This window comes from Macrotis lagotis, chromosome 1, assembly GCF_037893015.1.
Source record: "Macrotis lagotis isolate mMagLag1 chromosome 1, bilby.v1.9.chrom.fasta, whole genome shotgun sequence".
NCBI classification, from domain to species: domain Eukaryota; kingdom Metazoa; phylum Chordata; class Mammalia; order Peramelemorphia; family Peramelidae; genus Macrotis; species Macrotis lagotis.
The window spans coordinates 311,810,518-312,098,875 of record NC_133658.1 but is presented as its reverse complement, the minus strand read 5'-3'; the positions used below and the strand labels follow the sequence as shown (position 1 = coordinate 312,098,875).

The 288,358-nt window shown below is 36.7% G+C and overlaps 5 protein-coding genes across 10 annotated transcripts; 2 read left to right on the top strand and 3 right to left on the bottom strand.

Moving 5' to 3' along the window:
• The first annotated feature begins 54,978 nt into the window (after positions 1 to 54,978).
• On the top strand, positions 54,979 to 65,899 carry LOC141505528 (histamine H3 receptor-like). The gene is made up of 3 exons (XM_074211434.1): positions 54,979 to 55,319; positions 55,921 to 56,087; positions 64,767 to 65,899. The coding sequence occupies exons 1-3, from the start codon at positions 55,040 to 55,042 to the stop codon at positions 65,634 to 65,636; spliced, it is 1,317 nt and encodes a 438-aa protein (XP_074067535.1). The 5' UTR covers positions 54,979 to 55,039; the 3' UTR covers positions 65,637 to 65,899.
• A 2,842-nt stretch (positions 65,900 to 68,741) lies between these two features.
• On the bottom strand, positions 68,742 to 105,134 carry VPS35 (VPS35 retromer complex component). 2 transcript variants are annotated; one of them, XM_074211430.1, is made up of 17 exons: positions 105,051 to 105,134; positions 99,040 to 99,138; positions 92,168 to 92,264; positions 91,394 to 91,517; positions 87,920 to 88,102; positions 86,650 to 86,863; positions 85,714 to 85,797; positions 84,818 to 84,927; positions 83,108 to 83,204; positions 82,861 to 83,009; positions 79,964 to 80,171; positions 79,490 to 79,645; positions 75,984 to 76,106; positions 73,345 to 73,524; positions 72,308 to 72,547; positions 71,459 to 71,602; positions 68,742 to 69,738 (listed from the first exon to the last, which is right to left on the bottom strand). In XM_074211430.1, exons 1-17 carry the CDS (start codon positions 105,051 to 105,053, stop codon positions 69,559 to 69,561), a joined length of 2,391 nt encoding a protein of 796 aa, XP_074067531.1. In that variant the 5' UTR covers positions 105,054 to 105,134; the 3' UTR covers positions 68,742 to 69,558. The 2 variants fall into 2 exon arrangements, with proteins under 2 accessions (XP_074067531.1, XP_074067532.1); XM_074211431.1 differs by lacking the exon at positions 105,051 to 105,134 and adding an exon at positions 93,315 to 93,381 and having other exon boundaries at positions 99,040 to 99,118.
• Positions 105,135 to 105,376: 242 nt separating this feature from the next.
• ORC6 (origin recognition complex subunit 6) lies at positions 105,377 to 118,455 on the top strand. Its single transcript, XM_074211432.1, has 7 exons — positions 105,377 to 105,723; positions 108,302 to 108,431; positions 110,456 to 110,619; positions 111,073 to 111,162; positions 115,440 to 115,552; positions 116,026 to 116,094; positions 116,518 to 118,455. Exons 1-7 carry the CDS (start codon positions 105,548 to 105,550, stop codon positions 116,634 to 116,636), a joined length of 861 nt encoding a protein of 286 aa, XP_074067533.1. The 5' UTR covers positions 105,377 to 105,547; the 3' UTR covers positions 116,637 to 118,455.
• Positions 118,456 to 118,737: 282 nt separating this feature from the next.
• MYLK3 (myosin light chain kinase 3) lies at positions 118,738 to 207,571 on the bottom strand. 5 transcript variants are annotated; one of them, XM_074211428.1, is made up of 15 exons: positions 207,331 to 207,571; positions 186,674 to 186,815; positions 160,019 to 160,109; positions 158,662 to 159,100; positions 156,775 to 156,828; positions 151,764 to 152,269; positions 149,780 to 149,885; positions 147,554 to 147,647; positions 143,891 to 144,000; positions 138,555 to 138,696; positions 132,101 to 132,171; positions 123,718 to 123,846; positions 122,778 to 122,930; positions 121,665 to 121,797; positions 118,738 to 120,894 (listed from the first exon to the last, which is right to left on the bottom strand). In XM_074211428.1, the coding sequence occupies exons 2-15, from the start codon at positions 186,716 to 186,718 to the stop codon at positions 120,814 to 120,816; spliced, it is 2,154 nt and encodes a 717-aa protein (XP_074067529.1). In that variant the 5' UTR covers positions 186,719 to 186,815; positions 207,331 to 207,571; the 3' UTR covers positions 118,738 to 120,813. The 5 variants fall into 5 exon arrangements, with proteins under 5 accessions (XP_074067529.1, XP_074067530.1, XP_074067528.1 ...); XM_074211429.1 differs by lacking the exon at positions 186,674 to 186,815 and having other exon boundaries at positions 207,327 to 207,571; XM_074211427.1 differs by lacking the exon at positions 186,674 to 186,815.
• A 44,990-nt stretch (positions 207,572 to 252,561) lies between these two features.
• Positions 252,562 to 270,845, bottom strand: C1H16orf87 (chromosome 1 C16orf87 homolog). Its single transcript, XM_074211435.1, has 4 exons — positions 270,391 to 270,845; positions 266,136 to 266,232; positions 262,589 to 262,771; positions 252,562 to 259,024 (listed from the first exon to the last, which is right to left on the bottom strand). Exons 1-4 carry the CDS (start codon positions 270,454 to 270,456, stop codon positions 258,906 to 258,908), a joined length of 465 nt encoding a protein of 154 aa, XP_074067536.1. The 5' UTR covers positions 270,457 to 270,845; the 3' UTR covers positions 252,562 to 258,905.
• Between the last annotated feature and the right edge of the window lie 17,513 nt (positions 270,846 to 288,358).

Here is a 288,358-nt window from a genome sequence, read left to right as displayed (position 1 = left end):
TCTTGGCTGTGGCTTTATAAAACAGTTTGAAACCTGGAAGTATTATTCCTTTTCATCACTTTGCTTGAGATTTAATTTTGATTGAGATTTTGTTTTTCTGAATGAATTTTCTTATTTATCAAGTTCAATGGCATAGCATTTGAAGTATAAATTACCTTAGTTTGGTTCACTTAATTAATTCTAATTAACTATCTTAGTTGTTTGTTTTTTTGTTTGTTTTTTGTACAAGGCAATGGGGTTAAGTGGCTTGCCCAAGGCCACACAGCTAGGTATTAAATGTCTGAGGGCAGATTTGAACTCAGGTACTCCTGGCTCCAGGGCCGGTGCTCTATCCACTGCGCCACCTAGCTGCCCCTTTAATTAACTATCTTAATTTTTATTATTGGCATGGCCTAGTCATGAACAACAACTTTTCATACAGCTATTTAAGTTGTTCTTTATTTCTTTTTTTTGCAATTTATTTCTTTAAAGCATACTTTATAATTGAATCTACAACTCTTTTGCATGCTTTCATAGACCAGTCCCCAGATAATTTATTCATTTTGTAGTTATTTGAAGAAGGTCTTCCTTTTTATTATTGCTTCTTGCAGTTTTTATTCCATTATTTTATAGAAATGCTGTTGGTTTTGAAGTTTGCAGCTTTGCTGAAGCTATAGTCTCAATTAGTATCCTTGCTGATTCCCCAAGATTTTCCAAGTATATGGTCATATCATCAGCAAATAAGAGGGAGAAAATATATTAATTTATATTTTAGAAAAAATTAAGATATCACATGGTTGACAATGTAGTATATTTGTTGTTAAAAATAAACAAATCAGAAACCACTATCCTCTAACTGCTCTTCTAGTGAAAGGCCTTTGCTACCCAAACCTCATCATGTGGGCTAATATTATCTGTATAGGAAATTCCGAGTCATCTCCTCAGGGAAATTCCTATCCATATCTAACTCACTCTTTAAGTTTCTTAAAGAAATTTCTTATCAGCCCAGGGGTATAAGGAAGTGAGTAGAATTGTCCTTGATTCTAGAATTGCTAAGTGCTAGAGTGTAGAGTTAAACAAACATAGGCCTCCAGGGCACCCCCTTGAAAGCTTTCCTTTCTTTTCCTACCTCACAGAAAGATACTAGAACAGGAAAAAGGACATAAAAGAGAAAAGGTGAGACTTCATAACCTTCCCAAAGGACACAAAAGAGGAACCAGTAAATTTTATTTTAGGGATTCTGTATTTTTTCAAGTTATTTATTTATTTATTTTGAATTTTACAATTTTTTCCCTAATCTCCCTTCTCTCCCCCCACCCCCCACAGAAGACAGTCAGGCAGTCTGTTAGTCTTTACTTTGTTTCCATGGTATACATGGATCTAAGTTGAATGTGATGATAGAGAAATCTTATGCTTAAGGAAGAAAAATAAAGTATAAGAGATAGCAAAATTACATAATAAGATAACGGTTTGTTTGTTCTTTCCTAAACTGAAGGTAATAGTCTTTGGTCTTTGTTCAAACTCCACAATTCTTTCTCTGGATACAGATGGTTTTCTCCACCATAGATAGCCCAAAATTGTCCCTGATTGTTGCACTGATGGAAGGAGTAGGTCCATCAAGGTTGATCATCACCTCCATGTTGCTGTTAGGGTATACAGTGTTTTTCTGGTTCTGCTCATCTTGCTCAATATCAGTTCATGAAAATCCTTCCAGGCTTCCCAAAATTCCCATCCCTCCTGATTTCTAATAGAACAATAGTGTTCTATCACATACATATACCACAGTTTAAGCCATTCCCCAAATGAAGGACATTCACTTAATTTCCATTTCCTTGACACCACAAACAGGGCTGCTATGAATATTTTTATACAGATGATGTTTTTACCCTTTTTCATGTCTCTTCAGGACATAGACCCAGTAGTAGTATAGTTGGATCAAAGGGCATGTGCATTTTTGTTGCCCTTTGATCATATTTCCAAATTGCTCTCCAGAATGGTTGGATGAATTCACAGCTCCACCAACAATATTAGTGTCCCAGATTTCCTACATCCCTTCCAGCATTGACCATTGTCTTTTCTGGTCATATTGGCCAGTCTGAGAGGTGTGAGGTGGTACCTCAGAGATTCTTTAATTTGCATTTCTTTAATAAGTAGAGATTCAGAGAAATTTTTCATGTAACTATGGATCACTTTGATTTCCTCATCTGTAAATTGCCTTTGCATATCCTTTGACCATTTGTCAATTGGGGAATGGCTTGTTTTTTAATAAATTTGACTTAGTTCTCTGTATATTTTAGAAATGAGTCCTTTTTCAGGAATACTAGTTGTAAAAATTGTTTCCCAATTTACTACATTTCTTTTGATCTGTTTTACAGTGGTTTTGCCTGTGCACAAGTTTTTTAATTTAATGTAATCAAAATTATCTAGTTTGTTTTTGATGATGTTCTCCATCTCTTCCTTAGTCATAAACTGCTCCCCTTTCCATAGATCTGACGGGTAAATTATTCCTTGATCTCCTAGTTTGCTTATAATATTGTTTTTAATGTCTAAATCCTGCATTCATTTTGATGGTATCTTGGTATAGGGTGTGAAGTGTTGGTCTAATTTAAATTTCTTCCATACTAACTTCCAATTTCCCCAATAGTTTTTATCTAAGGGAGAGTTTTTATCCCAATTGCTGGACTCTCTGGATTTATCAAACAGCAGATTACTATCAAGTGGCAGATTACTACAATCATTTGCTGCTACTGCACCTAGTCTGTTCCACTGATCCACCAATCTATTTCTCAGCCAATACCAGACAGTATTGATGACTAATGCTTTCTAACATAATTTTAGATCTGGTAGGACTAAGTCACCTTCTTTTACACTTTTTTTTATTAAATCCCTGGAAATTCTTGACTTTTTTATTTCTCCATATGAATTTACTTACAATTTTTTCTAACTCATCGAAATAATTTTTTGGAATTTTAATTGGTAGGGCACTTTAATTTGGTACAATTGTCATTTTTATTATATTAGCTTGACCTTTCCATGCAGTTGATATTTGACCAGTTATTTAAATCTGATTTTATTTATGTGAGAAGTGTTTTGTAATTGTTTTCAAAAGGTTTCTGAGTCTGCCTTGGTAGATAGACTCCCAGGTGTTTTATATTGTCTGAAGGTACTTTGGGATTTCTCTTTCTAGCTCTTTCTGCTGCATCTTACTAGTCATTTATAGAAATGTTGAGGATTTAAGAGTTTATTTTATATCCTGTGACTCTGCTAAAGTTGCTAATTATTTTTAGTAGTTTTTTAGATGATTCTTTGGGATTCTCTAGGTATACCATCATGACATCTGCAGAGTGAGAGTTTTGTCTCTTCCTTCCCAATTCCACTTCCTTCAATTTCTTTTTCTTCTCTTATTGCTGCAGCTAACATTTCTAGTACAATATTGAATAGTAGGAGTGATAATGGGCATTCTTGTTTCACCACTGATCTTATTGGGAATGCCTCTAGTCTATCCCTATTGAATATAATACTTGTTGATGGTTTCAGATAGATACTCCTTATTATTCTAAGGAACAATCCATTTATTCCTACACTCTCTAGTGTTTTTAGTAGGAATGGGTGCTGAATTTGGCCAAAAGCTTTTTTCAGCATCTATTTATATAATCATATGATTTCTGATAGGTTTGTTATTGATATAATTAATTATACTAACACTTTTCCTAATATTGAACCAACCTGCATTGCTGAGATAAATCCTACTTGGTCATAATGTATTATTCTAGTGATAACTTGTAATCTTTTTGCTAAGATTTTATTTAAGATTTTTGCATGTATATTCATCAAAGGGATAGGTCTATAATTTTCTTTCTCTGTTTTAATTCTTCCTGGTTTAGGTATCAGCACCATAGGTATCTTCACCTATGTAACCAGTAAATATTAATTGGAAAACTGCCAGAATAAAAAAGATGGCAATAGGGGGTGGCTAGGTTGCACAGTGGATAGAGCACCAGACCTGTAGTTAGGAGTATCTGAGTTCAAATCTGAACTCAGATACTTTATAATTACCTAGCTGTGTGACCTTGGGCAAGTCACTTAACCCCATTGCCTTGCAAAAAACCTAAAAAAAGATGAAAATAGACATATGAAAGAGAGAGACAGAGAAAGAGAGATGGTGCATATATCCACTTGAAACTGGAGAGAATTATGAAGGGGGGGTCACTAATTTAGGTCAAAAAATAGAAATTGCCCATCCTAATCCCTTTTATTGGATTTTGCTTGCTCATTAGAATCTCTCAGATTCTGGGTGAATAAATTTCATTCATTTCTGATCAGCATGAGAGAATTATGTCCTGTTTCTAATCTGGACCAGTCTGCCACTCCTTAGGGCAATTTAGGACTTCCCTGATCCTATGGGCTCATCACACTGTTGCCAGACTTAATGCAAACATCCAATAGACTTAGCCCACTGCAGACCAAAGTCCCAAGTTCAAGGGATCCACCAACCTCTCCCTCCATAGTAACTGAGATTATAGGTCACACCAGTACAGTAAGATCCCAAAACTAATGATATACCTGCCATTTTCTTTCTCTCCTTCCCAGGCAACTTCCTACGCTTCTTCAGTTCTATATCTTGTTCTTCAAGATACTTCCCCAGTGTTTTGCCAACACTTCCCACAATGTCTCAAAAGGCAAACTCATGTACTGCCTTTGTGAGGAAGTATTCCAAAGAGAATGAGGAATGACTAGAAAATCCCACTTCCACATGCTAACAAGTATAATTCTATTTGTTATTTTGAGTGTCTATTTTTCTTAATGATTGTTTATTATTTAAAAATTTAATATAAAGAAATCTTTTTATGGACCCTCTAAAATTAGACAGTTTATTTGTGATTCTGTTCACTAATTTCTAATTTTTATGGTGACCAAACAAGTAAAAAAAAAGTAATTCTTCTCTGACAATTTTGGAGGGTCAGAATCTACCTTCTTCAGCTGAATTTGAGTCAATCCTGACTGCCATTTTGCCTCTGTGGAACTAAAAGATGACAATCTCAAGGATTTGACAAGCAGAAAAACTAGAATTACAGCAATGTCACATTTGCAAATCTCCTGAGTATAAAGCATTAGTAAACTGTTGAGGTTGTCCAAGGTACTTGAGATTTGGGCCAAAAGCAACTGGCAAGATGCATATGCAGACTGCTTTTCTTTATTTCTCTGATCCTCTGATTAAAATTATATCAGACATTAAACATGCATCACTGATCATCTCACATTACAGCATCCTTTCCATTTCTGTCTCAAAACCCAGCTTAGCTTATTTTATTCCCTAGTATTGATAAACAAGACTTTTATATATGCCAATTAAGTTAAGGTGAGAAAAAGGGAGAGGAGGCATTTTTCCTCATTCTTTTTTGTTATTGCTGGATTCAAGTCAGCACTTCACAGAAATATGAGGGTGAAAATTCATTTAATGCCTAAGAACTACTGTAAAAAAAAAATAGAGAGGCAGTATAGTAAAAGGGAAAGAAGATTGAATTTAGAGTCAAAAGCCCTGAGCTCAACTCTTGCCTCTGCTACATGCTCTCTCTGTGAACTTGGGCAAGTCACTTCATTTGTTTTGGTCTCAATTGCCTCACCTATTGAACTAGGTGGCATCTAGAGATCCTTCTCTAAATCTATGAAAGAGTTTATGAGATTATGATTTCATAGAATCACTTTCAGGAAAGAAAAGATGAAGTTACAATGTTATAGGAAAGATGGTTGTTCATTTAGATCAACAAACATTGAGTTTCTGCTTTGTACAAGATTTCTTGCTAGATGTTGCAAAGGGGAACATTAAAAAGATAGTAGTCCCTACTCTCATGGAACTAATGAGACAAGTGAGATAAGACTGAAGACAATAGACACAAATATATGCCAAAATGTGTGTGGGACATAAAAAAACAAGTGATAAAAAAAACAGTACTTTGTGTGCCCAGGAACAATGCTAATTTAAGGAAAATCAAATAAATTCAAGAAAGAAAGATACTCGTCCAACTGAAGACAATACATATAAGGGAGCTAAAAATTGATAGAAAAGAGAAAAAATATCCCTCAGGTATGATAGAGAAATCTGGAATATGTAGAAAAATAAAAGAATGTCATGCCAAAGTATTTCCTCAAATGAAGGGTTCAGGAGAATTGATTTAAACAGAGGGGAATGGCTCCAGGATGGAAGAATCAAAAAAGTGATTGTTGAAACTATCATTGCACAAAGTTGGATAAACAAATGAGTGAATGCATAAGTAAAGACAAATTATGGGCCAATGCATACTCAGTAATCTACAAGTTTCAAAGGATATATGCATAGATAAAAGAAAGAAAGAAAAGATTAGGAGAAATCCTAGATTCACTACAGTTCTCAGAGAGTTCCTCTCTTAAGTTTAGGGCATGTGGTTTCTATGGATCTACCCAATGAGATTCTTGACTTGCACCTCCATTGACAGGACAAATTCTATCCTTTCTTTACAGTACTATCAAAGAATACATCATGTGAGCACAGCAAAATGGATTTATACCCATGGATGGTTTAACTGTGTATAACCTTTACTCCTACCCATGGAATTAAAAAGGATAAAATAAAACACATATTAAAACAACTAAGAGATGAATTGTACACCCAGAGATCCTCCAGCACTTTAGACTACTCACCTCAGGCAAGTTCAAAATCCAAGAGTTCCTACTCTAATCTAGTCTAGTTACCCCCATTCCCTGCCCCAATCAATTTGCTCTATAAAAATCTTAGGGTCGACTTCTAGCATACTGAAAAAAATGTGGGACTTGAGCTAGCATTCAACATTACCCCCTTTTCCATTGACAGTTCTTTCACTGACAGTGACCTCCACTCTTGCCCTCTCCCTGTGAATAGCTCATCAGCTGGCATCTATAGCACTCTAATCAATTCTTGCTTCCTGGTCCTGACTGGTGGGTGTGGAATGGAGTCAAGGACAGGTCAGAATTGAAGAGATTCCTCCAGCTGCCATCCTTCCTGAAGTTTGCACCCACCAGAATTTACACTATTTCTAAACTTGGACCTATTTTTGCTTCTTTTCATCTGATTCTTACTTTATGGGTGATGCCAAACCAAAACACAGTACCCATGACTTGTCATATGGGCATAAATATAAGCCTTGCTACAAATATACCAGTCATGAGTACATCAGTTAAAGATAAACACAGGCGTGGTTAGAATTTCTTGGTACCTGGAGAGGTCCTCATCAATCTCAGAATCATATATTTAGAACTGGAAGGGATTTTAGAAACCATGAAGTTCACTCCTCCCTCCCCCCATTTTATAAATAAGAAAGCATAGCCCCTTTCTACCTTTCTAATCTTTACACTTTACATCACCCCACCCACTTCCACCCCACAATTCTGCTGTCCTTCTACACTTGATATTCCTCACACACAATATCTTATTTCCAAACTCCAGGTATTTTTACTGATATCCCCCATGCCTAGAACATTCTCCTCCTCATCTTCATCTCTCAGGTTCCCTGACTTCCTTCAGGTTTCAGTAGAAGTTATACCATCTGCAGGAAGCCTTTTCCTAGTTCATCTTAATGCTAAGGATTCCCTCTATTGATTATCTCTGATCTATGCAGACCACATGTGCACTAAGACAAGAGTATGTCTCCTGAGGAAAGCTTGCTAGGGGCTAGGCCTAGTGTCTTTCCACTCAATAATGAACATTTTCACACCTGCTCATACCTTTTACATCTTAGTGACTTTCAATTCTTATAGATCATCAAAACCCCATTCCACACCCCCTACCACTCAGTTCCTCATTGCCATCCCTCTCAAATCTCATTCTATCCAGTCTTTGTATTGTGCATTCTGGAATGTCTGTTCCCTAAGTAACAAACTTCCCTTTATCTTAAATCTATTCCTCTCTCACTCCTTATCTACTAGCTCTTACTAAAACTTGACCTTCCTGTGATGATACAAGATACAACCTCCATTCCAGTACGGACTGTACCTTCACTCATTTTTCTCAGCTCCCTGGTTCAGGAGGTGGGGAATTGGAATAGTCTTTGTTCCCCATTATTATCTCTAGACTCTCCCCTTTCTTCCTTCTCTCAGCAACCTCTCTTCCTTTGAGATTTATTCATATTTATTACCCAATCAAAATCCTGATAGCTGTTGACTACAATTCCCCTTATTTCCTCAATGAGTTTGAAACCTAACAGTTTTTCCCTCATCCTCAACTCCAGCTCTCATACAGGGGACTTTAACATACATATTATTCTTCTTCAGATATCCTAATCACAGGGCGACTAGGTGGCGCAGTGGATAAAGCACTGGCCCTGGAGTCAGGAGTACCTGGGTTCAAATCTGGTCTCAGACACTTAATAATTACCTAGCTGTGTGGCCTTGGGCAAGCCACTTAACCCCATTTGCCTTGCAAAAAACCTAAAAAAAAAAACCCAGATATCCTAACCACTTATCTACTCATCTAATCTTCCATGAATGATTCCTCTATCCCACCTCAACTACACGAAATTAATCAAACCCTTGCTCTTACCATTACCCACAAATATACCACCTCCATATTCAGGAATTCTGAAGTCCTCTTAACCAGTCACAATCTGTGGCTTGTTTACCTCTCCTGCTGCCTTATCTTATTTAACCCTATTCTTCATCCCCACCATAATCTTCAAATATTTTATCCCTCAAAGGGATCATCTCCCCTGCACCCAACACTTTCCCTATTTTGACCCTTGGTGAACCAATTCAAATCTATACTATTCTCTTCATTTAAATTCTTAGCCCCCTTATGGTATTCCTGATTACAACCAGCCAAGTCTCAGTTTAGAATCACTCCCACCATTTATCCCTTCATGCCTACACATGTGCTGCTGAATAAAGGTGGAAACAATCATAAAATCATTCAAACTGGGACCACTAAAAAATTTTGTCACATAACATCAACTTGACCCTCACTGCTATTATGCATTCCCACCTTATCCCTCCATCCACCTCTATGCTATTGATTTCCAACTCTATCTTTGCTGCCCCAACCTCTCTCTCCTGACCTCCAATCTCATATGCCTTTCAGACATCTCAAACTGGATGTCCAGTAGACATCTTAAACTTAGTATGTCCAAAACAGAACCCATCATCTTCCCCCCAAACCCTTTCCTCTTCCTATTTCCCTATGACCCAGTTCCTCAAGCTTGCCACCTAGGAGTCATCCTAAACGCCCCCCCTGTCTCTCAGTCCTTTATCCAAGCTAATGCCAAAACCTGTCAATTCCACCATTGCAACATCTCTTGAATAAGTTTCCTTATTTCCTATGCTATTGCCGATACTCTAGTTTAGGCCCTTCTTATCTTACACCTTAATTACTAACAAAGCTTGCTGGTAGATCTACCTGCCTCAAGTAACTAACTATTCCAATCCATTCTTTGTCAAAGTGATTTTCCTAAAAGACAAATCTGATCATGGCACATCACCAACATCACCAGCATCACCAGCACCAGCATCAGCATCCCATCCCCGACACACACACACACTCTCTCTCTCTCTCTCAAACTCCAGTGGCCTCCTTTTTCCAGGAGCAAATACAAAATGCTCCATTTGATAATTGGAAATTGAGAGAACGCCCATCAGTTATGTAGTACTATTGTTCCATAAGAAATCATGGAAAAACCCTGAAAAGACTTGCAAAGTGAAGTGAATACAATCAGAAGAACATTGTGCACATTAATGACATTATGAGATGGATCAGCTATGATGGATACAGTTCTGCTTAATGGTTCAGTGATCAAAGACAACTCTAAGAGACCTCTTATGGAAAATGACATTCATATCCGGGAAAAAAAATCTATGGAGTCTGAATGAAGAGCAAAGAAAGCTATGTTCACTTTTTAAATTTCCTTTTGGGTGCCTAGGTAGCGCAGTGGATAAAGCCCCAGCCCTGGAGTCAGGAGTACCTGGGTTCAAATCCAGTCTCAGACACTTAATAATTACTTAGCTATGTGGCCTTGGGCAAGCCACTTAATCCCATTTGCCTTGCAAAAAAAAAATAACCTAAAAAAAATTTCCTTTTATGTTTTTTTTTCTCATGATTTCTTTGCCCCTTAGTTCTAATTTCTCTTTCCAACTTGACTAATATGGATATATGCTAAACATGATTATAAATGTACAACTTTTACCAGATAGTTCATAGTAGGGTGGTAGAAAAATGTGGAACTCATAAATTTGTAAGTGGGTGAATGTTGAAAACAACCTTTGCATGTAATTGGAGAAAAATTAAATTGAAATTTTTTTTAAATGCTCCATTTGACATTCAAAATCCTTCCCAACATAGTCCTCTCCTATCTTTCTAGTCTACATACACCTTACTCCCCAACATGTACTTTTTAATTCTGGGATAATCTCTTGGTTATTTCAACTCTATTTTCTCTATGTCTGGAACACTCTCTCTCCTCATCTTTGACTACTGATCTTCCTGAATTCCTTTAAATTTCACCCAAAATCTCACCTTCAACAGGAAATTTTTTTCTTGTAATTCCAGTGCTTTTCCCCCCCTTTAAAAAAATAAATGTTTTTTTTTCCTACAGGAAGCCTTCCCCAACCCCTCTTAATTCCAGTGTCTTCTGTCTGTTAGTCATTTTCTATTTATCCTTAATATAATTTGCTTTGCATATATATTTGTTTGCATGCTGTCTCTCCCATTAGATTATAAGCTCCTTGAGGATAGAGACTATCTTTTGCTTCTTTTTTGTATCCCCAGAACTTAGCAATGTGTGCCACACAGTAAGCATTTAATAAATTGAATTTTTGATATATGCATATCATTTGATTTATATAACTTGTTTGTACATACTTGTTTGCATGTTGTCTCACTTGAGATCTCCTTGAGAAAAGGGACTGTCTTTTGCCTTCTTTTTATATCCTCAGTAGTTAATCAACTGAGGTGCAGAGAGGTTAAATGATTTGCCAAATTACAGAACTAATAAGTGCTTGTCTTTTTACATTCCTTCCCACTTTGGGAAATGAAACTTTGTCTAACCCATCTGTATCAATGACTAATTCCTGGAGACTCTGACTTGATTCCCCATAAGTCCTTTCTTCTTGTTACAGATAAGTCTGGAGGCATATTGCTAGCAAGGGTGTCAGAAAAGTAAGTAGTATCCTACGGTTGAACTGCCTTCCCACCCCCCTTCCCTGCTTGATGCTAGCTAGCTAGAGTTCCAGTGAAGGTTGTGTTTGTAATCAGGCCTGGGCAATGAAGCTGTGATTGCTATAGATGAGAGGATACAACCATTCATTACATATCATTATCCAAAAAAACCCGAACTTGTCAAAGGAAAGAAAAAATGCCAGCTCAGCTGGAACAGGACACTCTCCTGGCTGTTCACCAAGTGCAAACAGATGCTAAGGCAGCAACAGCTGTTGGTGGAGGGTTGGGGAGGGAGGCATTTGGGGCATAGACAACCAGTGGCCTTCCTAAATTTCTTCTTTTCAGTATGAAGATTGCTGGACTTTCTATAGATTGTGTACTATCTTCATTTAAGAAGAATCTCCAGGCCCAAGGGGCTCCAGCTTTTTCTGTCTGGATGGAGAGATGGATGGATAGACAGACAGATAAAGGTATGATGACTCTAGAACAATTTTAGGAAGAGTAAAAGGGAGGGAGCTCTAACAACCTGGAGGGATGAAGTTGGGGATAAAAAAAAAGGCTTCCTGGAAGAAATGACAACTAAGCCAATCAGAAGATAAGAGTTATAAAAGGAGATTATTAAGAAGGAATATATTCTGGAAGTAAAAAATATATGATTGCATGGAGGTGGGAAATAGCATGTCAAGCTGAGACAATGCTTAATACAATAGAGGATATATTAAGGGAAATAATGTGAAGTAAGGATACAAAGATAATTTAAAGCTAAATTATGTTGTTGTTCAGTCATTTTTGACTTGACCCCATTTGGGGTTTTCTTGGCAAAGACACTGAAGTGGTTTGCCAATCCTTTCTCCCATTCAATTTATAAATGAGAAAACTGAGGCAAATAGGGTTAAAGTGACTTCCCCAGTATCACACAGTTTAGTGTTTGAGGCCAAATTCAAGTTCAGAAAGATGAATCTTCCTGACTCTGTAAGACACTCTATTCAGACTACCTATCAATCCAGAATTAAATGACAGATGACCTCAAATTCCAGGATAAGGCATTAACCTTTTTTTTTCCCCTAAGGGGAATAGGGAGCAAGTAAAGATTTTTGAGATGCAGAGTGATAGGGTCAGACCCATGTTTTAAAAAGGTGATTTTAACAGCTGTGTGAAGGGTGAATGGAAAGCAAAATGAAACTGGGAAAACAATTAGTTTGTTCAGTTGTCATGATAAAAAAAATTGTTTCTTTCTCATAACTGGCCAGTTATTTATTAAATGAACAAAGATACAACAGAAGAACACATGACTGAGGGGACACTCCTTTAAGAAAGCAAATATATTTTTAAGCTTATAAAGTTAATAAAGAAAGTTTATAAACCTTGGGAATAATGACTAAGTTTATTAGAATTGATCTGCAGATAAGATAAGCTATTTTTCATCATTATTAGATAATTTTATCATCATTTAGACTAGTTAAGCAATGAAATTAATTTACTAAGAAAGTTAAAAGATAGTTGCTGCCCTCAAGGAGCTCACAGTCTAATGGGAGAGCTAACATTTAAACAAATGTGTGCAAATAAGTTACATACAGGATGAATAGGAAAAGTATTAGAATTAAGAGGGATTTGAAAGATTTCTTGTTGGGTATTTTAGCTGAGATTTGAAGGAAGCTAGGGAAGATAGAAGACAAAAATAAGGAGAGAGAGAGAGAGAGAGAGTTCTTCACAAATAAAAAACAGTGAAACTACTGAAACAGGTATTTTCTTTGAGGAATAGCAAGGAGCCCAGCTAAATTTTTGATGATTTGATCATTGGATCAAAGAGCACTCACCCAGGAGCAAGATATAAGGAGACTAGAAAAGTAGGAGAGGGCTAGATGATGTAGAGCTTTGAATGCCAAACAGACCATTTTGTATTGTATCCTGGAGGTAATGGGGAGTCACTGGGGTTAGTTGAGCATGCTCTTAAGTGACATGAACATACCTGCACTTTAGGAAAAATCACTTTGGCAGCTGAATGATGGATGGACCATAGTGGGGAAAGAGTTGAGGCAAGAAGAACAGTCAATAGTTTATTGCAATATTCCAGATATGAGAGCCCAGAACAGTCATGAAAGTACTAGAATAGAGAAGGAGAACTATTCAAGAGATGTTGCAGAGATGAAACTAACAGTCCTTAGTGACAGATTGGAAAAAGGAAATGGGAGTAAGCTACAGCAAAAAGTTAAGGATGATAGGATGATACCTAGGTTAATGGCCAGGGTTTCCAGGAAGTTGGTGGTGCCCTCAGCAGTAATAAGAAAGATTAGAAGGAGGAAGATTTGGGGAAAAGATAATGGGTTAAGTTTTGAATATGTAGAGTTTAAGATGTCTACTGGATATCTGGTTCAAGATGTCTCATAGGAAGTTGAAGATGTAACACTGTAGTACTGTAGAACAATCATAGATTTGAGAATCATCAGCATTAAGCTATTAACTGAATCCCTGGGAGCTGATAAGATCACCAAGTGAAGTAGTATAGAGGGAGAAGAGAAGAGGACTCAGAAGAGGGTTTTATTGGACATCCACGGTTAATAAAAGAGAGGGAGGAGGGATCAGATGGGTTGAAGATCCCCAAAAGTCTAGAGAGAAGAGAGTGTCAAGGAAGTGATTCAGAAACAAGCAATTCTCAAACTTTTTGGTCTCAAGATTACTTTATACTCTTAAAAACTATAGAAGACCTCAAAGATCATTAGTTTATATAGAATTTATCCAGGGATATGTTGGAGTCAGCATTAACCAGGTGAGAACTGATTGCTAAATTCTCATTTTGAACATTTACACCTCAGATAACAGAATTACAAATTAAGGCTTGATTGATAATTTTGTTAATCATCTAAATTTAAGAAAGTGTTAATGCAGTCTAAACTTAAAAGTATTTATATACATTTTCCCCCAAAGAGTTCATTTGTCAAACTTGTTACCTGTACACTTCTGAATTATTCTATAAATATTATTTGAACTCAGTAGGAATGCAGTTAAAAGACTCAGGAAGCAAATGTCCCCTAGACTAATTAAAAAATAATAGCTGGCATTTATATAATATTTTAAGGTTTGCAAAGCAGCTGGACTGCTTTGAAAAAAATACATAAAATTCATTACCTATATTTTCATGAAATGGAAATTTATTGTTTTATATCGAATTCTCTCATATTCTACTTTGTGAATGAAAAAGTTCTTTTTTTCCTTTTTTGTAATTAAGTTTAAATACATTCTTAAAATTTTTAAAAATTAAATTGGATTCATTTTAACAATATTTTAATTCACTTAAAATAGAAACAATAAACTCCTTACATGTATACACAAATAGCATAATTTATGAAAAATAACTTTTCTCCCTCCCAAAATCATGGGAATGACATTGTTTTAGATTTTTTCACATCTCATTAATGTCTAATTTCTCATATTTGCTTCTGCATTCAGTCTTTTGAAATAAATTACTTTTGGTTGAAGAATATGAAGAATATCCAGCAACACAGAGAAATGTAGTTGAAGAGGGAGCAGTATTTTAAATGGCAAATAACATTTTATAATTGTTTAAAAAAAATAGTTTTTTTCTTCATGGAGCTCCTAAACAGATCTTAGGATTCCCAGAGTTTCCTCAAACCATACTTTGAGAACTGTTAGATTAGACTAAAAAGCATTGTCTGCTATATCAGACTAGTAACAAGGACAAGGGTGTATAAAAGTTTTTGAAGCATCAGGATAAAAAAGTGAGATATATTTCCTCCCTGTGAATTAAATGACAATTTCTAAAATAGAGTTGTGTAAAAAAAAAGAAAAAAATATTCTCTGACTTCTCATAGGTGAAAGGAAAAGAATACCAAAATCTTCAGTAATTGAAAAGCCAACATCCTGGAGAATTGATAATGACATATACTGTTCTCCTGTCAGAAGACAGGTGGGAGCTTCCAGAGCAGAATGCTGTATACATTGTCAGATGAAGTCACAGTACAGAGTGTTTTTGACTATTTCTCTTTACAATAAAAGAGGATGCAATTTCAGATAGAATTGTGAGAAAAGGAAAGAAGGGGAAAGAGGGGAAATGTCAGAAATGATTATAATGTAAATACAAAAACTTATTTAAAAAAAATAATTCAGATAAGAGGTAATGAAACCCTGAATTTGAATGCTAACAATGTAAGGGAAAAGCAACTAGACTTGAAAGAGATGTCAAAGAGCCCAAATTAACAGGACTCGGCACAACCACCAAGAGCCTATCCAGTTCTAGAGTAAAACTCCATGGAGCTAGAACATTATAGTTTTGATGTTGTTGATGATTATGACGATGACAACTACAATGATGATGACAATGATAGCAGGGCCTTGGGAGCATGCCCAGATTGCCTAATATGGGAGGCATCTTATATCTTGAATTATCATAATATGTAGATAGGAGTAGCCTCTTTCAGATGTCTGCATCTTTAAAACTAGCAGAATGGATGGGACAGTCTTTCTCTACTTTCCACATGTTCTTTCCTATTGCAACCAGATTATACATAGTCCACCCAATGCACAGGCATCCCTGGGAGGGGATATAACTTGTCTCCTCACCCCTCATCTTTCACTCCAACTCTAAGAAATGGGCCTAGGATCACTACTCATTCTGTTTCATTTGTCCTCAGTTTTAGGTGCAGGTAGAACTCCCCATTATACCCATTTGCTTGAGCCACAGCAACCTTGGAGCCAACATTCCAGGTGGGATATTGAAGCCAGACAGCCCAGCAGGAAACCTGGAAAAACCAGAGCAGCTGAGACTCTGAGATCCAGAAACGTTTTGGACTTGGAGCTTGGAACTGAATTCTACAGAACTGAGACAAGTCGTAAACCTAATTCCCTCCCACTCCCCAGAGTCTGAGTTGGTATAGAATGGGGATTAAGCCCCAATTGCTGGGGAGCAAGTTTTCATATTTATGATATGCTTTTGAAGTATTTCTTTGTAAAAGTTCATCTGCTAGTGGTTAAATGGAACTGGGATGAAGGGGCCTTATCTCCTATACTTCTAGGAACTTTATTGATGGGGCTGGAGTCAATAGCAGAAAGCCTAGACATTCCAAGAGATGGCTGATGTTGCTTGATGGTACCAATATAGCATGTCCCTGCAAGTAGCAAAATTTTAATATCTACCAGATACTAGAAAGACATGATCGCTCAGTTATATACCAGGGGTTCTTTATCCTTTAGAAACTAACAGGGGAACTACCTATAGAAAAAATATGAACACTCCTATAAGTACAAATGTGAACATTAAACTACCCTTGAGAATTCATTACACTAGACTCAGAGCATCATTATATACGGATCAGCTGCCCAAACCACCCAGACATAACACTGAACCATAAATATTTGTGAGCAGCACTTTAAATAGATCTTTCCACCTCCAAAATAGAGGCAATGAAAAGTTTTTAAAATATAGGGACTTAATAGAAGAAACTATAGCCATATTAGAACAGGATGAGGTACATGCCAACCCTATTGTTCTTTTCACTGCTAGAATTATTTTTATGACACTGAAGGAAGCTTGGGATTATGGATCTATCTTCTCTTTAACTTTTTTTAACTTAAAGATTTTATTATTTTGAGCTTTACAATTTTTCCCCTAATATTACTTCCCTCCCCCCACCCCCCCGAAGGCAATTTGCCAGTCTTTACATTGTTTCCATGGTATACACTGATCCAAATTCAATGTGATGAGAGAGAAACCATATCCTTAAGGAAGAAACATAAAGTATAAGAGATAGCAAGATCAGACAGTAAGATATCAGTTTTCTTTTCTAAATTAAAGGTAATAGTCCTTGGTCTTTGTTCAATATAAGAGATAATAAGATAACAGGGTTTTTTTTTTTAATTAAAGATAATAATAGACTTTGGTCTTTGTTCAAACTCCACAATTCTTTCTCTGAATACAGATGGTATTCTCCATCACAGAAACCCCCCAATTGTCCCTGATTTGTTGCACTGATGGAATGAGCAAGTCCATTAAGGCTGATCATCGCCCCCATGTCGCTAGTTAGGTGTACAATGTTCTTCTGGTTCTGCTCATCTTGCTCAGCATCAGTTCATGCAAATCCCTCCAGGCTTGCCTGAATTCCCATCCCTCCTGATTTCCTAATAGAACAATAGTGTTCCATCACATACATATGCCACAGTTTGGTAAGCCATTCCCCAACTGAAGCACATTTACTTGATTTCCAATTCTTTGCCACCACAAACAGGGCTGCTATGAATATTTTTGTACAAGTGATGTTTTTACCCTTTTTCATCATCTCTTCAAGGTATAGACCTAGTAGTGGTATTGCTGGATCAAAGAGTATGCACATTTTTGTTGTCCCTTGACCTAAGAGGAATGCATGATACTGCAATATATAAAAGAATTTTTTCTGTCACTCTGATGTAATTTCTCCAATAAGAGAATTTAGGAGACTCCTAATGGGTGCCTAGGTTTTTTCTGAGGCCTGGACCTATGCTTGAACATAATTATAAAATCTATAATTTTACCTCTATAATTTCTCTGTTATAGTAAAACTATTTTGAGCAGAAGTTACCTACCACATGAACCCAGTGAGGAGATTGTTTTACTACAACAAACAACAACCATGTGAGATAAATATTACAGGTGCCATGATCTTTATATTACAAATTAAGAATATGAGGTTAATCTTTAGACCAGACCGGTCACACAAATGAGAATTTTGTACAGGGACTACAAGTTAGCCAATGAGAATTTTCTTTCTAAAGCTCAAAGTTGTGATAAGAATCTTCAAGTCATGGACTATATGAGCTGGCTGAGACTTTATTTATTTAAGCCAATAACACTTATTTTACAATTTAAAGGTAAGAGATTGGTCAATTAACTTGTTCAGTTTAAAATTTTAATTCTTTTTCATTCCTGCTCTTTGAGTGGAAAAGACTAAAGATATCCTCTGGGAATGGCTCTTCAAACCAGTGCCTCAGGTACCAGATTGTATGTGACCTAATATCTTAAATTATCTTAAAACTTCTATAGTCAGCTATCATTGAGTGACTTAATTAACTACTCTTCAATGGGTGCAATTTGTGGGTCCAGGAAGATTCTCCCAAGCTACTTAATATCAGCCTGTTGCCTTTGCCAGGTCAATCTTCTCTCTTTTCTCTGTATGCTCTAGAGCCAAAAACACCTCTGGGACATTGTCCATAATATTAAAGTTACTCAAAATACCCTTACCTTTCTTCTCTGTTTTTGAACCAAGACAGCTACATTTTGGGGAGGATGTGATCCTTGATCCTAGTGACCATCATTCCCATCTTTTACTTCTTAATCCTTCCATTGATGTACGGAAAGTGAACCACTACTGCAGGACACTTTCCACAGGCTTCAATTGTCAGGACACCTCCTTTCTGGGGCTCCATTCCCCCTAATTCTTGTTGGGAAGGGGCTCTTCTCCTGGAGTTTTAATACTCATGATACTTTTCACTATTGTCCCTCAATAAGCCCTTTTCCCTAACTATTATTTTGAATCCAAGTAAAAAAATCCCAGCTATGACACAGTTCATCTAAATCCTAGCCATCTTTCAAGGTCCATCTCAGGTCTCACTTTCCCCACTAAAGGTAGAGTTGAGTGGTAAATTGATAGAAGGTAGACCTTGGAATCAGGAGAACTTTAATTTGAGCCCTGTTTCAAATTCCTGATAGCTGTGTGACCCTGGACAAGTCATTTAACCTGGTTGCTTCAGTTTCTATAATAGCGTCTATTCTATGATGGCTGGTTTGAGAATACTACAAAGTGTTTTGCAAATGTCAATGTATACTAGATAAATTAAATATTATTATTGTTACTCTAACCCACACTGATCTCTTTCTTTCTTTTCCTCCTATAATTCTGATAGTCTAACATGACATAGTTTTGCATATTACTATATTTATACTGCCTTCAAGGTGTTATAGGCTAATTAGAGAAATAAGAAATGAATATATGAAATAGTGAACAAATTAGAACATTTGGCTCTAGTTCTAGCACCATCTCTTGACTTTGCTGCTGCTAGTACGATTACTACTACTTCTACTACTATTACTGCTACTTCAATTATTACTACTTACTACTGCTATTACTATTACAGTACTATTTCTACTACTACTACTACTACTACTACTACTACTACTACTTCTACTACTACTACTACTACTATTACTACCACTTGTGCTACTACTACAATTATTATTACTGCTACTTCTACCTCTGCTACTATTGCTACTACTATAATTACTACTACTACTATTACTACTACTACTACTACTACTACTACTACTACTACTACTACTACTTCTGCATTCCTATTCTATACTGGAAGGTAGTATGGAGTGAACAAAGATCTGGCTGGAAATCAGGAAGGTCTGGGTTCAAGTCCTGCCTCTTTTACACATACTGATTTGAGCAGGCTGCTTAACTTCTCCTTCCTCTATCATCATAAGTATTAACAAGAGCCAGAAAACTACCAACCAGAACCAGATTAAAATGTAACGGGGGGGGGGGGGTGGCGCTAGGTTGCACAGTGGCTAGAGCACCAGCCCTGGAGTCAGGAGTACCTGGGTTCAAATCCAGCCTCAAACACTTAAAAATTATCTAACTGTGTGGCCTTGGGCAAGCCACTTAACCTCATTGCCTTGCAAAAAAAAATGTAACCAGAAAATGTTTAACAAAATAACTGAAAATACAATGTAATATAGTATTTTGTTGGTTTTTGCAAGACAGTGGGGTTAAGTGACCAGCCCAAGATCACACAGTTAAGTAATTATATGTCTGAGGGTGGATTTGAACTCAGGTCCTCCCGACTCCATGCGCCACCTAGCCACCTAATATAGTGATAATTTGTGGTTTTCCAAGTCATGCAACCAGCAAGGATCTGTTTCTATTTGAGTTTGAGACCACTGCTCTTGTTTTGGTTTAGTGATTTTAAATCTTATCCAAGAACCCTCTTTGAGGTTTCTTGGATACTTGAGTGGTTTGCCATTTCCTTCTTCAACTCATTTTGCAGATAAGGAAACTGAGGAAAATAGAGTTAAGTTACTTGCCCAGAGTCACAAGGCTAACACACAGTGTTTGAGATCAGATTTGAACTCAGGTCTTCCTGACTTCAGTCCTGGCATTTCCTGGCTGCCAATGCTCTAGGTGACTCTAAGATTGCAAAATGATGACCTACATTGAGAGAGGGAGTTGTTCTCACCCAGGTATTCCTCATACAAATATAATCACAGTCCAGTCTCACTGTCCCTGTGATTCTTAGACTTAAACAACTACAGAATGGGAGCTGTTTGAGGCTATTTCAGGGGCTCAGGAGGCTCTGAGGTTGAGAGAAGAGAAAGAAAAAGGAGGTGTGTCTCTGTAGCTATGTGCAATGTGGGGTCAAGTATCTGTGTCTCCCACTACCATCACTCTCCTATCTATAAAAGTCACAGGATATAACCTTAGAGATGGTGTTGGTAGAAAAAATTGGTTAGTTTCATCATAAAAAGACCTAAAATTGTATCCAGAATGGTTTCAGTAGACAGTATGTTCTGGTTGCAAGGGAAAGGGACTTGGTGAATTGGGAGTGAGAATGATTCAGCAGTTGTACAGGAAAGTTACTGAGTCACAAAGTCACCTCGTCAAAACTATGTCAGGATAAATACAAAAGTACCAAGTGCCCAATTTGGCATCCTCACCTGTGCTAGAGAAACTGTATAAGGGGATAAGGCAGTGGCCTGGGTCCTAAGGCTTCCTTAAGAAGCAATATCCCAGACTGCTTTGAGCTATAACAAAAACAAGATCAAATTGTATCTGATACTGCCTATATAAAAGATGGTTTTCCAAGTACATCCAATTTCTGTTTTATAAATCAATAGTCCCAAGGACATAGAAGAAATGGGGGGACAATACTATGACAGTATGCCTCAATCAACTTCAGACTATACCCCTTCTCTCATGTGGGAGAAGCTTTAGAGCTAGAGAACAGCATTGTTAACAGGCCCACTGGACCAGGGGCCTGGAGTGATCTCTCCAATAAAGTGAGCCTAGCTCTGGGCTCAAGTGGACTAGATTTAAACCTGAAGAAGCCTGAAAGGAGTCTTGTGCTTGTTATATTCATCCCTAGAGTCCTGGAGAAAAATCTCTTAAAATTTAAATTTGATTCATATTCTAAACCCTCTTCAAAAGAAATAAACACCAATAAACTGAGAAACATATTCAATGTACAATGTACAATGAGGTAGTTATGTAAGAAACCATTTTTTTCTTTTACTACAAAAAAAGGTGTTTAAAATTCAAAAGATTGGCATTTACAAATACTTAAAAACAAGATCCATAGAAGACAGGAGGGAAAGAAGATCATGAAGAGAATTCCAGGAAAAGGGGAACAGCCAGTGAAAAGGCACAGAGTTGGGAAAGTGTTGCCTACAGGGGGTAGAAAAAGGTCAATGTGGATGAAATGTAGAGTAAATGGAAAAATAGAAAAGGAGCAGGTTGTAAGGGGCAAAATGAGGGATTTTATACTTGATCATGGAAGTAATAGGAAGCAGTTGGAGTCTATTGAGGTGGATGATGACAATCATATTTGTGATTTAGGATAATCACTTTGATAGCTAAGTTGAGGATGAACTGAAGTGAGGAGAAAATTGAGGTCACCTAGAAGGCTATTGTAACAATCTAGGCAAGAAGTGATGGAAGCAAAAATTGTTTTTACTATTATCTATGGAAAAAATAAAATAATAAATAAATAAGCAAGCAATTAAATAAATGAGGAATAGATAGATGATAGATAGATAGATAGATAGATAGATAGATAGATAAATTAGAAGTGATGGAGGACCTGTAGTGTCTGCTACATGAGTAGAGAGAAGGGTGTTATGAAGGAAAAATGACAAGATCTTGCAACAGATTGGATATTTGGGATCAATGTGGGTGAGGAGTCAGGATAACACCAAGGTTGTGAGCCTGAGGATTTTGAGATGGTCCTCTGACATAAGGGAATCGCTCCTTGATCCTTGTTTTCTACATTTGGGTGCACAGTGTCATACTTCCCCAATGTCAGTGTGACACCCAAAGTACTTATCTGGCTACCCAGTTTATGTCTAAGGAAAGGCCTGTAGGCAATTGGGTAAAACAATCCTTTAATGAGTTTGGGTGCTGAGATTGACATGTAAAATGAGGAGTCAATGCAGGGTAGCACTTTATTGCAAGTAACGGGGAAGAAAAGGAAGGGAAAAGAGGAAGAAGGTACCCAACATGCAATTCAGACAAACACACTAGCATTAATTATAATTCACATAAGGGTAGCACTACATTTGGAGAGTGCAGAGACAAAGGTCTATTCAGCAGAAAGAGGGTACTACAAAGTACCCTTCTTTGGGATTCTAATATTCTCATGTTGGGTAACTCCACTGCAGCTAGCTAACTGAATTTCATATGAGGGGTCAGGAGAAAAATGTTAATTTGGGGTATTTGTTATCAGGGAGAAAGATAAGCTGGCAGTTGACAAAATATTATTTGTGGGACACAGCTATACTAACTTTTGAAAAATATTATTGCCAGAATTTTTTCCAAGTATGCTTTATATTTTTTTTAATTTTATTTATTTATGTCAATGAGGTTAAGTGACTTGCCCAAGGTCACACAACTAGGCAATTATTAAGTTGTCTCAAGCCAGATTTGAACTTAAGTAGTCCTGACTCCAGGGCCGGTGTTCTATCCACTGCACCACCTAGCTGCCCCCCGAGTATGCTTTATAAGCTTACAACCTACCTTAAGGGGAAACTGTCTTGATGGCTTCAAAACCATTCAGCCAAATCTTATAACATTGGTCTCCATACATAGATTCTGTTAGCTGTAGCCTCCTTTAAAGAGGACCTTTAAAGACCACCTGTCTTGGTGGTCTCAAAACTATGAAATCTTATCTTACAATACTGAATGATAGGAAAAGATGGTGATGGGGGTATTAAGAAGAAGGGTGAGTTTAAAAGCATTTGAGATGTCTATGAGACATATATTATCTAGGAGGCACTTGATGATGCCAGAATAAAGGTCAGCAGAAAGATTAGAACTGGACAAATGAACCTGGATCATCTGCAGAGATGACCAAAAGAGGAAGGTCTAGGGTATAGCATTAGGGGATACCCATGGTTAGTGCATGTAACCAGGGTGAAGGTCCAGCAAAGGAAACTGAAAAAAAATGGTCAGACAGGGAGGAAGAAAAGTAGGAGAGAGCAGTATCACAAAAATGTAGAAGGGAAAGAGAATCTAGGAGACAAGGATGACTGTAGAGAGGTCAAGAAGGATGAGAATTAATAATGTCACTAGATTTGCAATTAAGGGATCATTTGATGGGGGGGGTTGTTTGGGTTTTTGTCTCATTAATTGGATACTAGAAGTAAATAGTGTATTGAGGTGTGGTATCAATGATCTCCAGAGAGTTTTCTTTTTTCCTTAGTCACTGTGGTTTATTTGCTCTTGACAACATTCCTATTAGGTGGGGCAGAGATTATTCTCTTCATCTTAAGAAGACCCAATGAAAAGACATGATTTGTAAAAGGTCACATCAATGAAAGCATCAATCAATGAACAAGCATGTATTAATGGTTGACCGCCGGACCATGCTGCCTCCATTCTTAGGTTAAACCAATTCTGAATATTGATGGGAAGGAATCGGTGCCTGGAACAGGTATTAACCAAGGCAACAAAAGAAACTGGAAACTTGACTTTTGCTATTCAGTACCTCCTAGGCTACTGCCCTGTGAGCCACTGGAGGCAAGGGGGTCCTCCCCCCCTCCATTTTCTGGCTTACCACCTTGGCTCCTTCCCCCAAGTATTAGAAATCATAGAATGCTGGACTTTATAAATCACCTAGTCTAACCCCTTGATTTAACAGAAAAGGAAACTGAAACTCTGAGGATGGGAAATGATTTAGTCAAAGTCACATCAAAGGACAAAGTCAGGACTAGTTCCTGACTCTGTTCAATGTTCATTTCACGGCTGGTGTCAGTCACCCAGATTCAAAGTTCCATCATTTCGGTGAGAAAGCCTCCATTTGTATACCCTCCACCATCATGCCACTCCCAAAGGTCAGTTTGGACTGAAGGGAAGAGGTACAATTAAATCTGCTGCTATTAATCAGGACACAAGTCAGCTCCAGCACATGGCTGATTAATCTGCAGAATGCTAAGATACTGAGTTCACCCATACAATTAACACAAGCTATTTCCCTGTAATTCAGTGCTTTGCTGTTAATCATTGGGTTCTTAACCTTAATGCTGCTAACACATTCATGTTTAATTCAAACAGATCTGTTTCCAAGGTAATCAGAAGCTTTGGTCTTCTTTTAGGAAACCAAGGGAACTGTCTCTCTCTCTCTCTCTCTCTCTCTCTCTCACACACACACACACACACACACACACACATACACCAACACACACAGAGAAACATATACACACAAACCCCAAACACTAATGGCAAACAAGCTCAGTAAAATTAGCTATTGCCAAGGGGTTCTGCAAAGATAGCCTGGTATTGTGGATAACAGTTTGAGGCTTGAATACAAGAACTGTGTTCAGATCCTGCCTCTGAGGCGTATTGTTCACATGACCTTGAATAATTTCTCTGGTCCCAGACAATTCTTTGAGCTGCAAATGTGCGAAAGGAGCTTTCATGTGATGCTCTCTTCATCGATAAAATCAGAAATCTAGGTGGCCCAGTGAATAGAGCACCGGCCTTGGAGTCAAGAATACCTGGGTTCAAATCCGACCTCAGACACTTAATAATTACCTAGCCGTGTGGCCTTGGGCAAGCCACTTAACCCCATTGCCTTGAAAAAATCTAAAAAAAAAAAAAAATCAGAGGTCTAGATCAAAAAATAAAACTGTAATGGGGGTCAGGCATATACTTAGCCCGCCTAAAGTGACCTCTCCCACTGAGAGATGCTAAGGAACCTGCTTCTTGGGAATCAGGAGAATTGTAATACATTTTACAAAAGAATTTTATTAACCTCCTATGGTAGGAGCAGCATTTACTATTAATCTAAATGAGACCTATAGCAATAGGTCATGATAACTTCTGAAAACTAGAAGACCCCAACCACAAAGGCTAGCTTTTGTCTTTAAAAGTAATAAAGTTGGGGGAAGCTAGGTGGTGCAGTGGATAGAGGACCAGCCCTGGAGTCAGGAGTACCTGAGTTCAAATCCAGTCTCAGACACTTAATAATTACCTAGCTGTGTGGCCTTGGCAAGCCATTTAACACCATTTGCCTTGCAAAAAAAAAAAAAAAAACCTAACTAAAAAAAAGTAATAAGGTTATTTTGGAAACTTAATTAGTTCTTGAAATTAAGACTCCAACTTTTTTTTATTTTTTGGTTTTTGCAAGACAGTGCAAAACAGTTTGCAAGACAGTTAAGTGACTTGCCCAAGGTAACACAGTTAGATAGTAAGTGTCTGAAGTCAAATTTGAACTCAGGACCTCCTGCCTCCAAGGCCGTGCCACCGAGCTGCCCCTAGACTCCAATCTTTAAAGAAAGATTCCTGAGATCCTAAGACACAGAAGTCCTGTGCTGGATTTGCCAGGGTTCCTTAGGCTTGAAGGCAACTTCAGCACCCTTTAAATCAGGTTAAAGTGCTAGCATGACAAATGCAAAGGAAGGGGCTATTTCTCCTAACTTTGTTGAATATCCTTTCCATCAACTTACTGAATAAAGTTTCTTTTGTTAATGATTATATGATCTCAGTCTATAAATATCTACATCTTTTGTAAGTGTCAGATCCAGGATTCAAATCCATTACCTCTTTCCAAGTCTAGCTCTGCTTATACTGAAACAGAAGTTTATGCCCATCCAAAACAGACTAAGAGAAACAAAGGAATTCCCTTTTGTAACTGTTATAGTAAAATTCCTGTCAGTTCCTTCCTGACGGTTCTAACAATTTCTGCTCTGCTTCTCTTACATTAGAGGGTCTTATCCTAGGGTTCATGGCCCCCTGAGATGGGTCCATAGATACATTTCAAGGGATCTGCAAATGCACTTTTTAAATATTTAACTGTTTCAATATAATAGTTTTTCTTTGTAATCCTATATATTTTATTTTATGAATTAAAAAAGTATTCTAAGAAGTCTATAGCTTCATCAGATGACAAAAAGGGTGCCTGATACCAAAGAGGATTTAGAACCCCTTGGAGTTTTTGGAGATCTAATACTCCCTCTCCAATTCCAGGACCACCCTAACCTACAAGCTCCAAAGGAAGCCAAACTGATCACAACAGGACAGCTTTCCTCCCTCTTCAAGATTAGTGTCTTTTTCCCCACTTTCTGATGTGGAAGTTGCTGCTAATGAACTTGTATTTGGTGTCAAAATTGTTTCCTACCCCTTTATCCTACTTCCTTATCTCTACCTTTGGTGTTCAGCCAGCCAGACTCAGGTAATTTCAGGACCATTTATTGCCATTTGGAGCTATCTTTTCTATTTTTTTCTTTTTCTCTCTTTTTCTTTAAAAAAAAATAACTGTCCCTCTAATCAATTATTTTTTTAGAAGAATGATTCTGTTTCCATGGTAACCAGGGATCTATTGTAATCAAATATTGGACTCCATTAAACCTCAATCTTCCCATGTCTACTTCAGTTTCCTGCAACTTTCATGCAGTATGAATTTAAAATATCCTTCTCTTTCAATTTTCAAACGTGCTTTAGGCTTTCAACTCATTTGAGGGAGCAGAGACTTCACAAAATACTTCTTTAAGAATCCTACTTTGGAAGTGGAAAACACTTCCAAAAACAAAACAAAACAAAACACACAAAGTCCACTTGAAGTACTTACATCAAAACACTGGTTAACAATTGCCTATTTAAGAGAAAGTAAAAATAAGGAGGCACAAACATACCCCAACATTTACAAAGAGACAGAGAGACAAAAAGAGCAAAGAGAAACTAAGAGAGACAGAGAAACAGATACAGACAGAAAAATATTCATAAGGAAGTCCAAATCTCCCTAAACAACATTTAGTCTTCAATTCTAGTGTCAAACCAGATAGGTCCTTGTCCAATTTATGAGTGAAATGACTGACCAGATTTAGATTTTTATATGAACAAACAAATATTTGCAATAGAATAGCCACTCTAGTCCATCACCTCAATATTACCCTTGTTTTGTAACCCTAAATGAGAAATAATAAAGAGGAGTCTATTCTACCCCCAGACTCCCAAATCTGATCATACTGATTATCATGGAATTCCATTCAAATTATTAAATGTAGAAAGCCTGCCAGATACATTTCTTTATCTAAGATGTAGTTTTGATAGTCTTAAAAACTTTGAGCAACACAATAACAAACTATAATTCAAGAAGTCTGATGACAGAGCAGACTACCCATTTCTAGACAGAGAGCTGATGGATTCAAGACACAGAATAAAACAAGATTTTGGACATACCTAGTATGGGAATTAATTTGGCCTGACTGTGCTCATTTTTGCTACTGTGGGATTTTTCTTCCAGTGGGGTGGGGAAGTAGAAGAGAGGGAAAATAAATTTTTTTTAATTGGGGAAAAAAAAAACAAAAGAATTAAAAAAGGTATAAGCCCTGACCCTAGAAAGCCAACCTAACCTCCCAGAAACACAGTAATCATACTGGTAATGATCCTAAACTCAGTTATTTAACTAAGCTCTCCATATTCTAGGAAGATGCTATCTCCCTGAGCTCCCTCCTATGCAGACAAGCAGTTTAGGGGAGGCTGAGGATGAGTTATCCCAAGCCTTCCTCCTTCAGGGACCTCATCTCATATGCCACATTTCCTTTGGAACCCCTATCCTAATATCCTAATACATGATAAACCTACATAGGAACATGATTTTGCCTTTTTTGGAAAACATCTGACAGGGAGAGACAAAGACAGAAAGACCCATCTCTCTCAATTTATCCATACTAACAGAGCAGGAACTAGGAAGTTAAAAGAAAGAGGAAAGAAAAAGATGTATATTGTGAGATAAGTAGGGACAAGTAGAAAGAGGTATATGCCAGGAGTTGCTCAGGACTATACTAATACAGTCACAGTGACCAAAGCATTTGAAGACCAAAAAGTACTTCAATGTAATTCAACTACCATTTATTAAGCACTTAATATGTTCAAGATTCTATATTAATCACTGGGTTACCAAAGTATGCAACAAAGTATTAATATCATTTTGGAGTAAAGAGGATTTGTATTTGAATTCAGCTATTATTCTCTTCCTCATTTACAAACTGTATGACCTTGGGTGAGTTACTAAATCTCTATGATCCTCAGTTTCCTCATATGTAAAATAGTGACCAATTGGCAGTCTTTAGCCCCTGGTGCTGTGGGAGGCTCAAATGAGCTAAAGAATATAAAAGTTTTTGCAAATTTTAAGAAACTAGTTAGGACTGCTGGTAATGTAACTTAGGGAAAGGAACAAGTTCACATATAATTATGATACTTGGGAGAACAATGGAAAAGTCTAAAAGAAATATGAAAAGATAAAATGTTCACCTGAATGATGCAAAGAAAACTAAAGGAAAAGACAGCACTTAGACTAGATTTGGATGGGGAAAGGATGTCAAAAGGCAAAGATAGGGGCAAATATCAAAACCATCACTAGGATAGGTCTTTTACCAAGTGCCCAAATCTTCCCAGAATGATTTGGATAGTTCAGATTAGATGGGAAGGAGTTGTTCGGGAGTCCAAACATGTATCTTAGTTCCAGATGGTGGTCCCAATGCAGAGTAACACTATAATCCTTAGAAGGACCATGCAGGAACCCATGGGCAAATAGGGGTTCACTGAAATGTCATTGACCCATTGGCAACAATGAGTTTGTTTTTCTTCAGAAAGGAGTGAGTGAATGAATTATTGAATGAATAATTGAATATAATTAAGTACTTACTACATTCCAGATACTAAGAAAGAGAGTCTGTGCCCTCATGAAGCTTGTTTTCTAATAGGAGACAATATATAAAGGGGCATGGTGGCCAGGGAAGGAAGGCTTGATCTGAGGGTCCTGTTTGGTCTTATAAATTCATAGGATCATAGATTTAGAGTTGGAAATTCTAATAGAGGCCATCAAGTTCAATTTTTACATTTTGTAATTAAGGAAACTGAGTCCCAGAGAAGTCAAATGACTTGTCCAAAATTAACATATAATTCAGTCACGGCATATCCTTTCTAGAAGCAGAGAAGGAAAATGGCAAGATGGGCTAGATGAACTAGATATAAAGATAAATCATGGTTTGGGAATTCAAAGCTATCTGATAGATATACTGGGTTAAGTGGGATAATTTGCCCTCAGTCATGAATCAAGATAACTGTGTGAGAGTTTCAAAGCCAGTCATGGTGGTGCACACCTGTAATCCCTGATATAGGGGAGGCTGAGACTGGGAATTACTTGGGTTTAGGGATTGAGTACTTAAACTAATATGTTTCTTTACTAAGTCTGGTACCAATAGAGTGAGACTCCAGGTACATTAGACTACCAGATTGCCTGGTCCAAGTCAGAAATGGAGCAGGTCAAAGTTTCAATGCTGATCAGTTTTGGGATTAGGCCCCTGAGTGATCACAACACTTCCAACCAAGGTGAGACTCTCTCTCCCTCTTTACCCCCCCAAAAAAAAGTGAATTAATTTTATAAGACTCTAGAGGCATGGATTCTGGAGGTCTAGAGTGAAATGGGAAGGGCAGCTAGGTGGCACAGTGGATAAAATGCCAGGCCTGGCCAAGTCAAGATTTATCTTCCTGAGTTCAAATCTGGCCTGACATTTACTAGTTTTGTGACCCTGGGCAAGTCATTTAACCTTGTTTGCCTCAGTTTCCTCATCTATAAAATGATCTGGGGAAAAAAGGCAAACCACTCTATTATCTCTGCCAAAAAAACCTCCAAATGGGGTCTCATGTTCATGACCGAAATGAATCAACAATAACAAGAGTATAATGGTCTAGACTGGGAGAGGAACTACTATAAATGTTTTAGGTTATTTTCTGTATATTTTTAAGGGTTCCCTTGAATCCTTTGAGTGCCTATTGATCTGTAACTATAGTAAAGTCATTTAACTTTTCTGAATCTCAGTTTCTTCATCCACAATGTGGGGATAATAATAATAATAATAATAATAATAATAATAATAATAATAATGCTTCCATTCCACATATCACAGGCTGTTGAAATCTCTAAAGTTCAATTTGGAATTTTCATCTTAACTATGGAAAATACTTGAAGACAGAGATTCTGTTTCTCCAATGCCACTGCTCTCCAACTCCTACTATCAAAATCTCCTCTTTTTCAAACTATCCATTACTGCAGGCAGTCCTCAAATAGCATGGGCTCCATTTTCCTCCTCTCATCCTCTGGATGAGTCCAGTCTATCAATCAAAGATTCACAAGCATATTCTGGGTGTAGATTTTCTGGGCCTTCAATCACTCCCCCCAACCAGTTAACCTCCCCATATTCTCCCAGCAGGTCCCTCCTTATCTTCCTTACTAAGCAAGTTAATTTTTCATAAGGAAAAAAGAGGAAACAAAAAATAATTTGTCTCTACCTGTTTGTCTGATATTGAGCCAAGTCTCTTTGTATCTCTAAACACTCTGCCCTGCAATTTGTCATTCACACTCCTGCCTCTCACTAATGGCCTTGAAAACACATAATGAAGGATAAAACTAGACTGCAGATCATGATGAGACTGAGAGGCCCAAGAGAATAGCCTAGCAGTGCTGAGACAGAAAGGCTATGGGGACACAGAGGAAAGACTTCAGAGTCATGGAGCATATTCAAACCTAAACAAACACTCCTCATCAGGGTGCAGCAAAGGGTAGCTCCCTCATTCTCAAGCCCCAGAAGCAACTTGTCCAGTATCTCACAATGAGGCCAAGACCAAAATCCAGGGCTCAGCATCCTTTTGAGGGTGACTCAAGTGACCAGCCTTTCAGTGACTTACAGATGTTCCTTCTTAAATCTTACTGAACAGCCTTCAAGTGTCCAGATAACTTCAACTATGCTTCACATTACTCCCTGGTGATTTTACTAGCTACCTTGAAGCCTAGACTAGACTAGAAATCATTCTCTGGAAGACTAACCCTTAAACTCTGCCCTTGGTATGCCCTTCCAACCCCACTCAGATATCTTGATTGATGAGTTTCTCACAATGTTCCTAGAGGACTTCACCTTATTACCAGCTGCCTTGCTGCCACATATTTGTTTTGTTGTTATTGAAACTTATAAACTACTTCATGTTTTATTTTATAGATGCTTTGTCCAGTAAGAATGCAAGGCAATCGGGGTTAAGTGACTTGTCCAGCGCCATACACCTAGTAAGGGTCAATTGTCCAAGGCCAGATTTGAACTCAAGTCCTCCTGCCTCCGGGGCAGGTGCTCTATCCACTGTACCACCTCTGTATCAACCTCTGTAACAATCCCAGGTTTCCAGTTCTAGAATCATAGTCAAATCAATACTGCTATTGTTATTGAAAAGGGTATGTCAATCAATCTTTGTATGGCTCTACTCACTGTCCTGTAGTTTTCAAACCAAAATCCTCCTCCCTGGTCACAATTCTATACAGTATGTATGTTCTCTATTATGTATATTCTCATCTCAGCTTCTTGAAGCTAAGGCAAATCAAGTCAGTAAGCATTTTTTAAAAACATCTACTACATACTAATGACTGAGCTAAGAGTTAAGAATATGAAGAAAGATAAAAATAGTCCCTGTTCCCAAGGAGTTCACAGTCTAATGGGAGAGACAACATGCAAACAACTATATATATAAATAATTATTTATGTAATAAATTGGAGATTATTTCAGAGGGCAAGCAATTAAGAATAGGGAGGCCTGGAAAGATTCCTTCTGAAGGTGGAATTTTAGTTGAGACTGAAGGAAGTTGGAAGAGATGAAGAGGGAGAGAATTTCAAGTATGGGGGGACAGTCAGTGAAAAGATACAGACTAGGGGTGGCTAGGTGGCGCAGTGGATAAACCACCAGCCCTGGAGTCAGGAGTACCTGGGTTCAAATCCGGTCTCAGACACTTAATAATTACCTAGCTGTGTGGCCTTGGGCAAGCCACTTAACCCCATTTGCCTTACAAAAACCTAAAAAAAAAAAAAAAAGATACAGACTAGAGGGATGAGGTGTCTTGTTTAGGAACAGTAAAGAGTCCATTATCTCCTTACTTCTCTCCATATACACTAAGATCTAATAAAGGACTGTAACAAATAATACTCTCTAACCTGAGCTCAGAATCCTCTAGTCTCTGTCATCAGGGTCAGTGAATTTATTGTTTAAAAAATATTTTGGTGACTCTATTTCAGTATAATTGGCTTTCTTTGTAATCTTTATACTTTTAAAAATATTATCCCAAGAAGTGATCCATAAGCTGTACTGGACTGTCAAAGGTACATGACCCCTCAAAAAAATGAAAGCTCCCAGTCAAAATGAAAAAGAATTTTGTGCATATGATATTTCATAAATCTAACCCCAGTTTGGTTTATATCTCAACCCCACTCCAGATTTCTAGGGAAATCTCTAAATGTAGTTCATGCTTCAATTCCATATTAAGTTTCTTATTTCCATCTCAAGCTTTTTATGACCCTAAATAAAAACACACACATTATAATTTAGGTACATTTATTGCAGGAAATTGAAAGATAATAGAATATGTTCTTGAGTATCTCAGATGCTATTCATTGAGCTGGTTAAAAAAGATCAATCAAAATAATAATAACTATAATTTATATACCACTTTAAGGCTTTATAAATGTTGTCTCATTTGATCTCCACAACAACCTTTTGAGGGAGGTATAATCCCCATTTTGTAGGTAAGGAAACTAAAGCCTAAAGGTTAATTGGCTGGGATCAGGGAACTAGTAAGTACTTTTGGCAGGATTTGAACCCAAGTCTTCCTGATTCTCCTGAACAGAGAAGTAGTTCTTTGCTTAATGACTGAGCTGATGCCTTTCTTCTTGCCAAGATAATATTAAGAGTAGCAAGGGCTGACAGTCTCCCAAAATAGTGTTTTCAGAAGGTGTTAGCTAAGGAGAATTACCTTTCATTCCTCCTTACCTCTTATATTTCCAACATTACAGTTAGATGGGGGAAAGGGAATGTTTTACTCTGTAAATTAAGTGCTGGCCCTGTTCAACTAATGATTCCTTAGTCTGGCACCACCAGGGGACTCAGGAGGTCTCCAGGATCTTGTAAATTGTTCCTAGAGACACTGGTCCATCTTCTTCTAACATTGCATTCTGCCCTACCTAGCTTGTTGCCTGAGAGATCTGTAGGGAGTTCATCACCATACAAAGTTATACCTTTAGTCCTGTACTACATGGCAATTGGTCCATCAAAAAATTAGTTGTGAATTTGGGCAAGTTATTTTTGGGGGCCTCATTTTCTTTCTTTGCAAAGTGAGAAGGCTAGATTAGATGATCTCTAATTTCCTTCTGCCTCTGACCATCTGTGTTCTAAATTCCCCTTCAATTTAGACATCTATGGTTCTAAGCTACTGAAGAACCATCTGCCTACTCCCACTCCAGGAACCTTTTTTGTATTATTGAACTTGTTCTAACCCACCCACCCTTACTGGGGACAGGGATGCTTGGAAACATGGACAGATGGTGAAAGCCTATGAGTCAGGGCCTTGGGGGAGTAGGTCACAGCAAACATACTTTCAGGAATCATAGCATCAAAGAACTGTAGATCTAGGGTTGGAAGCTCATTAAATTCAGTCCTTTCATTTTACAAATGAGGAAACTGAAGACCAAGGAGAGTAAGTGACTTGCCCAAGGTCACATAACAGACTTTAGATTATAGGACAAGGAACTGAATCACTAAACTGAGGTATAAGAGGTTAGAGATATGAATTCTTTCCTTGACAAATTCATATCAAAGATTCTCTTTGAGGGGGGGCTAGGTGGCATAGTGGATAAAGCACCAGCCTTGGAGTCAGGAGTACCTGGGTTCAAATTCGGTCTCAGACACTTAATAATTACCTAGCTGTGTGGCCTTGGGCAAGCCACTTAACCCCATTTGCCTTGCAAAAAAAACCTAAAAAAAAAAAAAGGTTCTCTTTGAAACCTCAGATTTCTATATAGAATGTGCTAGATCCAGCTCAATATTGGCTCAAAAATCAGTTGTTAAATTTCCATTGTGAGCATCTACACCTCAGAAATCCATAAGTGAAAATATGGAAATCAAAATCCTCCAAAACTGAATATTGAGAATTATTGTTACATATATTTGGAAAAATAAAATATTAAGTGGGAAAAAAATTCAGTAAATGCTATAAACCAGGACTTGATTTATGGGGGGGGGGGGCTGTCTAAAGTTTAGGATTCAGATTAAAAAGATTTTTTTGGATTTGCAAGGCAATGGGGTTAAGTGACTGCAGGGATGCATCTATCTCCACAGCATCACCAAGCTACTTCTCAGAGTATATTTTTCTTTCAGAGTCTAGTTGTTAAATATCCACCATTAATCTTTCCAACTCTCAATTCCCCATCCATGTTTCAGTTCTCCAGTCCTTGGGTCTGCCACCAACAAGTATATTCTATCCTTGTTTCTTAGTTCTCTTTTGTCTCCTAGAAAACTAAACAGGACAGAGCCTAAAATCCTTTAAGAGAACTTTGTAAAATTCCCTCTATTTTCTTCCACCATGATGGATGACTTTATTATACAAACAGGAAAACAGGCCTTTCAGGGGAATGTTGTTATCCATATCTACATATTGCTATTCTTGAGAACAATCTAAATTAAACTGCAAAAAATGAAAAATTGTTTCCATCCATGGAGAGTTCACTAAGGCTGGAAGTTGGCAAAGATTGTTTAAGTACCATATGTGATTCCTGCCCACAGTTAGATACTACAGGAAAAGGTGCTTATGAGCTCTATCTGTTAATAAACTAACTGGTAGAGATGAGGAAGAGAAGGGAATAAGCAATTATATAGTGTTAAAATGATCTGAAGAAAGAAATGGCAAACCATCTTTGCCAAGAAAACCCCAAATGGGGTCACAGAGTCAGACACAGCTGAAAAATAACTTAAGAACAACTTTATACCAATCCCTATGCTAAATGAGATAAATATTATCTCCTGTTCTTATCCCCAGTTTAAGACTGAGGAAACTAAGACAGTCAGAAGTTAAGTGATTTGCCCAGGGTCCCACAGCTAGTAAATGTGTAAGGCTGGATGTGACCTCAGGTCTTCCTGACTCCAAGCCTGGCAGAGTCTCTCCATTTAGCCACTTGGCTACCATAAGCTGTCTTCGCTGCTCCTCATTTATAATTGTAGCAAATAGGAATTACAGTTAGTTATTACTAATAGAGACTAAGTAGGTGAATAGAGTGCCAGATCTCTGGTACCTACTAGCTGTTAGAACATAGACAAGTCATTTAACCTTATTTCCCTCAGTTTCTTCATCTGTAAAATAAGCTGGATCTATTTCTAGGATCTTTGCCAAGAAAATCCTAAATGGGGTCACGAAGAGTTGGATATGAATGAAAACTACTAAACAACACCACCATGAGACCGATAGGTTTCAAGATTCTGAGTAAGATCTTCCAGCAAGTTTGCTATAGATTTGATTTTAATATATTCTCTCCTGGTGCTTCAGGTCTTCATCTTTCAGTAATTCCAATAGAAATATGTCTAGAATCTGTAATTTAAGAACAAAATATTATGTTCTTCTGGAGTTGCATTGAATATAGTCTTATAAAGATTTGATACTATGCTGAATCTGTCCCATCTGTCACCTTATAGCACATCATAGAACTCATACCCCTTGGCTTTCTCTGAGATGAGACTGAGCATGAGGGAAGGGTACAGTGGGAGAGAGGAGAGAAGTTGCCAGCTCTGATTTCCTCACTCCCAGACAGTGGAGTGTATGGAGAAGGGGAGGGGAGGAAGGGGAAGGAGGTGGGGATAGTCAGGTGAAAGCTTGAACTCCCTTAATGATTTGGTGCTCATTTTTCTTTCTAGTGGTAGGATTCTGTTGATTTATCTACTTGTGACCTAGGTTTTTATTTAAATTTTCTTCCCTTTAAGATCTTTTGGTTTTCAACCATTTTTTCCTTCTATCTGAATTCCCAATAACTGATTCCTCTTCTTTTGATACTGGGATATACCTCTAGGCTAAGGCTATAAAGCTCCCTCAGACTTTTTTTCATATTAGGGGGATTTACAGTTAGTAGTTCTCAATTCCTACTCAAGTAATTTTTGCAGGGAGGAGACTATGTTCAGATGGCTATCAGTTCCCTTTTAGTAAGACCTGGTATAGTCACCATACTGATCCCCTACTCCAATTCTCTTCTATGCTCTCATCCTTTTCTGTTTAGGACAAATCAATGTCTTCCCTTTTATAGGTTTGGAGGATTGTAAAAAAGATATTCTGAACATTTTCTACAGCCTTGGGTGTCCCTTAAATAGGGTCACCTAGGGCAGAAGGTAGTTCAATTCTTCCATTCCTTCACATGACCTGTCAAAAGGGGAGTTGTTCTGGGTTTGGGGTGTGCCAACAATCTTTGCAAGAAAGTGGGGAGGGGAAATGGAAGAGATCACAGTGTAGGTTCCAGGACCCTGACCTGCAGATTGATTTGTGAATCCTTGCTAAAAGTATAAAAACTGGGGGTATACAGGTGTTGAATAAGTACTTTTAGGCCATCATCTTGACAGTGTTCTCTCTCCTGTCAGTCAAATAACATTTATTAAGGACCCACTATGGATCAGTACTGCTCTAAGTGATGGATACAAAGAAAGGCAAGAGCCTAGCCCTGTTCTCAAGGAGCTCACAATCGAATTTGGGGGGCAGGGTGAGGGTAAACAGCATGAAGTCAAGTGTGGTCAAATAAGACATATACAGGATAAATTGGATATAGTTTCAGAACAAGAGCACTAAGATTAAGGGGATAAGGGAAAAGACTTCTTTCAGAAGATGGGACTTTAGATAATGCCTGAAGGGTCTGGGAAGGTAAGAGATTGCTAACAAGAGGGAGAGAATTTCAGGCATAGCATATTGCCGGTAAAAGGGCTCTTTATCCAGAGATGAAGTGTAGTGTTTGAGGAACAAAAAAGGGAAGTGTCAATGAATCAAAAAATATGCAGAATAGTGTGGTTTCAGAAAACTAGAAAAATAAGAAAGGGTTAGATTATGAAGGGGTTTAAAAACCAAACAAGATTTCATATTTGATCCCAGAGGTAACAGAAAGTTGGAGTTTATTGAATAGATAGCAGATTTGTTTTGGAAAGATTCATTGAAAATAGCAGTTTCAATTGAGTGATGAAGTCAAAAGTCGGAGATGAGACATGATTGAGAGGAAGGGACAGTCTTAGGAGTTTGGCTTCAAGAGAAGAGCTGATGTCTTTGAGGGGATGGTAGGGTTAAGTTTGTTTGTTGTAATTTTTAAGATAGATATGTACATTTGTAGGCTAATAGAAATGATCCAGGAGATAGCTAAGACTAGATGAGAGAGAGGAGATGTTCAGGTAATCTGCTGGAAGAGATGAGAGAAAGGCAGAAGTTGACTCACATAAGGAGAAGGTCCATCTCTTCATCAGATTAGAACAAAGAGGCAAGAATAGAGGATAACATCAAGGGGTTTTGAGGAGTAGGGGATATAAAGTAATGACAAATAGCCTGTATCACTCTATAAAATATGAAACCAGTTCCTCTTCTGGAGTGAGGAGGAGGGAACTGGTGTGAGATTCATGTCAGGGAAAAAATATTTGCCATTCTCACCAAAGCAAGACAAGATGAGCAGTCACCACTGAAGCTGGAAGCTTTTCACTCCCCACATCCTACTGTGAATTTCTAGAAAATTCACTATTCCCTCCCCATTCCCTGGCAACTCTATTTCCTTTTTGGGTAGGGCTTCCCTTTCCAAATTCCTACGTTGGACTTCCAGAGCAGAGCCAAGATGGCTACATGAAGCTTCCATGTTCCTGGAGCTTTTCTCTATAGAATATTAGATGAAGCCTCTACACAAACATTAAAGCTACAGAACTCACAAAAGAAAAAGACTGAAACAAGTTTTCAATTGTAGATATTGTGGAGGATCTTCAGTGAAGGGCTGTCTCTTCAGGGGAAAAGAAGAAGTAAAACCCAGTTAGGTAGAAAAGCAGGAAAGTCAGTGCAACCCAGAAGCTAGACAGCAGCTCAGGTCCTGGCAGCTAGATAGCAGGCCAGCAGGGAGGGTTCCACCCCCAGACAATATCTGGACCCTGGGAACACTGGGGCAAAAGACAGGATTGGGTTGGGAACAAACCACTGCAAAGGCAGAACCTGGACATAAAGGAGAAAACAAACCTCTGCATAAGCAGCATCTTGGCCAGCAATAAGTCAGGGATCAGACCCCAGACCCTGGACAAAAAGTTCATAATTATACTGCCTATACACCAGGAATAGAACTCAATAATAAAAATGAGCAAAAAAACTAAAAGAGCACTAACCATAGAAAGCTATTAGGCAGATAGAGATGCCATTGCAAAAGAAAGCAGTGACAAATTACCTGTATGGGAAGTCTATGAATTGGATTCAAATCCAAAACCTCATAGAAGAGTTTAAAAAAGAATTTAAAAACCAAAGAAGAGATAAAGAAGAGAAATGAAAAAAGAAATGTGAGCCATGCAGGAAAATCATGAAAAATTGACCAAACCAATTCCTTTAAAAGTAAAAATAGCCAAGTGGAAAAAGAATGTAACTTCAAAAAATAAAATTGATCAACTGGAAAAAGAATGGAACTCATCTAAAATTCAAATCAACCCACTGGAAAGAGAATGCAACTCAGCAAAAAAATCAAATTAGCCAACTGGAAAGAGAATGCAACTCAGCAAAAAGTCAAATTAACCAACTGGAAAAGTAAACACAAAAGTTAACTGAAGAAAATAAGACTGTAAAAAATTAGAATTGGACAAATATGAGACACCAAGATTCCATCAAACAATATCAAAAGGCTGAAAAATTTGAAGAAAGTGTAATGTACCTTTTAGGAAAAACAAACAACCTCAAAAATAGGCCCAGAAGAGATAATTTAAAAATTATTGGTCTAATAGAAAGCTTAGATCTAATAAAGAACCTGGAAAATATATTTTAGAAAGTTATCAGGGGAAACTGTCCCAATATACTAGATCAAGAAGACAAACTAATCCTTGAAACACAAAGAACACCTGCAGAAAGAGAACCCAGGATAAAAACTCTTAGAACTATCATGGTCAAATTCCAGAATTCTCAAATAAAGGAAAAAATACAACAGCCAAAAAGAAGCAATTTAAATACAAAGGAAGAATAATCAGAATTATACAAGACTTTTCAATTTTAATATTAAAGAATAGGACAGTCTGAAATACAATATTTTGGAGGGCAAAGACCTTGGATTACAACCAATGATTTCCTATCTGCAAAATTCGGCATATTCTGTCAGAGGAAAATACGGATGTTCAATGAGTTAGAGGACTTCCAAAATTTCCTAATAAAAAGAGCAAGAAATTGGTTAGAGAATTTGATCTTCAAATACAAGAGTCAAGAGATCCATAAAAAGGTAAACAGAAAAAAGGGGGGAGAAACAAATATTAGTCAAGAACATTAAATTGTATATAACCCTCCAAGGGAAGACAACACTCTTGAGAATTATATTTCTCTTAGGATAGTTAAAGGGTTGAATATAGTCAAAGAGATTGTACTTAGGAGATATGAATATGGTTGATTCTTGCCTATCGAAGAAGACCAAAATGATATCACTATGTTTGAGACAAATTACAGTGTATTCAATTGTGGCTGATCAGACCATTACAAGCTTGGAATGTCAGAGGTCAGGCAGTGGTAGGATTCAAATAAATTAACAACCAGTTCTCTGCCCTAATGTCTGTTTTAAGTATACAAAAAAAGATTTACCAAAAGGTGGTTTAATATTTCATGCATTTAATACTCAAATAAGAACAATAAAAGAAGTACACAAAATTAGATTATGCTAAATTACTCACTATAAATAAATGTATCCTTATGGAGTAAAAGCAGCCACATGACCACAGCAGCTAATTTTGGAACATATGCATTCTACCCATTCTAACTTTCTTCTTCTTCTTCTTCTTCTTCTTCTTCTTCTTCTTCTTCTTCTTCTTCTTCTTCTTCCATGGCTTCCAAAATGAGCGATAACCCTTGAAATCTATATTTCTAGTGGTTCATGATGTCCCAGCTTCCTATTGATTTCACTGTTCAGGGAACACCACTGCGCTCAATATCTCAGGGAAATTTTGAGTGAAACACAAAGTGGAAAAAAAAATAGCCTGTCACACCCTGATTGTTTGGCACCTTTTCTTTTTACATTATATGCTTGTTAACTGAAATAACAAAAATGATGGAATTAAAATGTAGTATTTCATCAAATTCAAAATGAGTTTTAAGAAATTAAGAAATTAATATTAAAAGCATAATTCCATCAAATTTTTTCACCTATGGACAGATTAAATATTACCAAGGGTGCTTAGAAAATGCTGTTGCAGATGTTTCAGATGAATGTTAAAAAAGAGTAAGGAATGTAAATTTGCAATTTCCACATTAGGTGGCTGCCCAGGCACCCACCTTAGTGAGTACCCTGATTACAAGTGCTATTTTAACAACCCATTCACTGTATTCAACATATAAATAGGAATCAGTTCTACCAAACTGGTGTGAACTGGCTGAATCTCACCCCTGAGGAAGAGAACAAATAATCTATGTAAACTTCTTGGGTATTTACTCTAAAATTAAATATCTCATACTACTTCAATTATGCCTTGCTCATAGAGCTCAGCACTTTCTCTGATGTGGGCATCCTATGCTGGGCAGTCCTAAGGCCAGTGTCTCCCATAACTTATAATCAGTTGTAAAGTTCTTGAGACTTTCAGCTGTTCCAGTAATTAGAGACTCTATACTTAATCAAATCAGAAGTGACTTTACTTTACTAGATACTTAGAGGTTTGTAGTTCCATAGGAGCAGAAGGTGGAAACCTACCTAAAAGAGATGGACATAAAGTAGATAGAGCACTGGCCATGAAACCAGGAGGACCTGAGTTCAAATCCAGCCTCAGACAATAATTGCCTAGCTGTGTGACCTTGGGCACTTAAACCCATTGCCTTGTTTAAAAAAAAAAAGAAGGGGGTGGCTAGGTTGCTCAGTGGATAGAGCACCGGCCCTGGAGTACCTGAGTTCAAATTGGACCTCAAACACTTAATAATTACCTAGCTGTGTGGCCTTGGGCAAGCCACTTAACCCCATTTGCCTTGCAAAAAAAAAATCTAAAAAAAATGAAATATATTTCTAATGAGAAAGAAGAGAGGAGATACTTAGTGAGTATGAAACAATGCTGCTTACCAATCAATCAAGTAATCAATCAGTCAATCTATTTTCTATTTCTATTTCTATCAGGTCAGATAAAAGGAGTATTTTGACAAAGGGGATGCAAGTGCAAGGCAGGGTTAATACAATAAACACAAAAAGGACAATACTATGAAAAGATTATGCATTAGTGGATAAATAAAATGAGGTGAAGACTTCAAAGACCTATTATAGTAGAGAGAAAGAAGGCAGCCTATGAACAATGAGTAAATCCTACTCAATAGATTTGACCCAGAGAGGTAATAACATACATTCCCAAATGGGTTTAAGAATCTATCCTACCCTACAGGGACTTAGGAGGGAAAGGGAAAAAAAAGAAAAGAAGGGACTGATCAAAGGAAAAGCAAAGGTATAAGTAAAAGTAAACTTAAGTTAGAATTTAATAGAAAAGTTAAAGGGCAAAGGGAGCAAAAAATTAGTGAGGAGGAATAAGAGGAAAGAAAGAGTATAAACAGGAAATGATAGCATGGAGGAAAATATAGAATTATTACTTAACTATAAATCTTAACTGTAAATGTGAATGAGATGAACTCTTTCATAAAACAGAAACAGCAGAATGGCTTAAAAAATAGAATCCTGTGATATGCTGTTTACAAGAAATACATATGAAGCAAAGAGATACACATGGGGTAAAGGTAAAAGGTTAGAGAAAAATATATTATGCTTCAGTGGAAATTTAAAAAATCAGGAATAACTCAGACAATGCAAAAGCAAAAACAGATCTCATTAAAAGAGATAAAGAAGGGACGGCTAGGTGGCATAATGGATAAAGCACTGGCCCTGGAGTGAGGAGTACCTGGGTTCAAATCTGGTCTCAGACACTTAATAATTACCTAGCTGTGTGGCCTTGGGCAAGCCACTTAACCTTTGCCTTGCAAAAACCTAAAAGAGAGAGAGAGAGATAAAGAAGAAAACTACATCTTCTTAAAATATCATGGGCAATGAAATTATTATTAAACATATATGCAACTAGCAATATAGCATTCAAATTCTTAGAGAAGAAACTGATTGAATTATAAGGAGACATAGACAGTAACACTATAATAGTGGAGAACCTCAACCTCCCTCTCTCACAATTAGATAAATTGAACCACAAAATAAACAAAAATGAAGTTAAGGAGGTGAATAAAATCTTAGAAAACTTAGATATGATAGACCTCTGGAGAAAACTGAATGGGGATAGAAAAGATAGAAAAGAATATACCTTCTTCTCTACAGTATATGGTACCTATATAAAAATTGATCATGTCCTAGGACATAAAAACTACAATCAGATGCAAAAAGGCAGAAATAATAAATGCACACTTTTCAGATCATATTGCAATAGAAATTAATGTTTGTCCATTTTCAAGGAGGACCACAATATCAGGGAGGTGATGCTATGACAAGCACTTGAGTTTGGATTTGAGTGAGGGGGTGCAGTGCTAAGTCACCAGCCTCACTTTCTCTTCCAGAGTCATCTGAGTCTAATGGCCAGATATGAATTAGGATGACTGGAGATGGTCCCATGTGAGGCAATCAGGGTTAAATGACTTGCCCTAGGTCACACAGCTAGTAAATGGTGTCTGAGGTTGTATCCTCTGGAATGCAAGGTCAGTGCTCCATCCACTGCACCACTAGCCGCCCTCACAATAAAAATTACATGTAATAAAAAATCCTGGAAAGATAAACCAAAAATTAATTGGAAATTAAATAACTTAATTTTAAAGAATGAGTAGATCAAAAAATTTAAAAAAAGAATGAGTGGATCAAACAACAAATCATGCAAATAATCATTTAATCCAAAAATGATAATAATGAGACACCGTACAAAATCTAAATGCTTATATGAATAAGATAGAGAAAGAAGAGATCACTGAATTGGTTATTCAACAAAAAGAACAAATTAAAGATCCCAAATTAAATACAAAATTAGAAATTCTTCAAGTCAAAGAAGAGATTTAAAAAAATGAAAGCAAGAAAACTTTTTATCTATTAAATAAAACTGAGTTGTTTTTTTAAAAAAATTAATATAATAGATAAACCTTGGGTTAATCCAATTAAAAAACAGAAAGAAAAACCAAATTACCAATATCAAAAATGAAAAGGTGAACTCACCATCAATGAGGAGATAATTAAAGACATAATTTATAGCTATTTTGCCCAACTATATGCCAATAAATTTGAAAACCTGAGTGAAATGGATGAATATTTACAAAAATACAAACTACCAAGAATAACAGAAGAGGAAATAAGATAATTAAATAACTCCATTTCAGAAAAAGAAATCAAAGAAATCATCAATAAATTCCCTAAGAATAAGTCTCCAGGCCCAGATGAATTTACAAGTGAATTCTACCAAATATTTAAGAGGCAATTAATTCCAATTCTATATAAACTATTTTTAAAAATAGGAAAAGAAAAAGAAATTGAAGGAATTACAATTGACAATGAGCAAGCAACACTTTTACTCTTTGCAGATGATATGATGGTATACTAAGAGAATTCAAAAAAATCATCTCAAAAACTACTTGAAATAATTAACAAATTCAGCAAAATTGCAGTATAAACCTACATAAATCATCAGCATTTATATAAATAAACAAGTCCAAGGGCAAGAGATAGAAAGAGAAATTCCATTTAAAGTAACTGTAGACAACATAAAATACCTCCCAAGACAAACCCAGAAACTGTATAAACACAATCACAAAACAGTTTTCATACAAATAAAGTCAAATTTAAATAACTGGAAGAATATCAATTGGTCATGATTAGGTAGAGTTAACATTATAAAATTGACAATTCTACCCAAATTAAATTACTTATTCAGTGCCATACCAAGCAAACTATCAAATAACAATTTTATTAAGCTAGAAAAAAATAATAACAAAATTCATTTGGAGCAATAAAAGGTCAAGAATATCAGGGGAATTGATGGAAAAAATATAAAAGAAGGTGATCTCAGATCTAAAACTATACTGTAAAGTGGCAGTCATCACAACTGCCTAGTACTAGTTAAGAAATAGAGTAATGGACCAGTGGATTAGGATAGGTAGAAAAGAAACAGTAATAAATGACTAAAGTAATATATTGTTGAAAAGCCCAAAGATACTAGTTTCTGAGAGAGGAACTCACTATTTGACAAAAATTATTGGAAAACTGGAAGATGGTATGACAAAAACTAGGTATAGACCCACATCCCATGCCCTATATCAAAATAAGGTCAAAATGGGTACAGCATTCAGATATAAACAATGATACCTTAGACCAATTTGGAAAGAGGAGAAATTTTTGACCAAACAAGAAATGGAGTACATTATAAATTGTGAAATTAATGATTCTGACTATATTAAATTTAAAAGTTTTTTCACTAATAAAACCAATAGTGCCAAGATTAGAAGAAAAACAGAAAGCTGGAAAACAATTTCACAACTCATCCAACCCTTATGGAGAACAATTTGGAATTACACCCAAAGGCCAACAAAAATGGTGCATACCCTTTGATCTATCAACACCACTACTGAATCTATACCCTGAAGAGATTATGGAAAAGGGTAAAAACATCACTTGTACAAAAATATTCATAGCAGCCCTGATTGTGGTGGCAAAGAACTGAAAATTGAGTGAATGTCCATCAATTGGGGAATGGCTTAACAAACTGTGGTATATGTATGTGATGGAACACTATTGTTCTATTAGAAACCAAGAGGGATGGGAATTCAGGGAAGCCTGGAAGGGTTTGCATGAACTAATGTTAAGTGAGATGAGCAAAACCGGAAGAACACTGTACACCCTAACAGCAACATGGGGGTGATGATCAACCTTAATGGACTTGCTCATTCCATCAGTGAAACAATAAAGCACAATTTTGGAACATCTGCAATGGTGAATACCATCTGTATCCAGAGAAAGAATTATGGAGTTTGAACAAAGACCAAAGACTATAACCTTTAATTTAAAAAAAAACTGTTATTATTTAATTTTGTTGTCTCTTATAACTTTATTTTTTTACTTAAGGATATGATTTCTCTCTCATCACATTCAACTTATATCAATGTATGCCATGAAAACAATGTAAAGACTAACAGACTGCCTTCTATGGGGGGGGGGAACAAGATTAGGAGAAAAATTGTAAAATTCAAAATAAACAAATAAATTTAAAAAAAAAAGAAATTTCATAGCTAAGGGTTCTGATAAAGGTCTTGTTTCTAAAATACATAGAGAAATTAATCAAATTGACAAGGTTAAAAGTCATTCTCCAATTGATAAATGGTCAAAGGATATGAGCAATCAGTTTTCAAACAAAGAAATTAAAGCTATATATATATAATCATGAAAAAATGCTCCAGATTTCTCTGGAAAACTCCAAAAAAAAAATGCTCCAAATCATTACTGATGAGAGAAATGCAAAGTAAAATGCAAAGCAAAACATCTATGAGGTACCACCTCACACCTATCAGATAGACTAAGATGACAAAAATGGGAAATAAGCAATGTTGGAGAGGTTTTTGGAGAATTGGGACATTAATACTTTGTTGGTGGAGTTGTGAACTAATCCAACCATTCTGGAAAGTAATTTAGAACTATTTCCCAAGCACAAGAAAACTGATCATACCCTTTCAGCCAGAAAAACCAATACTAGGCCTATATCCAGAAGAAATCATAAAAAATGGGAAAAGTATCACATGTTCCAAAATATTCATAACAGCTCTTTTGTAGTGTTAAAGAATTAGAAATTGAGGGGATGCCCATCAATTGGGTAATGACTGAACAAGTTACATATATATATATGAATGGAATGGAGTACTATTATTCCATGAGAATCCATGAATGATTGGACTTTAGAGAAACATGGAAAGAATTACATGAGGTCAGGGCAGCTAGGTGGCACAATGGATAGAGCACCGGCCTTGGAGTCAGGAGTACCTGGGTTCAAATCTGACCTCAGACACTTAATAATTACCTAGTCGTGTGGCCTTGGGCAAGCCACTTAACCCCATTGCCTTGAAAAATCTAAAAAAAAAAAAAAAAAAAAAAGAATTACATGAGCTGATTCTTAGTGAAGGGAGGGGAGCAGAACCAAGAGAACGGTATACACATTAACAATATTGTGAACTGATCAACTCTGATGGATGCAGATCCTCTCAGAAGGTTTAGAAAGCTAGGACAACCATGGGGGACCCGTTATAGACAACATCATCCACATCCAGACAAAGAAAAAAAAACAAACAAAAAAAAAACCATGGAATCTGAATACACACTATGTTCACTTCCTATCTCATGGTTTTCCTTCTTTTCCCTTTGTCCTGATTCCTTATACAGAAAATGACTACCTTATAAACATGTTAAATACAAATGTAAACATATAATGACTGTTTGCCATTGAGGGGAGGTGGGTGGGAAGGGTAGATGGAAGAAAATTGTGTAACTTATAAATATGCATATGGATGAATGTTGAAAAGCTTTCATAACATGTAATTGAAAAAATAAAAGAAAATATCAATAAAAATGAAACAAAACAAAACAAAATGCCAACATTTTCTCTTGCTTGTTCCTGTAGTTTTCCAGTTCAGTTGTTATGTTCCAGATATGTTGTTCTCAGATTCTTTATTAAGCACATAGGTCACCTCACTTCCTAATGACACCCCTCAGCTCTGCTCCAGCAAAATGAATGATCAAGTGTGAAAAAGGGATCTACCTGATTAAGGGTAGGAATTAGATCCCGAGGGCAATGTGCTCTCTCTCCTTCATACCTTTCAAAGTGTTTCTTTCTCATGAGTTTCTCATGGACTCACACTCTCTTCCTCTCTCACTCTGTCTCTCTGTCTCTCTGTCTCTCTGTCTCTCTGTCTCTCTCCCTCTGTCTCTGTCTCTCTCTCTGTCTCTCTCTTTCTCTCTCTTCCCTCTCTCCATCCCCTCATCTTTCTTTGTCTCCCTCTGTCTCTGACTGTGTCTATCTCTCTGTCTCTCCCTCTCTCACTCTCTTTCTTTGTGTGTGTGTGTGTGTGTGTGTGTGTGTATATATATATCTGTGTCTCTGTTTCTGTTTCTGTTTCTGTTTCTATTTGTTTCTGTCTCTCTGAGCTCCCAGGACCTTATGTGAACTACCAGTGTCAACTAATCTGTCATAGGAACAGAGAGTTGCCTTTAAAGCCAGGAAAATACAGTTCAAATTGTTCCTCTGACACATAAAAGTTGTTTGACTTTGGGTAAATCACTTAGCCTTTCATGCTCTAAGTCAATGGTGTCAAATTCAAATAGAAGTGGGGCACCTAATTGTGCCTAAAGATCCCTGTAGGTGGTATATTAAATAGTTTTTAAAATGTAATATTATCTGAGGAGCTTGGTGGCACAGTGAATAGAGTACTAGAATTAGAGTCAAGAAGACCTGAGTTCAAGTGTAACTTCAGACACTTATTAGTTATGTGGCTCTGGTCAAATCAGTTAACCCTATTTGCCTCAGTATCCTCAATTGCAAATGAACTGAAGAAGGAAATGGTGCACCATTCCAGTATATCTGCCAAGAAAATCCCAAATTGGGTCACAAAGAGTCTAAAATGACTGAACAAGAACAATAACAATTTGCTAACTTTGTTGTATTTTTATTTATTCTGTCAAATATTTTCCATTTATATTTTAAGCTGATTATGAACACTTGGAACTTGGGAGTGTTGTGGGCAGCGTATAATCAGGCATTTTTCATATCTCTACTCTAGTAACTAAGACTATAAATTGCCAAGAGGGTAACAACTAGTATTTGCAGAGGAATTTCCTGATCAGGAGGATTTCTCTACCACTGAAATCACAGATCTGATCTCTATCCCTATCTTTCATCTATCTATCTATTCATTCATCTATCTATCTATTTATCTATCTATCTATCTATCTACATTTTGTTTCCCATGAATATTATTTAAACTCCTTGAGGGCAGGAATTATTTCATTTTTGTCTTTTGATCACCAGATTCTACCATAGAGCTTGGAGATGGAAAGAGATTGTTTATTGATTAATTAATTATTTATTCAACATTACATCTGGAAACTTCCTCCCCATATAACTAGTGAAAAGTGGATTTTTCCTGCTTGGAGTGGAAGGGCTCAGAGTGACCTTTGAATATTAGTTGGAAATTCTTCAACTGCATGAGCAAGCACTATTTATATAAAAGAGAATTTTTAGCCTTTTCCTAAAATATATCTATTTCCTAAACCATGTAGATCACATTACCCCCATTCTTTCTGGTCTTTCTGTAACTCAGATTTGCTTCAATTTTTTTTAAGTTAGTCTTGAGTTTTTGATTCCTGCTAAAGGGGAAAGAAAGGAAATTGCTAAATTACCAGTCATTTAGAACAATCCCTGAAAGTGGGTGCTGTCCTGCTGAATATCACACTTAAGTTTTTCCTTCAAATGTCCTTAATTTCTCTGTTCCCAAGGAGGAAGAAATGTAATGGTCTAAAAACAGACTTATTGATGACAGGGTCTAGATGTTGTTGGCTCCTTCTCTTCTCTCTGACTCACTCTCTCTGACTTATGAAGAAAATGGACTAAATGATCTCCAAGGTCCCTTCCAATTCTGACATTCAGTAATTCTGTTTTTCTCACTGACTTTGAATCTATTTGGCTATCTCTTTTCTCCCTCTTACCCTCCCTCTCTACACTTCCTGGAAAGAATCCCAATAAAATAAATTAGCAGTTTTTAAGACTAGAGATAAATGTAAATTAAGAGTCTCCAGCATTTATCCATGCTGGATGACTTCCAGACACAAGTGTATACTGAGCCTTCTAAAGAAAGACACCTAAAGGATCTTTAAGTACTTGGGTATAAATTGTGTTTAAGGTATCTGTAGAATTGATATTATTAGCCCAGGTGGAAGAAACCATTTACAAGAATCAGCATTGTTCTCATATTCCCCTCCCCCTTACTTCTCTCCCTCTGGGGAGGACGGGCTGGCATGATACTCAACAGGTATCTAATCAGTCTATTAGAGTGTAGAAAGATGGGCTGGATCCCAGTAGTTTATCTCCAATAATACCATATTAAACATTCACTGCAGGGGCGGCTAGGTGGCGTAATGGATAAAGCACCAGCCCTGGAGTCAGGAGTACCTGGGTTCAAATCCGGTCTCAGACACTTAATAATTACCTAGCTGTGTGGTCTTGGGCAAGCCACTTAACCCCATTTGCCTTGCAAAAAAAAAAAAACCATTCACTGCATCCTAATACTCCTACATACACACTCATTTCTGCTGAGTTATCACCTGACAAATACATGGACACCAATAACTGCAGCTGAACAAGGCACATTGAGAAAAATCACCCGTCAGCCAACTTTTGCAATGTTCCCCCCTGATACTCAGGTCATCTGGTGACTTCAGCAGGTGTCTTCAAAGAGCAGACTCCAGGTATATATATGTCAGTAAGAACCCTACTCCTCCCTCCCAGGAACCCCCCCCCTCCACACACACACACACACACACTCTGGTTTTTTGTTTGGGGTTGGACAAATTGAGTGGCATATTACTACATGTATATAACTTATAAATAAATGTATGAATATTGGGAATGACCATAATTTTTTTTCACTAATGATATGGAATAAAAATGTTTGGAGTCCACTGCTCTAGATCACCTTGAAAGTGAAAAAGAAATGAATTTTAAAGCAGAAAGTTTGAAAGGCTCTACTAATTGATTCTGATGGTAGAGAAAGAGGGAAGAGGGAGCACACATTCTAGGGAAAAGGTGAGAGATGTGAAAGTAACAATTAAATGTTCCTTGACTATTCAGAGGCTTTTTAGGATAAGTTGTTAAAAGAAAATGCCTCTAAAATCTACACTGCATACAAAACAGCCTAGAGACGTTGATATCAAGAGGATTTCAGATTCAGCATAACTATTTTTAGATATATTCAGTGTGTAAAGCCTTGCAAATGAAATGTTTGCAGCAGAAATTAAAATTCACAAAAGACAAGGGTCTCTATGAAAACACCCTCTTTCAAAAAGGGCATCTCAGACAACCTTGGAATAGAAAGAGCAGAATTCTAAACTATAAAAACTAGCAAACAATCCCAAAACAATTGGCACATAGCTTTGTATTTATACTGAATGTGGTATGCTGGCATTCTGGGAATTAAATTAAATCACAATAATGAAGCTCCATTTTGAACATCTGGAGCTACTGCTTCATCAGCTTAACTTATCTCCACAAGAACTGGCCATTCTTGAAACCTCTCTGGAGTAGGAAAGTGGTAAAAGTTTAAGTCTTGAGGTTGATTGGGAAATTTCAAAGGTTTTTCAGCTCTATTTACTTAAGTGACCTTCTATAGATTCACCAGTTTTTCTGTTGGTATGTATGCAAAATGAGAGTAAAGCCAGTTGCATGTTAACATAATTGATCAGAGTATTGTCTAGATTTTTTCCATAAACTTGAAAGCAACATTTGCGATCATGAGTAATATACATTTATAAATAATATAAAATATCTGGGCATTGTATAGAGAAAATCTTTTGATTGTGATTCTGGAAACCTAGATTCTTCGGATAATTATCAAGTGCCCTAAGTGCTCTAGACCTCTAAATGATAGTGACAAAAATGAACTAGCCATCAGTCTTTAAGTAGCTTACTGAAAGCATGCAACACATAATGGAAACAAGTAAATAGAAGGTAATTTTAGGATGGGGAGATCACAAAAAAAATGTGAAATGCTTTCAAAGTTTCTCTGTCATCATTGTATAAAGATCATGTTCATCTTCCTATCATGCAGATTTTTCAGTATATATGTTGCCAGAGAACTTTGAAAAAATGAGACAGGTAAAATATAAAAAATCTAGGGACCCTTTTAGCCTTGATATCAATGACCTAAGTTTCTATACTGGTGCTACCAAAGTCCTCTGAAATCCTCAAAAAGAAATTATTTTAAAATTAATTAATATAGAAAAGTATCTTTGTAGTGTGGGTTGTTTCTAATTTTATGAACCAGATCACTTCTGCCTGATGTGACAGAATATGAGAAGGAAAAATCTTGTACCTAAAAGTAGGAGATAATAGATTTGAAAGAACAACACAGGCAGAATTAGGGAATTAACAGCAACAACAACAAAAAAGAACATTTTTCTATTTACTTTAATTGCATAATGGATTTTTGGCAACAGATTTTTGGAATGAGGCAGGTGGAGTGACACACCAGACAGATGACTAAGAAAGGGTCATTAAAGTCTATCAGCTTAATAACTTGTGAAGAGAGAATAATTTATGAAGCCATAATGGTTTATCATTATTACATGCAGAGAAATACTGTCTATAGAATATTCCCTAGCCAAAGCAAGAGTAATTTCTTATAAAACAATGAAAACTGAATGCTATGAAATTATAATGACCAAGTTTGACCCCAAATGGAACAAGGACTATGTACTACATTTAATGGCAGCATTGGTTAATATGTTGGTTAGTTTTGTTGAACTTTTTTTTCCTCCTTTTTATTCTTTATCTAATGAAATGATTCTGATGGGGATGTGGGAAGTTATGGTAGAAAATGAAAATCATATTAAAACAAAAGGTATCAATACAACTATTTAAAAGACAAGAGTATCTCTTGTTACCATCATAGAACCTTAATTAATTAATTCCTTCTCATAAACAAGAACATCAAGTAAGACACTCTGATAGTAAATAATATGGAGATGACAAAAGAGAAGAATTGAAAGTTCAACCTCTCATCTACAGCATGACTCACCCCTAGCAAGCAGTGGAGTAGATCTTTTCTCTACAAATGAGTATTTGAAGGTATCATCTGAACCATGAATTTCCTCCTAAGGCAGAGGAGTAAATGTATTGGATGAATGAATGATTGAATATCTTTATTTACACTGCTTATTTCATACTCTGTTCTTCATCTAGCCCAATCCTACTAGCTCTTCAAAACCCATCTCACATCTTCTCCATGAATTCTTTACTGGTTCCTCCAACCTATATGGATGGTTACCTTTTCAAACCTCTATAGTCATAAAAGATTATAACCTCTTTGCCACCTGTTTTACCCATAAAATATTAGACTGAATTAGATAATAACCTAAGTCATCTCAACCAGATTTTAAATTGGAAATTTACAATAACTGATGCATATTTACAAAGTTTTAATGACAGAAAATGCATGTTACTTTGAGAGTTTGTAGGAGAGGCAAGGAACAATTTACCCACATCCATGGAAACCTAGACACAAGTCATTTTTGATGATTTTCCCAGTGTCACTCTGTGTAAAGGGTAATAAAGTGATCTTCTGGGGGAAAGTCCCCGCAGATTCAACCCAGTCCATAGGAATCAAGATCATGGAGTGTTGGGCTATTGCCTATAATATAAGGTAATAATCACACAAATAACAATAAAAATAAGATTAGATGATAATCATATGATGCCCCTAGATGTCAATAGAGAATGCAGTATAGGCTCCCAGTTTTTCCTTTAAAGTTTAAAGCAATTGCTCCTAGCTTTATTTCTGCCTTCATAAAGGAAAAAAGTCAGTGGACCCTAGATTATCTGGTCTAACTGATACAAGCACTGTCATGGATAATCTAAAAGGGAGATAAGTGACATTATAGAGACAGCATTTCTACTCATCTTTGGAATGTACTCAATGAAGTGTTTTCTTGATGTACATTAGACTTCTTTGGTCACCATATTGATTAAAATGGGCATATCAGTTGACTTAACTCTCCTACTTGAAAAAAAGAGGCAAATTGACAGTGTTTTCCTACCTTGCTTAGCCCACATTATATAAACACACACACTCATACACACCCCAAAGTACAATTGGCATTCCCTGTCAGTAATGGATGATTCCTGGTAGAACTGATCATCAAGACAGTGACTGTAGGGTTAGTCTATTGTCTTTCTGACAAACTATGATACTACTCCATAGGTGAGAGATTTCTATACCGCCTTAATTCCATGGTGATTACATAGTTACTTTCCTAGTCATTTCCTCCCACCACAACCCCAATCAGGCAATAACTTGTTTGTAATTACTTTTGGAGGGCCAGATTTTGCAAGGCAGTGGGGTTAAGTGACTTGCCCAAGGTCACACAGTTGTCTGAGATCACATTTGAATGCAAGTCCTCCTGACTCCAGTGCTGGTGCTCTATCTACTGTGGCACCTAGCTGACCCTGTAATTACCTTTAATTAACAGTATAGAAGCATAGAAGATCTGCTCCCCAAAAAAATGAATTGTTTATTGTTTTGTCCTGAGGAAAAAAGAGAAATGCAATAAAAGAAAAAAGAGATTATTGACCTGTTTCCGTTTTCCTTAATTTTTTCAGCTCCCCTAAAAAGTCATTTGGGGACACATGCTTTGGATGTTCCTGTCAGTTTCCTAACTAATAAAGGATCTAATGATAAAAAGTTTACATGCAGTTTCCTAACTAATAAAAGATCTAATGATAAAAAGTTTACATGCAGTTTCCTAACTAATAAAGGATCTAATGATAAAAAGTTTCCATGCAGTTTCCTAACTAATAAAGGATCTAATGATGAAAAGTCTACATGCAGTTTCCTAACTAATAAAGGATCTAATGATAAAAAGTTTACATCCATGGGGCAGGTGATATGTAGAAAGGAAGACTTTATCGTGTTGAGAACTCCCAGCCTCACTGCCAGATTCCTAGAGGTGGAACAGTGTTCCCCAATAATTAGGATGATTAGTGACTGGTGTGTTTTTCCTTCTCTCCCAGATTTCACTCTCTGGCCCTTAGGTCACTCTCCCTTCTCTCTTGGAGGCTCACACATTCAGCCCCTCCCCAGTTACTTCCCCCCTTCTCTTTGGTCTGAAGGATTTCTTTTGATTAGCAGTATGTAATCAATCTATTTATCAGATAAAGGATCAGGATCAGATATATTATCTATATAACCATTGGCACATCAAGCCATACAGTTATAAGAAAATACATATCATTAATGGTGACACGGAAATGATACTCCAAACCAGTATCCGAATTCTTCAGCATTCCTCTTTCCTTCCAAGCAACATCTCAGAATAAACAAGATTTTCGACATACCCTCGGAGTTGCCCAAGTTAAAACTTAAAAGGGAAAAATCCCTCTCCCAAGCCTCTTCTCTTGGCACATCTCAAAATTTCACGCAGCTGGGAAGGGGCTTGAAGGATGGACTGGGCGGGGGGGGGGGGGGGGGGGAGTGGAATGAAAAGGAGCCTCTCCTCACTAATTGGAAGAGCCCACTACTTTCCCTCCTTTCTTCCTCTCCTTTCCAACTTAGGGGTCGTCCCAGGCTTAGCAGATCTCTCCGCCCTCCTCCGGGCACAAGCATCCCTTTTCTTATCACTTCTTTTTTCTCCCTTCTCTCTTTGCTCTCCCCCTTTCTCATCTCTCCACTTCTACCAATCCTCTTCTTTCGCTCCCCTCTGCCACTCCTCTCCTTTCCTCTTCTCTTCCCAACTCTCCTCTCCTCCTCTCATTTTCTCAGACTGTCTCTTGCTCCCTCTGCGTCTCTCCAGAGTGCTCTGACTCCCAGCTGTCCGTCCACTCCTGACCAGGTAGGTGTCCGAGGCGTGCATCAATGGAGCCACAGCTCGGATTCAATGCTTCAGGAAATTCCTGCGCCCCAGAACTGGAACAGGGACAGGAGTCACAAGCCGGGCCAGGACCCCATCCCGGGTTGCATCCCGGAGGCTTCTCTGCCCCGGTTGCGGCGTTGCTGGCCACGCTCATGGCGCTGCTGGTGCTGACCACGGTGCTGGGCAACGCTCTGGTCATCCTAGCCTTCGTGGTGGACCGGAGCCTGCGCACGCAGGGAAACTTCTTTTTCCTCAACCTGGCTATCGCCGACCTGTTGGTAGGTAAGTACACGGACTGAAGCAGAGACAGCTCAGGGTTGGGCTGTCAAGCGGTCAGCACTTGATCTTGGAACAAAAGGGGCCGAAGGCCTTAAGTGACTCCCAGAACAGAGTCATAGTCCTACTTACCTAGGAATGTGAGAGATTAGGAGGCCTTGGGCAAGTCACTTCCTATCTCTTGGCCTCAGTTCCCTCCCCCGTGAAATGAGGAGGGGTCACTGAGGTTACTATCAGTCCCAGGATCGTAGAAGGGACAAGACTTCAGACTGGAGTTGGGGTCAGAATACAGGAATTCAAAACCTTATAGAAGGGTGAGTGGGTTTTCTGTTTGGAAATAATGATCCTTGCTACAGACTGAACACGGGAACAACTTTAGAACTTATTTTTAATTATTTAAATAAAGTGTTCTGATAACTCTCAAGGAGAGTAGCTTAAGTAAAGCCTGGAGAACTGAATGGTCGTGCTCGGACTGCCCACCCTTCCTTGCTTCTATTGACCCTCTCTGAGTCATCCTGGCGTGTTAGCTCAAAAGTTTGTATTCTAGTAGAAAAGAATAGGAGGGCTCTTCCCCTCAGCCCCAGCACTGAAAGCTCTCTCCCTGCAGGTGGATTCTGCATCCCTCTCTATATCCCTTACGTCCTGACGGGAGAGTGGAAGTTTGGGAAGGGGCTATGCAAGTTGTGGCTGGTGGTGGATTACCTGGTGTGTACCGCCTCTGTCTTCAACATCGTCCTCATCAGTTTCGACAGGTTCAACTCCGTCACCAGAGCGGTAAGAGAGCTGTTTTCCTGTCTAAGGGATCCTGGGGGTTTGATTTCCCATTTGGGGACACAGATGAAACAAACCTGCTTGTATTTGGGGACAACCTTTGTGTTTGAATCCGGAGAGCAACAACCTTTTTTAAAAGGCAGCTAGATGGCTCAGTGTCAGGAAAACCCATCTTCTCCAGTTCAAATCTGACCTCAGGCTAGCTGTATGACCCTGTATGGGCAAGTCACTTCACCCTGTTTGCCTCAGTTTACTCATTAGTAAAATGAGATAGAAGGGGAAATGGAAGTATCCTCCAGTATCTCTGCCAAGAAAACCCCAAATGACCTCTCAGAGAGGCAACTGAAAAATGACCAACATTTTTCCACTTGCCCAAACAAAAAGAGGTTAACAAAACCAGAGCCCAGGTCATTTGATTTCCGGCTCATCCTCTTTTCCTTGGACCTCTGCTGCCTCCAAGAGGCCAATAGAGAGGAAAGGTCTTGGAGGAGAGAAATAAAATCCAAGGGGGCTTTCTTGGACTTTTATACCTCCAACAAGTCCTCCCCTCTCACCACCCCATATGTGTCTTTTGGTGTTCTGTTGCTCCAAATATTACAGTATAGTCTTCAGAGGAATTTTACAATCTGAAAAAAACTTGGATTGGAATTCCAATTCTGATTATTCTGGGTAAGTCACAAACTCAAAAAGGATCCAAAACCAAAAGGGCTTATGTGAAGAATCTGCTTAAAATACATTTAAAGTGCTATAGAGAACAGTTATTAGTAGATTAATTTAATTTCTTGAACTTCCCTTGTGACTCCATCCTGTTACTTGTTTTCCTAAACTCAACTGTATTTGACCACAATCAGGTTGTTAAACTGCAAATTGTTACCTAGAAATGAGGTATTTTGTAAATTACTAGGGACTCAAAAAAAAAGCATATGCTATGAGAACAATCTGCTGAGAACCTTCTCTGATAATTAGTTTCATTCTTACTGATTAATGGCTTTATTTTAGCTTTAAGTACAATTAAATTTCTTGGTTAATTGCTAAAACTAACTGTTCACTGAGCTGAGCCCAATGTGCAGAACTGAATGTTCTGTCTGGGTGAAACAAGAGCTGGATTAATCTAGAACAAAGTAGGGGGGGAAATAGCAATTTTTGAAACTATTAAAGGATTCCTTCATTCCTTTTCCATTAACTTTTTCTTCCAGACTAAAAGATGAAGTGCAGAATTCTCTCAGGAATTTTTGCATCTTTATACTGTCAACAGGTATAACATTGCTGTTATATTAGCAGTCAGAAAAAAAATTATGATAATGTGGATAATAAATTAAAATATATTTAAAATACAGAAAAGGGCAAATGAAACATGCAAGACAGTACTTTGCTGGTTGTGGGGCTATATACATTTAAGTAGGGAATGGATTTTGAATCCTTTCCCCAGTAATGAAAATGAGCCACACTGAGCTGTCCACATTCTTTTCCAGTATTACAGAGTTGAAAAGGAAATCAGAGACTATATAGTATAGGCAATCTGAATAAGAATCAACTTTAAAATGTATTAGACATTTATCTAATACTTCCAATATAGATATTTAATAAATCAATCAACAAGTTCTTGTCTTCCTGTTCTATGTGAATGATTTAAGAATAGAGAATGAAACAACCTCTACTGTCTAAGAGATTGTATTCTAATGGGGTATAAGGGAATGATAAGTATATATAAAAATATATACAACGTAAATAAATAAAACATACAAAATACACACAAGGCAGTTTGTACTGATTGAAAAGGCTTATGTGGAAAGTAGTGCCTGAAGGAAGGGGAGGGCTTATATGAAGTGGGCAGAAGGAGAGAGTTGGTTTGAAGATCTCTAGATCAAGAGAACCCTCTATCTTCTGAGACAGTTCATTTTGTGTGACTTTTTTTTGTTGTATTTCTTCTTTTATTGTTATTCAGTTGTTTTTCAGTTGTGTCTGACTCTTGATGACCTCATTTGGGGTTTTCTTAGTAAAGATACTGGAGTTGATTTGCCATTCCCTTCTCCAGCTCATTTTACAGATGAGGAAACTGAGGGAAACAGGGTTAAGTGACTTGTCCAGGATCACAATTAGTGTCTGAATGATATCTGAACTCATGAAGATGAGTCTTTCTGACTCCAGGCCTCCACTACCCCACCTAACTAACCTCTGAAGTTCTTCCTTACAAGAAACCTAAAGGTGCCCCACTATTGTTCCTATATCTGCCCACAGGGGCCAAGTGTTCATCCTTTTTCATATGACAACCCCTTAAATACTTTCCTGCTTAAATCTCCTCTTCTCCAGCTTAAATGTCCACAGCTCCTTCACCCAGAGGTGTCAAACGTGGACTGGGACACTCCTGAGTGTCTCCTTCTGAAGCAGATTTAAAAGACTGAGAAGCTTTGAACAAAATAAATAAAAATACAATAGAACAGAGATGACAGGGGTGACTAGGTGGTGAAGTGGATAGAGCATCACCCCTGGAGGACTTGAGTTCAAATTCAGCCTCAGACAAGTAATAATTACCTAGCTGTGTGACCTTGGGCAAGTATCCCACTGCCTTACCAAAAAAAAAAAAAAAAAAACGAACAGACATGGTGTTACTACATGGTTTTCTAGATAAAAAAATATGGCCCACAGAGATTCTTATATAGGGTATAAGAACCGCTGCTTCTATTTGAATTTGACCACTCTGGTCTATGGCATGATCTTGAGGTCTTTGACTGTACCAGTTACTGTCTGTTGAATATTCTTCGTTTATGAATGTGCTTCCTACATTGTGAAACCCATAATTGAAATGGAATTTGACCTTAGTAGAGTATGTATAATCTCCTTAGTCTTGGAATCTCTGCCTTCTTTAATTTGCCAAAGATTGAAGATCCCTTTTTGGGAGCCATCATAGCTCAGAGTTCACTCATTTGACTAGCCTTCTACTAAAACTTCCACAGGTTTTTCAGGCCAACTGTTCTCTAGGTGTGGTCTGCCCACCTTGTATGGAGCTGATTTTTTTTTAACCAAAGTGTAAGACATATTTATGCCTTTTGAGTTCCATTTTATTAGATTGAGCCAATGTTCCAATCTATTAATATTTTTTGGGATCCAGACTGCCTAAGGGTTAGTTATTCTCCTAGTTTTATCTTAAATGCAGACTTGAAAGCACTGCCTTGCATATAGTTGGTGCTTAATAAATGATGTTTGGGTTGGATTATATCTATACTTTTGTTCAAGTTAATGATCAAAATATCAAACTTCCCAGAACCAGGAATGGATCCTTTGGACCTCATGACTAAGAGATTCTCCAATAACTATGATTTGGGGCTAGCTGCAATCTACTTAAATATTATTTTCTCTTAACAAGTCAGACACACCTCTTCCGCCCCATTCCTTGTGGCAGTTAGTGGATAGAGCACTAGCCTTGGAGTCAGGAGGACAGAAATTCAAATCCAGCCTCAAAACACTTAACACTAACTACCTGTGTGACCTTGGGCAAGTCATTTAACCCTGACTGCCTCGAATCCAGGGTCATCTCCAGTTGTCCTGGTTCATATCTGACTACTGGACCTAGTTGGCTCTGGAGGAGAAAGTGAGGCTGGTGACTTAGTAGAGCAACCTCCCTCACTCAAATCCAATCTATGTGCTTGTCATGGCATCACTTCCCTGATGTTGTGGTCCTGAAGGACAAACATCATCATCATCATTATCATCATCCCCATTCCTTATATCTTACTTTACTGAGAAGATTGAAACCATTTACCCTGAGGGTCTTCTCCCCTTTTCATTTTGGAATTCTTTATTCTTTCTTCTAGGTCAACTCCTCTCTACAAGTATTTTTTATCCTATACCCATCTATCTTTTTCCATATATTGAGTCCTCGATCATCCTCCCTTTCTTTTAAATCTTTATCCAAGTCCCTAGCTACTGTTTCTTCCCTACTTCCATAAAACATAACTAAATTCTTTCCCATTCTTAAAAAAACCTCCATTAGATTCTAATGGTTTATATTCCTCTCAAATTCCTAGAAAATGTTGTTTATGCTCATTGCCTCCACTCCCTTTCCTCTCATACCTCAATATTTTGAAATATGGCATCTGATACCATCATTCAACTGAAACTGTTCTCCCAAAGACACCAATGAGACAATCAGCCAATAAAACTTTCAGTCACCAAAAATCATGGTTTTTCATTAACTCTCATTTTTCTTGATCTCTCTTCAATATTTGACATAATTGACCTCTTCCTGAATTTCCATATGTTATTTCATCCTGGTTATCCTTTTGACTTTTCTTCAGTCTCCTTTTGCTGATTCATGATCCACATCCTGCCATACTATGAGTGTTTCTCAAGATTCTGTCCTGAATCCTCTTCTCTTCTCTTCTCTCTTGTTATTCTCATTATCTCCCACGGTTAATTATCTCTAAGTAGATGACAGAAAGATCTGAATAGCCAACCAATTACTTACTGGACAGGATGTCCCAAAAGATATCTCAACTCAAAATGTGCAAAACAGAACTCATCTTTCCCCCATAACCCACCCCTTACAAGCTTCCCTATTTCTGTTGAGCACAACAATTCTTTCAGTCCGCACATTTGTACCTTAGCAGTAATCTTAACTCCTCACCCGCCCTCAACCCAATATCCAATCATCTGCCAAATTTTGTCCTTTTTTTGGAGGGGGGGAGGTTGTTAGGCAATGGGATTAGATGACTTGCCCGAGGGCACACAGCTATGTGATTATTAAGTGTCTGAGAATAGATTTGAACATAGATCCTCCTGACTCCAGGACCAATGCTCTATCACTGGAACTACCTAGCTGCCCCCAAATCTTGCCATTTCTGCCTTTACAGCATGGCTCACATTTGACTCCTCTTTACTCAAAAAGCCACCATCTTGGTTCAAGTATTACTTCTTGACTGGACTATTGCCATGACCTCCTAACTGACCTCCCTCCTTAGTTTCTCCCTGCTCTAATCCATCCTCTGTATTTCTGCCATAGTGATTTTCCTTAGGTATAGATGTAACCATGTAACTCTCCTTCTCAAAATCCATAGATTTCATATGGCTTCTAAGAAAAAAAAATTTAAACTCTTTTCTTTAGCTACTAAAGCTTTTCACACTCTGTCCCAATCTATCTTTTCAGATTCATTATATAGTACTATTCTTCCAGCACTCTTACTTTCTAACCAAGTTACTCATCTCAGGTAGCACTCCTTCCATCTCCATTCTTTTGCATCTATTGTCTCCCAAATTGGGAATATACTCCCTCATCATGTTTTATAGAATCCTTCTCTTCTTTGAAGACACAGATCTAGCAATACCTTATTCGTGACTCCTTTAGGATTTCTCCAATTGCTTATGCCTTCCTTCCCTAACTACCTTGTATTTACATTTACTCTATATTTATTTCTAGATATACTTAAATATGCATGCTTCCTACATTAGAATATAAATTCCTTGAGGTTAGAATTTGTTAGTTTCTTTGTTATCTCCAATGCCCTAAAATAGTGGTACAAAATAGGCACTTAATAAATGCCTTTTGGTGCCTATACCTACAGATCTCTATCTTGTCCACAAGAAATGTGTGATTTTATCAAATGATTTACTAAAATGTATATAGTCTCCTGACCCACCAATTTTGTAAACCGTTACCAAAAGAAGTAGTTAATCTGGTATATCTATTATTGAAGAAGTTAAGTTGGCTTTATGTTCCGTATTAACTTTTCTAAACATTCATTAACTTTCCCTTTAATATTCTAAAATTTTGTCAGTGACTGAAGTTAAGCTCATTGGTCTGCAGCTTGCAGGTCTATGGTCTCTGGGACAGCTAGCTGGCACAGTGAAAAGAATACCAGGCCTGGAGTCAGGATGACACATCCCCCATGTTCAATTCTGGACTCAGACAATTACTAGCTATAAGTCATTTAACCCTATTTGCCTCAATGCCTTCATTTTCAAAACTAGCTGAAGAAGGAAAAGGCAAACTATTCCAGTATCTTGGCCAAAAAAAAACCCAAACAGGATAAAAAAGAATCAGATACAAATGTACAACAATATGACCTTATTTTGGAAAATCTGGGCTTTCTTCTATTTCTGTAATAAACTTCATAATCCTCAAACATCAATGTTGGTAATTCAGCAAGCTGTCTACTCATTTTTTGGTTTGTTTTCAGGTCTCTAGAATGTAATTCAACTGGGCTATCTCTTTTCTTGAGTTTATACTTCCTATTAGCTATTTTTTGTTCTATTCAAAGATTATAGAAAACACAAGCAAATCAGCTGAATGGGTCTTCCTTCTTTCCATTATCATCTTATCCATCCTGAATACTTGTGCTATCCTGTTTTTTAATTAACAAGAACTTATAAAGCAATTATTGTGTGCCAAGCATATATTAGATACTTAGCCTTATTCTCCTCCCAAATTAACATAAATAAAAACTATTTTGTTGACTTAACAATTTTTACTAGCTTCAGTTCATTCTGAGCTTTAGCACTACTACCACTATTCTTACAAGATCATACCACACATTTGTATTTGTTACTTGCTCCTGCATCCATCTTCTATCCATCTTTAAGGAAAATATCTTTTTTTATTTCATCTTTATTTCCAAATACATCCCTTCACATTGCCAGAGCCATACCTTATAAAAAAATTAAAATAGAGGAAAGTAGTACCAATACTACTGCAGCAATCAATAAAATTGTCATTCTATATCCATATTTCTCTACTACTGCAAAAGTACATTTTCTTCATTTTTCTATGCCCAAGCTTCTTGATTAAAATTACGTTCTGATGATTCTATTTACACTTTCTTTTCGCTTGTACATGCCTTTCAAAAACTTCACGGAAGTTGCTAAGTTCTATACATCCACAGTGAAAACAATCCTTTCTCTTTTTTTCTTCCATAGAATTGTTTTTCTGGGTCTTGAGAATTTCATTCTGAGTTTCTCATCCTTCCTGAGCTCATTGTCTCTATCAGATTTTCAAGTCAAAGATCTTACCTCTCAATTCTCAGAAGTTTCTGAAATTGGCTTTGTAGTTATCATCAGGCTTTCCATTTCCTTTTCACCCATATTCTGAAATAGAGTGGCAAATTTTTACCAAGGACCGTATTATTTCTACCTCCGTGTTAGAAATTAGTTCTAGAATAGCAACTATTCTTATTGCTTCTTTTACTTTTTGAAGATCATCATTAAGACAAGTCAAGAAATTATTTACAGCGCTGCTTTTGGAGGAAAGTACTACAGTACATATTAGGATAATTGAAGTCTTCCATCATTACTCTATCACAGGTCTGCAATCTATTTTTAAATTAATTTCTTTCATCTTTCTATTCAGATGATCATCTACATGCTGCTTATGTCTCCTCTCCTGAAATAGCTCTTCTAACAATCAATGAATCAATCAATATTGATTAATCACCACAGAGCCAGGGACTGTGCTAAGCCCTAGGGATACAAAAAAAAGTAAGACAATTCCTGCCCTCAAGGACCTTACAATCAAGTAGGAAAGACAACATACAAATATATTGTTTTATAAGCACTTTATATCGAGAATAGAGGCAGCTAGGTGGAGCAGTGGATAGAAAGCACCCCCCAGACAGAGAATAAAAAGGAATTAACTGAAGGAAGACACCAAAATTAAGAGGGGAAGCAGGTGGGATTTTTGTCAAAACTTCAGGAAATCCAGGGAAGTTAGTTGGAGTGGAAGAGAAAGAACTTTTCAGACATGAAAGGACACCAGAGAAAATATTCAGAGTGAGAGAAGAGTATCTTGTTCATGGAACAGTTAGGTGGCCAGTATCTCTGGACAAAGAGAATATGTTGGGGAGAAAGGTGTAAGTAAAATAACATCTTAAGTGGAAAGTCAGGAGGGGGTGGGTTATAAAAGGTTTTTAATGCCAAACAAAGCATTTTGAATTTGCTTCTGGAGGTAATAAGAAGCTATTGGATTTTAAGTGACTATTTATTGCCTCCAAGATAACTGTTCAAGTCATCTCTAATGCAAAACCTAGCTCAAGAGTCACCTTCTTCATAAAGCCTTCCTGATTTCTTTCCCGAAGTTATGTGATTTCTCCTTCCTATGAACTCCATAGTGCACAGAATTTCTCACACTAAATGTTCATATGTATTTTATTTGTGTATTATTGCCTTTAACAAGCACCAGCAGAGGGAGACATTCTAATAATGTCTCTTTTTTTCTAGTGCTGTAAGATTTAGGAATGATTTGCTTCGCACTTCACTTTTCACTTACCTAATAAATTCAACTACATTCATTAGAAGTACAAAGTATTATTATTTACTAAACTTAATTATTTTATTCACTTTTTTAGTATTTAATAAATTAAATATTTGTCATATCCTCCCACACGATGAACAAGAGGATTGACTTAATCTAAACTTTTTTCCATTTCCCAGTGACAAGCACAGTGCTCTGCATACAGCAGGTGTCTAATGTTAACTGAATAAAAAGAAGCATTTTCTTCATGACACTCCTATGGGGTAGAGAAGACTAGCAGTAGTAGTATTCTAATTTGGCTATTGAGGTGACTTAGGTTCTGAGATATAAAGTGACTTATCCATGGTTATTTATTAAGTGTGAGTATATATGATTAATCAATCTCAGATGAATAAGTGAAATTCGTTAAATGATTTTCCCCTCCTCTGATTTTTCTTGTCTAGGTGACTTACAGAGCTCAGAAAGGGATGACCAGAAATGCTGTCTTTAAGATGGTCATAGTGTGGCTAGCAGCTTTCCTCCTTTATGGTCCCGCCATTATCTGCTGGGAGTATGTTGCCAGAAAAAGCATCCTGCCCCGAGGAGAGTGCTATGCCGAATTCTACTATAATTGGTATTTCCTGATGATTGCTTCCACCATTGAATTCTTCACTCCCTTCATCAGTGTCTCCTACTTTAATCTGAGCATCTACGTCAGTATTAGAAAGCGCACCCTCCTGAGAAATGACAATCTGGACTCCAGTAGAGAAAATTGTGAAATGAACCTCCTAGAGAAAAGAAAGGGACATGTCATATTTTTTGTTAAGCCAGCAAAATGGAGCAGGAACAAGAAGAAAGACCATGGCTTCTTCCCCAATGGGCCCCTAGGTTGCAAACATGATAGTCCCTCCTCCTTGGACATCCAGAGTGCACAAGATCTGCCTCCATTGCAAATTGAAATGAATACCAAACCAGGTCAAGTCTATGAAGCCACAGAAAGTACGTGCAATGCCACAAGGCACCCAGACATTGCCAGGACAATGGCAAACCGCCTCCGACTGTCTCGGGACAAGAGAGTGGCTAAATCTTTGGCCATCATTGTATGCATCTTTGGGCTGTGCTGGGCCCCTTATACGTTGCTCATGATCATCAGAGCTATGTGTCATGGGACATGCGTACAACATTTTTTCTATGAGTTCTCTTTTTGGTTACTTTGGCTAAATTCAGCCATTAATCCTATTTTATACCCACTCTGCCACATAAGCTTTCGGAAAGCTTTTATCAAGCTGCTATGTCCTGGCAAAGCCAAAATTCATCCACATATTTTTAGGTAAAAAAAGCCATCAGTGGCCGGAATCACCAAAAACCTTCATCTGTCTATAAAGTGGGGGTCCATGGAATTTACTGGTGACTACCACTCTACCTTTACTACAGTTTTTCTATGGAGACTCAGTAAGCAACAAAAAAATGAGGCATCAAATGAAAAATACTGCAAGTATTACTCTTGAGTTTAACATTCTATCTGGGTGGGGATTGAGTTAGTCAGGAGAAAAAATTATTTTTTAATTTATTTCCTTTAATGAGACTTGAAAAATGATTGAGGTTTGAGTTCACTTGACTAGTTTTATACAGAGAAATTTATTTTCTTAAAAAATAAGTGTACCCTATGTTCTTTTTATTTGGAATGAGATGTACTCATCAGATGCTTGTATAGTACTATGAGGCTTGGTTCAAAGCAATGCCTATTTATAACACATGGATAAATAAAAGTTCTACTTTTTAAAATTCAAATATAAAAAATCATATTTAATAAACATCAAATCAAAAAACAAAAACCCAGCCTCTTTGAAGGTGCAAAAAAAAGAAAATAAGGGAATTCAATTTATAACTTAACCTGAAAGACGAGGTAATTTCTTAACATCAAATATTGTTAAATACTGGAATAAGTAGTAAAAAGACAAAATGGAATCTCCTTCCATGAATATCTTTTGCAAAAACTAAATTCTTACTTAAGTTTAGGTATAATTTTTCCTATAGCTAACCAATGATTCTTCATTAGTTTTCTGAAGTTCACACTCATCAATATCATTGAAGGCAGCGTCATTCTGCCTATGTTTTATTTGTTTGGTATGAGTAGTCCAAAAGGGTTCTTTGTGGCCATTCAAATAGTCCTTAAAGTTTTGATTCTCAAAATGTCCTGAAGAATTTCTTAAGGTCCTTTTCATTTATGTCATTAAATTGTTTTCATTTCAATTCTGGGTACTTTGTAACTACTTATAATGCAAACCAAATGAATTTTTTAAATGCCATAAAATAGTTCACCTTTATATATTTCTTTAAAGATTACAAAGCACTTTTTTCCATGACCTTATGAGGTGTATAGAGAAGGAAAGTGATTTTCACAAGTCACAGAGGCAGAATAAGAATAAACGCTAGTCTCCTGTGCCAAGTCTAATGCTCTTTCCCATACACCTAGCAAATAATGATATAATCCAAAAATAACACAGAATTCACAATTCTGCATTATTTTTGTTGAACATCTATATCAAGCAAAAAAAGAACCTAGGATCATAGTGCCATAGATTAACATAAAGCCCCAAACATTTGAGATATTCCTCAAAATATCTGCTACAATACTACCTATTGAGGAAGATGTCAATTCTTACTATTTTCAGTACATGAATTCAAAAGCTTACTGTATTTTACTCACAAGCAACCATACTGAAATTAAAAAAAAATTCAGAGGTCTTTTCCACAGGGAGCAGTCAGGCAGAATTTCACTGTGTATGAAGAAGTCAACTTTTGAATATCTTAGTTAACCTTAAATGAAAGACAACTTGATTCAGAAACCCTCAACCCAATAATCTTTCCTGAATTTTGACACTTAGCAACTCAGAACAAGGAGTGAGAAGGTGGGTATTAGTGGCAAGCCAAAGATCCCTATTTATAAGACTGAAGACTTCTTCAAACAAAAGACTTTCCACATGTAAATCCTTACCATGGAACCTCTGATGATTTTAACTTAATTCTTCAATGTCTTTCAGGTTTAGGCAGATGGATTGAGAAACTGAAGAGACATAAGAGATCATGAAGGTCCAAATCCCCTCATTTTACAGGAGAATTGAGGTCCAGATATCCTAGAGCTAGATATCACAGAGCTAAGTTAACTGATAGAGCTGGGGCAACTAGGTCTTTCTGGAAAATGACCTTTATTGATAAAGCAGTGATTATAATAAATGGCTCCTTTATATGTTTAGAAAATTTTTTTAAGCCGTAAGAGACAGCTTTTTTTGCATACACTTACTATAGTCATAGCCTTGGCATCCTAGATTGAGAAATGGTTATTGGGTCCCACCACTTTCCAGAGGATAACCTTTGAGTAAGTATGATCTCCAATTGAGAATTTCAGTGAATCTCCACTGCCCCAGCTAACTCACAAATGCAGAAGAATGTTGCTGGTAAAGAATTAGAATCCTAAGTAAAATAAGCAAGAGCATTTTCTTGAGGCATTATAATTAGATTATAATGACTCACTTGAATTATTCATAAATACTCAAGTTTTAGGGGAGGAAGAGTTGGTGAAATCAAGTCTTTTATCTATCTTTCTAACTGTACCAGAGATATGAAAGAGGTACTAAGCTCCCATCATTTTTATGTTAGTTATAGTTGGGACTAGATGACCTCTGAGATGTCTTACAACTCATTCTGTGATCTAGTCCCAATTTACTCTCTCAATCACTAAGTCGTTCACCATCTTATCTCTCAATCTTCCTATTCTTCCCGATATACTTCCATGAATATAAAAATGTGCATGTTATAAGATATATCTCTCAAACACTCTCAATTAGGTGTGCTTGAAGAAACCTGAAATGCTGGCAACTGATGAGGTTTTTAAATAGTGCTAATCTTGTAAGACATCTGATTTTACAGCAAAAAAAGAATATATATATGTATGTATGTGTGTGTATATATATATACATATATATATATGTATATATATATACATATATATATATATATATATATCTCAGAGGGGCGGCTAGGTGGTGCAGTGGATAGAGCACCAGCCCCGACATCAGGAGGAGCCAAGTTCTAATCTGGCCTCAGACACTTAATAATTACTAGCTATGTGGCCTTGGGCAAGCTACTTAACTCCATTGCCTTGCAAAAAAAAACTAAAAACAAAAACAAAACAAAAAATATATATATGTATAGATATATAGATATAGACATATAGATATCAAGCCCTGAGTTTCAGTTTAAGATCGGTTATAATATCTATATGCAAAGTAGCGTATGGCTGGATTAGATTCAATGATTTGCCAAGATTGGCTATGTAAGAGGTAAATAGATTGTATAGGTACCAGTAAACTTCAACTGTTTTAGAGATGCTAATAATTTTTCTTCAAATAAAAAAATACAAAAGGAAAAAAAGGACACTTTAAATTGTTATAGCAATTTTATTGTTTCACTGGTGCAAAATCATGATACTTGTGTAAAGCATTTTCCCCTAAATTTACAATAATGAAGGTTATACATAAACTATATAGATCACAATTTCTCTATTTTTATGCGATTTAGAACAAAATTTCCTTGATAAATATGCCCAGTGACGAATATAGGCCCCTAGTGGATGTCCAAAAATGCAAAATATAAACTTCTGGTTTTAACCATGGTAATTTTAAACTCTCAAACATGCATTAATATACTCTAGTTTTAGGGGAAATATTACACATAGCCTTGTCTTGCATTTAAAGAAAAGCTCAAGCTGAATTCAACATACAATATCCCTCCCACCCCTAAAACGAATCTCTTGTAAAAATCAAGATGAACTATAGAATACAAAGACAGACAGTGCTAGCCACTTACTGGTTAGTACTCCCCTAGGACTTAATAAAATTACCGAAGCAACAAGAAACAGTGAAGAAAAACAGAAAAGATTAGTAGCTGAAAGAAGAAACTTGGAAGATCAGAGGATTTAAAAAAAAAAACGATTCAATCATGCTACGTTTGGTAATCAGACAGACATTTTGATGACCCAACTTGTATATCTGTGAAGTGAATTAATTTCTTAAGGTCCTGAAGGTGAGTGTCTGGAGGTGCAGAATAAAATATATCACAGATAAGAGAAAGATAACCTAACTTGGCATTTCTGAAAGGCACAATCTAGGGGGAGAAGGAGGGATAATAATCTAGCATAATTAAAAAAACTGTATGTAAATGGAAAGAAGGACAGTGTGTCTGTGTTTCTTCTCTTTAAAGGACAAGACCTTCATAAATTGGCCCCTCAGACTCAGGTGATTCCCTCCTCAAGCGCAAATGCTCCAGGGTGTTATGAAAATGTTTGTTAATCTGTTCTGTTTCTTCACTGGATTCAAGATTTGGAAGGTCTTCTCTTATCTTCTGGATAAGTTGATTCAGAACCTGAATTGTCACCTACAATGAAATATAAATAACTTTATAACCAATTTAACAAAAAAAAAAAGATTAAATAATACTATTTTTAGGAGTATATATTACTCTTTATAACATACTGTGAAAATTAGGAACCAATTTAAATTAAGAAAATATAAACCCACAATTAAAAGGAAAATGTCATGAAGAACAGTTACTACTCAATCTGGAATCAATTACTAATCATCCAAGAAAACTTGCTACACATTAATCTTAGGTTCATATTTACAATTCAAAATTAAGTCTAGCTAATGCAAGCTTCTACTTAGCCACAGATCTAAAGGTCAAAAATGGTAATAATAAATAATAGTACCTAAAAGAAACTAAGTTTGATCTTATTAGGATAATGTGCTAAGAAATATTTCCAATAATTTACAAATGATGATGTGATGATGATGATGATGATGAAGATTAACAGAGAATGTTTATCATTGACAAGTGATTTTAAGGGTCTCGGGTTATCTGTGGTAGCTATTTTATTGTAACACAACTGAGCAGTAACAGACCAGAATTTTCCCATGCACTATCTGAAAGTAAAGGATCTGTCCGAGATCACTTTTAACAAGTTACTGGCAAAGGTCTAACATATTCTGCTTTAATTCCTAAAACTTTTTTATTTCCCCAAATACACAAAAATTAAGGGATCTAAGAATGCACAGTTAAAAAATATATCAGACCTTGAGTTTCAGTTTCAAGACCAGTTATAATATCTCTATGCAAAGTAAAAGACCAATAACTAGCAACTCTAATTCTTACATGTAAAGAAAAAAGTACTTGCATACTGAAAACTGTTTTTAAGTATCAAATCAATTAAATGTGCCAAGAAAAGAGGTTTTCTACTAAAACACATACATTGTTTCTTAGCTAGAAAAAGTCACATATAATCAATACATCAATTTATCAGTATGGAAAGTCTGAGAGAATGAGACATTAGATATAGAGCTATAAGTAACTTCTAAAAAGGACTATCAGAATAAAAATACATAATATAATGGGACAAACAGACACAAAAATAATAAGGATCAATAAAAGGCTGCAAATAAATCAGACAGGTAAATTCTATTTCAGAAGTACTAATTCAAACATTTGTCCAAAGACTTGGGTACTGATTCTATGGCAGTCCTACCTAAGAGAGGAGAAACTGGGTGTGCAAAGGGTAAACAATTCTTACCATCAGTCACATATTCCTCTTCAAAATTCCATTCCTAAAAGTACATGGGTAGAACCAGGGATTGGGGAAAGGGGGCTAGGAATAATTTTTCCACATTCTGATGCTATCTTTACAAGGCTTAAAGAAAAGTTTTAAGTTTCTTATACGTGATAATCATTATATATACAAACATATATCTTTAGAAGGTATTTTTTCATTTACAGTCAGTTCAATTTTCTGAAGACAGTCTGTGAATATGAACCAAAGATTACTTTGTTGACAATCTGGTAATAGCAATATAGAAAAACTTCTCAAATGACAGTAACTTATCCCTGGTTAAATATCAACTGTTCTAAATGCTCAACTCTTTTAACCTTGAGTTTAACAGTAAACAACTAGCACTAAATATACTCAAACATTTCTTTTCTTTCTTCTGTATGTGAACTGAAAATTTGAAGGGTAAGGCAGCCCTAACAATCTAAAACAAGGCAAAAACTTATTTTTTACCTGTGTCTTATTCTTATAAGATTTGCATCATTATTATTCACTTACCGCATCATTTTCCTTTTCATAAAAATAGATATATCTGTTCAGAATTTCTATAAAAAGTTGAACTTGTAGCGAGGGATCCATGCACTGATTTGCTATCTTCAGAGCCTTCTTTAGGCATTCCATCACTCTCTTCCCTCCATGAAGCTGAAAAGAAAGAGGGTAAGAGAGAAGGAAGAAAAAGAGATTGGTCGTGAGTTTTTACTTTTCATTTAAGGAGCATTTTTTAAGTGATAGAAATTCTTTCAATGTTTCAAATAAGTTCAAAAAGTTTAAATAGCTCTTTTAGAGAACTCCACAGTAAACTTTTTTTTAAAACCTAGTATAGTAGCTCAACCCCAAAGGGAAATAAAATGCACTTTCCTCTTTTCCTGGAAGGTGTGAAACATTGTCAGGTTTGAGGTTTCTATTAGTTTTGCTAAACAGCCTTTCTCCTCCCACCAAACCCTTTCTTTTTTTTATTGTTTATTACATGATGATGGCTCACTGGGTTGATGCCTGCAGAAATTAGTTAGCTTTATACTTTATAATTATTTTTGAAGAAATGCTGTAAAAGTAGAGTATCAGTCATATCACAGACTTGCTGTATTGGAAGTTTATTTATGCTGAGGTTTCACCAGAGAATAAGAATGTAAGCAATGCCCGGAAGCTCATTCAATATATCTGTTCTAACACCATGGATTTCTAGTACAAAATTCATCAAATGTCCTTTGCCAACTCTACAAGTTTTCAGAGGAGGTTTTCACCTGAAATTCACTTATCTAGGTATTTACTTCAGAGGACCCTGGAGAATGTGGTCAGAACCGATCCCACTTCTCCACGCTCCCTACTCTCCCAAACCCCATGACTCACCTCTTCTCCATTCTTGTCTGTGTTTCTGCCAGACCAGAAGAGATGGGCACATGTACTCACAGCCCGACCCTGGTCAGGCTTCTTGAGCAGTTTGGAAGCTGCCAAGGCGCACTGAGTTCTTAAGGGTTCATGGTTTTCTTCACTGAAGCACTTCATCCTCTCAAATGTCCCAATGATCAAGGTGATGGCAGCCAGCTGGGCTTTAGAATCACTGATTTCATCTTCATACAGAGAAAATGCCTTGTGGAAACAATATACATTGTGTGTTGTTAATCTTTTTTTTATAAGCATCATTTATTTTCAGTAGCTTCTCTATGCATTTTTACAAGTTATCTGGAATCTCTTACCAGTTAAGAGAAATTGCATATCTTTTTATTTTGCTTTTTTTTTTTTTTTTTTTGCTAAAACATAGCACAGAATAGAACAAAATCATTTAAGACCATATTATGTGCTATGTACTATGGGGACACAAATAGAAAAAAGCAAGATAATCTCTGCTCTTGAGGAATTCATCTTTAAATAGGGTAGATACCACATAAAGAGGGTCCTACTGCAGGTAAGACCTGGTGGTCCTTGGGGGATAGGGGAAGGACAGATGACAAAGGCCAGGGCTCCTTGGGTTGAAACAACAGATTTCTCTCTACCCAAAATGGTAAAAGTGATCAGCTATTACCAGGATATGAACACTGTTTTCTATTCCTTTTGGAACACATCTTCAAAAAAGATAAGTCAGGGTTAAGGATAGACACTGTAATTTAGGACACAAGAAAACCATGGCCTTATAGTCAAGGAACAAGATGAGGTATCTGCCTAAAGTAAGGATGGAACCATGATCCCTCATGTTTGATGGAGCTAAGCCTAATTCTAATAATGTGACTTTAGTATAAAGAGACTCTCCTTAAGCTTAGCCACATTAAGGTGGGAGAGGACTGGTTCTATTAAGAAGCAAAAAATTCAAACATGTTCATATTATAACTACTGATAAGCAAAACTGAATCATGGAGTGCTGAATAACCTAGTGTAAAACCCTTTCTTACCTGGGACATAAATTCATATGCCACTGTTTCATGGTTTTCAAAACCAATTTCCCCAGCAGCTAGAGCTCCTTGAAGGAAAAGTCGTAGAGGCAGTTCTGCCAATTCTGCTTTGATTAAAGCACTGATAGTCTGATGTGCAAATGAAAAAATTTTCTGGCACTTCTTCTCCCACTTATCATCCTAAGAAAACAAAACCAACAAAACCCACTCTGAACATAAAAAAAGATTATAAATTCACTTCATCAGCTTACTTAAAGGATATTATGGAGTATAAAACAGTATACAAAAATAAACAAGCCCTCCCTCCCACAACTTTATAATCTTAAGTAAACTAAAAATTGATTATCAATTGACATTTATTACTAGGAATGACTAAATTGTGACACATGAAAATAATGTCTATGTTACTGCCTTTTTATAACTGGTGGTTATAAATAATCCAAAGATGCAAAGAAAGCTTATATGAATTGGTATGGAGTAACATAAGCAGAAAAAAGAAAAAATATGATTACAAACATATAAATGGAAAAATAATACTATGGAATTATAAAAAACAAAAGCTTAGCCCTGGGAGAATTGAGAATATGGTGGGGAATATGCATGTTGAATACTGTCAGACTCGGTTGATTTGCTATCTGGCTTTGCTCAACTGTTTTTCTTCTCTTTTAAAAAAAATTTGTTCACAAAAGACAGCTTGTTAGGCAAGGAAGGAGGAAGGGACATATTTGAAAATGATGATGGTAAGACAATAGATATGAAGAAAAATGCAATTCTTAATAGGGAGCTTGTTTTTTTATTTTAAACCAGGTTAGATGTGAAGGGCTGGGGGCGGCTAGGTGGCGTAGTGGATAAAGCACAGGCCTTAGAGTTAGGAGTACCTGGGTTCAAATCCGGTCTCAGACACTTAATAATTACCTAGTTGTGTGGCCTTGGGCAAGCCACTTAACCCCATTTGCCTTGCAAAAACATAAAAAACAAACAAACAAAAAAAAAGAAGTGAAGGGCTGCTTCAAAGTCCAATTCTACTCTGTCTTGGAGGAGTTTTGACATGCTCTATTCCCATCCTAAAGTTAGTTCACCCCTTCTTAGGCAACCAAACACTTCATCAAAAACAGAGTAAGTCACTATTAACCTAAGATGACCATAATATTAAAACTGAACAAACCCTTTTTTTCCTCTGTTACAAAAATAAATATTTTTGTTTCTTAAATATAATCTTGATTAACCAATTTTAGGATATAAAATGATATGAAGTACATTTTCTCCAATGCTACACCATTAGAGATTCTAATTCATTATTATGCTTCATTCATATAATGGACTCAAAGAACTCACTAGAGTAAAAATCTAGCAATTTTGGCTCCTGAGACAAAAAGAAAATCATTCATGATATAAAAATAATGAAAGAAGATAAATTCAACTGAGTGGGAGAAGAGCGCACTATTAAAGGGCAACAAAGCACCAGGACATTGTATCATCATTGCTAGACAGGCAGTCTCCCAGAGGGCAACAAGGAAGGGACTGATTAGAAAATTCATTTGATAAATCTTAATGGACTTGTTCCATCAGTACAACAATCAGGCATAATTATGGTGTATCTGCAATGGAGGATACCACCTGTATCCAAAAAAAAAGAATTGTGGAGTTTGAACAAAGACCAAAGACTATTACTTTTAGTTTTTTTTTAAAGTTATCTTATGTAATTTTGCTGTTTCTTATACTTTTTTTTTTCCTTAAGGATATGATTTCTCTCTCATCACATTCAACTTAGATCAGTGTATACCACAGAAACAATGTAAAGACTAACAGCCTAGAGGGAAACAAAATTAGGGAGAAAATTGCAAAATTCAAAATAAATAAATAAATACATTTTTAAAAAAAGAAAATTCACTTGAAAAGCATCTATCCACTTCCCCCCCATGCAGTCTGAAAAATTAAATCTAGAAATATCAATGGTTCAACACTTCTTCCAAAGAAATGAAGACATTCAGCTAAATATAAAAGGAGAGGCAGTATGAAAGCAACTTCCTAGGATAACTAATTAATAATATTGATAAACTAGATATTAAGTTCAATGACTCCATACTACTAAATGTATTAATGTAGGTTCAAAATCCACAAAAGATCTTAAAATAATGCAATTTTTTAAAACATCATTAAAAATTTTTGTACCTTCTCAATCTTGAGGCCCTGTCAAAGACAAAATCATCTTCCCTTAGCTATATAGCTTTAGACCATATTATAATGAGTATTCAATTATTTGCATTTAAAAGAAAAGTTATTACACTGTGCTAAAGTCTCACATGTTGCAATATAATTTGATATTTCATAGTACCTGCAACAAATACCTTCTGCATAAAATTTCTGCATTACTTTAGGAAATTCAAGGAAACTGAATTCTAATTAAAAGATCACCATTTTGCAACAAAATGGACATATCAATTTCTTTTAAGTGATGCTTGACCAAAATAAAATGCTCTCATAGGATAACCAGAAATTATGCTACTTCATCTTGCTGATAATAATCAAGAGACTGCCATAATTTTAAATAACAGATGTGGGGAAAGATTTAAAAGAAAACCTACCTACCATTGTATTAATTAGAAAATGAACTATTTAATTAAAAAAAGTAAACCTACCACTTTGGAATTTTCTTTGTATCTAAAAGCTAGTTGATACGCTGCAAATACCAAAGGAGGGAGCGTAAAGCGAATGCGTTGGTTCCCACCGGCTCCAAAATGTTTCCGTGCAGTGTTTAAAATCTACAATCAAAAAAAAAAAAAGAAATGATATAACACAGAATCTTAGTACATCACTAAATGCTGTTGAGAGAAACCTAATGTTTTCTAGAATTATGAGATATCTAATTTTATTAAACATAATTAGAATAATTAGAATTTTTTCACTTGAGCTTACATTAAAAATACCACTGAAAAATGAGTATAAGAACTATAAGGTCATATATGACAATAAAAAATGATGTACTATCTCAAATTTCTGGGCCTCTAGGAAAATTTTCCTTAAAAGTACATTTTATCACATAACTGAAAGGACTACTAGCAGTCAAATTTCAAAAGGTAGATTCTCATCCATTATTAATAGTCCCTACAAAGGGTAAAAGTTAGTAATCATCAGTCTCTCTTCAAATTGAGAACTCACTAGTCTTTGCAGTTATACTAATGTATTTCAACACTGGTTATCATCAAATATTGTCATTTTAAAAGGTGAAGTACAAATACACAAGTGTGTTAATTCACATGCAGTTGCTGTAATTCATATTTAGAAGGCATATCTAACTTAGGCTATCTTTATGTCTCCTCTAAATTCAGAAAAAAAAAAATCACGCCCTATTTAAAACCAAGCAAAAGTACCATTCTTTGGAAAAAAGATATATTAGTACTACAAAGGTAAAATTGCCTACACTTAAAAACACAGAAATGAAAACTTAAAGAACCTATAATATTAACCTATAATATTCTTTAAGCAGAAAGCTGAGGAGGTGGGGAAGGGGAGGAAGAATGACAGCAATATTTGTTTCCAAATGAAAATTAGCTGAAGCTTATCCTCTTAATCAAATTAAGAACAATGCAAATAGAGTTGAATGCCCCTAAAATGCTTTTCTGTTCTTCAGAACATTCAAAGGAAGGCAGAATTGAAGATTTATTCTTACTTTACAAATGAAAAACAAAAACTTAAGTAAATTATATAATAATTAAGTGGCAGAGATAATCCGACTCCAAAGTCAATCATCTTTTCTCCTTACCATACCATGTAGTCTCTACAAATAAATGCTAGCTGCAAAATAATAGCAGCTGGTTTTACACAGATCTTTAATATTTGCGAAACTCTTTACACATATAATCTCATTTAAGTTGCACAAGAGCCTAACAAAAATGGTTTTCCAGACACTATCTCCATTTTACAGATGACAAAAGTGTCATTTTGGGAGGGCCAAAATTCATGTCACACTGGTATCAGAGGCAGGTTTCAATTTCCTGCCTTTATCAAAGCAGTCTATCTACTCTGCAAAGTTGATTCTCAATTTCTATATATGATTTAGAACAGGAGAATATATATTGTAAATTCTTATACAATATAAACACACATATGCTTTTCAGTAGTTAACTAGATGGCACAGAGGAAAGAGGGCTGGGCCTGGAGTCAGGAAGATTAAATTTTCAGGAGTTCAAATATGGTCTCAGACACTTACTAGTTATATGATTCAGCACTTACCACCCAAAGAGAAGTTAATGTACAGTATTTTGCAAATCTTAAAGTTCTATATATAAATGTGGACTAGCTATTGGTAGCTCTCTCAAAAATCCCCAACTAAGACTAAAACTACATTAGAACAGTTTAATGATGTACCACACTTTATTTCATTATATAAACAGAGGTAATGAATGTATTAAATCATACCAAGAATTGCTGATCAGATTCATCTGATCACAGATTAGTTATAGTAACCCTGTTTGCCTCAGTTTCCCCATCTGTAAAATGAGCTGGAGAGGAAATTGGCACACCATTCCAGTATCATTGCCAAGAAAACCCAAAATGAGTTCAGGAAGAGTCACAGCTGAAACAACTCAACAAGAAAACCTTTTCATTTGAGGTCAGTGTTAAATTATCCAATTAACTGGTCAATCACCAATGACAGTTCACATTCATGTAAGGAACCCTAAATCTAGTACTAACCTTTTTCTGTTCCCCTCAACTCAAACATCAGCATGAAATGAGAATTCAGTTTTTTTATTTACTTATAAGGTCTTTATAGATCATTGAGATGGAAGAGACCTATAAGAAGATCATATTAAGTCCAAGGATTTTTAGATCTATGGACCCTCAAGGGATCCAACAGTAGATTTCAAGGGATCCATGAATTAGATGGGGGGGGGGGAGTCTACACCTTTATTTCAATGTTTCATTTTAATATTAGGCATTTTATTTGACAGTTAAAAACACTATTCTGAGAGAGACTCTATAGGGTTTCACCAGACTGTCAAAGGGGTTTAAGACAACCCAACCTAGTTTTACTCCTTGTTTTTAGCTGGAAAAAACTATGTTCAGGAAGGTGACTTACCCAAGGTCAAAAAGTTATAAAGTTAGAAACTGAATTCATATCCAAAATTAAATCAAATTACACAGGAACCCCAACACCTTCATATCTGATATAAAGTGTAAATTTAAAATCAGGGTTCATTCTCAAGTAAAGATGTGTTTTAATATCTAACCTCAAATAGTTAAGCAATAATGAATCTATAGTGAGGTTAAACATACTTCTTAACCAAAGCTATAACAATTAAGCAGTCACCCAATGCAATTTTTAACTCCAGAGTTTCTGTCATTTAAAATGAATCAATAAAGTAACCTATTCCAATGCATCTTATTCTGTGAGTAGGACAGAGGTGAGGGTGATATGAGTGGAGTTTTAAGCCCTTTCTCTCTTATTTTTATTGTCACAAACATAACATATCACCAAGATATGTCTTAGAAAAATACACACAAATTTGGCTAGGAAAGTCAAGTATGTATACTTGAATATTTTTCCAAAACTGCAAACTATTAGTTCAATATGAAAATAAACAAGGCATAATCAAATGAAAGCAGATAATGAATTATTCTGAAATATATTAGTATTTTATTATGCACATAATATTTTCATAAAGTGAGTAGGTAGTACTACTGGGTATGGAAGTAGGAAGAAACATTTCCTACTCAACTGAGATATAGAAGCTGATTCATAGATGTAATGACTGGAGAGTTACAGCACCTACCACCTAAAGGGATTGTGAGGATCAAATGAATTAACATATGTACTGTATTTTGCAAATTTTAAAGTTCTATATAAATGCTGGCCAGCTATTGGTAGTTCTCTCAAAACTCTCCAACTGGGGTGGCTAGACAGAGCAGTGGATTTAGCACCAGCCCTGGAGTCAGGAGTACCTGAGTTCAAATATGGCCTCAGATACTTAATAATTGCCTAGCTGTGTGACCTTGGGCAAGTCACTCAACTCCACAGCCTTGCAAAAAAAACAAAAAAAAAAACCTGTCCAACTAAGGCTATGAACTACATTAAAATAGTTTAATGATGTGCCACACTTTATTTCATTATATAAACAAAGGTAATGGATGTATTAAATCATACCAAGAATTGCTGATCAGGATCATCTGATCGTAGGAGATGAATGAATCTTCCCACAAGGCTCTGCTCATCAGCAAAGTCTTCAGGGTCTGGGTCTTCCACAGGTTGATCTGGTTGATCTTGAATCAAAGTTGATACTAGATTCATGATTGCATCCACCTATCAAATATGGGAAAGGATAAATATATTGGTTTTATTAGTCTGCCATAAGAAATGATAATAAAGACAAGGCTATAGTCAAAGTCTCTTGATTCAAGGCCTAAAATAATCACACATGAGAGCAGAAGTAATTGACTACATTTTTTAAAATGCTGTCCTTAGTTAATTCCATCTTAAAAGTTTCATTTATGAGTCAATTTAAAAGTACTTTTGAAAGATAACAGGTATAGATACACACTCACTCTCTCTCTCTCTCTCTCTCTCTCTCTCTCTCTCTCTCTCTCTCTCTCTCTCATAAACCTTGGAACTATTTCTTACCTGGTCCTGTGAGACGATTTCGGTATTATAATCCAGGACATTACTAAGCACATAACAACTCATACTCTTTCTGGACTCATAGTCAAAATACTCAAAGAGGGGATGAAAATGTTTTAACTTCAAAACTGTTAAAATGTTGTTATAGGTGTCAACAGGTATCTTCAACAGTCTTGTAAGTTCCTTTGAAACTGCACTGCTGGTAGCAATACTACAATAGAAATTAGTTAATTTGTTAATAAATTATTTTTCCTACATACCAAAGAGATCTCCTCTTCCCACTTCCCCCCATGCAGTCTGAAAATTTTAATCTAGAAATATCAATGGTTCAACACTTTTCTCCAAAAGAAATCAAGACATTCATCTAAACATAAGCAGCAGAGATGACCATTACAGCAAGTACAAAGCAATGGATGTAATCTCATGTTCCAAAAGTCAATTAAAATTGACCTGTTTGCTGAGAACAAGAAAATCATAGAGAATACAAAATTGCCCTGTTTACTGGTTATTTAAAAAAATTTATAGAGACTATGATAGGATTACTATTTCCCCACCAATCATCTTTTGTTGTTCAGTTATTTTCCAGTTGGGTCTGACTCTTTGTGAGTCAGGGCTTTCTTGGCAGAGTACTAATGGTTTGCTATTTCTTTCTCCAGCTCATTTAAAGATGAGGAAACTGAGGCAAATATGGTTAATTAACTTGCCTACAGTCACAAAACTAGTGTCTGAGGCCAGATTCGAAGTTAGGAAGATAGCTCTTCCTGGACTGCAGGCCCAGTACTCCTGACAACATCTAGCTGCCCAATCATCTAGGTTAGGCTAATTCCCTAAAAGGCAAAGAAACTGTCTCCCAGACTTAACTGGTCCAGGAGGGGTTTAAGTTAAAGCTCAAGTCACAACTCTATTGAAAAAGTTTCCTGGTGGTCTCTGCCTGTACTAATATAGCTTCTTGGTCATCTAAGAGCTCAACAAGTCCACTCACATGGAATCAGGGCTTTTTAGACTTGATTAGAGAAAAGTTGAATAAGCCCCTCAAGTCATCATACCTTATTGACCAAATGCCATTTCCTTATAGAGGATAAGGGGAAAGAGTAGTAGTTCTCCATTGCAGCAAGATCTCTGTTGAATTATCTTTTCAATTCTATGGCTAAGTAAACCCCCTTCTGTTAATTATTGAATGACTTACAAAAGTCTCATTTCATTGCAATATAAAACTAAAACAAGATACCTATCCAAGTCAGGCCAACCCATTACTGAAGTTTTAGAAGTCCTTCAGCAAGATGTCTCCCGAAGATACGTTAAACTATACAATAGTCTTTAAAAGATACAAATACAAAAATAACTATTCAAAGATCTTGTGGAAAATATCTAATACAGGGTCCCAAAGGAAAGATGATTTCAAGGTCCTCCAAAGATCCTAATTTGCAAATTATATTGTACTGATTGCATCAAATCCCAGAATACTACAAAACTTCCTCAATGAGATCTGATTACTCAAAAGAGATCAGCCTAATCATCCATACAGAAAACAAATGGACAAAAAATGTCTATATGTCCAGACGATTATATGTAGTTGGATGGGTAGTACACTGAATTAACTTATTAGTTGGACAAGGATTTGAACCTGGAATTAAAATTAGAAAAAAAAAAGTCTGAATTTCATTGAGAAATGGCAAACTTTAAGTGGTCTCAAGGTGTTGCCTTACATAAAAATTCAACTTTTTGACACCCATATTCTTATTGTGGTGCTGACACAGAACAACCAAAGAAGAAACCAATCCTCTCCCAAATCAAAACTGAGTAAATGGAGAGATTTATGATGGAAGAAATTATGAGCAAAAAGGCTGTAGCATATGGTTTAACAAGAATTTGTACAAAACAAATAAGGTGAAAGATATCAAGGAAATACATGATTAGGATCACTATGCTTGTCATGGAACAAAAATAAGGAAAACAGATGGAAGTCTCAAGTATTAAACCAGTACCTACAGAATATGAAACGACCCATAGGAAACTTCCAATATCTATGCTATAATGACCTTTCAGCATTTTTTATTATTTTTCTATTTTAGCTTCTTTATCACTTCAGACAAACTGTGATGTCACAGATGTGGCAAGTTCTTTTACAGACAGATTGCAATATATCTACACTTTATTCTTTGAAATTATTGTCCATGTCCTTTCACAGAAGATTCAGAGGATGTAACTTAGGTATTAGCCTAATTATGTGTGAAAGACTGCTTTACATAAAATTAACTGAATTCTTACAGACTCGTTCAAGGGAGAAAAGAAAACATGCAATCGAAGGACAAGGAAAGAGAGAGAAGAAAATAGAAAATTCACCACAATATGTTATTTTAAGTCTAGAATAGCTTGGTGGCAGTCAATTCTGTATGTTGGACATTCATAAGAGAATTGCCTTTACAAAATAAAGAATTTTCAATACTAAAGTTCAAGCTAGAAAAAAAATTAGGGGGCAGTTAGGTAGTGCAGTGGATAGAGCACTGGTCCTGGAGTCAGGAAGATCTGAGCTCAAATCTGACCTCAGATACTTAATAATTGCCCAGCTGTGTGACCTTGGGTAAGTCACTTAACCCTACTGCCTTAAATAAAAAATAATTTTTTTAAAAAGCTAGAAAAAAATAGCAAAAATTAACATATACTAAAAAAATAGAACAGATTTATACAACTATATATGCATATATATATATATATACATAAACATATATATTAAATTTGTGAAAGATTTACTGATTTTTTGTCAAGTTTTTTGTTCCCCTTTATCCATCACTAAGTATGCCAATCTCAGAATCTTTTAAAGCAATAGATCAGAGGAAGCTATTTTAGGAAAAAGACAGTATTTTGAAAAGTGTCTAGTAAAAATGTATATTTCTACTTACTGTTCTAGATTGAGCTTATTAAATATTTCCACTGTTGTTTCTAATACTTTATCAACATAATCCACACGATCTGGATAGCACTTCATGGCAAGGTTAATGAGAGACACTTGTAAAGACACCACATCTTCTGAAGGCATGTCTTGCCTGGACTGTAAATTTTGGAAAAATATGACTATATAACATAAATTTTTATTTATTTATTTACTCAACATTAATTTTGAAAACTCAGAGAAAATGTTGCATTTACCTGTATTACAGTAGCCACTTGCTGTGAAAATATGTCAAAAAGTTTAATATCTGCTGGAATTCCAGGTCCATCTTCACGGTGAGCAAATAAAGCTAATCTAAAAGAATAAAAGAATAGCAATTCTTCTGTATTCATAGCACTTATTTAAAAGTTCAAAGGAAATATTGTGTGCATTATAACAATTTTTCTAATATGTTTGATCAATGTTCTTGCAACTTTTTTGCGCTGCTTGTTATAACATCTCAAGCTAATATTTACAGACTCACAACTTAGATTTATAGGCTGAATAACATTCTGATAAATTTTATTTATTCACCCTGCCTCTTTAACAGGGTCTTCCTACCATACTAAGTTAAAAAAAAGTCTGAGCAAAGTCTTAAAGTTCTCCCATGCTGGTTTTTACAACCTTTAGAAATCTAAACATGGTAGCAAGAGATGCAAACATCTATAGGATCTATGATTCCATTAGTATAAGGGAACTCCCAGTGTGGGAATTCCATGCACTAATGAAGATTTAGTAGGTAAATTCTAAGGATTTACCTGAGCTTAAGTGATTTGCCTGATATCAAGTTGCTAATAAAAAAAATCAGAGGTGGAATGTGAAGCCAGGTCTTCCTGACTACAAACCCACAAGCTATTCATTATGACACCCCTTTCATGAAAACAAAACATTGAAGTCACAGATGAAATTATGCTATAAAAGTAATGTATTTCTAATATTTCTAATTTATAACAAATATACTCATTTTTAAAATATGTAATTGCATGGGTGACAATAACAGACATGTTCTAAATAGTTACATCATAAAAAGGTAACAAAACTACAGTAAATCACCCAAAGCAGTAACTATCCTAGGTAAACTGAACAATAACACACCATCAAAGGGACTACCAGATGTCATTTAATCCAGCAATCTGACTTAAAAACAACACATCTAATATTTACTATCCATATGGAATTATCCCAGAAAGTCAAGTATCTGCCTCCAATTGCTTTAAAACATCTGTGACCTTGGCTAAGTCACTTAACCCCACCGCCTTACAAAAAAAAAAAAACCACTTGACTAGCAATATAGTGAACAGATGTCAGAGTCTAAATTGTGATCATATATTCTTCTATGAGAAACAACAAAATTAGTGTGACAGTCAAGGATAGAGAGTGCACCCATGATTTATTTCATTCATGTAGGAAAACATGAAAAATGAAACAACCTCTCACAATGAAAAATGGCACCTTCTTTGCAACTTCTGATCTGAGAGGAACCTAGAAGATGGGGAGAATAAGTGACTTGGCCAGGGTCAATGCTTACTGATTCTAAGGCTAGTTGTCTATCCAAAGGCTATGCTGTTTGCTGTGAATCTGTGAATATTATCTAAAGATCTAAGGGTGCTTTCTGTTAGCAAATTGATAAATCCATTTGATCTTTAGAGACTAGTCACAAGGTTAGAGCAAATAGCAAATAGCATTGCATTTCCTGCACTAAAAAGCTACAATTTGTTCATGCCTAAAATAAGCACATGGTAGGCACTCATGTACTTGTTAAATTTGTTGTCTAACCAAAGTAAAATGGGAAGAATCTGAAAATAAAGGGAAGAGACAACATAAATAAATATATAAATAAGTTTTGGAAATTTATCAGTTCTTTGTTACAAAGGCAATGAGTTCTTACCCAAAATTTAGCAAACATGTGGTCAACTCTTTTGTCTTACCTATCAATTAAAGCAATGATTATGTTTTTCACATTTACATTTTGGTGTAACTCAGCACAGGCTCGAAGAAAAGGGTTCAAGGTCTGTAGATGAAATTCATCAGGGAAGACCTAAAAAGTAGCACCAATTATTATTAAGGGTCATAAACTATAATGGATTCTTTACATAATTTTCTAGAATCCAATAGTAGTAATTCATCTTGCAAAAACATTCCTCCAAAAGGTTCATATTTAAAAGTTATCTCTGGAATATTCACTTAACACAAGCCCAGAGGCAGCAGAGAGATATATAGACACATATAGATATATGACAGAGAGATATAGAGTCAGAAGACCTGGATTCAAATTTCTTTTCTGCAAGACGCAAGCCTAGTCTTTCAATGTCCCTGAACCTCAGTTTCCTCAAATATAAAATGAATACTGAACTAGATGACCCAAAAGGTCTTTTTCCAGCTCTAAATCTAGATAGAAAGAGATAAATTCAACAACATCTTAACTAGCAAAATGTAAAGATTTTGTCATACTCATTAGTTCCTTCTATATCAGCTATTAAAAATTGCAATATTGGGGGTGGCTAGGTGGCTCAGTGGATAGAGCACCGGCCCTGGAATCAGGAGTACCTGAGTTCAAATCCGGCCTCAGACACTTAATAATTACCTAGCTGTGTGGCCTTGGGCAAGCCACTTAACCCCATTGCCTAGCAAAAACCTAAAAAAAAAAAAATTGCAATATTAATCTAAATTGGGAGTTATTGGGGAGGAGAAGACGAGGAAGTATATTTCATATATTACTAAGACTCCTTTAAAGTAATGAAAATGAAAGAAAACAAATTGGAATCTTTCTCAAATGAAATTTTAAAAATTTAGTTAAGAAAATAAGATAGAAAATTAACATTACCTGAATGATACACTCCATGAGATATTCCTGAGCCAAGGCATCCCTGCAATTCACAACTTGTTCCAAGATACCAGTCAAAACAATCTAATATACAAAATAAGGGAAAAGATGACTACTTATTTTTTAAAAGTCTTCAGGATTTTGAAGTCCCAAATCATCCCCCCAAATATTACATAAACCGCAAAACTGGCTAAGTAAACAGAAATTTATTTTAATCAACACTTCATATCTTGACTGGATTTTAAAACTTAGAATATGCCCTGAAAACCTCAACATACTATAAATGTGACTACTATATATTTATTTTTTAAATTCCCCCCACCTACATGCAAAATTAAATTTCAACATTTACTTCCAAAACCTTGAGTTCCAAATTATCTCCTTTCCTCCCAGTCCACTCCCCCCCACCACAGAGAAAGAAAGTTACTTGGTGTAGGTTAAAAATGTGTAGCCATGAAAAACATTATTACAATAGTCATGTTATAAAGTAAACAAAACTCCCCACGCACATACACAAAGCTCAAGAAAAATAAAGTGAGAAAAAAAAATATGCTGCAGTTTGTATTCAGACACCATCTGCTCTGTCTTTGGGATGGAAAGCATTCTTTATCATCAGTTTATCAAAGAAATCGATTCAAAATTTTTTCTCCCACTGCTAGCAAATTTCTCACATAGAAAATTGCTATTGCTAGCTTTTCATTCTATTTACCCTCACTCCAATTTATTCCATTTTCTCTCTCTCCTTTCACCCTGTGACCAGCTAATATTTATACAAACTAAAACGACTAAGAATCTGCATGAAAATGCTATTTTATGTAGCCATTAGAAACCATTAAAAATCAATTTTATATTAAGTTGAAAATACTTGTTCAGAAAGATGAAATTTTGCAGTTTCATATGAAATAACTAGAAAATTAGTAAACAATAACAAATAACCTGTTTGTACCGCTCCACATTTACACCTTCCAACTGACTGAGGCGGACCAAATTTGTTCCCACTAGAATTCTAAGTTCCTGTCTTTCCCGTTCTCGTTTTTCTCTATCCCGGCTATGTCCTTGATGCTGCATTCGCACCCAAAGTTTGTTCATTTCTGCAAAGTTTAGTAGTACAAAATCCATAGAATCACTGATGTCTCCAGTTGTTTCTTCACTGAAATAAAACAAACATTTGGAATATTTATATTTGAATAGTATCTAAAAATAGACCCCACCTCTCTTCTTGCTCACCTTTTCTTCCTCTATTTAGATGCAAACTATGGCCAGCAATTATAAATCCTGGTTTTAAAATCATTTGCCTCTCTTTTATTTCAAGGGAAGAAAATGCAGAGGTAATCTAGGCATTCAAGAGATGATTTCCTTGTCCCCCTTTTTCCCTATCCCAAAGTGGTTTTTGCTGATGGATACCACTTTAATCTAGTAAACCAATACCCATCACAGACTAGGTAAATTTTTATGTAAATCTGTTCCCTCAGAGCAAGACACTAAAGCTCTTTGAAGAAAGAGACAGTTTCCTACACTTGGTAACCCCACCATGGTGCTTAAAAACAGTCCTTTGTACGGCTACTTGCTGATGAAATGACTAAAATGCTATAGAACTAAATGTCAGATACATGGTCAGTCCTAACTTTTTACTCTAAAAAAGAAAATCAATTGAATTTCCACAAAAAAAGTCACTAATCACAACAGAATGGACATGAGAGGAAAACTAATTCACTGATGTAGTTCATTCTTAACTGTCTACTTCATTCATATATTATAATCCCCACAGAGAAACTTGGCCATGGTTTCAAGGACAGTGGCCCATCCAACTGGGTTAAAGTAATTCCACCCTAGGGGCGGCTAGGTGGCAGTGGATAGAGCACCAGCCTTGGAGTCAGGAGAACCTGAGTTCAAATCTGGCCTCAGATATTTAATTACCTAGCCGCGTGGCCTTGGGCAAGCCATTTAACCCCATTGCCTTGAAAACTCTAAAAAAAAAAAAAAAAAAAATAGCACTCCTGATAATGATGACTTTCATCTATGTATGACAATAATCATTAAAGCACTTTTGTTTCTGAGGTAATCATACCATTTTTGAAGTAATTATACCATTTATTTAGCAATCATACAAAATAAAGTTAAAGAATATTACAGGAATGCTCATATGAAAAGTAAACATTAAAATAGCTATGTCCATGATTCAAACACAATTATTATTATCTCTTACTCTGTGGGCTCTCCTTCATCTGGCAAAATGTTTCTGGTACACTGAAGAAGGTAATTTCGAAGAAATAGACCTCTTAAGGGATGCTGTACACCACGACACATCTCTACCAAATCTTTCAAAATATCTTTTCTGGATTGAGGAAATGACTTTACGTAAACAACTCCCACTGTAATAAGCAGATAGCTAGAAGAAATGAGAACAAATTTGATTAAAAATGACAATAAATAAAAATATTTCCACTGAGATAAGTAAACATAAGAACCAGAAAAAATTCTAAAAGACAGATCTAGAAAGAAGAAATGCAATTAAGTCATTTAATAAAACCTCTGGTCTCAAAGGTCTAATTTTATGGTAGCTACAAACATGTCCTTCACTACAATGAGATAGTAATCTGAATTTAAAAAATACAATCTGTAAGGTTTTATTGGGGTTTTGCTTGGTTTTTTTTTTTTAGGTTTTTGCAAGACAATGGGGTTCAATGGGGTTAAGTGGCTTGCCCAAGGCCACACGGTTAGGTAATTATTAGGCGTCTGAGGCCAGATTTGAACTAAGGTACTCCTGATTCCAGGGCTGGTGCTCTATCCACTGTGCTACCTAGTCACCCCAATCTGTAAGGTTTTAGGAAAAAAATTATCGGTAACCCAAACAAAAGCCACTAAATAAATTCTTCATGTTTTGGGGTTTTTTTTATTTCAATTTTATTCAATTAACATTTATTAAGTGCCCATTATGATGTTTAAGACACTGACAGTTCTTGTTCTCCAGGTATTTACAATCTACTGAGAGGACACCATATGTACAAAGATAAGAAATACAAGATGCTTTAGGTGGGAAGAAAGAACTGACTACTCAGGGGATTGATTTAGAAAAGTCTTCAGAAATGATACATGACCTAAAACTTGAAGGAAGCTATGTATTATAAGAAGTCTGATAAGGAAGGAATACACTGTAGGTTTTGGGAGATTGTGAAAAAAAAATCATAGCAAGAAAATGGAGTGCTAAGTTCAGGGAACACCTATTAGTCTTGTTTAGCAAAAATGAAGAGGACATACACAGGATCACTACAAAATAAGTCTAAGGTAGATAGGGAGCACCTGAAGATTCTTGAGTACAGAAATGGCATGGTCAAACATCTATAAGAAGAATACTAATTTAGCAGCTGTGTGGAGAGTGGATTTAGGGGAAGAGATGTAGTTTGGTGCAGAAAGTCCAATTAAGAGACTCTACTTGCAAAAGACAGGTGATAAGGGTATATACTAGTAGCAGCAATGTGGAGAAGAGGAGAAAAATGTAAGAGATGTCAATGTAGAAACAATGAGATTGCGGAGAGGGTGATGAAGGGATGAGCCAAAGAAGACTGAGGTTTTGAACACAGATGACTAGAAAATATGATATATGCACATCAGAAAGAGTGAAATATAGAAGTGGGATAGTTGGGGGGGAGTAAGATTGGGAGAAAAATTGTGAAACTCAAAACTCAAATAAAATCTTTAAAAAATAAAAAAGTGGGATAGTTTAGAGGATTCACAGGATCATAGAGTTAGAGCTGGGACCTTAGAGACCATCTAGTCCTCATTTTACAGATGAGGAAACTAAGACTCAGAAAGATGAGTTGATTTGCCCAAGGTGACAGTATTGAAAGTATCAGTGACTTAAAAATCCAATATTTTGCATTATAACTAAGCTGGAACAACAGGTATTAACTACCAAAGTACTTTTTTGAACAAATATTTTGAACAAATATTAATTGCCATTAATAAAACTAACAGTACTGATATAACATGAAAATGAAGTGTACTGAATGTGTCCTATTTAACATTAACACTTTTTTTCAGCCCTGAGAAACAAACATAAATATCCTAGTTTAAAGGGAATCTACTTAAACTGTGACCTAAAAAAACAACTAAATTAAAAAAATGGAAACCACAAAAAGAATATTGAGCTAAAATGATAAAGAAAGTGATAGGGGGCAGTGAGGTGGCACAGTTGATAGAGCACCAGTGCCCTTGAGTCAGAAGGACCCGAGTTCAAATCCAGCCTGACATAATTACCTAGCTGTGTAACCTTGAGCACTTAACCCCATTTTCTTGCAAAAAAACAAAGAAAATGATATATGTAGAAAATATTAGTCATGTTTCTAAATAAGGGAACAAGCAATATCTTGACATTATATTTCTTAACACACATAACTGTTTTAAATTATTCTTCAAATAAAATAAAACGAAATGAAAGTTAATAACTCTGAAAACTTGGAACTAAAAAAAAACCCTAAAGTTAACCTTGTAGCAAATATGGTCAAGGATTCTATTTAGGTACAGGAAGAAATAAGAAAGAAACCCATAATATTAAAACTGACAATGTGATCATTTAAAAAGAAATGTTACATGGGAGTAAGAGAAAGGAGAGGTGGAATAGGTTAAGATATTTCATATAATAAGATTGTTTTTATTACAATGAGCTATTGCAATGATATGGAAGGGAGAAAGGCAAGAGGGAATGAGGGAACCTTTGCTCTCATCAGAGGTGGCTAGGAAACAGCATATATACTCAATGGGGCATAGACATCTAGAGTAAGAAGAGAGAAGGGGAACGGGGGAAGGGGGGGATGTGAGTGATGGAAGAGAGTGTGGACTGCTGGGGAGAGTAGTCAGATATAACACATTTTCTTTTTTACTTCTTGCAAGGGGCTGAGATTGGATGGCCTGTCCTGGACCACAGGGCTGGGTGGCTGCTAGGTCTAAGGGGTGGTATGTGGGTTGGGGACCTCTTGGTCCCAGGGCCAGTGATCCGTCTGCTGTGCCACTCAGTGAAAGAAGAGAGAAAATATAGTATATGGTAGTGGGGAAGTTATGAATGGAGGGAGTTGTAATCAGCAATGGCAACAGTGGAAAAATATGGAAGTAGCTTTTGTGATGGACTTATCATAAAGAATGTCATACACTCGAGACAGAGCTAGAGGTGTTGAAACACAGACTGAAGCACATTTATTATTATTATTATTATCATTATCATTATCATCATCATCATCATCATCATCATCATCATCATCATCATTATTATTATTATTATTATTATTTGGGGTGTGCAGGGCAAATGGGGTTAGGTGGCTTGCCCGGGGCCGCACAGCTGGGTGATTGTTGGGTGTCTGGGGCCAGATTTGGGCTCGGGTACTGGCTCCAGGGCCAATGCTCCTGCCACTGTGCCACCTGGTTGCCCCTACTATTATTTTTTTTAATTTTAATTGTTTTCTCTTTCCTTTACTTTATTATTGCTCATGAAGGTCTATATTTTTTGGGGGGAAGGGGTTATTATGTTTACTCTTAAACAAGAATATTTTAGTAATGTATAAAAAAATCATTTGTACAAAATAAAGATAAATTTTAAAAATGGAAAAAAGGAATATTACAGTGAAATGTTGTAGGTGGATGAAAATATCATTTATAACATTTAAACTTTGGTATCTTTTTTACTTACAGTCTTGGGATAATATTTCCAGCATACTGTACAAGTTCATAGAGATCTGCTACTTTCCTTCCTTTGGCAAATTCATCTGTCAAGTAGACCTCCAAATAATGCAGTTCATCAGAAATAGCCATATCTTTCAATTTATGATTAAGGACTGCAAAGAAACTTAGTCCAGTCTAAGCATTACTTTGTAGTAAACTTGTTATCATTCAACTTTGGAGGATGAGATTTTCAGTATAATGTTCCAAATTAGTAGCCAAAGAACATATCAAAACGAAGATACTCTTACTTTTACAAGACTTTCCTTACTTAAAAGCAAGTTAGCAAACACTAAAGGTGTTTGGCCTGCCTGCTAAAATGAAGCCAAACAGTTAAAAAAAAAAAAGATAGGTAGCTACAGTGTATTACTATTAGGTGAGCAAGACTATCGAGTTGTATAATAAGTTTCATTTAAACATAGATCAAAATCTCAGAATTTGAGAGTGAGAAGAGAGAGAGATAAGAAACAACTTATTGGGTTCCAAAATTTAAAGCCCTCAGTTTAAGAGAGCTCCGTTCCCTTTATAGTAAATCTGAAATGTATAAGATTAACATTAAACTACTCTTGAGAGGACTACAAGTATAAAAACAGTTAACATAAGACCAAGTTTTTCTTGTCTCCATTTAGCATATCTTCATTGATAGACACTGGAAACATAATGAAAAGTAATGTCAACAAAAGATAGTCATCTTAAAAGGGAAGTGTGGTCCTACATATTTATCCAACAAGTTTTCAAAAGATACAAAGTTCATAGTAACTCTTTGGTGATAACATAGACGTTCGAAGTTCACCAAGCATGTTAGAGGCATGTTTCAAAGCATCCATAAGTTTGTTTTTGTCCTGAATAAAAAAAAACACAAGAAAAAGAACTGATAAGAATTTTTAATTCTTATGAATACGATTTTATTACAAAGATTTCCAAGTTTTTACACGATATTATTTTTAAAGTAAATACTATCTGAAAACAAAAACTCAGAAAATTTTTTAAAGTTCCTGCTATGTGCTAAGCCCTACAATAGAAAGAAAGGTTTTACCATTTTCCATAGATGTGTGTATAAATACATATACAAACATATCTACACATATGCATATACATATATATATATATTAAATAAATAGGAGCTATATGGAAATAATTGTGAATTAATGAAAATTAGCATCTTTGGGTCAGAAAAATACCAAGAAATTCATATTTTTTTTGCCTATAACCAAGGGAATTGGCAAATGTATTCCTTTGAATAAAACACATAAGAATGATCCTATCATAAAATTAAATTAAGAAAATTTCATTCAAGTATTTATTTCACAACTACCAAGTGCAAAGTATAATGTTATTTCATTTTTTGAAGGGTAAGTGATTTTCCTTCAAAACTGTCTGAACTACATTTTTGATGGATACAAAAAACTAGAAATAAGGTGCCAAATGTCCGTGGGACTAGCTGGTACATAAATGTAATGGAATTGTGTCCTAAGAAGCAACAAGTATGAAGAATTCAGAGAAACAGAGTAATACTTGAATAAACTAATGCAGAGCAAATAAAGCAGATTTCAAATAACTTTAAAAATATAAATAAAAATAACACAAAGGGCAGCTAAGCTCAAATTTTACATATAGACCAAACCTGGTTCCAGAATACAAATGATAAAAAATACGCCTCCTCTATGAGGAGAGGAACAAAAGGGAAAGATTAAGGTTATAGTAAGATTAAAGAGAAGATTAAATATGGCATAACATACAAATATGGTCATAGTACTATTTGGCTTGACTAGGTTATTTTTCTTTAACACAAGGGAAGATGGAAGGAAAATATATTGGGAAATGTACAAAAGAAAATAAAAACATCAATAAAACTTTAAAATAAAAAAAATGAAATAAATAATACCTCATACCTATCAGATTGTGGGAGGATTGAGACATCAATGCATTGCTGTAGAGTTGTGAACTGATCCAACCATTCTGGAAAGCAAAATTGAACTATATCCAAAGAGCAATAAAACTGATCATACCCTTTGATCCAGCAATACCAATACCAGGCCTATTTCCAGAAGAAATCATAAAAAATGGAAAAAGTTCCACATGTTCCAAAATATTTATAGCAGTTCTTTTTGTAGTGGCAAAAAAAACTGGAAATTGAGGGGATATTGGAATAGCTGAACAAGTTATGGAATATGAATGTTATGGAGTACTATTGTTCTATAAGAAACCATGAATGGTCGGACTCTAGAGGAACTGATGGTGAGAGAAGGGAGCAGAACCAAGAGAACATTGTACACATTAACAACATTGTGAGTTGATCACCCTTGTTGGATGCAGATCCTCTCAGCAGTTCAGAAAGCTAGGATATTACTCTAGGAGAATGGGTTATGGATAATGCTATTCCCATACAGAGGAAGAAAAACAAAACAAAAACAAAAAACCTACAAAACCTGAATGAACACTACATTCACTTTTTAAAAATTTCTCTTATGTATTTCTTTCCCTGCTCACTGTTTTTTTCTTTTTCCTTTAATCCTAATTTCTCATACAGAAAATGACTAATCTGTAAACATGTTAAACACAAATGTGTACTTACAATATTCATCCAAATGTTCACCACTGAGGGGAGAGGGGTGAAAAGGGAAGGTGGAAGGAAATTATGTAACGTAAAAAAAATATGCATATACATGTGAATGAATACTGAAAAACTTTCATAACATGTAACTGGAAAAATAAAATAAAATATCAATTGGAAAAAAATTTTTAAAAAGACAAGTGAACAACAAAAAAAGAAACATTATGTTTGTTTTTCAATTTATAGTTCCCTGTTGACTCTACTTATTGCTTTTACTTCCTCACTACTGACTCTCCAACCCCCTCATAATTTAGTTTCTATATATCACAATTCAAATGAAGACATCTTTTACCAATATTACTAACGACCTCTTAGTCATTAGTTAAACTAAAATGATCTTCACTCTTAACCTTTCTACATTTGTTTATTACTAATGATCACACTCCTCCATCTTTATGTCCTCTTCTCTCCTGACTTCTAATATTCTCTCCTGGTTCTTTTTCTTTCTCTGACTTTCTCTTGCCTCCTTTGTTGGCTCATCTTCTCCCAGACCTATAAAAAAGGGGTGTTAAATTTTAGTGCTGAATTCTTAATTTTCTATTCTTTCCTTCCTTTCCTTGATTAACTCTTTCATAATAATACTTTCAACACTCTCATTTATCTCATTCAATGCTCACAACACCACTGTGAAGTAAACACTATTATTATTCCCAATTTACAGATGAGGAAAACTAAGGTTGACAGAAATTAAATGACTTGCCCAGGGTTAGTTACATAGCTAATAAATGTCTAAAAGCAGGTAAACCAACTGGAAGGAAAACAGCAGAAGGAAAAAAGGTTTCCAAATGTAGTAAATGAATTCAGACATCTATGGATACTATAAAATAAAGGAAAATTATTTAATATCTAATGAAAAAGAGGACTCTGGATTTTGGGCAGAGCATGGAACAACAACAGACTGTTTCTAAGTTGTTTTAAAAAGAGGTAAGAAATGTGAGAACAGAATTTTTGGCCTGCACAGCAGAAACTATCAGAATAGGACTAGAATCCAGGGAGCCAAATCTCATTAAGGAAACAATGGAGAAGACAATTAATTGGGAATGTAAATACATGGAATTTAAGGACAATCTGGTAGAAAAGAAGCAAAATGCAGCAACAAAAAAAAAAAAGGCAGCTCTCCATGCAAGCAAAACATACTGAGACAGGATGTGTAGAGACAACATTAGAACACAAGTCAAAAAAAAAATCTAACACCATAATGCAAGAAATATTTGGGGAAAAAAAATAACCCAAAGTATCAATCAAAGGAATACACAGGTCTCTGCCAGACAAAAAGTTCAAAGCTGCAAATTTCAAGACATTAATGGTAAAGCTTAATTCCACTAAGGAACAAGAAGAAAAACAACAAATTCTGCAAGTGACCAGGAAAAGATCTGCAAATATAAAGGAAAGAAATTTCCAATCATATAATCTGCACCTGCCAGAAAACACAGGAGGGCATGGAATAAAGCAATGGAGCTCAAGATGCAGCCCATTGTGACCTACCTTGCAAATCTGAACTTAACCATAAATGAAAAAAGATGGATAGTGAATAATAAATGGCCATGCAAAGCATTATTAGAAAGAAAACCTGATCTAAAGTAAGTATTTGTTTCTCAAAGACTCCAAAGGACAGAAATCTATGAAAGGTAAATGAATACAGACAGCAGCAAAGAATGACAACAATAAAACAATGGCTCAATAAAGAGTAAAAGCAGAAGTCAAATAGAAGTGACGTTGGATAAACAGGTTTAAAATATAAGGGGCTAAAGATAACATTATACACATTAACTACAACACTGTTAGATGATCAACTATGATGGATGTAGCTCCTCTCATCAGTTCAGGGATCAAGGGCAATCCAGAGAGACCTGTTAAGAAAAATGCCATCCACACACACAGACAAAAATCTATGGACTTTGTATGAAGAACAAATAATATACCCATGGGTTTTTGGGGGGGTTTTGTAAGGTAAATGGGGTTAAGTGGCTTTGCCCAAGGCCACACAGCTAGGTAATTATTAAATGTTTGAGACCAGATTTGAACCCAGGTACTCCTGACTCCAGGGCCGGTGCTTTATCCACTGCGCCACCTAGCCATCCCTATACCCATGTTTTTAAACTTCTTTTATGTTTTTCCATTCTTTCTCATGATTTTTCCCCCCAGTTCTAATTTCTCTTTCACAACTAATATGGAATTACAATAAACATGACTGTACTTTTACAACTTTTCCCAGATTGTTTGAGGCCATGGGGAGGGGAAGGAAGGAAAAATAGTAGAAAAAGGTGGAACCCATAAACTTGTAAATGGATGAATGCTGAAAAGTATCTTTCCATTTATTTAATTGGAAAAAAAATCAAATAAAATTACAGTAAAAATTTTTTTTAAAAAAGAAATATTATGGACTTAAATCAATCAATACTGTTGGGTTTCTTTGGGATGGGGGGAGCTTGAAACTAAATTACAAAATTGGGAGAGTACATAAAGAGGGAAGAAGATGAAGGAAAATGAGATGTAGCCTAATCAAGTCAAAGGCTACCAATGAAGGTAAAAGAACACCTCTTATCTCTCAGGAAGAAAGACAACAGAAGATAGGTGAGGAGGAAAAGGGAAGGATTAAAAAAGGGTGAAAAAAGGGGAAAACCTTGTTTCAATAGTGAAAAAAGATAATGATGAATGTTCAAGAGATTTTCTATAGAGATAGGAACCATACAATTAGGTATTATCTATAGGGATTTGATCCTTAGACCACGCATCCTACTTCAGATGAAGGAAAATCAGAGCTTTTTGGCAAGAGTGGGAGAACATGGACCCAGGAAAAAAGATTTTGAAGTAAATGGAGGGAAAATGAACAAAGCAAAGAGTAAAGATCTAAATGCAAAGTACAAAAAAAAAAAAAAGGCCAGGGCCAAGGAGCAAGTTCTACAAGGCAATAGCAGGAAGAATATAAAATAAATACCCCAAAAGTTTTAAATCATGAAGAATGTAAATAATAAAGGATTATTACTTAATACCAAAGGATAAAAGTCAAGACTAGACAGAAAGAGAAGATAAATAATGAAGGAGAATGAATGAAAGAAATCTTTTCTAGATTTAGTAACATTATATAGGTGATACTAAAAAGATCTTTCTTCTGGAGCAAAGGAGGGGAGAAATAATCAACTCCCTTTCACACTTCAATCTATAATGGATATGTGACACCTCACTGCCGTGGGTATTCTTTCCACTGTGCAGATCACAATCCATATAAGCTATTTTATCCTGTGTAATTCTTGTCTACATTCTCCCATAGATACCACAGGGAAAAAAAATCTACCCAAAATACTGAAAAGCCTTCCTATATATCACCTCATATTTCATTGATAATGTCCAAAATGAGATTATCCTTGTTATGTCTCCCTAGGTATAATTTGTTCTCCTTTTCAATTTATACATTTCTTGGAAAAACTCCTTAATGCCATTTAGTATCACAGATCTAAGAGCTAAAAGAGTCCTCTAGTCTGATCTTTTCATTTTACAGATGAGGAAATGAAGACCAGGAAGGCTGTGACTTACCCAAGGTTGCACAGGAGCAGTAACTAGTTGAAGTTAGAATATGAACCATGTCCCTCTGACTCCAGTCACTATTTTATTAAACCAACACTTCTTGCAATTAACAATTTTAACATCAAAAAAAAAAAAAAACTCCAAGAAAAAATGCATTAAACACACATAAAGGGGGGAGGAGGGGAAGAGCAGGGAAAACATTTAGCTTTCAGAGTCATCAAGAATTTGAAATCAAATGACTCTATACCTTCTATAGAGAATATCATTTCTAGTCAACTCTTTAGCTATGAAAATAAATACTGGTATAAACATGCAATATACTATACCTATATAACTTTGGAAATTCAGGTAAACTTCCTGGGTTTAATCTTCCTCATTTATAAAAGATGATTTTTATCCGACTGGATCAGGGCTGTCCAACTTTACTTTTAAAAGTTTTATTAAAACTCTAGACAATATATTTTGATTTGCCATTTTAGTGAGAGTTTTGCAGCTTTGTTTACTAAAGCATTTAGTAAACCCACAAGGGGCTGCATAGAATCACACTGTCTGCTGCATGTGACCCAAGTATTTTAGACAGCCCTGGACTAGATCATCTAAGGTCTCTTCTTATTCTAAATCTATGATCCCTTTCCCAAGCAACTTTTGCAAAAAAAAGATGCTTAAACTACAACTGAGGGAAGAATAAAAATACTCTTTACACATTAATGTATTCAACAACAACAATCACACTACACAATTCATAAACAGCTAAAACACTTCATATTAGGAAAAATAAATTAGTACCTGAAATTTAAAATATGCTGTATTAATTTTTAAAGACCAACACAATGTGAAGAATCACACACTACTAAAAGATATAAATATGTTATGTATATCACATAACCCTTTTTCTACACCTATTTGCCTAATTTATACTGTATCCATTTGCCTTTAGAAACTTTACCAACAACTGTTTCAAGCTGTAAGTTTCTAGAAGACAGTGGCAATTTAAATTGTCTACATAGTGTTTTGAAAGAGAGCATTTAATATACAAACTTTCTTTGGTTCCTGCCTTTTGGCAAAGAGGGGATGAATTAGAGGTATGAAAAGTAATTTGACATTTTTCTTCCTAGATTGGCCAATGTGTCAAATCATCTTGCTTAACTACTCTTATTAATTACATGGGAAGAAAGGGATGAGAAGGTAGATAAAGGTGCAAAAGAAATAAACTATCAATTAAAAAAATTAAAAATATAGCAATGTTGTTACCTCATTATTGAATATACACTCATAAAAACCATGACTACATAGATTAAAATATAATCCTTTATTATATGTCAAAAGGTTTATTAATAACTAAATTCATAACAAAATTTATTTTAAAAAACCATCATTTTTTTAAGGACCCAAAGATAAGATTCCCTTGAAACAATATTGTGACAAGCATTATACCTATCATAACTGAGTTACAAGAGTTTCTCCAACATCATTCTTACCAGGCATCGCTTCATCTGGAATGACTGAACCTTCACAGCCTGAATAGCTTCATCAAGGAGCTTTTCCTGCTCATCCTGTGGTGACTGCTGTGTTGTAGGCTGAAAAAAAGAAAACAAAATTTTACCACCACTCTTTCCCTGCCAAACATATGTCATTACAATTTTTAGCCATAGCACCTTTTCCCTCTAAGGTCCAAACTATCAGAATCAATCACCTCTGCTTTTTTTGCTTAAAACCCCTGAACAGAAAGTTATGCCCATATTCACACAGAAGGCTAATGATCTAAGGTTGCTAAGAGAGAATAGTCACATCTACAATAAATGCTTTTGCTTCTGGAGCTAACTCCACATCCCTACAGCAGATTGCTCTCAAAGAAGCATGTACTGCTGGCTGTAAGATGCTTTCATTCTGCCAACATATTATGAATCACCATGGGCACTATCATTCTATTAATACAATTCCTTCCTCAGGTGCTGTCCAGGATAAATTGCAGAGATTATCATTTCCTCATTCCAGGGATCCAATAACTATATTGTGAAAATATTGTCCCTTTCCTTAAGCAATACATAAAGAATGGTAGAGAAATATTAGGGAAACAAGATTTTTAAATATTATATAATTTAGTTCAATTGATACCATGACTATAATATTAAGCCACTGTTGACAATTTAAAAACTGCAATTACTTTTAATAACTAACACTAGAAGCCTTTCTCCATTATCATTTAAATTTGACAGAAATAATAGCTTTAATGAAAAGAACACTGGATTATGGTTCAGATTCTTGACTCTAACACTTACAAGTAAACTAATAACCAAGTCATGGCTTCTCTGATCCTCAATTTCCTAATCTGGAAAACAAATAAAAACAATGCTCATGCTATTTATCACCAGAACTGCTCTGTCCAAATCACCTAGTAAACATGAAGGTGCTGTAGAAATTAAAATAATGCATTTTCTAAAGCCTGAATAATAAAGAACTATAATACTGAAAAATTAACTACAGGCAGATAATTTGTTTATTCAATAATGTGATATGATTTAAAGGACCCTGAATTTGAACTTAAAGGTCCTTTATTACAATCTCAGCTGTGCTACTTCCCTGGATTGCTCTAGGCAAGTTACCACCTCCCAACCTCAGTTTCCTCATCTAAAATTAATTTTTAAAAATATTTTAAATAAATGTTTTAAAACATTTTCAACAGCAGTGCTTTTTATACAAATTCAAAGTAAACTAGAGAATAATAGCTCATGAATGAACATAAAAATGGATTAGCTAAGATTACCAAATCAATCAGTTCTAAGGATACACAATCTAAATCCAATTTAGCACTAGATTCTGGTTTTCTCAAAAATGTCATGTTTATCAAAATGGTCTAAAAAATATCCATTGGTATTATCATTTTTCCAAATGGTTTTAGTAGGTCTTATGCCAGCTCATATTTATTCCTTAAGAAAAATATTAGCAAGTTAAATTGTCAATTTAAAATTGTAACCTTCCAGTTTGGAAGCTGCTCACAACTGTGATTTTTAAAACAAATAACAGTAAAATTTCATAACAATTATTGTCATACAAAAGTATAAAAATGTTTAACATCTCCCAAGAGGTCAAACAAAAGCAGTGTTTACTTGTCAGGTACATGACAGGCTAAATGACTTATGAGGTTCCTTTCAACTCTGATCCACTAAAGGAAACAATTTTCTCTCATACTAATTTTGAGGAGAAAGAATATAACATAACAATGTTCAGTAAGACCAGAAATTCAACTCCATTTCATTTTCTGACAATCCCTAGAAAATGGCTTTTTGTTACCCTAAGATATGCACAAAATCAATGAAAGTAAAATTTCTTTACCCTACTTAAAGAGGCCATCATGCTATTAAAATCCTAATACAATGTAAAGATAGCTTTAAGGGAAAAGGATAATAGCAGTGTTAAAGCTTTCAGTGTTATAAGATTCTTTACACATCACCACATAAACAAGATATGCTACCTTAACTATAGTAACTGAGATGAAACAAAGGAAAAGACCTGTAAGCATTTTACTGTATTTCATTTTAGTGACATTCCATTTCTCACCCACTTGACTGTTACTGGATGGATAGATTACTGGGTCAATTTCTTCAATAACCCTGGTCTTCACTGAAGAAGCTCTGTACAGCAAGGCGCGATATAATAAACACAATGCCATTCACAAACAAAAGCATCTGGAGGACTGAATCCCTATTCCATTGGATGTGAGGCAGAACACCCTCCACAATCCTGTCAAAAACATTAGCTAGCATGTCTCCCAGTTTGTCTCATTTGATGCTCAAAGGATCAGTGGCCACATATATGTCAAGAAATAATTTTATCCTGTACATTACAGAAAACTAACTAAAGAAAATGAGGGATGTCTTTTGCTCTATCCTACAAATCAATTGCCTTAAAAAAGAATCATGTGGAATTTTCTTTTCTCTACACCACTCAAATCTATCACAAACTAAGTAGTATAGAATATAGATAACTACTTATTAATTAAAGTTATTGAATAGAAAAAAGTGAGGTTTTGGGGGCGGCTAGGTGGTTCAGAGGACAGAACACCAGCCCTGGAGTCAGGAGAACCTGAATTCAAATCTGACCTCAGATACTTAATAATTACCTAGCTGTGTGACCTTTGGTAAGTCACTTAACCCCGTTGCCTTGTAAAAAAAAAAAAACTAAAAAAAGTATACTTATATGAATATTGGTTTAGACCACAAAACTACATCACCTAGGGAACACTACATAACAAAAATCATGTTATCTTTAAGAATTTTTAAAAATCTCTTTCGTACCTAACCACCACCCAGTGAAAAATACATGAAACTTCTCAGTAAAGAAACAGTAAATGAGAATCAAAGGAAAGTTAATAGATCATTTTCACAAAAATTATGAACCTTCTGTCCAATACAAAATCCAATAAACATTTTTTCAACTTTCCTCAAATGCTGCTCTCTATCCAAAGCTCTCCCAGAAATGCCAATATCTAATTAATTTGAAAAGGTACAAAATAAAGTCTTCAGTAAATATCACAGGATTAATAGTGACACAGAAAAATCATGAAATTGATACTAGAGGGGAAAAAAACCTAAAATAGCAGTCATACAGAATTGACAATGCAAGAAAATGTTTCTTACACTTTGTCCTACAAAAAAGATTATAATTTCCCAAGTACCTCTTATCATTCCTTAAACATATTCTTAGTCCTCTGCTTCTAAGTTTCTCCAGCTATTTCTTTCACCACTCTAAGCATCTTAATTAAACATAAAATTAAATTAAATAAAAATGTTACATGCTACTTTCTAAAACAAACTAATTCCTTCTAAAAGGGTTACAAAGGGAAGTTAGTGCTGAGCTTATATAAGTTCTAAGGAGATTCCTGAGACATACTGAGGTTATTTAAGTTATAACCAAGGCAATTTGTGATGACATTAAGTTCTCTCAACAAAAGTTCTTCTGGATGAAACTGGTTTTCCTCTATTTAGAAATTTTAGATATAAAGAATAAGTTTCTCTGAAATATTTTAATAATAGTAATATTATAATACAATTTTAATTCAGATATCATAGATGCACATTTTCTGATGAATTCCCCATAACTTAGTTCTCAACAAAATGGGTTTGACACAGAAAATAAATCACAAAAAATATTTATGCTGATAAGAACCTTACAGAACATCCATTCCAATCTCAAGTGATAGATGAGAAGACTGAGAAACAAAAAGAGACTCCTCCAAAGTCACATTGCTGGTTAGTGGTAGAACCAGAAAGCAGCTCCTGACTTCCATTTCAAAGTTTTTTCCTGACACACTGCCTGTCTGCCAGAAGTCAAGTGAATAAAAGTCCATGAGAAACTAAATGTGTACAAGTAAAATCTCATATCAGTCAATTCACAATTATTTAAGCACCCTCTTTATACTAGGCATCATGCTAAGCCCTGGGGATACAAAGAATAGAAAGAGAACAAGAAAGTCTTTGCCCCCAATTCTAAAGGGAAAGATAGCATACAAACAACTATGTACATAAAGGATATATAAAGAGTAGATGGAAGCTACTCTTGAGAGTAAGTATTGAGGGGAAGGGGGAAGATCACAAATGTTTAAATCAATTTAGTCAAAATTAATACACATTATAACCCATAAGAGGTAATTAGGTGGCACAGAACATAGAGCACTAGAGGGAGAATCAAGAAAGTTAATCTAGCCATAAACACTTACTAGCTGTGTGACCCTGGGTAAGTCACTTAACTCAGTTCCTCATCTGTAAAATGAGAGGGAGAAGGAAATGGAGAAGGAAACTTCTCCAGTATTTTTTGGTCAAGAAAACCCCAAAATGGGACTCATTAAATGGGACTGAACAACAACTACCTTTTATATGAGTGATAACACAACAAATTTAATTCAATGTTGAGGTGAAATCTTTTATAAAGTTAACAAGTAAAGGAAAGCATAATTTCAGATACAATGAGTCTCCCTAAGGTAGATGTTTAGGTCATTTGGACCTTCATAGAATGTAATCAAAAGACAAATCAAGCTCCAAGAATTTAGGAAAGTGACATATTATAACCAATAAATATGGATTTTTTTATTTTCTTTTTTAGGTTTTTGCAAGGTAAATGGGGTTAAGTGACTTGCCCAAGGCCACACAGCTAAGTAATTATTAAGTGTCTGAGGCCCCATTTGAACTCAGGTCCTCCTGACTCCAGGGCTGGTGTTCTATCCACTGTACCACCTAGCCACCCCAAAGAAGCATTTCTTAAAAAAGTTAAAGTTTACTTATTTCAAGTTCCACTATGATTTGCTACTATAACTAATAGTGCCTTTAGAGAGACCACAAAAAAAATAATAAAATATTTATCAAGCAACTACTTGTGTGCATAAACATTGAGATAGGCATTAAAGAGGTACAAAGTCCCAGCCAATTCAGAGATTATACTCTAAAAGAAAGCTAAGATACCCAAACTTCATAGCAGTTCAATAAAACGTCTTGAAGAAGGGGATATCTAAGTTCCCCTGTAAAAGATGGGTAAAATTCAACAGGTAAAGAGACTGCAAGGGCATTCCAGCATGACAAAACAGCATGAGCAAAGCAATGGAGGTCTGAGAACACGGTGCTCACTGCGGACAAAGAGAAGCAGTCTGTTTGTGGGAGTCAGGGGTAGAAAAAGTGTGTGAAAGGAAATTGGCAATAAGGCTGGAAAGGCTAAAACCCTACCTCTAAGTTACAAAGTCTTATTTTCCTGGCACAGTAGTCTGAAAATAATTCAAAAGGTAAGAAGGAATCGCAAGCGAATAAAAGGTTTGATTCTGTTTCATTCAGGTGTGGGTGGCAAGAGCTGGAGGCGGGCTGGACCACCTTATAATCAGGCAACAAGAGGACTCTTCCCCGCTCCGGAGATGGGTGCAAGTGGCCCGGCGCCCGCCAAGGCGCGGGCGCTCCGGCTCCCTGACATGGGGCCCCTAGGGATTTCCGAGGAGGGGCGGGCTCGGGGTTGACACTAGGACGGCCTGACGGATGGAGGTGGCGGGACGGGCCCACCCTGGGGGGCCCGGGGCCTTTAATCCATTCCCGATCCGCGGAAAGCAAAGCCAGGGCAGCCGAGGCGTCGGGCAGGACACAAAGGGCGGGGAAGGGCCGGAGATGGGGACAGGGACAGCCCCAGGCGGAGGCTTCCCCTCGGAAGGGCTCCGCGCCCTCGCCCCCGGGATGACAGCAGGGCCCCGGCCTCCGCCCGCCCCTCCGGGCCCCCGCCAGGGGCGAGGGGCTCCCGGGCCGAGAAGGGGCCGCGCAGACCCGGCACCCCACGCCCCCTCCCTCCCGAGGAGGGGCCCCGCCTGCGGCCTTCCTTTGGCCGAAGCCGGCCCAGCCCCGGCGGCATCGGCCCTCCCTCCCCATCACCACCTCCTGGGGCCCCCGGGGGCCGGGCACGAGAGGGAGAAGCGGAGGGGAGAACCGGTCCCGGGGGTCCCCGCCGCCCCCGCCACACTCACCATGGCGACTGCCCGGAGCCTGCGGCAAGCAGCACCAGCCCCGCGCCGAGCCCCGCGCCGTCATGTGACGCTGCGGCCTCCGCAGGCCCCGCCCTTCCACTTCCCCGCGCCCCGCCCCCACACCCTCAGGCCGCCCCTCCATTGGTCCACGCCCAGGAACTGGGATCGCGCCCGCCTATTGGCCTTCTTCTCTCAAAGAACGCGCTAAAGGACGAGAACGGGAGCCAATCGCTCCGCCAGGAGCTAGCTAGAGGGCGGGGCTTGGGCGCGCGGTGGGAGGCGCCCGAATACTGGGAAGTTCCGAGTTGGCTTCAGGGACAACGAGTCATCTGACTCACCAGGCGACGGAGCGTGGGGCGGGAAGAAAGACGCGGAAAAGCTGGGATGGAGCCTCCTGCGGCTAACCACACCCCCCCGTGGCCGGAGAGCCTCAACGCAGGCGCAAATGGAGGGTGCGGGTTGGCTCGTGCGGAAAAGCAGCCTCGTCCTGGAAGCCAATGGGCTCCCGCCTAGGGGTTCGGCCCGGCTCTCATTGGCGGGAGAGCCGCGGGGCGCGCGCGCCTGTCGCCCTTCGGGGGTTCGCGGCTTGTGGCTCTTATCCCTGCGCCATGGACCCCGGCCCCGTGGCACGTTTCGGACCTCGACTGGGCATCACGGACCCCGCTGTCCTCAGGTGAGTGGCGGGGCCGGCCCCCCCCCCCGTCCCGAGAAGGCCGTATTCTCCAACGCCCGAAGAAACTTAAGCCCCGGAGAGGTGGTTGGCCAGCACAGCCCTAAAGGTCAGGTCGAATTTGAACCCAAGCCCTCCAACTCCGGAGCTCTCCACCGGGCCAGCCTAACGCCACTGGTCTCCCAGGGCCTCCCGGCTCCTCACTCTTTATGCCAATGTAGACGAGACCTTGTCCAAACAAAGGTGACCCGGGTGGAAAGGAAGGGAGGGCCGCAGCAGGGAATCCAGCGAGAGAAAGCAAAGTGTCAGCCAAAGGCACCAATGCCAGAAAGAGCTGACGGACCTAGGGATCCGGATTCGGGCTCTTGTGAGAGGTGAGAGTGGCTTCTTGTGTCTTTTCTGTGGTCCCAGACTTGGCCCTTGTCGTTATTTTTCTTTTGATTTACACCAGGTGACAATACCACAGTTTAAGCTGCCTCAAAAGGTGTCTAGAATGAGGGCAAGGATCTATTGTGCTGTCAGAGCTCATCTGAAGTTGTTGCCTTCTTTAAAAAAGATATTTTTGAGGGGTGGCTAGAGCAGTGGCCCTGGAGTCAGGAGGACCTGGGTTCAAATCCGACCTCAGACACTTAATAATTACCTAGCAGTGTGGCCTTGAGCAAGCCACTTAACCCCATTGCCTTGTAAAAACTAAAAAAAAAAAAAAAAAAAAAAGATATTTGGTATGCACACCCTTTGAACCAGCAATACCACTACTGGGTCTATACTCTAAAGAGATGAAGACAAAGGGTAAAAACATCACTTGTACAAAAATATTCATAGCAACCCTGGTTGTGGTGGCAAAGAATTGAAAATCAAGCAAATGTCCTTAAATTGGGAAATGGCTTAGCAAACTGGCATATATATATGTCATGGAACACTATTGTTCTATTAGAAATCAGGAGGGACAGGAATTCAGGGAAGCCTGGAGGGATTTGCATCAACTGATGCTGAGTGAGATGAGCAGAACCAGAAAAACACTGCACACCCTAACAGCAACGTGGCAGTTATGATAAACCTTGATGGACTCGCTCATTCCATCAGTGCAACAATCAGGGACAATTTGGGGCTGTCTGCAATTGAGAATACCATCTGTATCCAGAGAAACAACTGTGGGGTTTGAACAAAGACCAAGGACTATTACCTTTAATTTAGGGGGGGGAAAACCTGATATCTTATTGTCTGATCTTGTTATCTCTTATACTTTATGTTTCTTCCTTAAGGATATGATTTCTCTCTCATCACATTCAATTTGGATCAATGTATACAATGGAAACAATGTAAAAACTGGAAAATTGCCTTCTGTGGGAGGTGGGGGGAGGGAAGTAAGATTAGGGGAAAAATTGTAAAACTCAAAATAAAATCTTTAATGAAAAAAGATATTTGGGGGGTGCCTAGGTGGCCCATTCATGATACATTCATGTACCACAGCACCTGCCCTGGAGTCAGGAGTACCTGAGTTCAAATCCAGCCTCAGACACTTAATAATTACCTAGCTGTGTGGCCTTGGGCAAGCCTCTGAACCCCATTGCCTTGCAAAAATTAAAAAAAAACTAAAAAAATTTTTTTAAAAAGATATTTGACAGGGGCAGCTAGGTGGCGTAGTGGATAAAGCACCAGCCTTGGAGTCAGGAGTACCTGGGAAGATATTTGACAAACTGAAGATGCCTCATAAGATAGTGAAGGGACTGGAGACTGATGTATGGGAAGCAATGAAGGAACTGAGAATATTAAACCTGGAAAAGATACTTGAAGGGAATCAAATAGCTGTCATATGAAAAAATGATTAGTTTTATTCTGTTTGGTCCCAGAGGAAAGAATTAGGAATGTTGTAAGCAAGCTTTAGAGTACCAGGTTTTTAACCTGATTAAAAAGAGATGTTTCCTAATGTTTAGAGCTATTCCAAAGTAAAATGAGATTGGGGAGGGCTTCCCATCCCCCCCCCGGAAGTCTTAAAAGAGAGGATAACCATTTGTCAAGAGTCCCATAGATATTCCTGTTTCAATGATTCACTTATAGGAAAGTATTAATAAACATTCATAGGATTAAAGGAAGAGAACCTTAGGTTCTCTAGACTACCCACCCCATCATAACTTTACAAATGAAGAAATTAAGTCCCAGGAGAAGTGGCTTGTCCAAAATTGCTAAGATCAATTGCTAGAACCCAGGCTTCATTTTCCAAAATCTTTTTCAGTACCTCACTACCTCCTATGTCCAAAATCATACTATGGGCAACTTGTCTTATTTTTGAATATCAATTTCCTCATCTAAAAAAAAGGTTAAGAGTGAAAAACTGCCCTAACTGCTCTCCAGATTGTTGTGAAGTTATTGTATAAACTGAAAGGCACTATATAAATGTAAGCTATCAGATGATGGTGGTGGTCATAATAATGACTTTGAAAAACTATGATTTTGTGTGCAGGCAGAATAGAACCATGGTGAAATCTACTTGTCTTCTATCTCTATTAATTGAGAAAATTGAGAAAAATCATTAGCTGTTTATACAGAAAATACTTTATAAACTTAATGTTGTAATATATAGGAAAGCTGAAGAGTACCTGCGCTTGTCCCAAGTAAAGTGCACTGGATTGTCTGCTCATACAACAGAAACAAGTAATGCAATCATGTGTCTGGACCTTGCTGCTACCAGTATGAGATGGCCTTTAGACAGAGTAAGTGGGCCCCTCTCACTGTGATGATGGTGTCTTCTCTTAATTTGCATCTCATTCTTAAATTAACTAAGGGTACAAATTAATTAAAACCTAGTTATTTGGATATGTCTTATCTGTTGGATACTGGAATTTACAATTCCATCAAAGCAAGGATTATGTTTTTTTCCTCTTTCTTTCTTTCCCAGTGCCCAACATAGTGCATTGCACATAACTGGTGTTTAATAAATGTTTGAAAAGAAAGGAGCAAAGTTCATTTTCTCATTTTTGAGGCTAAGCTTGATCATAAATTATATAACATTCTTTTTTGTTATTGTTTTTGTTCTTTCCATTTACATTTCTATAGTCATTATTCTCCTGACCTTTGTTGCCTTATTCTGCATAAGTTCCTATAAATCTTAAGATGCTTTTCAGTATTTTTTATATTTTTCATTTCTTAAGGTACACTAATTTTCCATTACATTCATGTACCACAGCTTTGGTGCATATGAGAGTCTTTGTTTTTGATAGTGACTTCCCTGAAGTATAGGTCCAGAAATAAAATCTCTAGGGCAAAGGTATGGACATTTTAATCGCTTTCTTAGTATAATTCCAAATTGCTTTATACACTGCATCAAGAGCATATTATTGTGTTTACTGACAGCCTCTTCCAGCATTGCTTATACCCTTTTTTAATCTTCTTTGCAAATTTGTTGGGCATGCAGTCCACAACCTAGAGTTTTAATCCCATTTCTCTTATTAATGACTTGAAACCATATTTCTTATGGGTAAAAAATCAAAAAGTAAATCAATAGAAACCTGTCATAGCCTTTGACCATTGAAAAATGGTTCTTATTCTTAAATATTTGTCTTAATATTGTCTCTATATCTTGGTCATCCAAAGAAATTTCATGCATTGTTTTCCTCATAATTATAATTATATTCATTTTCGTTGTGCAGAAGCTCTTCAGCTTCATGCCATCCAATTTTTATGTGATTGCCTTTTGTGATATCTTTTGTGATTGCCTCTTGTCACATGTTAAGAACTCTTTCCCTCTAGCTATAAATCTCTGGCCTTTAAAATTCAGGTCATATATCCATTTTAATCTTATTCTGGAATGTAATATACAATTGCTGGTATAAACTTAATTTCTGACAAAATGTCCAGTTTTCCTATTCTTGTCAAATAGGGAGCTGTTACTCAAGAAAATTTTCAATTTATAGAAGACTGTATTAGGGAGTTTGATTGTTTCTGATTGCTCCTTTATGTAATCTGTTATATTGATCAACTTCACTATTTTTTAACCAATATTGAATAGTTTTTATGAATACTGCTTTGTAGTATAATTAGAAATACTATTCTCCCTTCATTCCTTTTTCTCATTATTTCTCATGAAAGTCTAGATTTTATTCCTCCAAAATCAATCTTTTTAAAGCTATAGAAAATAAAGTATTACCATGAGAATCTGGTCTAACACTAAACCCTTAATTTAGATAGTATTGTTATTTTTATTAAATTGATATATCCCAACTATCCTTCCCAGTGAGTATCCTTCTAAATCATTCTTTATTTCTTTAGTGTTTGCTAACTGTATTTACATAAAATTTTAGCATGAATTGGTGGATTGACTCTTGGGTTTTGTTATTGCTATATAGAAATGTTATTCGTTTTTATCTTTACTTTTGCTACTATATTTGCTCCTATATTGTTGCCACTAGCATCCTTCCTTTGCCTATTTTCTGAGTAAACCATGATCAAGAAAAAGGGAAGATTTTATCTTTTCTTTGCTTTTGTTGATGCCCTAAAATTTATTCCTCTTGTCTATAACTCTGATAAATAGCTGTGGGAAAAGAGGGCATCCATGATTCTTATGTGTATTTGTTTCCCCATTGTAGGTAATACTAGCTCATATTTTTAATACTTTTAATCATATTTTAAAATTGTCCTATATCTATACATTAGGTTTGTAACAAAAATGTATGTCATACTTTGTAATGGCTTTTTCCCCACTTTTTGACATAATTATGTTCGTGTTTCTTTTTGAAAGACTTACTTAGTTAAGCTGTCTGGTTTGAACAAGAAGATGTATCAAAGCTGTCTTAAGACTTTTGAGTGCTTGCTGGGTCTCAATTCAAATCTTGGAATAAAAGACTTGGCTGTACAATTTAATTGCGTGGAAGCAGCAAACATAGCTTCAAAGATACTACAAAGGTATGAAGAACAAAGAATCATGTAATTGAAAAATCATTGTGTTCCACAAATTTTTTTTGTTTTATGTTTTTTGTTTGTTTTTGCAAGGCAGTAGGGTTAAGTGCCTTGCCCAAGGCCACACAGCTAGTTAATTATTGTCTGAGACTGGATTTGAACTCAGGTTCTCCTGACTCCAGGGCCAGTGCTCCATCCACTGTGCCACCTAACTGCCCCTTTTGTTGTTGCTGCTGCTGTGGGTGTGTTCCACAAATTAAAACTTTAAATTTGAAAAAACCTTTCTGAACTAAAATTTTGACCTATGGAAATAATTTGTATACATAAAACTAACACATGTATATTGTCACAGTTTAGTGATATTAGTACTTTTTTGTTATATCTAAAACATCATGCTTTGTCTATTTAGTTTTTCTGAGCATTTCTCTAACAAATACTGTAATCACTGCTTTCTCATAGATATGAAGCTAGTCTTCCCCAGATACAGAAAGTAGATCTAGACTTATCCAAGCCCCTTTTCACAACAGCTACACTGTTTTCAGCATGCAGGTAAGGATGTATTTTATTAATGTGTTACGTTTTCAAACTTTATAAGCCACTTGCAATTCGGAATATATTTTTTATTGAAATAATTGTGTTTGCTTAGTGATTAGTTTCATAGGGTGGCTCCTAAAGTCAGTTAGCCCATAATGTAGTTAATCCCATCACTGGTAATGGTACAACCACTACATTTGGTCTTGTACTATCTCAGAAACCCATGTGCTGTGAAATTGCTCTTGTCAGAGCTGCTGTTGGACTTAACCAAATACATAAAAAAGAAATCTTTTCTAGAGGTGATATAATTTAAGACACTAGGATAGATATTCAGGTATTTCACATGACCTCAAAGGCCATCTAATCCAATATCTTACTAACCCCTCTCAAAAGAGAACTTCCAGAAGAATGGAAAATATGGTATCATCAGAAAAAAAAGATAACTGAAAAGGAGATCAGAATCTTTTGTCTCATTTACCTATTTTCTCTACAAAATCTTTGAGAATAGACTATGTACTTAAGATATTCTTGATCAACATGAGAATAGAACAGACTTTTATGCTCTTTTCTATGCATCTTAGCAATTACTTAATTTACTTCATGATGTAAAAGGTTTTCTTTGTAGGATTCCCCAGTATAACCACTCAAGTGGCTTAATAGTTTGTATGGGAAAAACAAACGGATTAAAAATGTGTTGTACAGGAACATTAAAATATTGTTGGTGGAGAGATATGCATTTGTCTCATTATTCTGATAAACTATTTGGAATTATACCCCAAAATCACTAAACTATATGTACTCTTTGGCTCAGCAATGGCCTCACAAGGTATCTACCCCAACTAAAAAAGGGCAAAGACAAGGAAAGATGGATATATACCAAAATAACCATTTGGGGTTATAAAAGGAACTTGAAACAAAATGGTTATACATCAAATGATGAAACACTAAATAAATTGTGGTTATGTAAGTAAAATGGAATATTATTGTGCTGTAAGAAATAATAAAACCTAGGATAGCATATATGAACTGATACAGAGTAAAAGAGAACTGGAAGAATAATTTACATAATGACTATGATAGTATAGAGGCAAGCAACTTTCAAAGACTTCAGTGAGTTAATCTGTGACTAAACCATAACTTTAGAAGACTGATCAAAAACATTCTTCTTGGCAGAGAAGTAATGAAGTAAAGGATCTATACATTTTGAGACATACTCAGTATGTTGATTTGTTTTCCTTGACTATATTTCTTTTAGGGATTAGTAAGTTAATTGATAGTGGTCAAAATGAAAAAAGTAAATGGAAGAAAAGAGCATCAACAAAAAGGCTTTAAAATATACAGAAGAAAACAGTTTATAGGGACATGGTAATTTTGTTACTACCTTGTTAAATATAAGTTTTTTTTAAATTAAGTAAGCTGATGGGTTCAAAATTTTGTTTTGTTATTTATATATTGATGTGTTAGTATTTGATGATTACATTCTTCATTTTTAAAAATTTCCTTAAAAAGAATGTTTTACACATCAGGACTCTGATTATTATACTTACCAGTCAGATTGTCAGAGAACTGACAAAGAAACATGTAAAAAGGTAAGCCATAGGTAGAATGAAGCATATGTTATCACAAATGACCAATTATCAATTTATTTTGCTTACCTGTGCTTCTTTGTTATGGTGAGGCCAGAAGAAAAGGCAGTAATTGGGAATTATTGGAAGTGACAGGTTTTTTTGTTTTGTTTTTGTTTTTTCCCTTCAGGGCATCAATTAAAAAAAAATGTTTGGGGAAAAAAGAATAAATGTTATAATCTGGATGATCTTTTATATATTTACGAGAGAGACAATAAGCTAGACCCAGAACTAATTAGGAGTAAGAGAGGATTGACAGCCTATACCATGGAAACAATGCAAAGACTAACAGATAGCCTTCTGTGGCGCTGGGGAGAGGGAAGTGAGATTAGGGGGGGGAATTGTAAAATTCATAATAAATAAAATACAAAAAGAAAAGAGGATTGAGAAATTGCATATTGCTTCCATTGATGCCATATTGTTCCCTGCCACAAAAGCCCCCCATCACTGCTCTCCTCATAATGTGATATCATGGAATAAAACAATCATAGAATAATTCGATTTTCAGATGACAAGAATGAAAGGAAAATGTATAAAAACTACATGTCTGGAGTAGTCGACAGCAATTTATGGACATAAAAGATGATCAGGAATATATATACAACTGGAAAATTAAGCAGGTTATTTATGTAGGTAGAGGAAAGAATGATAGATGGACAGAAACATTATTATACAAATATCTACAAAATATTAAAAGACAACAATGCATTGAACAGATTCCAGTGGGGAATTTATATAAATAAGAAAGCTTGGGTAATTTGCAGTTTTTACCAGTGGAGGGAGTTCTCATGCCATTTAGTAGATTACAGATCCTATGAATAGCAAAAGTGTTGTATATTTACAACCTTAATACTTTCCATTACTGATTTTAATTGAAAATTATAGTATTTAAGTTATATTAAGAATTAGATAAGCTGTTCAAGAACTTTACCTTAGAACTTAGTTGCCCTTTAGGGCATATTCTATGGAGAATGCATTCCAAATTCTCAGTGATAATATCCCTCTCCTTCCTATAGCTATAGTGGCAGCAAGGAAATTCCTCTCCTTTGACAACTACACAGGGGTCATTTCATTCATTTATAAAGAATGTTTACAGGGTCAGCTAGATGGCACAGTGGATAGAGCACCGGCCCTGGAGCCAAGAGTACCTGAGTTCAAATGCGGCCTCAGACACTTAATAATTGCCTAGCTGTGTGGCCTTGGGCAAGCCACTTAACCCCAGTGCCTTGCAAAAAAGAAAAAAGAAAAAATCTAAAAAAAATGTTTACAAATTGAGTGCTTTATATCTCAGACTATATCTGCATGTAAAAATCCAGTTCTTGATTTAGCTAGCAGTGATTAATAGTTTGCTGGTTATTGTTCCAAAAAGCAAAGTATTAATTATTATATAGGTAGGTTTTCAGACTTTTAGATTACTTCTTTTTTCTTTTTAGGTTGTTGGGGGGTTTTTTGGCAAGACAATAGGGTTAAGTGATTTGCCCAAGGTCACAGCTAGGTAATTAGTGTCTGAGGTCGGATTTGAACTCAGGTCCTCTTGGCTCCAGGGCCGGTGCTCTATCCACTGTGCCACCTAGCTGTATCTTTTAGGTTACTTCTTAAAGATCTAGTTTCTTATTGGTATTATGGCTGATATAATGATATAAGTTGATTTGTTCCTCAGTGATTCTCCCTAAATAACTAACTGTTCATGGTTTCTGTTCACGAAGATGCTTTTTTGCTTTACTTTCTGCTGAGAAACACTTTAAAAATTAAAAGCAATTTAGGAGTGGATTCCTCTACCCCATCAAATGATTTTGTAGTTGTTTAGCTTTATTATATTTATTTACTTATAGTTGGGTATTAATTAGCATATATTTTTAAAAACCTAACTCCAATCCACTTTGGGTCTTTTTTTTTTATTCAAGGCAGTGGGGTTATAGACTTGCCCAAGGTCACACAGCTAGGCAATTATTAAGTGTTTGAGACTGGATTTGAATTCAGGTCCTCCTGACTCCAGGGCCAGTGCCCTATCCACTGTGCCACCTAACTTCCCTGGGTCTTTTCTTAATGTGTTCACATTTCTGAGGTATAAGACAGGTATAAAGCAAGGAAAGATTTGAATGGGCTCATTACTTTGTAAATTTTTTTGGTCCTAGCTAGTAAATGTAAGCAATGAAATGAAAAAGACCAAGCACCAGAAAACAATGTGATGTGGATGCCAAAAAAATGTTTGTTCTTTATATGTACTAAATACTAAATACCTAAGAATTTAAGAAAATGACTATAGCAATTCTGGTATTCTTTTGAATCTTCTCATGTGTCCCTCTCACATAACAGAGATTCTGATATAGAATGGGTATGTTCCACAATATTAATAACTTTGACCATCCAACACCTAAAATTAATAAGTAGATGGGGTAGATAGCATCCTTAAGTCTAAAATTTTACACTGAGGTTGAAGGGGGGGAAAACAGTTCTTAACCACTTGGTACTCCCACTAGTAAAGCAAGGGAGAAAAAAGAACAAATATTCCTAATTTCTTTATGGAGTTGTTCTAAGAATCAAGTGGGGGGGATTTTCATCTTAAAGTCATATAGAAATGTTAACTATCATTTACATTTTTTATTGATATGGGGGATGGCAAGACAAAGACACTTAACCATTTTAAGAAAACTAATTATTTTTTAGGGTCCTAAAGATAAAAGTGAATAAAGACAAAATGGTGGCCACATCTGGAGTAAAGAAAGCTGTTTTTGATCGACTCTGTAAACAATTGGAAAAGTTTGAACAGCAAGTTAAGGGTGAGTATTCCACAATTTATAGTTCTGTGAATTTAGGCCAAGTTACCACAATTATACATTTATAGTTACAAAGGCTTGTGTTACACAAATTGTTTCCCCAGACAAATGTTATAATATGCTCCATTCATGTACATAGGTCAGACTATTATAATAATTTTCTGCCAACTAGGACATATTATCTTACAAGAGAAAGCAAACTAAAGGAAAACTTCAGAATGTTTTTGCTTCCCTTCCTCTGCATTCCCCCTCTTCCAATAATGGCATCTGAGCAAGCAAGATTATAGGATAGAGCTGGAACTTAAAGATCATCCAGTTTCACTCTCTATTTTACAAGGTTGGAAGCTATACTTCAAATGATGTAAATGTAATCTAAGATTGTGTGTAATCTAAGCATTTTAGAATCAAGGTTCATACCTGGAGGTGGGGAAGGAAAAAGAGAAGTAATATTAATGACATTTTTATATTTCTTGAAGGAGAGACTAGCAATTCAGCTTCTCCACCTGCCAAAAGACAGAAGATTATAGTTGAACATTCCAAGAAAGGTAAGGTTTGCTGTCATTGTGAAATGGAATTAGTTCAAGGGAGTATAGAGAATCTAGAAGTTATTTAAAGGCTCTGATAATCAAATCTAGAATAAAATTTATAAGGTAACATTTTATAAAAGTTCTTTTAAAGGTAGTCTTCACCATAAGCAATGGAAAAGTTTGAAGGATTGTTGGATTAGTTAGGGTGTATAAGTAAAATAAACAAAATTATAAGACTTTCCTTCTAACTTTCTATTTAAATTTGTTACTCACATAAATGAAAAACTAAAAGCATTGGAAATTCACAATTATTTTTAGTCTTGCACTGGGATGTGTGACTTTAAAACAAGAGACTTCTATTTTCCCAACTTCTTAAAATAGAGACAAACTTTCAAGATGCTAAGATTGAGAAATTCTAATCTCTTGAAATTTTTCCTACAGAAATAGAGAGTGAAGCAGAGTCTCCATGTAAGCGGCAGCAAAGTGAAGATTTAAAACAAGATTATGAAGAATGGAAAAGAAAAATTTTAGAAAATGCTACAAAAGCACAAAAGAAATGATTGCAGTTTCCAGACAGCACCTGCCACCAAACATGAGTCTTTCCTCCCAATGAGCCTTAATAGGTCATAAGTATTTGCTCTTGAGCAAGAATTCTAAAAGCACTGCCTTAATATGGGTTTCTTATTCCTGGGCAATACCAAACACATATGGCAAAGAAAACCCCTGAGTTTCCATATTTTGGTGACCTTGCTTAAAGAAGGTAGCACATCTAAGAGGTCACATCTAAAGCAGTGGGACCTGACTCCTGACAGTGGAAATAGGCTTCACACAGTGAATCATGATGGCATTTGGTATATAACTTCCACTTACCCATCAGGTGTGTATGTCTCTTCTAAAGGGGTCCAAGAAAACTTAGTACTCTAGTTTATACTTTAGATAATATATTAATTCCTCATTTTTAAAGCAATACAAATGAATTTTTGTACCATCTGATAGCTGTTTTTAATTGTTTTTGCAATTTTTTAGAATTATAGAAACTTTTACTTTATAATACTGAGACTTTAAGGTAATAAATTTTATTTCTGTCTCTAACTTGTCTTAGCTTTTTGTTTAAAGAACATTCTTTTGCCATAAATAAGAATAATTTTCCTTTTAGAACAAAAATGCCATCTCTAGCAGGGTATCTGGGAAGAGAATCCAATTTTTCTGTGCTGTACTAGCTGTCATATTGCTAGTGATTTAAGAAAGTCACATAATAGGGGTAGCAAAGTGGTGCAGTGGATAGAGCAGCACCAGCCCTGGAGTTAGGAGGACCTGAATTGAAATCTGCCCTCAGACACTTAATAATTAGGTTTCTGTGTGACCTGGGACAAGTCACTTAACCCCATTACCTTGCAAAATTTTTTTTTTTAATGGACTACATTTGGACTACAAATGGACTACTATAATGGACTACAAATGAGGACAGTATTGCAAAATCAAGAAATTAACCAAGATTTATTTGTGCTTAAGCTTCAGATATATACAAACTGACAGATGCAATGGTACTTAAATATTCAAAATTTTTAAAAAACCTATGGAGTTTGGCCTTCATAGAAGGTGAAAAGATCTGGGAAGTGGTAACAAGTAGAATTTTACTTTTTATTTATTTTAATTTAATTAATTTACAGAGTAAAACTCAAAACTGCTGTTTTCAAGTTTTAAAATTCCATTTTTATTACTAGATGCTTAGGGTAGATATGTGATTTGTTTGTTTATTTGTTCTGACCTATACTCCAGATATAGAAACTCTCAGGCAATAAAGCATCTCACTTGAAACTCTTAGGTGTTGGTGCATTGAGAGGTTAAGGGACTTGCCCACAGTCACAAATGCAAGGATGCCCCAGAGTCAGTGTTTGAACCCAGATCTGGGGATATGTTCCAATTTTGCAAAAATATACAATCTGTGTAGAACCTGGAGTGACTAAAAGCACTTTTTAAAGAATTTTAGAGATTAAAAAAAACTCATGGCAAACAGTTGAGCAGGGTAAGATTACAGATTATAAGACAAAAATATCAACTCTCCAGTTAACTACATGATTAGCCTTGTAACTACAAGTGAAGTTTACAAAAATATTAATGCTTATGCTCAAACTGAGAAACAATTCCTGTCTATTTGAAAGGAAATCAGCAATCAAAAGTGCCAACATCAGCATGCAATAAAATAGCTGCTTTCCTATTTGAACTTGAAAGGGTAACCACTAATGGGATTGAGAATAGAAATTAAAAACCAGCAATGAGAAATTCCTGACTAATAACAAAGACTTTATTCTTTTAATGTTCATTTATACTCAAACAGTTTTATGTTTCAGGCTTTTTTTCTTTAATGAGTCACCTTTAAAAAAGACATTAACTTTTTTAGAATAAAATTTTAGAAATGTACAAGTCTTTATTTTAAAAGGGTTCAGATTTGCTTTGTGCTGTCAATTTGCGTTCCTAATTTTAGACAACTCTACTATTCTATGAAAAATTCCTATTCAGAATAGTAAAATTCTCATCAGATTATTAGTAAATCTAAAGCCCATAATGATGTGGGACAAGAAAAACGAGAACTGTTCTGCAGTTTAGTTAGAAAAATAAAATGAAATTACAGGCTTAAAACATCACTTGTACAAAAATATTTAAAGCCAACCCTGTTTGTGGTGCCAAAAAAATTGGCAATTAAGTGAACATCCTTCAATTGGGGAATGGCTTAATAAATTGTGGTATATGTATGTTATGGAACACTATTGTTCTATTAGAATCCAGGAGGAATGGGAATTCAGGGAAGCCTGGAGAGATTTGCATGAACTGATGCTGAGTGAGATGAGCAGAACCAGAATAGCATTGTGCACCCTAACAACAACATGGGAATGATGATCAACCCTTCAGTGCAACAACCAGGGACAGTTGAGCTATCTGCAATGGAGAATACCATCTGTATCCAGAGAAAGAATTGTGGACCTTGAACAAAGACCAAAGACTATTGCTATCAAATTGGGGGGGGAGCATTATAATGTAATTTTACTACCTTATACTTTGTATTTCTTCCTTAAGGATATGATTTCTCTGTCATCACATTCAACTGAAATCAATGCATAATATGGAACCAATGTAAACACTAACAGAATGCCTTCTGTGGGGGGGTGGGGGGAGGGAAGCAAGAATGGAGGGGAAATTGTAAAACTCAAAATAAATAAAATATTTTTTTAAAAAATTACATGGGGCAGCTAGGTGGCTCAGTGGATAGAGCACCGACCCTGGAGTCAGGAGTACCTGAGTTCAAATCTGGCCTCAGATACTTAATAATTACCTAGCTGTATGGCCTTGGGCAAGCCACTTAACTCCATTTGCCTTGCAAAAACATTACAAAAAAATTACAGGCTTAAATAAGTCTGGACCTGTAATTTCAGGGTATAAGGGACTCTCGGTACATGTTAGCATTCTTTCTGAAACTTGAATCTTAGAATAGCCTAAGATTACTGAAAGGTTAAATTATTTACCCAGAGTTCAGCCAATATGTTAGGAATAAGACAGGTATCCAGATCCTCTTGGCTCAAACCTGGCCCTCTTCCATTTGTAAGACAACTCATTCCCTTGAAAGATCATTCTTTTATGTTGAGGCAAAAATTTACTACATGGAATCTTGGTTTACTGACAGCATTTAATTATCCAAAGGCTTATAGGATTAGTTAGGGGTTTGGGTGAGAGGTCGTGAAAAGCTTCCTCCAGTTATCTAAACTGGTTGCTGAATTCAGATTTAGGATAGTAAGGTAACTGAGTTAAAAAGCCATTTAAGTCATTTCTCATTTCTTGCTTTTTTATCCTGCTCTGTATATATATATATATATAGATAGATAGATAGATGATAGATAGATAGATATTTTGACATTACTTACCCTATAATCTGGTTTAAACATTGGGTAGCAATTAACCCCATTCCTCTGGAAAAATACCAAAAATATCTATCCTTTGATCTTTTTGGTATCAGTTCCCATGGTTTCTAAACCATAGGTTCTTAACCTGAGGTCCATCAACTTTTTTTAGGTTTTTTTTTGCAAGGCAAATGGGGTTAAGTGGCTTGCCCAAGGACACACAACTAGGTAATTATTAAGTGTTTGAGACTGGATTTGAACCCAGGTACTCCTGACTCCAGGGCTGGTGCTTTATCCACTGCGCCACCTAGCTGCCCCAGTCCATAAACTTTTTAAAAATATTTTGTTAACTTTCAGTCTAATTGGGGTTTTTTTTTTGTAATCCTCTGTATTTAATGCATTTAAAAGTATTATTCTGAGAAAGGAACACTCAAACTCCCAAAGGGAGCCATGACCCACAAAAAGGTTAAGAACCCCTGCTCTGAAACTTCCTAATACAGTACCACCTAAATAACCATAAACAACAAGAAATCTCCACTTTATATTGTAGGAAATAATACTGAATGGCTTGCTCTATGCCACATGCTACTATAATTGTCACTCAGAACATGTTAAAAGTTGAAATTAATCACACTCCTATTTAATGCCTACTATCATCACCTGGTAAAAATTAAGGCAATTCTTACATATCAAGTTCACATCTACATTTGAGAACAGGTCATAGTCATAACATTACTTACACAATTTTAAAAACAGGAAGTCAAATACAGTAATAGCAAAAGGCCAGATCACTAGACAAAAGAGTTCTCTGTCTTCATCTCTAGCTCTAAATATTGCAGAACTTTCAAAGCAGCATAGATGAGGCTTGGGGACAACTTGGAAACTTCCTAAGCCTGTTGGCAGCAGTCACTGCATAGAAGTGTTTCTTGAAAGAAAAGAGAAAATTTGCATTTTAGACTAATTTTCATTTAAGAAGAATTGGGAAAAACAAGGTAAATTAAGTCAAACAAGTATCTCTTGTTTTATTTGTAACTAATTCAGCTGGTGATTCCAAACTAGGTAACAAACTTTAAAAGTTGCTAGATTGTAAACTTCATGGGGGCAAGGATCTTAATCAGCTTAGTACCTCAGTTGGCTCCAGGTACAGGCCTTTTGTTGGCCTGTTAGCACTTGATGAATGGTAAACATTCTCCTTAATGACTTAGAGTTGTTGATTATCTAAAGTATCCTAACAACCCCACTCTACTTTTACCTTTTAGCCTTAAGTAAGAAAGCAAAGTAACCCAGGGATAGTTTTCTAAGGTTCTTTTATGTGATGGACACTGTAGCATAGCTATAGTTATGTCAAAACTAAATGTATAAAATTATTTTAATTTAGTACATGTTCACCCTTGATTCTGAATTGTGGAGGCATGAGATAATCAGCCAGTTAACTCTCACCTCCATTCTGTCACTAATGAGAGTATATGCTCAAAACTTCTGGCATTTTCAATTTTAAGTATTCACATAAATATACCAACCACTGCTTAATATGCCATCATCATTTTAGACCAGTGAGTTAGGTTTCTTGAAGAAAAATATTTTGACCTCTTCTATTCAAAATGTTATCAAGTGCAACTTTAGCCACAGTACTTTTAAAGGAAATGTGAAAGGGAACCTGCTTTTTCCTTCAAAAGAAATCTACAAAAACCTTACTTTCCATTTTCTTTGAGCCATGTATTTCCGTAGCAATATCTGGGATTTGAGCCGAATTTTAGATTTTGTTGCTTTGGTTGGCAGATTATTCACCCACTCGTGTTTCAGACACTGTGCAGCACTCATTCTACAACTGGAAAACCAAACAGCAGGAAATTAGACAATTGATTGTGCCCTCTTGGCCCTCTGGAGACCAAAAACTAGCAGAACTGATCCTTTATGTCGATGGCTTTTTGGTCACTTGGCTATGTTATGGTAGAGATTCTTCTTGTGTGTAGATTGAACTAGACCTTTCTAATTCAAATTCAGTCACTTTGATTAAATCTTCCCCCTAAAATTTCCCTAACAAAAGTTCCCTATCCGTAATTTGTATTTTGTAATTTGAAGGGCAGAATAATGAAGCTTGAAAAGGATCCAAAACAAGACACTAGACATCTTCACACCCAAATAAATATAAAAATACTTTTAATACTTATCATTTCTCATTTTATAGGGATAGGGAATGGATCTGAGCTGGGTCCAACAGCACATATGGACCAGTGGTTTTCTTGATTCTATCATTATTATGCTTTGCTGCCTCTCATTTTATACTAATGGTAAAGCCTATATCCTTCACTTCACAGCTTCCTATTTCTTTTAAATGCAAAAAAAAAGGGGGGGAGGGAAGAAGCCCTTCCTCACCATGGAATAAAACTTAACTCCTTTCTTGCCTTTATTCTAATTATGGCAAGTCAGTGTTTCTCAAACTCCTTCCTGGCAATACCCTTGCATGTGTAAGTACTTGGAAATAACCATTTGTAAATATTCCTCCTGCCTAGGCATCTGCATACATCTTAAGTTAGCACTCTCATGCATTTTGAAAATATTTTCATTGTGTGAAGGCATTGTTTCTGAATTCTTTCTCTTGTCCTTTTTGCCAGTCCCCTCTTTGCTTTCAAGTGTAGACTAAGGACCCAGAAAAGAAACAACTATTCTGTTGGAAGATAGGATCTTTTACTCCTGGCAGATCATCCAGAGCCAAACCAAAGTTTCTGAAAGGAATTCCATTCTTTATCACAATGTCCTGAGCTGTCCTAACTTGGTATTGTCATGGTTCCTCCCAAAAAGACATACCTCTTCTCTTTAACCAGGAGCCTAGAAATGAAATCTTTGGCCTCTTCCGACAGCCCTTCAAATGCATCAGCATCAAAATCCCAGCTACAGTTCATAATGTAATTCATTGTCTCTGCATCGGTTTCCCCCAGAAATGGAGACAAGCCACTGAGCCTAGAAAGGAAATAGATGCCCATTAGCAAATGGAAAAGCACATTAAGAAGGAACTAATAAGCTTCAAATAGGAATAAAAGAGAGTGAAAGAACACACCTGATATCTCTACAGATCAGAAGGTTGTAAACCCTGATGGAGTTTGAAGAATACAAGACACAGGAGCAATGCAACATGTTTTGGAGAAGTCTTATCTTGTTCCCCCTCCCCTTTAATATCTCCCAATTTGGGCCCAAACCTCAGATCATCAATTAAACTTCTTTGATCCAATAAAAATATCTAGAGATATCAGCGAAGCAAATGGACTGGGTAAATCTGCCCTGTCTCTTCACAGAAGCCCTGATATCTAAAATCCTGATTAATATAATATTCATCATCTCTAGGTTTAGATGGTAGGATGCTAGAGAGAGAAACAGGAAATGGATCCAAGCTGCCAAGGTTCCCTTCCAGGCCTGAATCCCACCCCAGCTCCCCCCCTTCTGTACACACCATGCATGGAGAGGGCCAAAGGGCCCCAGCTGTGATACAATGATAAACAGTTTTCCTGAAATTGAGAGCCAAGAATTTCTCCAAACTAGAGCAGGAGGTCCATGGTCAAAGGAAGCTGAGGATATTTAGTCTGGACTTTTAAATCTCCTACCACAACTACATCTTAGTGCTATTTCCTCTTTCCAGGAAGAAAAAAGAAAGAAAGGGATTTTAGATAAGCAAGTGGCAAACACAGCCAAACCCAGCATAGCGTTTTTCTCATCATTGCCACATTAATACCTGTCCAATTGAATTACTTACAGCATGTATGTGATGACACCCACACTCCACATGTCAGTGGGAAAGGAGACAAAATCATAGTTCACCACTTCGGGGGCCAGGAATTCTGGGGTGCCAAAGTTCACTTTCAGCTTCTCCCGGGGCTTGTACCTATAAATCAGAGTCCAGGGGAACAACAGAGCTCTGAGAAAGGTGAAGATGAAGAGATGAAAGGGTGCTACAGGCAAAAATGATTCTGGGGAAATATCTCTGGGATTAGGTTATTACTAGACTCCACTGGCAACCATATTGGCCTGCTACTTTTATTGAAACTCTTTATAACATGAAGGAGTTCAAATATTCTCCTTCCTTTACCCCCTTACCCACTTGGTTACACCTTGAGACTGAGGATACCGCAAGAGAGACACAAAGGAGATGGTAAAAACAATATTCCCTTGGTTATACCCTGAAACTAGGGATACTATGGGAGAGACACAAAGGAAATGGCCAAAAAAACCAAAAAACAGTCCCTTGGTCACATCCTAAGACTGGAGAATACAATGGAAGAGACACAAAGGAAATAGTAAAAAAAAATAAATAATAGTCCCTTAGTCACCCCTGGGAGAATGCAATGGGAGAGATACAAAGGAAATAGTAAAATAATAATAATAATAATAATAATAATCCCTTCTCTTAGGGAGCTTGCTCTAGATGAGGAGACAGAAGAAATGTCATTTGCAAATAAGCAGTAAATCATTAAGGTGAAAACTCTTTGAAATAAAATTTTATTGGCATTTTTATTTTTATATCAGTTACATTTCCCAATATATTCCATCCTCTCCCCTTGCAAAAGAGCCATCAACAACAACAAAAAAAGAAGAAAAATGAATAATAACCACACATTGAAAAAGTCTGGCATTATCTGCAGCATTCCACATCTGTAGGGCCCCACCTTGGTAAAGTAAGGGAAGCACATTCTCATAGATCATCTTTGAAGCCAAACTTTGTCATTATCATTTCATAGCATTGTTTTAATTAAAGATGTTATTCTGCCAAATGGTTAAAACTGTGTAAAGTATTATGGGGCTTTGGAATGCTTGGGGTTGGTGGGGTCATTTAAGGGAGACTTCCTGAAGGAGATATATCCTGAAATGGGAGGATGGGTTCAATTCCCGGTTCTTCTACTACATGAATACCTGTGGGGTAAATAAATCATTTAACTTCTCACCTGACTCCCTCCCAACTCTGCATTTTCTTGTGGAAGGCAAACATCCAAGACCCATAGTTAAGCATTCCTGACTTGGCTAGCCTCTCATAATCTCTGAGGACTAGGGCTTTCTAAACATACCAGATTTACTGATATCTATCTGTAATTGGAGGGTGGGAAGGAGAGGAGTACAAGGAAGAGACCACTGCTCAGCCCCTCTTGAATAAACAAGAGTCAGAGCTATGCTAAGAGACTCAGCAGCTAGGGGGAGAGATGCAAAGGGGAAAGAATGCCTTCCAGAAGCCACAGAGCGAGGCTTGGCTTGCAGGCCCTGTACTCTGGTTGCCTAGGTGACCACCCAGGCTGGTACTTCCCACTCCAATGCTGGGGGGAGCATTTCTCGGAACCCACTGCCTCCTCATCAAGGTTGTTTTTGTTATTGTTTAGTTGTTTCTTTTGGGTCTGACTCTTCTTGATCCCATTTGGGGTTTTCTTGGCAAGGATGCTGGAGGGGCTTGCCATTTCCTTCTCCAGCTCATTGGACAGATGAGGAAACTGAGACAAACAGGCTTAAATTATTTGCCCAGGGTCACACAAGTAATAAGTGTCTGAGGCCAGATTTGAATGCAATAGCTGCACAAAAATTTGTGCTGGGGAGGCAACCCTCTCTATCCTCCATTTACTCTGCTAAGATTTAATATTCACATGAGAAACTGATTTAATGAAAATTCTTACTTTTACTGGAGTCACTTATAAGAATTCCAATGGTATTTAAACATAATTTTGGTAATGATCCAATAGATGCCTCTCCTTATTCTGCTGAACCACTCCTAGGGTCCCCAGGTATGCTAACAAAGCACTCAGATGAAATGAACTCAGCCCGAAGGATTCAGGTTTTCTCTTACAGGAGGACTGTTAAACAACTCAGTGGATGGCAAAGACAGGCTCTGATGTCACAAACCCAGTGGTCTTTGAACATCCCTTATTTGATACAAGGTGGTACAATATGGTACAGTGAATGGAGCCCTGGCCTGGAGATGAGAAGAGCTCAATGCAAATCTAGCTTCAGACACTAGCTGGGTGATCCTAGGCAAGTCACTTAACTCCTATTTGCCTCAGTTCTTCATCTGTCAAATAGGGGCACTCTAGAGAAGAAAACAAAAAATCTTTCCAGTCTTTGCCAAGGAAATTCCAAATGGGGTCTCAAAGAGTCTGAAATGATGGAACCACGATTAACAACTACAATAACATTTGATGTCAAAGAAGGGCTATGAATGTGTGGATGAAGGTGGTATGTTGGTGCTTTTATCAAGCAGTTTTTAAATATTTTGTTGTGTTAAGCTTACTAGTTTGGGGAAGGGAAAAAAAGATATTTTAGGAAATGAAAAAACTAAAAATATCAACAATTTTAATAGAATAAAATGAAGAGGTCCTTAGCTGTCTAGTATAGTTTAAATGTAGTTCTGCCTAGTTAAGGAGACTCTGTGAGTCCCCCATTCAGCTCCCATGTGAAACACAGGCCCTGCAGCAGCAGCAACACTCCAGTGAATCTAAATTAAAATTTAACTGGAAAATATTTAGCAAAAGTAAAAACATAATACAACACACATACCATGTTAATATATTATTTTTTTTAATTAAAAGCGCTACCTTATTAGGATCTATATGTAAAGTTTAGTGAATCCCATTTCTATTTGAATTTGATACCATTGGACTAGAAGACTTTTTGAGATCTTCTAAGGACTCAGGAATTCAAAGAATCAGGTTTTAAAGCCCTCTTCCTACAAAGATTTCCTATGTTCTAAGCAGCCAGAAGCAAAGTCAATATTTGATCCTGATCTACCAGTAGAAAGTGATAATAGATAGAATACTGAGTTCAGGGAACAACTAGTTTAACTGAAGAGTTCCATGAAGAGGAAAAATGTAAAATGTCTGACAGAGAGTTGAATCCAGTTTGTGAAAGCTTCTAAATGCTTAAACTGAGTGGATTTATCCTAGAGGCTAGATTTTTGATCAGGGGACTTACATGATCAGATCTGTGCTTTAGGAAGATAGTTTGGCAGTCATTTAAAAGAAAGATTGGGGGCAACTAGGTGGTACAGTGGATAGAGCACTGGGCCTAGAGTCAGGGGGACCACTAAATAATTACCTAATTGTGTGACCTTGGGCAAGTCACTTAACAACCCCATTGCCTTGCAAAAAAACAAATAAAAAAAGAGATTGGAGAGTGAACAGACTGACAGAGGGGAAGAGTAATTAATAGTTCATTGCAAAGTCTAAGTGAGAAAGAAAGATTATCTGGACTAGGGTGGTGAGAGTGGGTATAAGGAAAAGGATGTAAGAAATGCTGCAAATGATTGGATATGGATGCACAAAGGGAGGGAAGTGATGAGGAAAAGGCAAAGAAGTTAACACTGAAATTATAGACCTGGGGATCAAGAGGAATAATGATGCTTTCCACAAAAAAAAAAGAGAAAATTTTGTATTATAGGGATAAACCCAATAAGATCAAAGATGAAGCAAGGATGTCCATTATCACCATTATTCTTCAATATTACACTAGAAATGCTTGATATAGCACTAACACAAGAAAAAGAAATCAAAGAAATAAATACAGGAAAAAAAAGAAAAAACTATTACTTTTATAAATGATATAATTATTAATTTAGAAAACCCTAGAGTCAACCAAATAACTGGTTGAAACAACTTCCAAAAATAAACAGTATTTTTATATATTACCAGTAAAGATAGCCCAAAAGGAAGAGGTAGAAAGATAAAAGTCTATTTAAATAATTACAGACAGGATAAAATACTTGGGAGTCCATCTACCAAGTCACACATAGGAATGATATGAACACAATTACAAAATAGTTCACACAAATAAATATATATCTAAATAATTGGAGAAATATTTATTGCTCATCAGTAGGCTGACCCAATATAATAAAAAATGACAATGCTTCCTGAACTAATTTACTTATTCAGTGCTATATCAATTAAAAAGGTAGAAAAAATTTCATTTGTAGGAACATAAAACCAAGTATATCAAGGGAATCAATGAAAAAATGGGAAAAAAGAGGTCTTTATATTACCAGATTTCAGGCTATACTACAAAGTTGTAATCATCAAAACAATTTCGTACTGGATAAAAAAAATAGTGATTGATCAGTAAGATACACAAATCAAGTAAGAACAGTAAGATAGTACTTGATAAAATCAAAGTTCTAAGCTACGGCAAGAATTTACAATTTGACAAAATCTTCTGAGAAAGTAGTCTGACAGTAAATGGGTACAGACCAAGATCTCACACCATATATACCAAGATAAGCTCAGAATGGGTAATGATTTAGACATAAAGGATGACAAGCAAATTTGTAGAACATGGAACAAAGAAATTACCTGTTAGATCTATGTGAAATAGAGAGGTTCATGGGGGTAAATGAATAATTTTGATAATATAAAATTAAAAAGGTTTTGTATAAATAAAACCAAAAGAACTAAAATTAGAAGAAAAGCAGAAAATGGGAAAAGATGGGAAAATCTTTATAAGTTTCTCTGATAAATGGTCAAAGGAAATGAACAGGCAATTTCCAGAGGAAGAAATATAATCTATTAATAATCATATAAAAATGCTCTATCTCACTAGTAATTAGATAAATGCAAAACATTCATAGATAAAACTTCAAATATATTCAAATATATTCATTTTGTTAAGATACAGAAGGAAAATGACAAATGCTGGAAGGTATGTGGGAAAATAGACAAACTAATACACTATTGTAGTGGAACTCTGATCTAGTCTGACAATTCTAGAAAATAATTTGAAATTAACACCCAAAAAGCTATTAAACTATGCACATCCCTTGACACAGCAATACCACAACTATACTCCAAAGAGATCAAAGAAAAAGGGAAAAGGTCTATATAGATAAAAAATATTTATAGCAGCTCTTTTTGCGGTAGCAAAGAATTAGAAACTGAAGAAATGCTATCGTTTTGGGGATTACTAAACATATGGTATATGAATATAAAGGAATACTACTGTGTTATAGGAATAATTAAGGGGTTAGTTTTAGAAAATTCTGGAAGGACATATGAAGTGATACAAAGTGAAGGGAACAGAACAATTTACACAGAAATAGCAGAATTGTAAAGATAATTAACTGTGAAAGACTTAGTAACTGATCAACCCAATGACTCACAACCTCTCCAAAGGATTCAGTAAAAAAAAAAAAGTCTACCTCCAGATGGAGAACAAATTGAAGCATATTTTCCTATTTATCTTTTTTTTCTTCCCAGAACATGACTTATGTGGAAATTAGTTTTTGCATGGCTTCATATTTAAAATGACTTTTGTATTTCTTGCCTCTTCAAAGAGTGTGGCAGGGGTGGGAAGAGGGAAAGAATCTGGAACAGAAAATAAAATAAAACCAAATGGGACAAAAAAACAAAAAATAAAAAACCAGGGAAGTTTGAAAAACCAGTGAGTTGGAGGGTAGTCCAAAAGGAAGATAAGTTGCATTTTTGACATTCTGGGTTTAAGATTTTAGTCACTAAGAGTGGAACAGGTAAAGATAAACAGGGAGGATATTGGAGACTTGGGGAAAGTTGAAGACTACAGAACAGACCAGGGAAAAGAAAGTCAATAGTACACTTTGACTAAAACATAGTGTGAATGAGAAAGTGAATCAATCATAAAATAAACTGGTAATTGTTAAGTAGGAACCAGATTATGGAAGATCTTAATTAAGGAAATTTGAATCTCATTCTTTGATGGTGGAGAGCTAATAAAGAATTTTGAGCATAGGAGTGATATAGTAAGAAACAATGTTTCAGGAAATTACTTTGTAACCTTTGTAGGTTGAAAGAGGGAAGAAAGAATTATTTTATAAATTGAGTAAATTTTTCAAATGTATCTAATCTTATCTCTCCAAGTAATTCATAAATCCTGGAAGACTAGGACCATGTTTTATTGATTTCTATCCCTTATAATTCCCTGTGCAGACTCTTCAATATGTTTGAGGAAAAACTGAGTGAACTAAAACTGATCTGCCTCCTCTAAGTTTGCTGTCTCCCATCTCCGCTTCCTATAGACAAAGTACAGTCAATCCAAAGTACAACTAAAAGATTAACAAACTGTGCTACTTATTCTGTATATTTGAATGTGTCTGCCAAGGGTTTAGTACTTTGTTCTTATATTCTCCCAAATCCTTGTGGAGAGCTAAGCAAATTGTACATGATTGTGATGGAATACTATTTTTTTATAAGAAACAACAAGTTGAATGCTCTCAGAAAAACATGAAAAGACTTAATTGATGCAAAGTGAAGTGAGCAGAACCAAAAGAACACTGTACACAGTAACAACTAACTGTATAATTATCTACTGGGCTTAAATCACCCATTTTCATCAATACAATGATTCAAGGCAAAGCTGAAGGATTTAGATAAAAGGTGCTATTCATCTCCAGAGAAAGAACTGGTGGAGTCTGAATGAAGATCAAAGATACTTTTTTTTTGTGTTTTTTTTTGCAAGGCAAGCCTACACAGCTAGGTAATTATTAAGTGTCTGAGGTCATATTTGAACTCAGGTACTCCTGACTCCAGGGCTGGTGCTCTATCCACTGTGCCACCTAGCCACCCCAAAGATACATTTTTCTTAACTTTATTTTTCTTGGGGTTTTTTTTTGGTCTGTATTTTTCTTCAGAGTGTGATTTACATGGAAATGTGTTTTATATGACTACACATATATAAACCACGTTAAATTGCTTGTCTTTTGAATGAGGGGGAGAGGAAAGGGAGAAAAAGAATTTGGAACTCAAAATTTGAAAAAAGAATGCTAAAATTGTTTTTTTCATATTATTGGTAAAAAAAAAATTAAATAAATACTTATGGAATCAACTGATCCCTCTATTAACAACACCACAGGGGTAAATAGGGATATATCTAGAGCAAGAAAAGAAAAAAGAAATAAATATGTTTTTAAGTGCCTACCAAACACTTTACATACACTATCTTATAGGAGGTAAGTAGGGTTTGAGCTCAGCTGATCTAAAAATTCTAAGAGGTAGAAATGAAGAAAAGCACTCCAATGGGAAACAAGGGACAGGAGGGGCACAATCTATACCAATGTGTAGGAGATGGAATCTTGTGGATTGACTAGAAACTAAAGGGTGGGAATGGAAAACAGTCTGGAATATAGTATGAAGCCAGATAAGATCAAACTTTATCCAGAGGTTCTGGCTGCCAAGTTGAGGACATTTTCCCCCTATTGTCATTCCCCCTCCCTCTTGTTTGATCGGGGTGCTACTTTCAGGATATTTGAACTCTTAAATTCTTCTCAGTTAATTACTAACTTACTCCTTACTCCTTTTAAAATTATTCTCCATCCTTGTAAAGAACTTCATGTTTTTCTGAATTTAATTTGGTGATACAAGCAAGTAATCCCCGCCACAATAGGCTATGCTGAATTGGGTATCAGAACTAAGAAAGGTATTAATATGATGAGCTACACGGAACTGAATGATCACCATAAAGAAGGATCCAGAACAAGTCAAAGCTCCTAGACCAGCCATCACTAACCCTTGCACTTCTAGCCTGAACAATATGGTGAGATCTAATCTATCTCTTTAAAAAAAAAAATTACAATAAGCTAAAATTGCAGAAAAATTTTTTGTTCTTTGAGGGTTCCTAAGAGTTATAAAACACTGCATTTATCATCTTTCATGTATTTCTTTGTTTTAATTCTGGCAACTGTAATGTCATATGACAAACCTCACCTTTTAGGAAAGGGGTTAATAGATGGTCAGTTAAGAGCAAATTTGTTTACCAAAGGTCAATCTTCTATTCAGGAGACAAACTTTAAGTAAAAGTTATTTCTAAAAGCTAGCCAGGGACAAGAAAATATAGTGAACAAATAAATGTTGTGTTTATATTCAAGCAGTGTTGTTTTTTTTTTCCCCCTTTAGTCCCAGTAGCTCTCTGGGACCCTTGAACATAATTGGTTTTTTTTTTTAGGTTTTTGCAAGGCAAATGGGGTTAAGTGGCTTGCTCAAGGCCACACAGCTAGGTAATTATTAAGTGTCTGAGACAGAATTTGAACCCAGGTACTCCTGATTCCAAGGCCAGTGCTTTATCCACTACTCCACCTAGCTGCCCCATAATTGTTGTTTGATAACAATTGTTGAATTGATTTGAAATGCAGGGTGAAATGGTCTTACCTTCTGGCCAGCCCAAAGTCGATGATTTTAATTTGGTTTCCCATCTGATTTACACATAGTATGTTCTCCGGCTAGGAAAGACCAAGAAGAGAATTTGACAGATGGCATATGGTGAATGAAGCACTCAATTCAGCCTACTTAACTGTTGCTACACAAAACAGTTTACTGAGTGACTAGATGTGTTAGGACAATGGTTCGTGGATCTCAACTTTTCAGGGGGTTGTAATTATTTTCATATTAGTGCTAATATATTTTAATTTCTAATACAGTAAATGCTGAGAGGTAAAGTCAGTGGTGTGCTGGTAATCAGTTCTCAGAAAACAAAATGTACATACAACACAATTTTAACTTTAACCTGCACTAATAACATTTTTTCCATCACTTTCTTAAATCTTGACAATCAATAAAAGAATAAATCAAGTCCTAATTTGTGACATTTGAGATTTTAAAGGTGAAAATGCTCACACTGAAAGTTTAACAATTGTTTCTCCCAAGCTAGTTCAAAATGTCCCCAGCATATCCTTGGATATATAAAATCCACATAAACAAATACTCTTTTGGGATGATCCTTAATAATTTTTAAGAGTTAGAATAAAGACAGCAACTCATCCCAGAGACAGAGCCTATGGAATCTGAACACAGACTGAAGTATACTTTTTTTTTCTCTCTCACCATTCTTGAATTTTCTCTATCTTTCTTGGGGGGAGAGGGGTTTATCTTTACTTTCACAACAAGATTACTGTAACAATATAAAATAAATAAACCAGAAAAAAAATAATTTTTCAGAGTGGAAATTGTTAAGATGGCCTAATATAGAAGCCCTGGATTCCTTACTATGTCCCCTTACTAGGTGGCTGACCCAGGAGCTGAAGTCAAAGCAATCTTGGACAAGGTCCAGTATTCCAGGTGTGGTGTGGCAGCCAGCCAGTTAGCCTGGCTGAGAAGCCCTGAGAAGCCAGGGTGCCTGGGATTCACATCCCAAGAATAGGGTTTAGGACTAGGAACTGGGAATGTATTCTAGAGGAAGGAATCAAGTCAAGCTGTGTGTATTTTTTTATAGCATGCTTTGTACAACAAGGCAATTCCATTGTTATAATTTTGCAAACTTTATTTGATTTCTTGACTGATAGTTTTCATATTATTAAATTTTCTATATATAAATGTTGATGTACTGATAGGTTCTGTATTAGTGAATTTTACAAACGTGCAGATAGAACTTTTAATATGAGAATTCTGTCATTACCAGAATGCTACCATCTAGTAAAAATATTCATATTTTACTTTGGCATTCAAATTGACATAGACTATTTGCTTACAGGAACTGGAGTAAGTTGTTTATATATTTGCTTTATACTTTTGGGGTAAAAAACCTTTGTCAAAGGAATGCAGAATGAGTTTGAAAAGGATAGGAACTGTTGATTTATGGAAAAACTGAAGGATGCAGAGGATAAATGGATAAACAGTATCATGGAAGTAACAAACATGAACTTGGACAGATGTAAGGAGATAATGGAGGATAGAAGAATCCATATGCTATGGTCCATAAGATCATCAACATAAAATGACTGAAAGACAGACACAAAAAGGGTAACCATGATTTGGGCAGTTAGGTGGCACAGAGAACAGAGTGCCAGGCCTAGAGTTAGAAAAACTCATCTTCTTGAATTCAAATCTGGCCTTAGACACTTACTAGTTGTGTAATTCTAAGCAGGTCACAAACCGTTTTGCTTCAGTTTCCTTAACTACCAACTGAATTGGAGAAGGAAATGACAAACCATTCTAGTTTCTTTGCCAATTAAACACAAATGGGTCTTGAGGAGTAGAACACAACTAAACAACAGACAACTACTAAACTACATTCATATATAATATTATTAGGCTTTTAAGAATGGTTTTTACATTTTTAAAATAAAATAAAACTTAATTTTAAAATACAAAAACCATTCCTAACTGAAACTGTACAAAAACAGACAGGGGTAGCTAGGTGGTTTAAGGGATAAAGCACCCGCCCTGGAATCAGGAATACCTGGGTTCAAATCCTGTCTCAGACACTCAATAATTACCTGTGTGGCCTTGGGCAAGCCACTTAACCCCATTTGCCTTGCAAAAAACCTTAAAAACAAGCAAACAAACAGACAATGAACTGGATTTGGTTCTAGGACCATATTTGTTGAGTCCTATTTTATTTTATTTTTATTTATTTTTTTTTAGGTTTTTGCAAGGCAAATGGGGTTAAGTGGCTTGCCCAAGGCCACACAGCTAGGTAATTAAGTGTTTGAGACCGGATTTGAACCCAGGTACTCCTGACTCCAGGGCCAGTGTTTTATCCACTGTACTACCTAGCCACACCAACTGTGCCACCTAGCTGCCCCAATTCCTATTTTAAAGGTCTGTGTAAACCAAAATTCTAAATAACAGTAAACTTCTTGCAATCTGTATTGAGTGAAGTGGCTTCTGAGTCACTTCTAAGCCAGTCTTCCTCTCTAGAGGACATGTAGGTATTATAGAGCACTGAGTCGGGAGTCAGAAAGTATTGATTCATTTCAACAGACCCTCCCATCACCCCTTTTTAGGTCATGGACCTAAATTCAAATAAAACCTCAAACAATTATTAGTTGTATGAACCCAGGCAAATCACTTAACTTTTGTCTGCTTCAGTTTCCTCAGCTATAAAAGGGCACAATAATGCTACCTTTCAGGGTGGTTGTGAGAATCAAATGAGATAATATTTGTAAAGTGCTTACTTAATCCAGTGTCTAGAACATAAGAGGAATTATATAAATGCTTATTTCCTTCCTTTCCCTTTCTCTGCCCTATAATGTTATCTGGGAAAATGGAACTACAGAGACACAGATATTTCTGGAATCTGGAGAATCTGAAGAAGTCAAAATTCCTTAGATAGGACCAGAGGGGCTAGGGATGAAGCAAGGTTAGACTAAAAGCTTTTTGAAATCAACTTAGTAAGTTTAGCAAATTAGCATGGGAGTTTTCTTTCTTTAGAAAAACATTAGCTTTATCTCTCAGGAGAGATATAATGCCAGCCCCATACCACAGTTCTTAGTGAGTTCCTCTGAACAATGAATAAAAAACAAAGAACAATGAACTATCCTCCTCTGGGATCCATCCACAAACTGCATTATTACATAGTAGGCTACTAGTTAATGATAAAGGTGGAGACTGGAACCCAGGTTAAGAACACCCTCTTCTCAGAGGTGGCTAGGTGGTGTAGTGGATAAAGCACTGCCCTGGATTACCTAGCTGTGTGGCCTTGGGCAAGCCACTTAACCAGGTTTGCCTTGCAAACACCTTCTTCTCTCTACACAGTCTTAGCCATCCTTGTTATTGTTACTATTCAGTTGTTTCAGTTGGATTCAATTCTTCAAGACACCATTTGGGATTTTTTCTGGCAAAGATATTGGAATGTTTTGCCAATTCCTTTTCCAGTTCATTTTCAGATGAGGAAAATAAAGCAAACTGGGTTAAGTGACTTGTCCAGGGTTAATCAGACACACTAAGTGTCTGATGTAAAATTTGAACTCATCTTTCTGACTTCAGGCTCTATTTACCTTCTTGGTACTATCTGAATTATAAATTGACACCTTATTGAGAGCCCCCCTCTCAAAACAGGGAGCACAATAACTTTTCCCTTTCCACTCCTCAATTCACTTCTAGTTTAAACAAAAAGGAAAGCAGATAAGGCTGAATCATGGTCTATTATTAACAGGATTGACCACCCTTGGTTCAGTAGTGACTAGTCTGTCCCTTGAAAAAAGTATATTCCCACTGACCTTTACATGTGGTAAGACTAAGAGTGCAAAAGACATGATGCTGCCTGCAATCCTTGACAGCTTTGGATGGGGCTTCAGGAGGGAGGTAAAGATATGAAATCTGATTAGAGTGGAAGTAGGATAATTGTTTTAGAATTGGAAGACACCTCAAAGGCCTTCTTATCCAACCCCCTTCTTTTACAGATAAGGAAACTGAAGGCCAGAGAGAATAAGTGCTTTGTCCAAGGTCTACTATAGCTGTGAGTAAGTCACTGCTCAGCTTAAAGATACTGCGGCTTTCCTGAGGATTCATTCTTTGGGATTTCTCAGATAGGCAATAGGGCCAGTTAGCAGCTCTGTTCCTTCCCTCACTGGCCAGAGAAGAGGCAGTGTTTTTTCTCTTTCTCTCCAGAAAAGGTCATCTGATTCTCTCTCTTATTCTTGGGAATACCTGAGTGCCTGGCCCTATAGAGTTACTGTTAAGAATTACATTCTCAGTTTATACAAGTTGTTAAAGTTTTTATATATTTGTACTGGACTAGGAGTTTCCCCTAGGTCCATGCATGTGCTAGTCCTCATAAATCAATCTCTCTGTCTCTGTCTCTCTCTTCCTCTCTGTCTCTGTCTCTCTGTCTCTCTATCTCTGTCTCTCTGTCTCTGTCTCTGTCTGTCTGTCTGTCTCTCTGTCTCTGTCTCTCTCTCAGTCAAGCAAAATTGATATTTTTTTTTATTTAATAGGGCTCAATCAAACTATGATTTACATCTAAAAAATCCAAAGTTACTAGCTGGAGTCCTAAATCCTTTCCCAGAGGGAAAATAATGACAGGAAATCTGAGGAAATAAGGCACAGTGGATGAAGTCAGGAAGACCTATGTTCAAATCCAGCCTCAGACAGTTAACTAGCTAGGTAACTCCAGGCAAGTCATTTAAACTTCTGTAAAATGGGGATAATAATAATAGTACCTCCCAGGTATCTCCCTGGGTTGTTGTGAGGAACAAATGAGATAATTATAAACTGCTTGGCACATAGAAAGTAGTATATGCTAACTATAACTATTATTATGATATTTAATAAGGTTTCCTAATGCAATATAATATTTGAAATGAGGACCTTCAAATCCTGTCTCAGAGATTTATATTTATTGTTGGTGTTGACTTATATTTATATATTGTTATAGGCAGCTAGATGATATAGTGAATAAAGTGCAGAGCCTGGAATCAGAAAAACTTATCTATGTGAATTCAAATCCAGCCTTAGATACTTAACAGATGGGCAATCCTGGGCATGTCACTTAACCCAATGTGCTCCATTCCTCATAAGTAAAATGAGCTAGAGAAGGAAATGGCAAACCACTCCAGGATCTTTGCCAAAGAAATCCAAAATGGGGTCAAAAAGAATAGGACATAACTGAACAACAACAGGTTATATATACAGATCTGTATGATCTTAGGCAAGTCATTTAACCTCTTTCCCATATATGAAATGAAGATATGAAGCAACTACTTCACAGAGTTTTTCATGAGGATTGAATGAAATTATATATATATAAAGTGTTTTGCAAACCTTAAAGAGCTTTATGAATGCTAGTTGTTGGTTTTGTTGTTGTTGGTTTATTTGGATCATAGAAAAAAAACTAAAACAATCTGAGTCAAGATCTTGAGATTTCATTCTTTCTATAGGGTAGGGGTGGGGAACAACCTGCTCTTGACCTACAAAATCATTTGGCCTGGCCACCACAGGCGGGACTAGAAATTCAATAAATCTAGGAACTTTTTGAAGTGAATTAATTAAATGTTTGGCCACATAGAACAGGCTAATTTTTTAAGTTGATAATTTTCTATGATGTGAGAATGTTATAAATATCCAAATGGCCCTTGGTAGAAAAAAGATTCCCTATCATAGGGAGAGGCAGCAGGGAAGTAAATCTTGACTACTCCTGAGGAAAAGATACAGCTTTGATACATTTTAAACTTTTGAGGAAACAATGCCTTTCCCTAAATCCCTTTCCTTCCCTTTTCAACAGCCTATCACACTTCTGTTAGGAAACTATAAAAAGTTAAGGACAAATTCTAACATCCTGAAAATGGATTAAGGGGAGTAACCAGGCTTAGAGCTGTAATATTGGTAAAGTGCTTGCCTATAGCTACCTTTGAGCAGGCTGAATGGTTTAGGAAATGATTCCAGGACATTTAAGTGACTCTTGTTCAGAATGATGAAGCAAACCATTAACTGAGCTATTACCTAACTTCTAAACCCTTGCTCAATCTTAATTGTGAAATTTTGCTTCTTGTTTGAGGGTTTTATAAATTATAACCCCCAACAGCTGCCTTGAGTAACTGCCAATCTTAGGCTCTTTCCCAAAGCAGAAATGTTTGAATGAGTTTCATTTAAATGAATAAAAGGCTGACTTGTTCCTAAAATACAGAATATTCTACTACCCTCAAGAAGCCAGACCAAGATTCCAAGAATATTGAGGTATATTGGAAAAAGATTGAGTGGCCAAAGAAATGTGTGTTCTAGTCTAGTCCCTGACATCATTTAGTAGGTAAATTTGGGCAAAGCATTTATCCTCTCAGTGTCCTCCTAGATAAAAGGAGGGGATTGGATTTGCTGGCCCCTGAGGTCCCTTTATTGACATTTCTGGATAATTTAATCATTTAACTCATTAAGATCAATCCTTACTGACCTTAAGGTCCAGATGCAGAATGTAATGCTGGTGCAGGTAATGAAGGCCCTCACAGATCTGTTTGGTGAATAAGACAGCATCCAACTCCGTCAGGTGGTATTTTTCATCTGTGATACGATCAAATAGTTCACCACCATCAACACTGCAAATTCAAGCAAGAACAGGGTTTGCCAATGAGTTTCCAAGAGGATTCTGTTGTAATCATCCCTATCTCCACTTACAGCAAGAGATCCAATAACAATGAGGTTGCAGTGGCTAAAAGAGGGCTATATTTAGATATTAAAAGGCGGCTAGGTGGTCCAGTGGATAGAGCACCGGCCCTGAGTTCAAATTTGGTCTCAGACACTTAATAATTACCTAGCTGTGTGGCCTTGGGCAAGTTACCTAACCCCATTGATTTGCAAAAACCTAAAAAAAAGGCTATAGAAGAAAAGGAAGAGAAGAAGCACTTATTGTCTATTGAGTACTGTGCTAAAGTATCAGAAGTACTGTGCTAAGAGATCAAAAGACTGATTTTGACTTTACCTGTGGGACTATGAGCAAGTCATAACCCCACTCCTAGCTCAGGTTTCCTCCTTTATGAAATGTGAGAGCTGCTGAGAAGCAAAAGAAAAGAACAAAAAGTCCCATATATACTAAAATATTGATAGAAGCCCTTTTTTGCATGGTAGCAAAGAACTGGAAACAAAATTGATGTTTATCAGTTGAGAATGGTTTTTAAAAATGGGCATAGGTGAAGATAATAGAATATTTTCCATATGAAGAATTCAGAGTATGAGACTGATATAGAATGAAGTGAAACAACCATATACAAGACACTCAACAAGTAAATGGAAAAAACAAAATATAAAAATAAAGAATCTATACTAATCATAACCAAGAAGTCTGGCCTTAGGGAAGAATTGAGAAAATTCACTTTTCTCTTTCTTTGCAGAGGTGAGAGATTGGGTGAGGATCATTACATAACACTGCCAGATTCAGCTGATATATTGGTTGGTTTTCCTGAAACTGTTTGATTTTTTTCTCTTTTTTCATTCATTGTAGATTATAATTTCTTTGAGGGTTAAGGGCTGACTTTTGACTCTTTTTGTATAAGCTATAATAAGAGAGTCAGGCACACAGTAAACATTTATAAGGTGTATGATTCTTTGTTACGAGGGATGATTCACCCACCAGGGTAGGGATGGGGAACCTTTTTTCTGCCAAGAGCCATTTGGATAGTTATAATATCATTCTAGGAGCATACAAAATTATCAGCTTAAAAATTAGCATGTTATATTTGGCCAAACTCCTTAAAAGTTCCAGGATTTATTGAGTTTCAAGTGCCACCTATGGTTACCTTGGCAGTGCCAGACGAAATGATTTCACAGGTCCCATAACAACCTACCAGTGGAATGTTGCCCCTGCACTAGGGGTTGGGGAAGGGATCTGTTCATAAGTGAAGTTACTGTAAAAGTGAAGTTACTGTAAAAGCAAGATATAATTTAAAATGTCTTTAAAAAGAAGCAGGGAGGGGGGTGGGCATGAAGGCAGGAATTCCCAGAAATTGCTTCCCCAAAAAACTCCAAAAGCTGTCAAATTATGATCCTAGTCAAAATCTGGAGTGGGGGGGAATTCACAGAAAGATTAAGTGATACAACTTCCTAGTCCAAGACAAGTTAGAAGATCTCTGAGACAGGTCTGTTCTACCAGGATCAGGGGTTGGAAAAAGCCACAGTGTAGCCACAGCACACCAGGCCAGGTGCCTGGGTCCCTGACAGAAGGGGTGGTTTAATCACCAGGGACAACCAGAAGGGGTAGTTAGAGAATTCTGCCACACCAGAGTGAGTGTGGAGCAGAGCTCTGGCCTCAGAGAAGCCCTGCGGTGAGAACCTGCAGAGGCAGTCAGCAGAGCCACCCAGCACAGCCAGAGATCTCAACCCATAAAAGATAAGGGGGTTGGGGTTTATGCAGAAATCTCTCTGCTCTCCCTGGGGCAGGACTCTGCTCTTTGCCCACACTCAGATCTAGGTTACAGTTTGGGCTTCCGCACTACCATAGCCAAGCAGGGACCATCCTTATAGCTCCAGGGCAGAGGGGAGGGCCTGTGGTCATCCATATACTAGAGCCTCTCATAAGACTTTGGAGGAATTAAGATCACGGTGGGTTGTCCCAAAACTACCCCAAAGCCTTGGAAGTGCAATAAATCAGTCATAGGCTGAGGAAATGAGCAAACAACAGAAAAAGAAAAATCACACCATAGAAAATTATTTTGGTACCATGGAGGATCAAAATACTCAGATGATGACATCTGTATTCAAAACCACCAAGAGAAATAGAAAATGGATTCAGGCTCTGGATGAGCTCAAAAAAGACTTTGAAAAGCAATTATGGGAGGAACAGGAAAAATTGGGAGGAGAAATGAGAGCGATGCAGATAAATCATGAAAACCAAGTCAGCAGCTTGGTGAAAGAAATACAAAAAAATGCTGAAGAAAATAATAGGATAAAAAACAGTTTAGGCCAAATGGAAAAAGCAACACAAAAGGCAAATGAGGAGAGGAATGCCTTAAAAAGCAGAATTGGCCACTGGAAAGGGAGATAAAAAAGCTCTCTGAAGAAAATAACTCCTTCAAATGCAGAATGGAACTAAAGGAAGCTGATGACTTTGCAAGAAATCAGGAAGAAATACAACTGTACCAAAAAAAAATTAGAAGAAAATGTGAAATATCTCATTGGAAAAACAACTGACCTTGAAAACAGATCCAGAAGAGATAATTCAAAAATTATTGGGCTACCTGAAAGTCACAACCAAGATAAGAGCCTAGACTTGATTTTTCAAGAAATAATATAGCAAAATTGCCCTGAGATCCTAGAAGCAGAGGATAAATTAGAAATAGAGGGAATTCACCAGTCACCTACTGAAAGAGATCCCAAAAGAAAAACTTCCAGGAATATTATAGCCAAACTCCAAAACTTCCAAGTCAAAGAGAAAATACTAAAAGCTACCAGAAACAAGCAATTCCACTACTGTGGCTCTATAGTTAGAATTACACAGGATCTGGCAGCATCTACATTGAGGGCTCATAGGGCTTGGAATATGATATTCCGGAAGGCAAAAAATCTTGGTTTACAACCGAGAATCAACTACCCAGCAACAATGAACATCCTCTTTCAAGGGAAAAGATGGACTTTCAATGAAAAGGGGACTTTCATACTTTCCTATTGAAACAATCAGAGTTGAACAGAAAGTTTTATCTCCAAGTACAGGATTCAGGGGAACCATAGAGGGGGTGGATGAGAAGGACTAATTATGAGGAACTTAATGATGTTGAACTGCTTGTATTCCTGCATGGGAAGAAGATACTGATAACTCATATGAACTTTCTCATTTATAAGAGCAGTTAGAAGGAACAAACCTATGCATTCTACTCTTTGTAGGTAGCCTTGGGAAATTGGAAATAGAAAAAAAGCAGTCACAACCATCCAAAGAATTTTTCTATTATCTAATAAACATGTTGATTATTCAAGTCCTTTTTAGCCCTGGAAATCACAAGTCATCTAGAATTTCCTGTAATTTCAAATTTCTGATCTAGCTCTGCCTGAAGGAGCTTTACTAACAACTACTCCATTTACCAAACTTTGTTTATAGAGAATAGGATGCTGAGGGCACAGAGATGAAGAACAACTTGCTCTAGATCACATAGCAAGTTATTTCTTATTCAGTCATTTGGTAAAATCTGACTCTGTAACTCTGTGGACCATAGCATAGAAGGTACTCTGTTCATATTACAACACAGTCCATGGAGTTTTCTTGGCAAAGATACCGGAGTTGTGCCATTTCCTTTTCCAGTTAAGTTGACAGATGAGGAAACTGAGGCAAACAGTGTTAAGTGACTTGTCCCAGGTGGAGATTAAAACCTGGGAGTTTTATATACTGAGCTACCTAGCTGCTTCATATAGCAAGAGGGTCAGGGCCAAAGAAAATTCATTGTCCTTCTTAAATCATCCATCTGAATATGTCACTCCTAGGATCAAAATCTTCAATAGCTCCTGACTGCCTTTAGGGATAAAATCTATTCTCATGATCCTGGCATTCAAAGCTTTCCATGATATGGCTCCAATTTATTTTTTCAAACCTTTCTCCCACTAATACTTTGGTGTGATCCCTCTACCAGCAAAATAGAACAAATCATCATTTTCCCAATATGCTCCATGATTTCTTCCATGTCTTTGCTAATTCTTTTTCATACCTTGAAAAATCCTTCTTTCTGTCTACTAAAACACTAACCATCTTCAAGACCCAGCTTAAATGCCATCTTCTATTTGGTGTGTTTTGTTACCATCCTAGCCATAAGTCATCTCTCCCTTCCTTAAACTTCATAATGTTTTATTCTTCCTTTAGTATTAACATCTAGTATAACCCCTTCATATTATAGATAAAGAAACCAAAGCACAGATAAGTAAAATTATTTGGCTGACTTTAGCATAGAAAATAAATGGCAGATCCAGAATCCAAACCTGTCCTCTACTTTGATATCCATCAACTTTCCTAGACCAGTAGGGTCAAACTCAAATAGAAGTAGAGGTCACCAAACTATATATAAGGATCCAGGTAGGTACATATTGACTTTGAAAACTACATAACATCATCTATGTTTTATTGAATTCTTGTTTATTTTGTCAAATATTTCCCAGTTCAATTCAGGCAGCATTTGACTGTTGCTGCAGGCCACCCAGGGATGCATATTTGATAACTTTACCCCAGACCATGGCTGGATAATTGATAATTCAAGGAAATAAATGAGTTATCAGGAGAAAGTTGAGTTCTGCCTTGAAAATGGTGGCTCTCTGGAAGGATTTGCATGAACTGATGCTGAGTGAGATGAGCAGAACCAGAAAAACATTGTACACCTTAACAGCAACATGGGGGTGATGATCAACCTCGATGGACTTGCTCATTTCATCAATGCAAAAATCAGGGACAACTTTAGGGTATCTGCAATCTATATCCAGAGAAAGAATTGTGAAGTTTAAACAAAGACCAAAGATTATCACCTTTAATTTTTTTAAAAAAGGTATCTTTATGTAATTTGCAATCCCTTACATTTTATTTTTTCCTTAAGGATATGATTTCTCTCTCAACACAATCAACTTAGATCAATGTATAGTATGGAAACAATGTAAAGACTATCAGATTGCATTCTGTGGGGGGGGTGGAGGGAGGGAAGCAAGATTGGGGGGAAATTGTAAAATTAAAAAAGCGATTAAAAAAAAAGAAAATGGTGGCTATGTTGTACAGTGTTTTTCCTGAGCTTCTGCCCATCATCCTACCTTCTCCCTTGGGATGATACTCACTATTCCATGACCAAAGTGAAACTATTTTTGCTCTCAAAGGCATCATAAAGCTGGATCAGATTCACATGGCTGAGTTGGTTCATGATGTTGACCTCATTCTTCACTTCCTCCTGGAGAGAAAGGCATTTTAGGCCCATGAGATGATAGAGATAATAAGCTAAACCACTGCTTAAAAATCTATTTCATACTCACATACACAACCCTCTTGCTTTCCATTTTTAGTTTTTGTTCTAGGTCTCCCTTCCTCTCTAGCTAGACTAGATTCTAAGATCTAAAAGAGATTATAGATTATCTAAGGCCAACCTTCCCTCCCTTTAGAGAAGAGATTCAGAGAATGATTTTCCCAAGGTCACATTCAATTACTAGTAGAGTCAGGTCAGGAACTTATATTTATTGACTCTCTTACTTTAAGATACTTCCTACTACCTGGTCAGAGTAAAGAGATCCCAAGATGTTTGACTAAGTGAATGTTTCCCAGATAATGTCTTTTTTGAAGAAGAAGGTAATTATGCTAAGTATCTTAAGGCAGGATTTAAATTCAGGTTCTCCTGACTTAAGAGCCCATGCTCTATCCATTGTGCCACCTAACTGCCCCCCCAAACATTTTTCAATCTGTGACAAGACACATTTCTGAACCTAAGGGCATATTCTCAGTAAGCAGTATTTATACCATCTGTCAAAAGACTCCTCTTTCAACTACATATGTAATAAAGGTTAATACTGCCCTTGTCTCTCACCCTCCTGGTCACAGAATGGCAGAGAGATTATTGTTGTTTAGTTGTGTAATCCCATGTGGGGTTTTCTTGGCAGAGATACTGGAGTGGTTCTTTTCCAGCCCATTTTATAGATGAGGAAACCAAGACAAATAAGGTTAAGTGACTTGTCCAAGGTCACAGAACTAATAAGTGTCTGAAGCCAGATTTGAACTCAGGGAGAGGAGTCTTCCTGATTCCAGGTCTGATGCTCTGTCCACTGGGTCACCCAGCTGCCTCTGACAGAAAGAGTCACAGGGACTCAAATAGAATAAGGTGATGGGTTTAGAGTTGGAAGGGACTTAGAGAAAGTCACCCAGTCACCCTGTCAGTGGCAAAAGTGGAATTCAAATCCAGGTCCTTTTGCTCCAAACAATATTCATTCCCACTGCACAGTACTGCTTCATTCTATGAATCAGAAAATAATCAGTGCCTCACTTTTATTTCAGTTCAATTCTTTTAAAAAGAAAGAAAGAAAAGGAAGGAAGGAAGGAAGGAAGGAAGGAAGGAAGGAAGGAAGGAAGGAAGGAAGGAAGGAAGGAAAAGAAAAATAACAATATAGAATCCATTCCTATTCAAACCACATATTCAGCTGAAGGTTTTTGCCAAACAAATAAATAAATGAACATTGGTCCAAGTCAAAAATAATTCAATTTTTAAAAAAATCAATGAGCACTACAACTCGATTCAGCATTCATAAGTTAGTACAATCCCTTCCATTTCTGTATTCCCATTTTTCTTTGTTTCAAGTCTCTTCAATAAGTAAGAAAGCCTGTAATCCTATGACTCTGGCCTTCTTGATGCTTCTCAGCCAAGGCACACCACTCCAGGCTTTGATTGGCTATCTCCCATGCCTGGAATGCTCCCCTCCTTCTCTCTGACCCCAGGCTTCCCTGGCTTCCACTGAGTCTCAGGACACACATTTAGAGAATCCCAACCTGTGATAGAGCCTTCCAAGCTTGTACTGGTCTGATCAGGCACAGGTGGACACACTAAAACTTGACCTCAACATAATGATGTCATTTTGATCCTCTCTGAGAATGAAGGAAACCACCACCAAGATTCCACCTTTTCCAAGAAAACTTTCCCAAGCCCCTTTAGACCTAGGCCTTTCCTCTGAGATTACTTTCAGTTGATCCTGCATGTGTCTTGTGCAGAGTCATTTGCATGATTGTCTCCCTGAATTAAACTTTGAGACCTCTAAGAACCTGGGGGGGGGGGGGGGGAGGGGGGCAGTGGTACTGTAGTGGTGGTATTGTAGGGTGTTCTTGTAGAAAAATCACCAGCCCTGGAGTCAAGAGGATCTGAGTTCAAATGTGACCTCAAACACTTGACACTTACCAGGTGTGTGACCTTGAGTAAGTCACTTGATCCCATTGCCTCTCCAAAACATAAATAAATAAATAAATAAATGAACAAACAAACAGATAAATAATCTCTCAAGTCACTTCACTTGGTCTAATGACAGCAAGACCCTTCACCATTCTCAATGTTTTCCTCATGAATTTCTCTAGATTATCAGTGTTTTTACCTAAAAGTGGTACCCAGAACTGAACAGACTATTTCATATGTGGTCTGAGCTTTGCATAGCAAAAACAGTTAGAATTTATATCATGCCCTAGAGTTTGCAAAACACTTTACAAATATTTCATTTCATTCTCATAAAAACCCTCAAGTTAGATGCTATGTATTATGAGGAAACTGAAGCAGGCAGAAGTTAAGTCACCTGTCCAAGGTCACTTAGTAAATATATAGGCAGGATTTAAATTCAGGTTTTCCTTATTCCAAGTTCCATATATTGCACCACCGACTTTCATAGTAAGAAGAACTACTGCCTCCCTGGACATTATGCCACTAATATGCCTAAGATTACACTATCTTTTTTGACAACTATGTCATCCTGTAGCTTCATACTGAGCTTGTAGTTTGCCAAGAACTTTCTATCCTTTTAAGAGGAACTTTTTAATCTATGTCACCACTATCTTGTACTTATAAAGTTGATTTTTTAAATCTTTGTATAAGATTCTAAATTTATGCTATTAAAACATAATTAATGGATAGCAGACATTAGAACATTACTGAATATAATTTTTTTTAAATTCATTTACTGCTTTTGAAAAATAAAATTTTATATGCTGTTTCTTGAAGAGCCACTAGGTGGTGCCATAGGGCAAAGATTACCAAACCTAGAATGGATCTAAAGTCAAATCCATTTTCAGACCCTTAGGAGCTGTGAAGGCCATAAGTCAAGTCACTTAACCACTGTCCGCCTCAGTTTCCTCTTCTGCAAAACATGGATAATAGTGGAACTGACTTTACAAGGGTATGTGAGGATCAGATCAGATAATTTCATACTACTTGGTAGTATATAGGAAGTACTATATGTTAGCCATCATTATTGTTGATGAGTTTAAATTAAAAACATTTGTAAATGTTTTCTTAATAAATTTAATTTTACTAAATTTAGCCCACTATTCATTCAAATGAAACAAGATTCTTACCATTCATTGATGTTGTTCCCTCCCAGCTTTGTGTCACATGTAAATTTACAGAATCAGAGACTTTGAGAAAGAGAAGGTGCTCAAGAGCCATCTAGTCCAACCCACACACCAGAGGAATCCCCACCATGATATATAACCAACAGGGGGCAGATGGAACGTCACCTTTGAGGAATGGCAGGAATGCCAGTTTCACTGGCCCACAGCATGTGAGATGAGATCAAATGTGCCTTGGAAAGGTAGGCAGGTGCTTTAACTATTAAAGGGATTTAAATACTAAACAGAAAAGCTTGTATCAAGAGGCCCTAATAGAAAGGGTCCTGGATTTGGAGTCCCAGGGTCCTGAGTTTGAATTCTAACTCTGTCGTTTGACTGGAAATGGGAAGAGGCTTAATTTAGAGTTGGCTCCTTACCCGGTCCTTGGAACTCTTTACTTTGATGATCTTGGCTGCCAGACAGAGGCCAGTGGACTTCTCAGTACACTTATGGACTTGACCAAATCTTCCCCTGTGGAGATACCAAGCAGAGAAGGCTGAGAGCCCTTGGAGGTGATCTATCATCTCTCCACTCAGAGCCAACATAATTCTAAATCTTAGTCATCCATGCAAATGAGAAGTCTGGCAACTGGGTAACAGAAAAGCTGAGACTAAATGGTGATATAATCTTCTGGAGGCAGGCCCTATGTAAAACCGTACCATCAAAAGATCATAGGTAAAGGACTGAATGATAGAAGAGACCTCTGAAACCATCTAGTCCCAGTCCCTCATTTTACAGTGGAAGAAACTGCAACCTCCATGGAGTTAATTGTTTTGCCCAGGATGGTAATGGCTACTTAATGGAAGAACTATGACCTTCCATCAAGGACTCCTGCCCTGCTATCTAGGGAGATTTTTGCTGTGTGTTGTAGAGGAAAAGAAATTGGATCTGAAGTCATTGGGCCAGGATTCAAATCCTGGCTCCTGTGTGACCTAATCTATGGCCTTAGTTTCATCATCTATAACATAAAGGCTGGACTAGATGGCCACCCCATGACAGTCATTCCAATTCTAAATCTGTCATCTCATGAACATCCTTACTTTACTTTCCTAAAATCATCACTTAATGGGAGAACCATAACTAAAACTCAAGACTCTTGACTATGATTAGTCCAATATGCTTTTCAATATCTCCAGAAAAATGCATAGTGGAAAGAAGACTAGATTTATAGTCATGAGTCTTAGGTTCAAATCCCAGCTCCACTATTTCCTACTAAAAGAGGCTTGGCTTTGCACACAGACAGATCAACTAAGCTGGGGAAGACCTGCTTTTTTTTTTTAGGTTTTTTTTTTGCAAGGCAATGGGATTAAGTGGCTTGCCCAAGGCCACACAGCTAGGTAATTATTAAGTGTCTGAGGCCAGTTTTGAACTCAGGTACTCCTAACTCCAGGGCCAGTGCTCTATCCACTGCACCATCTAGCTGCCCCCTAAAGACCTGCTTCTAAGGGAAAACGTGTATTCCCCCACCACATGTGGGCATAGCCTCTTTCCATTGACTGTATAGACTGTATACAGTCTTTGTCTTTCAACCTACCAGACTGGGACATTCTCTTTTCTGGTGGCATCAAAGGTGAATGTCCCATTTACCCACAGCATGGGTTCCATGAACAGAGCTAGAGGACGGAAGGACTATCTTCCCCTCCTTACATGCAGGCCCTGTGGCCCCAAGAATCAAGTTAAGAGTTTTCTTTGGCCTGGTCATCTCTGGGCTCAAGCAGTGGAGTCCCCAGTTGTGGACACAAATCTTGGGCACCTCAAGGGCAGAATTCCAGGCCAAATGTGGCAATCAGTTCAGCAAGGAATCCCAGAAAAGTAGGAAGTTCTGGACTCAAGCCCAGAGAGAGTTGGGACTTGAACGTGCTGAGACTAAGGTATCTAGGACCTGAATTAAGCTCTAACCCTGGATAAGGGAGCATTATGTCCCTGCATATTGGGTAGAGGGAGTTTGTGTATTTGTTCTTTTTATGTCTTTGAAGGAAATATTTCTTTATAAAAGCTAATCTGGGGGTAGCTAGCTAGTACAGTAGATAGTTTAATGGAAAAGCCCAGGAATCAGGAGGACCTGAGTTCACATTTGACCTCAGACACTTGACAAATACTATGTGACCTTGGGCAAGTCACTTAACCCTGACTGTCTTGCCAAAAAAAAAGCAACCCAGCAATCTTAACTGTTAAGTGGTTAAATGAAACCAGGGAACAGAAGACCCCCTAAAATTGAGGGAACCACCATCCTTTAAGGAATTGTACAAACCTGGATCAAAGGTGAAGTATAATATCCTTTGTCCTTCAGGCAATAGGGGCCAAGAGTAATCATTGTTACACAACCTATTTTTTGAGGCAAATTACTTCCTTCCCTCAGGCCTCATTTTTTTTCCTCCATAAAAACAAAGGGATTGAATTACACATTCTTTAAGGTCCCTGGATACTTGGGACTCTACCCCTAGTCTCCAGACTCAGTCTTAAATTAAACTTGTCCTTCTTGGAGCTGGATTGGTGAGGAAATACCAGCATTCATCTACTCCCCATTTCAATTTTCCAGATATCCTAGGCCTGTCCCCATGCCAATTGCCTCCCTCTCCATCAAAACAGAAGAATCCACCTACCCTCCCAAGACTTCATGTTGGCACACGGTATAGCCAGTGGTGATTGGTACTTCCTTGATGCTCACTATCCGATGCTCAAAAGGGGCTGGGGGAGGTGGGCTGTCATCTAAAGAGGACATAAATAAGTATCACACATCCGCATCACTCAAGAAGACATCTCTCAGAGTCTCTTATAATCACATTGTTTTGGTGTTGTTTACAATAATGAGATCAGCATAAACTAGGGGAAGGAGAGGCAAGAAGACCTGGGTTCAAATCTTGCTTCCCCATATGCTGGTTGTGTGACCTGGAATGAATCACTTGACTCCCCAGTGCCCCTAGGGAATTCTCCTAAGACTGTAGAGAGGTGCCAGTCTGCCATGGTAAAGGAAGTTTTCTCACCAGGAACTCCCTATGTTAATGAAACCATGGAACCAGTAAATTTTAATAACTCCCATTCTCCCACAGTTTTATATTTTTCAGAGCTCTGCCCCATACATTTTCTCAAAGGGTCCTCACAACCATGCTATTGGGGAAAGAGGAACAAGTCTCTGTTTTACAGAAGGGGAAAGACTTGCCAGCCAAAGCTAAGTCAATGGGAAAGCTGGGACTTTGAGGGAGGCTCTGCTAGTACAGCCAGTTCTCTCTGAACAGGCTGGAATGTGATCACAATGTCCTGCAAAAGTGACAGTCGTCACACGATGATAACTGATAACCTACATCGATATGTGGAAATGAATAAATAAAAATTGCAAAGTGAAGAAAGTAGAGCATGAGTTATCCTGTGTCTAGTGTGGAAAGACAGGAAAACAACTGGACCTGAATCCAGAAGACCTGGATTTGAATTCTCTGCCATTGAATGATTGGGGCACCAGGGGCAAATCTTTTTTCATTTTTGAGGACTTAGTGTTCTCATTAGCAAATAAAGTTAAAATGGGATTTCATATATATATATATATAAATCTTGGGAAGCACAAAGAGCTATATTAATGGGACCAATTTTATCAAAATTATTTTTAAATATATATGTAAGAATAAAAAAGATAGGAAGAGGGTTTGAAAAGATTTAAATAGAATCTCATGTTCATTAGATTTCTTTTTTCACTGATGGCTGTTGTTATTTTTTATATAATCCTGGGATAGATACAAGGACTTCTGGATTCCACTTCCCCAATGCCAAGGGGATAGCTAAGTAATCTGGGAAATTGAGCTACACTGATGTTGGTTTAAAACTTTTTTAAAAAAATCATATATGTTAATATTGCTAGAAAACATAGTCCAGTAAAATAATGTGCTACTTTTCCAACCTCCAGGCAATATTGGCTTTGTAAAATAAAAGTCTTCAATGCTTAATCCAAAGGAGGAGTTCAAATGGTGAGTCGTTGGGCACTGTGGTCAGTCAATGGAAGAGATTTCGTTCCTTGGAATATACTTCAAGCTGTTTCTCATGTAAAATTATGGGGTTGCTCTAGAGTCTTCCACTACACCTGAATCTGCCCTAGAATCCATAATGAGATTTCTGCTTCTAAGGATCATACTGACTAGTCGAATACTCCTATCTCATTCTTATCAGAGTATATTATTTTATTTGTGTGGTAGAGTCCTAAATGGCTGTCCTTTGGGAAAGTACAGAGTACCGAGCCCTAGTTAAGGGTCTCAGTATTTGAAGTTCAGTATTTTAAACTGTAGTCTTTCCAGGAAGAGACAGAATCTTTATCAACAACCAGTCAAGTCAAACATTAATTAAATGCTTCCTAAGAAGGGTGGGGAAGAGGGAAGAAAGGAAAGGAAGGAAGGAAGGAAGGAAGGAAGGAAGGAAGGAAGGAAGGAAGGAAGGAAGGAAGGAAGGGATGGAGGGAGGGAGGGAGGAAGGGAGGAAGGGAGGAAGAGAGGGAGGGAGGAGGGTACTAGAAGTCCCAGAAAGGCCTAATCCTACCATGACCCAGGACTGCCTTAGTAGAAATAAATCTCCCCAGCTAAAGTAACCTCCAAGGGAGTTACTTACCCAACACCAGACCACCTGCCCTCGCACTCATTCCTGAAGCCATGGTTTCTCCTTCTACAGCTGTTGCCACATTTTCAGACTCCTGGATTCCATTTCCTGGGTTTTTCTTTTGTTCAACTGAGTTTCCAGCGGCCTCTCTCCTATCCTTCTGGACTGTGCTATGTCCTATTGCTGGCTCACCCTCTGACTCAGACTTATCCTCTGCTTTTTGGTCATTAGTCCCAAGGAGGAAGGCTCCCCTCTCCTCGACTTGGAGGTCATGCTCACTCTGTCCTGCCTCCAAAGACTTCCCTTCAAGGCCAGTCACAGTGGGATCAGTTCTGGAGGGCTGGAAAGAGCCTATAGGCACCCATATATCCTGCCCACATGGGCTTTCTCCCCCTTCAGAGTATAATGATGCCAAAGATTTGGGTCTAGGGGCCTTCTCTGAGGACTGACTCCAACCTTCTGCTTGGCTTGCCAGCATCTCCCCTGGTGTATCTGTCTCCTGCATGTGGATGGACAACCTGCAGAGAAGAAAATTCTCATTGGACACAAAGAATCTTTCCCCATTCATTCCCACAGGGAGCCTTTATAACCATGATCTTCAGTTTTCTCATTTCTAAAACGAAGACAATAACCTGTGCTTTTCTTATCTAGGGAATCACCTGAGAAAGTGGGGAATCACAGAAAATAATGGATATGGAAGCACTTTGTGACCAAAAATTCCTATTTAAATCTGAGTTAAGGGTTTAGTGGACCAGGATGCCACATTTGGCCTCCTAACGTGGCAGAAGTTACATGCTAAAGAAAGATCAAATTAATGAAAATGTTGTGATAATGTGGGAGGTGGTGTGGTGGAAAGAGCACTGGATTTGGAGCTAGAAGATCTAGGTTCAAGTCCCAGCTGGGCTACCTTCTTGCTGAATTTCCATGCTCAGATGACTTCTCTCTAGGTCTCATTGTCTTTATAATGTTATAGGAGGGAACTGGATTTGACTTTCTCTAAGAATTGTGGAGTAGAAAGAAAACAGATTTGGAGCCAGGGGACATGGGTTCAAATTCCAACTCTTCCACTTAAGTATAAACAACCCAGGCCAGTCACATTTCCTCTAGATCTTGGTTTCCTCATGTGTAAAATGGGTGGTCCTTTCCAGTTCTTACATTCTATGATCTTATGGTTCTTCTAGGTCTGTGATTCTAGGATATGGTAGGATTATTAATCACATGGGGCTAGCGGGGACCTGTCTTCATGACTATTTTTCCAATTCAGAGAGTCTGCACTGGGTGAAAAGGCAATTGATTTAGGCCAGCCTGGACTGACAGGGGTAGCCCAGATGCCCTCGAGCTCCCTGCCAGTCTGTGGATCTTGTACTTAGGGTCACCTGTTCAGGACAGCCAGTTCCCTCTGCTGCCACATTATCTTCCCCCTCAAGGTGACCCTGAAGCTTGGCAGCAACACCATGACAATTCCTGGTTTCTTTTTCAGAGGAGAAAGCCCCGGTCTGTGGGTGTAAGTGTGGCTTTGAATTATTACTAGACTGTTACTTTTGTCCCTCCTGTATTTATCAGTATGTTTGGTTCCCTCCTGCCTGTATCCAAATTTATGGACACCTATTGGAAACCACACACAAGAATTGGCTGACATGAGATTTAAAAAAATAGCATGGTTCAGTGGGGTGCATCCTGGGATTTTAGTCAGGAAAAAAGGTTCCAAGCCTGCCTCTGCCCCTAACTTCTTATGTGATCTTGAGCAAGTCACTTTTCCATTGATGGGCATCAGGTGCCTCACCTGGAAATTGGAGATGACAATGCCTGCTTTAACGACAATGCTTTTGCCAGAGTCAAATGACTTAAGGGATAGGTTCACTATCAGTAATTTCACCCCTCACCCCCTACCACCTCATTGTTTATCTTTTAAATTCCAGTCCACAACCCAGACTCAGGGACCTTGACTGAGGAGGGTCTCCCAGCAGCTGTTGGTCAGGAATTCAACTGGCTTTCCTGACTTTGGGGAGTCTCACATTTCCTTTCCCCTCTGAACAATGACAGATAAGTTCAGAGCCCTGACTTTGCCAATTGCCAAAGCAAACAAAGACATTTGATCCTCTGCAGAGGAGTGAATTAAATCCCAAGGATGGTTTAATTTCACATTACTAGGGCTCTGTCTTTGAAAAGGAGAAGGCCCCAACAGGTCAAATGCCCCCACAGTCAGTCTGATACCAAATCTCAAAGACTCTTTTCTGTCCTCCCACTGCTCCTTTCGATACCCAAGGCTATATAGGATCATAGGATTTAGTGCTAGAAGAAAATTCAAAGATAATCTAATTCAAGCTTCTCATTTTACAGATGAAGGAAATATGGTCCAAAGAAGTTAAATGATTTACTAAATTGGGATTAAAATTCAATTGTCTAAATGAGTCCAAGCTACCGGGTTCAGATAAACTACTAAACTAGCAGATGTGACCACCAAGTTTCTATTGATCATTTTTAGATTGCATTGGAAAATAACAACGGTATCATAAGACAGGGAAGGGCAAATATTGCCCTGATTTTCCAGAAAAAGGAAGTAAAGTCTGAAAATTCTAGACTTGGAAAAATTTTAGAATAATTATATTTTTAAAGTCATAGTGTGTGGACACTTAGAAAGGGAGGTAGCAGTCCTACCAAATTTCTTGTGTGACACAATATGGTCTTTTTTTTTTTTAGTTTTTTTTGCAAGGCAAATGGGATTAAGTGGCTTGCCCAAGGCCACACAGCTAAGTGTCTGAGGACAAATTTGAACCCAAGACTCCTGACTCCAGGGCCTGTGCTTTATCCACTACGCCACCTAGCCGCCCTGACAATATGGTCTTGATACCTGAATCAGGAAAGCCAAAACAAAGAAAAAACTACTAACAATTTCTACAATGAATATTAATGCAAAAATTTTAAATAAAATTCTAGATTACAACAATATATCCAAAAGTTTATACACTATGACCAGGCAGGATTTATAGCCAGAATACAGGGTTAATTCAGTCTCAGAAAAAACTTATAAGAATAGCAATAACAAATAGCAATAACAAAAACAAGATGCAAAAAAAAGCATTTGGCAAAACACAATACCCATTCCTAATAAAAACACTAAAAAAATTACAATAAATGGAACTTTTCTTAAAATTATAAGTAGTATCTAACTAAAATCAAAAGGAAGCATTATCTGTAATGGGGATAAACTAAAATTCTTCTCAGTAAGATCAGGGGTGAAGCAAGGATGTCCATTTTTACACCATTATCGAATATTGTAGTAGAAATGCTAGATGTAGTTATAAGACAAGAAAAAGAAATCAAGGAATAAACATAAACAATGAGGAACAAAACTACCACTTTTGCAGATGATTTGAGGGCTTATTTAGAGAGCACTAGAGTGTAAACTATAAAACTAGTTGAAAATAGTTAACAACTTCAACAATATTTCAGTATATTAAATAAATCCACTCATACCAACAGAATTTCTACATATTACCAACAAAACTCATCAGGAATTGAAATTTCATTTAAAAATTACTACAACAGTATAAAATACTTGAGAGGGTAGCTAAGATACCCACAGGAATTATATGAACAAAATTATAAAACACTCTGAATACAAGTAAAGACAGAGCTAAACAACTGGATAAATATATTGCTCATGGGATGGTCAAACCAATATAATAAAAATGACAATACTACCTAAATGATTTTACTTATTCAGTGTCATATAGATCAAAGAATTATTTCAAAGAACTAGAAAAAATAATGGCAAAATTCATCTGGTAAAACAAAAGTTCAAAAAAAAAAAGCAAGAGAATCTATTGGGGGGGGGCAGGGAAATGGGGTCCTAGCAATATCAGATATCAAACTATACTACAAGATTGTAATTGCCAAAGCAATTTGGTACTTGATAAGAAATAGAACAGTAGAACAGTGGAATTGATTAGTATACAATATACAGAAGCAAGTGAGAACTGTAAGCTAGCATTGATAAACTCAAAGCTCTGAGCTATTGGGGAAACATTCACTATGTGACAAAAACTGCTGGGAAAATGGAAAAGTAGTCTGGCAGAAAAATGGGCAAAGTGGAGTATGGAATAATTTATTTGTCAGGACTATGGATATGGAAGAGTTCATGACCAAGCAAAAGTTAAAGAAGTTCAGAAGAGGTAAAATAGATAATTTTGATTATATAAAATTACAAAGGTTTTGTACAAACAAAACCAATTTAACTAAAATTAGAAGGAGAAAACAGAAAGGAGGGACCTTTGTAGCAAGTTTCTCTGGTAAAGATTTCACTGGAACTAAGCCAAATTTATAAGAATACGAGACATTCCCCAATTGATAAATGGTCAAGGGTCATGAACAGGCAGTTTTCAGAGGAAGAAATATAAACTATCATTAGTCACATGAAAAAATGCTCCAGTCATTAATAATTAGATAAATACAAATTGAACCAACTCTGAGGTAAAACCTCACACCCACCAAATTGACTAAGGTGACAAAACAGTAAAAATGAAAGGGATGTGGGAAAATAGATACAATAATGCAGTTGGTGTGAAACTAGTGAACATAGTGAAACCTATTAAATTGTGCATACCCTTTAACTCAGAATTATCATGATTGGAGCTATACTTCAAAGAGGTCAAAGAAAAAATAAACAATTTATATGTCAAAAAAATATTTATAGTAACTCTTTCTATGATGGTAAAGAATCGGATGAGGGGATACTCATCCAATTAAGATGTTACAAAATGGCTGAACAAATTATGGTATATGAAATACTATTGTATTATAACAAATAATGGAAGGAATTGTTTCGGAAAAACTTAGACTTATAAGGACTGATACAAAGTGAAGTAAGAAGAACTAGGGAGAACAAATTACACAATAATAGTAGTATAGTAAAGATAACCAACTGCAGGGGCGGCTAGGTGGCTCAGTGGATAAAGCACTGGCCCTTGGAGTTAGGAGTACCTGGGTTCAAATCTGGTCTCAGATGACACTTAATAATTACCTAGCTGTGTGGCCTTGGACAAGCCACTTAACCCCATTTGCCTTGCAAAGAAACCTAAAAAAAAAAAAAGATAATCAACTGTGAAAGACTTAGTAACTATGACCAACACAATAATCCATCACAGCTCCAAAGAACACAAGACGAAAAATACTTTCAACCCCTAAAGACAGGACTGATAGATTCAGAGTACAAATCAAAGTATATATTTTTCTCTTTTTATTTTTTGTTTTGTTTTTTTTAACATGGCTAATGAGAAAAGCTGTTTAGAATGACTTCACATTTGTAATGGGTTTTGATTTCTTGCCTTCTCAACAGTAGGAGAAGGTAGGGGAGGGAGAGAACCTGGAATGAAAAAAAAACAAGAGAATAAAAATTTTAAAAAGAAATAATAATCACCTAGAGGCAATAAATAAAAAGTCATGATAGACTAACTTCAATTTCTTTTTTTGATAGGTTAATTATGGTAGGAAAGGCAAATGCTTGTAAAAACATTGTGTTTATATTTCAGCAAAATATCTAACAGTCTTTTATACCAGCCTTGAGAGAGAAATTGGCTAAATGATAGTATAGTTGCAGGGACATTTTTTTTAAATTGCAGACAACATCTAGCTAGGAGAGATAATATACATATTGAATGATAGAATCAAGATCTAAAAGAATCTCAATAGATTAGAATAAGGATTCAAATATAATTGGATGATGACAGTAAGAATATACATTTTTCTATTCTTGAATTTAAGAAATTAATCTTATAACATAGGAAAGGGGACTGTGGCTAGAAAATAATTGCAAATATAACTAAGAAAAAGATCTGGGGTTTTTAGTGAACTACAAGCCCAAATTTCATTTACAGTGTGAAACCAAAGCCCCCAAATCTTAATGTCATTCAAGGTTATAGGAAGAGAGACCAGATGTGGTGAGGAGAGAGAGAGAGTGCCAAAATCCCCCCCTCGTCCAATTATATCTAAAGGACCATGTTCTGTTTGGGGCAATAAAAAGTAAATTGAAAAGCCTGAGTTAATTCAGAGAAAGGCAGTTAGAAGGTGCCAATATAGGAGACCATGCCTAACAAGGATCAGTTAAAAGAAGTGGAAAAATGTGGAAAGGTAAAGTCTTGTAGAAATAGAGACGGAGATGGAGTATATATTAGAGCAGTTCAAATTGAACCTAAGCACAATAAACTAGAAGCTATGAATAAAAGTTGGAGAGAGGTGGATTTTGAATTGAAATAAGAAAAACTTCTTAATAATTAGAGTTGTTGCAAAGTGGAATAGGTCCTCAGAAGATAAAGGGTTTCTCACTGAGATTTTTAAGCAAAGGCTAAATAACCAGACTATATTATAAGAGAGAGATACTTTTTCAGGCACAATATGTGCCAGAGGCCTACTGAGATTGCTTCCAATTCACTGGAAGTTTGTGATTCATTGACTTTGACCAAGTCACTTCCCTTCCCTGGGGCACAGTTAAATAAAGGCATCAGGGTCTGATTGGATAAGAGGCACTTACTATGCAGTGGGAAGAATACTAGATTTGGGGTCAGAAGTACTGTGGTTGAATCCTCTAAAAAACTACTGTTTGACAAGTCACTTTCCTTCTCTAACCTTTGGTTCCTCATCTGCAAAATTATAGGTGAGGTGGGAAGAGGATTTGAACTAAATGATTTCTAAGATCCCTGCCAGCTCTGATATTGTGTGATCTTATGATCACACAAATCTAACCACGATAATCTCCAATCATAATGATGATAAAGCTAGGTCTGAAAGAGATTTATCTAGCCCCCTCATTATACAGATGAGGAACTGAGGACCAAAGAGGATATGTCTTTCCCAGGATCAGACAGCTGCAAACTGTTCCCACATAAGCATGGACAGGGTAATCAATCCTTACCTTGGAGGCTTCCCTTCACCCTGAGCAACTATGGTCTGGGACAAGGCTCCTGAGACCTCAGTGCCAGATCCCGAACTCGGCTTTGCCATATCTTCTAATAGCAAAGAAGCAGGCTGTCCAGGTGTGTCTCTTCCTTGTTCTACTCCCTCAAGTGCCACCTGAACCTGAGAGATTTCATTTTTCCCTTGTGGTACAACTGCCCAATCTGGATGCACAAAGGTGATGCCATTTGCTTTGTCTGGGTCTTTAGAGACTGCTTCTGTAGGTGATGGAGGACACTCAGGAGAACTTTGGCAAGAAGCTGGGGTGGAAGCTCCATCTTCCTGCCTCGGGGAAGCCCCAGCCCCTCTGAGAGGGTCTGAGTTAATACCAGCATCATTAGAGGTCACTGGGGGCAGCCTCTTGTCCTTCCCTTCTGATGACTCTGCTTTTTGGCTTTCTAAACAGAGAAATAGACAATAAAAATCCCAAATTAATTAAATGCCACTGTGCTGTGTGCTTAAGATCTGTTGATTTGAATAATGGACCTGATTCTCCTATCCCTTTGAGGCATAAACTCCTATGAATGTCTTAATGCAATGTTTTAACCTGAAGTAACCTTGAAGACACCTCCTCCAAAAGGATTTCTCTAATTTGTCACACTCACACTCAAAATCACTTCTTTTTTCCTAGAGTACTTAAGCAAATGGCACATATTATTTTGTTATTATTCTTAACATCTACTAGACTGTAAACCCTATCAGAGTAAAGCCAGATTATCTAATCTAAATTTTGCATCTCCTCAGGAAACCAGTTTACTGCCCTGGTAATGTGCCCTTATACATTAAGGTCTTAATAAATGTTTGCAAAATGAATGGATTAACATTGAACAGAATCTCATTTGTGTGTCTCCAGTAGGAGAATGGAGTTCTTAACCTTTTGTGTCCAGTATCCCTTTGGCAATCTGGTCTTTGAGTTCCTTCTCAGAACAATGTTTTTTAAATGCATAAAACAAAATACACAGGATTACAAAGCAAACACTTATGCTGAAATGGAGTAATTTTTTTTGAAATGCATAAATCTCAGATTAAAGAACTCCTGAACAGGGGAGTCAACTCACTGAGAGAGGAAACCATATTTTCTTTTTCTTCTGAATCCCCTCTCTTACCTCAAAGGGCCTAGAATAGAACTTTTAAAGTAGGTGCTCAATAAACATCTGATAATAAAACCTTTTTGTCCTTGAGAATTTCCATACCACCAAAGTGAACATTACAAAAACAATACAAAAATGATTATGATTACACTGACAATTCACATGGATAGTGGGGGTGTTTGAAATGTTTCAGGGGAAGGGAGTGATAGAAGGGTGCTGATATACCTTCCAAAGGTCTCCGGATTTCAGCTTGTACTCCTCGAGTACTAAGGGTCTGCTTTGGTGAAGCCCCTTTCTCTTCAGCTTTCTCCTTGTTCTAAAAAGTAAGCGTCATCATAGACATCATTACACAGTGTGAAATGAAAATTAATACTCAGGCAACCAAGAGATGAGGCACTGCCTACTCTGACACTTATTACTTGTGTGAGCCTGGGCAGATTGCTTTGCCTCAGTTTACACATCTATAAAATGAGAGGGTTGGGTTAAAGAAATTCAAAGATCCCATTCAATTCCAAACTTTCAATTTTAGAATCCTAGGGAAACAGCAGGACCTGGTGGATAGAGAACTGGTCTCACTACTCTGGCCTGGGAAACCCTCAGGGCCCTTAGTAGATCTCAAAGACTGAAAGTTGGAAGAGACCTGCCTGATGGATGGTTTCTCCATATCTTTGGAAACTTATTCCTTCAGTGTCTAGCCCTGGACCTTGCATATAATTTACAGCAGAATTAATTGAATTAATAGCTATAAGAAGACTCTATTCAAATCATCCACTATGACCAATAAAAATATTAGTTCTTACTTGAGAAAAAAAGAGGATCTTCTATTTAATTATAACAATTCACATTTTTATGGCACTTTAAGGATTACAAAATACTTCCCTCATTCTAACTTTGTGAAATAGGTAATGGAAGTATTACTATTATTCCTCTTTTACAGATGAAGAAACTGAGGCTCAGAATGGTTCAAGGTCACAGCTAATAAATGTAAGAGGTGGAATTTTCACCTAGGTTTTCTGAGTCCCAGTCTGCTGATTTTAGAAGTCTTTTTCTCTCTCTGCTAGTAGAAATGAAGTACCCAACCAAAGAGATCCATTAAACCTCACTTTTACCTCATCTGTAAAATGAGGGAGTTGGGCTAGATAATCTCTAAGGTCACTTCCAGTCCTCAACTCTCTGGCCTTAGTGATAGCCTGGTTTCCTATCCAAGGGGATGGTAACATTTTCTGCTTTTGAAAAGCTAAATTCTCTAATCCAACCATTCTGGAGAGCAATATGGAACTATGCCCAAAAAGCAATAAAATATAGCAGCTCTTTTTGTAGTGGCAAAACACTAGAAATTGAGGGAATGTCCATCAGTTGAAGAATGACTGAACAAGTTATGGTATATGAAGGTTATGAAGTACTATTGTTCTATAAGAATCCATGAATGGTCAAATTTTAGAGAAGCATAGAAAGAATTACATGTTCTGATGATGAGCAAAGGGAGCAGAACCAAGAGAACATTGTACACATTGCTAACAATATTGTGAGTTGATCAACCATGATGGATGCAACTCTTCTCAGCAGTTCAGAGAGCTAGGACAACCCTGGGAGACCTATAATGGACAATGCTATCCCCATCCAAAGGAAGAAAAAAACAAAAACCACAGAATCTGAATGATACTCTGTTCACTTTTTAAAAACTTCTTTTCCCTTCCTATCCCAAGGTTTTCTTTCCCCTTAATCCTAATTCCTCATATACAAAATGACTAATATGTAAACATGTTAATCAGAAATGTACATGTACAATTTTTATCAGACTATTTACTGCTGAGGGAAGGGAGCAAGAAAGGAGGGTTGTAGAAAAATGTGTACTTATAAATATAAAGTGGATGAATATTGAAAAACTTTCATAATATATAATTAGAAAAATAAAATAAAATAGCAATAGAAAGAAAAAAAGCTAAATTTTCAAAGTTCAAGTTTGAATAAGCACCTTCTAATAAAACTCTACTGAAGCTGGATTGCATTTGTTTTTGAATAGCGACATGAAAGTCATTAACTATTAGTTCAAAGCATCTAAGTGGGAGTTAAATTTAATGAGTATTTATTGAGAGCCTATTTTGTGCCTAGGTATGTGCTGGGAGCCAAGTGGCTTGCTTTCATTCATCTCCTAATCTCCATCCTGAACCCCATTCCTGAATCACTAGACTCTCTAATATGTGAGCCGAGAGATGCAACCTCCACACTACTTCCCAGCTGTCTCTATGCTATGCCAGGGCACCCAGGAATACCCCCCTCTCCAGCCTTCCACATGCAAGAAAAAGATGAAGTATGTGCTGCCTGTACTTAAAGTCAAAAGACTTGAATTCAAGTCACAGCTCTGCCTCTGCTCTATATATGACTTTTGCTGAATCACTTTGCTTTTCTTGATTCAGTTTTCTGACCTGTAAAAATGAAGGGATTAGATAAAATTATTTCTGACATCTTCCAGCCCTGATATTCTGTGACTGTGATACTTCTAATTACGTCAACTAGTGTAAAACATACACTATAGCTTTGACAGTCTTTAGTGGCAATCTTCTGAAAAGGTCCAAGGTATTGACACTGTTACATCAAAATCTGTCTCTGTTTGCATGTCTTCCTCTGCTTTAGAATTCCTTAAGAAAAAAAACCTGCCTGTTTTCACTTTAAAAATGACAGAGGCAATTTTTAAAGTAGAGGAGAGATAATATTCCCTCCCATATTTCTATCCTTTGAAGAAGTCTGTAATTTGAGTAATTCATACCTAGACATGATCCTATTTTTCCCTGTCACCTGCTCACAGCCTTTGGAAAAAGAAAAACCTAGCTCCCAGAAGTCCTTGAACAGCTAACAGACAAGAGAGATAGCTACCACTCAGAACCCTTGTTTACTGGGGGAAAAAATCTTTTAGAAGGGATTTATACCACTAACTTATAAACACACACACATACACACACACACACACACACACACACACACACACACACACACACTCACACAGACGTCAAAGAGTTCAAAAAAGGTAAAAGTACCTATTTGTACAAAAATATTTGTAGCAGCTCTTTTTTTCATCTTTTTTTTTTAGGTTTTTGCAAGGCAAATGGAGTCAAGTGGCTTTCCCAAGGCCACAGGGCTAGGTAATTATTAAGTGTTTGAGACAGAATTTGAACCCAGGTACTCCTGACTCCAAGGCCGGTGCTTTATCCACTACGCCACCTAGCCACCCCAGCTCTTTTTTTATTACACAAAGATATTTATTGAATGGATTGTTTATCAGTATGGGATATCTTTTTTTTTTTTTAACCATGCTGTGCAATGAAAAAGTGTTGTATTTGGAATTAAGGAGATCAGGGTTCAAATGCTGTTTCTATAGCAACGTTTTTGGTGGTGGCAAGAAGTTGGAAATTGGGGGGGGGGATGACCATCAATTAGGGAATGACTGAATAAATTGTGATATGATTGTAATGGAATACAATTGTGCTGTAGGGCTGATCTCAGAAAAACCTGGAAAGACTCACATGAACTAATACAAAGTGAGGTGAGTAGAATCAGGAGATGCAGTACACAATAACAGCAATAATGTAATGATGATCAACTGTGAAAGATTTAGCTATTCTCAGCAGTGCAGTGATCCAAGACAACTCCAAAGGACTCGTGATGGAAAAGATTCTCTACCTCCAAAGAAAGAACTGATAGAGTCTGAATGCAAATCAAAGCATTGTATTTTTAACTCTATTTTTTTCATGACTTTTAAATCTGTGTTTTCTTTCACAACATAACTAATATAGAAAACATGTTTTACATGAATGCACATGTAGAATTTGCTTACTGTCTCATGGTAAAACTCAAATTTTTTTTGAACTCAAATTTTTAAAAAATGAATGTTAAAAATTATTTTTTCATTTAATTGGGAAAAATAACATTTTTTAAAAAGGATTTAAAGATTCTCTACTATTTTTGAGGATTCCATTCTAAGTTCTACTATCTCATTATTGCTCCCTGTTTTGATCTGCCTAGCTTCCCTCTTTCTCTCTTCTTCCTCTCTTTAGCTCACTTCACTCCAGTCAAAACTAATTAGCCATCTACTTAATTTTGCAAGGCACTATGATAATGCACACATTAATCAAAACACATGGTTCTTGTCCTCTTGGAACTTTCAGTTTAGTTGGAGAACTAAAACACAAACACAAATGACTAGAGAACACAATATTACATCATGTGCATCCTGGAGAATCATTCAACAAAGTGCTAAATGATCAGATCTTTGAGAAAAAGATCTTTTTCAATAGGGTGGGGTAGAAAGGGGAAGGATCAAGAAATAAAAACATAAAATGAGAGATAGATAACCATGAGCAAGGATATAAAGGTCAAAGGGCAATGAATGTGTTTGGGTGGGGCAAAGAACTGTCCAAGCTAGCTAAAGTACAAGTGATGATGTTTGTCCTTTGGTCTAGAAGAGGACCATTACATCAAGGAGGTGATGCCATGCCAAGTACATGAATCAGATTTGAGATTAGGTGCTATGCTAAATTACCAGCCTCACTTTCTCCTCCAGAACCATCTGGGAACAGAATCAGGACAACTGGAGATGTCTTTGGATGAAAGGCAATCAGGATTAAATGCTTTGTCCAAGGTCACACAGCTAGTAAGCATCAAGTATCTAAGATTGGATTTGAACTCCCAACCTCTTCACTCCAAGACCAGTGTTCTGTCCACTGCATCATCTAGCTGCCCCAGAGTGATTCATATCTGGCCACTGGACTCAGATGACTCTGGAGGAGAAAGTGAGACTGGTGACTTAACATAGCAGCCCCTCACTCAAATCCAATTCATGTGCTTGGCCATGGCATCACCTCCCTGATCTTGTGGTCTTCTTCAAAAATGAAGGACAAACATTAGAGTACAAATAGGTTAGCAACAGAAGACAAAGGTGGAAGGGCAAGATGATGCCTGTTTGTGGAAAGCAGAAAGATGCTACTTCTAATGGGGTTGTGCTCTGGGAATGGATGTGACCACTGGTAAGGGAAAGATTGGGAAAGGGAAGGGTAGCAGTTAGGGCTGGATCTATGATATTACCTGGATGAGGAAATGCCCTCTACCAGTTCTTGAATGTCAGTAAAGACAGTTTAACTGGACTCATCAGGCAAATGTTGCTGCTGTTCAGTCCTTTTTCAGTTGTGCCTGGCCCTTTATGACCCCATTTGGGATTTTCTTGGCAGAGATACTGGAATGGCAGAAATACTGGAAAGGAGGGAAGCTATTTCCTTCTCAAACTTATTTTACAATGAAGAAACTAAGACAATTGGCATTAAGTGACCTGTCTAGGGTCACACAGCTATCTGAGACCAGATTTGAACTCAAGAATATAACTCTATCCATTGCACTACCTAACTAGCAATAGGGAGCCACTAAAGATGTTTGAGCAAAGGAGGGACTTTGTGGTCAGATCTCTGCTTGAGAAAGATGATTCTTTCAGCAGGATGAAGCCTAGATTGAATACTATTATTTCTCAGGTTGTTCATACTATTACACCAGCTCTATTGGGCCCTTAGGCAAAGTCTGGGACCTGAGCCTCAGGCATCAGAAGTCATTATCTGTGTCCTTTAGCAGTTAATTAGGTTGAAATGTCAAAAATCTCCTGCCCTTTGTTCTGAAAGATACTGTTCTGTTGGGATTGTACTCTGGGTGTGGGTGTGACTGGTGGTGAGGGGGAGATAGGCATAGGGACAGGACCCAGGATTACACTAGATTAGTAATGTCCTGGAGGTTACCTCTTCCAATACAAATTAGTATCTTCTCTGTAGCTTCTATATCTTAGAGTTGTCTTCAGCACCAAGGATCAAGTGACCCAGGGTCACTCATCCAATATAGATCAGAGGTAAGACTTGAACCCAGGTCTTCCTGGTCCAACAGACAACTCTCTATTCATGATGCCCTGCTAGTTAGATCACCCATTGAGTCACTAACATCTATTAGGCTCTTAGGAAAGGGTTCCAAGACCAGCTCTGCCACTTACTCCATGATCTCTTAGACCAAGTGAGCTATTAGGATACTTCAACTCCGGCCTTCTAAGGTATGTTCTATACATTGAAGGCACTGTGGGGAAAAGCTCATGTGTCTGTAGGTGTTGGGAGTAATTTGTTTTCCTCATAACTACTCTATGAGTAAATATATACTATGAGGTAAATAGTACAAGTTTTTAATCTCCTTCCTGATAAAAAGATCAGGAAACTGAGGCACAAAAGTAAAGTGACTTGCCCAAGATCACATGGTTTGTAAGCAGCAGAGTAAGGAATCAAACCCAAGCAAATTGATTCCTAGGGTTGGACTCTTTCCCCTCTGAAATTAAGTCCTTCTCTATTTTCCAGTACATCTCATACATAATCTAGATAATCTCTGAGTCAAAATAGATTCAAAGATCTAGAGAATTGAAAGGGACTTTCAGAATCATCTAGCCTAAATCCGACATTTTACACTTGAGGATACTGAGGTTCCAGTGAGTTTAAGTAATTTTCTCTTCGTAACATAGGTAGTACATGGCAAAGGCAGGATGTGAACCCAGGAATTCTGGAGCCCCCAAAACCAGGTCGCTATACTCTTTGCCTTCCTCAAAGCATTTAAAAGTAAGTGCATTGATGCAAAGGATAAGGACTCTAGAATAAAGTATTCTAGTTTTAGATCTTGTGATCTGAGTTCATAGGTAGAAAGATTCAAAGTCAGCTGGCTGAGGGAAGAAAATTCATTTCCCTACTAATGTTAGAAATTAAAATTTAGGGGGTGGCTAGGTGGCGCAGTGGATAAAGCACCAGTCCTGGAGTCAGGAGTACCTGGGTTCAAATCTGGTCTCAGACACTTATTAATTACCTAGCTGTGTGGCCTTGGGCAAGCCACTTAACCCCATTTGCCTTACAAAAAAAAAAGAAACTAAAATTTTTAAGTTAAGAATTTCAAAACTACAGAGAGACTTTATGAAAATTCTGGCCGTAGAATGTACAAGGCTCCCCACATAAGGAATAATAGAAAACAGCATTAAAAAAATAAGTACTAAACTGAGGTACCAACCATAAATGAGGGAACCTGGAAATACAGGTAGTTTGCTTACACAGAATAGGTTATTTCTTTTTTTTTCTTCTTTTGGCTTTTGCAAGTCAATGGGGTTAAGTGGCTTGCCCAAGGCCACACAGCTGGGTAATTATTAAGTGTCTGATGTCACATTTGAAGGCAGGTACTCCTGACTCCAGGGCTGGAGCTCTATCCACTATAGCACCTAGTTGCCCAGAATAGGTCATTTCACAAAAATATTAAGGAGAAGTAAGGAAGAATGGAAGGGAGGAAGGAAGGAAGGAAGGAAGGAAGGAAGGAAGGAAGGAAGGAAGGAAGGAAGGAAGGAAGGAGAAAAAGAAAGATGGAAGGAGGGGAATGAGGGAAGGAGGAAAAGAAAAGGGGAAAGAGGGAAGGAAGGAAAGAAAGGAGAGAGAAAGTCAAGATAGAAGGAAGGAAAGAAGAAAGAAAGGAAAGGAGGGAGGGAACAAGGAAGAAAGTAAGGAAATGAGGAAGAGGGGTGGCTAAGTGGATGAAGCACCTGCCCTGGAGTCAGGAGTACCTGGGTTCAAATTCTGTCTCAGACACTTAATAATTACCTAGCTGTGTGGCCTTGGGCAAGCCACTTAAACCCATTTGCCTTGCAAAAACAAAAAAAAAAGACTTAAGGAAATGAGGAAGGAAGGAAAAGACAAGAAAATAATCAAAGATTCCTTTTTAAAACATATATAGGGGCAGCTAGGTGGTGCAGTGGATAAAGCACTCACCCTGGAGTCAAGAGGACTTGAGCTCAAATCTTCCCTCAGACACTTGATACTTAGCAGCTGTGTGACCTTGGGGCAAGTCATTTAACCCCATTGTTCCACAAAAAACAAACAAAATATATGAAAGTAGTTGTTTATCTGATTAGTTTCAATAAATCAACTAAATCTACATTGATTACTTATGAGGAGCCTGACATTGAACTAGACACTGAACTAGGCACCAAGATAAGCAGATGAAAAATTAAATAACAAGGGGCGGCTAGGTGGTGCAGTGGATAGAACACTGGCCCTGCAGTCAGGAGTACCTGAGTTCAAATCTGAACTTAGACACTTAATAATTACCTAGCTGCGTAGCCTTGGGCAAGCCACTTAATGCCATTTGTGTCAAATAACAAGAGCCAAAAAAAGTTCAGTTCAACAACTGAGATGTTACAAGATAGTCTGTATGTCATGAAATGACAAAAGAATTAACTAGATAAGAAGTCACATGGTCCAATAACCAAGCTGTAATCACTCTTTGATCACATGTGGTTTAAGCATTTATTACCTTCCTCTTATGTGCCAATTACAGACCCTGCAAAGAGATCACAATCTAATGGGCAGGAGACAACATACCAAAAAACGTGTACAAATGAGCTGTATATGGTATGACACATTGGTAATCTCAGAGGAAAGGAATCAAGATCAAGAAGGCCCAGGAAAGGCTTTTTGCCACTTGGGAGGAATATATATAAAGGAAACAACAAGATAGCCAGAATCAATGGATCACAGGACTGTGAAGGAGAGTAAAGGGTAAAGAACCTGCAAAAGGAAGAAGGAGCCAGATCATGAAGAACTTTAAAAACCTTAAGAGGATTTTCTATTTCATCCTGGACATAATAGGGAGCCACTAGAATTTATTGAATATGGTAGTAATGTGGTTAGACCTATCAAACCTAAAGGAAGATAAATTTGGACAGCTCAAGGGAATATAAATTGGATTGGAGTGGAGAGAGACTTAGAGCGGAAAAATTAAAACAACAGCAAGTTATTGCAATACATTAGTTGTGAGATTCTAAGGACCTGGACCAGAATGGTAGCATTGTCAGAGAAAGAAAAGGTCTTAGACAAGAAATATGAACATAAAAATGACAGAACTTGATCCTGACTATTTATGAAAGGTGAGAGTTTGGCATCAAGGGAGATACCTAGGTTTCAAGTCTGAAGGATGGTGATATCCTGGACAGTAATGATGGTACTGTGGACTGTGCATAGACGCAGTTCAGGGAGATTCCTCCTGAGTTCAAATCTGGCCTCAGACACTTACTAGTTGAGTGATCTTTGGCAAATCACTTAATCCTGTTTGCCTCAACTTCTTCATTTGTTAAATGAGCTGGAAAAGAAAATGGCAAACTACCCCAGCATCTCTGGCAAGGTAACCCTATATGAGGTCACAAAGAGTCAGACACAACTGAAATGACTAAACAAAACAATAGATTAATTAGGAAAAGGGAAAGCTTTGGGAAAGGGGAAAGTTTTGGACTTGTTGAATTTAAGATGCCTATAGGACATTCAGTTCCATCCAATAGGCAACTGGAGGTATAAGAATGGAATTCAGTAGAATTTAAGACTGAACAAAAAGCCAGCTGCATAGAAATGATAACTGAAACCTTAAAAGCTGATGAGATTACCTAGTGAAAGAGTACAAAGGAAGAAGAAAAGAAGGCCAAGGATAGACCCTTTGGATCCACCTATAATTATAGGGTATACATGATCTAGATGAAGATACAGCAAGAGAGACAGAGAAGATGTGGTTTGAAAGGGTCATGAAAACCAAGAGAGAAGAGAACATGAAGGAGAAGAGGGTGATGGAGAGTATCAATGGCAGCAGAGAGATAAAGATGGATGAGTATTGAGAAAAGGCCACTAGATTTGGTGTTTTAAAGAGATCATTAGTGGGGTGGCTAGATGGCACAGTGGCCCTGGAGTCAGGAGTACCTGAGTTCAAATGGGCCTCAGACACTTAATAATTACCTAGCTGTGTGGCCTTGGGCAAGTCACTTAACTCCATTGCCTTGCAAAACAAAAAACAAAATAAAGCAAAGAAGAGATCATTAGTACCTTTGGAAAGAAAAATATTAGTTGAATGTTGATGTTGGAAACCAGACTATAAAGAGTTAAGAGGTAAGAGGAAAGGAAGTAAAGGAACCTATTTTAGGTAGCCTCCTCAAAAAATTAAGCCACAAAAAAAGGAGGAGAGCTATAGGATGATATACAAGTTCCTTCCCTCTTCTGAGGGAACTTGTGTGTGCCAACTAAAGGTGCACCCAAGTTTGGAGCAGCATGGCATAGTGGATAAAGTGCTAGACTTGTTAGGAAGAATTGGGTTCAAATCCTGTGATTCAAATAATTTCTTTAACTTCTGTAGATCTTAGTTTCTTCTCTGTAAAATGAGAGAAATGGAATTAGACCAGGTGACTTCTAAAAACCCTTACAACTCGAAAACTATGTTAACACATATGAACTTCAGATGAGAGAAAGTCCACAACTTTCTCAAACTCACCCTGTATTGTCAACCCCAGTATCCCAGAAGAATTTTACACTGATTTCCACTAGCCAAAGGATAGGGGATGATATCTTATGATTTGTTCTCTTCCCCTCCTGATGTCACATGCACTACGGAGCCCACAGAAGTCTGCAGCCTCCCAATGAGGGAGGGTGGTAGATAGGTCAGAGCAGACCCTAGATAAGAAAAGAGTGAGCTCAGATCAGGGATGAGGAGGGATGGCAAATCCCTTGCACATATGTTTCTGAACACAAAGTAAAAAAAAAAATAGTAAATGGAAGAGCTTGGTTTCTAGGACTCCAAATCTTTTGTCTTTGATGTGAGAATGCTAAGATACCTTCTGACCTTACACTGGAACACAACAGTGGCTTTTTAACTCAGAGCATGTTTCTTTAAGTCCTCCCCCTAAAGAAAAACTTCCCTTGAGGTTCATTGTCTCTGCTGCTTCCTGGGATGACTTCTCAGCTCCACTGCCTCTCTAGTCTAGGCTGTCTCCACTGGAGGATTATGGATAACTGAAGAGATTTGAACTTGTGGCTCCAGGCAGTCTGGGTGTTGCTAAGCATTCTATCATTCATTGTCCATTCAGGCAGAGCCCAACAGCCTCTCCCCTCCCCCTTAATGAACAAATGCTTCTGATTGCACAACATTCAGCAAGGACTGCCAGCTCTGGCAGTCCTGCCCCCAGTCTGGGCCTCTGGGCAATGACACCTGGGGCCTGACTGTTTTTAGAACACTGATAACCCCAAACAGGGTTAGCTAGGACAGGAGGATGGAGAAGGAAAACTGTCCCTAGGAAGTGAGAGGCTTCATCTAGTTATATGGATATTTAATGATGAACTGGGGGAAAAAAAGGGTTTTGACCTAATCTTCTCATAGTAGACATCCCATCACAAAGTCAGGGAACCCCAATCCCAGATGGAGTATCAGAAGATAATTTAAAGAAAAGTTTCTTCTGCAATCAACAGTTTGCCCCCTACTTATTCTGATAAATCTCTTTTTTCTCCTTGGAAAAACTTAGTCATCATCCCTTTCTTCATCCATGCAAAAAAGACCTACATAAGGAACATATCAACAGCATCTCATAAATGACACTGAAGAAATGATTCAAATCCTTCAACTCTCTGTGCTCCAATTTCCCCTTCTATAAAATAAAGGAGTTGGCCCAGAAGGTCTCTGCAATCCCTTATAGCTCTAACAGTATAATTTTATGACTCCCCAAGCTAGTCTAAAATCCCAATCGCCTTTCATGGAACCTCTCTGAAAAGCAACATAACATATTGGAAAGAGTTCTAGAATTCGATTCAGAGTGCATAGAGTTCCACTTGCATTCATTCATTAAGTTAGGTACTGCTCTAAATAAGCCCAAGAGATGCAAAGACAAAAGTGAAACCTCAGGGACCTTACCTTCTATTGGGGAAAATTATAAGTCAACATATAAATAAATGCAAAATATTTACAAGATAAACACAAAGTGCTTTCCAGAGGAAAAGGCACTAGTAATGGAGGAGATCAGGATAAGGCTCCAAGACTTGAATAAAGTTAATGAGAGGGAGTTGGCAAGGGATTCTGAACTAGGAAACAAGCCCATCTGAAGGGGTGGGATGACATGGTCAGATTCTGTCTTTGTCACTCACTATCTCTGTGACCTTGGGAAAGACACTCAACTTCCCTAGGCCTCAGTTTCCTCATCTGTAAAAAAATAAAACAAAAAAAGAGTTAGGAGCAGCTAGGTAGTGAAGGATAGAGCACTGGCCCTGGAGTCAGGAGGACCTGAGTTTAAATTCAGCCTCAGACACTTAATAATTAATTACCTAGTTGTGTGATCTTGGGCAAGTCACTTAACCCCATTTCTTTGCAAAACCAAAAAATAAAAAATAAAAAGAGGGCTAGATCATGTGATCTTTATACTATATCTTTCAGCTCTAAATCCTACGATCCTATTAATTTCCAACACAGGGGACTCATGAGTCCAAGTAAATAAGATTCCCCAAAGATATGGGAAATTGTCACCCAAGCAAATATCCTAAAGGTGATCCTTATCAGAAAAGATGGTGAAGGAAAAAAAAACCCTAGTCTTTAATTGTCCAGATCTGATACTGCCAACCCTGATACTAAATTATATGGGGGAAGCCTCTTCTCATGCCCATACCATGGGTCCTCTTCTGACAAAGAACAGGGTCAGAAAGAAGAAAAATAGAAACCAACCTCCTCAAGATTCTCAGCATCAGCCAGACTCCTTTTCCTCCAGGGACTATTCCCTTGTAGAATGAAATCCACCACTTTAGAATTCTGGAAAATCACTCCAATCAAAGCCACAGCTCTGTCAACCGCAGTGACCATCTTGACCAGTCCCTCAAGCATTGTGCTGTGTCGGGAGGTGTCCTGCTGCACAGACTTCACCAGCTCCAACATCTCTGGGCATCCAGTCTGAACTTGGGCTTGGATTAGTCCTTCCCAGGGGAGATCTACCTTGGAAGCAGCTGTGATCTTGCTGATGCCCCGTTCAAGGTCACCCATGCCTCGATACATGCTCTCCAGTTTTCCTGCCACATCTTCTTGGAAATTCAAGAGTTTATCTACCTTTTCATTCAGCAAGTTCAATTTTTTGTCCATGGTGTTCAAGCAGCTCCTGCCAGTCACTGGCAGCCTTGGTTTCCCCGCATCCCCACAAGTCCCTACACTCTCCTTGGACGATTCAGACATTTTGACCAGGCGAACAACCACCAACAAGAGGAGGTCTAGTGAAACTTGGTATTTGCAGACTAGATTGTGGACCCCTGGAAATTCATTATTCTTTGTGTCTAGTTCCCTTTCTCTTGGAATTCAGATCAGAATGCTTCAATCTGTTTTTCTGCTGCCTTCTTTAGCCCCTGGACATGGCTATGACTGGGAGAAGGGGACTGTCTTTTCAGTTATCTTCACCCCTGTAGGACCTGCCTATGAGTGACAGGCAAGACTTGGCATGAATCCCTCTTTGGGCCACTTTGACGTCACAGCAACATTTAAAATTCCTCTCTGAGAGGCTGATGATGGGCAAATAGCTTCAGATTTGACATCACCCAGTTTGGAGAACTGACATGAACTTTCAGAAAAAAAAAATCTTTTTGTTCACTTCACTTTCTCCAGGCAGGCAGGGCCCAAGGAGGCTGGATTCATCCCTGAATAGTAAGGACGTAAGAAATGGTCGTGCAGGCCCTGACTGTGGAGCCACGATCCAGCCACCTATCTCTTGACTTTAAAAATAGAACCCAACAACAATAGCCTCCAATCCTTTCCTGGCACCGAGATCCACTTGAAATCCTAGAGCTACATTCTTCCTCAATCCCAACTGAGAGTAACTCCTTTCCAGTTGATGACCATGCAATTACTCAGCACCCATTTCTCTACAGAATGAGTGAATTTTGGGAGCCTAGAATTGAGGCCCAGAAAGAGGAAGTGATTTGCACAAGACACTGATCCGTTCATGTGAAGCAGGAAAAGTCTTTCTATTTTATTGTTGATGAGAATAAAGGAAAAAGCATCTTAAATCGCATTAGATTTTTCTTTTAAAATCCTTTATAAGATAACACATCAGTTTTCTAAGACCTAGGCTAGTGTTTCTAGGCATATCATTATATGAAATAAATGCATATATTCATCCATGTGCTTGTGTTCATAAACACATTAAACAATATATGTGTATTTATTACATACAGAATAGACTTACATTATGAGTCTATCCAACTTCAACATTTGATATTTGTTAAGTTACAATGCGTCAGGCACTTTGCTAGACAATGAAGATTCACAGATAAAATGAGAAAGTATTTGCCCTCAAGAACTTTACATTATCCTGAGTGGGAAATAATATATAATTGGATAAGGAAATATAAGTAAAATCAATCATTTCGGGGGGGGGGTGCAAAGTTATGGACAGAGAAGGTCAAATGCTAAATTCAAGGAAGGGTCAAGAAAATCATCTTGGCTGGGAAGTAAGGAAGGAAAGGAGGATGGGAGGCAGGGAAGGTGAAAGGAGGGGATTAAGGAGGGAAGGAAAGAGGAAAGAGAGGAAGGAAGGGAGGAAGGAAGGGAACAAAGAATGAAGGAGGGAAGGAAGGGAGGAAGAGAGGAAGAGAGGAAGAAGAGAAGAGAGAAAGGAAGAGAGGAAGAAAGGGATGAAGGAAGGGAAGAAGGAAAGAAGGAAGGGAAGAGGGAAGGAGGGAAGGAAAGGAGGGAGGGGAAGAAGGAAGGAGGGAAGGAATGAAAGGAGGGAGGAGGAAAGAAGGGAGGAAGAAAGGGAGAAGTAAGGGAGAAAAGAGGAAAGGGAGGAGGATAGAAAGGAAGGGAGGAGGAAGGAGAGGCACAGGAAAGAAGGAGGGGAGAGAAGGTAGGAAGAAGTGAAGTAAGGAAGGGGAAGGGAGGAAGGAGGGAGGGAGGAAGGAAGGAAGGAGGAAAGGAGAAAAGGAAAATAGAAGGGAGGGAGGAAGGAAGAAAAGAAAGGAGGAAGGAAAAGAAGGAAGGAAGAAGGGGAGGGAAGAATGAAAGGAGGAAGGAAGGGAGGAAGAAGAGAAGGAAGGAGGGGAAGGAAGACAGGATTTTTTTAAGGGTTTTTTTAAAGGCCTACCACAATTTGAATCCAACCCACCTTTCCAGATTTATTTTACATTATTCTCACTTTTGAATTCTACCTTCCAGCTAAACTGAACTAGCTTTTCTCTCCTCTGGAGCTGATATTTCATCATTGACTATTTTTATTTGCCCAGGTTGTTACCCAGTCCTAGAAAGAGCTTCCTCCTCTTTCCTGCCTTTTAGAAGTCTCATCTTCCTTCCTAGCTCACCTCCAGCGTGATATCTTCTGAGAAGCATTCCCAGGACCCCTGAGTTAATAGTTTTGTCTCACCCCAATTTAACTCCTATTGACTTATCTGCATACCTATTGTAAGCAGGCTTAATTAGCTTGGTCTGACACAGTGTCACTTAAAATGTGCTGAATAAATATGTAATAAATGAATGAATGTTACCCATCAGGTTTATGTAAGCTCCTGGAGGGTAAAGATCATCCTATCTTAAAGAATGTGTACTTTGCATAGTAAGTAACATAATAGATATTAAAGAGTGAATTGTATTATATACAACAGATTCAGGGCCAACATGGAATAAATTGGGCTGAGATAATCTCTAATTTTCCTTTTCTAGAACTTTGTGATTCCAAATTTGTATTATGTATTATTCTCAACTATGTGCAAGAGAAGCTTCAGGTACACAGTCTCTACCTTTTTAAAGAGATCACAATCCTGTTGGGGAAATCACCAACTATGTACATGAAGTTAGAGAATGGTATCAGTTTATCATTACATGTGAAAATTATGGTGGGTTTCCTCCCTTGCAGAGGTAGGGGACTATAGATATGAACTATCACAATTACTGTTCAGCACTATTGATGTGTTGGTTGATTTGCAAAAATACTTTTACTGCTTTGTTTTGTAAATAATTATGACAAGCCTATAGCTCTCTGGGGAAGGAATGTGGGATAGATATATTTGGATATAAAGATATTATAATGACAGAATATAATTTCTTTTTTTAAATTTAATTTTATTTTTTTAATTCTCATTTTGTACAAATTTTTTTTACATTAATAAAATATTCTTGTTTACAAGTAAAAAACACCCCTCCCCCCATGAATATAGACTTGTTTGGGTGATAAAGTAAAAAGGAGAGAAAAAAATTAAAATTAAAAAAAATAATAGTAATAATTGTAGGTATGGCCAGGTGGCGCAATGGACGAAGCATGAGCCCTGGAGCCAGGAGCACCCAAGCCCATATCCAGCCCCGTAGAGCCAACAATCACCCAGCCATGTGACATGCAAGCCACCCAATCCCCACTGCCCTGCAAAAACCAAAAAGAAGGAAAAAAAAAGACCCAAAATAAAATAAAATAGTAATCATAGTAGGGGTGGCTGGGTGGCAGACAGAGCATTGGCCCTTGAGCCAGGAGCAACTGGGTCCAAATCTAGCCTCAGACACCCAAAGATCACCCTGTTATGTGGCCCCAGGCAGGCCACCAAGCCCCATTTGCCCTGCACCCTCCCCCAAATAATAATAATAAAAAATGTGCTTCAGTCTTTGTTCCAACACCAACAACTCTGTGGATCGCATTCTTTATGGTAAGTCTATCGCAAAAGTTACTTCCATATTTTTCCACCATCGCCATTGCTGATCGCAACTCCCTCCTTTCTTGTTTCTCCACTACCATGTACTATATTTTCTCTCTCCTTTCACTCTGACTGCTGTAGCTTAGCTGAGTGGTGCAGCAGACAGATCACTGGTCCTGGGGCCAAGAGGCCCTGAGCCCCCATATCACCCCTTAGGCCCAGAATCCACCTGGCCCTATGGTCCTGGACAGGCCATCCAATCCCAGCCCCTTGCAAGAAGTAAAAAAGAAAATGTGTTATATCTGACCACTCTCCCCCCATGGTCCATCCTCTCCTCCTTTATTCACATCCCCACCCCTTCCCCCTGCTCCCCCCTCCTTCTTACTCCAGATGCCTATACCCCATTGAGTATATATGCTGTTTCCTCTCCTAGCCACCTCTGATGAGAGCAAAGGTTCCCTCATTCCCCCTTGCCTCCCCCCTTCCATATCATTGCAACAGCTCATTGTAAGAAAAAAAAATCTTATTATATGAAATATCTTGGCCTATTCCCCCTCTCCTTTTTCTTTCTCCCATTACATTTCCCTTTTTTTTCTATTGACTCCATTTTTACACCATATTTTATCTTCGAATTCAGCTTTCTCCTGTGCTTCAACTATAAAAGCTCCCTCTACCTGCTCTATTAACTGAGAAGGTTCATATGAGTTTTATCAGTGTCATTCTTCTATGCAGGAATACATGCAGTTCATCATCATTAAGTCCCTCATATTTTCCCCCTCTCCTCCAATCTCTGTATTTCACCTGAGTCCTGTATCTAAAGATCAAACCTTCTGTTCAGCTCCGGCCATTCCAAAAGGAACATTTGAAATTCCCCTGGTTCATTGAAAGTCCATCTTTTTCCCTGGAAGAGGACATTCAGCCTTGCTGGGTAGTTCATTCTTGGCTGCATTCTAAGCTCTTTTGCCTTCCGGTATATTATATTCCAAGCCCTACGAGCTACCAATGTAGTTGCTGCTAAGTCCTGTGTGATCCTGACTGCAGCTCCATGATATTTGAACTGTGTCCTTCTGGCTGCTTGTAATATTTTCTCTTTGACTTGGGAGTTCTGGAACTTGGCTATAATATTCCTAGGGGTTGGTTTTTTGGGATCTCTTTCTCGGGAGGATCGGTGGATTCTCTCCATTTCTATTTTGCCCTCTGCTTCTAGAATATCAGGGCAATTTTCCTGTAGTAATTCTTTGAAAATGATGTCAAGGGGCAGCTAGGTGGCAAAGTGGATAAAGCACCGGCCTTGGAGTCAGGAGTACCTGGGTTCAAATCCAGTCTCAGACACTTAATAATTACCTAGCTGTATGGCCTTGAGCAAGTCACTTAACCCCATTTGCCTTGAAAAAAAAAGAAAGAAAATGATGTCAAGGCTCTTTTCCTGATCATGACTTTCAGGTATTCCAATAATTTTTAAATTATCTTTCCTAAGTCTGTTTTCCATATCAGCTGTTTTTTCAATGAAATATTTCATATTTTCTTCTAATTTTTCATTTTTTTTGGTTTTGAAGTATTGATTCCTTATTTCTGGTAAATTCATCAATCTCCCTGAATTCTATTCTTTGTCTGAAGGATTTATTCTCCTCAGAGAGTTTTCTTATCTCTTTTTCCATCTGGCCAATTTTTCTTTTTAAGGCATTCTTCTCCTCAATAACTTTTTGAACTGTTTTACCCATTTGACCTAAGCTGGTTTTTAACATGCTATTTTCTTCAGCATTTTTTTGGATTTCCTTGACTAAGCTGCTGACTTCATTTTCATGTTTTTCCTGCATCTCTCTCCTTTCTTTTCCCAGTTTTTCTTCCAACTCCTTCATTTGATTTTCAAAGTCTTTTTTGAGCTCTGTCATAGCCTGAGCCCAATTTCTGTTTTTCTTGGAGTCTTTAGATGCAGGAGCTATTTCTCAATGGTCTTCCTCTTGTTTCTTTGCTTGCTCATTTTCCCAGCCTGGGCCTGGTTTTGGGGTGCTTCCTGACACTCCCACAAGGGTCTCAGTGTGTGAAGCTCTGTCCTCCCTCCTGGTCTGTGAATGACCAGAAGCACCCCCCTCTGCCACGGGGCTGAGGCGGGGGGGGGGGGGGGGGGGGGGGGGCCCTGCTGTTCTATGGAGGGGCCTAGACTGGGATCAGGATCTGAATGTGGTCAGAGCCCCAGAGTCCTATTCCAGGGGCAAAGGACAGAGTTCTGCAGTCTCTCTTCACTCCCCTCCCTCAGCTCAATGGGCTCATGCCCTGGGGGCTCCTGCTTACCGGCTCTGCCTGTTTCTGTTTTAGGATGTGGGCTGCAAAAAGACCAAGCTACTTGCTGTGTGCCCTGAGGGCTGGGCTCCACGTGCTCCCTCTGGCAGAGGTCCCCCTCTGTTCCCCCACTTTGTGCCTGGTGCTCCCGGCATGCAGCTCAGGAGACTCCCCCGCTGCTGTGAGCCGAGGTTCCCAGCACCCTGGGGCTGCCTCCAAGAGGCTGAAGTTCTTTCACTCTGGCAGCCACCCCTCTGGCAGGCCGCCCCTCCAACCCCGGGGAACAGAGCCTTTCTGCTCTTTTCCAGATTACCTTGAGTAGGAGAACTGCCTCAGTGGGTCCCTTTGTGGGTTCCGTCTCTTGAAAGTTTAGTTAGTCCTTAGTTTCAAGTTTTATCACTGAGCGCCTAAGACTGGATCACTTCTTGTCGCCATCTTGCAAGGCAAACGGGGTTAAGTGGCTTGCCCAAGGCCACACAGCTAGGTAATTATTAAGTGTCTGAGACCGGATTTGAACCCACGTACTCCTGACTCCAGGGCCGGTGCTTTATCCACTGCGCCACCTAGTCGCCCCTTAGAATATAATTTCTTAAGCAAAGTATATAACATGGACTCTGAATGCTGAAGGAATTTGGAGAAGAGAAGGACTGATGTGGGTAAAATGATCAAGGGGGACTTCCTGGAGGAGACAGGTATTCACCTGTTATCCTTATTTTTTTTTTTAGGTTTTTGCAAGGCAGATGGGGTTAAGTGGCTTGCCCAAGGCCACACGGCTAGGTAATTATTAAATATCTGAGACCGGATTTGAACCCAGGTACTCCTGACTCCAGGGCCGGTGCTTTATCCACTGCGCCACCTAGCTGCCCCTACCTGTTATCCTTACTGATGAGGATTTGAATAGGTGAAAAGGGAAAGAGGAGGCATTCTGAGCTGAAGGAGCAATGAAGAGATGAGCAAGTGAAACTAAAGATGACAGGTTTTTAAGAGAGTGATGTGGACATTTCTGTCTGAAATAGAGGATGTATATCAGGAGATCCAGTTACTATCCAGTTTATATAATAATAGCCTAGATTATGAAAGACCTTGAATTTAATTTATTGATTAATTCTTATATCTAGTTATTTTGGCACCACAGGCAAGTAGCAGTTTGAAGCATGCCCTCAAACCAGTTTTGTAATTCATGATGTGAAAATAATACAAGAAGAAATTAAGACAAAATCAGTTGATAGGGAAGGGAAATTCATTAGTATAATAGCGCACAGATGGCTATTATTAACAATGAGCTAAAATAAGACACATTAATGTACTGAGAATTGGTCCAGCTTTTCTGGAAAGCAGTCTGAAATTGTGCTCAAAAAGTTGCTAAAATGCACAGACCCGTTGAACCAGAGATGCTGCTATTAATTCTATATCTCAAGAAGATGAAAGAAAGGTGGAAAGGACCCATTTGTGTAAAAATACTTAGAGCAGCTCTCTTTACGCTGGCAAAGAAGTACAAACTTAAGAGGTTCCATCAAATTAAGATATATGAATGCAAAGAATACTATTGTGCTAGAAGGAATGAAGAAACAGTGTCAGAGAAACCTGGTAAGATTTATATAAAGTGAGCAGAACCAGAAGAATAATTTATACAATAACAACAATATTGTAACAACTTTGAAAGACATAAGAACTCTAATCAACACAATGACCTACTACATTTCCAGAGGACTCATGATAAACATGCTACCCCTGAGAAAGATGTGATGGATTAAAGGCACAAATTGAGACACATATATTTTTAGACATTGATAATGTGGGAATTTGTTTTGCTCAACTATAAATACTTGTTATTAGGGTTTTGTTTTTCTTTTTCTTTTCCTTATAAGGGGAGGTAGGAAAGATAGAAAATATATTTTGCTCATTGAAAAAAAATTTTAATTATCTGATAGCTTCCTATTTTGACTAATTATTATTGCTAACTAGACTTTCACACTCCAACTAACACCTTCCCCATGAAATTTTTATTGATGTACGCATTAAATTTCTGTACCTCCCTAAATTTCAGTGTCCAGATTCAAAGCTCTGCTGCTCAGACTTAGTTGCCACTCTGATAATAAGCATCTATTGCTTGTGTTATATTTTGAGGTATTAAAAATGTAACTCCCAACTCTTACCTTCCCAGACCTTAGGATCATAGAATTTAAACTTGAAAGAATATTAGAGGTCACCTGTCATTTTACAGATGAGGAAACTGAAATTCAAGTGAAACAAATGACTTACCCAATGTCATATAGTCAGCAAGTAACTGAGCCAAGAATTGAAACTTGATGTTCTGATTCCCCATTTTTAGCACCCGTTTTACTGTGCCACAAAGTCCAGTTGAACTATACCAGGCTGAGTTTGGATTTAACCTAATAATTAATAGTAAGAGTAAGCCTACTACTTACTTGTGCAGTCTTGGTCAAATCACTTGACCCCTAAGTTTCAGTTTCTTCTTCCCTTCACTATTATTTGCCAAGACTATACTTTGAACAGGTAGCACACTATTGAGTCATTTAATGTCTCAGCTCTTTTAAGGTTGCTAAAAATTCTAAATTTTCCCTTAAGAATTTTAGAACCCCAACCTGAATTCCAGTCAAACTGGACTACTTGCCATCCCATACTTTTCCACCTCTGTTCTCATCTCATCAACCTAAATGTGAAGCAACCTTCACACACATCTACTATATCTGCTACAAACCTGCCCATATCTCCTCCATGAAGTGTTCATTGCAACCTCAGGCAAGTGAGGTTACATAGCACATTCTGACTTATGTTATAGTAATTTCTAACCCCATTAGAATACAGGTTCTTCAGGTTAGCAAAAGTGTTTTATTCATCTTCGTCTTCCCCTTAGTGCCAGGCCAGAATCCTGTATTCAGTAGACCTTCAATAAGTGTTTGGAGACCTTGGAGACCAATTCTGATCTGTTCTATCAGTCACTATCTCTACTGAGTTTGCTCTAAAGCAAATGCCTCCACAAGATTTTTTTCTAAATAAAAAACAAAATGTTCTCTTAAGAAACCTGAAAGACTTCAGGAAAGATGAAAAAATCAAATCTTAGAAAATGTTTTATAAGGGGTTATATAAATTTATTGTTGTTGTTCAGTTGTCCATTTGGATCTGACTCTTAATAACTCCATAGGTGTGATATGAGAACAGAGGTGGAAAAGTATGGGATGGCAAGTAGTCCAGTTTGACTGGAATTCAGGTTGGGGATCTAAAGTTCGGGATTTTCTTGGCAAAGATGCTGGAGTAGTGTGGCATTTCCTTCTCTAGCTCATTTTTATAGAGGAGGAAATTGAGGCAAACAAGATTAAGTGACTTGCCCAGGTCACACAGCTAGTAAGTGTCTAAGGTCAAATTTGAACTCAGGTCTTCCCAATTCTGGTCCTGTGCTCTATCTACTGCATCACCTAGCTTCCCTCATCTTTATAAATACTAAAGATTAACTCAATTCAATTCTATAAGAATTTAGGTTCCTAATATGTACTAGGGGACAGCTTGATAATGCAGTGCATAGAGTACCAGGCCAGAGTCAGGAAGACTCATCTTCCTGAGTTCAAATCTGACCTCAGATGCTTTCTAGTTATGTGATCCTGGGCAAGCTACTTGACCCTGTTTGCCTCAGTTTTTTCATCTGTCAAATGGGGAAGGAAATATCTTTGCCAAGAAAAACCCCAAATGTAGTCATGAAGAGCCAGACATGACTGAACAATAAATGTGCTAAGCTCTGTTGAGGCCCTGGGATTACAAAGATAAAATAAAAAAGAAACAATCAGTGATCTCAAGATCTTGTTTTAGAAGTTGGTTCTGTGAACCTTACCTTCACATTCAGAGTCTCTTAATCTCTCTTATCCTCATTTTTCTTAGCTTTAAAATAGAAATAACATTATTTCTTCTCTCACAAGTTTGTTATAAGGAAATGAGTAAATATACGTAAAATGCTTTGCAAACCTTAAAGCTCTATGTAAATTCTAGCTATTATTATTATCACAAACACACATATGTGGTAATTTCTGGAGAGTTTTAAGTAATGCATAAGGTATAAAGAGAAGAGATCTCTCACTGGATTACATAGAACACTTGATGGAGGAGGAGGTATTGGAATATGGAGCAAGTTTACAACAGGTATAGATGTATCAGGAGAATGCTTCTCATGAAGGAAGGAGGTAGCCCTTAACTTGAATCTTTTTTTTCTTTTTTTTTTAAATTTTATTTATTTAAGGCAATAGGGTTAATGTGACTTGCCCAAGATCAAACAGGTAGGTAATTATTAAGTATTTGAGACAGAATTTAAACTCAGGTCCTCCTGACTCCAGGGCTGGAGGCTCTATCCTCTACACCACCTAGTTACCCCCCCTTAAGTTGAATCTTGAAGCAAACTAAAGATTCTAAAAGCAAGGAAGGGGAGGAAATGCATAGGATACAGCCTATGCAAAGGTTCACAAATGAGAAATGCAATGTTATTTAAGGGGAACAACAGTAGACAAATTTGACTTTAATGATAATAATAATAAAGGGGGCATATATGGACTAGTGGATAGAGCACCAGCCCGAGAGTCAGGAGAACCTGAGTCCAAATCCAACCTCAGAGACTTAATACTTACTAGCTGGGTGACCTTGGGCGAGTCACTTAATCCCTTGCCTCACAAAAAAATCAAAAATAAAATAAAATATAATAATAAAACAGCTAGCATTTATATAACACTTTCAGCTTTGCAAAGCATTTTACAAATATTAATATTATCTCATTTGATCTTCACAACAACCCTGAGAGGTGAATACTATTATTACCCCCATTTTACAGATGAGGAAAGGAAGTAGACAGAGAGTAAGTGACTTGCCCAAGGATACACAGCTGTTATATCTCTGAAGCCACATCTGAACTCAGGTCTTTTTGCCTTTCAGTCTTCATCTACTGATCCAATCATTTTAGTAGCCTTTTAGGACAATAACAATAAATATTTAATAATAAAAAAATAAAATAAAATGATAAAATATTTTAAAATAAAATATTTAAAGCTAAATTGCATTTTTAGTTTTTTTATTATCATTATTTATTCTATTAAGACAATACTTATCATTATTATTAGGAATTGGACTAGATGACCTCAAAAGTCTCTTCTATCTCCGATTCTAGATTCTATCGTTCATTGAAATATAGTCATCAAAGCCCCCAAACTCTTCTTCTTCCTTGAGAGGCCTTTTTTCTTTATTTAAAGGAGTGCTTCCAATACTGATCTTTCACCCTGATTTTATTTAACTGTGTCTATGTCAAGTCACTGAATAGACAGATGCCCAGAAACTTGGGGCAGAGAGGTCAGTTTTCTCTTTTCTTCTTAGCAGACTTCTCCATGCTTTCTGCATTCCAAGGACTCTCCCCACTCATTTAACCATTCTTTCAATTAGCAAGCATTTATTTAATGCCTACTGCCTAGTAGGAATGCTAACCTATATAAAGCTTCAATAAAGTACAATTCTTATCATCAAAGAGTTAACCATCTAATGGGGGGGCCAGAAAAATAGAGATAATTGCACAGTAGATAAAGTACTGGGCCTGAAGTCAGGAGGATTTGAGTTCAAATCTGATTCTTACTAGTTGTGTGACCCAGGCAAGTCACTAAACCCTATTTGCCTCAGTTTCCTCATCTGTAAAATGAGCTGGAGAAGGAAATGGCAAACTATTCCAGTATCTTTGCAAAGAAAACCCCAAATAGGATCATGACAAATTGGACATGACTAAAATAAATGAACAATAAAAAGTCCAAAGCTCCTGGCTTCTCCCAGAATCTTCCCTCCCACCTCACCTAATCCCACCCCTTCTACAGGCATTTGCTTATATTCAGATGGTACACATTTATTATTAGGCAATCTCATAGAAAAGCAACAATAGGAGGGACCTTGAATCACAAACTTCGGAACTCTCTACTGCCCAACCATCCCCTTTCCTTATTATAGTGAAGCTAACTGTCCACCATGAAACCATGCTGCTCTGTCCATAGATGTACAGCAAAGAGAACTGTCTATGTGCATCATTGTCAGAGGACCTCAATGGTCCTATTTCCAAAGCCCCTGTTTAATCTGAACCTGGGAGAAGGGGGCCAAGGGAGGAATCGCCCTTACCGCCAACCTCTGCACATGGCCAGGCCCTCGGTGTCCTCCTGTGTCTGAGCAGTACAGCTCTGGTGCCCGGCACAAGGTCCCCATTCCAACAGCTCTGCACCCAGCTTGTTGGTTTCGCCTGGCTGTGGCCCCTTGCCCATCTATCCTGGAGCAGCCCCACGAATGAGGCAGGGCTGCCAGGTTGGAGCTTGCTAGAATTCAGCCCAGAGTGATAAGCCTAGAATTTCCTCTTATCTCAAACTCTACAACAGGCATCCAGAGAGTTTCACCCCTTATCACCTGCACTGGAGGTTATCTGCATCACTAGGGGCCTCTACTTCCTGCACCACTTAGAGGAGTGACTGGTCATGGAAACAGGGACAATGAAGTCACTGGCTTTAGCTCAAACCTGTCTTTAAACCAGAGAATCCTTAAGCTCAAAGAGACTTTAAGGATCCCTTCCAGAGAGTTGTCTTCAAATTATGTGAAGGACTCTCTATTAGGTTTAAAAAAAAAAAGGATTTGTTCTACTTGGCTTAAGAAGGCAGAACTAGTAGCATAAGGTGGAAGCCGTAGAGGCAGATTTCTACTACACACAAGGAAAAATTTTCCTACAATATCTGTCCCAGAATAGAATGATCTGCTCTTAAAGTAGTGAAACCAAAGATCTTCAAGTAGAATATGGATGACTTTTTATTAGGGATCTTTTGCTTACTTATTTTTAAATTTTTTTTATTTTTAAAGCACAGAAGTTTTTTTATTCTCTTTTTTTCAGTTCCAATTTCTCTCCCACTATCCCCCCCCACATATACACCCAATGAGAAGGAAAGAAAAACAAGACTCAATACATGTGTGTGTGTGTATGTAAGGAAAAACCAATTTCTGCCTTAACCATGCTCCCATTCACCAAAATAATGCAAGAAATGCAAGAAAAAAGAGAGAAAAATAGAAATTTCCATCTGCACTCTGAATCCATTAGTTCTCTTTCTGGAGGATATATTTCATCTGAGTATTTTGGAATTGTATTAGGTCATTGTGCAAATCAGTTACTAAGTCTTTCCAGGTTGATTATATTGACAATATTGCTGTTACTGTGTAAAGTATTCTCCTGGTTCTGTTCATTTCACTATGTATTAGGTGATGGGAGTTTGAATTCAGTCTCAGACATTTGACTCTTAATAGCTGTGTGACCTTGCACAAGTCACTTAACCCTGACTGCCTCACATCCAGAGCCATCTATAATTGTCCTGTTTCATATCTGGCCACTGGACCCACATGGCTCTGGAGGAGAAAGTGAGGCTGGTGACTTAGCACAGCACCCCCTTCACTCAAATTCAATTCATGTGCTTGTGGTGGCATCACCTCCCTGATGTCATAGTCTTCTTTGAAAATGAAGGACAAACATTATTACTATTATTATTATTAATTATCATCAGTTGATACAGGTCTTCCCAGGTTTTTCTGAAACCATCTTTAGGGACATCTTAAAGGAGCTTCCAATTTGGGCTTGAGTTGAACAAAAACCATCTTTAATTTCCCTTAAGAGCTCTGAAATCTGTGATTCTGAAATTATCTTTTCTCCTGTATTCAAGAAGCCTTCCACAAGAGAAGAAAATCAATAGCCTTGTGCAATTTGTATTTCAGTTCCAAGACTGGAAATCCAGTGTTCCTGGTGATGTTTCCTATAGGACCTACTATGCCATTCACTTTAAACTCCCAAGAGTTTAAAGGGGAACCCCTAAACCCTTTTCCCCACATAGGAAAGTAATAAGGAACAAAGCCTACTATTGTTAGAAAGAGAAGCTATCCAACACCCCATAGAGTTTAGAACTAGAAGGGGCCATCAGACATTTTCAAATCCAGACTTCCTCATTTTATGGAATAAAAAACTGAGAGACCTCACTGGAATGACACATTTCCTTAAATTAGTTAAGTATATTATTTGGAAGTCAGGCTACAAAACCTAATTTCCAAGAATTCATACCACAATTGCTCTTTCATCCAGAGGGAAGCAGCAGAACAGATTCATTCTAAAGTGTCTTGTTCAATCCAATCACATTCTGGATAATTTGTAGTCAGAAGACCTGGGTTCAAATCTCAGGTCTTCACTTCCTCAGCTATAAAATCTGCATGATTGTTAATGGAACAATGAATTAGTGCAATAGTTGTGGAAAGTAATTCAGAATTATGCAAATAAAGTACATAAAATGTCCATACACTGATGCAGAAATAAGCATATATCACATATACATACACACATGTGTATATATATGTGTATCTCTCCCTTGTAAGTCATTGATAAAAATAAAGATTCCAACTATACCTTATATATTTATAGCAACAGTTTCTGTTGCTGCATAGAATTGAAAACAAAGTAGATGGCCACTGACTAGGGAATAGCTAAATAAATTGTGGTACATAAATGGAATGTTATGTTACCATGCCATAAGAAACAATGAATATAGAGAACCATAGAAAGACTTACATCAACTGATGGAGTCGAGAAAATAATCCACACAATGAGTAAAATAATGTAAATGGAGTGAACCACCACAAAGCAATCAAAAGTGAAAATTACAAAGAATAAGCTTTGACTCCAAAAAAGAGATATAAGAAAATACCTCCTCCAACACCTTTGCAGAGGGAAGGAACAGTATAAATGTGAAAGACTGAACATATTGTCAGATTTTTTTAACGTATTGATTGATTAAAAGCTGATTTTTTCTCCTCCTTTTATTCTATTAAAAATTAATATTTTTGTCATATCTGATTGATCTCAGGGAGGCAAAAGAGGGGGAGGTACAAAGGGAAATTTAGGCAATGTAAAATATATTAATAAAAATGGATTTTGGAAATACATTTATCTTCATAACCTACTTTCCTGGGGTTGTTGTAAGGAAAGTATTCCTCAAACTGTGAAGCACTAGATAACTAGTAATGAAAAGTTTTTAATAGTTCTTATTATATCTTTCCATCTCCCTCTCTATTTCTCTCTCTCTCTCTCTCTCTCTCTCTTTTCCTTTCCCAGAAACACAAACCAATATAGAACCTTTAGTCCAAAGGCTCTTAATCTAGAGTCCATGAACTATGGAAATATCAAAGTTTGATATGAAATAATCAAAAATATTTTAATAACTATTTCAACATTCATTTTAATTCTAATTTATTTTATGCATTTAAAAACACTATTCTGAGAAGGATTTCATAGGTTTTACTTAGCTGCCAAAGAGCTACATGACAAAAAAAAAAAGAGATGAAGAAACAAAACCGAATTATCACTAAGCTGTCATTGACAGGGTACTTCCTGGAAAATGCAGAAGCAAAACTGGTTTGACTTGAGAACAAAGTTAGGCTTCTGGTCTACCCTAAAGTCTTATGCACGCCACCCACAGGAATTTCAAAAATAAATTATGGAACTTTGAACAGATACAAATTCTCCTCCTGTCACTTTGACTTTGACAACAGATGGCCCTCCTTGATGTGACTGCCTGTTTCCCAACAGGAGGCTGAGCTGTCTTCCCCTGGGGTACTTGGCCCTCAGCCTAGAACAAGCCCCCTCTGGGCTCCACAGTCTTCTCTGGGGAGAGCTAAATATGGCCCAGGAAAGTAAAGTGATACCTTCTCCAGACACTCTTTGGGACCTGCAGTGTCCCTGTGACTCTTAGGCCTCTGGAGAAGCATCACGTAGACAATTAGCACAGAATCACAGAATTTTAAAGCTTAAGGAAACAAACCCCAGAAGGTATCTAATATAGTCCAATTCTTGGCTAAACAAGAAAATTCTCTAGAATAACATCATCTGGCCTCCATTCTTAGACCTTCAATGATAGGAAATTCACTGCATCCCATAGTAGCCCATCTCTCTTAGAAATAGCTTTAATTATGAGCTAATTATGTAAGGCTCCATTTGGAAACTACCCCAATCAGCATTTCAGTTTGGATGTCTTAAATAGGTCAGAACAAAACTCAATTCATCAATCAAGAATATGTCTTGAACAAAGTGGGGGGGGGGGTTGGAGTTTTGACTTGGTCGAAAATTATAATCAGAAAGACTAGGAAATTTGGGCCACACTCTGGAATCATCCATAAATTATCAGTTGAACTGGAAGGGGAGGGAATTTGAGAAATGTGAATAAGTTTGACAGTCTAGCTAAGTTCCCTAGAAACAATCACCTTTTAGGAGGAGAATGGGGAAAGACAGAAGAAGCAGACTCTTCAACTTTTGCTTCAAGAGAGTCAGGACTCCTTCCAAGCTTCTTTCAAGTTGAAGATTCTGCCAACTTCAAAGGAGGCTGGATCTCCCCATCTTCCCAACAATATATTAATTGCCATCCTTTCCAGTGTCTCCATCACTAGGAGTCAAGGACAGACATGGACTCACAACTCTACAAGAAGTTACTAAGAAGTATGGGCTACCCTTTTGACACATGTGCTTGAACCCAGTTTCCTAAGGACTATACATACTGGAGGGAGAACACATCATGGGTTTAGGGATAATGCATTGTACATTATTCTAACTGTATCACCTTAGCAGATTCTCCTTCCTTAAAAACTACTTAAGACTGGCTGACTGCTCTCAAGGGTTCTTTTTTTTTTCAAGGCAATGGGGTTAAGTAGCTTGCCCAAAGCCACACAGCTAGGTAATTATTAAGTGTCTGAGATCAGATTTGACTCCTGACTCCAGGGCCAGTGCTCTATCCACTGCTTCACCTAGCCTTCCTCTCAAGGGTTCTTAATCTGGATGTGTGAACTTTAAAATATACAAATATACATACATATATAGATAGATAGATAGATAGATATACATATATATAAAATGCTCTAAATCATTATTGAATAAAGATGCAAATTAAAACAATTCTGAGATACCACCTCACAGATTGGTCAATATGACTAAAAAGGAAAATGATCACTATTGGAGGGGATGGGGAAAATTGGGATATTAATGCATTGTTGGTGGAGTTGTGAACTGATCCAGTTTTTCTGTAGCATAATTTAGAACTACATCCAAAGGGCAATAAAACTGTGTATACCCTTTGATCAAGGAATACAACCACTAAGTCAATATTCCAAAGAAATCACAAAACAGTAAAAATCCACAGGTACAAAAAATATTTATAGCAGTTTTTTTTTTAGTGGTGATAAAGAATTGAAAATGAAGGAATGGGGGGATAGCTAAACAAATTGTGATATACAAATGTGATGAAATACTCTTTTTCTGTAAGAAATTATGAGAGATGGGACTTCAGAAAAGACAGAAGAGACTTGCATGAACTGATATTGAGTGAAGTAAGCAAAACCAGCAACATTATGTGATGACCAATTAGGAGAGACACTCATTTTAGCAGTGCAATAATCAAAGGCTATTCTAAAGTCTAAAGGACTTATGATGGAAAATACCATCCACATCCAGAGAACAATCTATGGAATCTGAATGTAGACCAAAACTTACTATTTTCAATTTTTAAAATTTGTTTTATATATTATGGGGTTTTTCCCCTCTAATATTTTTCCCTTTTTGATTTGATTCTTTTTTTATAATATGATTAATATGGATATATATTTAACATAGTTATAAATACATAACATCTGTTAGATTGCTTTCCATCAAAGGAAAAGGGAAGGGAAGAGAGGGAGGGGGAAGAAAAATGTGGAACTCAAAAATGATTGTTGAAAACTATCTTTGCATGTAATTGGAAAAATAAATAAGTAAGATTTTAAATTATAGACAGACAGATAGATCTATTCTAATGCAACTGATTTCTTCTCTAATCCTATGCATTTTACTTTATTATTCTGAGAAGGATTCCATAGAAGGATGCATGACACAAAGAAGGTTAAGAACCCTCTGCACTAGAAAAAGTCTTCCCATTGCCCCTCTGGGATACCTTCTAGAACTTTTATGCAAAGATACAACTAGCCAAGCTCTGGATCCTAGACTAGTCAGTGAGTGGGAATTAGGATACGGATCATCATGTTTAGATCAATTAGACTGGGGGGGCAGCTAAGGTGGAACAGTGAATAGAGCACTGGCCCTGGAGTCAGGAGTACCTGAATTCAAATCCAGTTTCAGACACTTAATATTTACCCACAATCTTGGACAAGTCACTTAACCCCATTGCCTAAAAAAAAAAAAAAAAAAAAAAAAAAAGAATTTAGATCAACTAGATTGATTTTTGGCCAAGCTAACTTTCTGAAATTTTCACCAATTGCATAAAATTCTGACCTCTAAAGCATAGCAGAGAATCCCTTTTTCAAATCCCTTGCTTCAAATAATTGAAGAAAGCTATTATGGCTCTCTAATTGACCTTTCTTGAAGTTTAATTTCCCCAGCTTCCATTTATCCTTGTAAGACTCGGGCTCCAATCCTCTCAACATTCTCATCACCCTCATCTGGACACATCATCAATGCCCTAATATACAGTTTCCAGAACTGAATGCAATTCTGTAGATGTAGTGGGTGCAACCAAGAACGGAGGACAAAATGAGACTAGTATTTTGACAATTCTAGTAAGATCAACAATATCAACAATTAAATATCTACTAGACATTGGGGATAGAAAGAAAAACAAAAATAGTCCCTGTCTTCAAGCTGCTCCCAGTCTAATAGGGTGGGAAAAGAGCAGACAACAAGGAAACAACTGTGTACAAATAAGATATTCAGGATGAATTGGAGATAATCTACTAACCCTCTATACACACAGCCTAAAATCAAATTCATTTTCTTGGCTGCTCATCTACATTGTTGAATACTCTTGATCTATTCATTCCACTAAGATCTTTTTACTGAAATAAGATTAACTCAGTCTCCAACTGCTCCACAAAACAAAACTTCTGAGAAGTCTTAGCCTACTTACAGCAACTCCACCCCCCCCCCCCACAAATACTTGATTTGGACCCTTCTCCACTTAAAACTTCTGTCAAAATACTACCCATTATTCATTATTTTACAAGTGAGTAAATAAGTTCAGAGAGTTGTCACTTTTGTTCAGTAGTATGTGATATCAGATTTGTTCATTTAATCCTCTATCCACTATGTCACACTGATCCCAGGCCATAGGTGCCTTATCCCACAGGAAGAGGCAAATGGGAAAATTTCAGACATCATTACAGGGCAGTAGGAGAGATATTTATGAACAGGAACCCCTGGGAAGAAATCCTCAAATCAAATGCTTCATTCAATTTATCAGAAGTCAAGGGAGAAAATGGCACTTCAACTGGGCTTTGAAATACAGAAGCATTTAAGATTATAGGATTTAGAGGTGGACCTTAAAGGTCTTCCTAGAAAAGCAGAAGGGAGAATAGATTTCTTTGTTTCTTCCTTTCTTCTTTCTTTCTCTCTCTCTCCTTAATCTCCCTCCTATTCCCTTCCACTTCTTTCTCTCTCCTCCTCTCCTTTTCCTGTCTTCTCCTTCTCCTTCCTCTCAACCACCTTTTTTTCCTTTTTCTCCCCCTTTCTCATTCTTTCTCCCCCTCCCTCCCTTCTTCCCTTCTCTTTCTCCTTTTCTCTATGTTCAATTGAAGTTCTTGAGAGGTTTATGAGTTTGTCCTGGTCAAGGGCAAGACAAGGAAGTGTTGGAGGTAAGGTCAATTCCAGGGTTTTCTGACCCAAGGCCAGTCTATCCACTGCACTTTCCAGTTATAATGGACTTTCACTGAAGCCGTAACCTCTGATTCTGGCATTTTAGACCCTCCACAGTCTGACTCCAACCCGTCTTTCCAGTCTTATTTCATACTATTCCCTTTTAAAGATTCTGTTTCAGTCCAAGGGAGCCTTATCTCTGTCCCACAAACTCTCTCATTCTGTCTCCATCACCAGACCTTTCCTCATATAATAATAACTAGCATTTATACAGGCTTCACAAATATCTCATTTAATCCACACAACAACCCTGGAAGGTAGAAGTTATTATCATCAGCAGCATTTACAGATAAGCAAACTGAGGCAGAAAGAGGTTAAATGACTAGCCCAGGGTCACACATTCAATTATTTAGAATTTGAACTTAGACCTTTCTGACTTCAGGACCGGAACACTTTCTACTGCACCACCTCATCTCCATCTCTGGAAATCTCTTTCTTCCTTCAAGGTTTGATTGAGATGATACCTCCACTAGGAACACATTCCTGACCTCACAAATTGAAAGTAACATCTCTCTCTTCAAATTAGAAGAATTAAGGGCAAGCAAACAGCTTAAACCTTTCCTTTGCATTCATCTTACTCCCCACAAGTACATTAATATTTGAATTTGTATTAAGTAAATTTCCTCTCATTTGAATTTTCAAAAAATTTTTATTGATATCTTTTAAAAAATAGTACAACAAGCATTTCCTCCCTTATAGGGCCCATTGAGTTCCCCCTTATAACAAAAAAAAAAAACAATTAAGCAAAAACAAATCACCTTGTCTGATGTAGGTAGGTCAAGCTACAATTTTACCATAATTCTCAATTTTTTCTACTGAAAAGGAGGAAAGTAGGTTACATCATCTGTTTTTTTACTCCTCACTTAAAGCTGTAATTCCCTTGAGAGTGGAAGCTAGGCCAAAGATAGCTTTGTACCCCTTGCCTGATATAGAGCTTGGTATATAGCAAGAGCTTATAGAATGTTCATTGAATAAATGGAAAAATCCTTACAAGAATCCTGTGAGGGAGATGATCCAAATATTTTCATCCTTATTTTACTTATGGAAAGAGGCCAAGAGAGGGGGAGTGACTTGTTAGTTAGGAGAAGAGCTAGAATTAGAATCCAGGTCTCCTGACTATATCAACTATATCACAATCCTCCTGATATTGCCTGCAAAATAATTTGCAAGTAGAAAGTGCTATGAGAAATGTTGTACTCTTAAGAGGTACTAAAAAAGAAATTTTCTATTTAACAGGTTATACTCTCTTCCTCTGCCTGAAAAATACATGAAAAATGAGATGGAATCCTTGCATGGTGACTGTAAGATTCTAGCAGCTGACCCTTGTCTCCTGCTTCTTACACAGTCCAATTCTTCTCTGGGACTCTGTGATTGAAAATTCCCTTTAATGGAAAAGACTAGGAGAAGTAAACACTTATCCTATAATTTTCTTCCTAATTCTTTGATTAATTATAGTAGGTTAACAGAGGAAAGCAGTGTTTCCCCTGAGCATCCCCTATCCTCCACCCCATCATGGCCTGTTAACTTTTAGAAAACCATAATAGTGACCAATTTGATTTCTTGACCAAATGCTGCCTCTTATTGCCTTTGTGACTGTGAAGAAGTCACTTTTTTCACTATTGGCCTTAGTTTCCCTATATGTAAAGAGACAATTAGATGGCCCAATGATTAGAATGTTGGAATTGGGAAGACCTGAGTCCAAATTTGGCCTCTGATATTTTCTTGCTGTGTGACCCTGGGCACACCACTTAACCTCTGCTTGCTTTAATCCACCAGAGAAAGTAATGGCAAATCATTCCAGTTTCTTTGCCAAGAAAGCCTCATAGACAATATTGCCCATATGGTTATGAAGAGTTGGCCAAAATTTGAACAAAAACAACAAACACAAAAAGAGTATAGTAGACTAGATGGTATCTAGGCTCAAACCCAGCTCCAGAAATTCAGTGTTGTCTTTAAAAACATAGTTCTCCTAAAGTATGAGTCAGTAAGCTCTCTAAATAATTCCACCAGTATCTAAGGTAGTGCTGGGAGGACCAATGACTGCCTGATGGCATAGAGGGAGAAGCCCAGATGAATTTGGGAGGTTCAGTGAGGAGACTAAGACAGAAATTAGAGAGAAGGAAAAGCAAGAGAAAAAAGGAAAACATGAGGCAAGGGAAGGGAGAAAAGAAAACATAGGGCACAACAGGAGGGAAAGGAAAAAAAAGAATAATATTTACCTCATAGAGTCATTGTGAGAATAAAATGAGATAATAGATGTAGAAGAATTGGTTGAGTAAATCAATCAATCCCACTAAAGGTAAGTATAAGATGCTCCAGACCAAGGGAAAACAATTACTCTAAACCATAGAATCTAATTCCAATAACTCTATCATTTATAAACTTTAAGATTTTGTCTGGTCTCTAGACCCAGATGATTTTGGAGGAGAAAGTGAGGCTGGTGACTTAGCAAAGCACCCCCTCACTCAAATCCAACTCATATGCTTATCATGGCATCACCTCCCTGATGTCATGATCTTCTTCAAGAATGAAGGACAGAGGTGTGGCTAGATGGCATAGTGGATAAAGCACTAGCCCTGGAGTCAAGAGTACCTGGATTCAAATCCCATCTCAGACACTTTTTTTTTTTTAGGTTTTTGCAAGGCAAATAGGGTTAAGTGGCTTGCCCAAGGCCACAAAGGTACTCCTGACTCCAGGGCAGGTGCTTTATCCACTGTACCACCTAGCTACCCCTCTGGTCTCAGACACTTAATAATTATCTAGCTGTGTGGCCTTGGGCAAGCCACTTAACCCCTTCTGCCTTGCAAAAACCTAAAAAAAAAATAGTGAGAACTAAAAGAATGAAGGACAAACATTATATGCCCTAGATTGTGAGACCAGAGCTCCAAAGCATATTACACACACACACACACACACACACACACACACACACACACACACACACACATTGAAATCCTTAAGTACCATATAAATGTTAGTTATTATTATTATTATTACTCTCATCTTCAAGATCCTCTACAATTCTAAAATTCACTAGTAAACTTTCCATTCCTGTGCCCCAGTTTCCCCATAAGTAAAATAAGAGAATTGGAGACCATGGTGTCCACAATTCCCTTCAGCCTGAACATTTTACAATCCTAAATCAGTTGCATCTCTAGATCATGCTGAACCTTACTACACAATCTCAATTGAATCTACAGTCAGTTTCTTAAATGAATTGACTTGCTACTTGCTGTCTTTAGGTTGAAGATGTAGATATCTATCAGGTCCTAAAGTTCAAGAAGATCAGAATTATCCTCTATCTCTTATCCTTCTACTGAACTGTAAATTCCCCAAAGTTAGGCCAGTATAATTATTTCCCACTTCTTTTAACACTATATCACTAGAGGGATGGATTGCAGTGAAGAGACATGAGGAATTACAAAAATGTATATTCATTGGTTTCAAGAACACCTATGAAATAAGAGGCTAAAAATTATCTGGTATATCCTTTTTTTTTTTTTAAGATTTTTCAAGGCAATGAATGGGGTTAAGTGGCTTGCCCAAGGCCACACAGCTAGGTAATTATTAAGTGTCTGAGACTGGATTTGAACTCAGGTACTCCTGACTCCAGGGCTGGTGCTTTATCCACTGTGCCACCTAGCCGCCCCTGAGTTAGGTTTTTTGTTTTATTTTTGTTTTCCTGAAAGATAATTAAACTATCTCAGGACTTGATTAGTCCAAGTGACTAAGATGTTCTTGATTAGCTTCCTGGTCACTAAAGGGTAAAAGCTCACCCATGTTAAGTGGGACCCTTTAGATTTAGAGATGACCAAGTGAATCATCACACCCTGCTCTGCATGTGTAGGGAGGAAGACTACCATCTACCTGACTTGACTGCTGTCATTCATTTCATTCCAATACCAAACCTAAACTACAAGGAGACTGGATCCAATACTAATTAATGCCTTAATCCATGGTTATTGAATGACTGATTGATTGATTGAGGCCTCCTATTAGCAGATTACCATCTTCAGGGAAAGAAAAATCTATTCTTCCCTCTAAGGTTATGATTCTCCAAAGTCACAATTTCGTCCTTATTGTTTTGAGAGTGCTTTTTCTGAGTCTTTTGGTGGATCACAGCTGAGTGGGAAATAATTCAACTAGATAGCTAAGTCTTACAAATCAACTTTCTTCACCTGAGGGCATCACCAACAGTCTTCCCTTTCCCACAAATCTACTCCTTAAGGCAACTCCACAGCTCTCTTCAATGGTAAGAAGGACATATGAAACAAAGGTGTGCAGAAGGTGAATTGCTAGACTCACAAGTTTCTTTTTTTTAAATGTTGATTTAAAAAAAGAGAAAGACAATTTGGTCCAACCCAAATCTGAACAAGAATGTTCTCTATGACATACTTGATAAGTTGGTGCCAAATCTTTTTGAAGACCTTAGGGGAGAATTAAGTACCTCAATCCAGTACTTCCTAAGGAAAACTATACCACTTTTGGATCTCACTTTTAGTGTAACATCTGGGTATATTAATTAGCACATTTAAGCCTAGGTCCAGGTTCTGAAGTCCAGTTCCTCCTTTAATGCTTTCATTTTTGAGTTGTTTCAGTTGTGTTCGAAACTTCATGACCCCATTTGGGGTTTTCTTGACAAAGATACTGAGAAGGAAACTTCTCCCACTTATTTTACAGATGAGGAACTGAGGCAAACAGTGACTTGCCCAAAATTATATAGCAAATAAGTGTCTAAGGTCAAATTTGAACTCAGGTCCTCCTGACTCCAGGGCCTCACTCTAGCTACTGTACCAATTTAGCTGCCTAGTCTATTCTTTTGGGAGTTTATTTTAAATGAAAAGTTAGGAATATGCTCACTCTGAGTCCTAAATTAGGAAAATTCCTAACATTTAGGCAGAAGTTTGACTCTGCTATAATTTACATTCATATTTATCTCTAGCTAACTCCAGACCTCCTTGTAATTAAGGAAAAATCCAGGTTAATTGAAATTTTGGGTAAGGGATCAAAAGAGTATATTAATAATAAACATTGGGAGAAGTTGGGAATAGAGTATATCCTTTCTTGCAAGTTCCTTCAGTTCTTGAGGAGGTGAGTACTTAGAGGCATCAGCATAAGCTTCAATAGCTCAAAACTACTTTAAGAATTTGAAATTACCCTGAATGTCTTATTTGTACATTTTTAAAAAATATTTTCTTCCTCTTTAGCCTGGAAATTCCATAAAAGCAAGAATTTCTAATATCTTTCTTTCTTCTCTTTCTTCTCCACTGTTCCCTACTCAACAAATATCTTTTCCAGACAATACATTTTTCCTAGTTTTTTTCAAATGATCATTGAATGGTGTGATCTTTGGATACTTCAGTATCCTAGTTGCTCTCCTTTGAATGATCTTCAGATTTCCAAAATGAGGTGCCCAGAACTGAAAATCAGTACAACCTATGGGGTCTCAGCAGGTTAGAGTACAAAGAACAACCACTTTTTTCTTCCTGGACATTATATATTCCTTAATGTAATCTAAGATCTCATTAGTCTCATTTTGCTGTTTTTGTTGACTACCACGGCCTACTGTTGATTCATATTGAATTTGTAGTCCACTAAAACTCTATTTTTTTTTTAATATTTTTATTTATTTAAGGCAATGGGGTTTTTAAGTGATTTGCCCCAAGGTCACACAGCTAGGCAATTACTAAAGTGTCTGAGGCCAAATTTGAACTTAGGTCTTCCTAACACCAGGGCTGGTGCTCTATCCACTGAACCACCTAGTTGCCTAAAATTCCATTCTATATTAAATAAACTGTTGCCTAACCATCTAGTAATATGATATCTTGTACCTGTGAAGTTGGTTCTTGAAACAAGTTAAATTTCATATGATCAGAATTTATCCAACATTTTAATCTATCATGACTCTCATTTTTCTATTTGATTGTTCCTATTCATTTTCCTAATGATTGTTATTAAAGATACCAAAGTATTTAACTAGTAAATTTGGGGGAAAGGGTAGGTAATTGTAGAACTTGGAAATTTTCATAATTGCCTCTATCCCTTGCTTGGTTAAGAACATCTTCTATAGGGGCAGCTAGGTGGCGCAGTGGATAGAACAGCCCTGGAGTCAGGAGTACCTGGGTTCAAATTCGGCCTCAGACACTTAATCATTACCTAGCTGTGTGACCTTGGGCAAGTCACTTAACCCCACTGCCTTGTAAAAACTAAAAGCAAAAAAAACCAAAATCAAAAAAATCTTCTATTCATAGCTATGAGAGTTCATATAATCTGCTTCTCTTCTAATTCTTTCATGGAATGAATTTTAATAATAAGAGTATACAATTCTATTTAGAATTTTTTTTTTAGGTTTTTTTTTTGTAAGGCAAATGGAGTTAAGTGGCTTGCCCAAGGCCACACAGCTAGGTAATGATTAAGTGTCTAAGACCGGATTTGAACCCAGTTACTCCTGACTCCAGGGCCAGTGCTTTATCCACTGCACCACCTAGCCACCCCCATTTAGAATTTTTTTTATGGAATATGACTTAAGGTGTTGGGTTGAAGCTAATTTTTACCAGGTTAATTTCCAGAGTTACTAGCAATTTATTTAAATAAGGAGTTCAAATCTGACCTCAGACACTTAATCATTACCTAGCTGTGTGGCCTTGGGCAAGCCACTTAACCCCATTGCCTAGCAAAAAAAAAAAAAAGAAAGAAAGAAAGCTCTAAATCACTAATAATAAGAGAAATGTATATTCATAACCAACCTGAAGTTTTACTCCAAACAATGCAAATTGGTGAAAATAGATGAGAAGAGTCAATGTTGCAGAGATTATGGGAATATAAGAATTTGAGCAGCGAGGGTATAGTTAAAAATCAGAACAACCAAATTGGAAAACAATTTGGATATTCAAATAAAAGGATTAAAAGGACTTAGACATCCTTATATCCTAGGGATATCATTGATAAAGGAGAAAGTACACCAAATTATTCATAGTATCACTTACATAATTAGCAAAAAATTAGTAACAAAAGAGATGTCCATTGATTGGGGAATGGACAAATAAATTGCAGTGCATGAATATAATGGAATATTCTCATGTTGTAAGAAATCCGGCCTGTTCAAATATGGCCTCAGACACTTAATAATAAGCAAGCTGTGTGACCTTGGGCTAGTCAATTAACCCCATTGCCTTGCCAAAAAAAAAATAAACCAAAAAAAATTATGAATATGATGAATTCAGATAATCATAGAAAGATGCACAGAAACTAATGCAGAGTAAAGTAAGCAGTGCCAGGAAAGCAATATACACAATGACTATGACACTGCAAATAAAACAAAATAAATAAATAAAACAAAATAAATAAAACAAAAGTGTTATGAAATTACAAAAAATAAGTATAAAAATAAGAAGAAATATGAGACTATCTTTCCTCACTACTTAGAGACATGAGAGGTCCATGAGTATGGGATGCATCTCACATATTTTCAGACTTTTCCCATAGTACTGATCAGTTCTACTGATTTTTTTTCCTAGTATTTTTTCTTTAAAAAATTTGTTGGGGGCAGCTAGGTGGCACAGTGGATAGAGCACTGGCCCTGGAGTCAGGAGTACCTGAGTTCAAATCCAGCCTCAGACACTTAATAATTACCTAGTTGTGTAGCCTTGGGCAAGCCACTTAACCCCATTGCCTTGCAAAAACCTAAAAAAAAAATTGTTATTATGAGATGGCTCTCAGAGAGGGAAGGGTACTGAAAGAAAAATCTGATGACATAAAAAAGAAAATGTTAATAAAATTAATTTTAAACAAAAGAAAATAAAGAGCTGCAAGGGATATAATGACCAAAAAAGAAACTGCCTTCAAGAGATTACATTCTACTGGAGATATACAATTTGTACACAGAGAAGTAAGATCAAGAATGAGAAGCAGTTTAATGGACTACCAAGCACTGGAGCTGGAGTCAGAAAACCTTACTTAGTTCACGTTCCAGCTCTGTTGGGCATTGCAGTGCATGCCAGTCATTTCTGCTTTTAGTGGGGCTGAAGCTGTTGGATTGTTTGAGATTGAATTTTGACCTTTGATGAACTAAGTCATTTGGCCCTGAAAATTTTTGTAGCAAAAAAATGCCACAATGGGCACCAATTAATGAAGAATGACTGAACAAATTATTACATATAATTGGTTTAGAATACTATTTCATTAAGATTAAGAAATTATGAATATGAAGAAGAATAGAAACATGACACTGAACTGCAGCAGAGTGAAGAAAGGAAGATGAAGGGGAAAAATGGGCATAAAAACCCTATTGTAAAGAAAGATAATTAGCAATTTTGGTTCAGAGGTGAGGTATCATAGGTCCAAAATATTGTCAGATATGGTCATAGGATTTGTTGTTGGTTTTTCCCCATCTGGTTTAGTCCCCCCCCTTTTTCTTAGTTACATAGGAAGTCACTACTGAGAAAGAACAAGGAGTTAGAGAGTCAGTAATATAAAAACAAAAATCATCATTAAAATTTTAAAACTATTTTCTAAATTTAATCAAAATAAAGTATTATCCTGGCTGAATAGCCTAAAAATGCTGTCAAAAAGAGAAATTAGGTTAGCCTAGAATTTTAAAATGTTGTAGAGGATACATATTCAAATGAGGATAGAAATCTCTCTTACCCTAGAGGAAAATAGGAGAAGAAAGGGATGGAAGAAAGGGGACAGTGGGAAGGGAGGGGGCAGTGTAGGTGACAGAAGAGAAGGAAGATCATGAGAGAGGGTAGTCAGATGCCACACTCTTTTTTTTAAATTTATTTTTATTCTCATTTTGTACAAAATTTTTTTACATTAATAAAATATTCTTGTTTACAAGTAAACAAAATACCTCTCCCCCCATGAATATAGATAGACTTGCTTGGGCGAAAAAAAGTAAAGGGGAGAGAAAAAAATTCAAATTAAAAAAAAATAATAGTAATAATTGTAGGTATGGCCAGGTGGCGCAATGGACAAAGCACCAGCCCTGGAGCCACTAGCACCGGAGTCCATATCCAACCTCGTAAACCCAGCCATATGACATGCAAGCCACCCAATCCCACTGCTCTGCAAAAACCAAAAAGAAAAAAAAAAGACCCAAAATAAAATAAAATAGTAATAATAGTAGGGGTGGCTGGGTGGCAGACAGTGCATTGGCCCTTGAGCCAGGAGCACTGCCACACTCTTTTGAGGAGGGACAGGGTGAAAAGAGAGAGAGAATACAATAAATGGAAGTGGGGGGGGAATAGGATGGAGGGAAATACAGCTAGCAATAGCAACTGTGGGAAAAAATATTGAGGAAATTTCTATGATGAACCTTTGATCAAAGAATGCTATCCATCCCAAAGATAAAGCTGATGATGTCTGAATACAAACTGAAGCATACTTTTTTCTCTATTTTTCTTGAACTTTTTCTTTGTGTGTGTATGTGTGTGTGTGTGTGTATGTATTAATGTTTACTTTTATAACATGACTATTGTAGTAATTTTTTCATGGCTACACATTTTTAACCTACACCAAATAACTTGCTTTCTCAGTGGGGGTGGTGGGGCGGAGAGAAGGATGGGAGGAAGAGAGAATTTGGAACTCAAGGCTTTGGAAGCTAAATGTTGAAACTTGCTTTTGCATGTAGCTAGAGGGAGGAAATTTTAAAAATAAAAAACAAGTAAAAAAATAAAATGTTCTAGAGACAATTATTTGAAAAACTAATCCATTTGATTTTATTTTTTTATCCATTTGATTTTAAATATAAGAAAGACAAAATGAAAAATTGTGAGGAATAAAAAATAGTACTGTGGGTATCATTAACACACTGGGATTTTGCTCCATCATGGAAAAGACTTCAACAATGCACTAATTAAATTTGTAGATGATGCTAAATTGGGAATTATAACTACTAGTGCAAGCTAATGATTTATATATCCATTCTGAAAAGGTAAAAGAAAAAGCAGAAAACTATCATAAAAAATACCATTAAAAAAAAGCAGTCTGAAATTTAGATTTTGTCAGAGATGTGCCCATATTATATTCAAAATCATGAATATTCCTTGAGTCCATACTTTTGATTTTAAGCAAATTAACCATTGATGTGAGTGGGTGTGTAAATATGTGTATGTATATATGAAGCAAGGCAATTTAATATTCACATTTTCTGTGTTAACCTAAAGGTTGGTGAGTAGGAGTTCATATTTATATGATCACAGAATCATACTGTCAGATAACAAAGCTAGAGATAAATGATCCCAAGAGATCAAAAAGCCTTCCCAAATTCTGAAGTGGAAGACTCAAACCTAGGTGCTGGGACCTCAGATTCAGTACTTCTTCCAAATTACTATATTGTGCCAAACTATTCAAAGAAAGTTTAATTAAGTCCTAGATGGAAAGTCATGATGATTCTTTGTAATCACTTTTTTTAAGGTTTTTTTTTTTGCAAGGCAAACAGGGTTAAGTGGCTTGCCCAAGGCCACACAGCTAGGTGTCTGAGACCGGATTTGAACCCAGGTACTCCTGACTCCAGGGCTGGTGCTTTATCCACTATGCCACCTAGCCGCCCTGTAATCATTCTTTACTTCCTTTTCTAGCCTTGAATCACCTCTTTAATAATGTATTTGAGAATTTTTCCAGAAGTCAAAGTCAAGTACACTAGCTTATCATTCAGATTCCATTTTCGCTTTGCAAAAGGAGGGGAGTGCCCTTCTCTAATTCTGCATCATTTTTTGTGTCCTTCATGATCTTTTGGAGATGCTGACAGAAACTGGGTGACTATAGGTGCCAATTCATGATCTCCTGGGTCTAGTAATTTACATTCCTTAAGGGCAGTAAGGTGTTCCTTTACTCTCTCTCTACTCTCTTCAGAAAAAGAGCAGTATTTAAGCTGCATCCTAAAAGAATTCTTAGAGATGGATGAACAAAGTATTCTTTCTCTCTCTTAGGTTGATATTGTCTGTGCTTATGATGAGTCTTCTGCCAGGAAAATATTAGGAAAATTGTTATACTATGAAACCAGATCTGGAAAATTTGCTCTCATGATATTGCAATGGGAGATTTTCAGTCTCTGTGTAAAATTATATCAACCACTTATGCAAGTCTGTGAAGTTCAGGCCAGTTTTCCCTCTCACCCAGGAAGGGATGAACCACCCCCAAAAAAGGCAAGAGGGAATTCTCCTTAGTTCATGTGGTAGAAACCATTTGGTTTTGCCTTTCTGGGGGTGGAAGGGAACAACAGTGACCTGATACTCTAAAACACTTTCATGCTAGAGCTGCATCTCCTAGATTTATCCCGTCACCTTTAGGCTTTCTGTCTCTGAGGCTCAGAAAAAGGATGTTGATATTAACAAAGTTGACACTTGGAGTAGACAAATGCTTATGTGTCTTGATTGAAGGGTTACCCAAAATGCTCATCTGGCTTCCAAATAGCACCCTCTAACTTGTTACTTCATAAAGGAGTCCATTATTGAAGTTGTACCTTTAAAGTATTATGTCTCCAAAAGATCTCTATTAAAAAGCAAATATCTCACTTGGGGAAAGTAATGTATTAGCCCATTATCAACTTAAGTCAGAAGTAGTATGTCAGATTGAGTAGTCATTCCTTAATTCAAAGTAGGGCTCTGAGAGAATGAGACATGAAACTGATAAATTTTGATATGAAAAAGGAATGGAGAGAGAAATCTAGACCTCTTCTAATCATGTGTCTCCCTCTTTAAAAAAAAGGAAACTAACTTAATCTTCTTTTAGTGTAGGAAATTGGAAAAGCAAGGAGGAATATTTTTTTTACAGAAGTTCAGACCTTCTGTGAACTAAGAAACTAATTGTCCTGGTTTTGTTGGAGAAGAGAGGTATACCAGAGATATACCAATTACTCTTGCTGGTAGGGTGAAGTGAGGTTCCAGCTGTGATTGGTGTCTGAGGAGAAATGCTTCAAGCATAAAGACATTGAGGGGAATTGTATGCCAATAGTTTTTTTTATTAACTTACAGGCAACCCCCCCCCCAACTGAGCTAAGCCCAATCATCCAGAAAGTTATTAAGCAAGAGTCAAAAATCTGCCAGAATGAAACCAAGAAATACATGTGGGGAAAAGTCTGTAATTAGAATTGGCTCCTCTGAGTGGAGAGTGAGGGAAATTAAAATTATGGAGTCTGGGAGCTTTGGCCATACTCATTTAAATCATGTTATTAACATTAGGGCTGGAAATGCCCCAAATTACATTGTTCTGCATCTCTCACATTCCCATCACTGGCAAGCACTCTTGTATGTAATTTATTTAGCATGTAATCAACCTTCAGAGTGAACAGGTGACTCTTTGTAGAGATGATTTGCATGGATTATAACATGACATTTAAGAAAATCAAAACAGATTATAAAAATAGGGATCTTTTGGAGACATGCCTTAAAAAGCCAGGTTTCTTCTTAAATCCACCCACAAGCCTTTACTGAGTTCTTATTAGCTGTCCCCTCCCCATTGCTACCATCCACATTCTAGGCACTGTCTAGACTTGATCCCTGCTCACAGGGAATTCAGTCTGGCTAGGGAGAAAAGACAATATATACACACAAGTAACCACAGCAAATAATACAGGAAAGGAAATTCACTTATTATTATTATTTTGAAAGTTGAGATAGAGTCCTTGTCCTCATGGAGTTTTATAATTCAATAGGTGATTAAGACACAAGCACAGACTTCTATGTTATTCAGTAATACAGGAATTACAGGAAAAGCTTACAGGAAAGTTATAAAACAAGGTGCCATATGAAGTCTAAAATCCTTACTGCCATAGCAATTCAAAGGAGGTTTCATGGAGAAGGTAAAAATCCCATAAGCTAAGGGTGACAGAAAACATTTCAGGCATGAGTAATAATATATACAAGGACATGAAGACAGGGGAGAATAGGTTATGTTCAGGGAGCAGATAGTTACTCTGACTGAAATATAAAATATAAGGCTAGAAAGGTAGAATAGCTCCAGCTGGTGGAAAATCTTGAATATCAGGCAGAGAAATCTAAATTTTACTTGGCAAATGCTAGGAATTCATGAAGACATATGAGCAATATGTACTTTTGATTCGTGGGTTTCCATGATCATCAAGTGACAATCCCACTTATTAGTCCTTCTGTTCTTAACTGAGGTGTACATGGACAGACAACAGATTTATACTGTTGCTAACACCCCACCAAAGTCCCTCTAGCAATAAAAGCCAAGACCTCCTATAGCATAGCCTATGAAAAGTCAGGATCACCTCCATGCCATCATGAAGTATTGGACTAAGTAGGTTACATCAAAGCAAATAATTTTGATAGTAAATTTGATAGTATTAAAAAATTGTATAATATAGACTTTAAGTGCTGTAGAGGTTTAGGAGACAAGTAGGTCAAGGAATAGTAATCAGAATATAGAAGGCTATCTGGAAAAGGTGAAACTGAGGTGGCTTTGAACAAATTGTGGGCAGATAGGAAGGAGGGGAAATAGAGGTAAAGAGGATGACAACAAGTAAAGGAAAAGAAGTAAGAAAGGCCTTCTTATGTTAATAGAACAAGTTGGGGATGTTTGGAGAGAGAATTGGATTGACCAGAATAGTTAGGATTATGGGAACCTGACAAAGGAATTTACAATTGATTTGACCTGCAATGGGGAGTCATTGAAAGATCTTGAGAAGGGGGGGCATATAATTAAAGCAATGTTTAAGTTAGATTAATGTTAGGGTAGATTGGATGGATTAGAAAGGATACTTCTGGTCTCAGACACTTAATAATTACCTAGCTGTGTGGCCTTGGGCAAGCCACTTAACCTAACCCCATTTGCCTTGCAAAAACCTAAAAAAAAAGATACTAATATTAAACTATAGTATTAGGCATGGAGTTAGGCATAACTGGATTCAAATTCCACCCCAAACACTATTAGCTATGTGGTCTTAGGTAAATAATTTACCTCAATTTCTGAACCTCAATTTCCTCATCTGTAAAATATGAATTATAATATCACCTATCTCCCAGATTTATTATGAGGAACAAATGTATGTAGATAGGCTTTTATAAATCAACCACAATAGATGATACATCTGTTACATCTCATTCTGTAGGTAATCAGCAAATATCTAACAACTTCTGAGCAATTGCTGACTCCAAATCAAAGGAAGAAGAGAAGAGAATCCTAGAAAATGCTTCTCTGGATACTTCCCACCAGAGTCTCCTCCATAAAAAAAAAGATCCAGGATGCCTTCAAAATAAGAAGCTGGAAAACTGAAGTTAGGGCTCTAGCTGTTGTAAAATTTTGAAAAAGGATTGTAGTAGCCAATGCATACATGAATTATTTATAGAATTTCTTGGGCAAAGAATACACAATAGAGAAAGGTATAGCCGACAAAAGTTGCTTATGAGAGATCAGCTAACTCCCTCAGGATCCCAAGCTTGACAAAAAACTAAGATGTTCAGGAATGGCATGAAAGCCAAAGTTAATCGTTGAGACCCTCATGAACTAGAGATACTTAAGAAATAATGAGACTGAGCATTTCTACCATGAAAAAGGAAAAACAATGAAGTAAAAAGCAACTGTGACTTATTTTTCCTTTTAAATGGAGCAAAGCTGTCTTTTAACAATTTACCAAATAAATGCAATCTTTTCCTCTGGAGTATATAAACATCATGATCCAATTTGTTTTGTTCTCGTTTGGTTTTGGAGATGTTTTTGTTTTTGAAAGTTGGAAAACTGCAAAAATAAAATAAAAATGATACTAAGGATGCTCAAGAATGAACAACAATAAAAACTCTGGAGAATAATTTCACATGATTCCAGAAAATAGGCCCAAAATGGTCAGTGAATTCACCCATAAAACATAGGAAGTTTTTAGCATTTAAGTTTTAGATTATCTCCTACCTTCCTTTACACCATCCCCTTTTACTTATCTCCAAAATTTGATTTGGTTGGATCATAAGTCACTTAGCTAATACTTTTGCTGAAAGCATCCTAAATAATTAAAAATAAGCATATTATTTGCACTTACATACCGCCTTCCATCCATGGATGTCAAATTGTCTTTCTGAACTATTTGCTTTCATAATTCCTCAGTGAGATAGGTAAGTATCATTACCTCCATCTTACTAGCAAGTAAACTGAGAACTGGGGCAGTTGTATAACTTGCCCAAGGATATAACCAAGGGTACTCAAGAGAAAATTGAGAACCAGACAACTACACTAGCCCCCTCCCTAATCACTGAGGACTGCAATCCCTTTCTCTGCTGACCAGCTCAGTGAACTGTTTTCATTAGCACAGGGTTAAATCAGGGACTTAGGCCATTGTTTCCCTAGTGATGGATATTATATGCTATTTCCTGCTCCAGAGTCTGGCTCTGGGCCCTGAACCACATTTAGCCACAAGTGCGTGAGTGGGATCAACTTGGTTACTAAGGAACACAAGGAGCAGGTGTCTCATTTTCAGATAGGACGGCAAATGCTAAAAGTTGCTGCTTGAGGAGCTGCCAACTTCACCACCAGGCTTGCACAGAGCAGTTTAAGATAAAGACTATGACGCTTTTAGGAGATTTGTGAAACAAATGGGAACAACACAAGAGAAACACATAGGTAAACTTAGCCTGGGGGTAATCCTGAGACATCTGGAACCCATTTATTGCATAACAAGATAGCTAAATAGATGGAGCAATGGGATCAAAGTCAAAGAGAAATCCTCTGGGCCACATATTAACTTAGAAAATCACATCATCTATGTTTTATTGTATTTTTATTGATTTCATTCTTTCTTTCTTTCTCTTTCTTTCTGTATTTCCCAAATACATTTTTTTTTAGGTTTTTGCAAGGCAAATGGAGTTAAGTGGCTTGCCCAAGGCCACACAGCTAGGTAATTATTAAGTGTCTGAGACCGGATTTGAACCCAGGTACTCCTGACTCCAAGGCCGGTGCTTTATCCACTACACCACGTAGCTGCCCCTCAAATTACATTTTAATCTGGTTTAGTAGCAGTGTTGAACTTCATGGGACTGCAAAAAAAAAAGACAATTGAAATCTTTTTTAAAATGCATAGAAGAGGACAGAACATTCTAAAGGAAGCACAGAAAAGGGGCAGCTAGGTGGCATAGTGGATAAAGCACCGGCCTTGGAGTCAGGAGTACCTGGGTTCAAATCCGGTCTCAGACACTTAATAATTACCTAGCTGTGTGGCCTTGGGCAAGCCACTTAACTCCATTTGCCTTGCAAAAAAACCTAACCAAGAAAAAAAAAAAGGAAGCACAGAAAAGCTATAGTTTTTAAAGTGAGGTATAAAATTAAGATTCATGGATTGACATATTATTTTGTGTTCTGCTAAGGATACAGAAACACTATTTTGGGGGGTATTTAAGTTCAAAATAAAAAAAATATATAAATTGCCCTTCCAAACAAATTTTGTGGCCATCTATGTTCCCTAAGTGTATGCCCCTCTAAAGATCTTCCTTCAATGCGTCCAGTCTTCCCCCGATGGTGGATGTATTTCTGGCAATTTGAGCCTGGTGTTTTGGAAGAGTTTAGGGCCAGATATTAGATTTCAGAAATATCCATGAAGAAATGATCATTGTACTCCTGAGAATTGATAAGATTAATGTTCATTTCTACAGCACATTATAGAAGAGGGTTAAGGAGAGAGACTTGGAAAATAAGAACACTAAATTCTTTTCTTTTAATAGTTTTGAATTATAGTCACATAGACACACAATCACATTATTTGTTCAAAAAAAAACCCTTCTTCCAATTTTCAAATTTCACATTTCATATCACAATAATAACCAGTATCTATATAGTGCCTTAAGGTTACAAATCACTTTCCTTTTGTTATTTCATTTGGTTCTCACAACAACCCTGTAAGGTAGATGTTATCATTTATCCTCATTTTTACAAATAAATTGAGGGTAAGAGAGTGTAAATGACTTGACCAATCACATAGCAAGTGTCTAAAAGTAGAATTCTATCTCAGGTCTTCCTGAGTCAAATACTCCATCTATTGAGCCCAATAGTATTATAGTAGCATCAGAACTAAAAGAAGCAACAAAAGGATACATGGTTCAAGCTCAGTAACTATTGGATGTTTATGAGTAAATGGATATAGAGAGTAGTTGCAATTTTGTTTCCTAAATATATAAACAACTTTTTTGCCTTAAAAATCAACAGAGGGGCTGCTAGGTGGCGCAGTAGATAGAACACCAGCCCTGGAGTCAGGAGTACCTGAGTTCAAATCTAGCCTCAGACACTTAATTGCCTAGCTGTGTGGCCTTGGGCAAGCCACTTAACCCCACTGCCCTAAAAAAAAAATCAACTAAAACTAACTTATTTACTACATGTAATATACTTACATGCTACATGTAAGACACTGTGCTGTAGATAACAAAAAAAACAAAATAAAGTCCCTATTCTCAATAAGTTTATGGTCTGAAGGAGATAAATATACATAAATAAAATAGATAATTTAAGATACTCCTATAGAACATCAATGAAAAAAAAACTGCCATGAAAAGTGATAGCAGTTTAGCTACTTTGGAACTTCTCTGACCTTCTCCATCATGTCCTAGAAAGCTCATCCCTGGGAAAACCTCTTCATCCCACAAGATCAAATCAGTCCCAGTACTCACAAGTACTCACATCTCATTACTATTCTCTGTCCCTCTACCTAGAGGGTGAAGCCATAAGCTTCAAAACCTTTACTTAGATATGGGGCTCACAAAGACATTTCCTCATTTCTCACCTGGCTGCACTATGTTAGGATTTTCCTGATTTTCCTAAAATGCTCCTCTTCTCTTTCCCCCTTTTTCAGCTTCCCTTTTTGTGGTGCCTTCCTCTATCAGATTGTAAGCTTCTTAAAGACAGGGACTGTCTTTCTTATTTCATATTTGTTTTTGTATTCATATTTGTAGAGCTTAGTACAGCTCCTGGCACTTGATAGGACATGAATAAATGTTTATTGACTGAACAGAAATAGATTGGAATCTTATTCTGTTTATTATAATACATCCCAAATGAATCAATGACCTAAATTTTAAAAATCATAAATAAATTAGAATTCTTTACAACTATGGGGAAAGGGAGGGAATATTAACTAGTCCTGAGAGGATATTTTAGCAATGCAAAAAATAAAAAAGAAATCAAATTAAATATTGGTGAATAAAGTTCAAATACTTGTTATGATCAAATTGGGTTCATTACCAAGAATTCTAGGATGTTGTAAGATGAAAGCAAATAGCATATTAAATCTCTTAGTGTGACTTTTTTTGTTTGTTTTTAGGTTTTTTTGGAAAGGCAAATGGGGTTAAGTGGCTTGCCCAAGGCCACACAGGTAGATAATTATTAAGTGTCTGAGGCCAAATTTGAACTCAGGTACTCCTGACTCCAGGGCCAGCGCTCTATCCACTGCACCACCTAGCTGCCCCATATTAAATCTCAATAATTAGAATTTGCAAAACACCATAAGGACTACAAAGTGTTTTCCATTTAGTATTTCATTTGATCCTCACAACATCCTATGAGGTTGGTATTACAAATATTATTCCTATTATAAAGAAGAAATAGAGAAATTAAATTACTTGCTTATGGAAAAAGAAATGTCAGAAATGAGATATAAATATAGGGCTCTTCTAGCTCTAATCCTAGTACTATTTTTATGTCATGTTCCTCTCTTGAAAATTTTTATTAATCTCAATAAATATAGAAATTCTTTAATAAAAGGTTGTTTTTTTTTAATGCATAGGGCAGTGAATAGAGCACCAACCCTGGAGTCAGGAGGTCCTGAGTTCAAATCCAACCTCAGACACTAATTACCTAGCTGTGTGACCTTGGGTAAGTCACTAAAACCCATTGCCTTGCCAAAAAAAACCCCCTTAAAATGCATAGGACTGAAGGAATTTTTCCTCCATACTTTATAAGTAAGTTGCATAAAGATTCACAATATTGTGATACTTTTTGTGGTCTGTTAGTATAGGAAAATACTTTTTTGGTATTTTGGTATAGCATTTTTTGAAATAGAGAAAACTTAGATCTTTCCCCCCAAAGAACAGGCAAGAATTAAGCTTGATCTCATTATTATTTGGCATAGTTTTACAAATGTCACAAATTGCAACATTATGAAGAAAATTAAAGGAATAAACATGGATTCCTTAAGAGGAGGGTAAATAGGTGGAGATTAAGGAGGGAAGCAAACTTTTTTTAAGCAGTGAATGAGCAGTTTCTGCAAACCAGTGTAATAAAGGAGGTAAATCCACAAAATCATGCAACATCTCAACAAAAAAGAAAAAAATGATAGGAAAATTGACAAAAAGATAGCACCTGTAGGTGCCACAAAGTTCATAGGGATAGTTAACATATTGGAAGAGTCAAGAGTTCAAATAGATCTTGACAAGTTGGAACACTGGACCAGATAGAAAAATATAATAAGTATTTTATAGTGCTTTAAAGTTTGCAAAGTGTTATATACATATTACTGTATTTGATTCTCTCAACAAATTTGTGAGGTAGATGCTATTATTATTATTATCCTCTTTTTTACAAATAAGGAAATTGAGACAAAAAAAGGTTAAGTGGCTTGCTAAAGGTCACACATCTATGAATGTCTGTGGGGAGGCTTGAACTCAGGTCTTCCTGATTCCAAGTCCAGTGCCTTAGTCCACTGTGTCACTTAGCTGCCTTATGAGTGTGACAGAGATAAATATAAATTTTTATACTTGAGCACAAAAAATTCATCTTAATAAATGCAAAAAAAGAAAAAAGAAAAAGGAGCTGTGACTAGACAGCTGTTCATCAGAACAAAGATCTGGGGGTGTTAGTGGGCTTCCAAATTCCTTTTCCCCCCTATTCATTTTAAAAAATAACCTAAAGAGGGGCGGTTAAAGAGGTGGCACAGTGCATAGAGCACCAGCCCTGGAGTCAGGAGTACCTGAGTTCACAATCCAGCCTCAGACACTTAATAATTACCTAGTTATGTGGCCTTGGGCAAGCCACTTAACCCCATTGCCTTGCCAAAAAAAAAAAAAAGAAAAAGAAATACTCAAAAGTCTTCTATTCCAATAAAAATCCATTCCCCCCCCCAAAAAAAAGGATTATACTTAGCTTTACAGAGTAAACTATTATTGGCTGTAAATCTTCATTTTTTGCTTTTTTTGAAAACTGTATTCCAATATTTTCTCTTTTCTGTAATAGCAGTGTAGTTGCTTAGTACCTGAATTTTTTTCTTTCTGGATATTTACAATTCTTTTTCTTTGATATGAGAATTCTTGATTTTTCACTATGACAGTCCTAGAGTTTTTCCTTTTTTGGGGTTCCTTGCAGGTGATGATCAGTGGTTTCTTTCTATCTTTTCTTAGCCTTCTGATTCTAATAGGAATGGCTAGTTTTCATTAATGATTTTTACATTTTTTTTTAAATTTAAGGCAATGGGTTTCAATGACTTGGCCAAGGTCACACAGCTAGGCAATTTTTAAGCTTCTGAATCTGGATTTGAACTCAGGTCCTCCTGACTCCAGGGTTAGCACACTATCCACTGTACTACCTAGCTGCCCCCATTAATGATCTCTTGAAACACAGTGTCCAGGCTTTTGTTTTTTTAATCATAATTTTCAGGGAATCCAGTGTTTCTTATAATACCTCTCCTGGACCTGTTTTCCAGGGTGGTTGTTTTTGATGTAGCAATGATTCTAGTATTTCACTATTCCAGACTGAGGATGCATGCATTTTCCCCTCAGGATTCTAGGGATTATCCTAATGATTTAGGGTGTTTTCTTTATTGTTGTCAGATTGAAGTTCCTTTCCAATCTGTTCTCATTATTGACAGGCTAATGCTTACTTCCCTAGTTCCATTTAACCAATTAACATTGATTAGTTTTTTACAAAGAGATATTTACTTCCAAAATAAAGTAAAGAAGAAGAGTATAAATATTTCTTCCCAGTACTTCAGGGCACACTATCAACATACCATCTCAGTCTCTGGAGAAAGTAGGCTCAGAATTAACAGTTTTAAAATATCATTATCTCCACCAAGTTTACAATCAAATGTAGCATCACTTGTTTCAGAAAAACCTGGAAAAAGATTACATTTGAAATGAGCAAAATCAGAACATCATACACAGTAGCAGATTGGTTATTCTGATCAAGAAAATAATCCAAGACAATTCTAAAGGAATCATGATGGAAAAAATGCCATCCTCTCCAAAGAGAGAATTGATGAACTCAATGCAATGAGCTTTTCATTTTCTTCATCTTTCTTGCTGTTGTTGGGTTTTGTTTTTGTTTTGTTTTTGTTTCTTGCAACATGACTTTATGTGTCTTCACATATAATGGGAATCATATTGCTTGCCTTTTCAATGGGTGAGAAAAGGGATGGAGGAAAATAATTTTGAACACAGAATATAATAAAATGAATGTTAAAACAATAATCAACAACAAATGAGGCACCACTGCTGGATGAGACCATATATCTCCTGTATATGGGCCAGGTTTGAAACCTAGGAGCTTAATAATGGACAAGTTGGCCACAAAACTTTCAAACTACCCAATGTTGTGGCTATATCTAGACTATAGTCTCCTTTCTCTACTAGGAAAGCATGGACACAGGGAAACTGAAGCAACAGCAAGGGCTATCCACTTTTACCCTTTTCTACCAGGGGCTCTCAGCACCTTGTCCTCCTCCTCCTCTCCCTCCACTGTCAGCAACTCTATGGGGAGGGAGGAGGACTCTGCAGTAAGTCTCTAGTGGTCCCTTTTTGAATGCACCCCAGTTCTGGCACTATAGCTAGTCAGAGTCAGGGGCCTTTTAATTACATCACTAATAGAACTGAACCACTTAATTTCTACATAAATCTCTACTCCAAATCTCTCCAAGTCACTTCTATTATATTTCATCATGCCCTCCCTGAAAACAGGCTACCCCCTTTTCAATGTGAGTTTATATCCTCATTACAATGATAACATATATTCCTTATTTTCTTCTACTTTATCAATCTTTTGATTTTTTTTCCCTTAATATTACTTGCTGTCTCATGGAGTCAATGATTACTCTTAGACTCTTTTAGTTTTCAGAGCATCTGTTTCTTGAGTAATGGTCACCATTGTATCTTTTCAACTACTCCTTTTTCTTCCAATTCTTCCCTTTAAAGTGTTTGTATCATATCTTCTAGGCATTCACATAAATTCTGAGGAAAATCTATTTTGTCCTTTGAGTCATTGCATTGGTCTTTGGGGGCATTTCTACAATTGCAATTTTTTTTTTGCAAGGCAATGTGGGATTAGGTGACTTGCCCAAGGCCTCACAGTTGGTAATTATTGAGTGTCTAAGACTGGATTTGAACTCAGGTTCTCCTGACTCCAGGGCTGGTGCTCTATCCACTGCACCACCTAGCTGTCTCTAATTGCAATAATTTTTGATACAAGTCTGTGTTTTCTTTCATCTGCTCACCTCAACAACTTTAGTTCCTGGGGCTTTCTGCCAGGGTCATTTTCAATTCCTACTCTTCTTTCCTATTGATCTTGTCTGGGTTCCTGCTCTGGTTTCTGCCTTCCCAGGGTTTGGCTTTCCTGGACCATTGAAGTTCAGATTATTTGATCTCAGGACCGTCTTTGGCATCTCAAGACAGGTGTTAGGGGATTACCATGGGGTTCCTGGCCTTGTCTAAACATTACTGCTGCCTGGCCCAGGAACTACTGAGTCCTCATCCTGGAGCTTTATCAGGAGAGAGACCTCTATTCCTGTTAGCTTCCTTGGGATACAGTATTGCAGGCTTGATGTTTCCTGTCTCTAGTCAAACTGGGAGGCACTGTTGCTGCTTTTGTTGTGGAACAGGCAAATTTCCTCTTGCTCCTGGGCTTCTGGCTGATGTTTTGTTCAATACTGGAGAAGGAGAAATCACTCACTGGACATATCAATCATTATTTTGGTTGATGCAAATTCAGTGTTTTTCTAGCATGTGGGAGTTGGGCGCTCTACCTCCCTTTGGGGCAGCCATCCTGGTCAGACGTTTTTTGTACTGCAAAGTCAACATTAGGCAAAAGTGCAATATGACACTTAATAAAGTTGTTATAATCAAAAGGGAGGGAATGAACATTTATTAAGCTTTGTGCCAGGCACTCTGCTAAGCACTTTACAGAGATCTCATTTCATCTGTGAAGTAGGTACTATTATTATCCTCATTTGAGAGTTGAGAAAACCAAGGCAGACGGAGGATAAGTGACTTGCCCAGACTTCACAACTAGTAAAACTGGACTTGAACTCAGATCTTCCTGATGCTTGGTCCAACTCAAGTTCTACCTACTGTGCCACCAAGCTGCTTTGACATGATATCCTGTCAAGGACTAGGGAGGTGATGATCCCACTATATTCTGCACTAAATATTCTGACACCTAAAATATTGTGTTCAGTTCTGAGCTTCACAATTTATGAAACTCATTGATCAACTGGAGAATGTCCAGAGTTGAGTGACCAGAGATGGTGAAGGATTCAAAAATTCATTCCAGGAACTCTAGTTGAAAATATGGAGTGGGGGGGCGGCTAGGTGGTGCAGTGGATAAAGCACAGGCCCTGGAGTCAGGAGTACCTGGGTTCAAATCCAGTCTCAGACACTTAATAATTACCTAGCTGTGTGGCCTTGGGCAAGCCACTTAATGCTATCTGCTTTGCAAAAACCTAAAAAAAAAATATGCAGTGGGTGGGGGTTGGGGAAGAGACATAAAAACTGTAGTGTGCAAGGGAGATGAGACTTGTGCAACCTTACCTATTGAAACAAATGTAGGGACAATAGGTAAGAGTTAGAGAAAGAAGTATATTTAGACTACTGCTAAGGGAAAATTTCTTAACCTAAGTGGCACAATAGATACTATGCTGGCTCCAGAGTAGGGAAGACCTAAGTTCAGATCTGGCCTCAGACATTTTCAATTTCCTAATCTGTAAAATGAAGATAATAATAAAGTCTATTTTCTAGGGTTATTAGAGGAATCAAATGAGATAATAAATGTAAAGTCCTCAGCATACATAGCATTTGGCAAATTAGTTAACACACACACACACACACACACATACACACACATATGTTAACTATTATTCTCTTTTATTCTTATTAACTACCCATTAGAACTATCCCAAAACATTGCCTTGGAATGTAGGAGGCTCCCCTCCACTAGAGGTCTTCAGACAAGCGGAATGACCTCTTGGCAGTTTTGTTGAAAAGCAAATTCTTATTCAGACACAAGGTGAACTCCACAGTCTCTGAGAGGAAATCCAAATTTGATATTCCAGTGATGTTCACTGAATGTCAGTTTTTAAAAAGCATTGAAAGCATGAATCAATATATTAAACATCTTGGAATTAACCTACCAAGATTTACAGAAGATTTATAAAAAGATAACTATAAAATATTATTTTACAGAAATAAAAGAACTTGGGGTGGCTAAGTGGCACAGTGGATAGAGCACTGGCCTTGGAGTCAGGAGTACCTGAGTTCAAATATGGCCTCAGACACTTAATAATTACCTAGCTGTGTGGCCTTGGGCAAGCCACTTAACCCCATTGCCTTGAAAAATCTAAAAAAAAAATTTTTTTTAAATAAAAGAACTAAATATTCAGTGTAAATGAAGTCAGACTAACAGAACATTGTCCAAATCAATTTATAAATGGTTTACCATCATAATCAAAATTTCAATGAATATATTTTATAGAACTAGATAAAATAATTACAAAATTCATATGGAAGAACAAAAAAAATCAAAGCTATCAAGAGAAATTATTAAAAAGATGAGGACTAGAGAAGAGGAACTTGCATTCAAATTAAACTATAAAGTAATAATTGCAGTGTATAAATGTGGAAAAACAGATCAGGAATAGATAATCAATAAATTAGCAGCAAATACATACAATAGTCCAGTGTTTGACAAAGCCAGGATAACAAAACCTAGGAGAAAATATTCATTACTCAACAAAGATTACCGAGCAATTCAGGTTACAGTTTGGCAAAAATTGAGAGCAAATCAGCATTTCACATAAGCCATCACAAAAAATCCCAAATGAATCAATGATCCAATTTTTTTAAATCATAAAAAGAGAATATGGATTATTTTTATCTTTTACAGCTATAGAGAAAGTACAAATTTTTAACCAGTTCTAACTTTGAGATAATTATCAAAAGATAAAATTCAATAAAAGTCAAAATTAAACTATTAATTATAGAAAGATAAAAAGATTCTGTACAACAAAGCTACATATCTAGAAACAAGCAAGGAAAAATTGCTAAGCATTTCTGATAAAAGTTCAGCATACAAAATTTATAAGAAACTGACACAAATTAGCAACAGCATTTGTAGAGAATTAGAATACTATAAATAATTAGGATACTATAATTATTCAGATTGCTATTAATTAATAAAATGATTATGTTGATAATTACTAGTTATAAAATGAAAACAGTACTAATATTAACTAAAAAGTATTTCCAAGAATTTTACAAATATCTTTCTTTTTATCCTCACAGCAAATCTGGAACAAAGTTGCTATTATTTTTACCGTTTTACTGATGAGGAAACAGATTAAATAGCTTGCCCAAGGTCACAGCACTAGTAGGAAGGAAGGTGAGGTAGAATTTGAATTCAAGTTTTCTGGATGCCAGGTCTAGCTCATTAGCCACTGTGTTGTAGTTACCTCAAAATATTAAAATATTGAAGTAGTTCTCAAATTTCAAAACTTGTTCAAATTCTCTAATCCTAGAAACAAAGATCAAAATAACACTGAGACTCTCTACCCTATATCAAAATTAACAACAAAGAATCACACATTTATGTTAAATTAAATTAAAATTAAAACATGAAATAAGTACAGAGATAATTTTTTCAATTACTCTTAGGTTATTAATGTTAAGCAAGGAAAAATTTAAAAAAGTATGCTCACAAATGGTTTCTTCAGGGTCAAATGGAATTTCCAATGGATAAAGAGGTCATCCAGACGATACTGTTTATAGACATCAAAGCTTATAAGGTTTTCTCAAGAACCTCTATAACTACTCAAACTGGCCTAACAATTTGTACAGGAAACACCAAGAGGGTGAAAAACACACTTTTGTACAGCCATCTATTTTAATAGCTGGTATCCTGAGGTAACACAATATACATTATCTTTGACATATACTTCAAATAGACATTGAAAGGGGCCCATAATTGAATAGGAGGTAAATATCAAGATGGATTGCACCTGGAAAATTAAACAAGATATACATTTCTATAAAGTGTAAAATTGTACAAAATGTATATTTCTAATGTTCTCAAACTACTTGTTTGTATATGAATATAATGGAATATTACTGATCTGTAGCAAATAATATGAAGAGCTCAAGAATTATGAGAAGACTGAGGTACTACCTCAAAACTCTCAGACTGGCTAATATGACCAGAAAGGATAATGATCATTATTGGAAGGGTTATGGGAAATCTGGGACACTATTATACTGTTGGTGGAGCTGTGAAACTCATCCAACCTTTCTGGAGAGAAATTTGGAACTACGCCCAAAGGGCAACAAAAATGAGCATACCTTTTGACCCAGCAATACCACTACTGGGTCTATACCCTGAAGAGATGATGAAAAGGGTAAAAATATCACTTATACAAAAATATTTATAGCAGTCCTGTTTGTGGTGGCAAAATTGGAAATCAAGTAAATGTCCTTCAATTGGGGAATGGCTTAGCAAACTGTGGTATATGTATGTCATGGAACACTATTGTTCTATTAGAAACCAGGAGGGAGGGGATTTCAGGGAAGCCTGGAGAGATTTGCATGAACTGATTCTGAGTGAGATGAGCAGAACCAGAAAAACACTGTATACCCTTAACAGCAACATGGGAGTGATGATCAACCTTGAAGGACTCATTCATTCCATTAGTGCAACAATTGGGAACAATTTTGGGCTGTCTGCAAAGGAGAGTGCCATCTGTATCCAGATAAAGAGCCATGGAGTTTGAACAAAGTTCAAGGACTATTCGCTTTAATTTAGAAAAAAAAAATATCTTATTGTTGATCTTATTACCTCTTAGACTTCTTGTCTCGTCCTTAAGGATATGATTTCTCTCACATCACACTCAATTTGGATCAATGCACAACATGGAAACAAAGTAAAGAGGGACAGATTGCTTTCCGTGGTGGGGTAGGGGGAGGGAAATAAGATTGGAGGGAAAATTGTAAAAATCAAATATCTTTAATAAAAAAAATCACTTGTACAAAAATATTCATAGCAGCCCTGTCTGCAGTGGCAAAGAATTGGAAATCAAGTAAATGTCCTTCAATTGGGGAATGGCTTAGCAAACTGTGGTATATGTATGCCATGGAACACTATTGCTCTATTAGAAACCAGGAGGGAGGGGCAGCTAGGTAGTACAGTGGATAGAGCACCGGCCCTGGAGTCAGGAGTACCTGAGTTCAAATCCGGCCTCAGACAATAATGACCTAGCTGTGTGGCCTTGGGCAAGCCACTTAACCCTATTGCCTTGCAAAAAAAAAAACCAAACCTAAAAAAAAAAAAAGAAACCAGGAGGGACAGGAATTCAGGGAAGCCTGGAGGGATTTGCATGAACTGATGCTGAGTGAGATGAGCAGAACCAGAAAAACACTGTACACCCTATCAGCAACATGGGTGCAGATGATCAACCTTGATGGACTTGTTCATTCAATCAGTGCAACAACCAGGAACAATTTTGGGCTGTCTGCAGTGGAGAATATCATCTGTATCAAGATAAAGAGCCATGGAGTTTGAACAAATTTCAAGGACTATTCCCTTTAATTTATTTTTTTATATATTTAAAATTTATTTATTCTCATTTTGTACAAATAATGTTTTTTTACATATTAATAAAATATTCTTGTTTAAGAGTAAACTAACGGGCAGCTAGGTGGGGTAGTGGATAAAGCACCAGCCCTGGAGTCAGGAGTACCTGGGTTCAAATCCGGTCTCAGACACTTAATAATTACCTAGCTACGTGGCCTTGGGCAAGCCACTTAACCCCGTTTGCCTTGCAAAAAACCTAAAAAAAAAAGTAAACTAAATACCCCCTTCCCCCAAAAAATATAGACTCACTTGAACAATAAAGGGGAGAAAAAAATTTAAATTAAAAAGAAAAAAATAATAGTAATAATTGTAGGTATGCCAGGTGGCGCAATGGATGGAGTACCAGCCCTGGGGCCAGGAGTACCTGTGCCCATATCCGGCCCTGTACACCCAACAATCACCCAGCTGTGTGACATGCAAGCCACCCCAACCCCACTGCCCAGCAAAAACCCCCCCAAAAAAAAGACCCAAAATATAATAAAATAGTAATAATAGTAGGGGTGGCTGGGTGGCAGACAGAGCATTGGCCCTTGAGCCAGGAGCACCCGGGTCCAAATCCGGCCTCAGACACCCAACGATCACCCTGCTATGCGGCCCCAGGCAGGCCACCAAGCCCCATTTGCTCTGCACCCAAAATAATAATAATAATAATAATAATAATAATAATAATAATAATAATAATAATGAAAAATGTGCTTCAGTCTTTGTTCCAACACCAACAACTCTGTCGTGGGTGGATCACATTCTTTGATAAGTCCATTGCAAAAGTCACTTCCATATTTTTCCACCATTGTCGTTGCTGATCGCAACTCCCTCCTTTTGTATTTCTCCCCTACCATGTTTTATATCTTCTCTCTCCTTTCACTCTGACTCTGCTGTAGGGTAGCTGAGTGGCGCAGCAGACAGATCCCTGGCCCTGGGGTCACAAGGCCCTGAGCCCTCATACCACCCCTTAGGCCCAGCATCCACCTGGCCCTATGGTCCCAGAAAGGCCATCCACTCCCAGCCCCCTGCAAGAAGTAAAAAAGAAAATGTGTTATATCTGACCACTCTTCCCCCAGGGTCCATCCTCTCCTCCATCACTCACATCACCCCCCTTTCCCCCTGTCCCCTTCTTACTCCAGATGCCTATACCCTATTGAGTATATATGACGTTTCCTACCCTAGCCACCTCTGATGAGAGCGAAGATTTCCTCACTTCATATCACTGCAATAGTTCATTGTAATAAAGAAAAATCTTATTACATGAAATATCTTGGTCTACTACCCCTCTCCCTTTTCTTTCTCCCATTACATTTCCCTTTTTTCTATTGACTCCATTTTTACACCATATTTTATCTTCGAATTCAGCTTTCTCCTGTGCTTCAACTATAAAAGCTCCCTCTACCTGCTCTATTAACTGAGAAGGTTCATATGAGTATTATCAGTGTCATTTTTCTATACAGCAATACATGCAGTGCATTATCATTAAGTCCCTCATATTTTCCCCTTCTCCTCCAATCTCTATGCTTCACCTGAGTCCTGTATTTGAAGATCAAACCTTCTGTTCAGCTCTGGCCATTCCAACAGGAACATTTGAAATTCCCCTGGTTCATTGAAAGTCCATCTTTTTCCCTGGAAGAGGACATTCAGCCTTGCTGGGTAGTTCATTCTTGGCTGCATTCTAAGCTCTTTTGCCTTCCGGTATATTATATTCCAAGCCCTACGAGCTTCCAATGTAGTTGCTGCTAAGTCCTGTGTGATTCTGACTGCAGCTCCACAATATTTGAATTGTGTCATTCTGGCTGCTTGTAATATTTTCTCTTTGACTTGGGAGTTCTGGAACTTGGTTATAATATTCCTAGGGGTTGGTTTTTTGGGATCTCTTTCTCGGGGGAATTGGTGGATTCTCTCCATTTCTGTTTTGCCCTCTGCTTCTAGAATATCAGGGCAATTTTCCTGTAGTAATTCTTTGAAAATGATGTCAAGGCTCTTTTCCTGATCATGATTTTCAGGTATTCCAATAATTTTTAAATTCTTTCCTAAATCTGTTTTCCATAATCAGTTTTTTCAATGAGATGTTTCACATTTTCTTCTAATTTTTCATTTTTTTGGTTTTGAAGTATTGATTCCTGATTTCTCATAAATTCATCAATCTCCCTGAGTTCTATTCTTTGTCTGAAGGATTTGTTTTCCTCAGAGTTTTCTTATCTCTTTTTCCATCTGGCTAATTTTGCTTTTTAAAGCATTCTTCTCAATAACTTTTTGAAATGTTTTATCCATTTGACCTAAGCTGGGTTTTAGCATGCTATTTTCTTCAGCATTTTTTTTTTGGATTTCCTTGACTAAGCTGCTGGCTTCATTTTCATGTTTTTCCTGCATCTCTCTCCTTTCTTTTCCCAGTTTTTCTTCTAACTCCCTCATTTGATTTTCAAAGTCTTTTTTTGAGCTCTGTCATAGCCCGAGCCCAATTTCTGTTTTTCTTGGAGTCTTTAGATGCAGGAGCTTATGCTTCCTCTTCAGACTGAGTATTTTTATCCTTCTTGGGCTCATTTGCAAAATATTTCTCAATGGTGTTCCTCTTTTTTCTCTGCTTGCTCATTTTCCCAGCCTGAGCCTGGATTTGGGGTGCTTCCTGAGCTTTTGGAACACTCCCACAAGGGTCTCAGTGTGTGAGGCTCTGCCCTCCCTCGTCTGTGAATGACCATATGCGCCCCCCTCTGCCATGGGACTGAGGTGGGGGAGGGGCCTTGCTGTTCTATTGGGGGGCCTAGACTGGGATCAGGATCTGAATGTGGTCAGAACCCCAGTATCCTGTTCCAGGGGTAGAGCTCAGCAGTCTCTCTCTCTCTCTTCATTCCCCTCCCTAGGTTCAATGGGCTCATGTCCTGGGGGCTCTTGCTTACTGGTTCCACCTGCTTCTGTTCCTGGATCTGGGCTGCTTAAAGACCACATTGCTTGCTGTGTGCCCTGAGGGCTGGGCTTCATGTGCTTGCTCTGGCAGAGGTCCCCCCCCCCAATTTGTGCCCGATGCTCCCCTGGGCATAGCTCAGGAGATTCCCCCCCTGCTGTGAACCATGGCTCCCAGCACCCTGGGGCTGCCTGGGGGAGGCTGAAGTTCTTTTGCTCTGGTGGGCTACCCCTCTGGCAGGCCGTCCCTCCAACCCCAGGGTGCATAGCCTTTCTGCTCTTTTCCAGGTTACCTTGATTAGAACTGCCTCACTGGGTCCCTCTGTGGGTTCTGTCTCTCAAAAATTTAGTTAGAGTCCTTAGTTTATAGTTTTTATGAGAGAGTGCCTAGGAGAGTTCCTCTCTTGTGGCCATCTTGGCTCCGCCCCCTCTATTCCCTTAATTTAGAAAAAAAGATATTGTGTGATCTTATCTCTCTCACACTTTTTGTTTCTTCCTTAAGGATGTGATTTCTCTCTCATCACACTCAATTTGGATCAATGTACAACATGGAAACAAAATAAAGACTGACAGATTGCTTTCCGTGGGGGATGGGGAGTAAGATTGGGAGAAAAATTGTAAAACTCAAAACTCAAAATCTTTAAAAAAAATTATGAGAAGACTTTATGAAGTGATATAGAATGAAGCCACAAAAAATACAGCAACAATATAAATTTATATGATCACTTTTTAATTTTGTGTTAAGCTATTTTCTTTTTTTCACCTTTTAATTGTTTGCTCAGTTTACAAATGGCAAATCTTTGTTTAGGACTTAGTAATTTGTCAAATGGGAATAAATTGTTTGGTTCAGATTTTTGCAGATTGAAGCTAGTCATTTTTGCTAAACCTAATAAAAAGGGCTAACCCCTGATTGCCTCACATCCAGGGCCATCTCCAGTCATCCTGATTCATATCCGTCATTGAACCCAGATGACTTTAGAGAAGAAAAAGTGGCTGGTGACTTAGCACAACAACCCTCTGCTCACATCCAGTTTATGTGCTTGTCATGGCATCACTTCCCTGATGTCATGGTCTTCTTCAAAAATGACAGATAAACACTGTGTAATAAAAAGGGATCAGTTTTCCATCCTTATCCTTGCCCATGGGAGTCAAAATAACATTAATGAAAAAGAAATGAAATGCTATAGGAGTTCAAAGCAGGGTTTGGGAAAAGGGGACATATTACCAAGAGCTAGGAAGGTCAGTGAAGCATTTATAGAAAGAAAAAATTTAAGTTAGGTATGTAAGGAAGGATAAAACTGAGTTACGCTGCAAAAAATAGTTGAAAATATTTCAAATCCCATTTCCGATACTGGGCAAGTCACTCAAATTCCTTGAACCTCAGTTTCCTCATCTATAAAATGAAGGGATTAGTCTAGGTATCCTCTGAGAACCCTTCCAACTCTAGATATATGATCTTATGTAAATGGAACATCCAACAAGGAATCCCAAATATCACTGTTAAAGATACTGTCAGAGTTGGAACAGGACTCATTGGCAGGTTTGACTAGTAGCAGGGTACCACCAGTAAGTGGGCTATTCCATATCCAGAGAAGGAACTATGGAATTTAAATGAAGACAAAAGCTTATTATCTTCAATTTTTAAAAGTTGTCTTATGTTTTATATCATTTTTTCCTCTCTTGTCTTCCATTTGGATCTGATTCTTCTCTCACAACATGTTCAATATTGATCTATGTTTAGCATAGTTATAAATGTATAGCCTGTATCAGACTGATTTCTGTCAGGTGGAAGGAAGAGGGAAGGGAGAGAGAAAAAAATTGTAAAACTCAAAACCTTGCCAAAAAAAAAAAAGATTGGTTAAAAACTACTGTTGCATGTAGTTGGAAAAAACAATATTTTAAAAAATATGACAAGTCTAATTTATGAACCCAAACATTCTCCTATTTTTTACTTTAGGAAATATTTCAAATGGGGCAGCTAGGATGGCCTTGGAGTCAGGAGGAAGGGAGTTCGAATCCAGCCTCAGACACTTGACACTATTAACTATGTGACCCTGGGCAATTCACTTAACCCTGACTGCCTGGAATCCAAGACCATCTCTAGTCATCCTGATCCATATCTAGCCACTGGACCCAGATGGTTCTGGAGGAGAAAGTGAGGCTAGTGACAGCATCCCCCTAACTCAAAAAATTCAATTCATGTGCTTGTCATAGCATCACCTCCCTGATGTGGTCTTCTTTGAAAAAAATGGACAAACATTATTTCAAATCCAAAAGAGGAAAATAAATGTGTATTGTTTGCAGAGCAAGAGAATTCCTTGAAGATTTTAGAATTCCAAAAGCAAACAACTGACATTTACCTAGCAAGCCATCACTGTAAGTTGATTGCCACCTAGCAACAGAAAAGGGAATACTCCAGGGAAGGAAATTCATACCGAATGAGAAACTTTGAACTGATTTCTAACTTATCTTACTGCAAAGTAAAAACTTAAGGAATGCAATATCAATTGTCACTGTGACATAACTTGTAGTGTAGAAATATAAGAAATGAGATTCCAAAATCTTTTTAAAAAATCAGGGTTGATGAAGGACTGACTATAGGAACAAAGATAATATCACTGTGTTTATGGCTCCCAAACCTACATATCCAACTCCAGGCTAGATATTCAAACTAGATATTCCACAGGAACTCAATTGAACATGACTTAAAACTGAATTTTTTCTTCAAATGCCTCTTCTACATTCTCCCTACCCCTGCCTTTTTGTCCCCTGTAGAAGAAATCACTATCCTTATTCTTTTTTTTTTTAAGTTTTTGCAAGGCAATGGGGTTAAGTGGCTTGCCCAGCGCCACACGGCTAGGTAATTATTAAGTGTCTGAGGCCGGATTTGAACTCAGGTACTCCTGACTCCAAGGCCAGTGCTCTATCCACTGCACCACTTAGCCACCCCTGCTATCCTTATTCTTAATCATTTGGTGGGCAACTTTTACATTAGCCTTGACTATTTCTCATTCTATCTCACCTGTTAATTGCCAAATTTTGTCATTTATTCCTCCAAAATAAATCTTCCATGCTTTTCTTTGCTTTACCATCTTAGTTCAGGTCCTAATCACCTCTCAAATGGACAACCTCAAAAGCCTTCTAATTGGTCTCCTTACCTGCAAATCTCTATCTCTAATTCATCCTTCAGGCCAAAGTGATTTTCCACTAAAAAAAGTCATTCCTTTATTCAATAAATTCCAATTGGATTTTAGGATCAAATATAAGCTTACCTGTTTAACTTTTGAAGTTCTTCATGTAGAGCAACAGAGAAAGAAAACCATAGATCAATTTCCCTACTGACTGATAAAAAATTTTTTAAACACACTATCAAGATTATATAGCATTATGTCACAAAGATCATACACTATGACTAGATGGGATTTATACTAGAAATACAGGGCTAGTTCAATATTAAGAAAACTATATGCATAAATGAAAAAATCATGATATATCAATAGATGCAGGAAAAGCTTCTGACAAGAGTCATTTTTTTAATCTCGATTTTATTTTTTTTTAAAGAAGCTATACATCTGAATTTGTAGAGGAATTTTTCTTACTGGTAAATCTTTTTAAAAGATTGTTTCTTTCCAATTACACAAAAATCATAATTATTTCAACATTCTTTTTCTTTTTTTTAATTTAATTGGTTTTTTATTAAAGATATTATTTGAGTTTTACAATTTCCCCCCCATCTTACTTCCCTCCCCACCCCCCCAAGGAAAGCAATCTGTCAGTCTTTACTTTGTTTCCATGTTGTACATTGATCTAAATTGAGTGTGATGAGAGAGAAATCATATCCTTAAGGAAGAGACAAGAAGTCTAGGAGGTAACAAGATCAGACACTAAGATATCTGGTTTTTTTCCTAAATTAAAGGGAATAGTCCTTGAACTTTGGATATCTGGATACAGATGGCACTCTTCTTTGTGGACAACCCAAAATTGTTCCCGATTGTTGCACTGATGGAATGACCTCAACATTCATTCTTGTAAAATTTTCTCCATCTCTCTCTTCCCTCACCCCTCCCCAGAACAGAAAGAAGTTTGATATAATACTCATTCCTATTAAAATATGCTAGAAAGCATAGAAATAAATGGAGCCTTTCTTAAATAGGTAGAACTATCTAAAACTAAGAGCAGGCATTATCTTTGGCTCTGCCTGCCCTTCAACAATTATTCCTCCAATTATTTAAATCAGACTTTAATGAAAATGTTTTCTATGTAACTCCTGGGTTTGTCCTGACAAGTATAGGTGATAAATAGAAATATTAATTATCTATGTAGGTTTATTTTATATCCTGTACTTTGCTGAAATTTATTTTCCAAGGACAAATCAGTCTACAAAAGTTTTATTACCTCATTGTTCATTCTGATTCAATTCTTGTTGCTATTGCTAGAATTTCTATTAAAATATAGAATATTGGTGATAATAGGTGATTATTTTATCACTCATGATCTTATTGGGAAGGCTTCTTGCTGACAGTTTAGAGGGAAGATATTTTTAAGGCAAAATCCATTTATACCTATGTTTTCAGGAATTGCTTTTGGGGTTTTTTTTGTTCTTTGAATTTTTGCAAGGTAGTGGGGGTTAAATGACTTGCCCAGGTCACACAGCTAAGTATTAAAAGTCTGAGACAATTTGAACTAGGTCCGCTGGACTCCAGGCCAGAGCTCTATCCACTGTGCCACCTAGCTGCCCCTTTTCAGAAGTTTTTTTAAAAAAAAGGTATGAGTGAGGTATTTTGTCAAAAACTTTTGCATCTATGATTTTTATTACCTTTGTTCTTGATATGCTTATGTTAAACCATCCCACTTCACATAATCTTTGTGATGTATTATAATCTTCTAGGATTTTTGCATTCATATTAGTGAAATTTCTATAATTTTGTTTTTGTTCTTCCTAACTAGGATATCAGCACTAGATTTATTTCATAAAAGTAGTTTGGTAGAATTCCTTTGCCTATTTTTCAATATTATTTAGTATTGGAATTAGTTGATCTCTAAATGTTTGATTGAATTCACTAATATATATCCATCTGGTCCTGATGTTTTTTCTCAGGAAGCTTATTTATGACCTGTTCTTTTTCTGAAACAGGTTTATTTAAATATTCTATGTCCTCTTCCATTAATCGATGTAGGTTGTATTTTTTTGTATTCATTCTTCTATTTCACTTGACTTTAATTTTATTGGCATATAATTGGACAAAATAACCCCTAAAAATTTATTGATCTCATCTTCATTAATGCTATATTTATCCTTTTCATTTTTTATACTAGTGAGTTTTATCTTTTTTTAAATCATATCAATGGGTTTTTCATAAAAGTTTTACTTTTATTTACTAACTCAATGATTTTCTTACATTCAATTTTATCCATCTCCATTTTAATTTTTAATTTGGGGTTTTAATTGGGGATTTTTAATTTGCTTTTTCTAGTTTTTTAAATTGTCTATCCAATTTTACTGATAAGAGCATTAGAGATATAAATTTTCCTCCAATTACTGCTTTTGCTATATCCCAGTCTCACCAAACATTATCTTCTACATGAAGCCTTTCCTAATCCCTTTACATCTCCCTCCTAGTACCTGGTCTAAGACAGCTAGTTGATACAATGAGTAGGAGTGCCAGGCCTAGTCACTAGGATCCAAGTTCAAATTCTGCTTCTGACACAAGATGTGTGATCCTGGACAAGTTACTTAATATTATCTGCCTCATTTTCCTCATCTGTAAAATGAGCTGGCAAAGGAAACAAACCATTTCATTATCTTTGCAAAGAAAATTCCAAAAGGAGATTGAACCTGACTGAACCTTCTACCAAAAAACAAAAATTAGCTTATTATTTATGTAGTATAAATCTTTTATATACTTATGTGCAAGTTTTCTCTTCTATAAAAATGAATTTGCCTAAGGGTTGGCATTTTCCCTGGCTGACCCTCATGCTAGAAATCTCTCCTTCCTCATTTCCATCTCCTAGATGGCCTGACTTCTTTCAGATCACCACTAAAAATTCTACCTTTTTCAATAAACTTTTCCCAGTCCCCTTAATGCTACTGACTTCACTCTACTGATTAGTTCTAATTTATGTCATGTAAGTCTTGTTTGTTTTTCGGCATATTGTCCCTATCAAATTTGTGAGTTCCTTTAGCTCCTTGTATTCTCAGAGCTTAGAACCTAATAGATAGGGATCAGTATTTGTGATTTGATCTTTTGAAGATTGTATAGATTAGTAACCTCAAAACAAACTATTAGCCTTTACCAAACTACAAGAATTACCCCAAAGTAATATGTTGAGCATTCCAAAAATGCCACAGAAGTTCATCTAGGCAGCTTTTTTAGCTAAGAAACATGACAAAACAATGGCAGTGTGAACACAGAAAGGACTGAACAGCTTTCTCCCTAGTGTTATTTTAAAATATGTATATACGTATTTTATGCCTGTGTGTGCATGTAAATTATGAAGGTGTATATGTATTTACACACGTAAATAAACATATAATCTTGCCTATTGGAAGTCATGTCTCTAAATAATTTAAATCTGAAAACAGAATGAAATAGAGGCAAAAGAAGTCTCTGCTTCTGGAATCCATAGTGATTTTCCTATTGCCTCCAAGTTAATACGGTCTACCTGGTGGCCTTTTCAAACATTTTAAAAACCACCAACATCTGTGGATTGAATGTAGGATCACTTATCCAAAGAGAGAACCACTTATAATGGAAACGATCAGGAATAAGTTATTTGACAGGCACTTATTTCCTCCAGGAAGCCATTATAGTTGTAAATGTATTTCCTATTTAAAAAAAAAAATCCTCAATTTTGTGCCACATTAGAAGAGGCTTACTGCTGTTGAGTAGGTAGAGTATAAATTTTTTGGTTGTGATTTCTATTATGCTGCCTAGAAATAAGTATAGAAAGAGGTTGTCTAGACCAGTTCCATTTCTTTTTTTTGTTTATTTTGTTTTTAGGTTTTTTGCAAAGCAATGGGGTTAAGTGGTTTGCCCAAGGCCACACAGCTAGGTAATTATTAAGTGTCTGAGGCCGGATTTGAACTCCAGGGCCAGTGCTCTATCCACTGTGCCACCTAGCTGCCCCAACCAGCTCCATTTCATAAAACAAAAACACACTGTCAACCATTTGGGAAGACTCATGCATTTATCACATCAAAGAACAAGTTGTCAGTCCTAGTATGAAGGAGTAGAGCCAAATTCATGATTTCGGGGGGAGTCATGACTTTTTATCTTGTTTATTCTTTCAAATTTTTTATCTCCTTTAGTAAAGCTAATACTCCTGGGGCGGCTAGGTGGCGCAGTGGATAGAGCTGCAGCCCTGGAGTCAGGAGTACCTGAGTTCAAATCCGACCTCAGACATTTAATAATTGCCTAGCTGTGTGGCCTTGGGCAAGTCACTTAACCCCATTTGCCTTGCAAAAACCAAAAAAAAAAAAAGCTAATACTCCAGACTAAATTCCTACTTGCATATAGATAGGATTTGCATCTTAATTATTTATAGTAATGCTTAACCTACCCCTTAGTTTTTAAGAGATAACTGGTTAATATACAAATTAGAGGTAGTGTACATATTTGTCCTCCACTTTCTTTTTTTTTTCGTTGTTGTTTTTGCAAGGCAATGAGGTTAAGTTACTTGGCTAAAAACAGTCACACAATTAGGTAGTTTATTAAATGTCTGAGACTGGATTTGAATTCCAGTCCTTCTGAATCCAGGGCCAGTGCCCTAACCACTGTGCCACCTAATTGCCCCGTCCTTCATTTTTGAAAACCATGATGTCAGGAGGATGATTCCATGACAACCATGTGAATAGGATCTGAATGAGGGGAGGCTGTGCTAAGTCACCAGCCTCACTTTCTCCTCCAGAGCCATCTGAGTCCAGTAACAGGTATGAATCAAGGATGACTGGAAATGACCCTGGATGCAAGACAATTAGGGTTAAATGATTTGCCCAAGGTCATAAAACTAGTAAGAAACTGAATTCAAATTCTTTTTTTTTTAAGGTTTTTTGGTAAGGCAATGGAGTTAAGTGGCTTGCCCAAGGCCACACAGCCGGATTTGAACTCAGGTACTCCTGACTCCAGGGCCAGTGTTCTATCCACTGCACCACCTAGCTGCCCCCTGGATTCAAATTCCTGGCCTTCTAACTCCAAGGCCAGTACACTATCCACGGTCATGGATTTTCCCCATTGAGATTCAATTTGGTGCAATTTATAGATCTGTTTGTAAGAATTGTGGATGGGAGCTCAACTACATGGCTTCCTTCTATTCCATCATCTTTGCTCTGCTGGGCACAATCAGGAAGACAGGAGTTTGAATCTGGCACAGCTAGTGTCTGAGGCCAAATTTGAACTCAAGAGAGATGTTCTTTCCTGTCTCTAAACCTGGTGCTTGGTCCAACCTCTCTTCATCACCTAGCTGTCCATTAGAGAAATATAGAAGCAAGATTATTTTGGTAAAATGTATAATTTTTTTCTTTTAGAAAATTGTTTTTATGTGTGTTTAATTTTTTTTTTGTTCTTAGGCCAATAACTGTCCATTATAATTTCAAGTAAGATAGCTTACAGTTACTAGGATGATAACTACAACTGTTATTTCCATAGCAGTTTTAAAGTTTGCAAAGCACTCACAGGATCTCACTTGAACTCCTGAAAGGCAGATGTTATCTCCATTTTATAGAAGAGGAAATGTAAATTCTTGAGACTATTTGCCCAGGGTAACACTGCTGTTGAGTGTCTCTAAGGGAATGTTTAAACTCAAGTCTTCTAGCTCCAAGTTCAGTGTTCCACCTACATCATACTGTTAAATGATTAACAATTAAATTTTATGTCTTAACAGCAACTGTGTACACAAGTGCAACTGAAAACCAAGATATCACTGCCAACATAATTACCAATCTGAATAGCCTATATATGGTTGCAGAAGGACCTCTGGGCAGGAACAAAAATGAAGGAATAGAAGGAAGCCATGTAGCTGAGCTCCCATCCACAATTCTTAGGTTTTTTTGTTTTTTTTTTTTTTGCAAGACAAATGGGGTTAAGTGGCTTGCCCAAGGCCACATAGCTAGGTAATTATTAAGTGTCTGAGACCGGATTTGAACCCAGGTACTCCTGATTCCAGGGCCCGTGCTTTATCCACTGCGCCACCTAGCCACCCCCATCCACAATTCTTTCAAATAGATCTATAAATTGTACCAGACTGAATCCGATAGGAATTTTGACCCAGATCAGCACAGAAAGATGGATCTGCAGACATGGGGAATAAGACCGTGAACCTGCACAAAATGAGGTCTCAGGAGCATACTGGGGCACCCCCAGACCCACACTGAAGATTTGCTGTGGGAACAGGTGCCAAAGGGCAGCTCTATTACCTACTACCTAGTCTAAGATTCGGGGAAGAGTGAGAATAGGACCTCCACTCAGTCATGTATTCACAATAGGGATGCCCTGGGAGATTTGCTAAGTAAAGAAAAGAGGAAGTTAGAAGGCGGTGGCAGCAGCAGCAGCAGCAGTGGTGGTGGTGCAGCTTAGAACTTGGTTCAAAACAGAGTCTTATTATCAGTATTTAACACAGACTACAAAGGAATAACCAAGAGGAGGTTGCAATAATGACACTTTGAATCAATAAGTTCAAAAGTGGCCTCAGATACAACACTTACTAGCTGTGTCACTTAGAGAAAGTCACAACACTGATTGCCTCACAACCAGAGCTATCTCCACTTGTTCTAATTCTATTTGGTCACTGGAACCAGATGGTTCCAGAGGAAAGAAGTGAGACTGTGACTCAGCACAGCACCTCCTCATTCAAATCCAAATCATGTGCATGTCATGACATCATCTCCCTGATGTTATACTCTTCTTCAAAAATGAAGGACAAACCCATCATCATCATCATCATCATCATCATCATCATCATCATCATCATCATCATCATTGATTGGATTGCATTTGGGAAATCATTCAGTGCTTTTAATAACTCCAAGTGCTCCCTGAAAAAAAATAACATCTTTTTAACATCAGTACAGTTATTCCTTCCGCAATGCAATTTTCCCCAATTTGATTTCGATTTGGGTTATCAGAAGAAATTATATGGAAATTTTGAGGAATCCACAGATGACATGCTAAGGACCAGCCCACTACCAAATTTTACAATAAGGTACTGTAAAACACCCTAAGAAAATAATTCAGATTTCCTCTATGGTACAAAAAGGGCCAAAAGTTTTATACAGATTTTCCAGATCCCAGGGGACACCACATTCCTAACCACCCCTCACAAAGTGGAAGGCTAAACTATATTATTCTTCTAATGAAGAAATATTGTACGAGTCAAAACAGACCCACTCACCAAATATTAAAGATATTATGGGTTACCCAAAAGGCAGCAGATACACTCATGGCATCTTACTGTTCTTACGCAATACCCACCTTCATAAATTCTAGTTCAACTCAACTGATCTACATACTGTCCCTCACAAACCACATTTCCATATTCCACCTCTAACCTTTACAGGTATACCTCAATTTTGGAGCCCAAAATTTGAAAAAAATGTATTGCATAAAGTTAAAGAACTTAAGTTTTATTCATCATAAAATTCACACAACTTCTCATCACTGTCAAAACTCCCATCCACTAGCCTGTCCTCATCTGTCTTAGGAGAGGCTCTGACTGCTCTCCTACCCATGCTCTGGTCTGTGGTTGACCAGCACTCCCCGGGCAAGTCTGGTGTGTTGATGCATACTTAGTCCATTCCATTTCATAAACCTGAAGCATCAATCATGTCCTCCTTTGAAATCAGTCACCTTTTTCATCAGCAATTCTTCTTGCCGACTGCTGAACCATCTTTGTAGACACAGGAATTCCACTTGCCCTTTGCTGTTAAATCCATCTCTTCAATTCCCTCTCTAACTCAGCCCATTTTGCTGACTTGTCTCTTTGCTGACTTGCCTTTCTTCTGCCGAGGTGTTTTCAATCCTCCCATAACCAGTCTCGGACTGTTTTTTCAGTTGAAGGAGGATCAAACTGAAGTTGAGCAACACAATTTCCATTTACTTTTGCAAACTGGATCTCTTTGAATTTCAATCCAGCAATGTATGAAAATCTTTTCTGAGTCATTTCTGCATAGAACGTGGCAAAACATAACCCAATATACCAGTTAACAAATGTGAAACAGTGAGCACAAAGACAACGTGACAAAGCGGGAAATGCAAGTAAAAAAACTACAACCAGTTTTTAAAACTACAAATTTTTCAAAAAAAGGGTATGTCTTATACATGGGGGAAATATGGTATATCAGTTAGAATCCTAGCTTTCTTCAAATATCAATTCAGGTCCTCCTGACTCCAAGGCCAGAGCTCTACCCACTGCGCCACTTAGCTCCCCCCCAAATATCAATTCAAATGTCACCTTTCACACATTTTATAGGCAGCAGGGCAGTACAGCACACCAAGTACTGAAATGAAGTCAAGATGACAGGATTCCAAATCTGACCTCCAGTCACATACTAAATGTGTGAACCTGTGTCACTTAACTTTTTTTTGCTTTAGTTTTCTTAAGTAAAATGGGAATAATACTTCTCCAGGATTATTTCAAGAATTCAATGAGATATTTACAAAACACTTCAGAAATCTTATAAAGTTATATAAGTCTATACATAAAAAAGTATTATTACCTTTAATAATACTCTAAGATGCTTATACCCTGTCCTGAAATTACTTCATATTCAACTTCATTTATCTTTTATTATCATTATATATGTATATAATGTTTCTCCTTGGAAATGGGGATCATTTCTTTTTTGTCTTTGTGTACAAAACACCTAGAACAGTGACTTACACATAATAAAAACTTAATAATTGATTAACTGGTGGTAGATGTGCACAGCTTATACATACTATAAAGGAAGAATTGAACAGAAAGATTAGTAAACTCCACCCCTCCCCCAGCTCTGCAGTATTTGTCTAGGCTTTTTGCCAGAGTCACAGTTTCTAAAACTCAATGCTACCTTATGACAACAACTTGCTTGTTAGTACAGATAAACATTTTATTCCCTCGGGGCTTATCGTGCATGCCCAAACAGATTGACAGGTATGTGGCTTCTCAATAAAATAGATACTGTTACTTTCTATAGATCAGTCTTTTCAAAGAAATTGGGTATGTGATGACATGACATAACATGTGACAGCCTAACCTGACCAAACAAAATATAGACAAATAATGGGATTTCTATGTGACTTTGGGGGCATGAAAGCATCTTGCTGCTAACGTGGGATATACAGCAAGGAAAACTTCTTAAAAGATAATGATATTGGAATTAGTTTTGAAGAAGTCAAGAATTACAAAGATTAGAAGGGAGAAAGTAATAAATGTAATGTTTATGGAAGATTATCCATGTAGCCCAATATAGGATAGTTTGGAATAAAAATCACAGGCCAGAAGAATAAAAGCTACAGATATCCAGTCATGGATCCAGACCCAATAATGTAATGATAAAGGTAGAGAGAGATGGACAAATTTGAGGTGGAAGACTCAATAAGATCTGGTGACCAGCCAGAAATGGAAGATAAGGGATAGAAAAGAAAAATATAATTCTAAGATTAAACCCTAAGGATGCCTCCAAATTAATTTAAAATCTTTGTCTCAAGGATAAGATAACATGAGAGTATTGGTTACTTTACAAGATGCAGGGGGAAAAAAAGACAAATACATAGACATACATAAAATAAAAGCATAATATGAGGAATAGCAAGAAGTCTAGTTTGTTCCAACTATTTAGAATGTCAATGTGATAAAAAGACTAGGAAAATTAGATTGAAGTCAGATTTTTGAAAGGTTTTAAAAGCCAAACAATTAGTGATGAGGTCTTCTAGAAGTTTCTGATCTGGGATATGCTAATGCCATCAAATAGAAGAATTAAGAAGTACTTCCTCAAAAAGTGCTTCCTCAATGAGACTCACAACAAATTAAAAGATTTCAGTTTGATCCACATAGGAAAAAGGAAACAGATGATGAATCTCTACTGTTTAAACTCTGACATTCAGATGTACAGAAAAGTCCATAATATATAAATATATCGAGTGGTCACAGAAAATGGACAATGAGCTAAGGATAGAATTGAATAAAAGAAGAGACTGTTTCAGATGGCATTTTGGGACATAGTGAATGATTTCGATGATTCCAAACTTTTTGTCATGAGATCCCATCTTCTTAACAAATTCAATAGTTCTACAGGATATGATTGAAAGCTATAAAATAATACAAGCTTCAAGAATTACTATTCTGGTTGTGAAAGCCCAATTAGGAAAGGTACAGACTACAAATAGTATCCAACATATTACAATGGTTGATCATTTAATAAGAAGTGGCAAGGGGCAGCTGGGTAGTACAGTGAGGGAGCAGCTAGGTGGTGAATTAGATAGAGCACCAACCCTGGAGTCAGGAGGACCTGAGTTCAAAACCAACCTCAGACACTTAATAATTGCCTAGCTGTGTGACCTTGGGTAAGTCACATAGCCCCATTGCCTTAAATAAAATTAAAAAAAATAAGAAGTGGCATATTTAATATTTAATGTATAAAGAGAAAAGGCAGTAAAGCACTAGAAGTCTGGAATGATATTCCAGAAAGCAAAGAAATATTAAAAAAAAATTATAACCAAGAATAACTTACCCAGGACTTATGAATATAACACTACAGAGAAAATTTTTATCTTTACTAAAATAGAGGACTTTCAAGGATTCCTCATGAAAAGACCAGAGTTGCAGGGAAACTCTAGACATTCAAACACTGGAGTGGAGAGAAGGATAAAAAGGATAATTAAAGATGAGAAAATGATTTGTGTGTACCCTTTGAACCCTAAAATTATCATAAAGGGAGGCCAATTAACAAAGCCTGAGGCTTTTGACTTGATGATCTTTGAAAAGAATAGAAAGGGGTAAAAAATGAATATAGCATGTAAGTGGGGGAGAAGGGAAAGGAAAATTATCCCACATAATCAGGGAGCACAAATACATAACTAAACAAACAGGTAGTTCCCCCCCCGCCCCCCTGCCACCTTCTCCTAACACTTGAACTTCACTCTAATCTGAACTGATCAAAAGAAGGAAGAATATACATATGGACAAACATGAGCACACACACACACACACACACACACACACACACACACACACGTGCATATGCAATGCAGAGTTGGTACAAAAATCCATTTCTACACAAAAATAGGAGAAAAGGGGGAGAAAGGAGAAGGGAAATGTGGAGGGAGGTGTCCTAAGCAAAATAAACTAGGAATGTACAAAAAAATTTATTGAAGCAGCAAAGAATGGAAATCTGAGGGACTGACCATAAATTGGGGGAATAGAATTGTGCTTAACTCTTGTGAATTAACAATGAAACATGCTATCAACTTTCTGACAAAGAGATAAAGGACTCAGAATACAGAATCAGACAATTGTTTTGGACATGGCCAATTTGGAAATTTGATTTGATTGACTTGCATATTTGTAATAGTTTTTGTTTTTCTCATGTTCTCCATTGGCAGCAGGGAACAAGTGAAACTAGGGAAGGAAAAGATGGATCTTGGCTGATTAAAACAAATTTTTAAAAAAATAAAACTGGTGGTTAGAGAGGAATGAAACTTTTGAAAACATTTATGTTTAGACGTTTGTTCCAATTTTAAACTGAAACAACACTGGCCCTACCTTCCCTCTAACCCACTTCTGCCTCAATTTTTGGCCATTCTCCTTCATTAGTTTTTTTATATACACGTTATTATGACACAATAGACACTTCCCAACAAACCCTTAAGCAATATTTCCCCTTCTTCTTCAAAGGACATCCCCCCCAAACAGTTAAGCAAAATGTTCAAAAGGATAATAGAACCCTAAAAGTACATAACTTTCCACTTTTGTAGTTTACCAAATGCCAATTATAAAGGAAGAATGTAGGCTTTAATTTTGGTACAAGGTAATCAATACTGTTCATTTTACCTGCTCCAAGTTTTGCTGCCCTTTAGAGTTAGTCTTTTTTACATTGTTAAATTCAGTATGTATATGGTTCCATTTGTTTTTGACATGATACTTTACTATAGGGAATAAAAGTTTCACTTAAAAACTGTTCTGTTACTCTGCCCTCATATCAAGTGAGAAAAGGAGGAAGAGAAGGAAGAGAGAAAAAAAGAAGAAAAAGGAAGAAAAGGAATGAAGTAAAGAAGTTAGGAAGGAGTGGACATTGAATACAAATAAAAAACTTCTAAAGGATTCCTTTGTGGAGCTAAAAAAACCCAAAAATTTACATAGAAGGAAAAATGATCAAGAATCTCAAGAGAATGAGAAAAAAAAATAAGGATCAATGGGGACCTAGCAGAGCCAGATTTCAAGCTCTCAAACTAAAGTACAAAGCAAAGCAACTTGATACTGCATAAAAAAATAGAATAACCAGAGAAACTGATTAGATCAATGATATCCAGAAGCAAATGTGTCTTATACTTTAGGATTAAATAAATACAAAGACAAAATGACTGGGATAAAGACTTTTAGATCAATACCTCAGACCTTATATAAAGATAAGACTCCAAATAGATATGTAAAACTGGATATAAAAGAAAAGCATGGGGGGGGGGGATTATTAAGATTCAAGGATAGTAGAAAAGCTCATGATCAAACAAGTATTAAAAGCTCATAGAAGATTAAAAGAACAATTCTAATTACATTAAATCAAAATGTTTTTGTCAAGACAAATCTAATAAAGCTAGGATTAAAAGGAAAACAACTAGCTAAGAAAAAAATATTTGTAGTTCCTCTGAAAAAGGTCTCATCTCCAAGGAATATAAGAATCAAATTTATAAGAATAAGAACCATTCCTAAATGAAAAATGATCTATGAATATGAATAGACAGTTCCTAAAGGAAGAAGCCCAGATTATAGATAGCCATATGAAAAATGTTCCAAATTATTACTATTTAGAGAAAGCAAACTAAAGCAATTCTGAGATTATCAGTGTGGCATAAATGAGAAAAAAGGAAAATGAAAAATGTTTGGGGACTGGAGGAAAATATGCACTTGGTCTACTAAAGATGAACCCTGTAAATCAATATAACTATTTTGGAAAACAATTTGAAATTATACACAAAAAATTACTAAGTAGTACATGCCATTTGATCCAAGCATACCCCTGCTAAACCCATACCAAAAGAGATTTTTTTTTAAAGGAAAAGAAATTAAATGAAAATATTTACAATTCTTTTTGTGGTGGCAAAAAAAACCCAAGCAAACTAGGAAATAAAAGAATAGTCATAATTTCAGGGACAGCAAAACAAGTTCTGGTATACGAATGTGATAAGAGTACTATTGTGCTTTAAGAAATTAGTAAACATTTAAAAAAAGAAATTAGTAAATAATTACTTCAAAAAGATACTTATATGGACTGATGCAGAATGAAATATGCAGAATTAGAATAATCTATATTATTACATCAATATTTAAAAATCAACCATTTTAAAGACTTATAAACAATGAAATGAGCAGAATCAGGAAAACAATATACAATGATATAGCATTGCAAAAATAATTTTGAAAGCTGGAAAAATATAGTCAATATAATAAACTTAGATGATTCCAGCGGATCAATGATGAAACAAAACATCTATTACTAAGACATTACAAAATGTTAGAACAAAATAAGGCATGTATATGTTTATATTTAGTCATTGAGGGGATTTTTTTTTGTTTAAAAAAATTCCTTTTTCTTCCCTCCCTTTCATCCATCCGTACATCCATTCATCCTTCCTTCTTGCTGCCTTCCTTTTCTCTCTCCCTCCCTTGTGAGGTCAAATAACACTTAAATCTCTCTTTCATCTGAACTCACCAAAGGAGAAGAGAATGCAAATATTAACACTCGCAGAAAGAAGTGAGTATAGAAACACACTGCACTCAGAACGGAATGAGGAATAGACCAAAGGAATAAGAGAAGAGCTAGAATCAGAGTGATTAGCAGAGAAGAAATAAACAAAAAAAATGAAGGAAGGAAGGAAAGGAAGGGGAAAACGAGAGGAAGGAAGGAAGGAGGATGGGAATCTTTCACTAAAATTTCCCCTAATTATATTGTGATCAGCTCCTAGGTAAAGAAAAAAGAAAGGTTGTCAAGTATAGAGCACTGGTTCTGAGAACACTCTTTGTAAAGAGGTAACAAGTAAACAGAAAAAATATATAGAAAAGACTGGGATAGAGAGAAATATATAATTAATAATCAAAACTAAATGAGAATGGGATTAATTCATAAAATAGCGGATAGTAAAATAGTAGATAGTGTTTATAATGTAAAATCTGTTTTCAGATACACTCAAAAATTCACATGGAATCAAAATAAGAGCCTGGAGCAAAATCTTTCATGTTTTAGTTGAAGTAAAAAAATAAATAAATAAAAAGTAGGGTAGCAATTATCTCAGACAAATCAAAAACAGATTATAACAGAGAAACTGCACGATGCTGAAACATACCACAGACAGTGAACGCTGAACATATATTTAAAAAATGGAATATCACCTAGAAACTTAATTGAAAAACTCTAATTATAGGAAGGTATAGTTGTTGGAATAGGAAAACTTTAATATTGATGTACTTCAATTATTTCTTTCAGACCTAGTCAAATCAAAACAAAAAAGAAAGACGAATAGAATTTTAGAAAACATATATGAGAAGATTTCTGGAGATTACTGAACACAAATATAAAGGAGTATCCACATTTCTCAACTGTTCTTGGCATTCTTTACAAATAAAGACTACCATGTATTACAATATAAAAATCTAATAAAATGTAGAAACACAGAAATATCAAATATCTTTTATTGATCAATAAAAATTATATTCAAAACACCACTGAAGAAAAATAATCTGAAACTAAATGATCCTAAAATATGGTAGGCTAAAGAGTTAATCAAAAAATTGATGATTTCATTAAAGCTAATGTCAACAATAAGACAACATACCAAAATTTGGAGGATGAAGCCAGAGTGGTCTTTAAGGTTGCAGAGCTAAGTACATTTATCAACAAAAGAGAGAACAGATTAATGAATTGGTCAAGCAATAAACATATATTTAATTTGGTATATATAAATGTATATGTAAACGTTTTTAAAAACCACAATTAAATCCCTACATAGAAATTCTGAGAAATCAAATGGGGTTAATAAAACTAAAAGTAAAAATATCATTCAATTATTAAACAAAGCTAGGAACTGGTTTGCTGAAGGAAAAATAAAACAAACTACAGAAGCCATTTAGATAATGAGATTTTTTTAAAGTACCAAAGTACAAAGAAAATCAAAGTACAGGATAAAAAAAATGAAAAGAGAGCATTCCTGACAAATTGAGAATAAAAGAAACTATTACCAACTTCATTATATGTGAATAAATTAAATGAAATGGATGAATACTTACAAAAATATAAACTGCTTAGATGAACAGAACAATAAATAGGACTTAAATAGCCTAATCTCAGAAAATGAAATTAAAGAAGTCATAAGTGATTTCCCATAGAGAAGGAAAAACCCCCCCCAACAATCAAGAAATAGATGAATTTACAAGCACATTTTAGCACTATTCAAAAAACAACTCCAATATTATATAAACTGTCTGGAACCGTAAGAAAATAAGGGGTCTTATTAAACTGTTTCTATTATACACATACAATCTTTATTCCTAAATCAAGAGTTAACAGAGAAAGGAAACTCTAAACTGATATCCCTAATTAAAAATTAGCAGAAGCCAAAGCGGCATATCCCAAATATTATACACTATGATCAGATAGGATGTATATCAGGATTTGGTTCAGTTTAGGAGAACTATCAACATGGTAGATGATATTTATAAGAACAAAAAATATGATTGTCAATAAATGCAGAAAAATTTAGAACAAGATAAAATCCCCAATTTCCTGCTTAAACACACCACCAGCACTATCACTACCCTTGCTACCATACCTGGAAACAAAGGAATTAATGGAATTTTCCTCAATATGCTAAGTAGACTAGCTAAAACTAAAAGTCATCATTTTAGGTGATGAGGATAAACTAGAAATCTTTTCAATATGATTGGAGTAAAGCAAGGACAGTCATTATTTGAGAAGTCCCAGTAATATTAATGCTAATAAACCAATAGGTCTCCAAAATGAACAATCTCAGGCATTTTGGAAAAAATCCATTAAAAGGTAACGGAAGGGGCGGCTAGGTGGCGAAGTGGATAGAGCACCAGCCCTGGAGTCAGGAGTACCTGGGTTCAAATCCGATCTCAGACACTTAATAATTACCTAGCTGTGTGGCCTTGGGCCACTTAACCCCAGTTACCTTGCAAAAAACCTAAAAAAAAAAAACAAAAAAAAAAAACCAGGTAATGAAAGTTGGCAAGCTGGATTCATAATGGAAAGATTGACTCCAAGGGTTGGGGCCTGAAGCAGGGCTGGGTGCCTGTCGTGGTTGAATAAAGTGCTTCTGGATATCTCCTCATGACCCAGACAACTTGCAAAACATCACCATTCCAGCAGTGTCTCTGGGGAGCAGAACAGCATAGACCCTACCACCTTACCACCTTGGCAAGCTAATATTTTTCTAGCATTAAAGCTACAGCCAATAGTGTTATACTGATGACCAGTTCAAAGATGGAAGATCTGAGAGGAAAGACCATACTGACAATTAGTCCATTAAGAGACAGGTTAGGATATATGGGTCATCATATTCTGTCACCAAATATCACATGATGGTGACTCCCTGGTTTTGCTGAAGCACCATAATGTCTCACTAATACGGAGGAAGCAAAACCAATTTCAGGCTAAGAGACTCCCACAGCAGCCAGACCATCTGCAATAGTCCTTTTTCTTATTAGGCCAAGGGGTAGAACAATTCTGGTACAGGCAAGTGAGAAGGATTCTTACACAATGTACCCCTCACTATAATCAACATGATTGTACAACTCATACCACTAAGGATTGGTTGGTTGATGTGGTGTTCTTCCATACCAAAGGTCTAATAGTAGTAAGCCAAGAAAAAGAAATTGAGAGAAAACACAAAAGTAATAAACAAAAATCAACAAAAAGAGAAATGAACAGAATCAAGAAAACACTGTATACAGTAACAATATTTTTTAAGAACAACTTTGAGTAAATAAGTTATGTCTATGATAAATATCCAAATTAACTTCTGAAGGACATATAAAAAAGGCACTATCAGTATCCAGAGAAAGAACTGATGTATAAAATGATTTTTACAAATAAAAACTTATTTATGTCTAATGTAGCCACCTCAAGGGCTAGGGAAGGGGAGAAAAAAAGGAAAATAAATGTGCATGATAATTTTGCTGTACATTTGAAAGGAATAGAAAACTGTGCATATCAGATTTGCAGTTTCATGTACAATAATCTTTTTGATTGTACCTTATTATAGGGATGCTTTATTCCATAAATTAAATAAAATAAATCAAAAAAATAAACAAAATTTAAAATAAAACAAAATAAAAAATGAAACATCCTTTGAAGTTTCTCAAAACTATACTCTTGGTAAAGACTGATTTCTTTAGATAATACTCAGTCTTCACATATAAGTCACCTTGCCACTAAATAAGAAATCAAGACTCATATCAGATTGCTTTCTATCAGGGGAAGGGAGAAAAATGTAAAACTCAAAATTCTGCAAAAAAAGTGATTGGTAAAAACTATCACTGCATGTAGTTGGAAAAACAGGGGCGGCTAGGTGGCACAATGGATAGATACTCCTGTCCTCCTGACTCCAAGGTCAGTGCTCTAATTCACTGTGCCACCTAGCTGCCCTCAAAAATAATATGGTATGGTTAACAAGTACAATGAAACAAATTATGTATACAATTAACTGAAGCAAATGTACATAAAAGCCTAGTGTTCACCAAAACCAAAAATGATGGCTACTGGGTTAAGGACTTAAGTTCTTGTCTGTCATCAAAGATGATCAAAACAATCATATGAGGTAATGATTATGCTAAACTTAATCTCATGTCTCCTTTGAGCCGCTTCAATTCTACCTACCTCTCTGATGAGGGCTTGCCCTGCTGGTCAGTCCTGGACCAGTGTCTCCCACGCTGCACAATCAATTCCAAAGTTCTTAAGAGAGACCTTCAGGGTGTTTCTTATAGCTTTTTCTGACTCCCCCATTTCCCATGAGTTCTCACCCTCTGTAAGTTCCCCATAAGTCTATTTGGCAAGTGTGTATTTGGCACTAGAACAAAGTGGCGAGCTCATTGTAGTTACACTCTCTATGGTAACAAGGATAAAAACTCTTGGAATAATTAGAAAAGTCAGCAACCTCGTTTAGATAAACAGATTCAATTCTCTTATAACATGTTTCAAAATGAGAATTTGTTCATGATTGACATGTTAAGGAACATTTTAAGCATAACACAAAGTTCAGCTTTCTTATGTAAGATCAAGAATATTAAAAACTACACCACTTAACAATAACTTATAAGCTCCAACTCTTCCAACACTCATTTCCAAAAGCAAACTTTGGGTTTTCTGCAAGGTGAATTGCTCTTTTTATTATATAAGTTAGAGTATAATAGGAGCTGTGGATGGGGAAGAGCTGGTCTTCTCTGTATCATCCCTCCCTCCTTCCCACTTTCCTCCAATGGCTTCCTAAGCTAGACCTGGAGTTTGACTCATTCACAAAACTACTCAAGCTGAGGACAGAGCCACTATTTACTGTAGTATTTATTTCTTAACATTTAACATGTATAAAACTTTGTAGCAATTTTTATAAGGTTTCTAACTTTATTGTCTTACTGATTGTCTGAACCAAATCTATTTTTTTCCATAGGCCCTATGGTTATTACATGACTATAGAGAAGTGCTTTTGAGGAGCACACAGATCTACTATAGTATAACTGATTGGATACAAGACTTACCAAAAAAATGAGTTACAAAGAAATTATCTTTCAGATCTACAGACAGAAAAGCACTCATGACCAAACAAGGGATGGAGAGAATCACAGAGGATAAAATGGACAATTTTGATTAAGCATGATTACAAACTTTGCACAAAACCAAACCAAGACAGTCAAAATTAGAAAGGAAACAGGCAACAGAAAATCTTTGCAATGGATTTCCATGATAAAAGTCTCATTTGCAAGGAACTAATTTCTTTCAAGGGACTATAATTAATAAGTCATTTCCCAATTGTTAAATGGTCAAAGGAGATGAAGAGGAAACTTTCAAAGAAAGAAATCCAGGCTATCAATCATATAAAAAATTCCAAATTATTTAATTAGGGAAATGCAAATTAATGCCAACTGAGGTTCTAGTTCACACCCATCATATAAGCAAATTGACAAAAATGAAAAATGACAAATATTGGATAAAGTTGGGGAAAACAGATACAGTAGTATATTTTTGCTGGAAAAACTATGAAATAGTCAAACCATTCTGGAAAGCAATTTGGAACCTTGCCTCCACACTCGTGTGTGCGTGTGTGTGTGTGTGTGTGTGTGTGTGTGTGAAAGAAATCAAAGAAAAAATAATTCATATTATGATAGATTTTTGATTTTGCTTAATTCTTTTTGTTACAAGTGAAGGATACCTGGGGTGAGAAGTGATTGTGGTATAAAATCATTAGTAAAACAGGAAGGAGGTAGGAAAGAAGAAACAAAGGAAGGGACAAAGGAAGAAAGGAAAGAAATGAGCCTGCAAAGAGTTTGGCATGAACACAACTATTTTAAGAATATTCATAGAAGAAATAGGGAGATAGCTGGACAAGATGATGATGTTGAACAGGATATACAGAAGCTGATTTCTTCCTCAGAAATCTCAACAAATATATTCAAACAAGAACTTTGAAGAGGAAAAGGGTTCCACATGAACAGCAGTTGAGCATGGGTCAGTCGGTCCTGAGAGATGGGCAAGCACTGTTTGGGAAGGTCTGGCAATGGCTTACATTACCTTTGGACAAGTGAAAGGTTCAGATTCCCGAATATGGAAAGGCAGAGAGGAGTACCTCAAGGCATCCAATGCAGTAATGCCATCAATCATGGAGAAGCCAACAGCGAGAGTCTCAAGAACAGCTCTTTAATTTAAGGGCAGGGTTGCCCTGGAATGGCTTCACTCCAAGAGGTACTAACAGAGCAAAGCAGCATAGACCTATAAATGATAAGCTAGCATTGTCCTAATGTTAAAAGTTGTTTGTATCACACTGTGGTGTGCCTTAAAAGTAAAAGGTCTCAGAGGAAGGCATACTGACAACTAGTCTGTCGAGAGACAGGTTTGGATATACTGGGTTGTTGCATTCTGTCACCAGGAATTACAAGCACTTATCTGGCATTGATTTGTACACCAAGGTGCCTCACTGATAATGGGAGTAAGAGAAATCAATTCAAAAGCCAAGAGACTCCTACAGCATCTATACCATCACCAATAGTCCTGTCTTCTTTCAAACAGGCCATGGGGAGGAACACTTCCTTAACTATAATAAACATAACTGTGCAAGTCCTGACACTCCCCAGATAAACCAGTAATAAATATGAAAAAACTTAAATAAAATCTAAAAATTTGTAAAAACGATGGCCAGAAGGTAAAAGGGAATAAAAGGGTTTAATCAATGTCATAGGAAAAATATTAATACTAAGTTTATTTTCAGTATTCTTTATGTTCTAACCTGTCAGAAACAATCTAACATAAAGCTATATCCAATCCATTTCAAGCTTGGAAAGAGTGGCATAGCATTTAATGTCCTCTGACATGATTGTCCCAAAATGATTCAAATAACACTTATAGGAATCTTGAACTATATAAAAATAGTCTGGTTTATTAAAAATCATGAGTGGGGGGTAGAGCCAAGACAGCAACAGGAGAAGAGCCTCTCTTACGTGCTCTTCTCTCTCTCAAAACTCAAAATAACGACTCTAACTAAATTTTTGAGAGACAGGACCCACAGAGGGATCCAGTGAGGCAGTTCTCCAGCCCAAGATAACCTGGAAAACAGTGGAAAGACTCCGCTCCACTGGGTTAGAGGGGCAGCCCGCCAGAGCAAGCCTGTGAAGCCCAGCTCTCAGTACACTCAGTGAGCAGTGTGGCTGTGGCAGCCCAGATCCAGGAAGCTGAAGCAGGCTGGGCTGGTAAGCAGGAGCCCCCAGGCAATTGAGCCTTGAGTGCTCAGCCTAGGTAGGGGAGTGGAGAGAGACTTCCGAGGTCTGTCCTCTGTATCTGGAACAGGACTCTGGGGCTCTGACCACATTCAGATCCTGATCACGGTCTAGGCACCCCATAGATCAGCAAGGCCCCCCACCTCAGCCCCATGGCAGAGGGGTGCACTTGTGATCATTCACAGACCAGGAGGGAAGACAGAGCATCACACACTGAGATCCTTGTGTGTTGTGTGTGTGTGTGTGGGGGGTCCCAATAATACTCAAAAGCTCAGGAAGCACCCCAAAACCAGGCACAGGGGGCGGCTAGGTGGTGCAATGGATAAAGCACCGGCCCTGGAGTCAGGAGTACCTGGGTTCAAATCCAGTCTCAGAAATTTATTATCTACCTGTGTGGCCTTGGGCAAGCCACTTAACCCCATTTGCCTAGCAAAAAAACCTAAAAACAAACAAACAAAAAAAAAAAACAGGCACAGGCTGGGGAAATGAGTAAACAGAGAAAAAAAGAGTAACACCATTGAGAAATACATTGTCTATGATCCCAAGGATTAAAATACTCAATCTGAAGGTGAGGAAGTACAAGCTCCTGCATCTAAAGACTGCAAGAAAAACAGAAATTGGGTTCAGGCTATAACAAAACTCAAAAAAAGATTTTGAAAATCAAGTGAGGGAGACAGAAGAAAAAATGGGAAAAGAAATGAGATGCAGGAGAAACATAAAAAAGAAGTCAGCAGCTTAGTCAAGGAGATCCAAAAAAATGCTGAAGAAAATATGCTAAAAACCAGCTTAGTCCAAATGGATAAAACAATTCAAAAAAGTTATTGGGGAAAAGAATACTTTAAAAAGCAGAATTGGCCAGATGGAAAAAGAAATAAGAAAGTTATCCGAGGAAAACAAATCTTTCAGATGTAGAATGGAAGTAGAGGAAGCTGCTGACTTTACGAGAAATCAAGACAATACTTCAAAACCAAAAGAATGAAAAGGTGAAACATCTCTGAAAAAAACAAATGATCTGGAAACAGATTCAGGAAAGATAATTTAAAAATTATTGGAATACCTGAAAGTCATGATCAGGAAAAATCATGAGTGGTCAGACTTTAGAGAAGAATGGACAGACTTACATGAACTGAAGCAGAGTGAAGTAAGCAGAACTAAGAACATTTGTACACATTAACAATATTGTGATTAGCTATGATGGATTTGATCAAGGACAATTTTGAGAAGCCTTCAAGATCATTAACATTCAGAGAAAAAAAACATGGAATCTGAATGCATACTATGTTTACTTCATTAAAAATTATATTATTTTTTCCTTCCTTTCACAGGGCTTTTTTCTTTCCCTTTAGTTTTAATTCCTCTTTCACAATGTGACTGCTATGGATATATGTTAAACAAGATTATCTAGGTACAACTTCTACCATACTGTTCATCACCATGGGGAAGGGGAAGGGGAAGGGAAAGGAGGGTGTTAGAAAAATGTAGAACTCATAAATTTGCAAATTGATGAATGTTGAAGAACTATCATTCATGTAATTGAAAAAATAAAATAAAACTTCAATTTTAAAAAGAGAAATGGAAATCCAGAGAAGTTGAATAACTGATAAATGAAATTGGAAAAAAATAAGTCTGATTTAACATTCCAGAATTATTGAGTAACCAAACTGTCATCACATTCCCTCCAAGACCACTCCTCTTGCACCTGGAGTGAAACAAAGGGATCTACTGAAAGCTAATTTTTTCTTTTTATAAGTTTTATTAATGATTTTTAATATCAAACTCATGCAATAATAACTAACATTTATACAGCACCTACTATATGCCAAGTATTCAACAGTAAAAAGCAAAACCACCTGAAACCAACCACATCTCACAGAAGAAAGAACATTCCATACTTATAGTCCTTCACTTTTAAGGAAAAGTGTTCTCTTATCTGTGTTCCAGCACTAAGGTGGAGTATTTTATTTATGTCCAGTTCAAATGTCCCTTTTTTATAGTTTTCATTTACATTATTTGTCACAGCATCTCTTATCCTCTGGATACTGCTTGATAAGTCTTGATACTGATTGATAAGTCTTAATGTTAATCAGGTGAATGAAGAGGCAAAGACAGAACAAGGGAAGAGTTATGTTTGGTCAACACCTGTAATCCATTTTCCTAAAAGTCTTTTTGTCCTCTATCCCTAACCTTCCTAAAGGCTTTTTCCTGAAGTCCTGAAAAGGTTTAGATGTATTATTTCTTCATACTTTCAACTCCACAAAAAAAATCTAAATACTCTTCTACACCAGGGAGACCATTATCAGTTCAGGCAAACAGGGAAAAACAGAGACCAGATGAAGCATTCAATTAAGAGTGTGCTGGTAATTATTTAACAATCAATTTTCTGGAAAAATAAGTGTATGGCAAAGACATTTTAAAGTTTTCCCCATCACTCACTGATTCCTTTGGTATACATGCTCACACTGAAAATTTAACAATCAGTTCTCTCAAGGTGGTTTAAGACTGCTCCAGCATACTGATCCAACACAAACTGGTAATCTGCCTAGAAGTTATCAGAGTTGAGGAAAAGAGGAGATCCAAAGTGAACTCCCACAAATGTATCTGAAACCAGGCATCTAAGGAGTATTCAAGTTAGTAATAGCTCCTATATATGGTGCCTAAAGCAATTAATATCTAAAATTCTATAGATTAAATTCTAAAATAATCTGCCAGAAAAGCAAACTGCGAATAACATAGGCAAAAAAAGAAACAAAATTATCAATTTGTGCAGATGATATAGTGGTTTAATTCATCAAACCTAGAGATTCAACTAAAAATATTCTGGGAAAATCATCAGCCTCTTCGTAACAATAAAAACTAGCAGAGAGATAAAGAAAATCAATTTAAAATAAATCAGAATTATAAAATATCTTGTAGTTCATCTACCAAGACACAGGAATTACACAAATACAACTACAAAATACTCTTTACAGAAATAAAACTTAGTAATTGGAGAATTGATTGGTTGTGATTGGGCTATGCTAGGTTCTAACAATGCTATAAATTTTATCATTCAGTACCAAACCAAACTACCAAAGAATTGAAAGAACTAGACGAGGGTTATTAATCTCAAGGGAAATAATGAAAAACATTGAAAGGAAAAGAACTAATAGTATGAGATCTCAAATAATATTAAATTGGTTTTCAGTCATGTCTGACTCTTTGTGATTCCTTTTAGGGTCACAGGTCTAAGTCTTACAGTCTTAGAAAGTTGTCTATAATACTGAAAAGTTAGATGGCACATATGGAAACAAAAGCCACTCTCCAATACAAGGAAGGGTAAAACAAACTTTCTCAAGGGGAAAAAATTAATAACCATAAACAATACCTGAAGAAATACAAATTAAACTCTTGATAGTCTACCTCATATACATCAGATTAGCAAAAATGACATAAAATAGAAAATTTTGGGGAGGTGGCCAAGGGAGGGACAAGTTTGTTAAAACACTATTGGTAGAGTTGTAAAGTTGTCTAGTCATTCTGAAATTATGTTTCCAAAGTCATTGGATTGTTCCTATCTTTTGAGTTAGGTTGAACAGATTAAAGACAAAGGACTCATTTGTACAAAAATTAATAGCACCACTTGCTGCTGTAGATAAGATCTAGAAATTAAAGGGGTGCCCATCAATTGGGGAAATAGATGTATTATGTAATAGATTATAACACCATTAAGAAATGAGGGAAAATTCAGAGAAACCAGGGGAAAAAGCTGTATGAAATATATAAAAAAATTAAAATCGACTAATAATGATACATGTCTCTCACTTCTTGGTGAAGTGATGGACTCAAGATGCAGAATAAAGAGAGTAGCTAGGCGATGCAGTGGATAGAACACCAGTCCTTGGAGGCAGAAGGTCCTCAGTTCAAATCTGGGCTCATACTTGACACTTACTTAAGCTGTGTAACTCTGGGCAAGTCACTGTCTTTTTTGTCTCAGTTTTCTCATCTGTAAAATGAGAGCTGGGAAAAGAAGAAGCAAACCACTGGGGTATTTTTGCCAAGAAAACTTTCACAAGATTTTCAATTCTTTGCAAAATGAGTTTGCTACCCAACTGACAAAAGGTCAAAGGATATGCGAAGGTAATTTACAGCTGAAAAGATCAAAGCATGAAAAATTGCTCCAAATCATTACTTATTAGAGAAATGCAAATTAAAGCATCTCTGAGATATCATCTTAGACTGGTCAATATGACCAGAAAGGACAATGATCAATACTGGAGGGGATGCGGGAAATCTGGGATATTAATACATTGTTGGAGGAAAAGTGAACTAATCCAACTTTTCTGGAGAGCAATTTAGAATTGCCCAAAGGGTAACAAAAAATGTGCATAACCTTCAATCCAGCAATACCACTACTAGGTCTACACCCTGAAGAGATTATAAAAAAGGATAAAAACATCACTTGAACAAAGTTATTCATTGAAGCCCTGTTTGTGTTGGCAAAGAATTGGAAATTAAGTGAATGTCCTTCAATTGGGGAATGGCTTAACTGAGGTATATGTATGTCATGGAACACTATTGTTCTATTAGAAACTAGGAGGGATGGGATTTCAGGGAAGCCTGTAAGGATTTCCATGAATTGATGCTGAGGAAGCAGAAAAACATTGTACACCCTAACAGCAACATGGGGGTGGATGATCAACCTTGATGGACTTGCTCATTCCATCAGTGCAACAACCAGGGACAATTTTGGGCTATCTGCATTAGAGATCTGTATCCAAAGAAAGAATTATGGACTTCGAACAAAGACCAAAGACTTACCATCAAATTAGAAAAAAAAAATCTTATTATGCAATTTTACTATCTCATACTTTATTTTTCTTAAGGATATGATTTTTCTGTCATCATATTCAACTGAGATAAATGTATACCATGGAAACAATGTAAAGACTAACAGAATGCTTTCTGTCGGGGGTGGGGGGAGGGAAGAAAGAATGGGGGAAAAATTGTAAAACTCAAAATAAATAAAATCTTTCTAAAAAAATGTCAGAGGTAACAAAATCAAAAAAATAAAATGAGTTTGCAATGAAAAATTGTTCCAACAAACCTGAGAGACCTGTCAGGGAAAATTTATCCACATTCCGAGAAAAAATTATGAAGTCTGATTACATACTAAATTCACTTTAAAATTTCCTTTCTCATGGTACCCCCCCCCCTTAGTTCCAATTCCTCTTTCACAAAATGGCTAATACAGACACGTAAAACATAATTGTACATATACAACTTTGACCAGATTTTTTGCTGCCATGAGGAGGGTAGAGAGGGTGATAGAAAAACTGTAGAAATCATAAACTTGCAAATGAATGAATATTGTAAACTACTTTTGCATGTAATTGGGAAAAAATAAAATTTAAAATCTAAAAAAAAAAAAAAAAAAAAACTGTTCCAAATCTAAGTTCCCTCCATCAGATTGGAAATGCTGTCCATCTTGGAACATAATGCATTGTTGCTAGAAGTTGAATGTGGGGGCAGCTAGGTGGCACAGTGGATAGAGCACTGGTCCTGGGGTCAGGAGTACCTGAGTTCAAATCTGACCTCAGACACTTAATATTATTAGCTGTGTGGCCTTAGGCAAGCCACTTAACCCCATTGCCTTGCAAAAACCTAAAAAAAAAAAAAAAGTTGAATGTGTTCAACCATTCTTGAAAGTCTTTTAGAACTATATGCAAAAAAAAAAAATCAGTAAATTGTGCATGACCTTTGACCAAGATCATGACTAGGACTATAAGTCAAAAAAGATAAAAGAAAAAGGAAAAGAACTTTTACGTACAAAACACTTAAAAGCAGCTCTCTGAATTATAGCAAAGATTTGAAAACTAAGATACCCATCGTTAGGGAAGGCAAAGCAAATGGTATATGAACACAATGGAATATTATCATTTTCTTAAAAATTGCTTTAAATGGACTGTTTTAGAGAAACCAAAGACTTGTATGAACTGATGCAGTTAAGTAAACAGAAGAGAACTGATACTGATCCTGTGAGCAACTTTGAAAGACTTAATTTTGATCATTATACCACCAATTGTTTCCAAAGAGCCAGTGACAAAAATATAAAACTTACCTCCTGATTCAGAAAAATGGACTAAAGGCAACGGAATGAGACATACATTTTTTAGTCATGGATAATATTGGAATTTATTTTACTTGATTAATACTATTTTTTTCACAAGTCTTCCCCCACCCCCAAAAGGTGGGGGATGATTGCCAGGAAGTAAGGGTTAACAAAAATTAAAAATGCAATGTTAAGATCTGAAGGGAAAAAGGAAATACAGATAATGCTGAATTTTAATAAGTATGTGATGTCTATTAAGGCATATCCACATTGGTTGTCTAAATCCAATTATCAGAGTACAATGGATAGCTATCTTTAGACTCTTGCCCACTCCACTCCAGGAGAAACCAAGGGGAGCCTGACCCAGAATCATATCTGTCCCCTAAATATTGCTGTTCCAAAATTGCGCTTCTCCGGTCAGGATAGTCTAATAATACAAAATATTCCAAGTTTGAAACCTAGTTTACATATATCTAAGAAGGAAGCTATATATAATAGCAATGTGCAGTTGCATGTTTCTATTCTACTTTGCACATGGAAATGCTTATTTTATTTTGTGTTAAGTTCGGAAAAGCAAAACAAATAAAATTTCATGTGATTATTTAACTAGATGACCTTTAAAAGATCTAGCTCTAAAAATAAATGATCCTACATCTAGAAGATATCCTTGATGAAAATGAGCCAGGATACAGATTTTCATATAATTTGCTACAGTAGACAACTTCAGTCACACAAATTACAAAGATACAACAAATAGAGAGAAAAATGGCAGAACTGGGATTTAGGGTTCTGGGAATTCCAGGTCTTTTGATTATCCAGTGCCCTTCCCACTGTGACAGTGTCAAGTTAAAACTCCATTATAATTATGACCAAGTTTGGCCCAAAGAGTTGAAAAAAACTTATTCCTTCTCTTGATAGAGGTAGGCATCTAGAAGTGTGGTATATTACATATACCATTAGACTTGCTTGATATAATTATTTTACTGAATGGTTCCCCCCCCCCTATTTTTTTGTTACCAGGGTCAGTTCTTGGGAGAGCAGAGGGAAGCAAATACTTAAAAAATTAAAGTAATATAAAAACAAAAAGTAAACAATTTTTTTCAAGTTAAAAGCCTTAGATGCAAACACTAGTAGCACATTTTTATCTATAAGGAATGGCTCTCTGAAAGGATTTTCAAAGATTTTAAGTCAAACATACCTTTTCCTTTAAAAAGTTTTTATAAGGCAATGGGTTGAGTGACTTGCTCAAGGTCACACAGCTAGGTAATTATCAAGTATCTGAGGTCAAACTTGAACTCAGGTCCTTCTGCCTCAAGGGCCAGTGCCACCTAGCTGTCCCAAACCATACCTTTTCAAAAATCATCTAACAAGAAAACATAAATATGATTATAATATAGATTAAATCTATTAAGAGAAAAATTCATGCTAAAGTTGACAATTTCAAAAGCACTAGGGGATTAATTTTTAGGATATCTCAGAGGGGAAGATACCAAGAGGGGTTGGGGGGGGGGAGAAAAGGTGGGAGAAGAGAATTTCAATTAGTAGCAACTATAGGGGAAAAAAAGCAATCATCCAGTCATAAAACTTACCCTATATGCCTCCATTCTCATCTAAATTCTATGTAGGAAAGATCTATGGATGAAGCGTCAAAATGCAATAGAAAGAGTATGGAATTTGGATATAGGAGGCCTAGCCCTCTGGGTTTGTTTTTTTCATCTATAAAATGGTGTTGGAAAAAATAAATTCTTAAGGGCCTATATTCTGAAGGTATCCTTAATAAAATTATACAGTAGGAATAAACTAGGTTTCAGAGATTTACTACAGTAGACAAAGCCTTCAAAACTAAACTATCCAGGTTATGTATTAATTATCATAGAAACTACTTTGATGGAAGCATTGATCTAATCTTCTGTAATTATTGCAGCAAGGCACAAATGGGAAACATCAAAGTCTTCAATCTAAAACTGATAGGATATAGGTAATATAAGATCTTGCTCCATTTCTTTTTTGATTATAAAAAAGCATCTGATATAATAGGGCAAAAATGTAGATACTCTCATTCAAAAAAAGGATATCCAGGTTATGTATTAATATCATAGAAACTACTTTGATGGAAGCATTGACAAGTATAACTTTTATTTAATCTTCTGTAATTATTGAAGCAAGGAAATGCAAGGTTGTTGTTCAAAGATGTTGCACTAATTGAGACAGCTAGGTAACATAGTGGGTAGAGCATGGTCCTGGAGTCAGGAGAACCTGATTTCAAATTTGACCTCAGATAATATTTAGCTGTGTGACCTTGGGCATGTCATTTAAATCCATTGCCTTGCAAAACCAAAAATAAAAATGACTGGATTATTATTCTAAGCATAGATAGTACTTTATCATCCTTAAGCAGTAAAATAGAGTGAGGTTTATTATTATTATCATTGTCATTTTAAAGACAAGTTCAGGGGTGGCTAGGTGGCGCAGTGGATAAAGCACCAGCCCCTGGAGTCAGGAGTACCTGAGTTCAAATCCGGTCTCAGACACTGAATAATTTACCTAGCTGTGTGGCCTTGGGCAAGCCACCTAACCCTATTTGCCTTGCAAAAACCTAAAAAAAATAAAATAAATTTAAAAAAATAAAATAAAGACAAGTTCACTGAAGAGATTCGGAATGGCAAAAAATAAAGTATCAAATTTAGCCAAAACTCATCATGTATTTAAAAATTATACATAAATTGCTTCATTTTTAAAACATCTTTACTGATAATACCTTGTTTCAGAATAAGAAAAGAACAAGTTGATTTGTAAAGCACACATCACACAATCTCAAAATTGGAAGGGATCCCAGAGGTCATCTAATTTAACCTATGCCTGAAAACTGCTACAACTTATTGAACAAGTGGTTATTTGGTCCTAATTAAAGATCTTAACCTCCTAGAGTAGTTCACTCCACTTTTAAAATAGCTTTGTTAGAAAGCTTTTCTTTATATTAACCTATCCATTCCTACTTATGTCCTTTGAATCCAAGCAAAACAAGTCAGTTTCCACTACCATGACAGTTTTTCAAATTCAAGAGAACTACACAACCACACTATCCACTCTCCTTCTCTCCCAATCTTTTCTTATTTAAGCTAAATGCTCTCAATTCTCAACTAATTCTCATAAAGTATCATTTTGAGGCCTTTAAACCCCCTCCAGCTAAAACAAAGTTCTTCATAAAATCTAACATCTAGAATGGCACATCGGATTACAGATTATGATTTGCCCTAGGGAAGAATATATAGATGCTGTCAGTCCTAAATTGATTCTATTTGAACATGTACAATTCAAATAGAAAATTAAAAAAATGTTCCAAGTCACTAATAAGACAAAGGAAATCAGAAATGATAACATTTTACTTCACACTCGTCATTTCAACAAAGATAATAAAAAAATAGAAATAAGTCAATTTGAGAGACTTGGATGATTAAGTACACTAATTCACTGTTGGTGGGCTCTGTTCAAAGCTGACCAAAAAATTAAGACAATTGTAAAATTCTATATCTGTTTCTTAGGCTTCTCCCCTGATTGTTCACAGTGAGATAATTTATAATCACAGAGCAGAAAATTATCTTAAAATAATCAAATCTTCAACTTCTAAGAACCAAGAACATTTTTTATTTCTTAAAAGGAAATGCAATTAAGTTTAGCTAATTTCCAATTGCGTTCTACATAATTTTGTGGGCTTATGTGAAAAAAATTCAATTTCATTATTTATATTTAATATTAGAACAGCTCTACCAATAAACCCATAGATTCAAGGAATCATTTCAGAATTTTTGAATGATTCAGTTTACTCACATTTTAAATGTCATAAAAATAAAGCTTAAGAGGGATTATTTTTTAAAAATTTGCTTACTAATTCCTTTGATGATCAATTTTTGTGCCAAAATTGAAGATATAACTCTGAGACACTGCTCAATCATATAAAATGCCTAAGCAAATTAAATCATTTTAGAGAAATCCTGCTTTAAATAAGATAAAAATATAAATGATAAAATATATTAAATTCAGTTTCAATCACAGAAAACCTAATATGTCCCTTTTTTCAATGTAAATGATTTTTTCCAATCTACACTGTTATTTCCTAAACAAATGTTTGAAAACAAAATAAAATTAAACTAACCATTTCTGCTTCAGGCAATCTTTCTTTACAGTTGCCTTAATTTCTGTTACTGTTTTTAATGAAGATCTTAAAGTGACTTTTTTTGTTGTGTTATAATTGTTTTTGAGAATCACATTAGCATTACATTGAGAGCAGTACAATACTACTTCTACTGGTTACTATAATAGTAGAAATATGAAGTCAATTGTTTTTTTAAGATGCGCTTATCCCTCCCATCCATATCATATACAATTGTTGAAATAGAGCAGAAGAGGCATTAAAGTGACTGGGAATAAATATAACCAGACTCCTAACTTTATTCAATGATCTTAATATGAACCACATCAATTTAGATTTTAAAAAGAAAAGAGTTGAGGATTGAATATGTTAAATCATTAAGTTATGGGTAAAGAGTTTAATAGCATTTAGTGCAAAATAGATAAGCTATAACAATTTAACATTTCACCTATCGCAAAAACATTAAGAAATGAAAAGACATATGACAATCTTCACTAGAACAATGGGCAGACCAATATTATTAAAACTATGTTCTTAGTTTTACCTTAAGAGTTATTATTTCCAGAGAATGAGGCTGTTACATTTTAATCATTTTGAGGATAACGGATATAAATCCATCCAGACAGAACATTACCACTTAAAAATGAATAACCATTAAACATTTTGCCTACAATAAATATAATTTATATTTAGATTAACAGGCACCAATCTGAGAGCAGGGAAAAAAACCAAAACCTTTTGTTCAACTAAAAAATAAATCATACTCAAGAGGACATGGTGGTATTTCTGAATTGTATGACATATCCTTAATATTTATCTTCAAGTATCACCCAACTTCTCAACTAGCTATCTAGAAGCATCACCAGGATACAAACTAGACCCTAGACCTTCAACCATAAAAATAAACGGCAAAGAACAAACCTTAATTTAAGAGAAAAATTACATTATATATTCTCTTAATACTCAGTTCAATAAAATAATTACCAATTTATTAAAGGTTAGATGAACTATACATATGTAAACTGTTAGAGCTGAAAAAATTTGAAATTTTAAAAAGCAAAATCACTCCTCTGAAAGTATTTGAAATATTTCATTTCTGGTGGCAAATCTAATGCTAACAAGTATTTTATTTCCCTGCTCTTCCCCCACTTCTTTCCCCTTTGCATTCATCCAGCAAATATTTTCTAAGACCAAATGTAGTCACCATATTCCAGACATGAAACACTGACACTGCTTCTTGGTAAACAAGAGAGACACAGAACTGTCCAAGTCTACAACTCTGCTCCTAAAGTGTTGCACAGGCTAAATGATGTGAAGAATAAAAGGGGAGGGAGAAGGAGAGGAAAGAATCAATGGCCCTTGTAGATGCAGGCAGAGTACTCCTGAGAGTCCTTAAGAATTTGTTGATGTAATCCTGAAGAAAGTTCCAGCAGTTCTGCAGAAAAGTATTAGAGAATAAGTCTTTGATTGATAATTTTTCTATTTATTTCTGCCAAGGCGACTGAAAATACGAAAGCCTTTTCATCAGAAAGGTTAGCATAGATGTCAACTTCCTTTTCCTGTCTCTCTGTTAAAAGAAAAAAAGTTAAATCATCATTATGTTTAGTGTTAAATTCATTAATTACAATTGAGACAGTCCCTTAAAGTCCTAGTTGAGAAGTTGTAAAATCTTTTGTTATTAATGTTATATTCTAGAGCTGAAGTTTCAATTAAAGAATTATCATATAATAATGAATAATTAAAATATTTGATTATTTTCTGAAACCAGTTTTGAAAATATGTGAAAATTCTAAACTTAGGGCCCTTAACCTAATGGACCATGAACACATACTAAAAATCATAACATATTCTCTACCAAAACTAAAATATCTTTCTCCTCAAATTAATATGAACTCTATCCAAGGTCTTAAATTAAGATAGATTTCATCTTCTCAAAATGATGGATGGTCCTCTCTAACAAGGAGAACTTCAAAATTACATTAACTATTTGTCAGTTCACAATTATTGAAAATTAAATTTAAATTATAAAATAAGGTATGTCAGTCTAGTTGATGTAACTAAGATAATATATGTACAACACTTTGAAAACTTTAAAGAGCTCCTTAAATATTGGTTTTATTGTTCAAGTTCCAAAGCACCCCCCCATCACCACTATCCTCATTCTCTAAATCCTTTGCTTCAAAGAATTTCAATTTTTTTGGAAGAGTAGCAGTATATACTGCATTTGTTTAAATACTTAATTCTGAAACAATTATGATAACAACAGCAGCTAGTATTTATATAGCACCTTAAGGTTTGAAAATCAATTTACAGATATTATCCATCCCACAATCCTGTGAGGCAGAAGTAATAATTACCCTCATTTTACAGATGAAGAAACTGAGGCAAAAAGTTTCCAGTTAAGTGACTTGTCTTGAGTCACATAGCTAATAAGTGTCTATGGCTAAATTTGAACTCAAGTTTTCTTGATTCTAGGTCCAACACACTATATACTGTACAGCCTACCTACCAAGAAGGTATTTCAATTTTCCAAATGTAGTAGTAAATTTTGTACTAAAATTATAATGAATAATTATGAATCTGCCAGAATTTCAGAGCTATATAACTAAAAGTACTAAAACCACACAACAAACCAAAATGTAGAATTCATTTAGATATTTTTTTTTGAGTCAAAGTTATCAATTCTATTATGACAGTTAACTAAACACTGTGGTAATAAATTTAACAGCCCGAAAAGTATGTTTTAACTATCCTTTCTAAAATAGTTTAAACATAAAGGATCCTTTAAAAATATTTATATTTTTCAAATAAGACTTTAAGCTTTATTTAACTTATACATGTTAAAATGAACTACCCCTAAAACTTTTTAAAAAGGAAACTGTGATTTACAATTAGGGTTCCAAAATGTTTAAAGATAGAAAATTTAGGCCTATAGGCTAAAAGCCAAAGTAAATGAACTGACTAGGCAGTAAATATCATTAAAGAATTTATGAAATACCAATTATAATATTCAGAAACAGCATACATTTTCACAAAACTATCTTTTCCAGCATGTTTCCAATTATATTCAATAATAAATTAAATGGGTTTATTTTACTTGCTTGTCTTTTTTTAATCTAAATACAAATATAAAAAGCATTTAATTCACTCAAAAAAATTAGTTTTTCTTTAAAAAGTGCTTCTATTTGGAAAACTTAAAATATCCCCCAAATCTTTCATTTTCAAATATTCACTCCTTTTTTTTAAGAGCATCAAGTAAAAGTTAAGAGTTTAGATACATCAAAGTTCCTAATACTACACAGATATTCACTTCATTGACTTTAAAAGTGACTTAGTTTCCTCCTTCCCCTTTTCATACCTACTCTCAGATGCTTCCCTAGTTTGTCTGTTCTTTGGGACATAATTTCTTTTTATAACAAAAGGGGGTCACTTTATTTTCTGTATCAAATAGTATATCCCTTTCTTTGTTGAGTTTGCTACTCTATTACACATTTCTTAACCTTAACAGCCCTTTCCTCCCAACAGTCATTCCTTCAGACAAGATGCACATTCTGCTTCAGTGTTTTATTCAACTGTCTAAAAAGCAAAAGAAATAAATACCAATAAAAGTACCCAAGGAATATGCAAGCATCTAAGTAATGGCTCCCTAAAATACAATTAAGTGAATCAAAACTTTTCTAAAAACTTCACTGCTAAAAACTAGTACTATTTAACGAACACCTGAAAAATATTACAAAATAACCAAGAGAGAGATAGCAAAGATAATTAAGATAGTTTATCAAAGTCTGAAACAGCTAAAAAATATTCATGAACATAGGAACTTTACCATACACACTCAGTGGTATGGAAAAACCAATTTCTATGTTTAAAAATGAGAATTTTATAGTCAATACTCTTTCTCTTACCTCTTGGTAAGAGTATACCATTCTTCTTATAATATAGTAAGAAATTTGAAATCTATACTAAAGGTATAGCTTCATCTTGCCAAATAATTTTTTGATAAAACATTTTAAAAATTAATTTTATTTCACTGTTGTTTTATAGCACCTATAATTATACTTTCATATTATGTTATGTATAATTACACTTTCACATTCTATTAATAGTCGTGTATATTTTATTTATTTTATTAAACTCTCCATGAGAAGAATATCTTTATTTTTTCCATATCTAACACACACAATGTTTTACCAAAAAAAAAAAAAACACAGGGATTCACTGAATTATTAAATGAAAAAGTGAATTTTTAAAACACACATAAATTAAAAACAAAGCTATTGATCAGGCAGGCTGTTTCTCTGAAAGTAAAAACCAGCTTTTGATTAAGCAGAAAATACTTTTTCAAAAGGTGCCTCTAATTTAATTATCACAACAATCTAAAGAATTAGAAGTTCAAAGCCTCATTCTGAAAAACATACTAAACAGAATTCTTTTTTTTTTAATCTCATACAACAATGGTTCTTCTAAACAACAACCAGAATTCAGGTGAGATCTTATTAAAAAAAAAAAAAGTTCACTCCTCACCCTTCTTGGCAAGGGTGTATAGATAGACCTGGAACTCAAAACAAAGTCAGGCTTGATTAAAGTGCTTTTTTTGATGAATTAAGAGTTTTTGTTGTTTTAAGGGGATGGTTCCCTACAAGGGGGCTATATAGAGAAATAAAAGATGTGAAAATAAAAAAATATATATCAATAAAAATTAATTTTCAAAAGATCTATTTAACTTTATTTTGTTAAGCTACATGCAAAAATATTCCAAACATTTCAAACAGAATATTTAGCACTTTTCATACATTAATTGTTCCCTGTACTTGAAAAAAACAATAAAAATCAGATTTGTGAGGTGCACAAAATTTTCCATGTCTTCATTTTTAGCAAGGGAAAAAAATCTCTATTGATTTTATAAGAGCTATATAATGATTATGGGAACCTGGAATCTACAGACTTAAGCCAATTTTGTAGTCTGATTTATTAAGAAAAATTAAATTTAACAGATTCACTATTTTCTTAAATTCAAGTGATCAATACCAGAGTCATACTGTTTCTTGGCTGCTATTTAGTGATACTAAAAGAATTTAATACATAAATAAAAAACCAAACTTTACTCCAGTAAAGTTTGATCTGGACATACCTCTTTCTTCCTCATGTTTTTTGGCAGATGCACTTTTGGGTCTTCCTCTTCCTCGTCTGATATGATCTGATTGGCTGCTACTTCGAGACCTTTTTCTGTTTTCCAAATCTTTATTTACTGTAGAATTAATCTTCTCTCTCCTAACTCTCTCTGTTCGTCTTCTCTTGGCATCATGCTTATTTTCTGCACGGATGAACAAAAGTCACAAATTTGAAGGCTATCAAGGCTAAATGTTTGCCTTGAATTTCATTATTCTTTTCTAATAATCAAATTTCTACAAGGCAGTAGATATCCTTGCCTAGAGTGTTTCAAAAGATTCTAAGTATGAAACAATAGGCATGGTCTTCCTGTTAAGAAAACACTCATTTTATTACCGAACATGATCATGCTTAAGATAGAAGAAATCTTTTCTTTACCAGTTTAAATCCAATCTCCCTATAAGGCAGCAAAAATTTCCACCTTCCTCTCCCCAAATCTAAAAAAGTAGAGGTGGAAAGGAGGCAAAGACAAGAACTTTTCCCATCTCCCTTTTTCTCCCTACCTTCAGGTATGGGTCAAAATATGAACACCTTCCAATTCAGAAGCAAGGTAAACCTTAAGTATAATAGTGAATGATCATGTTTCTCAATACTAGTAACACACAAATAAGTAATTTCATTTCAGTCCCTGAAGAAGTATTTTTCATAAAAACAATAAGCTACTTTTCCCTGTCAGTCTTCACTTAAATGACAGGTGATATTTTACCACCAAAATTAATATTAATTTTAATATTGAAAAGGAAAACATGACAATTTTGCACATATATTTTAAATGTGCCCAGGTACAAAGTAATTTTTTCATGTAAAGGTACAAGGGATTCTTTTATCCTAATTTCTAATGAAAAAATAAAATTACTTTGAGGTAATATAAAATGATCTAAACCACTTTATTTCAGCATTCACTGAGTCTCTGATAAGATTCCTATTACAGTATATATGAAGTTCAAGTCTTAGAACAAAAAAATCATTCTCTGTTCTAAGAGAAATGGTTTACTTATTCTAATAATAATAATGATCCTATTTGCTAACAAATTATTCAAACTAATCATCATAAAATACATTTTTAGACAAGAAAATGCAATAAAGATAATTTCACAAGAGGGAAAAACAAGTAGGAAAGAAAAACTAATTTAGCTTTCACTGGAATGTATCTAAGAAAAGTAATTCTCATATCAATACATAAAAAGAAAGAAAGAAAATTTTGTTCCATTTATTATACAATGACCAAGAAGTTTAGAAACTCTCAAGGAAAAGAAACTGGAGATGGATTAAGAGAAAGAAGGCAAATTTGGCTGGATCATAGAGTACAGAAGGTGGAGACCAAGTTACCTAAGACTTCAAAAGTTAAGTAAAGGAAGCAATAGAAAGTGAAAAATGTTAGTTGGGTAAGCTAGTCACATAGTCAGATATGTCCTTTAGGAAAATTATTTTTGCCAACAGTACACAGAATGGACTAGAATGGTGAAAGGCTTGAAGCTGGAAAACCAATTAGAAGGCTGTTGCAATAATTTAGATTAGTAGTGAAAAAAAGGCCTAAAGCAAGGTGGCAGCAGTATAAGAGAAGGAACTGCCTATGAGATATTGTAACTGTAGAAAGAGTAAGGTCCTATGACTCTTTTAACACTATATTGTTCTGGTTCTACTTCCTAGACCAATTTTTCCTCTACCTCCTTTTTTCACTATTCTTTACCCTGTATATATTCTCACTCCTCCCAGTTGCTCCCATAGGATCACTAGATGATTCCCATATTAAAAAAAAAAAAATCTTTCAGTCTCATATTTCTAAATATCCACTGCACCTCTCCAAAATAGATGTCTTATTCACGTCTTAACTTTTTGCCCTTAACTAGCTCCTTTATAAGCAATGACATTTTTGTCATTACTACAATTTGTCCAGCACTGCTCCCAATTTAGAAATCATTTTAAGTCTTTTATTTACTCTCCTTTAGCCTCTATATGTCCATCCTGTTATAATGGTGCCAAAAATTCTTTTTTTTTTCAAAATCTTGTATTTACGTTTCTCTTATTATTTAGCCCAAACCATACAGTCTAAGCCTTCTTCACTTTATAATTGGATTATTTCAACAATCACCTGGTTGAAATCTCTTCTAATCTCAGCTATACCAATGATAAAATAATCTTCTTATGTAAAGTACCACTTATTTCATGTCACACTCCTTCTCAGAAACCGGAACTACATGTCAAACCTAAACTCTTCTGTGTAGCTATTAAAATCTTTCATCATTTGTTTCCTCCTACTTAACCAACTTTATTTTCCACTACTCTACAACACTCACCTTCCATTCTAAATAAGTCAATTTTTTCAACTGGTTAAAAAGCAAATTATGGCCCCTCCCTAATCATTCTATCAAGTCTAAACCTCCTCTGCTTAGTTTTTAAGGCTTTCCATAATTTTGTCCCATCATCGTGTCAACTGTATTTTCCATGTCTCCTAACAACACTCACTTTCCACTCCAATAGGTTAGTCTCCTAAACAGTTTCTATTCATTACCTCCTCCGTGTCTTTGTTAATGTGGTTAATCTTGTCAGCAATTCTCTGTATCTTCTCTATTTATTCTTCGGTACCCATCCTATAAGGTCAAGCTCAATTTCTACCTCCTCAATAGAGTCTCCTCTATTTCAGCCTTCACTGATTTCTTCTCTTAAAACCTATGATGCAGTGCCAAGTATTGAAGTCAGTTCTACCATATAGGATAGTGATTTTCATCAGTCTGAGATGACAATCTATTTATCATCACAATGAAAGGGAGAGTAAGAGGTCCCACCAGAGCAAAAGAATGATATCAGATAATTTTACTGCCAGTTATGATTAATGGGAAAAATCATTTTCTAAAACACAAAATTTAAGATAAAAGTAATTCAAGGTAGATGAACCTTTCCAAGTAAAATTTGCCCTTTGGAGATGTACAATACTACCATGTTTTAAAGGTGCTTCAGACATCTCATTTTACAACATATCATAGAATTTCTTTAAATATCAGCTTCTCCATGTTCACATAAAATATCTTTTAAGAAAATTGTTGAACACAACTACATGGAGATCAAGAATGTTTACATTAATTAAAAAAAAAAAGCCCCTATTCCCTCTCCCTTTCCCTTGTTAGACTCTTTCAAAAAGAAAGGTGATCTTATGTGTTTATCCCTTGCATAGATAGTTTGGAGTTTAAATGAATTCAGTAATTAGCACTTTAAAATTTCTTATCAGCTATCAAAAACTAGTCATTTTTCTTCCACATTCATTAATTTTCAAACAAGAATGGGGGGGGATTTTTGGAAGACAATTTACCAGCACTGAGGGAGTTAACATTTAATAAAACTAGTATCAATACAACATATAGATCTTATAGAAAATAATCTATGTCAAAGAAACCCTTTAATTGATTTCTATATTTACAATAATTTCACCAATATTAAATCTGGATAAACGGACAAAGAGTAATTTATAATTTCTTTCACCAAACTGGAAATATTAGCAGAGTCTCAGTTACCTGCAGAAGATGGTGATTTCTCTGAGTGTTTTGCATTTAAGAGCTTTCTACTAATAAATATATAACCACAGGGGCACGATTTACATGCAACAGGAACCTGAAAAAAATGGAAACATATGTTTAAATTTTAAAACACAAGATTTTTCTCACATCCAAAAATTACTAAAGAGCAAACACTCAGGGAATTTTCTTTTCCCATAATATTTCCACTAATATCTGACAACTGAACATGGACTTTTCACCAAAAACTAATACCATATAAAAGAAATTAATCTAAACAAACCACAGTACTACCCTCAAAATGATTATAGCTAGAAAACTACAATTTCACATTGTAAAGAAACCCATTCTCTTGCTGTTATGCCTTTGATAGACTGAGTTTTAATACTGCTTTTTATTCACATATCTACGGAATGGTTTATAAAGCTTATATAAACACTTGGTCTAAAATTAAGCTAATTACAATTCTGGTGTAAGTATTTTTTTAAATTTGCTTAAGACTACCAAGCAAGATTATTTTTGGTTTCTATTTGAGAAAAAATTTTTTAACAAGTGAACTCTAAATAATTTAATTGCAGTTCTCTCAAAAATTTAATAGTTATTCAATGTAATGTGGTTCTTCAATAATGAAGTTGGATTAAGTGACTTCAGTACTTCAATAATCGACTCAAGTATTTGTTAAACTTTTTTTAAAAATTATCTCCTAGAAGCTTTAAAGGGAAAAAAAGAAAAAAGGGCTTTTCTCTTGAAAGGGTTGCTCCTTTCCCACTCAGCAAGTCTTTTACTGCAATGATCCATCTTAATAAATTCTTTCTTTTATATAAGGAAACTCAACAAACCCAATATTCAATAATACCACCAATTACTACAATAAAAGAGAAAGCCCAAATTTGACCTTTCAGGTTCAAAACATTCAAAATTTCCTTCAAATTTTTATTTTTAAGCTAATCATCTATATACTTATCAATAAATTATGAATTTCTTGGTGAATAGCATCCTATTTCAGAGCTGCTATATTTAAAGTTTTTCTTAACAAAGTTTTTAGTAAAATACTGGTTTTTTTCTCCTTAAGAAAAGAATGATCTCCTATAGGCCTCTGATGAAATAATCTATCAAATACAGCCAGCCAAGTCAGATAATATTCATTTGCTATTATAAAGTTAGTTATAAAAAGAGATCATCATATAACTTCCTACAGAAAAATTCTTAAAACTTTAAATGTTGATGCTAATATTAAATTTAGTGCTCTAGAAAATCAGGATTTTAACAAAATAATGAACCCCACCCCAAATATTACTTTTTGGTTAAGAGAATGGCTTCACCAATTCCTCACAGTCTACTTATTTTGTTTCAGTTTCCAAAGTACAGCTGGTAAATAAATTTTACAAGGAAAAAATGTTGTTCTTATTTTGTTTCCTTGATTAAAAAGTCAAGGCTATAAAATAACCACTTTACTGAGTGCTTCATTTAAATTCTGTCCTGCTAAGAGTCCTAACTTCTTTTTCCATGGAAGAAATTTAATGTTTGCTGTATGTCAAATGGAACATCACTTAAATGGAAAAAAGCTGCTCTATAAAAAAGTCTAAAGGAAAAACAGAAACACACATGAGTAAAGATACCAGAGAGCTGACAAGAATCTTCAATATACAAAATTGGCTCAGCAGACTATGTGGTTAATGGACGGGAAACACTTTGAGGATGAAAAGCATTATGGGTTTAAATGTTACAAGTTTAAATTTGTCTGTTTTGCATTTTCAGTATATGTTAGCAAAAATGATATGACAAAGAAAATGAAAACTTGTGCTTGTCGGTTTGCTCAGCCTTTGTACTTTAGCTATTTTTGTTGTGCAGGTTAAATAGTATGCATTCCTGAATTTACAGAAACCACATATGTGTATAATATATTAAAAAAGACAGTTTCAGATTGGGATTTTTAGTAATTTAGTAATTTCTATAATAAAAATGGAAAAGAACATTCTTGTGATACAACTCAATGCAATCAAAAAAAAAATCATACCATACTATTTTAATCTACTTAAAACAGAAAAAAAGCTTTGGCTTTTCAGAATTTACCTGCTCTAGAAAACACAGAAAATAAGACTATTTCAAATCAGAATTATTCACTCATTTAACATTGAGGACTATGAGACACACAGTTTAGGTAGGGCATTGTCCTAATAGAGCTTACATTTAAAGGAATAATATACAAAGCAAAGGATTACATGATAATACTAAAAATGTACATATTTTCTTCTGTAAGAAAGAATAGCATCTATATACTTCAATACAAATTTATTTTAATGAATTATTTTCCTTAGTTCTTAGCTCCTAAATGTAAATGAACAGATACACTAGTTTGTTTTTTTTTAAATGGCAGGTCTGATTTGGTCCTTCCCCTCTTACATCAAAGGCCACAACAAACAGTATACCATTTTGAAGCAGCAACAGTATTTCTGTGATTTGTCTTAAGAAATCCTAACAACACTATTTTGATTACTTATAAGGACTCAAGTCAAGTTCTCCTTAGAAAATTTTCTATTCCTTTCTCCAGTCAGGATATTAAAAACAGGTATGCTACTTTTTTCCTAAAACACTGCTCTTATGCCAAACAAAACATGTTAGAATTTGCAAAGACTTGTGCCCTACATAAGCAGGAACACATAATGCATACCACACGAATCTTAAACTTCTACACAATTAACCAGAACAAATGGAAACGATTTAATATGGAAATAACTTTTTTTGCAAAGGCAATAAAGCATGCCAAAATATGAGTCAGAATTTTATTAATATTCCCCCCTCCCCTGTTTTGTCCATTAAAAAAAATAGTAGGAACGGAAATTCTTTGCTCTGGAAACCATGAATGTAAAACTACTAAATCATTTGTCTGTAGATGATCTGCATACTGGTATGGCTGACAAATACCAGAACTACACAAACTGCTCAACCTTTCTCTGATCCTCATTTTTTACCAAGTGCCCATAATAGATCTTTAAAGAAAATATTCTAGAAGCACTCTTGTGCCCACAAGATTTCTCTTTAAAAAGATGTAATGTACCATATGTAGCTTTTAAAAGTTTCCAAGATTATAAAAAATAGCTACAAGAAAATTACTAAGGGCAAGAAATTTAAAAAAAAAATCTTCTTTTAAGACAAAAGAGGGAGTCATTCTGAAAATATTCCACAGCGGTACAAGTGAAAAGTACTACCTTTTATCATTCAATAAAAATCGTATAAAGTGATTAACCCTGTAATTCAGGAAATTTTTTTTATACCTAAGAAACTTTAAAACTCGAGTGGCATGATATAAAGGAATCCCCATTCAAAAATTAGAGATGTAAAGTCATTCATTCAATTTAGACTTCAAAATTCGCTGAAGCTCAGAGTTAAAGCGCCGCTGTTAAGGTGACCACCTAGGTGATCTTTGAGATACTTGAGCCCACCCCTAGCTAATTTTAAAACTGAACACAGCAACCCAAGGTGGAAAGACTTTATGATCAGTGTTGGGGGGCCTAGATTAAAGTAACAGACATTTGGCATTTATTCTAAGTACAGCAGCCAGTGGGAGTTAAATGTTCATTTTAGAAACCATCTGCATGGACAAAGACCAACCTGCCAGTCTATAAGCATCTTTTTCAGCAAAGGTGCCCTTCGGATCCCAAGGAGCCAGAAAGGCAAGCTACTGAAAAAGGGGGGTGCCCAGGGAAAAACACTACAGAGGTTAACTATTTACAGGCTGGGATGGGTTTGCTCCGTTTTGTATGTCTGTATGGGGCTGTTTGGGGTCGGGAACGCGGGTCTGGCGTCCGGGTGGGCTCGGTTACGGCCGGAGCTGGCCCCGAGCTCTGCCCGCTCAGTCCGCTTTCTGCGGGCCCTGCCCCCGGGCCGCTGCCCGGCCTGCGGCGGCTCCGGGGCACGGGGCTCCGGGCGCATCCCGCCGCCGGGCACCCCGGCATCGGGCACTGCTGCCCGGGCCACTCAGCGGGTCCGTCCTTTGCCTCGCGCCACCCCGCGAGGGGGAGGGGACGGGCTGCGGGGGGCGCAGACCCCGCCCGGCGGAGGGCAGACGCCCCTTCGGCGCTCGCCCGCGTGCCAAGCGTCCTGCCCCCCACCCCGGAGCCGGGGGGGCCCGCAGGGAGCCCCGACCCGTCCCCAGCCTCAACGGCCGCCGGCCAACCGCCGCGCGCGCCCCGCCTCCGGCCGCCCGCCCTGCCCGGCCCCGCCTCCGGCCGCCCGGCCCCCGAGGGGCGCCCACCTGTTGATCGCACTCCGGGCAGGATTTGGTGGCCATCTTCACTTTCTTGGCCCTAGTTGCGGACATGCTCCTCTCCGGGGCCGAGGCGGCGGCAGCTCCGCCCTCCTCCTCGGCAGCCCGGCCCGGCCTCAGCCCCGCCCCGCGCCTCCCGCCGGCTGCCCGGGCGGCCCGCGGGCTTCGGAAGGCGGGGGCGGAGCTCCGGGGCCTTCAGGCCGCGGGAAGCAGGGCCGGGCCCATGCCCGGCCGCCTCGCCTCGCCCCTCCCGGGGCCTCTCTCTGTGCCAGCGCCTCCGCTCCCTCCGCCCGCCCGCAAGACATGCAGCCGAGCCCGCCCGCGCGCACCCCGAGCCCTTGTGTCCCGACCGAGGGGGAGCACGGGGAGAGGGAGCCGGGGCCAGGGGAGCGCCGCGCCTGCGCAGGGCGGCGATGGGCGGGGCGCGGCGAGCCCGGGCCGCGCGGCGCCGGCGTGACACACGCCACGCCCCCTCCCCGGGCCCGACCCGCGGGCCCGCCGGGGGGTGGCTCAGCGCGAGCCCAGCCGGGCCAGCCAATCAGAGCACAAGGAGTTGACAGTTGGGCTCCGACCCCGCCCCTATTTCGGAAGGAGAAAGAAGCGGGAAGGCTTAGCTTAGAGTTGAAGGGCGGCCTGTGAGCACAGAGAAGAATTTAAGGTTCGAAACCCAACGTCCACCAATTGCTATGTGCATCAGCTTTTCTATCTGGAAAACCGGGTGTGGGTTAGCCATTTCAGAGATGGAGTGGACAGACGGCTTGATTTAGCTCCTGTCCCAAAAAAGATTAAAAATTCAAACTACCAGAATGATTTTCTCAAAATACAGATCTGATCATTCCCCAATAAACTGGAGTGGGTTAGCTGACATTTAAGACCCACATTGGACACTGCTCTTGCTTCAGGGGCTCCTCTGCTCAGCAAAATGGTCTTGCTGCACACAAGACCCCCTCTTTATTTCCCATGCCTTGAGTGCATTACCTCCTGGTCCTTGTTTTCTTTAAAAACTTGGCTTACTTTCTTTGAAAAACATTTTAATTTAATGAAACAAGCATTTCCAAAACTACCAAAAAAAAAAAGATGATTGTGTACATGAAACTGCAAGTATATTATAGATAATTTGCTATTCTTTTAAAAATATGATAGTTAACTTGTGAATTTTTTTCCCTTTTTTCCCCTCCCCTAAACAGTACCTTTTGCTGATCTTCCTAGATGTGGCTGATTCCACCATATCATCTTGTATTTTTGTACTTATTCTGCATTTTATTTATTAATGTATTATTTTACATTTATGAATTTATTCTGTATTTTATTTATATGTTTATATTTGTATAGGTTGTAGAATGTAAGCTTCTGGAGGGCAGCAGATATTACTTTTTTGTCTTTATATTCCCATATGCTGAGGCACAAAGGAGGTATCAACTGGGTGAAGCCTATCCCTCAAACTGAAGAGGAGGCCAAGCTGAATTAAAAGTAGAAAAGTTTTATTTGAGGAAAATCAAACCCTAGTACAAAGTATAAATTACCTAGTACAAAATATAAGAACTCCACAGCCTAGGAAAGGTAGTTTTGGAGAAAGTTAGGGTAAAGAGTAGACAGCTTTTCCCAGAAACAGGTAGGACATAAAAACTGGATGTTTCGTAGGATTGTCGATCAAAAGACTGGTTTAGGTTTGTGTGATGTGTGAAGCTCAACAAAGTCAGTCATCAAACATTCAAAAGCATCTGGGAGTAAGCAACACTGACTCCCTGCATATCCTATTGGTTCCTTTGGCAAACAGGTTTTCTCTGTGTTTAGAGCACCTGCTTGGTAGGATAACATAGAAAATAGACATTAATCTCAGGGATACTTTCACAAGTGTATATTGCAAATACCCACTGATTGATTTGAAAGTTACAAAGAAATATAAATACAAGAAATATAAAAACACAAGAATAACAATCTTTCACTTCAACTCTCAGGGCCTCAGTTTCTTCATCCATGAAAAAGAGGGCTTTGATGATCTTTAAGGTTCCTCCTAGGTCTAAGTTTTATATAATCCTATCATCTAAAACAAAGAAAGAATTACCAGAATATATTTTCTACCACCGCTATCACCTTAGTTCAGAATTTCATTACTTCTCACCTGAACTATTACAATGAGCTCCTTATCAGTTGGCCTAGTTCAAGTTTATCATCATTCTATTTCATCATCCAAATTAGATAACAAAATTATTTCCCCTAAGCAAAATTCTCATCACAGCACTTTCCTATTTAATAAAACACCAGTCTCTAGAATAATGTAAAATTTTCATTGTTTAGTTTTTAGAGTCTTTGACTACCTTGCTTACTACCTTTCAAGTTTTATTTGCTCCCCTTTCCACACTCTTAGGTCTAGCCTAACTGGCTTTTGAATTCTTTCCTTCATCTCTGCCTGATAGAAACCCTTACTTTCTTCAAAACCCAGCTTAAACTATACTTTCCTACATGATCATTCCTGATTCCCCCTCCTCCCTCCTTCAATGACTAGTACTCTACTTCCTTAAACTACCTTGCACTTGTTATGTAGAATAAATATTCTGCATGTGCTCATATTGAAGATGGGAAAATGAACTTCAGGGGAGGGGATTAAGGACAGAGCTGGGAGAAAAGGGCTTGGGAGAAAAGGGAGCTTAAAGTTCTATGTGGGTTCATTTGGGGAGAAGAAATCATTAACTCTAACTCAGGAGGATAAGAAAAGGCTTAAATTTTAATTGGCAGGTTGCACAAAAGGTTACAAGTTACTACAAAAAATTCATAAATTACTACATAAGGTTCACAGGTTAAGTTCTTTGGAGAAACAGCAAGATAGTGTCAGTATAAATAGTGGAGTTAAGTAAAGAAGAAAGTCACAAGCTGAGTTGGTGAGAATATCATGGACAGCCAAGAGGGAGAAACGAGTGTGAGAGGTTTTGGGGGGGATCTCGTTCCCCCAGAACAGGCTGCCTTCACAGGAAGACAAGCAAGCAGGGGATAAGTAGAGAAAAGGGACAGGGATCCCCAGAGCAGTCTATCCTCCAAAGTCAGAGGAATAGCTTAAAAGAGAAGTGAATTGAACTTTTAAGGAGGATATAGGGAGATGTAAGTGGGGGTGGGTAGCTCAAGAGAGGAGCTGGTATGCAGATAAGGGGTGACAGGTCAAAGACAATTCTTTCTGACTAAAATCCATTATTTTGTTGATGGTGGCTTTGTGCCTTGGGGCAGAGATTTACCAATCCTTGTCTGGGAGAGGCAAGGTTACTCTACTAAAATTTCTTTAACCTCATTTCTTAGCTTGGACTGTGGGAAGGATGAAGGGGGTGAGAGTGGGAAGAGATACATGGTCAGTACAGAGGGTACAGATTAATAATTATGAAACTTACTTCTCTGTCCAATATTCCCCCTAAAATATAACTAGATATGTGGACAGGTTTTAACCCTGAAGGCAAGATACAAGTCTGAAACCCTAACCAATAACCTGGGTTTTTAGTTCTAGAGAGAGATTGCTTTTTCCTAGTCCTGAAAGAAACCGAAGTTTGACTTGATTAATATCTAAATTTGACTGTATCAGGAGTTTTCAACTGATCAATCTAGACAAGTGTATGGAAGAGTGGAGAGAGGAGAGAGAATCAAGAGAATAACATTTACGTTCAAAAGAGAAGTGATCAAATGGAACTTGGGCAATTTTACCACTCATTTTACCTTGGAAACCAAAAATGCATTCCTCTGCCAAAATAACCTTTGGGTGTATTGATTCAATCTCTGGGAACAAAAAGACTGAATGAAATGAAGTTGAATGAATGAATGAGTGAGTGAATAAAGAAACATATATATGTGCAAAACTTTGTGCTAAATTCTGGGGGTATAAATAAAAACAAGACAACTCAAAGAGCTCACAATCTTTTTCTGTTTGTTTGGCTTTTTGTTTTGTTTTTGCAAGGCTAAAAAGGTTAAAGATTTTAAGATTAAATGATTTGTCCAAGGTCACACAGCTAGGTAATTATTATCTGAGGCTGAGTTTGAAAGGTCCTCCTGACTCCAGGGCCAGTGCTCTATCCACTGGGCTACCTAGCAGCCCCTAGGAGCTCACATTCTAAAGTGAGAACAACACATTTACAAGATTTCAACTTTAAGTCAAATGGAAAGGTCCCATTGGAGTAGATAGCATATCTAGATAGTAAAGTAGATAGTAATAGCAAAGTACATACATAGATAGCAAAGTAGATAGTAATAATGTTTCTTCTTTAATATTTCCTCAGATAAAGTCATAGGAGTCCCTGATGTTGAACCATGACAATACCAAAGACATTATTGACAAAAACATTATTGGAAAAAACTTTCTTTTCTAGTTATTTAGTAGCTGTGGCTTCAGCACCTACAGAAACACTTGCCACTTTTCTCCACAATGGATGAATTCCATTCATGGTTGAATGATGTAGGGTAGGGCTGTCCAAAATACAACCAAAGGCCTCATGCAGCCTGCAGTGCAATTTTATGGGACCCTGCCTGTGGGTTTCAATTTTCACAAGCAGCAAAAATAAAAAATAATTTACATGGAATGCATATTAGATTTTTCAATTCTATCATTAATAAATAATTTCAATGTTAATTTTCTCTGGTGCTTTTAAGCAGTATTAAGGATGAAACATATTGCACAGAATTTTCAATCAATCTGTGGGATGCATTCTGTATGTATGATGCAGACTAGTCAATACGAACCTACCTTTATAGTGTTGTGCTGTCACTTTGTTGTTTTGTGTTTGCTTTCACCCTTCATATCTGTCGTATTGATAATGCAAGTTTCCCCACTTTTTAAGAAGTTAAAAGTACCAATGACTTTTCATAGCATTTGCTAAACCTAAGGTAAGACTACAAATTAACTACTATATTAGTGTGCTGTATTTAATTGGGTGTGGCCCTCAAATAATTATTTTATTTTAATGCATCCCTAAGATAACCTAAGGTTGGACAGCCCTGATAAGGGAACTGGGTTGAAAGCAGGATGGGTTGTCCAGAAGGTACTGCCACTCCTGGAATTCATAATCTTACCCAAAGTTTGGTGGTAGTTGATCAGTAATCGATGTCAAAAAGGAAAGTAGGACCCTTCACCACAGTGATTACTGCCCTTAATAATGGCTTCAGGCTAAATCCACAAACGGAATTAGGGCAGAGAGGGGTAGAAAGACTGTCCTTAAAGTTCTTGAATTCAGGGTCCCAGACTGTCTCCGTTATAGTCTAAGGCAGGGCTTACTTAAGTAATACCTTATTTTTAAAAATTTTTATTGAAACTATAGAAAATATATTTTGATTTACTGTTTTAGTGAGAGCTCTGCAGTACATCAGTATAGAGTCCCTTTCTTGGACTCATATGTTGAGTCCCCTTCCTGTACTCTTATATTGAGTCCCAGTTCTGGACTCCCTCAATCTTCCCCAGGCCAGAGCTGGAGGGGTGGGAGACAAGGAAGACAAAGGAGACAAGTACTCCATCAAGATCCCCAAGTGCTTCCTTTAGATTCACCAAAACACCAGTGCCTAAAATACCTTTCCAGTCTATAATCCACTCCCATTCCTGTGGCATTTAGCAAGACAAGACTCTGGCATTCACAATAACCCCATGAATTGTTCCCAACAGCTCAGCTTCCTTTACTACACCATTTAGTAAACCCTCATAGGGTTGCATAAAATCACACTGCCAGTTGCGTTTTGGACAACCCTGGTCTAAAGAAATGTGATGCTATTGCCTCTCCCTTCAAATTTGCCTGTTACCATTTTAGTCACTGGGATGTTGACATGATTGCAATTTACCTTCAAATTCACTTTTGTAAACACCTATATACTATTTACTATACACCCTATATACTAAGTTCTTTGAGGACTTCACTAAGAAAAGGGGCAACATTAGAAACCAAACAGTTGCAATGCAAACCAAAAGAATTATAATTGTTTGGAGATGATACATTCTATCCAATGTATGGAACCTGAAATACAATTGATCATGATGAACATCTATACAAATTCAGGTGGAAGTGAGTTGTTGTTGCATTGAGGTATGACCTCAGATGCAAGGCCCTAGAAGCACAAGCCCTAGTAGGTCCTATCAAGCCAGAAAAGCTTCAAGTACGGGTCAAGGGATGGATCTAGGTCTATCATCTGAGACTGAGACAAATCAAATCCAGAGAAGTTCATCATTCAGTTGACTGCAGAATGATTGATTTTTCATCCAAAGTAATTCTCAAAGAACACTTACTATGATTGCCTTGGGGGAAGAAAGTACCCACACAAAATCATAGATCTTTGAAATAAGGATACAAGAAATGGTTGAAATATATGTTATGTTAATGATGGGTCAGGATGTCTTGACTCTTGGTTCAGTGCTCCTTTCATCATTCACTAGAAGTCACATGAAAGTCACATGGACAAGTAGGAGAAAGAATGGCACTCATCCCAGCTATTCTCTCTTTAAATAAAAGTTATAGTCACTGAACAAAAACAATACTAAAAGATTTGTGATTGAAAAAGCCATCCACATCCAGAGAAAAAACTATGGAGTCTGAATGCATACCAAAGCATACTATTTTCACTTTTTAAAATTTATTTTGTGTTTATTTCTTTCTTGTGATGTTTTTCCCTTTTGTTCTGATTCTTCTTTCACAATATGACTAATATGTAAATATGTCAAACATGATTGTACATATATAACCTATATCATAATATTTGATGTCATGAGGAGGGGGAGGGAAAGGAGGGAGGCAGAAAAATGTGTAACTCAAAATTTTACCAAAAAAGGAATGCTGAAGACTACATATAAGTTGAAAAAATAAAATTTTAAAAAATTACCCTGACATTTAGGAATAAAAATACAGAAAATTTTGAATTGTACTATTCCCTCAATATTAGGCAGTGTTCTAATTTGTCTGCTTTAAAAGATCCCACCCCCAACCCTCTATCAAGTGGTTTTAAGGAATATATGTAGAGATTTAAATTATTATTTTGGCATTTGGAGCAAATTTAGTTGGAGGGAGAAGTGGATGGTCAATGAACAGTTCACCCTGGAGAACTTCAATTATACCAGGGTAAGAATGTGTAGTATTTTAGAGAATCTGGCCTATACCTCCTCAGAGAAGCTAAGTCATGACCTCCAAACCCTGGGAAAAGTTGGGGGAAAAGGTAAAACATAAGGAACAAGGCAGTGGGAGAAGATGAACCCCAGTAAAGGTAGACCTAATGGGAAGGAGGAACTTCATGGATAGTGTCATCTTTGAAAATAAATGATCAGGGGTGGCTAGGTGGAGAAATGGATAGGGCACCGGCCCTGGAGTCAGGAATACCTGAGTTCAAATCTGACCTCAGACACTTAATAATTACCTAGCTGTGGCCTTGGGTAAGCCACTTAACCCCACTGCCTTGCAAAAACCTAAAAGAAAATAAAAAATATATAAAAAAAGAAATGATCAAAGAGTCTCAAAGGTTATGCAACCTCTGTTAATTCCAGGTTATCACGACCACAGTTAACTCTGAAAAAATAACAAGTTTGCACAGGTTATCACAACCACTATTAACTCTCTAAGAAATTAAAATAAAGGGGCCGCTAGGTGGCATAGTGGATAGAGCACCAGCCCTGGAGTCAGGAGTACCTGGGTTCAAATCTGATCTCAGACACTTAATAATTATCTAGCTGTGTGGCCTTGGGCAGGCCACTTGGCCCCATTTGCTTTGCAAAAACATAAATAAAAATAGCAATAACAGCAGTCATAAACAAAATGCTTCTTTAATTCATTGAAGAGGGAAACTAGACACATGTACTAGGGCTTGCTTTCAGATGGAAGAGACCCGATTTAGTGAAGCCAAATCTTAATACTTATAGCAATATATTTATAGTGGTCTGTAACCCTGACAATTAGATGTAACAGCAAGAAGGAGACAGATCTGATTCACAGAAAGATTTCATGAGTAGAACATGGTTCCTGCATGTTTGTCCAAGCTCAGTGACAGCTGTGTGACTCTGGGCAAGTCACCTAACCTAATTACCTCACCCCCAAAAAAATGTTTCTAAAAAGAGAGGGGTGGTCTTGGTATGGGAATCCTGATAATAGTACCCTAGGGTCAATAAAGGGAAGAAACTTCAATAACTGGGAAACTTCAATGGGGTTGGGGAGGTGGGCAAGGAAACAATGGCCATTGAGTTAGAGTACCTCTATAGGAAGAAAATACATCCTCTGGATGCTACTCCTCTGGGACAAAGCCTGAGTTATACCTCAGTTGCAGATTAATTAATTAATGAAAGAAAGAAAAAAATCACTCTAAGTATTTACTATATAGCTTAACACCAGAGATACAAATAGAAAAAGCAAAATAGATCCTGCTCTCAAAAAAATCCATGTTTTAATTGGGGGAGATAACAGATAGATAGATAGATAGATAGATAGATAGATAGATAGATAGATAGATAGTAGAGTTCAACTACAAAAAAGGATAAAATGGTTCTTAGGGAGCTGCTCTGGGGCAAATGACAAAGTCCAGAGGTCTGGAGGATTTAGAAGAAGGGCAGGCAGACAGCCCTAATGAACCACCAAGCTTAGTGACAGAGCCAAGTATTCATTTTATCAAAAATGTTGCAGTAGTGAATTCATCAAAACACTATAAACTGGATTGAGGGGAAGAAGAGATTCCACTGGAATCTGAGAAAGGAGCAGGCTAGGGCAGAAGGAAGGAATCCCCCAATGGTTTGCTCTTCTAGGCTTTCTAGCACCTAGTAGAATCTGAATATATAGTGTTTAGGAAAAAATATGTTGATAGTTAATATTAGACAGACTGTGATGAAAATTGCCAAATGCTTATAGAAACACAGGTGATATTTCCTGTTATGATATATTGTGTGGTGAAAAATACTAGATATGAGTGAAACTAGAGGTAGTCCCATCCGTAACAATTGCTAACTGTGTGACCTTGGGAAAATTACTCAATTACTCTGGTAATTTTCCCCTTCTGCAAAATGGGATTAATAATCCTTGTATTTTATGAGGATCAAATGAAATAATATTTGGGAAAATAAATCTTTAAAAAGCATGAGATAAATATGAACTACCATTATCTTTTTTTTTTTGCAAGACAATGGGGTTAAGTAACTTACCCAAGGTCACCAGCTAGTTAATTTTTAAGTGTTTGATGCTGGATTTGAACTCAGATCCTCCTGACTCCAAGGGCTGGTGCTCTATCCACTGTACCACCTCGCTGACCCCCCCAACTGCCATTAACTTAAACTAAATTAAGAATAAGAAAAAACAAAAAGAAAAAATACAAAAAGATTGTGTCACAAATGAGAAACCTTGTTTAACTTTCTGTGTAATTTCTGATGTTTCACCAGATCTTTTCTTCAGGAATATAAAGGGACAATAGGAGTCTATGCTCACAAATATGCAATTACTTGGGAAAAGGTCCTTGTTAATTACAGGTATTAGGTACTCTGTAAACCAGGCTGGCTATTTAAAGCCCTTTCTTGTTCACTCTTATAATTAGGACATAAGTTATCCTTAATTAAATACCTTAGGGAGAATTAAAGGAAATAATTTACTTTGCCCCTGAAAAAGTCACTTGGAAATCCCAGTAGCTTCATTCATGTCCCTTCTTTATATATGACATCTGGATCACAGAGTGCTTCACAAGTTATTCTGTTTTGTTGGGTCTTGGCACTTCTTCAAATGCATGTGATTTTTATGTTGTTTAGGGAAAAAAGTAACCAGAAGAATGAACAGGTTATACAAAGTCAGTCTAGAAGCCTGGATTGGGGGCCTGAATTTGTGTCTTTGCTCTGATGTTTCCTATCTTCATGATCTTGGGTTAACCTAGTGAGCCTCAGTTTCTTCCATTGTAAAATGGGACACATAATATTTACCTCGCTTGCTTTGCATGGTTATTGTGTGAAAGGCAATTAAATTATGAAATGATAGAGAAATATGATTTCATTGTACTTCAGTGGATCTGTGAATTCATGGATGTAGGAATTCCTGCCATTAGAACAAATCTCAATCCATCTATTCCATCTCATCCTGTGTGACTATTGTCCAGGTTCTATGTCTTTTTTTTTTTTACCAGTTTGTATGAACTATTGTAGCCCTCAGACTATCTCCTTTGGTTATACCTCATACTGTCTTACCATATGAATAGTATATAACTCTTTTGTCAGGTCATACAATTCCTCAGTGATTGCATTTGTCACCAGGGGCTTTTAACTTTTTTGGTGATATGGACTCCTTAGGTGCCTTAGTAAAGCTAAAGCCTAGTCTGAAAGCCTATCTGAAAGAAGTTTTAAAAATACATAAAATAATTATTCAATTCTTCAGAGATCGTGATATTCCAAGATTCACAGCCATAGAGCATTGCTAGAATCATACAACATAGTGTAGAATTGGAAGGAACTATTTATTGTTGTTGTCCAATTCTTTTTTTTTTTTGCTGTTGTCTGAGGAAGTTTTATTTTTTTATTTTTATTTGTTTGTTTGTTTATTTATCTATGTATCTATTTATTTATTTTTAGGGGGTTTTTTTGCAAGGCAAATGGGGTTAAGTGGCTTGCCCAAGGCCACACAGCTAGGTAATTATTAAGTGTCTGAGACCAGATTTGAACCCAGGTACTCCTGACTCCAGGGCCAGTGCTTTATCCACTGCGCCACCTAGCCGCCCCTGGAAGTTTTATTTTTTTAAAAAATATTTTATTTTATTTTTCCAGTTATACATTGTGAAAGTTTTTCAACATTCATCCACATGCATATGCATATTTTTAAGGTACATGATTTTCTTCCATTCCTCTTCCCACCCCCTCCCCTTAGCAGTGAACAGTCAGGTGAATATTATACATACACATTTATGTTTATCATGTTTACAGAATTAGGAATTAGGATTAAGGGAAAAGAAAGAAATCCATGAGACAAAGAAATACATAAGAGAAATTTTTTAAAAGTGAATGTAATGTTCACGTTAATTCTGTAGGGTTTGGGGGGGTTGTTTTATTCTGTTTTGTTTTGTTTTTCTTCCTCTGGATGTGGACAGCATTGTTCATGACATGTCTCACCTGAGCTGCTGAGAGGAGCTGCATTCTATCAAGGTTGATCAACTCACAATGTTGTTATTAATGTGTATAATGTTCTCTTGGTTTTGCTCCCTTTGCTTAGCATCAGATCCTGTAATTCATTGCATGCTTCTCTAGAGTCTGACCATTCAGTATTTCTTATAGAACAATAGTAGTCCATAACATTTATATACTGTAACTTGTTCAGCCATTTACCAATTGATGGATATCCCCTCAATTTCCAATTCTTTGCCACTACAAAAAAAGCTGCCATGAATATTTTGGAACATGTGGGACCTTTCCCCTTTTTAATGATTTCTTCTGGATATAGGCCTAGTAATTGTCTTCTGACTCTTTGAGACCCATTTGGGGTTTTCTTGGTATTAATGCTGAAGTAGTTTGCCATTTCCTTTTCCAGCTCAATTTACTGATGAGGAAACTGAGAAACACAGAGTTAAATGACTTGTCCAGGGTCACACAGCTAGTACCTGTCTGAGGGCAGATTTGAACCCCGGGAAAAAGAGTTTTCCTGACTTTAGGCCAGATTCTTTATCTATTGAACTGCCCAGCTGTTACCCTACTTCCTCCTCACCCCCTTTCTCATTTTACTGAGGAAGACTCTGAGGCACAGAGAAATTAAATGATGCTCAACACCACAGAGGGCAGAATAGGGATTGAAACCCATGTTCTTGGTCTACAATTCTACTACTCTTTCCACTGTACCATGATACCATTAGTTTTCTGTAATAATAATAATAATTAAAAAAAGAGTCTTATTATTAGCAAGGTACAGTTTCCCAAATTTAATCACTCTCTTCCTCTTATTAGATAGAGTGTTGAACGTGGAAATAGAAAGCTAAATTCAAATCCTCCCTTAGATACTCACTTGATATATAACCAAGGACAAGTCACTTTATATCTGCCTTAGTTAGTTGTTTACCTGTAAAATGGGGATAATAACAATAACAAACCTCCTAGAGTTGTAAGAATCAAAGGAGATAACATATGTAAAGTACTTTGCAAACTTTAAAGTACTATATGTTTAGTATGATTAAAACATTCTTATTATTCATTGATAGACCCAATTCATCACTTCAATCAGTTCCCCTGCTAGGTAAATGATTAGGCATATTAATTCAGTTGTGTGGCTTAGTCACACAACTGAATATCATGGTCTGGACATTAAGAATTTTTTAATCCATTTAGTTTTCCCTGTTTTGATTATTAGACAAATCCCTTGAGTTAGGATATATTACACTGAAGCAATTCCTGTATTATAGGGTTTGAGATAATCACTATAATAACATCTGCAAACTAGAAGAACATATAATCTTCATTTGGACTTTGAATAAGATATATTACATGATAATGCTGAATATCTTTAGGTAACATACATACATATCCCTATTTTATGGTTTGCTTAACATTAATAATTAGAGAATTGTTACATTTGTCAAAATAATCTTTTAAAAATTATTTATTAATACTTTATTTTTCCCCAATTACATGTTAAAATAATTTTTGAACATTTGAGTTTTTTTAAGTCAAGTTCAAAATTCTATCATTTCTCCCCTCCCCCTTTCCCAAAGAGAGGGTAAGCAATTCAATATGTTATACATGTGCAATCATGTAAAACATTTTTATTTTAGTCATTTTATCAAAGATGTCTTAAAGAGACTTCCTGCCAGAAGACAGCTTTAAGACAAGACAATCTTAACCTGGATCCCATGAACCCCGAAAGGTTCCATGGATACATTTCATGGGGTCTGTGAAATTGTAGGGGAAAAAAAAACTTAATTCTCCCTAATCTCTAACTTAAATTTAGCCTCTTCTTCTATGATGAATGTAGGCAACAAACCACAAGAGTATTAGAAGTCCAAGATTATTACCAAAAGAAATCACTTATATTTGCATGGTATCACATTGCAGTTGTGTATATCTTGAAAAACAGTTTAACTTCATCACTAGCTCCAAATTACTATTATTATTAGACTCATTGCTATTTGGGCCTAGACTCAAGAAGACTAATCTTTATGAATTCAAATATGACTTACTAGCTGTGTTAGTTACCCTGGACGAGTCATTTCCTCACAGGTAAAATGAGCTGGTAAAGGAATCAGCAAACAACTCCCCTCCATGGGGTCATAAAGAATTGAACTCAACTGAAAGGACTAAACAACAACAAATCAGACCCATTAAATTTGATAGTAGTGTTCTTGAATACAGATGCAAGAACAGTAGTATTCTTGAATCCAAGATAACTATCCTGGAGAACAATTTGGAATATGACTAAAGGGCAATAAAATTCTGCATACCCTTTAATCCAGCGATATCACTACTAGGTCTATATTCCAAAGAGATCATAAAAAAGGGGGAAAAAAACCTATATTACAAAAATATAGCAGCTCTTTTTTGTAGTGCAAAGAATTGAAAATGGAGAGGATCTGGGCAGCTAGGTGGTGTAGTGGATAGAGCACCAGCCCTAGAGTCAGGAGAATCTGACTCAGACACTCAGAACCTGGCCTCAGACACTTAATAATTACCTAGCTGTATGACCTTGGGCAAGTCACTTAACCCCACTGCCTTGCAAAATCCAAAAAACAAAAGGAGGGGATCAGCAAGTTGTGATATAAGAATGTGATGGAGTTCTATTATTCTGTAAAAAAATCATATGTGACCAGAATTTAGAAAAACCTGAAAAAACTTGCACAAACTGATGCTGAATGAAGTGAGCAGAGCCAGAAGAACATTGTACACATTAACAGTAACATTGTGAGATGATCAACTAAGATGGATGGAGTTCTCAGCAGTTTGGTGTTTAAGGACAATCCTGAGAGACCTGCTATGGAAATTGCCATCCACAATCAGAGAAAAATACTATGAAGTCAGAATACAGAGCAAAGCATACTATGCTTACTTTTTTTAAACTTATTTATGTTTTTTCTTTCTTTCTCATGATTTTTTCCCCTTAGTTCTAATTCCTCTTTCACAATATGACTAATGTGGAAATACGTTAAACACAATTATACATGTACAACCTATATAAGATAGTTTGTTGTCATGGTGGGAAAGGAGGAAAGGGAGGTAAAAAATGTAGAACTCAAAAGTTTGGAAAATGATGACTGTAAATAACCACCTTTGTATATTTAATTGGAAAAAAATAGAATTTTAAAGATAACTGGTCAGATATCGAGACCTATAAGCTTCACCAGATCCATCACACAAAAACTATATGAACTGCTTTTAGACTGCTTTATTTTGCTTAGTCAAATGTATTGCTTTTATAAAGAACTATTATTATTATTCAAGGAAGCATGAATTTGTCCCTTATTTGATAGATGTGACAACCCCTTTTACATAGCAATAGTTAATTTCTAAACGTTCATAAAATCATAGCTTTAGAGCAGAAAAGGACATTGGAGAAAATAATCTTATTCAAGATTTTGATTTTATAACTGAAGAAACTGAGGTTCAACAAAATAAAATGATAGGTTTTTATTCATTGTAAGCATCTGATTTAAAACCTCAAGATTGGGGCAGCTAGGTGGTGTGGTGGATAGAGCACTGGCCCTGGAGTCAGGAGGACCTCAGTTCAAATCCAACCTCAGACACTTAATAACTACCTAGCTATAAGACTTTGGCAAGTCACTTAATCCCATTGCCTTGCAACACCCTCTCCCCCCAAAAAAACTTCATGAAGCACACCTTCTTTTACACCATGCCTTTCTCTTCTCAGTGACCAAAATATTCATCTTCTAGAGGCTAACCTAATTGATGCAGCTCTGTTAAATCAGCCCCTTCAATCTGGAAGAAGATGATAGAGACAGCTGGAGTGACTTATGAATATTCATGAGCACAACCCCTAAAGGAATCTTTAAGGAATATAGAAATACCAGTGTTTAGTGATTTAATCAAGATTAGCACATTTGTAAGAGGCTTCATTCTTTGTTGTTCAGTTCCCTACAAAATCAAACAACTCTTTGGGAAAACAGGGACAAATACATTGTTGGTTGGTAAAAAGACATACACATTACTCCCCCATACAGTTGATGGAGCCATGAATTATTTTGCTCATTTTGGTAAACAACTTGATATTATGATAAAAAAAAGTCATTAAAATTCTTACCCTTTTTTATAAAGTAGACTTAGGCATATACCTCAAGGAGATAAAAATCAAACAGAAAGGACTCACATATGCCAAAATATTTAAAACATTTTTTCATGGTAGCAAAGAACTAGAAATAAAACAGGTACCTGCTGATTAAAGAATGTCTAAACAAATAATAGTACATAAATATCATAGATTAGAATAATGAATAGTAGATGTGAAGAATTCAGAAAAAATGAAGTTTAATATGAACTGATATAGCATAAAGAAAGCAGAACTAAGAAAACACAATGACTAACAATTGGAAAAAAACAGAAAAACAAAACTGAATGCAATATAATTATTATAACCAGAAAATTATAATAACTCAGAAAACGATTGAAAAAATGAACTTCTCTCCTTTAATAGAGAGGTAGGAATATTATATACATATATATGTACTGTCTAATGTTATATACATATATAATGTCTAATTTATTGTTGGATCTGTTGAACTGGGTTTTTTTTTTCCTTTTTTAAATCTTTCTCTTATTTTTAACAAGAAATGGCTTATTGTGTTGGGGGAGATGGGAAAAATCAATGTTACTTAAAAAACAAAAGGCATCAATAAAAAAAATAAGTAAGCAGCCCCTGAAATCTGTGGACCCACCAGATGGTCAAACTGTGTGTGGATAGCTTCTCTCTGGGGACAGTTGCCCATGAAACTTTATTTCCCTGGTCTAGACAAAGGAAAGAGCTCTGAGTCTTCTTAAATTTTCTCAGATCTCTAGGCAGAGAGGAACTATTGCACCTCTCCTTTTAGCCTTTCAATATGAGTATAAGTATTCTGTATGAGTACAAAGTTTATATATTATTCAATATACACTATGGTTCAATTACTTTAGTGTGAGATTATGTGTTCCTTGACATCCTGAACCTGACCAGCACACTAATGATCATGAGATTCTGAGCTGGAAGGTACTCTCGAGATCATCTAGCTAAACCTCCAACCCCCAGCTCCTCTTTTTCCAATGAACTTCTCTGAATTTGGTGAGATTGACCTTTATACAACAGACATGCAATCTATCACCAAATCCCAGTTAGTGGGATTTCCCAGAACAAGTGTTCTGCCCATATAGCCTTATGAAAACCCAATCCCCTCTATCCTGCAATATAAGGTATCAGAGGAGGACTTGAATGTGAGATTATATGCTATTAAAAGCTTCCCCCCCCATTCTATTTTTACACAAAACTGGAGAACTATAGAAAAAGATTTTCATCATAAAGATGAAAGGTTGGTATTTGTGCCTTCTATAACCTCTCAAAGATTTCCATTATAAATCAGGATTTCTTAAAAAAAAAATATATATATATATATAATATATATATATATATATCATGGAGGAATAGGGGATTATGGGTTGGGAATGTGACATTCTATTAGATTCAATTTTACTTAATTTTTTCTTTTTATATTTTTAAAACAAACTATACTAATATATATTTTTTAAATAATGCATTATGGCAGTAGCTAGGTGTCACAGTGGACAGAACACTGGCCCTGGAGTCAGGAGGACCTGAGTTCAAATTCAGCCTCAGACACTTAATAATTACCTAGCTGTGTGATCTTGGACAAGTCACTTAATCCTGTTGCCTTGCAAAAGAGAAAAAAAAAGAAAATATATATTATGGTTAGGAATGCATACATTAATAGTCTTCTGAGAAAACTCACTCCAGGTTCTTAGGGTGGTGATAAAATTTCTCCCTTGAAATTCTTTCTGGAGAGTTCTTCTGTCCTCTGCCTCTGGAACAGGGCTCTGGGGCTCTGACCACATTCAGATCCTGATCGCAGTCTAGGCCCCCCCCAATAGAACAGCAGCGGCCCCCCCACCTTGGCCCCGTTGCAGAGGGGGGGGGTGCATATGGTCATTCACAGACCAGGAGGGAGGACAGAGCCTCACACACTGAGACCCTTGTGGGAGTGCCCCAAAAGCTCAGGAAGCACCCCAAAACCAGGCCCAGGCTGGGAAAATGAGCAAGCAGAGAAACAAAAGGAAGACTATTGAAAAATATTTTGCAAATGAGCCCAAGAAGGATCAAAATACTCAGTCTGAAGATGAGGAAGCAGAAGCTCCTACATTTAAAGACTCCAAGAAAAACAGAAATTGGGCTCAGGCTATGACAGAGCTCAAAAAAGACTTTGAAAATCAAATGAGGGAGTTGGAAGAAAAACTGGGAAAAGAAAGGAGAGAGATGCAGGAAAAACATGAAAATGAAGTCAGCAGCTTAGTCAAGGAAATCCAAAAAAATGCTGAAGAAAATAGCATACTAAAAACCAGCTTAGGACAAATGGATAAAACAGTTCAAAAAGTTATTGAGGAGAAGAATGCTTTAAAAAGCAAAATTGGCCAGATGGAAAAAGAGATAAGAAAACTCTCTGAGGAGAACAAATCCTTCAGACAAAGAATAGAATTCAGGGAGATTGATGAATTTACCAGAAATCAGGAATCAATACTTCAAAACCAAAGAAATGAAAAATTAGAAGAAAATGTGAAATATCTCATTGAAAAAACAACTGATATGGACAACAGACTTAGGAAAGATAATTTAAAAATTATTGTAATACCTGAAAGTCATGATCAGGAAAAGAGCCTTGACATCATTTTCAAAGAATTACTACAGGAAAATTGCCCTGATATTCTAGAAGCAGAGGGCAAAATAGAAATGGAGAGAATCCACCGATCTCCCGGAGAAAGAGATCCCAAAAAACGAACCCCCAGGAATATTATAGCCAAGTTCCAGAACTCCCA

What these genes read in the sequence shown, in the direction of transcription:
- ORC6 (XM_074211432.1), top strand. Translation starts at nt 105,548, where the DNA reads ATGGGCTCCCGCCTAGGGGTTCGGCCCGGCTCTCATTGGCGGGAGAGC. An exon ending in GTTTGAACAGCAAGTTAAGG is followed by an intron (nt 115,553 to 116,025) that starts GTGAGTATTCCA and finishes TATTTCTTGAAG; the next exon opens with GAGAGACTAGCAATTCAGCT. An exon ending in AGTTGAACATTCCAAGAAAG is followed by an intron (nt 116,095 to 116,517) that starts GTAAGGTTTGCT and finishes TTTTTCCTACAG; the next exon opens with AAATAGAGAGTGAAGCAGAG.
- C1H16orf87 (XM_074211435.1), bottom strand. Translation starts at nt 270,456, where the DNA reads ATGTCCGCAACTAGGGCCAAGAAAGTGAAGATGGCCACCAAATCCTGC. An exon ending in GCCCGGAGTGCGATCAACAG is followed by an intron (nt 266,233 to 270,390) that starts GTGGGCGCCCCT and finishes CATTTTTTTCAG; the next exon opens with GTTCCTGTTGCATGTAAATC. An exon ending in GAAATCACCATCTTCTGCAG is followed by an intron (nt 262,772 to 266,135) that starts GTAACTGAGACT and finishes TCATCCGTGCAG; the next exon opens with AAAATAAGCATGATGCCAAG.
- VPS35 (XM_074211430.1), bottom strand. An exon ending in TCATGGAGTGTATCATTCAG is followed by an intron (nt 84,928 to 85,713) that starts GTAATGTTAATT and finishes GCTACTTTTTAG; the next exon opens with GTCTTCCCTGATGAATTTCA. An exon ending in CATATGAATTTATGTCCCAG is followed by an intron (nt 72,548 to 73,344) that starts GTAAGAAAGGGT and finishes TGTTTCCACAAG; the next exon opens with GCATTTTCTCTGTATGAAGA.
- MYLK3 (XM_074211425.1), bottom strand. Translation starts at nt 172,852, where the DNA reads ATGTCTGAATCGTCCAAGGAGAGTGTAGGGACTTGTGGGGATGCGGGG. An exon ending in AATCCGGAGACCTTTGGAAG is followed by an intron (nt 159,101 to 160,018) that starts GTATATCAGCAC and finishes TTCTCTGTTTAG; the next exon opens with AAAGCCAAAAAGCAGAGTCA. An exon ending in GGCAGGTGGTCTGGTGTTGG is followed by an intron (nt 149,886 to 151,763) that starts GTAAGTAACTCC and finishes TGTCCTCTTTAG; the next exon opens with ATGACAGCCCACCTCCCCCA.
- LOC141505528 (XM_074211434.1), top strand. Translation starts at nt 55,040, where the DNA reads ATGGAGCCACAGCTCGGATTCAATGCTTCAGGAAATTCCTGCGCCCCA. An exon ending in TATCGCCGACCTGTTGGTAG is followed by an intron (nt 55,320 to 55,920) that starts GTAAGTACACGG and finishes CTCTCCCTGCAG; the next exon opens with GTGGATTCTGCATCCCTCTC. An exon ending in TCAACTCCGTCACCAGAGCG is followed by an intron (nt 56,088 to 64,766) that starts GTAAGAGAGCTG and finishes TTTCTTGTCTAG; the next exon opens with GTGACTTACAGAGCTCAGAA.